This window comes from Saimiri boliviensis, chromosome 20 (genome assembly GCF_048565385.1).
Source record: "Saimiri boliviensis isolate mSaiBol1 chromosome 20, mSaiBol1.pri, whole genome shotgun sequence".
Lineage (NCBI taxonomy): Eukaryota > Metazoa > Chordata > Mammalia > Primates > Cebidae > Saimiri > Saimiri boliviensis.
In genome coordinates this window covers 5,353,564-5,571,338 of record NC_133468.1, presented here as the reverse complement: position 1 = coordinate 5,571,338, position 217,775 = coordinate 5,353,564, and the positions used below count along the sequence as shown (strand labels likewise).

Below are 217,775 nucleotides of genomic sequence, written 5' to 3'. Positions count from 1 at the left end.
CACCGCAACCTCCGCCTCCTGAGTTCAAGCAATTCTCCTGCCTCAGCCTCCCAAGTAGCTGGGATTACAGGCACGTGCCACCATGCCCAGCTAATTTTTTGTATTTTTAGTAGAGATGGGGTTTCATCATGTTGACCAAGATGGTCTCGATCTCTTGACCTCGTGATCCACCCACTTCGGCCTCCCGAAGTGCTGGGATTACAGGCGTGAGCCACCGCGCCCGGCTCCCTTGCTTTTCTTTATAGTTCCACCTGTGTATCTATCCCCAAATACCCTATCTAGTTTGAAAGTGGAGGGCAACTGCATGCTGGCTGAGCAAGGAGAGGGCGGCCCTGCCTCCACTGGACAGAGGTTCTAGGACAGGCGTCCCCAAACTTTTTACACAGGGGGCCAGTTCACTGTCCCTCAGACCACTGGGAGGGCCGCCACATACTGTGCTCCTCTCACTGACCACCAATGAAAGAGGTGCGGTGGGGGGCCAGATAAATGGCCTCAGGGGGCCGCATGCAGCCCGCGGGCCGTAGTTTGGGGACGCCTGTTCTAGGAGGTGAGTGGATCAGTCTCCAGGGCATGGTCTGACTCCTGCTCCTCTGGGAGCTGTCAAGGCCCCTCCTGGGGAAGTCATGAGCAAGGTCTCAAGAAAGTCTTAGGAAACACAGGGCTCAGCACCGTCAGGCACCTGGCAGGGCCAAGGTGGGGACTAGGCACTGGACCTGCAGCAGAAATAGAGTCAGAGGGAGGGGGCTGCCCTGTACTTCCTGCTTCCAAGCTCACCGTGGCCTGCCTCCAGCTCTCAGTAGGGGGAAAGTTGCAAACTTCTGTGAGTGATGAGCATCCTCAGCAGAGGAGGGGAGAGCCCCTTATCAGCATATGGCCAAACCAAGAACTGCTGAGAACCTAGGCCTGGCTCTCCTGGGCATTCTGTCCTCAGGCTAAAGATGGCCTGATGGAAATGGGGTCTTGGTGAAGACAGTTCACCCCACAGGTTGCACTGCTCAGTATGGCTCAGTTACCCTCCACATCCTGTGCAGAGCTGTCACCCCAGAATCACTTCTCGCCATCCTCCATGGGCCTCCCGGGCCAGGTCTTCTGTGTTAGGCTCCTGCTTTCTGTACCTGTCTTCCTTCTTCTGAGTTTCCTTTATTGTTCCAGTGAAGCACATTCTTCTTGAGAAAAGGTGTTTGAAAGCTTAGTTCAGGCTGCTCTAACAGCCCTGGCACCTTATAAAAATCAGACATTTATTTCTCAGTTCTCAAGACTCGGAAGTCCAAGATCAAGGCACTGGCAGATCTGGAGTCTTCTTGGCGAGCGCCCATTTCCTGGTTTGTACAGAGCAGCCTTCTTGCTCTGTCTTCACATGGCAGAAGGGGCAAGGAAGCCTTCTGGGGCCTCTTTGATAAGGGTACTAATCCCAATCACAAGGGCTTCACCCTCACAACCTCATCACCTCCCAAAGGTCCCACCTCCTAATAATCACATGGGGTGGGGGTTAGGATTGCAACATATGAATGTGGGGAAACACATTCAGGCCACAGCAGAAGGAAAGTTTTTTGAGAATTTGCAGGTGTGGAAATTATTTTTTTAACTTACACTGGACAGTTTAGCTAAATGCAGAATTCGATGTCATAAAAAAGTGTTCCTGCAGAATTTTAATTTTTATTGCTTCATTGTCTTGTTCCCAGTGTTGCTACTGAGGAGTCCAAAGTTCGATGTCTTTGTAGGTGCCCTTTTTGTGCCCTTGTTTCCTGTGATCTGAAATACCGCAAGTTGCCTAGAGTCACTTTTCATTTAGAGTTGATTTAGTTTGGTAACTTGTGCCCTTCAGATCTAGGAAGTTTTCTTGAAGTACTTAGTTGTGGATTTCTGTTTCTCTGTCGTGTCTGGAGTGTCTATTATTCTGAGTGTGAAGCTGCTGGACTGGCCTCCAATTTCTTACCTTTTCTATTGTTCATTCGTTGTCTTTTTGCCCTAATTGAGAGATTTCTTCAATTTTTATCTCCCAACCTGCTATTAAGATTTTTCATTGGCTTCAACATGATTTAATTTTTGAAGATTTTTTCTTTTTGCTCTATTGAATATATATTTTTTAATTACCTAAAGTCTGTACGTTTTCTGTATTCCCTTAGTTCTTATCTAATGGCCTTTTTCTGTCCTGAGATACATTAATGTCTCCTTAGTTTCCTCTTGGCTGTGAGACTTTCCCAGACTTTGTCTTTAACGACCTTGACAGCTTTGAAGACTACTGGTGGGTGCTTTGTAGCCTGTCCCTCAATTGGGTTAATGCTTTTCTCATGGCTAGACTGGGGTTATGGGTTTTCAGGAGGAAGATCACGAAAGAAAGTGCCCTTCTCATCCCTTCGTATCATGGGTGCAATCAATATTAACCACATCTTACCACTGGCGTGTGGCCTTGACCACCCGGCTGAGGTGTGAGCCAGGTTTCTCTACTATAAAGGTCCTCTATTTTCCTCCTTCTCCATATTGTACTCTTTGGAAGGAAGTCCTTAAGCTTGGCCCACACTTAAAGGGTAGGGTGTTGTTTCACCTCGAGAGAGAGGACTATCTACACAAATTATTTGGAATTCTTCTGCACAGACTTGTCTATTCTTTCCCATTTATTTATATTAGTACGAACCATATTTATTTTGTATTTTGAGTCATATCCATTACTATGTAACTTTGTTGCTCCAAATACTCATCTCTTTGACATAGCCCCGTGTGTACACTACATATTCACCAGGCTTGTCTTGTCCATACCCTGCCCCAGCCCTAGAATCAGCCATTTCTCCAGGGATCCCTGGTTTCTTTTATGGCGAAAAACATTAGGGAACAAGATCTGGGCTCTGGGTATGCTCGCTGTTACTGAGATGTCACTGCTTCTAGGCCAGCTCAGCTGACAGAGCAAGGCCATACTGCATATGCCTGTGCTGAATAATTTTTAAATAGCTGGTTCTTGTTTTAAGGATGTAATATTTTTTTCCTTCTCTCTGAAGCCAGCAATAGTCTTATTTTTATTTTTTGAAATTTCCGTCTCCACAGAGTCTGTTTCTTTCAAGATGCAGTTTTTTGTCTTTTCTTAGCCATATGACATTGAGCTGTCTGTTCAGATTCAAAGTGGGCTGACTGGAAGTTCTAAGCACATGGTAGGGCTGGTTGATGCAAGATTCACTGCTGGGAAATCTGGCGAGGGGCGTGGGTGTCATAATGTTCGTATCTCAGATCTTCCCTTTAGGGCTGGTCAGACTTCTGGAGAACAGATTCCTGGCCCCCTGCCTGAGAGAATGGGCCCAGCTGCTGATGGCTCTGGGGATTCCCAGAGGAGGAGAGCTAAGGGCAACTGCGTTCAGCATTCAGCTATACAGCCCCCAAATAACCCTATTTCCTTAGTGCCACACCCTCAACTGTGTCCCAGCTCAGATGCCCTCATTCTTATCATCACCATAGAAGAAACCTCCAGACTTCCACCTTTCCCAACAATTCTGCCCTTCTCTGCCACGTTCTAACATAAGCCTGACTGCCCAGAATGGCTGACTAGTCTCAGGATGGAAGCCCTGTCCGGGGGCCATCAGAGTCCATTGTGGTGGGTTTTCAAACTCCATTAGGGCCTGCAGTGGCCTCCATGGCCCTAGGGTTTCCAGGCTAGCTCTACCCTTTCCTTCCCCAGGTGTGATGTCAAAGGCACCTCCCAATAAATGTCCCCATTGATTTAAGTGAACTTTAGCTTTCTATAATACACAGTTGGGACCGCCCTGACTTGCACCCCTCAGCACATCTCTAGGTCCTTGCAGGGGTTGGGGAGAAAGGAAGTTGTGGGTTGATGGAGTAGGAGAAGGGCAGGCAAGGTGTCAGAGGCAGGCGGCATAAGGACCTACACCATCCCTGCTGCATGGTCTGCACCCGGCTCTTCCTACTTCCCTCCTTCCCCATGCCACTTCCCACAGAAAAAAGGCAGGCAGAAGTGAATCCCTTGCCCAGAGGAGCACAGCTGACAAATGAGTTGGATTGGAACCCAGGCCCGTCAAGGATGGGGAGTATCAGGACCACAGAAACCTACTGGAACCTGTGTGTGGCTGCACACGCAGCTGGCCTTTGGACAAGCCCCCGATGCCCCAGGCAGCCCTAGCTCCTCCACCCTCCCTGTGCTCTTGTCTTAGTTTGTTTCTGTTGTTTACAACAGAATACATGAAACTGGGTAATTCACTTTAAAAAAAATTTCTTATAGCTCTGGGGGCTGAGAAGTCCAAGGTTGAGATGGTGCATCTGGTGAGGGGCTTCTTGCCACTGTGGACTCCGTGGAGTCCTGAGGGCAGTGCGGGTGTCACATGGCGAGGGGGCTGAGCGTGCTCACATGCCGGCTCAGGTCTCCCTTCCTCTTCTAATAAGGCCACCAGTCCCACCCCAGTGATAACCCTTCAGTCTATGAATCCATCAACAGACTGATCCCAACCACCTCTAGAGGCTCATAATTGAGTATGAACATGTTTCACTTAGAATAAATTCAAAATAGCACCTCCTAATTTTTAAATGTTTTTTTAAATCAACTAAGTCGATTAAAAAAAGAAAACCAGGGCAGGCGCTCTGGCTCATGCCTGTAATCCTAGCACTTTGGGAGGCTGAGGTGGGTGGATCACCAGAGGTCAGGAGTTCAAGACCAACTTGGCCATCATGGTGAAACCTCATCTTTATTAAAAAAAAAGAAAAAGAAAACCTCTCTGGGCTAAACAAGGCATATCAGTGAGCTAACGCCAGCCTACATGCCATCTGTTGGCAGTACAATCTACCTCAAGGTCCTCAGAACTCTCCAGGCCCCTCACCTTTTCCTCAGTAAGACCAGGTGATTTTTGGCTCCTGAACACAGCAAGCAGGTCCTCACATGTGAACATTTGGGCCCAAGTGCCCTTTCCACCTAAGTCACAGGCCCCACACATCCTGCTTGGCAGCCTCAGCAAGTTTCCTCTGCCCAGGAAGCCTTTCTCAGTTGCTTCTCCCCACCATAAGCCAGAGCAGACGAGAAGTACTTACGTGTCCCACCTGGTTAATGTATGCTGTGGCAAGATCTTTTCACTTGGAGGGTTCAACTAGGATGCTTGATGCTGTTCCAAAGCCCCCCTCTCCACCCTGTCATCTCAGCTTTCTGGCCATAAATGTTCACTGTATTTCATAAACCAGAAAAAAGCAGTATCTCTGCAATGAAAAGAAGCCTTACAGAAAACTTAGTGTGAGATACGCATAGGTGTGTACATGTGTACACTGATTTTTGGTTATTCACTGGGCATGACATGAATGCTATGAGGCAAGGCCTGGAGTGCTGGGAACTGGTGTCCTCTGTTTTTTTTGTCGGTTTTTTTTTTTTTTTTTGAGACAGTTTTTGTTTTGTTGCTCAGGCTGGAGTGCAGTGGAGCAATTTCAGTTCACTGCAACTACCATCTCCTGGGTTCAAGTGATTCTCCTGCCTCAGCCTCCCGAATAGCTGGGATTACAGGCATTCACCACCACCTCAGCTAATTTTTGTATTTTTAGTAGAGACAAGGTGTCACCATGTTGGCCAGGCTGATCTTGACCTCTTGACATCAGGTGATTCACCCACCTCGGCCTCCCAAAGTGCTAGGATTACAGGCCTGAGCCACTGCACTCAGCCACCTTCCTAATGAGAAGTACCCATGAGTGCTCCTCGGTGGAACCTCAGCTCTGACAGCTAGGCTTTTACTCTTTTCCCATAATCCTTGATCCTGGCAATTTCTGGTTACCTCTTTTCTCTCATGCACCTGGGGCAGGTAGCAGGCGGGTCTGAGATAAGGACAGGTGTGGGCCCTGGTCAATGCAGGCCACACCGAGAGCTAGAATTTCCAGCAGCCATGACCCATGCTCAAATTTAGAAAACTCCCTCTGGTGGCCAAGGGGTGCGACACCACACTGGATCCCTTCCTCTACCCCTGGTGCCTCCAGGCGGCCTGGCCCAGCCCTCAGTGCCCTTGGAACCTGGGTCACAGGCTTGCTGCCCTCCCCAAATTCTGCAGCCACCCTTCACGCCACCCAGCCCCTGGCCCTCCGCATCTGCAGGGTCTTGTTCCCTCTCCCCACGCTGGCCCTGGCCGCTCCATGGATCCTGGTATTGTGTGACTGCCGTTCTACCCCCACACTCACCATTTGTCAACCACTGTCCCCATCTTCCAGTCCCCCAAATCCGGCTCTCCGCGGTTTTCCCCATGTGCCCAGTCTCCGTGCCTGGCTTCCTGCTTTACTTTTCAGCGCAGATCTGGCACCATCCCAAGCCTCGGCCTCTCCCATCCAGGACGGCCCCAGGCCGCTGGTACCCGATCCGGCCTCAGAAGCAGCTCAGAGTCAAAGGGTCCCAGTCCCTGGGGGGGGCCTGAGCAAGACACTTGTCGCCCTGCCCGACTCTTCTCAGAAGCTTGACTGAGCACCTCCCACTTTTTAAATGTTGTCAACTAAGCCACCCCCCCACCAAGCGCACTGTCCTCCTGCGTCACCGACCCACCGGGTCGCCGCTCTACCGCCATCTCTTCGCGCCCCCTCCCCCTCTACAACCCGACTCCGGCCTCACCCACGTCCCTACGGACCAGTTCCCGCCGCGCCGCAGCAAGCAACCGGGTCCGAGGCCCGCCCCGCTTCCCGGACGCCAGGCCTGCCTCCCCCAGCGCTCGCCCCGGGCTCTCCCCGAAGCGGGCGGGCTCCTGGGCCGCTCCAGGCCGCCTCGCCGCCGCGAGCCTGCACCTGCAGCCCGAGGCCCGGCTCCCCGCGGAGCCCGCGGCGTGAACCCCGCGCGCCTCCACCCCGAGTCCCGGTCCTCCGGACCACCTTCTCCTCCACCGAGCCGCGGCCCCCTCGCCCAGACAGCGCGGGCTCCGCGGGTGGGCCGCGCAGTGCCTGCGTCTGCAGCTCACCGCGTGCCCGGCGCGCACCGGAGCACCGTGGCCGGTCAGCTGAGAGGCCCGTGGACGCGGAACCCCCCGAACCCCGGCCCGGGACTTGCAGTCTGGCCCCCGGCCCCCGGCCCCGCCCCCGCCGCCCCCCAGCGGCCCGCCCCCCGGGCGCCATTGGCCGCAGCGGCTCCGTTTTCCGCGCGCTGATTGGTCGGTCCGAGGGTCGGTCAGACCAGGCGCCGCGGCGGCGGCCGCTGAGGAGAAGGGAGCGGGACCGGAAGGGTCGTAGCGCCCCAGCGCCCCTCACACCTACTGCGGCGGCGGCGGCGGGCGGAGCGGCGCGGCGCGGGGCGGGGCGGCGGCGGCGGAGCCGGGGCCGTGGAGCCTGGAGTGACCAGCACGCAGCGCCGCCAGTCTGCCGGCCCGCCCTCTCCCCGTGGTGCGGCGGCGGGGAGGCGAGGTGAGCCCGGCGGGCGGGCTAGGCCTGGCGGCTGCTACTCACACCGGGCCCGCCCGGAGGGGCGGCGGGGGAGCCGCGCGGCCGGGGCTTCGGGGCAGGCCGGGGGCCGCGGGGCCCTGGCAGCCGCGGCCGTCGCGCCGGTGCTCGGGGATGCCGCGGCCGCCGCCTCCTGCCCTGCCGTCAGCAGCCCCGGGTTGCGGGCCTGCACCCCGGCCTGGCCCGGCCGCGCCGCCCGCGGGGTCTGCGCGCGCCATCCCTCCCGGCGGTGGGGCTGGCAGCTGCTGTCCGCGTCGGGCGCGCCGGGGCCCGGGGTCGCGACCGCTCGACCTTGGCCGAGGCGCCGACCCTCCCTCTGCCGCGGGTCCGCCTTCGGGAAAGTGGGGAAACGTCGCTTCTGGACGCGGCGGCCGTGTGCGGGCGCTGGGCCGGGCCCCGGGGTGCCTCGGCGGAGGGCTGGGCGGGGCGCGGGCCGTGCTCGCGCGCGTGCGGCGGGAGCCCCCTCCCCGGCCGGCCGGCCGCCCGCGCCCCGCGCGCTCCTCCCGTGCCTAGTCCCGCAGTGCCAGACGGGGCCCAGCCCGCGTCCCCTGCCACCGCACCCCTACCCCGGGAGAGCGGCCGCGTCCCACTCATCTCGCTCGCCTTGAACGTGCCAGCCCACGTTTGCCCCAGGACATTGGCGTTCGCTGTTTCGCCATCTTCGGAGTTCTCTTCGTGATCTTGGCACAAGTAGCTCTTTAGCTTCTTCCTCTGGTGACAGGTCTTGTTTTGGGTGAGGCCATCCTCGACCACCCTCTTTCTTCCCTTAGTCATGCTATTTCATTATTTTAAAAATTTCATTCCTGGTTTGAAACTATACTATTTATTTGCCTGTTTATTTTCTGTCTCCCCCACTAGGATGTAACTTTGTGAAAACAGATAGCTGTCTGATTTATCCACTGCTTTATCCCCAGTGCTTAGAAAGCACACAGTAAGTATTCAGTAGTATCAGCTCAATGAATGAATGAATGGTCAAAGAAGTGGCCCAGCCTCCCTGTTGTCTCTGCTTTATCTGTTCATTTAGTGACTTTCGATTAACTTGTGAAACTTGTAAGCAGATGGAAGCTTGTTCTATTTTGTGAAACATTTTGGTGTCCTTGACCCCTTTAATTGCCAACTGTTGGAACAAGCTGCGGTGAAAAATCCCACATTTTATAATAGTTTAGCTCTAGCTTTCTTCTACACATACAGTAGACATTTACTGAATTCTGCATTATCTAGGTCATGCTTTCTGCCAGGCCCTAGGGACACAAGGCAGATAGCAACATGGTCCCTTTCCCAAGAGAGCCTGGGAGCCCAGTAGAGAAGGCAGGCATGCAGACACTTAGTTCCAGGACTGTACGTCACTTGCTGTAGTTCAGGGGCTATGCCATGGAAATGTGGAGGAGATGACAGGTGGTGGGGGGTGGGTGCTTGAGGGTCATGAGAAATTTGCTAGGCAGGAAGAGGCACAGAGGTGTGAAAGAGCATGGCCAAGGAAGGACTGTAGCCCACTGTGGAGCTGAGAATCAGTCTGCAGGGCCAGGTGTAAGGGCACAGAGTCATGGGGACCCCAGAGAACCGGAACCTTACCCAGCAGTTTTCTAGAAGAAAGTGGAATTTGGCTGGGTGTCATGGCTCATACCTATAATCACAGACACTTTGGGAGGCTGACATGGGAGGGTCACTTGATGCCGTGAGTTCAAGAGCAGCCTGGGCAACATAGCGAGATCCCTGTCTCTATGAACATATTTTTTAAAAATTAGGCTAGGTGTGGTGGCATGCACCTGTGGTCCTAGCTACTTGGATGGCTGAGGTGGAAGGATCCCATAAGCCCAGGATTTTGGGCCTGCAGTGAGCTATGACCACACCACTGTGCTCCAGCCTGGGTGACAGAGCAAGACTCTGTCTCTAAAAAAGAAGGCAGCACTTGATATTTGTTCTGATTTTAAATGTTGGCAATAGCTAATTCATTTCTTTAAAAAAACGCTGTGAGTCAAGCCAAATACAGATTCATTCAGTTTGTTTGCAGGATTGTCCTCCTCCATGACTGGTTGTGTGGGAGGGAGGAACTGTGAGGAGCAGTAAAGGTAGCCTAAGGCCAGGGGAGCCAGGTCCTGTTTGCTCAGGTACCAGCCCAGGTACTTATTTGATTGTTACTGGAGCCCTGTGGAAATGGAAGCTCAGGAGTTTCAGTAGTCTGCTTCTAAGCAAGCAGCTGGTGAGTGGAATTAGAACCCGGGTCGCTCCCCAGATAAGCGTTCTTTCCTGGGTCTCTCAGCTCAGAGTATTCTCTTCTGGCTTTTATCTTGCTGTGGAAGAATGACAACCAGTCTATTTAATGTTTTCTTCCATTTAACTTTTTTCCTTCAAAAGGATCCTGCAGAGTTAAAAATAGTATTACTTTTGCATAGTCTTCTCTGGACAGCTTTGACTTTCCTGGTAATTTAATTTTCAGGGTGCCAGGACTTTAATTTGTTCACAGATTAAAATATGTTTATTCGGTCCCCTAAATAAATATTAGAGGGAATACTTGAATGTGTCTGTTTAAAATAAAATCTTAATTTTCTTTAACTGGTTTACTCACTATTAACTGATTTGTCTGGTCCTTTTTTCTTAGTAAAGAAAAGGACCAGACAAATCAGTTAATAGTGAGTAAACCAGTTGTTTTCATGAGACATAAGATAAAACAGAGACCAGATTTTTTTCTTCTTAAGACTATTGATTTGCCAGTAGGGCAACTATTTTTGGTCTAAATACATAGAGTAGTTATACCTCACACTTGGTTAGGAAGGTGCCATTTTTACATAATTTGCCTTTAGAATAATTAATTCCTGATACTTTGTATTTGATTGTATGAACTAGTTTAAACATCATTCTTTTTATTTTAACTGTTTTATTATGGGAACTTTCAAACATATACAGAATAAACAGAATAGTGTCCTGCTTTAACAGCTTTTAACCTCTGTCCAATCTTGTTTCATCTCTTAATTTTATCCATTTGCACACTTACCACCCATAATTATTGTCAAGCAAACCCTAAATATCATGTCATTTCATTCATTAATTTTTCAGTATACTAATTACACAGTGGGCGCCCAGGAAATATTTGTTAAAGACAAAGCTAAATTGTAGAATAAATGTGGTAGGGCTGCTAGGAGCAGTGGTTAAGATCAGGACTTTGAGTCTGACTCCCAGTGGGTCTGCTACTTACCTGGGTGATATGGAACAAGTGATTGCACTCATCTGTAAAACAGATAGGCACAACGTTAGGGTGCTCAGTAGGTATACAGTAGTTATACCATGCACTTGGGTAGGTCTCTAAAGGTACTGACTCTTTTAAAGCTGGAGAAGTAATAATTCCTTAATATCATCAAATAACCCGTCAGTATTCAAATTTCCAGTTGCCCTATGAATTTTAAGTCTCCTTAATCATTTGAAGGTAGAACTAGATAAGGTCTATACATTGTTGATACATCTTTTTAAGTTTCTCTTAATCCGTAGATCTGTTTGTTTGTTTTCTTGGTAGTTTATTTGTTGACACAATTGAGTTGTTCAGTAGCATTTTCGTAGTTGGAATTTGACTGATTGCATCTCTGCAGTGTAATTTAATGTGTTTCCCCTGTATTTCCTGAAAATTAGTAATTGGATCTAGACAAGGCTTGGTTAGATTTAGGGTGCATTCTTGCATCAAGATGCCTTCTTAAGTGGGCTATGCACTTCTTATCTAGGGGTACCCTCAGGTTCTCTCCCTATCCATTTTACAGATGAGTGCAATCACTTGCCCCACATCACCCAGATAAGTAGCAGACCCACTGGGAGTCGGATTCAATGTCCTGATCCTAACCACTGCTCCCAGCTGCCCCACCACATGTATTCTCCCATTTAACTTTGTCTTTAACAAACATTTACTGGGCACCCACTGTGTAGTCAGTACTGAGGATTGAGAAATAAATCAGACACATTTTCTGTCCTTACAGAGCAGAAGCGTAAGTAGACTCGCAATGCAATCTAAAAAGAATGCAGGGAACGTGGCAAAAATGGGGGCATGCCCTGCATGGTTTGAAGGGAAAGGCTGTAGGGGGAAACATGTAAGAGAAGCAGGTGCTTGAACTAGATTTTGAAGGAGGATGAAGGTTGACCAGGAGAACAAAGAGGAGAGGGAAGTCATTTCAAGCAGATGGAACAGCTTGGGCAGAGGCCTGAAGGTGTGCAGTAGCTGGGTGTATCTGCTGATCCCAGGTGGTTTGATGTTGCCCAGGAGTGGGCCAGAGGACTGCCATCTACTGTGCTGTGCTAGGGAACTGCATCTTACTCTGAAGGCAGTCAGTCAATATTGAAGGAATTCAAATGGGAGAATGGTATGATCACTGCATATTTTCAACAAATCTCTCTGTTTTCAATTCCATATTTTAAAATAATTATGGATTCACAAGAAGTTGCAAAAAAGGCACAGAGAGGTCCCAGTACCTTTCACCCAGCTTTCTCCAATGGTTATATATTTACAAAACTGTAGTACAGTATCTAAACCAGGAAATTTGGCATTGGTACCATGTGTATACAGTTCATTGTCATTTTCTATCACATGTGAAAATTCATATAACCCCCGCCACAGTCAAGATTCAAAACTATGTTATCCCAAATATCTCCTTGTGCTACCTCCTTACAGTTATACCACCTTCTTTTCATCACCATTCATAACCGCCAGCAATTACTAGTCTGCATCTCTGTACTTTTGTCCTTTCAAGAATGTTATATACATGGAGTTATACAGCATATGACCTTTTAAGATTGACTTTTTTCATTAAATATACTGCCCTTGAGATCCACCCACATTGTGGTATGTTTCAGTAGTTGCTGAGTGGTATCTCATGGTATGGGTGTACAGCAATTAGTTGAACTATTTACCCATTGAAGGATGTTTGGGTTGTTTCTAGTTTTGAGCTATTAAAAATAAAGCTATGGGCCAGGCGCAGTGGCTCACGCCTATAATCCCAGCACTTTGGGAGGCCGAGGCGGGTGGATCACGAGGTCAGGAGATCGAGACCATCCTGGTCAACAAGGTGAAACCCCATCTCTACTAAAAATACAAAAAAAAAAAAAAAAATTAGCCGGGCATGGTGGCGCACACCTGTAGTCCCAGCTACTCGGGAGGCTGAGGCGGGAGAATTGCTTGAACCCGGGAGGCGGAGGTTGCAGTGAGCCGAAATCGCGCCATTGCACTCCAGTCTGGGTAACAAGAGCAAAACTCCGTCTCAAAAAAAATAAAGCTATGAACATTTGTGTACAGATTCTCACATGAAGTGATTTTTCTTTCTAAAGTGGCATGTGTGCAGTGGTTTGGAAGTCACAGGAATGGGAACTGGGAGAATGCTTCTGCTGTCACTGGGTCCAAGGAGTGATGGGAAGCCCCTACCCAGGCCCTGGGGTGGGGGATAGAGAGGGGCAAATAGGCAGGCCTGGGTGCCTGGAAGCAAGGCTGGTGGTGAGGATCCTTGCAGCATCCTGTGGATCCAACAGTGGGTGAGATGATAATCAAATGCTGGTTTTGTATCGTGGCTTAAGAACTACAGAGGATTGTCCTTAGAGCTACAAGATTCTTGATTATCAAAGAAAGGTTGTTATACCAAGCTATTTTTCATAAGATTTACAGTAGGAAAATGGAACAACTTTAAAAATTTTTATTTTTATTATTACTTAATATAGAGATGAAGCCTCACTGTGTTGCTCAGGCTGGTCTGGAACTCCTGGGCTTAAGTGATCCTCCTACCTCGGCCTCCCATGGTGTTGGGATTACAGGTGTGAGCCATCGTGCCCAGCTGGAAAAAAGAACAATTTAATGAAAAAATGTTGGCAGCAAGCAATGAAACAGAGGGTGATTGCCAGAATCTGCTTTTAATCACAGCGGTCAGTTGATTTAAATATCGCATGTCCTGGGTATTTTGAAGCTGTAGTGTGATTAAAGGTTCACTTGAGTCTCTGGATCACTGAATCGTTGTCATTATTAACAGAAAAAGTGATTTGGTAGAGGAAGTCAGCACGATAGAATGTGCAGGCCTGTGTTCTGGTCCTGGCCAGCCCATGTACACATGGCTTCACTTTCTAAAGGGGTATCAGAATGGTGCTTTGGGAGGAACTTGAATGTTGTGAAACATTCCTAAATTCAAATCTGGGCCATACTGGGAATTTGGACAACTTCATTACTGTCTCTAAGCCTCACTTTCCTCATTTGCAGAGTGAGGATAGTAATATGCTCCTCACTAGTTGTTATGAGGGTGTTTATAAATGTGTGCCTCAGAGCCAGGCCCACTCTCAAGCCTTATCTGCCTCAAGCCCATCTTCCATACATGTGTCAAATAATCATTCTGCAGCTTTTCATTTAACATTTTTGTTCAGTCTGTTTTTAAATTTGAAATTTTACATTAGAAAAACAGAATAGAAAGTTATAATGGGAAGAGTGACGGTTTCTCATTTCCCACTATTTCTCTACTTGCTAGCGTTGTATGTGTGTGCATGTGTGTTTACATAGAGAGGCATTGTGTGCTCTCTTCTTTAATTTGCTGTATTTTCTTTCTGTATCTTAGACATCTTTCCACATTGATACATAACGTCCTTGCATTCTGTTGAATGGCCTTTTTGTACTTTTGTGCCATAATTTATTCAGTCTATCCACAGTGTACATTTTAGATTACTGCTAGTTTTTTGCCTGTTTCAAGAAGTGTTACAAAGGTCCTTGCACAAATGTTTGAATACTTACACACATATTTGTCAGATACATTTATAGAATTGTATTTGCCAGTTTAGGATGTGCATTTAACATTTTTATTAGCTATTATCTATATTCCATCCAAAAAAAAATGTTTTACCACTCACAGCTCCCACTGATGTGTGTGAAAGTGCCTCTTTCCTCATGCCTTGGTTGATACTGTGAACAAACTTGAGCTCAGGTCTTGCCTCCTCCAGGAAGCCTCCTTATAGTGTTCCCTCCCAGTTTTTGAGGCACTCATAACCTGGAAAGGAGGAAGACCTTACAAAAACTGTGACAGTGCAGCCTGGCGGACGCTGCTCAGTGTACAAATGGCAAAGAGGGAGCCCTGTGCTGGTCGCACAGTGGCAGCATAACCTGGGAGCTGAGGGGGAAGAGCCAGCACCGGCTGGTGTGGGAAGTGGAAGCAGCGAATGCAGGGTTCGGTGTATTGCTAATGTGGTTGCTTGAAGAATTCTTGTACTTCCCAATTTGTAAAACTGTTTTCTGAGCCTTAGTTGATGGTCCATTTTGTTGAAATATCTCAGTAGAGTTGACTCATGAATAGCTGAATTGCATACTTTATCAGATGGCCTTGAAGTTCTTTCTCTTGCTCTCACAAAGCCCATGCTTGACAGAGAATGTGGCTTTGACAGGTTCTCACTTAGGTGACTTTTTTATTCTGCCTAATAAGGGCACCTTATTTTAATTTTAGAATTATTTTAAATCTTTTTTTTTTTTTTTATTCCTGAGATGGAGTATCACTGTCGCCCAGGCTGGAGGGCTATGGCATGATCACAGTTCACTGCAACCTCCACCTCCTGTTTCAAATGATTCTCCTGCCTCAGCCTCCCAAGTAGCTGGGATTACAGGCATGCACTGCCACACCTGGCTAATTTTTAGTAGAGATGGGGTTTCACCATGTTTGTGGTCTCGAACTCCTGACCTCAAGTGATCTGCCCACTTTGGCCTCTCAAAGTGCTGGGATTAAAGGTGTGAGCCATCGTGCCTGGACTATTTTAAGTCTTGAGATGGAATTATATTAATTCCAAAACCTAATACAATTGAATGTACTCCCCAAATTTAAAGAAGCTAAATCTAATATTGTCATAGTCCAAGTATAAGTTGCAAGCAGTTGTACCAGGGAGAGTTCCAGAGTTGGTCAGCAGGGTTGAGATTGATCTGTCAGTCCCAGAGTGGGCAAGGGGTCCTGAATGGGGGGTGGCTGTGTGCCACAAGGTTGTTGAAGAATCCAGCTGGTGGGCAGCTTGACATCTGCAGCATGTGACTTCCATCTCTAGGTCTGTGACAGCTGATCCCTCAGGCAGCAGCAAGGGGGAAAGATTGGAAGGCAAGCAGCTTTCTGTAAAGGAAAACAATAAAAGTGATCTGGAAGTTCCATACATCACTTCTAGTCACATCTTATTGGCCAGAACTTGGTCATCTAGCCATATCTGGCTACTGGGAAAGCTGCCAGGCACCATCTCTAGTTGGGCAGCCATTTATCCAGCAAGAATGGGAAGCTTCTCTTATGAAAGTGAAGAAGGGAGGAATGGATCCTGGAGCACCTCAGCACGTGTGCTGCAACTCTGATGCTTTGACGGCTCCCACAGCCCTCAGGACTGAGGCCAGATGGCTCTGCATGGCTTCTGGGCCTCATAGTGGTCTGGCCTCTTTTTCTCTCTCCGGCTTCACTCGCCCTCTACCCAGCAAAGTCCCTAGTGACTTTTCACATTCTGAATATGCCTCTACCTGTGCTGCTTCTCCTCATTCCCCCAAATCTTCTTCATCCCAATGGGTTAGGACCCTTGGTATGCAGGGCCTCTTCCTGAGTGTACACTCACTGAGGGCAGGCAATGTGTCCTGGCATGGTATACCTCATCATCCACAGTAGGCGCTCAGTAAATGTTTGCAAGTGACCATGTTGCTGGTTTGTTTACAGCATAACAGAGGAACAGCCACCCCGCAGTAGAGCAGAGTGCCTGCCATTTTGCTGAGTTGTCTCTAATCCTTTGCACTTGTACCCTGCTAGCCAAGCTGAGCAGTTTGTCGTGTCTGGACACAGTCATTTTGAGCTCTGTGCCTCTACTGTCCATCTCTGGCAAAACAGTCTAAGGGTGGATGCCGCCTCCTCCATGAAGCCATCCCTGTCTTCTGCACCCCTGCCAGTGGGTGGGATCTCTTTTGCCTTTTGATTTTGTTTACATTTTGCTTATATGAGTCTTCCCTCATTGTAACTTGTATTGTAATATAGATGATGGACTCATTGCTCACACTTCTCCCCCAAATAGTGAATTATGTGCTACTTCAAGACTGGTTGCTAGCTGACTATGGCATATCTCTTGGAATACTTACCACTTTCTTGCATAAAGGCACCCCCTAAATGTTTAGTGGAATTGTTTCAGCTTCTTGCAAACTGTAAATAAGTTAATCTTTAGAAAATTAAGCTAACCTTTAGATGTCAGTAAAATGGAGCAGCATTGTGGGGAATCAGATCAGCAAAGGTTTATTGAATGCTCATGTTGTCCCAAAGACCAGCACCTTCCTGTCCTTCTGTCCTTGGAGTGTGAGATGCTATGAGCAAGACAGACCTGCCTTGCACCTCCTGCAGCTCAGGGCACAGTGACCTGCCAGCCTAGGGAGATCCTGAGTTCCCTTCTCACAGCAGTGTGGCCTACGCAAGTGTTCTAGCTCACTCAGCCCTAGACAGATTGCTCCCAGGTAACATGGGACAGATACTCCTGCTGTGTGGGTTATTTGAGCAGCTGTGTTTGTTCAGCATCTAAAGTGGTGTGGTGTCCCTGGAGTCACTCCTGGCCAGCATGCTAACACATCTCAGCAGGAGTGGTCAGACTAGCAGCCACACTGCAGCCACCACCTGGAGGATGGGGAGAAGACTGTGGGGTAGTGGTCACTTGGAGAAAGTACTAATTTGACTCAGTTCTTTATTTAGATTTGGTATTAATCCATTTATTTCAATGTTTAAGGAAAATCCTAGACATCAATATGTTGAAATACAAATCATCACCCCAAAAATCTCATTGGGTTGACATTAAATATTAGATACTAGAACATAAAGGCAAGGGATTTGACGGAGCTATAGAAAACTTAAAGTCTTAAAAAATGTAGAATGTTTACTTGTTTGCCTATACGGTTTTACTGTTGGCTAGATAGTTGTTTTTTTGTTTTTTTTTGTTTTGTTTTTGAGATGGAGTCTCACGAGGTCACCTGGGCTGGAGTGCAGTGGTGCGATCTCAGCTCACTGCGACCTCCACCTCCCAGATTCAAGTAATTCTCCAGCCTCAGCCTCCTGAGTAGTTGGGATTACAGGTACACACCACCACACCTGGCTAATTTTTTTTTATATTTTTAGTAGAAACTGGGTTTCACTGTGTTGGCCAGACTGTTCTCGAACTCCTGACCTTGTGATCCCCCTGCCTCGGCCTCCCAAAGTGCTGGGATTATAGGCGTGAGCCACCGCATCTGGGCCCCTTTTATTAAAAAACAAAACAAAACAAAACAAAAAAAACCCACAAAAAACTGAATCTTGCTGTGTAGTTAAGGTTGGAGTGCAGTGGCACGATCTCAGCTCACCGCAACCTCCACTTCCTAGGTCCTAGCTCAATTCTGCCTCAGCCTCCTGAGCTGAGATTATAGGCACACGCCATCGTGCCCAGCTAGTTTTTGTATTTTTTTTAGTAGAGATGGGGTTTCACCATGTTGGCCAGGCTGGTCTTGAGCTCCTGACCTTCTGATCCACCCACTTTGGCCTCCCAAAGTACTGGGATTACAGGCGTGAGCCACTGCTCCTGGCCTGTTGGCTATATAGTTTTAAAAGACTAAAATAGCTTGCTGAGTTTTAAATGAGCATCTCAGACAAGAGCTTGGGAACCACTCACCAATTTCTGTTTGCTTGTTTTCTGTAGAAAATCATCCAGGCTCCTACAGAGTAGGAATCTCAGCCTGTGCCTTAACCACAGAAAAGCTGCTTTCTTCTGGGTCTGCTGGACTACACTTGGACATAATCAATAGACTTCATACTGTTAATATTATGGACTGTAGGTCACAGCAGAGTTCTTCATATACAGATATCTACCCTGAAGCCTGGTGGTGATGTGGGACTCTGGGGCTGTGCCAGCTAATGCCACCTCTGGGCCCCACCTCCTGAAGCAGGAGCACATGCTTGGGCACACACAGCACGCTGATGTCACCAAGCCTCTAACAGCCTGTTACTTTGGCATATGAATCTTGCTTTCTGGTTGATCACCTCAACTTGAATCTATACACTGAGCAGAAGACTGGCCCGTTTACTTCTCTTCAGGCATTCTAGAAGTGATCATTTTGAAACAATGCCCCCATCTCTAGTTGAAACAGCTGGGTATAAATGGTTCCACAGAGGGGAAGCTGATGAGAAGCATAGAGTGATGTAGTCTTTTCACAGCCAGTAGTAATGTATAAATTCTTTCCAAAGGTGGTTATTTTCTAGTCTAGTCCCTTAAAATATGGTCTTGCTGGGCCTCAGAATTCCTTCCTTTCATAATGGTCTGGTACCACTGAAATGTCTGCATTTTTTGTGTGTCTTGCTCAAGTTCAGAACTTGGTCAAATTGACTTTATCAACTTACAGCAACATTGTCTTATATACCAATAAGTTTGGAACACAAGTGAGCTGTGTATGTATACTTTTGGTAAGAGTGCATGTTCATTCTGTTTTTTCTTGAAGGAATCTGAAACTTGCCAGCCCTTCAGAATATTGCATGACACTACATCATGAGCGACAGTAAATGTGACAGTCAGTTTTACAGTGTGCAAGTGGCAGATTCAACTTTCACCGTCCTAAAACGTTACCAGCAGCTGAAATCGATTGGCTCTGGGGCCCAAGGGATTGTTTGGTAAGTATGGTCTGTTTTAATAGCATGGATTGAGTTTCTGCTGTAATAAAAAGTAAAACTAAAGGGTCAGAATTTAGAAATATTGATGATTTTAAAAAAAAATTCTTTGTTATAGGTTTATGAGCTAAATTGAATCAACTGCTTGCTCTAGTTCTTTGTAGTCAGGCTATAGGGTACAAACCCATATTCTTAGAATGCTGCAGGAATTTAAATAGGTAGCCAGTTTTCTTTTTTGTTTGTTTCTTTTTTCTTTCATTTTTTTAAAATTTCTCCTGTCATTATGAAATCAGAGTAATAGGGATGACAGTGAGTTGTAACAGAAAATTGAGTTTTATTCATTTCTTCATCATGGCCACCTTTTCCCCCTCTCCCTTTTATTCCCAATCACTCCTGTTCATTTCTAGGCGCCATCATTGCAGTGCCTTGCCATTCATTGGCAGGATGAGGCCAGTCAGTGTCATTGTCACTCCATGGATTAACCAGGAAGGGATGCTGTGTGAGGGGTTGGGCTGGCCGTCTCTTCCTTGGTGTCTCACTTCAGCTGTGTGTCCAGCCTAGGACGTCAGAATCATTAGTCTGACCCTGAACCTTAGTCTCTTGCATGGTAAGACTGTCAGCTGCTGCGGCGTCACGGGCCAGCTCAAGGTAAAGCTCTTCACGTTTCTTAGACTGCAGTTATCAGCACTTCCCACACTTTTTACCCCTTATTTTTCTAAGAACATTTTTCTTTCTTTTTCTTTTTTTATTTTTGGTCAATGAAAACAAGATTACCTTTGTGCCTAAAGAAACTATGATGAAGTTAAACATCTAATGTTTACAGCTAGTAGACAGGGGATTTGAAATAAAAGAAAACTCTTTTGGATGGTCTGGTAGAGAAGTTAATGTTTACTTATGGAGATGTTGGGTTTGGAGAATCTTTATCAATGATTTCTAACCGATCCTCTGTTGCAGAGACCTATGATAAGGGAAATAGTTCAGCCCAGGGGGTTGAAGGCCCTGGGAACTAAGAGGAAATTGCAGTCCAGAGTTTCTTTGAGAAGCTAAGGAGGGAGAAGGGGTTGTTTGGAAGGAATGCCCAGCTTGCACCTACAGTAGTGGTGATCTTAACTTCCCAATGACACATGCTGTATTGGTACTTAAATCCAGTGTGCCGGAAGAAGTTTTAAAGTCAATGGATGATGGTTCAAATTAGGAAACTTTGATGGTAATGGAAAGTTGTAAACAATGAAACATTCTTTTGATTCATAATCCATCTCCTATTTGAAATTAGATGATAATTTGACACAGATAATTTGGCGTGTACACTCGAGAGAGAGAGAGAAAAAGGAGAGAGGGAGCAAGAAGGGAGAAATATCAGAGGTCTTGGGGAGTTGTTTGTGGCTGTAGACAGGTAACCATTTTTAAAATGTGCTTCATTTATCCCAGCTGACATATCATTCACTTGCTTTTGAAGGTTGGTAGTAATGTGAATAGTGTATGTTATAAAATCACCATGAGCTCCACTATAACCCTCACTGCATCAGTGGTGCGATGAAGGACTAAGAAGGCTCACTTGCTTCTCCCATCTCGTAGGGTGTTAGTGGTAGGCCTGGGACCAAAACAAGATGTGGGCCTTTGGAACCTTATTGCCTGTACCATGGAGAGACTTGTTGAAAACTCTGAACCACTGATACTTTGATAGGACAAGGACTCTGACCTGAACTCTGTTTAGAATCTTAGTAATAATGAACAAATATTCACTAAACACCTATTCAACAATTTTCAGTTAATTGTATTAATCTCTATAAGACAACTGTTATATTCAAGAACAGTTTCAATTTTTATAGCTATAACTTACTTTCAGTTTTATGGTATCCTCTTATCTTATGTTCTAATAGGGAAGGTAAACACTTTGTAAGTGATTTTAGCTTCCTTTCCCCCTTTCTCTTTTCTCTCCATCCTTCACAAGGCTATGAGGCACAAAGTAGAATTGGGAAATAATCTAATTATGGCACATTCTCGTTTCAAAAAAGGAAAAAAAGCTTGCTTTTCCTAAAATAAGCTCAACAGTAGATTAGCTAACACTTTGACAAGTGGAGTTGGATTTTCTATCATATTCCATATTAAAACATTGCCATTATGTGGTTAATTGATTTGATGATCTGAAACTTCCTTTTGTCACTGTTATACTCGAAAATCATCTGTCAGTGATTCTTTGGGGGTATAGCATGCGGAATAATGGCCCCACCTGAGATGTCCATATTCCTAATCCTTGGAATTTGTATGTTTCTTTGCATGGCAAAAGGAATTTAGCAGGTGTGGTTAAATTAATGATCTTGAGATGGGAGTTTTATCCCGGGTTTAGCTGGGTGGGTTCTTCTTAAAAAAGGAGACAGGAGGGTCATAGTCAGACATGTAATGACAGAGCAGAGTTTGGAGTGATGTGGGGCCACAGCCAAGCAATACAAGAAGTCTTCATCCAGCTGAGAGAGGCAGGGAGCAGATTCCCCCTAGAGCCTGCAGAAGAAACTATGCAGCCCTGCTTACCTCTTGACCCATAAGATGCATTTTGGACTTCTGACCTCTAGAACTGTAAGATAGTAAATTTGTGTTGCTTTAAAGCAGTAAATTTGTGGTTATTTGTTACAATAGCAATAGGAAACCAATTCACAAGCCCATGTATTTTTACATTTTTGAGAAATAAAATATAGCAACAGTATATGGTTTATACAGCTAGTTAATCCTCTATTTAAATTAGAGCTTTATGAAGAACAGATAGGGCCTGTGACTTGTACAGGATTAAATGGAAGAGTTGGAACCAGAAGAAAATATTCTGGCTCCTAATTTTGAATTGTTTTTATAGTTGTTTTTGGCTTTTTGATTTTTTGTTTTTGTTTTTGTTCCTTTAAAAATGTTAGTAAAACTTACTAGGAAAGAAGTTTAAAATAAATTTCTTTTTTTTTTTTTTTTTTTTTTTTGAGATGGAACCTTGCTGTGTCACCAGGCTGAAGTGCAGTGGCATCATCTTGGCTCACTGCAACCTCCACCTCCTAGGTTCAAGCGAGGCCCCTGCCTCAGCCTCCCGAGTAGCTGGGACTACAGGTGCATGCTACCACGCAGGGCTAATTTTTTGTATTTTAGTAGAGACAGGGTTTCACCATGTTGGCCAGGATGGGCTCAATCTCCTGACCTCGTGATCTGCCCGCCTTGGCCTCCCAAAGTGCCAGGATTGCAGGCATGAGCCACCGTGCCTGGCCTAAAATAAATTTTAAAAGAAAATTTTTTAGTATGCATAAGTATCAGCTATGTTACAGTAAAATTAATCATTAAGGTTTTGAAGCTCTAGTGGGGAAAACGTGTATACAGTTCTTTCATACATATATGCAGTTTTTCTTTCTCCTTCAAAAATCTCAAGTTGTTTGGACAAAATGATAAAGATTATTTGTTTTATGAAACCATTCCATGAAATGTTTAACTTTAAAAACTGTTTAATATTAAATCTGGCAGTACTTAGAAGTAACAGTTACAGCCTTAACATGAAATAATTGGTGTAGCTTACTCCTTTTTGTTTCCTCAAGTTCTGTACAACCAGTACTGGCTGGTTCTTAATATTGTTTTATTTTCTATTAATGTAAATAAATAAAAACATAACAATGTTCACAACAAAATTTCTGTGATAAAGGAGACATATGGTATGGGGCACAGGATGGCTGTGGTTCGGGAGACTTGAGTTCTGAGTCCAGCCCTATTCCTCATAGCAAGAGTTCTTTGTGACCAGGGCACATCAGTTTCTTTGTGAGTCTTAATATTTTCATCTGTAAAATGAGTAGCTTGGAACTTCTCATTTAGCATGATGGCTCAAACACCTATACAAAGATAATAAGAGGGCAGTAATTGGTGGAAGAGAGTTTTAACAACTTTATGAAATATAGAAAGTAACTTGAATCTTGTGAAATATAGAAAGTAGCTTGAATCTTGTGATACAGATAAAACAGCAGATAGAGTGAGAATATGTAGCTGGAGTATTTGTGTAAGGAAGAGAACCTAGCTATAGTAAAACTCTAAAGAGGTTGTGGGCATAGAGATGACAATAAAGAAAAAGAGAATGAAATGAGTGGCTAAAACGAGAGCTGTTAATTAAAAGTGTGCCTATGAAACAACTGTACCAGTTTTCTCCCAACATTCCCATGCTCGCATTTGCCCCTAGAGAGCCAGTAGGTTAGTGAAGAGTTATTTGGTCAAGATCTAGGGAAGCACAAAAGCCTAGTGTGGGGAGCTTCAGCATATGGGGCTGTCTTTTCTTTGGGGGCATTTGAAAATTCTGGAAGGGGCTGCTGAGAGACGGAGTAGTGTTTTGGATTACCTTGTGGCTAGGAGACAGGGATTAGAGTTCAGGGCCTTCTAATAGTGCTTAGTGAATTTCTTTGGCCTTGTATTGGGACCAATAAAAGGCTGCTTCCTAGAAGTAAAGGTAACTCACAGATTGGCCCTTATATAGGCACTGCCACTCAGCTTCAGATTATCATCTCATTTGCTGAACTTGTATGGAGGTAAACAAAAATTGCTAGTGCCGCCAGATACCTAGTAGAAATAAATTTAAATTCTTTGTGGAGGAAGACAACATATTAGATAAAATTATGTCTAGATAGCAAAGTTTTACAAGTGCAAGGCCCAGTACACAATCAAAAATAACTAGGCACAAAAGGAGATATGACAATATGAATAAAATCCTGCAGAAACAACAGACAAAAGAAACAGATCCATAGGAGGAGATATAGGCATTATTAGATCCACATTTCTAAATAGCAAGGTGATGAAGGCAAGGTGAAAAGTTTGGGTGGAGAAATGAAAACTTTTTTTAAAAGGACTAAATAGAAATTCTAGAAGTAAAAACTATAGTAATTGAATTGTGAATTTAATGTGTTTAACAGCATACTAGATATAACTGAAGAGAGAATAGTGACCTGGAAGATAGATTGGCAAAAAATATCCAGAATGAAAGCTGCAGAGACAAAAATAGTAGAAGAGCACATAAGAGAGGTATTAGTTTTCTATTGTTGCATAATGCATTAACACAAACTTAGTTGTTTAAAACAACACCCATTGGTTATTTCATAGTTCTGTAGTTGAGAAACTGGGTAGGTTTGCTGGGTTCTTTGCTCAGCATCTCACAAAGCTGAAGTTAACTGGGTTGGGCTCGCCTTGGCTCATAGATGGAGGTTTTGGAAGGAATCTGCTTCCAAGCTCATTCAGGTTGTTGGCAGAGTCTAGTTTCTTATAGCTCTAGGTCTGTCTCTCCCAATCTCTTGATCTCTTTCAGCAAGGGGCCACTGTCTGCTCCTAGAGGCTGCCTGTTTTCCTTCTCAAGTGACCCCCTCCATCTTAAAGGCAGAAATGGCATGCCCAGTCCTTCCTGTGACTCACATCTCCCTGACTTCTTACTCGTTCTATGAGCCAGAGCAAACTCTGCCTTTAAAGGGCTCTCCTGTTAAGATTAGGCCCACCTGGATAAACTGCCTTTTGTTAAATTAATGAGTATGTTTAGCCCCTTTGCAAGATACAGGGTCAATATACACACCCCTCCCCCCAAAATTACGTATTTATATACTAGCAGCATATAGAAAATGAAAATTTGAAAAAGATACCATTTAAAATAGGATAAAAACTTTTTTTATTTATTTTTTTTTTAATTAAGATGGGGTTTCACCATGATGGCCAGGCTGGTCTTGAACTCCTGACCTCAGGTGATCTGCCCACCTCGGCCTCCCAAAGTGCTAGGATTACAGGCATGAGCCACTGCGCCCAGCCTAGGATAAAAACTTCTAAATTATCATATCTAGGGGGAAAAATCAAACAATGTGAAAGACTTGTATACAAAAAACTAAAAAAAAAAATTGAAAGAAATAAAGAAAACTGAAATAGTGATGGGATATCTGATTTTCATGATTTAGAATATTTGAATACCCTGAAGTTCAATTTTCAGACTTGTCTAGAGTGATTGCAGTCAAATCTCAACAGTCTTAAAAAGTAAGTGAACAAACTGATTCTAAAATTTGTATGTAAAAATAAAAACCCTAGAATGGTGAAGACGCCCATTAAGAAGAAGGGAGGAGGACTCCCTCTGCCAGATGGGAAGACTTACTGGAAAACTGGTGATCAAGATGGTAGTTGTGTGGGGCAAGGAGAAACAGTGGCCTGAAGGAGTACATGAAGAACTTTGAAACAGAATCATGCACATGTGGGCTTAGGACTTAGGACAGTGGTGGCCTCGTGGAGCAATGAGGAAAGGATAGTCTTTTAAATAAACGGACATAGGAATATTCATATGGAAAAAAGTGAAATTTGACCCAACCTCACATTATACACAAAAATCAACCTCAGTTGAGTTGCTGTAAAGACGTAAAACCAGTAAAGCTATTTGAAGATTAATATAGGAGAATTTCTTCATGATCTTTGGAGTAGGGAAGGACTTCTTTAAACATAAGAAGTTTATGTTTAAAATTCTGCTGAGTGTGGTGGCTCACACCTGTAATTCCAGTACTTTGGAAGGCCAAGGTAGGAGGATCACTTGAGGCTGGGAGTTCAAGACGAGCTTTGCCAACATAATGAGACCCCCATCTCTATTTAAAAAAAAAATTATCATAAAAGATTGATAAAATTTTATTAAAATTAAGAAGTTTTGTTTATCAAAACAAAAAGATCGAGACTGAAAAGATAAGTTTAGAATTTGAGAAAATACATGACTGAAGAAAAAATCTCTTGTTCAGAATATGTTAAGAACAGTCAAGAAGATAGACAAATAAATAGTCAAATAGGTTGTCACAGGAGGATACCCAAATAACCAATAAACAGGATAAAGTACTCGATGTTGTTATTCATCAGGGTAGTGCAATTTAAAACTGTGATGAAATACCACTACCCACTCAGCAGAATGGTTAGAAACTAAGCTGTTGGTGATACCAAGTGCTGGTGAGGATGTAGAACCACCCAGAGGCAGCTCTCAGATATGACCCCTCATGCACTGCTGTCAGATCTACAAATTCGTAGAACTGCTTTGGCAAAGAGTTTGACGTTATCTACTAAAATACAGTGGATACATTCCCACTCTTAGTTGTTTACTCATCAGAAACACATGCACAGGGGACCCAAAGCTGTGTACAGTAAGATTGATAACCGTGTTTTTTTGTAATTGTTTTAAAATTAAATACAGTAGAAATATCTATCAATGTAATATGATATAGTTATACAAAGGAATCATATAGCAATGATGGAATGAGTTATAGCTACGTACAGCAACAATGGATGAGGCTCATAATACTGAGCCAAAGAAGTCAGACACAGAAGATTTCAAAAAACAGGCAAAAATAAACTGGGGGCTCCAGGGTGCATGTTTTAGCTGGGAAAAGCACGAAGGTGATTATTGTACACGTCAGAAGCAGTTAACACTGATGGACAGGAAGGAGAGTAATTAGTTGGGGGTGTGAGAGAGGCTTTTGGTATACAGAGAGAACATGGCTGATAAATCATTGAGCTGGGAAACAAAAAAAGAAGCAAAGGAATCAGTACAGTATCAGGCATAAGCCTTCTCACCAGCAGTACTCAGTGTGGAAATCAGTGGAACAGTGCCTTCAAAGTTCTCACAGAAAACTGATTTTTTTTTTTTTTTTTTTTTTTTTTTTGAGATGGATTCTCACTTTGTCACCCAGGCTGGAGTGCAGTGGTGTGATCTTGGCTCACTGCAGCCTTTGCCACCGGGGTTCAAGTGATTTTCCTGCCTCAGCCTTCCAAATAGCTGGGATTACAGGCGCATGCCACCACACCTGGCTAATTTTTTTATTTTTGGTAGACACAGCAGTTCACCATGTTGGTCAGGCTGGTCTTGAACTCCTGACCTCGAGATCTGCTGGCCTTGGCCTTCCAAAGTGCTGGATTACAGGCATGAGCTGCTGCACCTGGCCAAAAAACTGATTTTGAACTCAGAAAACATTATCAATCAAGGGTGAGGGCAGAGCAGTACTATCTTATCTTCCTGCACCTTTTCTGAGGAAATTCCTTGAGGATGTACTCCAGCAAGAGAGTCAATACAAGAGTGTGATACAAGAAGGAGTGGGGGCTATAAAAAGAAATCCCAGGATGGTGGCTGCATGGCAGGCCTTAAGGAAGCTCCAAGAAGAGTGTCTGCAAATAATGTGGAATAGATGCCGAACAACAGATAATGTAAGAAGCTAGGAAATACTAGTGATAGGCTAAAACTGGTATTTTTTATTGGTAAAAAATAATAAATCTAATAATAAAATGTAATAATTTATTAGAAATGGGGGAAATTAGAAAAAATCATGGTCTAATTATAAAACAAAAAGGACATGATGTTTGAGCAATTGATGAAATGTAAGTAAAGAGAATCCTTTGTCCTTGATTTTGGAAACAGTCTCACCCTCTGACGAGTGGCAGCAAGAGCCATGTGATCTTTAGAAAATGAAGTGTAAGCTCTGAAAGTTAATGATATTTACATGTGCACACACACACACTTCTATGCTCCATGTCTTGATCTTCAGCTTCTAGACACATCCTAAAGAAGAAACACAGAAGGCTTAGTTATAAATATATGATAAATGGAGGAGAAAGGGATGGAATAGTCTCATTTCCCATATGCAGGAGTTAAGACATTCCCTTCACAGTTGATGAAGCATGAAGATTAGGCATATTACTTAAAGAAGTAACCAAGGGAAAACCCAAAAAGCAGAACAACAACAAAAAAAATAGGTATTGGGGATTTTGAGGAAGTGGCCAACTACTCAGTTTTCATAATGGTGAGTAAATACATCATTTCTAATTTCTAAAGTTGATAAATGAAGACATACTGATAAAAATATATTCTTTAAGTGACCACAATAACCAAAAGCAGGAATAATTGAAGGTAGTGCTCATGGAGCTGGAGCTAGAAGTGGAGAAGCTTAGGCCCACTCAGATGCTTAGATGTGGTCCATTTGGCTCGTTTTAGCCAAAAACTTTTTTTAAATGACAAATAAAAATTGTATATATTTATCATGTCCAGCATATTGTTCTGAAATATGTATATCTTATAGACTAGCTAAATTGAGCTAATTAACATATGCATTACCTCACATACTTTTAAAAAATTAAAAAAATTTTTTTAAATATACTCTCAGTAATTTTCAAGAATATAATACATTGTTATTAACATATTGCACAGTAGACCTCCTGACCTTGTTCCTCCTATCTAACTCAAATTTTGAACAAAAACTTTTGAGACCAAAAAAGTGTATCTGTTTTCAAATTTTATTTTTTTTCTTTTGAGACTTTGGGCAACAGGGTCTCACTCTGTCACTCAGGTTGACACCTATCACTGCTCACTGCAGTCTTAATCCCTAGTCTCAAGCAGTCCTCCCACCTCAGTCCCCTGAGTAACTGGGACTACAGGCATGCGCCACCACACTTGGCTAATCTTTGTATTTTTTGTAGATACCAGGTTTCACTATATTGCCCAGGCTGGTCTCTGACTCCTGGGCTCAAGAGATCTGCCTGCCTCGGCCTCCCAAAGTGCTGGGATTATAGGCAAGAGCCACCACACCTGGCCTGTTTTCAAATTCTTGAGTCTGAGAAGTGTATAAATATAAATACATATGTGGGTACACTTATATTAATGACTTGTTTCACAAATGGATGTATCCTCATCATTTTATAATTGTATAAATGGCACAATTTGCATATGAGCGTGTGGATTTACATACGTATATAGACATACACATGATATGAACTGAATTAAAGTAAGATAGCTTCTTACCAAATGCTACAGCATTCACCTTTCAACTTCAAAATAGATTGAAATAAGTTCAAGATTTTTGTAAAAAGCATTAATAGAAGAAATGTAAACAATGTTATAAACTCAATAGAATAAAGAAATAGAAACAGTATTTAAATCAGTACTTAGGTTCTCAGGTGGCCTTTAGTAGCTGTTAACCCTGATGAGTAGCCCAGAGGTAATAACACACATGGTACTATTTAGTACTAGTTTAAAACCTAAAAATGTGCAGTCAGGCTATTTGATTTTTCATATCTGTTTTCTGGAGGAAAATGAACACAGTATCAACAGGAAACTTGACATGCTGGAAACACAGCCTCTAAATTTTATTCTTACTATAGTAGTAGGAGGAGATATTTCTAAAAGGACTTTATATAGCAGTTGCTTATGTTAGAGATTTGGTATCTTGGGCATTTACCATGAACTGAAATGCTGAGTCTGTCCCGCAGACCCTGGCCAGCGGATGAAATGAGTATTCAGACACAGGTATGCAGTGTAATAGCAGCTTGGCTCTGGTGGCCAGAGAGCAGCCCTAGAAGCTGCAGCTGCTTTCTTTTATTCAATGCAGGCGCAATGCCAAAGGCCTGGAGCAAACATAGCCTGTAGGTAATTAACATTTATTGTTCTCCAGGTGAGGGGATGTTCAAAGGTCAGGTCCTGGACAACTTCAAACAAACAAGCCTGCTCAAGATAACTTCCCCTTTACTCACTTGCACATACTTACTCCACGCCCTCTGCCTCAGGGTTAGAGAACAACTGCCTTCAGCTATTCTCCCCTGAGGCTCTGCAAAACCTTCCAACCTTTCAGAAAGTTTGTCGTCCTTTCCCTGTGGTTTTTCCCACCACTGTGACTAAGCCCCCTACACTGAAATTTTGGCTTGTTTTCTTTTTAGATGCTGTTGTCTGAGAAAATTTAGAGTTACTGTATTCTCATGAACTCAACCATTTCCTCTATAGTGATATGCCAAAATATACTTACATTTTAAGATGGGATACCAGTGACTTTTTTCCCAACTTCTTGTCATCTTTAAACTGAAGATTTTATTTCTTGACTGGTTTTATGTACTCTATATTAAATTGCCTGGTTTTGAATGTAATCTAAACTCTGAAAACTTGGTGTATGAAGGATTGCTGAACCCCATCTTAACTGTCACTGAAATGTGTCTCTGTAAAGGACTTAGTCCATCCTGTAGTCTCAGCCAACTCACTCTGCTCTTCATATGTGCAAGTACTTTGAATGGAAATAAGCAGATTTTTCCTTGTTACTTATTAAAAAGATAATGTATTCAGTGTACATTCTGGCATTGCTATATTATCCAAAACCATTCTAATGGACTGTGTATTATGTTTCCTAATTCTAGTGCTGCATTTGATACAGTTCTTGGGATAAATGTTGCAGTCAAGAAACTAAGCCGTCCTTTTCAGAATCAAACTCATGCAAAGAGAGCTTATCGTGAACTTGTCCTCTTAAAATGTGTCAATCACAAAAATGTAAGTTATGTATATATTTTGTCTGCGTACTTTCATAATTGTCAATAATGTGATAATCTTCAGGGTCTTCGGGAGATAATATTGAGTTCAGACCTAGGATAAACTAAGGGTAAAAGTGGCTATTAACATATTTTTTTATTGATAAAATTCTTTTTTTTTTTTTTTTGTGAGACGGAGTTTCGCTCTTGTTACCCAGGCTGGAGTGCAATGGCGCGATCTCAGCTCACCGCAACCTCCGCCTCCTGGGTTCAGGCAATTCTCCTGCCTCAGCCTCCTGAGTAGCTGGGATTACGGGCACACGCCACCATGCCCAGCTAATTTTTTGTATTTTTAGTAGAGACGGGGTTTCACCATGTTAACCAGGATGGTCTCGATCTCTTGACCTCGTGATCCACCCGCCTTGGCCTCCCAAAGTGCTGGGATTACAGGCTTGAGCCACCGCGCCCGGCTATTGATAAAATTCTTAATAAACATTGAGGAAATTAAAGCTAGAAAGAGACATCATTATGGTGCATAGAAATTTAGATCGCTCAACTAAAGTAGGAGTATCAGTTGATGTTCTGTTTCTATAAAATAAGAGCAGTATTGACCTATCAGATTGAGAAACAACTAAATATTTTGTGGAAAGATGTTCTATAAGTAGCATTTTACCTTGTATATAACATCTCAGTCTCAAATACATATTATTAGATGATGTTAACATTTAGAGTAGCTATTGCTCCAAAGAAATCAAAGAACACTAAATTTTAAGGAGAAATGTTTCTAGAAAATGAAGTTGTGCTCAGTCAAGCACATTGAAGCACATTGTATGTTCTTCTAGTGCTAACTGAGCATTACCTTGATAACTTTGCCACGTTATACAATTATAAAATGTTAAATCTGGAAGGAGCTTTGGGTTTTTTTGTTGTTGTTTTTTTGTTTAGTTTTGTTTTGTTTTGTTGAGACAGGGTCTCATTCTGTTACCTAGGCTGTGATTCTCCCACCTAAGCCTCCCAAGTAGCTGAGATTATAGGCATATGCCACCATGCTTGGCTAATTTTTAAATTTTTTTATAGACGTGGGGTCTTACCATGTTGCCCAGCCTGGTCTTAAACTCCTGAGCTTCCTTTTGAGCCTGTGCCTTGAGTTGGTTTTAATTTATTTCTCTAATGCATGCTTTATTTTACTTATGTATTTAAAATTTTTTCAGGTTACAAAAAATATATATTATTTTTGAAAATTCAAACAATATATTTTTAAAAAGCAAAAACTCCTGAATACCACCACCCACACATTACTAGCATTAACAATTTGGTGAGTATTCTTATGCATATGTGTGTACAAGTACATAAACAAGATTAATCGTGTTATTCTTCATCCTGCTTTTCTCCTGACGCAACATTGATAGACCTCATATACTTTAATGAATATAGATATAAGCCAGTTTTTAAATGACTGCCTGGCGCAGATGCACAATAATTTATTTAAGAGACTGCCAGCCTCCTGCTATTGGATAGATTGTTTTGTTTCTCACTATTATAAGCAGTGCTGCAATGAACATTCTTATTCCCGAATTTTTGCACATTTGTCCAGATGAATTTCTTGGCCAACACTGCTGGGTCAGAGTATGCACACTTCTGGTTGAATATATACTGACAAATTGATCTGAAGAAAGACTGTTAGTTTGATATTTTCATTAAGAATATCTGAGAACCTGGGCACGTTGACTTCCATCTGTAATCCCAGCTACTTGTGGGGCTGAGGCAGGAAGGTCACTTGAAGCCAGGAGTTTAAGGCACACCTGGGCAACAAAACAAGACCCCATCTCTTAAAAAAAAAAGTATTGGCCAGGCGTGGTGGCTCACTCCTGTAATCCCAGCAGTTTGGGAGGCCGAGGTGGATGGATCACCTGAGCTTAGGAGTTTGAGAGCAGCCTGGCCAAAGTAGTGAAACCCTGTCTCTACTAAAAATACAAAAATTAGCTGGGCATGATGGCAGGTGCCTGTAATCCCAGGTACTTAGGAGGCTGAGGCAGAAGAATCGCTTGAACCTGGGAGGTGGAGGTTTCAGTCAGCCGAGATGGCGCCATTGCACTCCAACCTGGGCATCAAGAGCGAAATTCCATCTCAAAAAAAAACAACCACCACAGTATCTGAGAATGTCTTTTACTTCAGAATCCCCCAGCACTACATACTGATTTGTTTTTGTTTTGTTTTACTTTTGTCAATTTGATAGATGATAAATGATACTTTATTTTTATTTGTGAGGTTTTCATTTTTTTGTAATTAAATTTTTATGGCCTTTGTCCATTTTTCTTTTGGACTTCTGGTCTCTTATGCATTTGTAGGAGGGTTTTTAAAAATATTAAAACTATTGCTCTTTACTTTTTTTTCCCATTTGACATTATTTATGTTGTTGACCTACTGATTTTTTATCACCTATTTTTTGTTTGTTTGTTTGTTTGAGATGGAGTCTTACTCTGTTGCCCAGGTTGGAGTGTAGTAGCGCAATCTCAGCTCACTGCAACCTCCGCCTCCTGGGTTCACACAATTCTCCTGTCTCAGCCTCCCAAGTAGCTGGGACTACAGGCACATGCCACCATGCCCAGCTACTTTTTGTATTTTTATTAGAGATGGGGTTTCACCGTGTTAGCCAGGATGGTCTCGATCTCCTGACCTCGTGATCGAGGTCTCTCTCACCTGCCTCTGCCTCCCAAAGTTCTGGGATTACAGGCGTGAGCCATGTACCTGGCCTTTTTGTTTGTTTTAATGCTATCTGATCTCTTAGGTTTCCTGTCATGTTTAGGAAAGGTTTTTCTACACCAGGATTATATAAATGTTTATCTATATTCTGATGTTTTATCATTTCATGTTTTCGATTTAAAACTTTGTTCCATTTTGAGTTTATCTTGGTATAAAGATTGAAATTGGATGCAGTTTCATTTTCGTCCTAGTTAATTACCCCAATCCTGTATACTGGATAATTCATCTTTCTCTCAGTCATCTGAAATAACTGAGGTTATGTGTTTGATGCCTAAGCCATTGGACTCGCTGTTTACATCATGGGGTCCGTTACTACACTGCTATAAAGAAATACCCGAGACTGGATAATTTATGAAGGAAAGAGGTTTAATTGACTCATAGTTCTGCATGGCTGGGAAGACCTCAGGAAACTTAATCATGTTAGAAGACAAAAGGGAGGCAGACACCTTCTTCACAAGGCGTCGGGAGAGAGAAAAGTAAGGAGCAAAGTGGGAAGTGCTCCTTATAAAACCATCAACTCTCATGAGAAATTCACTATCACAAGAACAGCATGGGGGAAACTGCCCCCATGAACCAGTCACCTCCCGCCAGGTCTCTCCCTAGACATGTAGGGATTATGGGGATTACCATTCAAGATGAGATTTGGATGGGGACACCCAAACCATGTCAGGGTGCCAGGATGGAGGCCTGCAGCAGGATCAGCTCTTTAACCCTCTTTAAGTAAAAATATGATGCCATGAGGCCTTTCACTTTATCATGCCAAAAATATGAGCTTAGCCTTCATATTTCAAAACTTTGTAGAAATTTTTACATAATATTTAAGTTTTCAGAGTTAACACACTCTTTTATTTAGTGTTTTTTCATCCATAACTTCTACTTTTTTATGTTCAAAAATACATGATGTGTTTAAATTCTGTAATAAGTTACTAGGGACACATAAAAATGATTTGATTAAAAGTACATCTTTCCTTTAATTGATGTTTAACTTTTTAAAATGCTATGTAATTGGTAAAAGCAGTAATCATTACTGAATTCTGCTGTGATTTTTTCCCCCGTTTTAGTACATTAAAATATTAAACCTAATTTTTGTAATCAAGTAGTCATCTGACATATTGAAGTATAATTAATTTTCTCTTTTCAGATAATTAGTTTGTTAAATGTGTTTACACCACAAAAAACTCTAGAAGAATTTCAAGATGTGTAAGTATCATTTTTATTCAGTAATGCACTGTACATCAAAGAATGAACATCTAGAAAAGACAGTAACTGCTTTTTATACTTAGGAAATGTAGGTGGCAATACATTTTTGTGACATAATAGATAACTTTCTCTGTTGCAGAAAAATATTTAGAAAATTTGATGGTAATATTGAGTTATTTGTGCCTCATTGGTTATCATCTTCGAAACAGATAAAGGATGACTGGAAAGAATTCTTCAGAGCAGACAAGGATCACTAATGTCACTGCTGTGTTTTGCTGAATTATAAAATGTTTTTCTCAAGTCCCTCATAGCCAGGATTTTAGGGTTCAGGTGTTTGTGAGTGTTATTTGAAATGATGAGGTCACTAATTTTATTTAAGATTCTGTATTTGGGCCAGGAGCAGTGGTTCATGCCTGTAATCCCAGCACTTTGGGAGGCCAAGGCAGGCAGATCACTTGGGAGTTCAAGACCAGTCTGGCCAATGTGGTGAAACCCTGTCTCTGCTAAAAATACAAAATTTAACCAAGTCTGGTGGCACATACCTGTAATCCCAGCTACTGGGGAAGCTAAGGCAGGAGAATCGCTTGAACCCGGGAGGCAGAGGTTGCCCTGAGCCAAGATTGTGCCATTGTACTACAGTCTGGGGCAAGAAGCAAGATTCTGTCTCAAAAAAAAAAAAAAAAATGTATTTGGCCGGTCTCGGTGGCTCGCGCCTGTAATCCCAGCACTTTGGGAGGCTAACGCAAGCGGATCACCTGAGATCACAGGAGTTTGAGACCCGCCTGACCAACATGGAGAAACTCAGTCTCCACTAAAAATATAAAATTAGCTGGGCATGGTGGCGCATGCCTATAATCCCAGCTACTGGGAAGGGTGAGGCAGGAGAATCTCTTGAACCTGGGAGGTGGAGGTTGCGATGAGCTGAGATCGTGCCATTGAACTCCAACCTGGGCAACAAGAGTGAAACTCTACTAAAAAAAAAAAAAGGATTCTGCATTTCCAGAATCTTAAGTAGAATCATCTTTCTAACAGTGAAATGAAATATTAATCTTTTGAGAGGCATAATGTCCAACTTCATCCTAAATTTGTTGGTGTGTTCAGTCATTAACAAATATCTGAGTGCCCCCTGTGTGCTGGGCACTCTCTTGGACTTGCCATGCTTGGCTTCCCTGGAGCCTGTCAAGGAAGATAGATAGCCAACATGATAAATGAGGAAAGTGAGTATTCCATTAAAATGTGCTAAGTGTTGTGTACAAAGTGCCAGCCTTGGTCAGGAGATCAAAAGTGCTGGGGGTTGCGCTTCAGGCTGCAGTTTTAAATAAGGTGGCTGGGGAAAGGCCTCTGTGAGTTGGTGACATGTGAAGAAAGCCTTGAAGGAGTTAAAGAAGTTGGGGACACAACAGATACTAGTATCTATACAAAACATACAAGTATCTTATTCTCCTACAGATACTTGGGGACAGGTAGAATGGAGATAGAAGGAACAGATAGGGCTCAGGACAGCCGTGGATGCCAGCCTGGTGTTTTCCAAGACCATCAAGAAGTAGCATGGCTTGAGAGGAGGGAGCAGGGGAAGAGAAGAGGGTGGACACTGTAGGGCCTCTAGGCCCTTGTAAGGAGATCTTTGGCTGTAAGGCAAGTCAGAGTAAGTCTTAGCAGAGCAGTGAACTCACCTGCCTTCTGCTTTAAAAGCATAACTCTGGCTTCTGAGTTGGTAACCCACTGTAAGGGGTGGGGACACAAAATACCAGTTACTGCTATTGCATCAGTTCTGGTAAGGGATTATGGAGGGTCCGTTTGGACCAGAGGGGTAACAGTAAGGGTACGAGGGAAAGAGATTGGATGCTGAAATGGTTCTAAAATAGAGCCACAGTATTAGCTGATAGATAAGATGTGCGGTATAAGAGAGAGGAACTGAGAATGACACCTAGATTTTTGGCTTGAGCACATGAAGGATGAAGGAGCTCTCAACTGAGATGAGGAAGGCTGTGAGAAGAGCAAACTGGGTTGGGGGCGGGATCAGTTCAGTTTTGGACATGGCTTCAAGATGCTTGTTGGACATCAAGGCGGAATTGGAAATAGGCAGGCATTGAGCCTGGAGTTCAGGAGATAGGTCTGAGTTGAAGGTAGGCGTTTAGGAGCTGATGGCCTATGACTGAGATCACCAAGGAGACATGAGTATGGTTAGAGAAGAGAAGAGGGTCACAGACCAGTCACTAGACATTTTGACAGCAAGAAGTTGGAGATAGGACAGGGCAGGACCAGCTAGGCTTGTAGGACTGGCCAGTGGATTTAGCAGCGTGGAAGCTGTCAGTGGCCTTGAGGAGAACAGTTTCAGTAGAATGGCAGCTGCACAAACCTGATCCAAGTGTGATTAAGAAAAAAATGGGAGAAGCCTGGTTGTGATAGGTCACGCCTATAATCCCAACATTTTGGAAGGCCCAAGAGGGTTGGATCACTTGAGGTCAGGAGTTCCAGACCAGCCTGGGCAACATGATGAAACCCTGTTTCTACCAAAAATACAAAAATTAGCCAGGCATGGTGGCTGATTTTTTTTTTTTCTCTTGTGTTTAGTTTTCAGTTCTGGGAGTCAGAGGCATGAGAATGCCTTGAACCTGGGAGGTGGAGGTCGCAGTGTGCTGAGGTCACGCCACTGTACTCCAGCCTGGGCAACAGAGTGAGACCCTGTTTCAAAAGAAAATTTTTAAAAATGGGGCGAGTGGAGGCCGGGTCTGGTGGCTCATGCCTGTGGTCCCAGCACTTTGGGAGGCTGAGGCAGGTGGATCATGAGGTCAAGAGTTGGAGACCAGCCTGGCCAATCTGGTGAAACCCTGTCTCTACTAAAAATACAAAAATTAGCCAGGTGTGGTAGCATGCACCTGTAGTCCCAGCTACTCAGGAGGCTGAGGCAGGAGAATCGCTTGAACCTGGGAGGTGGAGGTTGCAGTGAGCCAAGTGCCAAGATGCGCCACTCACTCCAGCCTGGGTGACAGCAAGACTCTGTCTCAAAAAAAGGCGGGGCGGGAGAAGAATTGAAGATAGCACATGAGACACCTCTTTGGAAGTTTTGCTTGCAAAGGGTGCAAAAAATAGGGGAATTGGGGGGTGAGGCCAAGTGTTCTTTCTGTTGTTGTTTTATGATCATTTTTAAATATACATATATGTAATACACACACACACACACGTAGTAGAGAGCAGTTTAGAGTCACAGCAAAATTGAGCGGGAGGTACAGAGTTCCAGTCTGTCCCCTGCCCCATATATGCAGACTCTCCCCTATTATCAGCATTTCCCAACAGAGGGTACATGTGTTATGGTTGATGAACCATATGAACTTGGTAACAGCATGGTCGTAGGCTGGTAAGAAGGATTTCAGTAGCAAAAAATGTAAGAAGTAGAAAAATTTGTGTGTTTGAGATTCTATTTACTACGCTATAAATTTTTTTTTTTAATTTTTAGCTTGTAAGACATTAAGTTTGTTAGTGTATATTATTTGGAAAATTTTTAGAAAGTTGCATTGTACCAAGTTATCTTTACTTTAGCCAGTGCAGTGATTAGATAGTAAGTTATTGTTTCATCAAATTTAGTCATAAAGGAACTTTGGATGCTATTCAAATACATAATGACCTTTTCTTCCTCAGGTATTTGGTTATGGAATTAATGGATGCTAACTTATGTCAGGTTATTCACATGGAGTTGGATCATGAAAGAATGTCCTATCTTCTTTACCAGATGCTTTGTGGTATTAAACATCTGCATTCAGCTGGTATAATTCATAGAGTAAGTAGTAATCTATGAATTTTATTTTTAAAAACAATCACTTGGTTGTCATCATCCTTTACATACAAAATAACATTTAAAAAAATTGTTGGTGTTGACAATCCAAATAAATGATGGAATCATGTTGTGTTTTAAGAGGGTCATTCTAGGAAGCGTCTGTGGAGCTGCGTGACCTGTCAGGCTACGTAAGCTGCTGTGGACACAGCCTGAGTGAGCTGCCACTCTCAGTCAGATACTGTGCAAGAATACATTTTTTTTTTTAAACTTTTCATTTTAAAGTAAAATTTAGAGAAAAATTGTAAGAATAGGATGGAGAACTTCCAACTACCATCTATCTACATTCACCTTTTTTTTTTTTTTTTTTTTTTGCCATATTTGAAATCCCATTTTTAATGAGCAAGGACAGGCCAAGCAGTCAGTGAGACCACTGCTTAAGAACTCTCTTTCTTAAATCATGACCCAAATATCTATTTCTCTTATCCTAAAATTCTGCCGTGCCAGCTTCACTGCATCACTGGTGGGAGTGGCCTAGCCCTGCACTGCAAGGGTTCAGAGAGGGCCTGTGGGCTTGGCAGAGGCTGGGATTTGAATGACAGTGTGACTGTACTGTCAGGAAAAAAACATTTAATAAACTAGGGAACCATGATATAATTCTCTCTAAGCTAATTTTACAAGTGTTTGTTAGTTTTTGACTTGTACAGCTATGTAAGCGGACTATCATCATAAAGTTTTTTTTAAAAAGGGTAAAATAGGCCGGGCGCGGTGGCTCAAGCCTGTAATCCCAGCACTTTGGGAGGCCGAGGCGGGTGGATCACGAGGTCGAGAGATCGAGACCATCCTGGTCAACATGGTGAAACCCCGTCTCTACTAAAAATATAAAACATTAGCTGGGCGTGGTGGCGCGTGCCTGTAATCCCAGCTACTCAGGAGGCTGAGGCAGGAGAATTGCCTGAGCCCAGGAGGCAGAGGTTGCGGTGAGCCGAGATCGCGCCATTGCACTCCAGCCTGGGTAACAAGAGCGAAACTCCGTCTCAAAAAAAAAAAAAAAAAAAAAAAGGTAAAATAGACTAGAGGCAGAGATAATATAATTTTATCGGAAATAGAGATTCTTAGTATTCCCAGAATTATTACTATACTAATTATATTGACAGATTGCCGTTAAATGTTATGTTCCTTAAATACGACAGCAAAAGGTCCTATTTTTGCTGAACTGAAATCTGTGTGGGGAAGAAACTAGTGAGAGACAAGAACAGTGGAGCCTGTTATTACAGAAATGAGCAGATAGGTTTTAGATGGTGGAGTGGTATTAATTTTTTCAGATCTCTTATGTCAGGAAAGATTTGTTCCATCACAGCTGGTGAAGTCCTCCCTTCGGGACAGAGCCTACTGACCCACAGAGGGCAGGCTTGCCTCCTTTCAAGTCTCAGGTCTGTGGCCCAACGTCAGCATCAGGGATAGCTCTTGTCCTCCCGGGTCTAGCTGACAGCCTCCCATCTGCCATCCAGTGTACTGTTAGTTGAAATATAATTTTTGCTGCCACCAGGTGGCCAGTTAAAATAATATGTTGGCAACTTTGCTTTAAAAATAGTAACACTAGACTTCTGAATTAAAAGTAAAGGTTTTCTGATATAATATTCTATTTTTTTTCCTGAAATTTCCACAGACCTTTATATAATTTAAGGCACTCTTAATATCTCTTAAATACATTTTATTAAATTCATGCTTTAGAATGATTTCCCAGATTATTAGTCTTACTACATTAGGCCTTATACATTTTATAAGGGGAAATGGTTTGCCTGACTTGTTCCCTCTTGGGCCCTGAGGTAAGCGAGAAACAGTGGCCTCCTGTCACTGGGGACCTTGTGAGAGCTGCAGCTTCAGACTAGTAGGTCCCTGCCGCCTCTGTCAGATGAGGCCAAAAGAAGCATTTGGTATGCCCAGCACAAGCTTTAGAAACCTAAGAAACCTTCAGAAAATTACCCCATTGCCATCCCTGCCTCCTCCTCACCACTTCTCACCCGCCCGGCATCTTGCTGCATCCTCCCTGTCACCTTGTTCCCTCCTGCTTCCCACATCCATGGGTCTGCCAGGCTCTCCCTGAATCTGTGTCCATGTGGGAGCGTGATGCACGCTCACTGTGGGGAAGTTCCAAACATTGCACATGTGTATAAAGGAAAGGAGGAAACCCCCTCTTGCCTCCTGCCCCCTCCATCCCACCCCTGCCCACATCCCAGAAGGGGAGGAGCCCTAAGTTAACTGTTCTGTGTGGAATGCACCCATCGTTTGTCCCATCTGTAGTGCCATGCACAGAGATAGACACACTTTTAATTTTGCTTATTAAAATGGTTTAATGCAAAACATAAATTTTAAGTATTTGAAAGATAAAGTTTTGCCCATATCTCACCAAATAATATACTTTACTTTATATAATTCAAAACACTAAAAGTACCCCAGCCTTCTGTCAGCACCTGGAGATGGCCAGCGAGGGCACGCTGGTGCATGTCTTACCTCACTCTGCATGGCATCTCTCTGTTTACTGATGTTAACACCAACATACCTGTACTTAATGTCCTTTTGAACTTTTATTCTTCAAAGACAGGATCATCTTGTATATAACTGTGTAGCAACTTGTCGAACAAGTATCTTGGTTTGTTTATTTTTATCAAGGATCAAATAGTTCTGTAAATATTTATGAAAAACAGATTCTGCCACCTCCTCCCTTATTTATCTCTCCCTAGAAGCAAACTCCTTCAGTTCATTTAGCTGATTATTTTGGGTATCATTTTCATATTGAAATAATATGCTTAGCTCTCTCTTCATTGATCTTTTCTCAGTTTGGGGCATAAGATGCTGATTTAGCCTCTTACCAACCCAGCCCTCACCCTCAGCCTTCCCCAGCCTCCTCCTGGGCTAGCTGATGTGATGGTGTGTTTAGCTCATTGCATCGTCATGATCATATAAATGCTTTGCACAGCAGACCTTCCACTTTCACCTTTTGGTTCCTGGAGTTAACAAACACTTATCTTTTATTTGTTTGAGATTTTTGTTTGTTTGTTTTAGGGGGGTAGTGTTTTATGTTCTTGTTGCTAATTGAAATCTAACTCTTCCATCAGGCATCTAAATCTCTCAGTGCATGGAGATGTCTTGGGCATTTCATTAGTTTTGTCTTCTCAGGAACCTTTCCTGCAGCCCTGTTCTCTTCTGTACTGGCTGCCCCTGCACCTGCTTGGAGGGGCTGTCCTGGGTCTCCCTTGGTGTTTTTCTGGGGGTTTCCTTTTTCTCCCTCGCATGTAGGATTCCCTGCTTGCCATCCTTGTCTCTCAGATTACTCCCTTGTTTTGGTGGGACACATCCTCCAAAAGCTTCCTAAAAATGGCACGGGGAAGAAATTTTTTGAGGCCTTAAATGTCTGAAACTTTATTCTGCCCTCTCACATGATGAGTAGTGTGGTTGTGTGTAGATTCTTAGTTACAGATCAGTTGCGCTCAGAATGGCGGATGCAGTGCTTGGATCTAGCATGGCTCAAGAGTGCCCTAGTGACATCTGATGACTGACCTTTTTTCAGTGCTCTGGTTTTGGGTTTTGGTTTGGTTTTATCTCTGGAAACTTTAAAACTCAATTATTTATTCCTTGATTCTAAAATATTTTGATGTATGCCTTGATATGGACATTTTTTCATTAATTTTGCTGGGCACTTGGCCTTTAGCCTGGAAGCATATGTTGTAGTGGTCTGAGAAATTTATGTTGTTTGTTTCAGAATGTGCTCTTAACTCTGTTCTTTATTGTTTTTCTCTGATGCATGAGTTAACTGGCACTCATTTACTCTTTGTTTGTTTGTTTTGAGATGGAGTCTTGCTCTTATTGCCCAGGCTGGAGTGCAGTGGTGCGATCTGGGCTCATCACAGCCTTTGCCTCCTGGGTTCAAGTGATTCTCCTTCCTCAGCCTCCTGAGTAGCTTGGATTACAGGTGCCCGCCACCACACCCAGCACATTTTTTGTATTTTTAGTAGAGACAGTGTTTTACTATATTGGTCAGGCTAGTCGTGAACTCCTGACCTCAGGTGAACCACCCGCCTCAGCCTCCCAAAGTGCTGGGATTACAGGCGTGAGTCACTGCACCCAGCCTCATTTACTCTTAAAAGTTCCTTTTTACAGCATTCTGTTCTTGTTGCATGGATGTACTATCATCTCTGAGGATAAACTGTTGTCAAAAGGTTTTATTATTCCCTGCATTGTCTTTTCTCTACCCAGAGTTTCTTTTTTAGGGTGTTAGGTCCCTCCCTGTCAGATGCAAGGCTTTCCCCAAATGTCTGGTTGGATCATGTTTAAGATTGAAGCATTAGGCCAGGCGCAGTGGTTCACACTTGTAATCCCAGCACTTTGGGAGGCCGAGGCAGGTGGATTGCCTGAGGTCAGGAGTTTGAGACCAGCCTGGCCAACATGGTGAAACCCTGTCTCTACTAAAAATACAAAAATTAGTTGGGTATGGTGGCAGGCGCCTGTAATTACACCTACTCGGCAGGAGAATCACTTGAACCCAGGAGGCAGAGGTTGCAGTAAGCCAAGATCATGCCATTGCACTCCAGCCTGGGCAACAAGAGTGAGACTTGGCTCAAAAAAGAAAGAATGAAAGAAAGAAAGATTGATACATTAAAGGCTGACTGGAAGTGCTGAGAGGATGGGTGGATTGTTAAAGAATGGGTATCTCTTGGGTCACAGGCAGCCGCAGGTGTTGCTTTGGGCACCATTTAGTTTCTCTGGAAAAGACCCCTCCAGTCCCTTGGTGAAGAGATGTAAGCCTGGCTGATGGAGTACAGGGCCATGGGGTGGGGCTGGGCTTCTCACATGGAAGAGCACAGACTCACTGAGCAGCCCTGAACCAAACAGGCTTCATCATACCTTCTCTATTGGTATCCACAGGTCTGTGCATGCTGCACCTGTGGCCCTAGATGCTGGGCATCAGTTTCTCTGCATAAAGGGCCAGCAGGAGTGAGGAAGGAGTGGAGCCTCACTTCTGAGATGGAGGTGGGAATCTGGGGCATCTACCTGCTCCATACCTGGACTTTTAATAAAAAGAAAACTCTTCAGAGTGCTGCTCTTGCCTCGTTCCACCTCCACAGCACCTGTAGGTCACTTGCTGAGCCTTTCCTGAGTGTCATGGTTGAAATTGCCTTGCCGTGGCCATTTGTGGAGGTTGGCATTCCCTTCACTCTGCCATAGCATTTGATGTGGCCCTGCAGCTTCCTATCCCCATACAGTGGGGGCTTTTCGTGGGCAGTGTCAGCATGCCATAGTGGGTTAGACAGGCAAAGGACTGGATGGGAGGAGGCCTATGTGAGAAGGAAGGGGGAGCAGCTGGAGGAGGCAGTGAATGCCAGTAAAACACAGTGCAGTCCTGGCCCCTCAGAGGGCTGGTCCAGACTGAGGTGCAGCTCTGAGGGCCTCCAGTGCCACACAGGAACAGGCCTACCTCAGCACCCCTGCCAGCCCAGACCCTGGATGAGGGCTCTGTGGGAGGTGTGCCCTGGCAGGGACAGAGGATGGGTGCCAACACTGCACTGGGCCATCTGTCACTCTTATTCTTGTGACGGGAGACTAAGGAGCGTGTTTCTCTGGCCCCCACAGTCCACCCTGGCTGCCTCAGGTCCACTTCTCCACATAGGTGGAGAATGGCTTTCCTGTGGCACCCATGGTTCTCTCTTCCTCAGGGGAAATCTGAAAGACAGGTTAGTGGGACACTCTGTAGTCCCCGTCACTGTGGTCTCTCTGCTGGCCCTCTCCCTTACGCTTTCCTGTTATTCATACCCTCAGCTCTCACATTGGCAGGGCTCTGGCTTACCTGGTATGTGTCCCAGACCTTCATTCCTAAGCCATCTGCATCTAGTGGCTCTCAGTGGGCCACAGGGTCTCAGGTCACCCAGTGAGCATCTCCCCAATCCTCAGTGTGTGGCAGGAGCGGATGTCCTTGGCAGTTGGAGTAACACCCACATGAGTTCTTTGGCCTGTGAGTAAGAGTCATCGCAATGGGAAGGCCTGAAACTGCCCCCAAGATAGTAAATCAAAACAAGATCACACCCTGCAGGGCTGGAGGTGGGTGGAGGAGATTGGTGCCACCATGGAAGCCTCAGGGGAGTGACAGCAGTGGTTTCTCTTGTATCCCAGTCTAACTCACTAGTCCAGCCCTTGAAGAAACTTCATGGATTCTGGTGAATGACTCTAGACAGCCACAGGCTTACTGCACTGGCAGTCCTGGCTGCAGCTGCTGTGCGGGTCGAGGTGCAGTTGCTGGAGCAGATTAAAAAGGCCTCAGGTCCAGCATGTTGATTGGACAAATGCACCCTCCACCCTGATCAGAAGAGAGGCCCAAACAGCACCCATACTCATGCAGGCTGGAAGTGCGGATCTCTTACAGCTTTGTTCTAAGCCTTTGCTAATGTTCCCATCCTTCCGTAACAACGGCCAGAAGAGAACTGGCCCCATAAACCCCACAAGTGAAGGAGCCATGACAGTGCTTGGGGTCTTCAGGTTTCAGTGTCCACTTAGAGCTATGTCTATTCATCTTCAGAATGCCTGGCTATTCTCTTTCCCCAGTAGAAGACTGCAGGTACCTGTGAGGAAGGACCAGAGAAGGTCAGACAGTGGACATCTGTCATGATGTGCTCCCTCCTGGAATACCTCTCAAGTAGTGGGTCTGGATCCTGGAGTCAAACAGGCAGTGGAGGAGGCCAGCATCTGCCCCATTTGTGCTATGGGTGCCCTCACTGCTGCCCATAGGGCAGCGTTGGGCTTCAGGCTCTTTGGGAGCCCAGCCCCAATCCAGGCATCACTTGGATCTTGGCATTTCTCATTTTCTTTGTTGTGGGTGATTTGCAAGACTTGAAGGGACAGTACTGTGTTTCCTCTTTTTGTCCCGAAATTGAAGCGAGGTTTTGGGAAGCTGCCTCAGGTTGTATTTTGGGGGTGACTGGAGAGGGTCCCAGGGTACGGGGAGAGCTCTAGGAGCCCTGTGACCTCCATAGCCACCTCCCCACTGGCCGCACAGAGCACCCACACAAGCTTGGGATTTTATCATCATGGTCTTCCAGCAGATGGCAGTGAAGTGTGCTTTTCTAACCAAATCAGTATGTGATGTCAGTTTTTTGACAGATGGCAGTGTCTTCAGATAAGCGTATTTTCTGGCACACTAGGGTTCACAGAGCTGGCAGGCATCCTGTGGAGATGGTTCCGCTGCTGCTTCTGTCCTTGCTAGAACTAGGCTGTCCTTGTCTTCCTTGCTCCTGCAGCTGTGCTGTTAGTTCTGGGTGAACTGGGCTTCAGGGCCTGCTGGCTAGTGAAGTGTGTGCATTTCACACCTCAGAAATCAGCCTGCTGGAGAGAAAGTACCCACTGCACACCCGCTGTGGCCTGAGAAGGTGCCTCTTTCTGCCTCTCCCGCCATCACTGAGGCTGCTTGCTTTCCATGGCTGCCACACAATAGATTAAAAATGGGCATTCATTTTGAGTTTTTAAAAAAGATTTTTGTGAGATTGGACATTATTTTATCTGTTAGTAATTTGCGTTCTAAAGTGCTCGTTCTTAACATATTGTTTGATTTTTAAAAAAGGAGACGAGAAGCAAATTGGTTTATTTGGTCTTAGCTCCATGACCGAGTCCTCACAGCGGAGAGTCCCTGGTTGAACTTGGGCTGCCTCTCCCCTGGCTTTCCTTCATGCCGAACAGCAGCCCAGCTTCTTTCTCTAAGGCCTCCCTGGGAACTGGGGGTGTCTGCACAGTACCCTGAGGTGGAATGGAGGGGTTAGGGGCTTCTTTTGGGGGCCAGATAGAGATTGTCACTGCATTTTTAAACATTATATATTTATAGTTTAAATTTTACAGAATCTAGGAAGCCTAGAAATAGAGCATTTAGCAGCATTGAAATGTAATTGTAACTGTTATAAATATTCAAATGGCTTCCTGCTTGCCCTGATAACAGTTCCACAGCCTTCACTGAGGCATACCTGCAACCCCCTTGTGGCCCATCAGTTGGGATGTCTTAAAGTCAGGTGCTAGGCAGTTTTATGGAACCTGAAACCCCCCATGTAAAGTATCCTCAGGCTTTACCCTGTGTTGGTGGCTTGGCAATTTGACATTGCAGGTACACATTTTATACTCTTATAAAAGAATGGATGTAAGTTGTTGACAAGTCGCAGTTTCTAGAGTGAGTTTGCAGGCTGAAATCCCCAGGCAAAAGTCAAATTCCTGAGTCCTAAGGAAGGAGGCTAGGGTGGCGGATCAGCAGGAAGAACGTCCCTTAGTTACAAGGGAAGAGGTTGCAGAAGTTGTGTTAAGGCTTTCCGAGTGGGGTGGAATAGGATGCATGTCTTCATTCAGTGTACACTATCCAAGTGGTGGGGTGAGAAGACTTGAGGTGGATGATCATGGAATTGCTCTTCCAAGGAGAGAAAGAGCCATGGGAAGATTCCAGGGTTAGAGGATTCTAGGCCTGTGCTGTCCAGTATGGCAGCCACCAACCACAGGAAGCTGTAGAGTACTCAGGATGTGGCCATGCTGCAGTTGTCAAATACGTACTGGACTTCAAAGCCTCAGTACCAAAAAGAATATAAAATATCTCAAGGTTTTTCTGATACTGATTATATTTTGAAATGATAATATGGATATATTGGGTTAAATAAAATATTAAAATTAATTTCACCTATTTCTGTTCACACTGTTGAACATGGTTACTAGAAAATGTAAATTATACACATAGTTCACAATATATGGCATTGTCTGCGTAACAGCACTGCCCTAGACTGACAGTTAGCATGAGGACCTTAGCAGAAGAGAATCAGAGTATTGGGGAACTGAAGTCCAGGCGTGGAGGACGGGACATGTGGATGCATGGACGGAGGGTAGACAGGGTTGCCTGAGGGCCTGCAAGGCCACAGAAAAGACAAAGGAAGGCCATGAAGGTTTTCACTGGGGGTAAGGGGTACCATCTGACCTCTTTAGACTGATTTGTTCTAGTTTCAATTTCAGAGTAAGATTTTTCAAAATTGTTCCCAAATCCCAGAGTTCAGTTTACTCCCTATACTCTCACACTGGCTTCACAGACCCTTACGGATATGAAGCAGTTTATTTAGCATGCTCCGTTCTTTTTACTGATTTAAACTATTTCTTTCCTAGGATTTGAAGCCTAGCAACATTGTTGTGAAATCAGACTGCACCCTGAAGATCCTTGACTTTGGCCTGGCACGGACAGCATGCACTAACTTTATGATGACTCCTTATGTGGTGACGCGGTACTACCGAGCACCTGAAGTCATCCTGGGTATGGGCTACAAAGAGAATGGTGAGCACATCTGGGACTGGAAGAGGCTGGGATGTTTAGAAATCGCTCTAGTGGTGGTCCTGAGTTTTTTCTCTTTCCTTTGAACCATATGGTGTAGACCGTGGGGACTGTTACATATAGAATAGCGTGATCCAGAGATAATAAATAATTGTGGTTTTCCATTGGATAAAATCATTCTCTTTTAAAATTTTGCTTTTAAAATTAGTATTTTGAACTTTTTATCAACATTTAATCTACCTATAACCAAGTGTGCAGACCCTGCGTGTGCAGTTCAGCTGATACAAGCACACCTACAGGACCAGCAGCTCTGGCCCTCCCACAGCCCCTCCTCCTCGCAACCCTCGAAGCTGGCCAATCTGATCTCCAGCACCATGGATTGGCTTTTCTTGTTGGTTTTCTTATATAAATGGATTAATATACGTTTTCTTTCATGTAAAATTGGTATCTTTTTACATCAAAATTTAGCTTATTCTAGCAATATCAGAGCTCTTTGAAACTTGGCTTTTAGCAAATTAAAAATAACTAAATCACACTTCCTTTTTTTAATTATTATTGTTAACAAATATTTGTTAACAAAAAAGACTGAAAGTTTACTCAGGTCATCTGAAACAAGTTTTACTCCAGGTTTATCTTGCTGCATTGTGGCATGTGTTCCCACCGAGAGGCACAGCTTCATGTGCTTCCTGTAGAAGGGAGAGAAAACTAGATCCCCTGTTCACTTCTCCCCTCTGCCCACCAGCAGAGCACTTAGAGGGCTCTGCTGTCTCTCTGAGGCCAGAGGGACCAGCATGGCCTCACAGATGAGGGTGGGAAGTCTGGACCCCTATAGCAGGGTCACACCTGCAGTCCTGCAAGCCAGCCACTATGTGCTGCCTGTTCCCCCACTGAATGCTGCTGCCCTTCTGATAGGGCAGTCTAGAAAATGATCTGCTCATTTGGTGCAGTGTCAACAGTGCACAAAAACTCCTGCTGGCAAGCTGGTGACATTTACTGGGTTTGTCTCTGGGAGGGGGTTTGGAGAAAAGAGATGCGGGACTGTAGCTGGTTTTTAATCCCCTGGTGTTTGGTAGTGGACATCTGGTCTGTCGGGTGCATCATGGCAGAAATGGTCCTCCATAAAGTCCTGTTCCCAGGAAGAGACTGTATCCTTCACAGGGGACCTGACACTTGGCCATGGAGGCTGGGGGCAGGGTGGGCATGTGACCCTGAAAAGCTTTGTGTTCACAGGCACTTCTTGTTTCTGGTTTTTTGTTTGTTTGTTTTAAGCTCTAAAGTATTGGACTCTTTGGCACTAAAACCTCAGATTGCTACAAACTGAAGGCTAAAATAGAGGTCAGCAATCATTCATATTGTGTAAAAAGTTCACCCTTAGCTAGCAATTTATTTTTCCATATTTGTGTGTTTAGTGCACTGTTAGAATTCCTTTTCCTCACCTTTGTTTTGCTCATGGCACTTCATAATTTTATCATTTCATTTTATTTTCAGTTGATATCTGGTCAGTGGGTTGCATCATGGGAGAGCTGGTGAAAGGTTGTGTGATATTCCAAGGCACTGACCGTATCCTTCCCCGCGACCTTGGCCCCGCCATGCTTTCCATAATGTCTCAGGCGGCGCGACCACCTGCTTACACAAGCGCTCACGAGGACAATATCGTAATCCACTCCAGACTGTGTTCTAAGGGGGGCTTTATTATATTTGTTAATTAGTGTCACACAGCTGTCAATTTTATACTTTATTTTTAACTTGACTACCTGTAACAATTTTGAGACTTAGAGTTAAGTTAAACCAATTATATTAGCTCTTAATTTTATCAAAAATAGCTGGACGTATAGAAGAAATTATTTACTCTTTGATAAGTATATTCTGATATTTAAATGAAAATATTGTATTATTTAGTTTATTCCATTAATTTAACTAGGAAAGACACTAGCTAAATTTAATAGGCTAGTGTGCTTGTGTGCTTTAATTAAATACTATTTTGTTAGTTATTGCTATGCATTGAAATACTTTTCCCCAAAGTAAGAACTGAAGCACATTACAAAGGACCTAAGTGAAAGAGATTAAAATGAAAATTTTGTGAGGAACAATATGTTAAACTTTCTTGTTTGTTACTGCGCTGACATTTTGTAGAATTTTTTAAAAACAAATCTGTCTGGTGGGTTATTTTGTGACACGCTGGGGAAGTTGAAATACATGTAAAATGAAAAAAATGAACTCATGCTGTAGTCAGCAAATCATATTAGAGATACAGCAGAAAGGAGAATAACCACTCTTATCATTAAAATAGCCTTCTTTCCTCATTTGCCATTCTTCCATCCTTAGTATTTTTTACCCTAACATGGTTCTTCACATCTTCCCTTTTTCATTTGTGTTCTAACCACTTAGTTTTTCATTAGTCTTTGACTTTGTTTTCATTATGAAAGTTTAAATTGGTTTCCATCCTTAGGCAGATTGATAGTTGCTTTTAAGGAAATCAAGCTCAGTAGTCAGTGTTTGTATGTATTTTAGGAAAGTAATTTCAGATTTTAATAATTTTATCAGGATGGTCTCCTTATAATATAAATTCTTCACAACACAGACTTGGAATGAAGATGTTTTTATATCTCTCATTTACCTTTCTTTACATTTTTATATATCATAGATTATATGTCAAGTTAAATATAGTATTTTATTTGTTCTAGTAAATTTTCTAGCAGTTTCCATAGCCTTAACTCAGATTCACTTGTTTCAACCTACAAATAAGGAAGTCTTTATTTTGCAAGTTAACGTAATTAAAAAGGGAAAAGTTGAGGAATCAAAGGCTAATAATTTAGAAGTATCTACTTAATGTTCAGTTTGTCTCAATTCTTACTCATTTTGTGCCATTCCTCGCTTTATTAAGAAATGTTTTCTTCAAAAAGTACAAAAATGAAAAATGTGAGTACATTTTGGTGCATTTTAGTAAGTAACTTAAAATTCCTGCTTTATATATTAACATTAATGTCATTCATTAATGGTATTATAAGGTCACCTAATGTTATTCCCAAAAGTCACACTGCGTTTAACATTATTTTCTAAAGAAAATTTTGCCAACTCTTTAAAATATTAGATTGAAATTTGGGAGATAGAAAAAAGTTGCAGAAATCCAACTGAGGGTCTCAGAGATTTGCTTTACATTTGTGAGCTGGGGTAAAAAAGGAATTCCTGTCCCTGCCCTGACCTGTGAGAAAGAGAAAGCTTTCATCAGACCACCTTGGGCCCCAGCTCAGACTCCTCCCCTTGCCAGCCATGCATCCTCGAGAAATTCAGGGCCTCTCTGAACCTTGGTTTCCCCTTCTGTAAAATGGGAGACCTGTGGTTTGCCTGCAGCATCACAAGAGTTAGACAACAAAGTCCACTGGGCTTGCCAGAATTATCTTTTCCCTTCCCCTGTCCCTCTTAATCTGTCCCCTGTCCCTCTCATCTGTAGGATGCTGGGGTGGGGGCCTCTCAGGGCATCTGTGGGTCTTCTCTCACAACTGGTTTAGTTTCTAGTCCTTTATCATTAACCCAGCAGACATTTCTCTTGCCTGCCCATTTCTGGGTGACTAATCTGACTTAGGTGCAAAGAGCCTCCCCCTAGCTGCTGAATTAAGGGTGGTTCATCAAGGCAGGGCAGAGCAAGAGACCAGAGCAGAGGCTGCCATCATCCAGAGGAGAGGCAGAGGCCCCCAGCAGGCTTGTAGGGGTGTGTCCAGGGAGATAGGCTTGTACTCTGTATCTGCTTTGACGCTGGACCCTTCAAGGAGCCTTGCTAGGGTTTGGAGATGTCTGTTAGACAATGGAACTCGGGAGCCATGTCTGGGATAGAGAGATCGAAGTGGATGTCATCCGTCAGTAGCCTTGAAGCCTCAAAACTGGTAGCGAGCGCTTGCAGGAGAGGAAGAGACAAGGAGCCAGGACTTAGCCCTCTTGAGGTTGAAGGAGAAAAGGAATAGGAAAGGAAATGGAGAAGGCACCCCAGTGACCCCTCCTCCTAGAGACCGTGACTGAGGGAGGCTCATTAACATGAGGTGAAGACAGAGGATTGGCTGCTGGGCCTTGTGATGGCTGCTGGCAGCCATGATGGGCATAGCATTTATGGAGTGGAGAGAGGAAAGCCTGATGGGAATATGTTTGAAGAAAATGAGAGGCTGGGAATTACAGTATAGGCAGGTCTTTGTGGAAGTTTTGCTGCAAATAGGAATAAGAAATGGAGTGATAGCTAGTGGGGGGCAAAAGAAAGCAGCTGCTCTTTACATAGGAGAAAACCCCGTCATTTATGAATGGTGATGGAATGTACTGGTAGAGTGCAACATGTTGATGATGTCAGAGAAGGAAGAGTTGAGGAAGCTCATCTTTGAGTAAGCACTAGGGTGAGGGTCTAGAGCTGGGCAGGCTTGGTGTAGCGGAGTGCGCAGATGGTTGCTATGTTGCAAATGGCACACAGATGCTGGGGAGTCTGTGGGAGTGAGTATGCGGAAGAGGTATGGAAAGTATAAGGCGGGCCCGGTGCGGTGGCTCACGCCTATAATCACAGCACTTTGGGAGGCCAAGGTAGGCGGATCACTTGAAGCCAGGAGTTAAGCGAGACCAGCCTGGCCAACATGGTGAAACCCTGGTCTCTACTAAAAATACAAAAATTCGCTGGGCGTGGTGGCAGGTGTCTATAGTCCCAGCTAATGGGAGGCTGAGGCACAATAATCACTTGAGCCTGGGAAGCGGAGTTTGCAGTGAGCCAAGATTGCACCACTGCACTCCAGCCTGGGCGACAGAGTGAGACTCTGTCTTTATTTATGTGTGTATATATATGTAAAATATATGTGTATGGAAGAAGGGAAAAGTATGAGACAGTTTTTACATTTTGGCTAAATAGGTAAATAAAATGTGGGCATACTTCCGATTTGACAGTATGTATGAAATAGGAGTAAGGAGAATTTGCTAGTAAATTGAATGTCAGAAACTCATTTCCCAAGCAGGTCTTTGGAAGTATAACATTTTGGAAGAACTGAGTTCATGTGCCTGTTCACTAGGTTATTTCATGGTGACGTAAGTTCATTTTTCTAAGACATGCCTCAGTGACCACTTTTTTAAGCTGCTGTTTATGCTGTTTTTTTTTTTTTCTGGCTTGCATTCTCTTCTGTGGTTGAGTACAGTTTCAGTATCACTTTCCTGCATGCAATCCCAGTTATCCCAAGCCTAACAAGTACCCTGGGAATAGGCAAAGCTGGTATTGTCTGCATAAGGAAATGGTCCCCCAAGGAAGCTTGACTTCCCCTGACACCCTGTGCAGAGTTGAGTCCGAAACCCAGGTCATGCACTTTGAAAGAAAATAAAATCCATTACCTAGGTATTGCAGCCAGGTCTGGGATACAGACCTGGCTATCCCAGACCTGGGATGGTTGGGAAGAGTCAATTCCAAATAAAACAATAGCATTTGAAAGCTGTCACTAGGTTCATTCTAAGCATAGTTGGTTGGTTCCCCAGCTGTAAACTGAGGAGATCAGATAGGTTCCTCCACAGGTTCCTCGAGATCCTCTGTTCTTTAGAGGGCTATGAATGAATCTAAGGTAGCGTTGATATGAAAACTGATTTCAATTTGCTTATGTAATGTTTATCTAATTTCATGTTTAATCATTTTTGCCATAGGTATTTTTAGTTATAAGATAAACTTTATTTTGAACTAGAGTGGGAAGGTGTATAGGCTTCATTATGTTGACTTAATAAACTGTGATCATAGTTTATAAAGATAGAGTGTTAAGAGTTTTAAAAAATAGCGTCATTTGGAAACCCAAACCTTATTTGAATATTATTTCAAAATTCTTTTGTTGATCCCAGTGGGGTGGCCTAGTTGATAGGTACAAATACTTTTCTTCAAATGCTGCTGCTGCATGTACTATGAATACAAGGCATTTCAGTTGTATTTTCCTCAAGAGACTCTTTAGATATCGATCAGTGGAATAAAGTTATTGAGCAGCTTGGAACACCATCAGCAGAGTTCATGAAGAAACTTCAGCCAACTGTGAGAAATTATGTAGAAAACAGACCAAAGTATCCTGGAATCAAATTCGAAGAACTCTTTCCAGATTGGATATTCCCATCGGAATCTGAACGAGACAAAATAAAAAGTAAAATATCCTTTTTTTCTTATGCTTGTTTTTGTAATTCAGGTGATGCTTTCACTCTTTCATGTTTATGTTCTAAAAACCTGTGAGCTTTCGGAGAGAAAGTCATTTTGGGCCAGAAGTCTGAGGTGTGAAGGTACTGAGGAGAGAAAGCTTAAAGGTCTAAGAGAAGCTTTATACTCTATAAGATGGCTTAATTGAAGCCTTTGACCAAAATAAAAATAAGCAAGTCAGTCTGAAATAACCTTATGTTACAGTTACAGCAGCTGGTATTCAAAAAGTTTTCAGATTAAAAAGAACACTTGACTGCAGATTCTAGAGTCAGAAGCCATGTGATAGTTATTTAATAAAAAAAGGTTCTCTTCCTTTTCTTCTGCACCCTTTATTACAATGTGATTTCTTAAGGACAAAGAAGCAATGTAGACAGAAATTTTATTCTGTCTACATTAAGGTAAACTGTGCCTTAATCAGAAAAGCCCCAGTCTTTCCTTTGCATATTCAGGTTGTGAACTTTAATTGCCAAAACCTAGGTGAGCCTTATATTTAACTAAGTTATTTAACTTGGTTTTTTTTTTTTTCGTAAATACCAGTCTGTGGATTTAAAAAAAAAAAAAAAAAATGTGTTGCCAACACTGTATACAGCTAAGCCAGCCAGAAGCATTCGTGAGTGTTTTATACTGTGGGGATGTGAGATTGTTGTGTGGTTTGAAAGTCTGTTCTAATTTCATTTTGATGTGACTTAGAGAAAATACTCACCCTTGCCTCTTGCCTGCACTCTGGGCATTGCCACCCTCAGCTCAGCAATTGCCACTTTCTTTGCTGTGGTTTCCCAGCCTTGGGCCCTGCCCAGATACTGGTCTGAGGTGCTCTTTCTCTTAATGCTGTGGGCCTAGGTTTCTCTTCCCCTCGCAGATCCAGAGATGTAAAACTACATTTGGAAATCTGGCTTGTCATGAAAGTGGCCACTTGACTTTTTCTTTAAAAGGTTTGGGTTCTATTCATCTTGAACCTATCAAACATTTCTCAAAATTAATATATCTTTGTTCTATATATGCTGTCATACTTAGTTCTTTATTGTATGATTCTCTTTTTTCATATTAACAGCATTAATTTATTAATATAATATTTGTTTTCACCCTAGCAAGTCAAGCCAGAGATCTGTTATCAAAAATGTTAGTGATTGATCCTGACAAGCGGATCTCTGTAGACGAAGCTCTGCGTCACCCATACATCACTGTTTGGTATGATCCTGCTGAAGCAGAAGCAGTGAGTATCTGTTTTGAAAAGATTGATATGTAGAGGCCAGGCTTGTATTTCCTTAGCTCTTTTCTGTTCATCCAGAGTGGCTATATACAGGTAGCAAGTTCTCCCTCTGGGGGCTCCCAGTTACAAAAAGGCCAAGTGTTGTCTGAGACCTGGGTCGCTTGTTCTTTTGCTGCTGGAGCTCCAGCTCACGAGTACCTTGGGAATGAACTTGCACTTTGGTGATATCATTGTCTCCATTTTGCAAATGCTGCTTTGTGCTCATAGTTTATTAAGGATCTGTTCTGTGCCATGGGCTTTGGTTGCATCCTCTTATTTAGGCCACTCAACCAGAGAGACTGAACAACTTGCTGAAAAATCACACGTCTGTATATCCTTCCCTAAAGGCATCATGCCTCCGGGTTCCCCTTCTGGAGTAACTCCACTCTGAGTTTGGGGCTCGTGTGCTTATTTCCGTATCAGCACTGGTGTGAGTGTGCTTTAGCTGTGAGGGAAATCACTGCATAGTAGCAGGCTTCTTTCACACCATTAGTGAAATACATGTTTACGTCATGGCCTGTGATCGTACCATCACTTAAACATTGTTTTATAGAAAAATAATCCAATTTATAAGCAGACTTTTGTAACAGTCCGTTTATGAGTTGGACACTGGGTTTGGGAGTTCTCCCATGAAGAAAATGTAAAATTGGTTCTAAGAAACAACAGGATCTTCCATAGCTGCCAGCCCAGCGCCTTGTCCATGATGGGTCTCTGGGAAACAGCCTGTGCTGATGAGTTTCTAATGACATCTGGGCAGATGCCTGTGTTTTGAGGTCAGGTGATTATTAAGAGGAACATAGTAACTCGTTTTTGGTTAAGTTTTTCGTAATTATTTTGGATCCTAAAGCTGATGTCACATGACAGAAATCTTTATTAAACCATGTGTTGAATTACACTAAATTCATATCATAAATAGACTAGAAGTCTTCCAAGTGATTCTACCTTTTTAAATACCTCATTGTTTTTTGAGGCATTACTGTTGACTTTGCATATGATTTAATTTTTAGCCACCACCTCAAATTTATGATGCCCAGTTGGAAGAAAGAGAACATGCAATTGAAGAATGGAAAGGTAAAGACAGAGCTTGTTTTGTTCTTCCTTGTGACGTTTCTTCCAGTCCTGTAAAGCAGAAACTTTACATTTTGTGACATTTCTCTTCAGGAAGGGGCAAAAAAAAAAAAAAACAAAAAACACAGTGCAGCCCACTTAGCCTCTTTCTCCCAGTGTCCAGTAGAAAAAGAACTTGAAGAGAACAGAATTAGAGAGACACATGTATGAATTTCTTACCATATGTTTCAAGAGGGAAAAATATTTTTTTCATGGCTTTTCACATATTAGTTTGTAAACTGAGCTTAGTAATTGTGTCACACATATGTTGATAACATGTTGCAAATTGTCAGGTGAGGCCAATTCCCTGGCTGCATGTTACCTATAGAATTCCCAGTATATGCAGAAATGGGGAGCCAGGGCTGGGGGGTCACGTGAACTTCTGCTTGTTCTTTTAAGCCATGTAGTTGTACATATGTTTTAAAATTCAGTTTGGGGGAAATTGCAGATTGAAAATGTACAGGTAGGTATTATTACCACTGTAAGATTAACCAAACAACCCACAATAAACTCTACCTATAATGAAAAGGATGAACTAACAATTTTTCATTAAAAAGCAGGATCAGTAGTAGCTGAGAACCACAGTCGGAGTGAGTCAACACTGATGATGGGTCCTGACCCAGGGCCGTCCTGGGATGTGGAAGTGCCAGTTACCTGTGTGCCCCTGCTTATCAAGACATGCACACAGCATGCTCATTGGGCTCAGTAAATGCTTGCAATGTGCTAATGTTAGTTCATGAATGCTGAAATTTTAGGAATCCCTAATAACTTACTTAGGTAATTAGTTTTTCTTACAAATGAAAGTTGAGGAAAACTGAAGTTGAAACTAAGAAATGACTTAGGCATGTGGATTCATTTCTGGCCAGTGTAGGGGGCTCCTAGCCCACATGTGGCTGCTGATTACCTTTGGAGAACCCTGAGTAACCAAGAGAAACATGGTTGTGAGAATGTCCAATCCCTTACAGTGTTCTGTGGGAGCCACTCCACTTCATAAAACCCTGTTATGGATCCAGAACCACCCTCCATGTTTTGCTGCCTTACTAGTCACACTGAAAAAATGTAATGTAGTCAGGGGCGCAGTGGCTCACGTCTGTAATCCCAGCACTTTGGTAGGCCAAGGCAGGCAGATGACTTGAGGCCAGGAATTCAAGACAAGCCTGGCCAACATGACAAAACCCCATCTCTGCAAAAACTACAAAAATTAGCCAGGCATGGTGGTGCACACCTGTAATCCCAGCTACTTGAATGACTGAAGCATGAGAATCACTTGAATCCAAGAGATAGAGGTTGCAGTGAGCCAAGACCATACCACTTTACTCCAGCCTAGATGACTGCATGAGACTCTGTCTCAAAATAAAAGAAAACATACAACGTATCAAAACATGAATATAGGCCGGGCCACAGCAGCTGACACCTGTAGTCCCAGCACTTCGGGAGGCCAAGGCAGGTGGATCACGAGGTCAGGAGTTCAAGACCAGCCTGACCAACATGGTGAAACCCCGTCTCTACTAAAAATACAAAAATTAGCCGGGCATAGTGGCACTTGCCTGGCATAGTGGCACTCCCAGCTACTTGGGAGGCTGAGGCAGGAGAATTACTTGAACCTGGGAGCTGGAAGTTACAGTAAGCTGAAATCATGCCACTGCACTCCAGCCTGGGCAACAGAGCAAGACTCCATCTAAAAAATAAAAAAAAATTAAAAAAATTTTAATGAATATTTTGGTCCAGGTAGACTATATTACTGAATTGACTCTGTCTTACAATTAAAAATAACATATCATGGTGCCCTTGGAGTGGTTCCAGTTGATTTGGAAGCAGAGTTTAGAGATACAGTGAAACGGTTTAGAAACTGAGTAAGCATTTTAACCTGTATTTTTATTAAAGAGCTGATTTACAAAGAAGTCATGGATTGGGAAGAAAGAAGCAAGAATGGTGTTGTAAAAGATCAGACTTCAGGTTAGTGATTGCTTTAATAGTTTGATTGTATGATATTTTTCTTTCTCAGTTCAGCTTTTGTAAATGGCAGCAACATGTGAAATGCCAGCTAGCATCAGATTTAAAAACCACTGTATGAATAGCCACCCTTTTTGGCTTGTTGTGGTGGTGGTAGTGGTGGATGACGTTTTACTGATATGCCAGGCACTGAACTTTGTTATAAACATTCCTCTTTCATCTTTGCAATAACTGCTGTCAGCTCCATTTACAGATGAAGAAATTGAAAGAAAAGCCTTTTCAGTGTTGATACCCTCTTTGTACCGGTCCCACCCAAAATGCCAATCTAGGTAAAATGGAATATGATTTTCTTTTGAGAAAATTGTTCCTATCATTCTCCCATCTTTCTACTTCAACTACTGATATTCATAGTTGTAGAATCCTAATGACTGGGTAGTTGTATGATTATGAGAGACTCTGATATTAGTGGTATTCACTTACGTCTGCAGGGTTCTACCTGTTTACTAAACAAAACGCTCAAGTTATATTTATTGTCTCACTCCCACTCCCATTGGAAAGCATGCACACACATGCGTGCGGATGTGCAGAGAGCACAGCTTACTTTGTATTCTTGAATTTTATATTCAGCATGACGTATGTGTCAAGCATCTAGAGATTACATAACTTCAGTAAGAACCTAAGTGCTTGTTAACTAAGCACAAATTTAAGACTGCAGGCGTCGATCTCAAGAGAGTCTGCATGTTGTATTTTTATTCAAACCAGACTAAAATATGGAGAGTAAGAAGTAGGATAGTTTCATTTGCTTTAAAAGATTAAAATATCAGTTTTCTGGAGTTACAAAACAATAAAAAATATGAAGCCACTAATTTTTTTCCTTTTTCTAGTATGCAGTCTGTTTATTGCAAAAGATTTCTTTGAATATTGGTGCTTTTTTTTCTGTAGATTAGTGTTTATGTTATAAATTCAAGTGTCTGGTGACACATGAATCCTATTCAAGCTTAAGCCTTTTGTGATACTGCATTTTCAGATAAATATAGCTGTTTCCTTTTGATGTCTACTTGAAAGAAGCAGGTATCCTTAAGTAGCTAACATGCTTATACATGGCCACATGTATGTTTAGCCACTGAGAAGAAAAGAATCTTGCAAGGAAAGACATAGAAATATGGGATTCTGGGCCCAAAGAAAGACTCAAGGAAAAGCTCAGAAAGTCCAGCCAACTAACTTCTTGTTTGTACTCATAGTTAGGATTGGGAAACTGCAAAAGGACAGAGCCAAGAAATGGCCTGAAGTCTCGTTACCTGGATTTGCAGCAATGTCGTGCCTCAGATTTTATTATATTTGGTTTTCTTAGCACAGATGCAGCAGTAAGTAGCAACGCCACTCCTTCTCAGTCTTCATCTATCAATGACATTTCATCCATGTCCACTGAGCAGACACTGGCCTCAGACACAGACAGCAGTCTCGATGCCTCTACGGGACCCCTTGAAGGTTGTCGATGATAAGTTAGAAATAGTAAACCTGTCATCACCGAAGGAACTCTCACCTCCATGGGCCTGAAACGCTTGGGAGTTGATGGAACCAAATAGAAAAACTCCATGTTCTGCATGTAAGAAACACAATGCCTTGCCCTACTCAGATCTAATAGGATTGCCTGCTTAGATTATAAAATGAGGCAGAATATGTCTGAAGAAAAAAAGTGCAAGCCACATTTCTAGAGATTTTGTTCAAGATCATTTCAGGTGAGCAGTTAGAATAGGTGAATTTGTTTAGAGTTGTATGGTAATAGTAGTGACAGTTTCTCATCATCTGTAACTGTTGAGATGTATGTGCATGTGACCACAAATGCTTGCTTGGACTTGCCCATCTAGCACTTTGGAAATCAGTATTTAAATGCCAAATAATCTTCCAGGTAGTGCTGCTTCTGAAGTTATCTCTTAATCCTCTTAAGTAATTTGGTGTCTGTCCAGAAAAAGTTGATTTATGTTTATTAATTGGCTGTCATGATGTTATTATATCTTGCTCCCTTTTATGTTATGATTTATTCTCTTTTGTATTTCAGAAGACATATAATTAAATCTATTTAATAAATAAAGTATATAGCTTTTCCTATATTTGTGATGTTTGGGCTGAGAATTATCACAGCTAAAACCAAGACACTTATGTGGACACCTTGTTTTCTCTAAATTGTCTTGTCTGGGATGGTTGTACATTGAGCTTTACTGCATGATAAAATTTTAAGTTTTGCTTAGTGCTGCTTGAAATCCTAGCTACCTTATCTCTTTTTCTTCTTGGTCTTCTAGACTTAATATGAATTTTAAATGCTACCTAGAACTTCACCTTCTGTATTAGGCACGTAATACTCCATCTCAGTAATATGATGGCAGATAGATTTCTGCATCCATGGCCTAACGTTGAAGTAGACTTTTACAAAATGGTCACTAGAGATCACTGCAGTCATATCCTAAGTGCTTCCTTCGCCTTTACTTACCTTTCCTCATTCAATTTCCCTCTGCCAATACCACGTTCTTGATTTTCTTTCTTCATTGGAAGAAGCAGATAAATTCCTCTTTTGGTCTGTTTTCAGATGCCAGGCAGATTCAGATGCCTATTTGCTATAGTTGTTTTGCATTGTTTGGGGGCATTCCTTTTCCTAAGGGAAATCCATGAATGTTCTGGGAAACTCTTCAGAGGATATGAAGGAAATACCACAAAGAGTAATAATTAATTATTGAATATTTTGTGACTTAAAACTGCTCACCTGAAATTGATACTTTATGATATGTAAATTATTCAAAATTCGTTAAGATACTGAGTATGTAAGTGTCACTGCAGAAATGGAGCTATGATGATCACGTTTTGCCTACCTGTGCCCATGTTTTTTCCCTTGAGCTTATTTTGTTGCTGATTCATATCTTGTGTTCAATTATTTTGAAAGCTTTTTGGTCAACATTCTATAGAATGTGTTCTGAGGAGGAACTGTGATAAGAAAGTTTATTATAAATATTATCTAAAATATATGGTTCTCTCTGCACCAGTTATGTCTTATTGTTTGGTCATATCACTGGAAACTGGAACCCTTGATTAGCAAAATTAATATGAAATAACAAATACTTCTTTTATATTGTGTCATTTAGACACTTTGAAATACAAATTGGTAATAATAACTTGGATTGAGACGGAAACATGTATTACATGGCTATCTATCTATCTATATAAACATCTTAAAATGGCCTTCTCTCTAATACACATTCTTTTAAAAGACTTTACTAAATCTATCTTTAAAAGGAAAAACAAAGGAAAGGGAGAGGTTTGAAAATGCAGGAGCTGCCCTGCACTGTGTGATGCTCCCCTTACCGGGAGACGTGGATGGGGGATGAGGCACCTGCAGACTGGCTTTCTACTCGCTCCTCTGGGCATTCAGCAAGCCACTTGCCATGGATGGAGCCTGTGACGGTGTGGACAGGGTTTCCTGGAAAGGCCCTCTTCCACCAGGTAGAGGTGAGTGTGCCCAGGACAGGCCACAAGTTCCACAGAAGTACCTCACCTCAGCTTCACGGTTCTCCCTGCTGAGCCTAGATTTGCCAGGGTCCTGGTGCCATGCAAATGGTTTCAAGCTGATCTCTATGGATAAATGCTGATGTTGGTTAAAGAACTGAAAAATGTGCTCAAGTTTTCATCTTTTCTATTTTATTTTTGTAATTTATATTGTACACAACCCAGGAAGTAACTATTTTGGACATGTATTTTTATAAACCAGGTAATTTATTATTATCCTGGAATTTAGACTAGGTTTGTTTCATTTGTTGGCTTAGTTTTCAGTCAAAAAGGAAGTGACTGTCTCCCCTATGTCCGGGTCTTAATTTCAAGTGCAAAGTCCAGAGAGCAGACAAAGTTACATCTGAGCAGGACAGCAGTCTAGAAACACTGGCTGTGCATACTGTATCAGCCATGGGCCTGGAGATGGAAACGGGGCTCTGCTCTTGTCTTTGGGATGTGAAACACAGAGCCCCAGTACTGAGAGGAGAAAGCCCTCTTGCAGGGCCCCTTGCCCACACTGAGTCCGTGTCTGAAACACTGAGTGGGTGCTGCTTCAACCTGCATTTAATGCTGTGTAAGTCATGATAACGACGTACAAGTCTGTCTGGTTGATTTCGAATGTAACTTTTCCCATACTTCCTACTGGTAATAAATACAAGTGTGACCTTTTAGGTTGCATATCTCAAAAGTAACATTGCCTAATGTTTTATAATAAAATATATTATGTGTGTTTTGGTTGGTGAAAATAATACAGACTACATTTTAAAAGATAATGTATAGCATGTTCAATTTTGTGTGTTTTTTAAATGACAATTACATATTTCTACATCACCATCTCTGATGACAGACTTAACATGAACATGGGTAGATGTTAAAGTGTCATGCTTTTAATCAACATTGGCAAGAGATTTCACACTGAAAGGCAGAAACATGTGTTTGTTTTCTTTTTGAAAATATTCTGCAGATTCCTAACTCTGTGTTTTCAAAAGTACTGGCAGTAAGTTTTGACTTTACCAATATGCAAGTACAATTCAGAGTATTGGTATAATTGTTGGCTCATGAGGTGTGGCCAGGAGAAGTCGCCAGTCAGCCTTAGTTATGTTACTTAACGTTATTCATGGTGCTTGTGGCTTTGTGCATGGGGTGAGCCAAGTTCATCTGGCATCTGTTTTTGAAGCACTTTAGGCTGTTCAGTACTTAAGACCACTGGAGTAGAAGGACCCTCGGTGGCTCACTTTCTTTTCTCTGCCTGAAAGGACTAGAATCATTCCAGAGAGATGAGTATCAGTTGTGTTTTTCAAAGTCTTTAGAGAAGGAAGATGTTTCTTGAGATACTGGGGTCTGGGTCTGGGTTCCATTTCTCTATCCTGTCCCCTCCTTCCTCTTTCACTGTAGGCAGGACTGAAATGCTTTCTATTTGTTGACTAAAGTAATACATATAGGTGGGGGGGGGCGGTTTCAGGGAGAGTGCCCATATTTCAAAATAACTTTATAATTAGCTACTTGGCATCATCTTGAAAATTCTGTGGCTACTTACCTGAATTTAGGCATAAGATGATTATCTTTGACAATAAGGCAGTACTTCAATATTGTTTTATTAAGGAAAGTTGGTAACAAAATCAGTAATAACAGTGACAGAGTGGTCAGTCACATCTCCTTGCAGCTGAATGTGACCGTGATGTAAGAGGGATGCGTGTCTCGGCCCTTGGGAGCTGCTCATAGGCAGAGTTTTCAAGGCCTGGAGACTGAATGCTCCTCCGAAGTTAGAATGACCAAGGCTATGGGTTCCCAAGGGTCACTGTGAACAAGAGTGTTTGCTTCTTCCATTCTCTTTCATGGCATTTTAGAATTGGAAGGAAAATCCAGAATCATTTTGTCTAACCCCTCACCCTACAACAGTGAGGAGGCCTGAGCCCCAGAAAAGAGGGGTGCCTGGGTACCTCACAGCACCAAGAAGGAGTGGTGGGTCTGCCCCGACCCTGTTCATAGCAGGTCCTTGTAAATCTCACTCTTCTGTCTTTCTCAGTCATAAACACTTTCGAGAATCCGCAGACATCTGTGACTTTCTCCTGAGAAAAATACCATAAGCACAGAATTTTTGCCAAGGTTTTAGAGGAACCCTGGACCCCAGCAGATACCATGTAAAGAGCCCCTTTCTTTTCCCCTTCCCGTTTCCCCTCCCCCTCCCCCTCCCCTTCCCACTCTCACTTCTCTCCTCTCCTCTCTCTTTGTGAGATGGAATCTTACTCTGTTGCCCAGTGTGGAGTGCAGTGGTGCAGTCTCGGCTCACTGCAACCTCCACCTCCCAGGTTCAAGTTATTCTTGTGCCTCAGCCTCCCGAGTAACTGGAATTACAGGCATGCACCACCATGCCCAGCTAAGTTTTGTCTTTTTAGTGGAGACATGATTTTACCGTGTTGGCCAGGCTGATCTCAAACTCCTGAGTTCCGGCAATCCATCTGTCTTGGCCCTCCCAAAGTGCTGGGATTACAGGCATGAGCCACTGTGCCCGGCTAGAGAGCCCCTCTCTAGACATAGCTCCTGGATGCTTCATGTTCTCAGGGGGAGCAGAGACTCAGGAGGGTTCTGCTGCCTTTTCTGCCCTTGTTGGCCCTGACATTTGTACACAAATCTTGAGTGTAAACAGGGCATCATCACTCAGCCCCAGCACTGGTTGGCCTTCTTACTTGATGGCAGAAAGAAAAGACAAGGACTTTCTTCCAGTGAACTGGGTCACTTCCGTCACTTCCTCCATGTGGAACTCAGGAGCTAAATGGAAATGTACAAGGACACAGCTATCATTAAACCAATCTCTTACTTGCAAAGGAGTACTTCTGTGCTGAGCTTTGAAATAAACGTTTTCACTTAAAACTCTATTTTAAATTAATTCTCCAAAAACACATTCTCTCCTCTTCCCTGAAATTCCCTGTGATTTTCTTATAACTTATAAATGTGCTTTGAAATTAATTTCATTCACACACTTTTAAAGCATGCTTTGAAGTTAGCTTCATTTGCCCATCTAGAGTGCAATACACAGAGGGGCTCTGTGGGTCACACTCCCCTTCAGGTAAGAATCAACCTGAAGAGTTCCTCACAGCTGGTCCCCCAGCCCCTGTTCATATGAAGGGAATTCCTTTCCCACTGAGTCATTTGTAGTTTTAACTATTAAGACATTCTTTCTTAAACTCAGCTGACACCTGGCTCCCGTAACTTCTGCCCACGGGTCCTAGACCTTTCCTCTGAGTAAAACAGAGCAAGTCTGACCTGCTTTCAATGGCAGGCTTTAATATGTTAGCTGGAAAGGTCAACTCCCAGTCTTCCCTCCTCTATGTTAAACTCAAAGTTCATCCAATCCTGTCTCACATGAAAAAAAAACCCACTACTGGGGAGGCTGAGGCAGGAGGATTGGTTGAGCCCAGGAATTTGAGGCTGCATTGAGCACTGATCACACCACTATAGCCTAGGCAACAGAGCAAGACCCCTTCTCTAAAAATAAAAATCTCTAGGAGCCATCCACCTTGAGGGCCTGCTTGTCAGCTGCACCCTTAAAATATGGGCTCAGTAGTAGACACAGTATTCCAGACACAGCCTGAGCAGGGCACCCTCCAAGGGCCCCCATTAATTAACACACTCTCAGGTGGCCTTATCCTTGAGAGCCATGTCCTACACAGTGTCTAGGTCCATCTCAGTTCCTGAATTTTGTGATGCTGCAGTCAATCCCAGTTCTGTCATCATCATGAACATTGCCAGCTTGACATCTGTGGTCCGATGGCATGAACCTGTCTCCTGAACCTTCATCTGCATGGTGGTGAGCAACCTTGGCAACAGCGCCTTCAGGCAGTCATCAGGACAGGTTCATGTGGCTGTGGTCTCCCCTGTCAGCAGGGGAGTTCAGCTCAGCAGCCTTGCCACGTAGCCCACAGAAAGTGATGTCTTTCTGCAAGGTCACCAAGAAGGAGCTTGATGTATGGATCACAGAAAGCATGAACATAGTTCAGCGTCATTCTCTGCACCACTTACTAGTCACGTTTCAAGAAAAAGAAACGAGTTTGGCACCATGCCCTGGACCTCAGAGTACATTCTTTTATTTTTACTTGGGAGGGGCAGGTGGTGAGCTCCAGCCACCCCCTTGATAGCCACACTTTTGCTATCCCGTGGCCACTTAGGAAACATGATTAGTTTTGTCTCAGTGTCCACAGGTCAGAGTGAGGAAGAGCAGGACACTTACTGGCTTTGTTTTGTTTCATCTTGAATAAAGAAGTGATGTGTTTTGAAGGCTGTGTGACTGTGATTCCACAAAAGACCATACAGCCAATGCCAGGCAGCTCTCTTGTTGCCTGACGACTACAAAAATTTCTCCATCAGGCCAGAAACCTGGCTCATGGTGGGTGTAACTTCAGACATTTATCACCTTGAGCATCCCTTGCCTTTTTTTCCAGGACCTAGTCAACACCCATGCATTCATAGCGCCTGCTTTCTGGTTGATCTGGAACCAACTTACGGCACTAGGTAGGGTGTCCTGCAGGATATGCACCCTCCAGCTTTGTGTGGCCGCTTCTAAGAGTTTGCCCTGACCTACTTCCTGTCCCCAGGATTTCCTGGAATCTGGAAGGTACAGCTAAAGCTTTGCTAGGTTCACGTGCATCTTTTGGTTGTAATGCATTTAAGTGATATTGTGTCCTTCCTATTCACACCAAAGGACATCTCATATCTTTTTAACCCACTGTCAGTGATGCAAAATTTTTATTTTTATTTTTTAAATGTTTTTTAGAGGCAGGGTTTTACCATGTTGCCCATGCTGGTCTCAAACTCCTGGGCTCAAGCAGTCCTCCATCCTCAGCCTTCCCAAAGTGCTGGGATTATAGGTGTGAGCCACCACACCTGGCCAATGATACTAAAATTGACCACTGGTTAGGATGGTGACAGTTCAGGCCTCCATCACATAGTCACACTTTCTTCCCTGTGAAGAGGAAGTTGTCCATGTGGGCTTCCTTTGGGGGTGCTACATCCACCATTTTCATGCTATTGGCCTCAGTTGACAATCTTGGCCACGAGCAAGAATTCTTGAGTGTTTGGGGAAGAGTGATTTCCTTAATTTGTCCTGTTGCCATCATGTGCTGGCACTTTGCTGTCAAGCGAGAGCTCCCATGTGTCAGCCAGGTCTGTTTGGTGGCCTTGAGGTAGCCTCAGCCAAAAGGCAGCCCCGTACCTTGTTCTTTCCCTTTAGTGGTCAGAGCTAAAAGTGTGGTATTGGTTTCATAGCTGCCTCAGGTGGCATCACACCTTATCTCTCTGACGTTTTCATTCCTCTTTTTGAGACTTGCCAAAACTAGTCAGGGAAGCTCTTCAAAACTGAGTCCCATGTCCTGTTGACTGACCTCATTACATTTTAAATTTTAATTTTGAAATAACTTATGACAGAAGAGTTGCAAAAATAGTACAAAGAATTCTTCCTCACCCAGATTCCCCAAATGTTATTTCACCACCTGCTATATCCTGTCTACATGCATGCATAAGTACATACGTGCCTTTATACTGATATGTAGTCATTAATTTCCCCATTGATGTTTTACAAGCAACCACATTTTTAAAAGTCTCTTAACTTCATGTATACATGAGGTATACTCATGTATTTTATAGACAGACACAAGCACACATAGCCACGTAATAATGTTTGTAATGAGCTGCTTGCATGCAGCTGAATGTGTTTGTGTTGACTTCAGAGAAACTACTAACGGTCAGTGTGACTTCTGAGAAGCCTAAGGAGTAACTCATGAACCTTTGGACACTTTTGTAGGCCACAAGGCTTCATAATTATAAAGCACCAAGAATGATACCAACTCTGCTGATGGAGGTGGAGATGAAACAGGGAGAGAGACCAGAGGAATGTGAGAGATTAGGGCCATACCTGGGTTTGTGGGATACCTAACATTTTAAATTGTTAAAACGGATAGAGAAAATTAAAATTCATTGCTTGAGCCAGAAGGAAATTCAGGAAAAGGGGAGAAGAAAAATATCATCCTTGCTTCTTGGCCTTTTGGCTAAGATCAGGTATAGTATCTGTTCTTATCAGAAAATGCAGTAAATAGGAAAAATGAAATAAAAGCGTAAGTAAGCCCTAACATACCAGTAGTTAAAATAAATGCACATGGCCAAAACACACAATCAGAAAGAGTTAAGGGCTGTGAGCAAATAGAAAACAATATAAAATTACAAAACATGCACCCATGTAGTTTATGTATAATACATTGTGTGTGTGTGTGTGTGTGTGTGTGTGTGTGTGTGTGTGTGTGTGATGATTCATAGTACCATGGGGAGAAACAAAATACCAAAAAGTTTGGTTTGAAATTTGAATGCCCCCCTCTCAGAAACGGACAGATCAGGCCAGCGAACAAGGAGCAAAGATCTCTAAGACTGGAACGCCACAGCTCTCCACCTGGGCTCAGAGAGAGTACTAGACCCAACAGGCAAATTATTTTCAACACAGGGACCTTAGGGGAATGCCACCTGTATCAGTCCACAGAGGAAGTCTCAATAAATCCCAAAATCAGTATCATAGGATAATGTGATAAAATTCAAAATAAATTTTAAAATAACACATCTGGAGGCTCACAATACACTAAGCAATCCAGGTGAGAGAGGAAATCATGAGGAAAAATGTGAAATTCCTAAAAGTGTGTGGCTTCAACAAACTATGTGGCTACTTTGGTAAGACCTGCTAAGGCTTGAATACATTTATCAGAAATAAGACAGATTTGTCTTTCCAGCCAGCACTGAGTGAATGGCATCTTGGGACAGTTGGCACAAGCACCACAAGACCAGGGACGAGAGAAAGCCTTGCCACAAGAAGTAGAGGTGAGTCCCTGCCACATCCACACAGTCTGTGTGCAGGGAGGTAACAAAAAAAAAACTGCCCCGAGGCTGGATGTGGTGAATTTCTCTTGGGGCTCAGAGCGTTGTAATTGCAAAACAAGCATCACTGATGTTGTCTACAATGCATCCAATAATGAGCTGGTCTGTACCAAGACCCTGGTGAAGAACTGCCTCATACTCATTGACAACACACCGTATCAACCGTGGTCTGAGTCCTACTGTGTGCTGCTCCTGGGCCACAAGAAAGGGGCCAAGCTGATTCCCGAGGAAAAAGAGAATTTTAAACAAAAAATGACCTAAAAAATTCAGAAGAAATATGATGAAAGGAAAAAGAATGCCAAAATCATCAGTCTTCCAGAGGAGCAGTTTCAGCAGGGCAAGCTTCTCGTGTGCATCACATCAAGGCCAGGACAGTGTGGCTGAGCGGATGGCTATGTGCTAGAGGGCAAGGAGTTAGAGTTCTAGCTTAGGAAAATCAAGGCCCAGAAAGGCAAATAAATCCTCATCCCTGTCTCCACCCATGTAATAAAAGTGTTTATTGTTCTCTAAAAAAAAAAAAAAAAAAAAAATGTAGGCTGGGCAAGGTGGCTCACGTCTGTAATCCCAGCACTTTGGGAGGCCGAGGCAGGTGAATCACGAGGTCAGGGGTTTGAGACCAGCCTGGCCAACATGGCGAAACCCCGTCTCTACTAAAAATGCAAAAATTAGCCTGGTGTGGTGGTGAGCCCCTGTAATCCCAGTTGCTTGGGAGGCTGAGACAGGAGAATCGCTTGAACCTGGGAGGCGGAGGTTGTAGTGAGCTGAGACCGCACTACTGCACTGTAGCCTGGGTGACAGAGCGACACTCTGTCTTAAAAAAATAAATAGAAAATAAAGGAAAAACGAAACAACAACAAAAATGAGTTCAGCATTCAACTCAGGAGACAGAGAATAGAGCAACATAGCAAGCCCAAGGAAGCAAAAAAGGAGGAATAATGAAGAAAAGAGCCGGGATCAAGAAACCAGAAGACAAACGGGAGAAAAAATTAGCAAAACCCCAAAGAGTAATCACTTAGACAAATCTCTAGCAGCACTGATCAAGAAAAAAAGTCTGTGCAAGTAACATGCAAAACAGAAAGGAAAGAAATCTAGGCACACAGGGTTCCAACAGATGTGATCATCTGCATGAAGCAGATATTCATAGAAAGACAAAGTACCAAAATTGGCTCAAGAAGAATAGCTACGCACATCATGTATTTGAACATGTTTGATGTAATACTGACAATTTTATGAGGTTAGTATTATTGGCTCCATCTTAAAGTCAGGGAAAGAGAGGCAGGAGATGAGTGCCCACAGTTCCCTTCCTTCGGAGCTCCTTTGGGTTACTGGCCAAATTCAGTTCCTTGCTGTTGTAGGACCAAGGTCCCATCTCCTTGCTGGCTGTTAGCTGGGAGCCACTGTCAGTTCTAGAGGCCTCTCTCCAGTCCTTACAAGTGTCCCTACATCTCAGAGCCAGCAGATACATGACGAGTCTCTCATGCTTGCAATCCGTCTTCCCTTCTACTGCATATATGCTCCAGCCAGATAATTTTCTCTCTGCTTTTAAAGGCTCATGTGATTCGATGGGGCACAGCCAGATGATTCAGGATAATCTCCTGATTTTAAGTCTTTAACTTCACATCTTTGTAGTTCTCGTTGCCATGTAACATAACATAATCACAGGTTGCAGGGATTCGGAAGCGGACATCTTTAAGGAGCCATTATTCTGCCTACCACGGCAGATACTGCCCAGTGATTTCTCAAGTCATTTTTTCATTTACATTGACATTCTCACCAGTGGTAGATAGGAATTCAGGTTGCTATTAACTTTTCCCATTTTAAGGTAAGGTAACCCATCTGTTTTACCCATTCTGGTGGGTGTGTAATGGTCTTGGTAGGGTTATCATTTGCAGTCCATGAACACTATTCAAGTTAAGCACATTTTCATGTTTATTGACATGTGGATATCTTCCTTTGTGAAGTTCCTGTTCAAGCCTTATACCCATTCTTTTTCAGAGATTTGAATTATCTGTAAAATTTTTGGTCCTTTTACCAGTTTGGTCATCTTTTCCTCTATTTTCTTGACCCATAGTTATTTTGTTTTTTTCAAAGCACTTTTATTTTAAAGTCCTTATCTGCGCATTTCAGTATCTGAGTCATTGGTGGGTTGACATCTATTGTAATGTGGCCTTATATAGTGTACAGTAATTTAGTACATAGTGTATAGTAATTTTTTACTGTATGTTAAACATCCCCACCCCAGGTCCCACCCATCCCAGAGCCTCAGAATTCAGCAAATGCTTTAGGGAGCAATTAGCCTCAACTCTCCAGTCTTCTGCACCTGCTAAAAGCTTTGCTGGTTCTCTTCCTTCTTTGTCTTCTCTAAATCCCCTTTCCCCAGTCCATGCCTAGAACCAAGTTCACCTTGGAAGGGTTTTCCCCTCTGGAATTTTAGTCCATCTGGTCTTTGTGCTTCCATGACTCTCTGGTGCCTTTGAACACAGGATTTTTGAAAATGTGTTCAGCTTTTTCTGGTTTTCAGAAGGAACACTGGTCTGCCACTGTTTTATCATTAAAACTTCCTGTCCAGAAGCAAAGGCCCTTTTGACTTATTATGAAAATGTTCTTTCATACAGGAAAGAGAGAATAGAATAATGAATACTCTTTTTTATTTCCTTGGCTTAACAGTTGTTAACATTTTTTAAAAATATCTCTTGCTTTTGACTGAATTGTGTCTCCCACCAAAATCCTTATGTTGAAGTTCAAACCCCCAATGTGACTTTATTTGGAGATGGAGCTTTTAGGAGGCAATGAGGCTAGAAGGGTGGGTGGAGGAGAAAGAGGTCGGTCTGTCCACATTGCACGCACTGAGGAAAGACCATGTGAGAACACAGGGAGAAGGCACCCGTCCACAAGCCAGGCAGAGTCTCCTCACCAGAGCCCAGACATGCCAGCACCCTGATCTCAGACTTCCAGCCTCCAGAACTGTTTAATCAATTTCTGTTGTTTAAGCCACCCAGTGTGTAGTACTTTGTTATGGCAGCCTGTGCTGACTAATATATGTTCTTTACTAAATAATTTATTGACATTATTAAATTTTACCCCTAAACTTTCCAGTATGTATCTTTAAAAACGAAAGTTAATACCAAGTCTATATTCAAGTTTCCTAAATTACAGAAATTTTTTAAAGAAAAACAGTTGTACTAAATCTCAGTGCTGCTTTAAATTGTTTGTGTTATCATCTAATTTAGGTATGTTTGAACATAAAATCAAATATAACCAGTATGTTGAATAAGCAGGGCCTATGTGACATAATTAATAGGCAATTGTGTTTTACTCCCTGTCTCCTTAACAGTCAGTGGGGGAAGAATTGATTGAAAACACTGATAGATCCCATGACCTTTCTGGTCTCTCATAGAAAACAGAAAACAGTCTAAGCAAAAAATTCAGTCTCACTTTAGTAATTAAAATGGCTAGTGCTGTGTTACATTCAAACTTGCCAAATTCATTCAGAGCTAAATACTCTACCTTTTCTGTTTGGGGTAGTCAGTATACAGGAAGGCAGGGAAGGTGGCACGGGATATTCCTTCCCGTCCCCATGTTTTGCTTCTCTCCCTCCTCTCTTTTATTACTAGCTTGCATTTTTTATTCCACTAGGGTCAAAGTGGGGAGCAGGAGATAAGAAGGACTGGGAAAGTCTCACACTTGACTGGCTCATTGCACTATAGATTTGAGCTCCCCCGTCTTTGAGGATCTATTTCCTGATACCAGTTGGGTCACTAGGCAGGGACCAGTCAGGGAAACAGGACCCACAGTAGGTATTTCAACAAAGAATTGAATGGAGGAACTTGGGGTTAAGGAATAAAGGAAAGAGTGAATTTGGGTTTATCAGAGCATGAAAGTTCAGAGAAGGGCCCCACGGAGAGGGGACCAGATCTGGGGGGGAGCAGCATGGCCAGGCTGCTGGTAGCCCCTGTGGGAGCGGCGATGAAGCTGTCCTGGGAGAGCAGAATGAAGTCGAGCCTGGAACCAGCCACCACTGTTGGCGTGAAGGGCCATTGCTGACGTGCCACCTTCAAGACAGTGGGCATGACGGGAAGGAGCAAGTGCCTTCTTGTCTCCTTCTAAAACCTTCCATTTCCAAGGTCAACAAAGAGTCGGCTGACAATGGAGAGATGTGTAGCTCAGCCGGGGCTGCGCGTAGAAGCGAGACTTGAAGCCAAGAGACAACAGCTCAATATCGCACAAAGAGACAGGGTCCTTCCCTGCCCCTCATTTTGTTCCCATGCCACTGCCTCCTCTTCGGTTTCAGACCCTACCAAGCTCAAAGCAGGGAGAAGGAGAGGAGCGGCATGGAAGGCCATCTACCCCGCAGCTCTCTCATGGGAAGGCAGCAAGCTCTCTGGCCTGGCCTGTGTTTACACATGACTTGTTCTCAAGTGGAACACAGTCGGAGTACTCACAGATGCCCCCTCACAGCCTGCCTCCATGACAGACCTGAGCAGTTCTTGAAATCCAGGCAAAGGCACTTGCTTCATCCCAGGGCCGGTTACATAATTTTGGGGGGCCCAGAGTGAAATGAAAAGGCAGGGTTTGGAAATGAGGGAAGTCGTGCTGTGACTGTTAAAGCACTTGGTTCCTTTCTCGCTCACTCTGTCTCCCCTTGTCCTGGCATTTTATGTGCCTTTTAATGTTATTCTACGTAAAGAAAACTTACAATATGAGATTATCATTAAAATGTAAGATGAACTGTACTGTTTTTGCATTGTTCAATGCTTGTTTTAAATACAAATATAAAAGCATCTAATGCCTCTGCAGAATCACTGAAATTACACAACTTGCCTTGTGTAGCTTACACATGCATAAGTATTTCATTCTTAGCAGGTCAACGCTGCATAAGGCTAACTCAGCTACAGTCATGCACCATATAATGGCATTTCAGTCAACCACAGACCACATATGACAGAGGTCCCATAAGATTATAATACTGTATTCATATTCTACCTTTTCCATGTTTCGAGACCAGTTGTGGTGGCTCGTGCCTGTAACCCTGACACCTTGGGAGGCCGAGGTGGGAGGATCGCTTGAGGCCAGGAGTTCGAGACCAGCCTGGGCAACATAGTGAAACCCCCTCTCTACAGAAAAATGAAACAATTAGCTGGGTGTGGTGGCACACATCTGTGGTCTCAGCTACTCAGGAGGCTGAGGTGGGAAGATCACTTAAGCCCAGAAGTTCTAGTGCAGTGAGCTGTGGTCCTGCCACAGCACTCCAGGCTGGGCAACAGAGTGAAACCCCATCTCAATAAATAAATATGTTTTGTTTAGATACACAGATACCACTGTGTTACCATTGCTTACAGTATTCAGTACAGCAACTTGCTGTACAGGTGGTGGCTAAGGAGCAATAGGCTGTGCCACGCAGCCTGGGTGTGTAGTGGGCTGTGCCATCTGCGTCTGTGAGTACACTCTATGAAGTTCTCACAATGACAAAATCACCTAACAACACATTTCTAAGAATGCGTCCCCAGTGTTAAGGGAGACATTACTGTCGCTTTTTGACCCATACACATTCTACCCACTCTCTCCACCTGAAGTTTACTGATGGGTATGGAAGACTGACAGGGAAAGGAAGGACAGGTGGCCCCATCTTCCCCTTTCCTTTTCTGTCACTGTTTTTGGCTCTGTGATTGACTGATACAGGGAAGCAACCCGAGTAAGAAAGGCTATGATTGGGTAGAAATGGAAACCTTCAACAGATGAGTATTGAGTTCTGAAACTGAATCAGTAATAAGAAACCTATCAGCCAGAAAAAAAATTCCTGGACCAGACAGATTCACAGCCAAATTCTGCCAGACATATAGAAGAACTGGTACTAGTCCTGCTGAAACTATTCCCTAAAATCAAGGCCAAGGGAGGGACTCCCCCCTAACTCATTCTGTGAGGCCAGCATCATTCTGATACCAAAACCTGGCAGAGACACAACAAAAAAAAGAAAACATCAAGCCAATATCCCTGATGAACATAGATGCAAATATTCTCAACAAAATACTTGCAAACCAAATCCAGCAGCATGTCAAAAAGCGAATCCACCTCGATCTAGTAGACTTTATCCCTGGGATACAAGGTTTGTTCAATATACACAACTCAATAAATGTAATTTATTATATAAACAGCACTAAAAAGAAAAGCTACATGATTATCTCTATAGATGCAGCAAAGGCTTTTGGTAAAATTCAATATCGCTTCATGTAAAAAATCCTCAAACTAGGCATCAAAGGAACATCCCTCAAAATAATAAAAGCCAAATATGATAAACACATAGCCAACATCATATTAAATGGGCAAAAGATGGAAGTATTCTCCTGGAAAACTGGTACAAGGCAAGGATGCCCTCTCTCACCACTCCTTTTCAGCATAGTACCAGAAGTCATAGCTAGAGCATCAGGCAAGAGAAAGAAAAAGCATCCAAAGAGGAAAAGAAGAAATCAGATCTCTTTTCTTTTCTTTTTTTTTTTTTTTTTTTGAGACGGAGTTTCGATTTTGTTACCCAGGCTGGAGTGCAATGGCGTGATCTCGGCTCACCGCAACCTCCGCCTCCTGGGTTCAGGCAATTCTCCTGCCTCAGCCTCCTGAGTAGCTGGGATTACAGGCACGTGCCACCATGCCCAGCTAATTTTTTGTATTTTTAGTAGAGACGGGGTTTCACCATGTTGACCAGATTGGTCTCGATCTCTCGACCTTGTGATCCACCCGCCTCGGCCTCCCAAAGTGCTGGGATTACAGGCTTGAGCCACCGCGCCCGGCAGATTCTCTCTTTTCTTAGAAGGTAAGATTTTATACCTAGAAAACCTCTTATCTCTGCCCAAAGGCTCCTGGATCTGATAATTTAAGCAAAATTTCATGATAGAAAATCAATGTGCAAAAATCAATAGCATTTCTATACACCGTAACATCCAAGCTGAGAGCCAAATCAAAAATGCAGTCTCATTCACATAGCCACAGAAAGAATGAAATACCTAAGAGTACAGCTAACCAGCGAGGTGAAAGATTTTTACAACGAGAATCACAAACCACTCTCAAAGAAGTCAGAGATGGCACAAAACATTACATGTTCAATATCATTAAAGTGTCCAAACTATCTAAAGCAATTTACATTCAGTGTTATTCCTATCAAACTACCAATGATATTTTTCATAGCACTGGAAAAAAACTATTCTAAAATTTATATGGAACCAAAAAAGAGCCCACATAGCCAAAGCAATCCTAAGTAAAAAGAACAAAGCCAGAGATGGCACACCATCTAACTTCAAACTATACTGCAGGGCTACAGTAACCAAAACAGCATGGTATTACTATAAAAATAGACATATAGACCAATGAAACAGGTTAGAGAACCCAGAAATAAACCCACGTACAACCATCTGATCTTCGACAAAGCTGACAACAACAAGCAATGGGGAAACGACTCCCTGTTCAATAAATGGCACCGGGATACCTGGCTAGCCATATGCAGAAGATTAAAACCATACCCCTTTCTTACGTCATATACAAAAATCAACTCAAGATGGATTCAAGACTTAAATGGAAAACCTAAAATTATAAAAATCCTAAAATAAAATCTAGGATATACCATTCTAGACTTTGGCTGTGGGAAAGATTTTATGACAAAGACTCCAAAAACAATTGCAACCAAAATTGACAAGCAGGACCTAATTAAAGAGCTTCTGCACAGCAAAAGAAACTATCAATACAGTAAACAGAAAAAAATGCAGAATGGAAGACAATATATGCATTTGACAAAGTCTAATATCCAGAATCTATAAGGAACTTAAACAAATTAACAAGGGAAACACAACCCTGTTAAAAATGGGCAAAGGATGTGAACAGACATTTCTCAAAAGAAGACATACACGGTCAACAAGCACATGGAAAAATGCTCAACATCACTATGAGAGACGTGCAGAGCAAAATCACAATGAGATACCATCTCAGACAAGTCAGAGTTACTAAAATAACAGGCCAGGTGCAGTGGCTCACGCCTGTAATCCCAGCACTTTAGGAGGCTGAGGGGGGCGAATCACGAGGTCAAGAGTTCGAGACCAGCCTGGCCAACATAATGAAAATATGAAAAAAAATTAGCCAGGCAAGGTGGCGGGTGCCTGTAATCCCAGCTACTCAGGAGCCTGAGGCAAGAGAATCCCTGGAACCTGGGAGGCAGAGGTTGCAGTACACCATTGCACCACTGCGCTCTAGCACCCCAGGCGACAGTGCAAGACTCTGTCTCAAAACAACAACCAAAGAAAACAAAACAGATACTGGCGAGGTTGCAGAGAAAAGGAAAGCTTTGGTGGAAATGTAAAGTAGTTCAGCCACCATGCAAATCAGTTTGGATATTTCTCAAAGAACTAAGAGTTGAAGTGCCATTCAACCCAGCAATCCCTGTATACCCAAAGGAAAATATCATAAAGATGCATGCAGATGTTCATCACAGCACTAGTCACAATAGCAAAGACATGGAATCAACATAGGTATCCATTAATGGTGGATTGGATAAATGTGGTACACCAGGGAATACTACACAGCTGTAAAAAAGAATGACATCATGTCCTTTACAGCAACATGGATACAGCTGGAGGCCATTATCCTAAGTGAATTAATGCAGGAACAGAAAACCAAATACACATGTTCTCATGTATAAGTGGGAGCTAAACACTGAGTACACATGAACCCCAAGAAGGGAGCACTAGACACTGGGGCCTACTTGAGGGCGGAGGGTGAGAGAAGGGTGAAAAAACAACAACTTAAGTGCTGTGTTTAGTACCTGGGTGATGAAATAAAGTGCACACCAAACCCCCATGACATACTATTTATCCATGTAGCAAACCTGCACTATATCCCCAAACCTAAAATACAAGTTGGAAAGTGAAAAGAAAAGAAGAAACGTCATGATCAGGTCACTTGGTCATTTGTGGTTTTTAGGACGCCATTGTCTTATCTCCGTCTGGGCAAGTTCTGATCCTGGGGCTGTGAGTGCCCTGCTGACTCAGTTGTCCAGTAATGTGCCTACCTGGAAGTGGCCTGAGTCTGGGCGGACTGAAACAGTCACCCCACCAGCACCCTGTGTACAGGGGCATCCAGAGCCCTAAGTGTGAATGGGTAGCAAGGAGTCACGTGGACACGTAGGGTGAACGTGTTTCTTCACAAGCATACTCTGTGGTTCCAGTGAGCTTCACTTAGAAAACACAAATTCAAAGATCAAATTACTGGCCGGGGATGGTAGCTCATGCCTATAATCCCAGCACTTTGGGAGGCCGAGGCGGGCAGATCATGAGGTCAGGAGTTCGAGACCAGCCTGGCCAATATGGTAACACCCCATCTCTACTAATTAAAAAAAAAAACAAAACAAAAATTAGCCATGCATGGTGGCATACTCGTGTAGTCCCAGCTACTTGGGAGCCTGAGGCAGAAGAACCACTTGAACCGGGGAGGCAGAGGTTGCAGTGAGCCGAGATTGTGCCACTGCACTCCAGCCTGGGCAACAGAGCAAGACTCCAACTCAAACACACACACACACAAACACATTAAATTACCTAGAACTTTCACATGGAGACGCGCCCAGGGCCTGTGCGCCTGCCCAGGTCTCAGCCCTGCAGGGGCCCTGCCTCAGCTGAGAATTCTGCAGTCCTGCAGGGTCTCCTGCCCACGGCCCCCGCCAGTGCTTCACACACATGTGGCCCACCAGAAACACTTGCCACATTCGCCACAGTTCCCTGCAGCACCTTCTGCCCACGTTCACTGCAGCCCCTCACTCTTGCTTGGAGCTTTTCTGTCCTGTGAACCTAAAAACTTTGCCATTGTGGACAGGTAAGAATCAGCCTGTTCACTGAGGTGCCTGATTCACATGTGCTAAATGAGCAAACACAGTTGGGCACCCCTGGCCAATTCCCCCAAGGACATGGGTGCCCTTGCTCCCTGACAGCCTGTGGTACATTCCAGTTGTCTGTGGGCCTTCTGAGAAGAGGGACAGGTCCAGCCATAATGTACAAGAAGGAAACAGTTGAGGCAATGGCCCCCAAACGTGGCTGGACTCAGAACCCTTGGTACACCTGCTAACAGACTCAGACTCCCCAGCCCCGCCTGAGCCCTCTGAGTCAGAAGTCTGGGCAGGGCACTATGGGATGTGCGCAGTCAGCCAGCTCCCGGGGAAGGCCAGCACTGCTTCACGACCACTCTGCCCAGACAGGCTGTTGGCTCTGGGGAGGGGGGCAGCCCAAGCCCAATCCCACAGGTCCCCCCCCAACACAGGGCAGCCAGTGACAGGTGTGGAAGGCTTGGGCGTCACCTGCACGAGTCACCTGCTTTTCCCAGCTCTCTTGTGGGATGGTGTCTTCCTTTCCTATTGCAGCTGTCACAAATCACCACCAACTTAGTGGCTCAAAGCAGTACAGTTTTGCGGGTTGCAGTCCCATGTGGGTCTCAATGGGCTGAAAGCAAGGTGTTAGCAGGGCCAGCTCCTTCTGGAGGCCCTTGGGGAGAATCTGTTTCTCAGCATTTTCCAGCCACCCACATGCCTCTGCTCAGGGCCCCTTCGTCCACAGCCAGAAGGGCAGCATCTCCCAGCCCCTGCTCCCACTGCTGCCTCCCGAATTGCCTTCTGCCTCCCTCTTCCACTTGTAAGGACCCCTGTGATGATGCTGGGCTCGCCGGGACAATCCAGGATCATTTCCCCATCTCAAGATCCTTAACCTAATCCCACCTGCCAGGTCTCTTTGGCCACTTAAGGTAACATATCCACAGTTCTGGGGATTAACAAGTGGCCTTTAGGGGTCATTATTCTGCCTGCCACAGATGGGGATGATAAGCCTGGATCCCTCTACACCAGCATTTCTTGAGTTTGCTCGTCTTCAGCCTGCATCAGCTTCACCTGGGCCACTCATTACAGACACCCAGTGCAGGGCCACCCAGACCCCACTTTCCTAAGCATTTCAGGTGATCCACACATAGTAACATCTGACAGCCCTGGAGAGACGAAACCTCTGCAGGTGTGACAGGTGACCTGGGGTACCCTATAGGAAAGAGGAGGGTTACATCCCTCCTCTGGCCTCCAGCTAGAACCAGATGGCCCCACTGAGTCACAACTTCCCCAAAGCTTTAGGGCTGAGTACCCTTGTGAGGTGCTTCCTGTGTCTGCAGATTTCACTCTGCTGGACGCTTCCCCCAGGACCCAGAAGGACTCCACAGACCTAAACCCACACTCCAGGACACTTGGGACTGTTCATGCCAATGATTCAGCAGGTGGGGCCAGGAGTCACTCCCAGCAGCCCTGCCTCCTTGTGAGGCTTAACCGGGTGAGGGGCGACGTCGAGGACTCAGAGGAGCCACAGGAATCTGAGTGTTCCGAGGGTTGCACCGGCAATATTGCAGCCGGCAATATTTGCACCTGTATCTCAAGCTCCCTGGCTGCTCTCGGTGCAGTGAGCAATGGCTCTGTGGTGGAACCTCACAGTGACCACCTCCAGCTCCTGCATTTCTGCCTCAAGAATGTTTAAGTCCTGGAAGTCTGGTCAGCCTTCATACCAGAGCAACCTGAAAGCACAGGGGACATAGGGAAATGTTCTGCCCGGCAGAATTCTGAGACGCTTCCTGCACAGTTCCCCAAAGGGGCGCCACCAGGCTGGCCACCCAGGATCCCCTCCCACACAAATAACCTGCACCCATATCTCTTGCCCTGCTTCCAGGGGATCCCATCGGTGATGCCTTCTTTCATCCTTGGGCCAGCCCAGATGGAGATCAGACCCACATTTACCCCCATACATGTGTACATGATACCACACACATGCATACAATACACATGCCCACAGCACACCATATGCACATAGCATCACATATATGCATACATCACATGTGTGTATACAGTACACACATGCACAAAGCACCACACACATGCACACAGCACACATACATGCACGCAGCATACCAGTTGCATAAACACACACATGTATACAACACACACAGCACACACATGCATGTAGCACACATGCACATAGCACTACACACGTATGCAGCACACATATATGCACACAGCATGCCACATGCATATATTACACACGCACATGACACACAGCACACACGTGTATAGCACAGAGATGCACATAGCACCACATGCATGCACACAGCATACCACATCCATACACTACACACATGCACATGACACAGCACACACATGCATACAGCACCACACACATGCACACCACATGCATACACTACACACACATGCACACAGCACATTCATGCACACAGCATACCACATACACACAACATGCACATGCACACAGCACACATCACACATGCATACACCATACACACATGCAAACACCACACATCACACATACACAACACACAGAAATACATGCACTACACACATGCATATAACACATCATACACATGCACACATCACACACATACCACACACATACACTGCACCACACATATGCATAGAGCACATAGGCACACAGCACACATACATGCACACAGTATCACACATAATACACACAGCACACATACCTGCATACACCACACACAACACCCATATACACAACACACATGCATACACCACATATATGGATATTAACACACATGCATACGCCACACACATGTACAAAGCACCACACATGTACACATAGCACATACATGCACACAACACATACATACACCACACACACATAGCATCCACACATGCATGCAGAACCACACACATGCACACAGCACACACATGCTTATACCACACGCTCATGCACACAGCATCACACATATTACACATGTGCTGCATGTACATGCATAGAACACACCAGCACACGTTCACACAAATATACACACACTGCATATACCATGTATGCACACATGTGCACGTGCATACACACACACACACACACACACACACACACCCTCTTTCTTGCTCCTCCCAGCCCAGGCTCAGTGGGTTGGCAGCCCTGGCCTGTAAAGGATAGTTAAATGTGGCCCCCTCCAGTGGCTGCTTATAAGATGGCTGCTCCTGGAGCTCTGCCCTTGTAGTAACTCTGGAGGGTTTTCACCAGACCAAGAATGAACGAGTTATGAGTCGGCTAATAAAATGCTTTGGCCAGAGCCCAGAGTTCTGTCTTCACTGTTTCCTGGTTTTATTGGTGATCCTGCTCAGCGGCCCTGCCTGGTGCCCCTTCCCTGAGTCACCTGCTGTGGCTGTGCCAAGCATCCAGGGCAGACGTGCTGCCAGGCCTCACGGGCTCCTGCTCTAAGTGCCTGCAGCTGCTGGAGCCCACACCGTCCTTCCTCCCTCCCTCCCTGAGGACCCGCACCAGGCAGGCACCCACAGGTGTCACTGCCTCCAGACCTCCTCCAAATGACCCTGGCCTCACAGTCCCAGCAGGTGCTGTCTGCTGTGAAGGGGCTTCTCGCCCTCTTGGGAAAGGTGCCCATTCACCCTGGAAGGATCCCTGCCATCCTTATTTCTCACATTCTCCTCATCTCCCATCATCCAGTCCTCTGGCTTCTCCCCCAGAAACAGCCCTTAGGTCTGCCAGTTCCCTGCCCCCGGCCTGGGTCTGTACTCATCAGCTCTCCCCTGCCCACCACCTTCTCAGGGGCCTGCTCCCTGTCCCTCATGACCACACCTAGTGATCGAGGATTCCAGCCCCACTAACCCAGTGCTGAGCTGGTGGGGCACACTTAGGTCTGTCGAATGTGTGCAGGATGTACCATCCGGGCCAGGGGCAGCTACTCAGGGGCTGAAGGTGCTGGGAAAGGCCTCATGGGCATCAAGACCCCCACATCTGGGGACAGCACCACCCCCTCCTGCTGGGGATGCTGCTGGGAGAGCTGCGGCCACACCTGCCCCTGGAAGACAGGATCCAGCTCCTCATGCTCCTGGACGCCCTGCCTGGCCCTGGCCCCGTCCACCTTGTTCCCTTCCAGCGTCTTTTTTCCAAAAAAGATGCTAAGTCCATGCCGGCCACAGGGCCTTGCCCCTGCTGTCCCCTCTGCCCAGAGTGCTCTTCCCAGACCCTGTGTGGCCAGTTCCTCACCCCATGTGCCTGGAGAGGCGTTTCCTGAGCCCTCCCTTCTAACGCAGCCTCGCCGTATTCAGCCACCTCCCCCGTATGGGTTCCTTCACGGCACTGAGTGCTCTCTGAAATGACTGTTTTTACTCTCGTTTGTATGGTTAGTTTTCAGGCTCCCTTCTCCAAACTGTGAGTTCCGGAGGGCAAGAACCCCGTGTCGGGCTCTCTGTTATATTCCCAGCACCCAGCCTAGTGCCCAGCATACACAGGCCCTGGGTAAGTGTCCACCCGATAGCTGTCTCAGGACAGTGGTGGGGTGAGGGGAGGCAGAGTTGACAGCCCTGGGGATGGCTCACCCTCTGTCCCAACGCCCTCACTCATGGATTAGCCCCTGGGCACATTCTGGAGTGAGAAGTTGGGTGGGCAGGGCAGGGAGTGGACGGGTGAGGGGCCTGGGTAGAGGCGCTCCTGGGGAGATTATGAGGGGGCGGGGCCAAATGCCTCCCAGGTCCCAGCCATGGCACCCGCAGCCGGGGTCCCACAAAGCTGGGGATGGCTCAGGGCCTAACTCCATGCTAGCCGAGAGGCTCAGGGAGCTTCCCTGTGGTGGCCATGACGGCAGCTCATGCTCTGCCTCAGCACAGGCCTGACCCCTCGGCAGCGGTGGGCCTGGCAGGGAGAGGATGCAGGAGACCTCAGGGCACATGGCCTTCTCCCCTGTCCCAGAGCATAGCTCTGCCACCCTCACCCCTGTGGGACACTGAGCTGTGGCCAGGAGCTAGTCCACGCCCATGTTCCAGGTGCTCTGGCCTCATCCAAGCATCCCCTACCCTGCTCCCCAGCAGGGCAATCATGCCTCAGTGGCCCAGCCACTTGCTGGAGAAAGTCCTTTATCAGGGGGCTGGCCTCTTCCCACTGAGCTGCACCTGATAGGAGGGTCTCTCAGTGCTGCCCAGAATGACACAGCTGCTTGGGTCAGCTCTTCTGAGGTCCCTCTTGCAGCCTCTCCTCCTAGACCCCCAGCTGCCTCCCGGGGACACACTGGGACTAGACCCTAGGCTTGGGGGCACAGGGTGATAATCAGAGAAGACGCAAAGAGTAGCCCAGTGCCTGTGCCCTGAGGGCCTCTGGCATTCTGCCAGGAGTACACCCCTCTCCCCCAACCAAGTGTGCCTGCCTCTGTTCCCCTCCCCTTCCCCATACCTGACCCTTGGTCTCAGACATCACCCTCCCTATGGCCAGCCTCTGGCCCTGGCCTTGGTCCAAGCCCTGCTACCTTCCCGCTCAGCCTACCTGGCCCACATTGACTCTAATACACCTGTATGCCCTAGGCAGATGCTCACTCTTTCCAGGCCTTAGTTTCCCTAACTGTTCAAGAAATGGGCTAGACTCTGTTGTTTTTAACCGGTCCATTGTTCCAGAAACAGCCTTTGTTGGAAGAAACAGCACCTTGCTCCATCCTCAAAGCTGACATAAGGCTCACTCTGCCCCCAGTCTAGTGAGACAACACTCAGCCTCTTACCCTTGCCCCCGGGGTCTGCGGAAATGGCCTGAGCTTGGCTCCTCGGAGCCTGCGTGTGGCAGCCCTTGTGCCCTCTCTGCAGTGTCAATCCAGGGCCATTCTGCCACAGAAAGACTGGGAGATAGGCGAGGCGGGTTTCTATGCACATAGGTTAAGCACCTGGATCTAGATATTCCTGAAAGCAGCGAACCTTGACTTTTTATGATCCACAAGCCAGTAAGTTCATTTTGCTCAAGCTGGTTGGGTTGAGTTTTGAGCCATAGTTCATCAAGTAGGTCCTGACTAAAGCAGAGGGCAGGTGTCCTGAGCTCTATGCTGGGACAAACCGGGGAATTTTCACTGTTCAGGTGGACCCAGTTCAAGGAGGCCACTGGATCCTGTTAGGGCCCCCTCTCCCTTTCTAAAAGTGAAATCAGGCATCGCCATCCTCCCAGCACCCCGGTGTCTTCAGAGTGGCGTCCACCCTCTCTGTGGGCCACGGGAGAAGGCCGAGAAGGTGTGGGGGGTGCAGTTTCCCCATTACCTGATGGATGCCCACCCGGGGATGTCCCACTCGGGGTTCACGAGCAACCTAGAGTGCGGTGGCCGTGGTAGGAGGACAGCCCAGAGGACAGGTCCGGGCCCAGCCTTGAGGACAGAGGGCGAACCGGATTTCGGGGCGCCAGAGGCTCGCCAGGTGAGGGGTCGGCCGGGGCAGCTTGGGCGCAGAGTCGACCAGGGTCCGCGCTCGGGAGGGCAACGTCTGACAGCCTGAGCGGGCGGTCCGGCCCTTGGGGCTGGGTCCCAGGGGCAGGCGGGGAGCCGCAGCGGAGGCCTGAACGCAGCGCGGGACGCTCGGCCGAGACTCCGGAGCCGGGGCGTGGAGGGCCCGGGTGGGCAGCGCCGCCCGCCGGGCTCCCGCCCTCCGCCCGCCCTCCGCCCGCTCCGCGCTCCCCGAGCGGCCACCAGGGGGCGCCGCGCCGCGCTGCTGTGTGGCCGCCGCCGGGCGCTCGTGCGGGCTGTGCCGGGAGCCGGGCGGGCGGCGGCGGCGGCGGCGGGCGGTGCCCCGGGTCCGTGGCGCCGAGGCTCGCAGCGGGCGCTGCCCATGGGCCGCGCCCGGGGTTCGGGCGCGCCGGGAGCCGGTGAGTGGTGGCGCGGCCGGGGGACACCTGGCGCTGCGGGCGAGGGCGTGGGCTCGCGGGCGCCGGGGAGGGCTGCGGGCGGCCGCGGGGCGCCGGGCGCGGGGCGCGGGCGAGGTCGCGGCGTGGGTGCGGGGCGGCGGGGACGGCGGGTGTCCAGGACGTTGGCGGGCACGCGTGGGCCTGACCCGGAGCACAGGTGCGCGCGCGGTGACAGTGCGTGTGGCCGGCCGGCGGGACCCGGGGCCGCGGCGCACGTGAGTGTGCGGTCCGCGCGGCGGGGTCGGCGGGTGGCGCGCGGCGCGGGAGCGTGCGCCGGGGTCGGCAGGGGCGGGGTCCGCGCGGCTACCGCGACGCGAGGTGCAGGGGTGGCGGGGAGGGGACCGGCTAAGGGCACACCCCCCGCCACATGGCGGGAGACCCGGCTCCGCCGCGCGCCCGAGCCCCTCCACTGGGAGCAAGGAGCAAGCTTCTCTGAGCCACTGGAGTGGCAGGAAAAGCCAGCCTGGCCCAAAGCCTCCACCCGCACTGGACCTCAGTTTCCCCGTCTGTGAAATGGGGACGGCAAGGCACACCTGCCAGTGCAAGTGCAGAAGGGAAAGGGCCTTGCGCCTGGGGAAGAGGGTGCTGTCGCCCTTCAGGATAGGATCGGATTTGAGGAAAGGTGCAATGCTAGTATCAGAGGGCCTGCGGAACGGTGGGGTCTGCTGGGAGCCCGCGGTGTGTCCCTCACGCATTGACAGCGGATGGCATCAAGGGACCAGCTGGTCCACCCTTTGTATTTAGATTGGGAAAGCAATGCTTGGGGGGGGGGGGGGTTGGGGAAGGGTGCTGCCGCCGCCGCCCCATGCGTGGGGGTGGGAAACACAGACCTGGCAAGTTGGGCTGATGGAGGAGCTCATCCCGGCCACCACCTCCTGCCTCCTGGGGCTGTGGGGCAGACAGAAGTTCTACTGAGTCCCGGGAGCCTGAGAAGAGTCCTGGAAAGCTCTGCCTGCCAGGCAGCTGGAGTAACTGAGGCTTAGAGAGGGGTGGGACCATGGAGTGGCAACGCGGGGGTCGCACCTCTGGTAGGACTGGCTCCAACAGCCATAGAGCTGCCACTGTGCCAGGCGACTGGGGGGGGGGGGCTGGGGTTGTCCACTCAGCAGCCCAGCGCATTCATTGAGCGCCTACTGTGTGCTGCCTGCCCCCGTAGGTGCTCACTAGCTGGTGTGTGACAGGGACACCAAACACGGAATCAAAGACAAGCAAGGACGTGGCGGAGAATGCGTGCTGGGAAGGAACGTGCAGTAGGGTGACTGGGACAGAAGGAGACCAGGCTGCATCTGAACCTTCGCCTGGTCAGGGAGGCTGCCCTGAGCTGGGAGCCCTGCCTGTGCTGTGATGGACGAGTAGCCTGGGGGAGCCGAAAAGATGAGGTCCCTGAGGGCAGGAGGGACGGAGCTGGAGCCCAGTCGGTGGGGGGTCTGGATGCCCTGGGCAGGGATTGGAGGTTGGGAGTTGGAGGGTTGCCCCTGGCAGCAGAGGGAGGGCAGGCGAGAGAGGGACAAGCTGTGGAGGGCAGGGCAGGGCTGGCAAGGAGGAGCCCGCAGGCCTCCAGACTGGGGTCCTGCCTGCCACCTGGCCCTTTTCAGACCAGGGTCTTTGCCCTCCTGCCACATCCCGGTCAATCTCTGAGGTGGTTCCAGCTCTCACTTGTACCTGTACCCAGATCCAGAATCAGCCATTTCTCCAAGGGGCCTTGGCTCCTTCCGTGGGACCCGAGTTTAGAGATCAGCGATGTGGGTAAGCCTTGTCGGGGACGCAGCCAAGGCATCTTTCTTTTTTGGTAAAAATTAATATTGCCATTCCCTTTCTCCTGCGGTGAGAACGTTGTCCCCCAAAACATGAACATGTGGAGTCATTTAGCGCTGCAGTGCACCCTGAAGTCGTTTCAGAATTACTACATCCAAACCAAGGCCGACCAAATACCTACTAGGTCAGCTTCGCGGGTGTGCAGGCGGAGGGCTGTGCGATTGTGTTACCGATTGGATGCACTGCTAGCTTCGTGTGTTTCTATTTGCATTCAGTTTGCAACTTTTTTCCTTTAGACTTTAGGATGTAATTTTATTTTTTGAATATGTAAAACACATGGTTTAAAGGTCAAAACTATTTAAAAGCTATCCTTAGAGGTCTCAATCCCACCCCCGTGTCTTCCTCCTTGTTCCCATACCACTGGTAGCCATTTAAAATATTTTCTGGTTTATCCTTCCTGTGTCTCTTTCTGCAAAACAAGTCTTTTAAGCATTATCACCAAAGTTAGCACATACAGCTCCTTGTTTTTCTTCCATTAAAAATATGTCCTGAAAATAACTTCTTACCAGTTCATGGAGACCCGCCTCATTCTTTTTCACATTCACATAGTATTGTTCTGTAGCAGTACTATTATTGTTTATTCAAATTAAGCTCTGTGGATGAACATTTTGGTTTTTTCCAAGCCTTTTTTTATTTAAAATGATGAAGTAATGGATAACTTTGCACCTATATTGTTAATATTTGCAAAGGTGTATACTTAGAACAAATTTCTAGAAGTAGGAGTGAATGTGGATTTATTTTGTCCAGATTCCCTGTCAGGAGGTGGCACCGTTTTGCGTTCCTACCACCAATGTATCCGCGTCTGTTTCTTTCACAGCCTCGCCGGTCTGAGAGCTGAGAAACAGTATTTCAGTGTATTTTAAATTTATATTTCTATTATTATAAGTGAAATTGGACATCTTCTCACATAGATTTGGAATCACAGTTAGACTTTTCCCAGCCCAATTATAAAGCAATCATCTGTGTTTTCTAATATTTGTTTAATCTCTTTCTAAATGTCTACCACTCTCTCCCAATTTCGTTTATTTAAAAGGTCATCTTTTCTCCAGTGATCTGAAACGCACCTTTATCCTATACTAAACATCTAAGCCCTGGGCCTGTTTCTGGCTTTCTAGTCTGTCTCACAGGTCTGTCTATTCCATCTGTTCACACACTGGTGAGAGGGAGAGAAAGAGAGAGGGAGAGAATATATTTAAAGGCAAGGAGGGCCTGGCGCAGTGGCTCATGCCTATAATCTCAGCACTTTGGGAAGCTGAGGTGGGCAGATCACTTGCGATCAGGAGTTTGAAACCAGCCTGGCCAACATGGTGAAACTCCGTCTCTCCCAAAAAATATAAAAAGTTAGCCAGATATGGTGGTATGCGCCTGTAATCCTAGCTACTTGGGAGGCTGAGGTATGAGAATCACTTGAACCCAGAAGACAGAGGTTGCAGTGAGCTGAGATTGTGCCACTGCACTCCAGCCTGGGCAACAGAGTGAGACTCCGTCTCAAAATAATAATAATAATAATAAAGGCAAAGAGGACTTTATTCAAAACTATTGCAATAGAGGAGAGATTGAGCTCAACTCTCCTTGTGTTTTAATATCTGATGGGTAAGTTCCTTCCACTGCTTTTTACTGCAAGGATTTCCTAGCTATTCAGCATGTTGCTGGTATTTGGTGGGGAAGGAGATCATATTAAGTTTATATTAGACTTACAAACTTTAGGATAATTGGCATCTTTATGAAGTTGAGTCATCTTATCCAAAACCAAGAGATAGCTTTCTGTTTGTTCAACACTACTTCTCGGAGTATTTTGAAGTTTTCCTCATATGTTTTTCATGTTTCTTAAGTTTATTCATGAGTATTTTACCTTGTGTGTTGCTATTATAAATGGTTTCTTTTTCAATTATATCTTTGAATTGGCTACTGTTTTGTGTATGTTATTTTATATCTTTCTGTCTTACCCAAATTTTTATTGTTAGTCTTCTTCTTTTTTTTTTTTTTTTTTGAGACAGAGTCTCGCTCTGTCACCCAGGCTGGAGCGCAGTAGCATGATCTCGGCTTACCACAACCTCCACCTCCCAAGTTCAAGTGATTCTTGTGTCTCAGCTTCCCAAGTAACTAAGAGATTACAGGCGCCAGCCATCACGCTGGGCTAATTTTTGTATTTTTAGTAGAGACGGGTTTTCACCATGTTGGCCAGGCTGGTCTCAAACTCCTGACCTCAGGTGATCCACCATCTCAGCCTCCCAAAGTGTTGGGATTACAGGCATGAGCACCCGCACCTGGCCTGTTGTTAGTTTTATCTCTTACTTATTCTGTCATCTACAAATTCAAATAGCTTTACTGCTTTTTTACTGATTTTTATGCTTTCTTTTGTCTAATTAAATTGGCTGAATACCTCTAATTCAGTGTTAAATAATGGATGCAGTGGGCCTCCTTACCTTGTTTCTGACCTTAGTAAAAAGGCCTCTAATACTTCCCCCATTAAGAAAGATGCTGACTTTGGGATGGAGGGAGAGAGAGAGAGAGAGAGAGAGAGACAGAGAGAGGAGGGAATTTCCATTGACTTCTATTTTAATTGGTGGTTTTCTACTTATTTGTTTCTTTTTTGTTTGAGATGGAGTCTTGTTCTGTTGCCCAGACTGACTGGAGTTCAGTGGCACAGTCTCAGCTCACTACAACCTCCACCTCCTGAGTTCAAGCAATTCTCCTGCTTCAGCCTCCCAAGTAGTTGGGGTTACAGGCATGCACCACCACACCCAGTTAAGTTGTATATTTTTGGTAGAGATGGGGTTTCACCATGTTGGCCAGGCTGGTCTCAAACTCCTGGCCTTAAGTGATCCTCCCGCCTTGGCCTCCCAAAGTGCTGGGATTCTGCGCTCAGCCTGTAGTATGTTTTAATATCATTGCATTAGTTATCTATTTCTGTGTAATAAGTTATCACTGACCTAGTGGCTTGAAGCAACACATGCTTATTAGCTCATCATTTCTGTGGATCAGGTGCCTGGGCATGGCTTGGCTGAGTGCTGCTGGCGTTGGCCAGGACTAGCTTCTCATGCAGAGACTCAACAAGAGGAGGATTTGCTCATCCATTCATGGGGTTGTTGGTAGCATTTAGTTCTTTGTAGTTATATTTAGAGCTCAAATTTTCGGCTAGATGTTGGCTAGAGGCCAACCTCAACTTCTAGAGGACCCCAGGTCCTAGGGAGCACCCACAGTTCCTTGTCCCATGCTTCCTCAGCATGACTCTTTGCTAAGAGTCTCTAGAGAGTCATAACATGACAAAACATAACATAGTATAATGTAACATATATGATATAATCCCAGCAGTGATATGCTGTCATCTTTACCATAGTCTATTGGTTAGAGGAAAGTCAAAGTTCCCACCCAGTCCCAAGGTCTGAATACCAAGAGGTAGAGATCGTGCCTGGCACAATGGTGTTGGATTCTGATTACTAATATTTGTTTTTGCCAAAGTTTTCCCAGTCACCTTTTGACTAGACAAAGCTTAGCTTCTGATGATTCCTTAAGAAAGACTCGTGAGCCTGGGTGCAGTGTCTCATGCCTGTAATCCCAGCACTTTCGGAGGCTGAAGTGGGTAGATCACGAGGTCAGAAGTTCGAGGCCAGCCTGACCAACCTGATGAAACCCAGTCTCTACTTAAAATACAAAAATTAGCCTGGTGTGGTGGCGTGCACCTGTAATCCCAGCTACTCAGCAGGCTGAGGCAGAGAATCGCTTGAACCCGGGAGGCAGAGATTGCAGTGAGTCGAGATCATGCCACTGCCCTCCAGCCTGGGACAGAGTGAGACTCCATCTCAAAAAAAAAGAAGAAGGATAGATTGGCTGCTTAAAAAATCCTTACCTCTTACTTTCTTTCCTTAAATTTTTAAAAATGCTTTTTTTGGGTCGTATTGCTTGTATGTTGTTGACGAGATGTCTGATATAAACATGCTTTTCTTTCCTTCGTAAGTGACTTGATTGCTTTTCTGGAGCGCCAAAGGATTTTTTTTCTTTATTTTTAAAATCTAATCATTTTACTAGGCATTGTCTTGGACTTGATCTCAGGTACATGGGGCACTCTTTGAATATGCAGATTTAAGTCTTCTTTTATTTCTAAAACATTTTCTTAAATTGTAGCGTAAATGTTAATTATGTGCCATTATTTTGCTTTTTTCCTTCAGGGATGCCCGTTACATGTTTGTGTTAGATCTTTTTTTCATCCGTCTTCTAGATCGCTTTCTCTATGAATTTTACTTTTGTTTTGTGGTTGTTTTCATTCATTTCCTTAATGAACACTATTAAGCTTTTAGTCAGATCTATTCTCCCGAAGAGATCTTCTGATTCAGTCTTCATTTCTCAGATGATTGTCTTTTCCTCATTTTCTTTCATGAGTTCAAGCGACTCTAATTTCACGTTTACCTTTTTCGTTAGGGTCCACTTCTGTGGAGTTTTTGAATGTATAATTTAGGGATTTTCTTCACGTGTCTGAATTTTTCTTAGCACGTCATCCGCTCAGGCTGCTCTAACCAAATATCAGAAACGGGATGTTTTACAAACAACAGAACTATTTTTCACAGTTCTGGAAGCTGGAGGTACAAGATCAAGGTAGGTGGTGAGGGCCGCTTCCTGGTTCACAGATGGCTCCCCTGCCCCTGCCCTGTCCTCACACGGAGGAAGGGACGAGGGAGCTCTCCGGAGCCTCTTTTCTGAGGGCGCGAATCATTGATGGGGGTTCTCTCCTCTAGACCTAACCACCTCCCAAAGGCCCCCCTTCAAATGCTATCACCCTGGGGACCACGTTTCAATGTATAAATTCTGGGGGACATAAACTTCCAGACCATAGCATTAGGTAATTCAAGTTGAGGTGTTGCGTGTCATTTTTCCCCCGTGTAACTTGGGGGTTCCTTCGAAAGATTAGTGTCGGCTCCTTATACTGGCTTTGAATGGATATTATCTGTTAACTTAGAAGTGTCTTCGTTTGCCTGTACGGGTAATAGCAGATGGCTGTGGGCAGGTGCTAGGGGCTTGGGGACCATAGTAGGTTTCTTAGTGTAAGACTGCCCTCTCCTGTTGGCGTGATGAAGTGCACCATTTTCCTTGTCCTCTGCGAGGCAGGACTGGTTGTGTTTTCTGAGTCTACAATTCATTTTCGCTTCCGTAGGTCCCTGAGTGTCCAGGCTTGCTACTTACTGTCTGTTACCAGCAAGCCTCCAAAGCCTGCCTCTACTTCTAGGCCACGTGCCTGGCCCCTAGAGGCAGGGCCTTTCTGAGACAGCTGCCTCTGGGCTTGAATGCTTTCTGTCTGCTTTCAGTTCCCCAGCCGCCAGTGCTGACACTCACCCCCAGGCGTGCTCTGTTTCCCCATGTGGAGTGAGACTTTCTTCTTCTTGTTTTTATTTAGAGACAGGGTCTCGCTCTGTCACCCAGGCTGTAGTGCAGTGGAATGATCACAGCTCACTGCAGCCTCCAGCTCCTGGGCTCAAGTGATCCTCCCACCTCAGCCTCCAGAGTAGCTGAGGCCACAAGCACCTGCCACCACACCTGGGTAAAGGACTTTCTTTTTTTCTTAGTTCTTGGCCCCAACACTTCTCTCCTCGTTCCCACAGTGCCTCTGCCTGAGCCCTCACCCCGCCAATGCCAGTGTGGGCCCTGGAGCCAGTTCTGAAGTTTGGGGTGCGTTTCCTCACCCACACCAGTTAGAGGAGTGTGCCCCCTGTCTCCGACTCACGCTGGAGGCATGGGCATGGGTGGTATTACTGGCTCTCCTGCTTGGTCCATATTGGCTTTTACCAAGGACAGGATTGGATTTAGGTGGCCGCCATTATCTCTGGGGAGCTAGAGATGTCTGCAACCTTTTTACTTGGAAAAGCTTCATAAAGAATGGTGTACTTTTCATCTATTAAATAAACCCATCAATTTTTAACAATTTCGAACATTTACCCATTACATTTGCTAAGCCATTCAAGAACAAGCTACTGGAATCAAGACATCAGCATCACCTTAGAACAGGGAAATTCTTCTACAAAACGGCAGTTCGAATGTATGCTCAAGAACTTTAACATGAGCAAGGTGAGGTCACTGACACCTGTAGTCCCAGTGCTTTGGGAGGCTGAGGTGGGAGGATTGCTGGAGGTCAGGAGTCCAAGGCTACAGAACCAGATCCCGTCTCAGAAGGAAGGAAAGAAGGAAGGGGAGGGAGGAAGGAAAGGAAGGCAGGGAAGGGAAGACGAGTGGAAGAAGGGAGGGAAGGAGGAAAGCAAGAGAAATTTACTGTTCACGTGAGACTATATCGACCGTCCTTACTCCGCTTTCCTTGGTTGCCCCATTAGTGCTGTTTCTGGCCTTGTTTTCAAATCCAGGATCCGGTCAGCGATGCAGGCTTACATGTTTGCTGTGTCTTTTAGATCCTTTTAATCTACGGCAATACTTCCACGTGTTTTTTTTTGTCTTCCCTGTGGAAAGCTCTGCATCCATTTTCTTCCACAATCTGGATTTGTCAGATTCTTTACTAAAAACTCGATGCAGGTGAAGCGTTTTGAGTCAGAGTTGTTTTTAAATTGCGGAATGTGATGCTTCTCTAGGAGAAATGCACCCCCTGCCACCTCTCCCGTCCTGCCCGCTCCTGGGGGCTGCATGACTGCCAGCAGGGAAGTGGCAGTTGGGGGTCGGGGAGGAGAAGTGTGGTCCCTTTGGCTGAGACCTCAGGGGGCCTGAGCAGGCTTTGTCAGGATGTACCGTGGTACCATTGGGCTCCTGCTCCAGTGTCCCTTCCACCTTCTGCGTATCCTTCCTGGGGGCTTTTTCCTGCTCCTTCACTCCTCCAGCCTCTGGGCCTGGACCTGTGGGCCCAGCTCTACCTCCCTGGGTTTCTCCTCTTGGCAAAGGTCCTCACCATCCCCATTTCATTCAGGGCCCCCCAAAGCATCCCAGAAGCAGCAGAAGGTACCCAGATCACGGAGGTCTAGGTTTGAACCCACCTGGTATGGTCTGAGTGTGCCCCCCACAGATTTATATGTTGGAATGTAATTGTTGAATGGCATATGTTGAAATGTAATTGCCAGTGTGATCACATTGAGAGGTGGAGCCCTTACTGGGTAGTACCTTCAAAAATGGAATTAGTGCCCCTGTAAAAGAAAGAAGTATGAGGAAGCCGTTTGTCCTTCCCCCCACTGAAGACGCAGCAATGAGGCACCCTCTGTAGAGCAGAGAGCAGCTTGATCTTGGACTTCTCAGCCTCTAGAACTGTGAGACATAAATCTCTATTACTTATAAATTACCCAGCCTCAGGTATTTTGTTACAGCAGCAGGAACAGACTAAGACACACTCCTTCCTCTCTGGGAGATTCTTATACTCCTAGGATTGCTCTGGGCCTCAGACACCAGATGGGGCTCTTAAAGCCGGAGCCGGACAAGGCAGCGTCCACTATGCCTTCACCTTCTTCCCTTCCTGGGGACCCGACCAGTGTCTCTCGCTTTCAGAAATGAGAGCAGCGTCCTGGTCCTCTTCTGCTGGGCAGCACTGTCTGTGGCTGGGGCCTGCAGGGGGCACACTCTTGTCCGCCTGTTTCCAGTTTCCTTAGGGCCTTACTGCCCAGGGTCCTGCCACCGAGAGTGCCCCAAACTGCGCAGCCCGATACGCCTGGCCAGGAAGAGTCCTACAGACTAATCTGCGAAAGGCTCACGAATTTGAGGGGTCGCCCCGGTTTATTAATTTTGAATAAGCACCGTCGTTGCCAGTCAAGGCCTTCTGGTCCCACACCAGCATCCTAGTTGGTGAATTTCTGCTTTATGTGCAGTGGATGTCGCTAAGGGTGGGGCCGAGTGCAGATGCTTGGAATCGGCTCATTAGTGTCCCTGCAGAGGAGGAAATATTTACCCGGTTCATTTGGTCAGGAAATTGTTTAGTTGTTTGTTTTAAAATCCAGACAGTGTTCAAAAGTGCCAGTCTGGCTAAATAATAAATGTTCAAATGACCACTGTTCTTTGTGATGGTTTAAACACCCGCATAGTGCCATTGGCTGAGTGCCTGTGGCCTCAGGTAATTCCCACAGCAGCTGCCATTGATCTACAGATGGGGAAACTGAGGCTCCGGGATACAAGGAGATATCCCAGGGCCATGCAGCCAGCGTGGGCCTTGAGCTCAGCCTGCTGTCTGGGCTTTGTGCTGTTGACAGTCTGGGCTATTTTTGAGCGTGTGGCCTGCTCTCACTGCCTGTCTTTGTGGGCGTCTCTCTGCTTGCCTCCCATCTGTCCATCACGTGGACCACCCAACAGACACATGCTGAGCAGCCACGGGTTTCGGGCCTGCGCTGGGCCAGGAGCGCCTCTCTGTTAACCCCGAGCCTTCTGAGGCCACCACTGCCCTCAAGGTGAATCACTTGAGGTCAGGAGTTCGAGACCAGCCTGGCTAATGCGAAATCCCGTCTCTACCAAAAAGACAAAAAATTAGCCGGGTGTGGTGGCAGGTGACTATAATCCCAGCTAACTCAGGAGGATTTAGCTGGATCCTGCCATTGCTTCCCTTTGCTATCCCAGGTTTAGGGTTCCCCTCTGTCTCAGCCATCACTGAGTGTGTGGCTGCTGGATGAGGGAGGCAAGGCAGAGAGCTCCCACGTGCCTGATGCACCCCTGCTTCCCGACGCAGTCCCGGGATGGGACTCTCTGGGGATTGCACTACAGAGGGACCAAGGAGACTCCTCAGAGGCAGGCTGGCCAGCAGTGAGAGCAGCCCTGCCCTGTGGTGAGGTCTGAGGGAGCCTCCCAATGCCAGCCTCGGGCAGCACACCCAGCTCCACATCTTGGGGTGGAGTCGGGTCCTGGGAACCCTCAGACTCTTCGGGTACTTGCCCTGGTGTTACTCAGAAATGCTGCAGCTAGATGTTGCTTTGAAATACAGAATTTTTATTGAGTGTTTCCTATCAAGGAAGGGGTGCCAAGTTCTTTTTAAACTTCATCTTGTGAGAACGGAGATTGGTAAAAGAGAAAACAAACCTCTTTCAAAAGGTGAATAAAGTTGATTGCCTGCTAGCACAACCGACTAAGACAAAAAAAGAGAAAGCCCAAATTATCAGTATCAGGAGGGAGAAAGGGTCATTGCTGCAGATTCTACCCATGTGGGGGGGATAACAAGGGATATTCATGAAGAACCTCACACCAATACATTTCATATACTTCAGAGAAAGTGGACAAACACCCCAAAAGACACAACTTACCAACTTACCAAGACTGACTTAAGAAGAAATAGAAAACCTGAACCATACAATTTCTTTCTTTTCTTTTCTTTTTTTTTTTTTTTTTTTTTTGAGACAGAGTCCCACGCTGTTGCCCAGGCTGGAGAGCAGTGGTATGATCTCAGCTCACTGCAACCTGCTCGTCCTGTGGTTCCAGCAGTTCTCCTGCCTCAGCCTCCTGAGTTAGCTGGGATTATAGTCACTTGCCACCATGCCCAGCTGATTTTTTCTATCTTTGGTAGAGACGGGATTTCACATTAGCCAGGCTGGTCTTGAACGCCTGACCTCAAGTGATTCACTGGTCTTGGCCTCCCAAAGTGCTAGGATTACAGGTATGAGCCACTGCGCCCGGTGCTGAACAATACTATTTCTGTTAAAGAAGTTGAATTGATCATTAATAGGCTTCCCAAACAGAACGTGCCAGACCCAGGAAGCTTCCCTAGTGAATTCTATTGAATAGTTAAGGAAGAAATGTTTTTAAATGAATTTTTAAAAGTTGTACACAACAAGAAAATGGAAAGTATGCCAAGTGAGAAGTCCGTTAGCTCAGCCTCACATTGTATATCATAAATGCAATTTTTATTTGTCAATCATACCTTAATAATAAGTAAATAAATGTTTTTAATCATATTCCTGAAAGTGGGGACCTGGAAGGGGAGGGTCTGTGGGCAAGGAGGATGTCGGGTGATTGCTGCCATGCCCCTGCCTCGCCCGGTGGGGGACCTGCAGGTGTCTGATTTGTTGTGCTTTATGACGCACGTGTACACTGCAGGTAAGCGTTTCATGTAGCGCATGTTACATAGCACGGTCATGTTCACAGTCATGTTGTAAGGACTTCCCATGTCTTCTTCCCATACTCCTTCTGCTGGTCTGTACTCTGCAGCTGCTCTTCTCAGTTTGGAGACTGCTGAGTTATTCAGGCCCCTGGGCCTCAGGGGACCTCCCTGCAGGGTCCCTCAAGGTGTCCCTGAGCTTGTGTCTGTGTGAGGGCTGCAGTGGGAGTCAGCTCCGGGGACACTGGCGGGAGGATGCCATGCCCACTGGCGGGAGGATGCATGCCATGCCCCAGCTGCTCTCCAAGGTCAAACAGGAGTCAGGCCACGTGTGTGTTTGGAGAAGGAGAGGAGGGAGGAGCCAAGGTCAAGGCCCGTCGCTTGAGAGGCCCTGCTGCTCTAGGCTGTTCTCTGCAGCAGGCACGGGGCCCCGCCCTGGTCGCCATCCTGCAGGCAGAGGGGAAGCATGGCCTTGGCATAGGAGGGCACTGGGCCTTCCTCACCAGCCATTTCCCGGCTTCCGTGTCAACCTTCAGCAGACCCGAAGCACAAGAGAGGCAGGTGGAGGAGCCGGGAGAAGCCGCAGCTCTGAGCCGCAGCAGGTCATTCCCCACGCTCCACTGCCCTGGCCCCCGCCACTGCACACAGCCTGGGGAGAAGGTCAGCTGGGCTCTGAGGCCCCGTAGGGAGACAGCATCTCCTGTGACCTACTCTCATAAAATGGCCTAACTTTCCAGGACGGACAGCAGTGCCCATCAATCACCTGGGAAGTGGCAATGTCCTGACCACACGGGGGCTTTTCTCCAGCTGAGCACTTCTGACCAGCGGGCTGTACTGACAAGCCCCTTAAGAATAAAAAGTGGTCCACTCGGTGGCTTTTGTGAATGTGCGCAAGGCAGATTGTGGAAGGGATTTGAAAAGGGTGAGGCGAGAGTGTGGCAGCTGCTCCCAGGACTCGAGCACAGCCCCGCTGGCCTGTGATTTGTGCAGATGCTTCCACATGGGCGCAGCCAAATTGTATTAGCACTTTGGATGATGAAAAGGACCTTAAGTGTCTGCATGTCACCGTTCTTGAAATGTTTGCCAGGGAAAATGTACTTCTGTTTTGCAAACACCGAGTATAAGAAAGAGGAACAAATTAGGTTATTGCGCTGTAACCAATTTCACGAGCAGAGCCGTTGACAGATGTACATTTCACATAATGAACGTGATCAGTGGTGTTGCCACTCACCTTAATGAGGAGACAGAGGAGCGCCAAGCCCGGCACGTTCGGCCTTCCTCCCCGCCCAGCGCACACAGGGAGGAAGGCCCAGTGGTCTCGCTCTCCGCAAGCAGGGAGGACAGCCCAAGGTCACACCATATCCAGACCCAGTGGAGATTCAGGGAGAAAGTCTCTTTTTATCAACCTTTTCATGCAGAAATACACACACACACACACACACACACACACACACACACACACACACACAGAGAGAGACTAGGAAGAACCTGAATCACCACACACCCATCTCCAAGCCCCCAGGCTTCAATGCCCGGCCCATCTTCCTTGATCGCCACTCCAACCCTGTTAGGTGCTTACAGCAAATCTGAGACGCAGTGTGGATTCCTGCTGGACTGATGGGGACCTTGTCTACATAAACTTCATGCCAGTTGACACATCTCACAAAATCAATAATAATTTCTTAATATCATCTAACAGCCAGTCTGTAATCAGATGTCCCCTTTACTTCAAAAATATCTTTTTACAGTTGGTTTGTTCAAATCCAAAAAGATCCACGTCCCACATATTACATTTGATTTTTATATCTCTTAAGCCTCTTTTATTCTGTTACAGTTCTTTTTGTTTGGTTTGTCTTTTGTTTTTTTTTGGTCTTCACTCTGTTGGTTTGTTAGGGGATGGGAACACTTGTCCTGTAGAGTACCCCTGTCCTGGCTGGGCTATTTGTATCCCTAGGATGTCACTTACATTGCATATCCTTCCCCGACTTTCCCCCAGGGTAGTCAGATCTGTAGCATCTCTGTCCCATCAAAATACCCTGAGGGCCCCTCACCTAATTTGAAATTTTTCAATAGCCACATTAAAAAAGATGAAATTAACATTAAGAAGATATTTTATTTCACCCAGTATATGCAACCTATTATCATGTCTACATATAGTCCCTATAAAAGTTACTAACGATTTATTGTACATTCTCTTTTCTGTCTTTGAAATTGACCTGTAGTTTCTGCTGACAGCTCATCGGTTCCAGTGTTGTTTTCGTGAGAAATAATCGATCTATATATAGATTTCATGAAAATTGCAGTTGAAAAACGCATTTAAAAGTTTTCCAATAACTGTATCAAATACCAGGTTTTATAGGCCTATTTTTTCAAGCAGCTGTGCAATGGATGTACAGGAAACACAGCACGTGCCGGCCTATGTGAGCCTCACCCCAGCGAGGACACTGAGCTCATCTGTCCCTCCGTTTTCACCAGCATGCTCATTTTAGGGTGTATTCATGTTGTGGGTGTCAGGAGCTTCTTCCTGTCCATTGCTGAGCCGTGTTTACATTGTTTAGGTTCCAAGGTGGCCCCAAGATTCCTGCCCCATGGTGTACCCGTCCTTCCCTGCGGTGGGGCAGGAACCTCTGAATGCAAGGAGATCTTAGGTGAGTAGGTATCTTATTTGGCAGAAATATTTTTTGCCCATGTAATTAAGGTCACTAGTCAGTTGACTTTTAGCTAACCAAAAGGGAGATCGTCCCAGGTCTGACTGAATCAGGCAAACATTTAATCTGACAGCAGAGTCCTTCCTGCTGTCAGACAGACACGAAGCTAGACAGAGACTCTGCTCTTGGCCTTGAGGAAGTAAACTGCTATGTTGTGGAGGAAGTGGGTGCCTCTCAGAGCTGAGGGCCTGAGGCTCACGGCCACAAGTAAACGAACGCTACCAACTACCAGTGAGCTTGAAAGAGGATGCCCAGGCTGGGATGAGACAGCAGCCCTGACCGACACCATGATCTCAGCCTGTGAGCTCCTGAGCAGAGCCCCACCCAGCATGTTCCAGAATCCTGACCCTTATGAACCAGGAGATGGTACATTTATGGCGCTTTACATCGCCGCATTGCGCTAACTTGTTACACGGCAATAAGAAACTAATCCAGGGCTCCATCGTGTCTGCTGATGCATGCTCAGGTGGCTCACTCGGCGAGACTCTTATAAATAAAGGCATTGTAAACATTTATAAGCAAATCTTTGTGTGGACATGCGTTTCATTTGTCTTGGATAAATACCTACCAGAGGAATGACCAGGTCAGATAGTAGGTTCACATTTAATGTTTTTAAAAACTGAGAAATTCTATTCCAAAGCGGTTGAGCCAGTACCTTTCTCTAGCAAGATATGGCAGTTCCAGTTGCTTTACCTCCATGCTGCATCTGGTATTGTCAGTCTTTACATTTTAGCCATTCTAACAGGCATACAGTGGTATCTCATTGTGATTTCAATTTTCAATTCCCTGATGACTAATGATATGAAGCATCATTTCTTATGCCTATTTGCCATCTGTAAACCTTCTTTGATGAACTGTCAGTTCAGATATTTTGCACATTTTTAATTGGGTTCATCTTCTTATTGTTTTCTGAGAGTTATTTTCATCAAATAGGTAATTTATAAGTTTTCCATCCACTACGTGGCTGCCATTTTATTCTCAGTGGCGTCCTTTGACGAGCACAAGCTCTTAATTTCAATTAAGTCCAGCTTATCAATTTTTCAAGCAATGTTTTGGTCTTTAAGGAATTTTTACCCAACTCAAATTTATATATTTTTTTCCTACATTTTATTCTAGAAATTTTATAGTTGTAAGTTTTACTGTTGTTTCTGAGTTTGTTTGTTTTTTTTGTTGTTGTTGTTTTGTTTTTTGAGACAGGATCTCGCTCTGTCACCTAGGCTGGAGGGCCTCTGTTTAAAAAAAAAAAAAAAAAAAAAAAATTCCCTTGACCATTTATATTTGTAACTCTATTTCTAGACTCTGTTCAGTTGATCTTTGCCAGTCTTGATCCCATTACCCCACTCTCTTGATTTCGTAGCTTTAAGTCTTGAAGACAATTAGCATAAGGACTTTAACTTTGTTCTACTTTTTCAAAATAGTTTCGGCTCTTCTAGTTCTTTGCCCTTTGAAATAAATTTTAGACCATCTTATCAGTTTCTAAAGTCTATAGATCCATTTGAGAAAAACGACGTCTTAATACTACTGAGTTTTCTGACCCACAGACACTTACCTGCGCGTTTGGTTTCTCTCAGCAGGGTTTCGCAGGTTTCCATCTACAGCTCTTGTCTATCTTTGCTCAGGTTTAGACTTGGGTATTTCATCTTTTATGTAGTGTAAATAGTATTTTTAAATTTCCATTTCCAACATTTTGTTGCTGATACGTAGAAATACAACTGATGCTTACATATTGATCTCATATTTTGGAATCTTGTTGGAATCACTTATTCATTACAGTGCTCTTGGGACAGTTGCTGTAGAATTTTCTATACAGATGATCGCATCGTTTGCAGATAAAACCAGTTTTATTCCTTCTTTTTCCATCTGGATGCCTTTTGTTTCTTTTTCTTGCCTTATTATGCTAGACTGAAGCTCCCATATGGTGTTGAATACAAGAACTGAAAGTGGATCACTTGGTGTCCGTGAACATAAGGATGGCAGCAATAGACACTGGGGACCACTAGAGAGGGAGAGAAGGGGGAAGACAAGGGTTCGTACTCCACCCCTCGGCATCATGCCATATACCCATGTAACAAACCTGCACACGAACCCTCTGAATCGAAAACAAACGTTAAAATTTTAAAAGGAAGGAAATGGATCGCCTTGACTTCTCCTGATCTTAGAGAGGAAGCGTTCCAGTTTCTTCCGTTAAGTATGATGTAAGCTGCAGGTTTCTCACCGATGCCTTTTATCTGGTGGGGAAAATACTCTTCTATTATTAGTTGCCTGAGAGTTTTTATTGGAAATGGATTTTGGATTTTGTTAATGCTTTCTCACGTCTATGAGATGATCAGGTGGTTTTTCCTTCAGTCTATCAATATAATAAGTTACAAAGGTTCTGTAACCACAGCCTCTGTCTGATTCTAAAACACTTTGATCATCCCCAAAGAACATTTCATACTCGTCAAGCAGTTACTCACTACTCCCTACTTCCCGCGTGTCAGCCAGCAGCTTGTGTTCTTTCTCTATGGATGTACCTATTCTGGGTATTTCATATAAATGGAATCTTGTGGCATGTGGCCTTTCATGTCAAGCAGGTTTCACATAATATAATGTTTCTGAGGTTCATTTATGTGGTGACATGTATCTGTACTTGATTCCTTTGATGGCTGAATATATTACTGTATGTCTGTATCACAGTTACTTATCCATGCATCTGTTGATGGACATGCGGGCTGTGTTCCCCCTTTTGGCTATTGAAGATAGTCCTGCTATGAACACTCATGTACAGGAACTTGTTCAAGGATCCGTTTTCAGTTATTTGGGGCATGTAACTGGGAGTAGAATTGCCAGGTCATTTGGTAATGCCATAACTGACTTTTTGAGGAACTGTCAAACTGTCTTTTCACATTCCCTCCAGCAACACAAAAGGTTTCCAGTTCCTCCACATCCTTGTCAACACTTATTACTTTCTGTTTTGTTGATTATGGTCATCCTAGTGGGTGTAAAGTGGTATTTCACTGTGCTTGTGATGTGTATTTTTCTGATGACTAATGATGTGGAATATCTTTTTATATTCTTCTTGGCCACTTGTATATCTCTTTTGGGAAAATGTCTGTTTAAGTCTTTTCCCTACTTCTTAAAAAATTGACTATTTGTATTTTCTTTGTTAAGTTATAGGAGTTGTAGACTCTTATGGACATACAAATTTGTGAATATCTTTCCATTTATTTTTTCTTTAATTTCTCTTAAATAACATTTTATAGTTTTCAGTGTGCAAGTCTTTCTCCTTTTGGTTAATTTTTTCCCATTTTGTAGTTTATCTTTTCACTTTCTTTATAATGTCCTTTGATGCCCACAGGTTTTTAATTTTGATGACGTCTAGGTTTTCTGTTTTTTCTTTTGTTTCTCACACTTTTGGGATTGTATCCATTGCCAAATACGTGTTACCCCCGCAGGTTTTCTCCGGAGGGTTTTATAGTTTCAGTTCATATATACAGGTCTCTGATCCATTTTGAATTAATAATTATATATGGTAAGAGGTAGGGGTCCAATCGTATTTTTTTGCATATGGATTTTCAGTTGTCCCAGCACCAAAGAGACTGCTCTTTCCCTCATTCAATTAATTATGTTGGTTTCCTCTTCAAAAATCAACTGGTCAGTACCACACTGTTTTGATTACTGTAACTTTGTAGTAGGTTGTGAAATCAGGAAGTATGAATCTTCCAACTTTGTTCTTTTTTAAGATTGTTTTGGCTATTTAGGGACCCATGCAATTCCATATGTATTTTAGGATCAGGTTTTTTTTGGGGGGATGGTTATTTTGGTTTATTTGGTTTTTTTTGAGACTGAGTCTCTAGCACCCAGGCTGGATTGCCGTGGCATGATCTTGGCTCACTGCAACCTCCACCCTCTGCCTCAGCCTCCTGAGTAGTTAGGACCACAGGCATGTGCCTCTGCACCCAGCTAAGTTTTGTATATTTAGTAGAGATGGGGTTTCACTGTGTTGGCCAGGCTAGCCTTGAACTCCTGACCTCAACTGATTGAGTCCGCCTCAGCCTCCCAAAGTGCTAGGATTACAGGCATGAGCCACTGCACCTGGCCAGAATGAGTATTTTGATTTCTGCAAAAAAAAAAAGGCTGTTGGAATCCTGCTAGAAATTGCACTGAATCTGTAAATCATTTTGATTAGTATTGCCATGTTTATCATGTGAAATCTTAGCCCCCATGAACACAAATGCCTTTCCATTTATTTAGACTTTCTTTACTTTATTGTAAATAATATTTTATAGTTTTCAGTCTTCAGGTCATTCTCCTCTTGGTTAAATTTATTCCTAGGTACTTTATTCTTTTGGATGCTACTATAAATATAATTGTTTTAATTCATTTTTCAGAGCATTAGTAGATGATATGTAGAAATACAGCTAATATTTGTGTGTTGATCTTGTATCCTGCAACTTTGCTGAGTTTGTTTTTTAGCTCTAATAGTTTCTTTGTAGATTCTTTAGAATTTTGTATATGTGGGATCATGCCACCTGTGAATAGAGATTGTTTTACTACTTCTTTTAATTTGTATGCCATTTATTTCTTTTTCTTGCCTAATTGCTCTAGTTAGAACATCTAGTACAATGTTGAATAGCAGTGCTAAAAGCAAGCATTCCTGTCTTGTTCTTTTTTCTTCTTTTTTTTTTTTTTTTTTTTTTTTTTTAGATTAAGTCTGGCTCTGTCACCCAGGCTGGAATGCAGTGGTGTGATCTTGGTTCATTGCCTCTTCAACCTCCCAGGCTCAATCTGTCTTCCCACTTAGTCTCTCAAGTAGCGGGACCACAAGTGTGCATCACCATGCCTAGCTAATTTTTGTATTTTTTGGAGAGACAGGGTCTTGCCATGTTGCCCAGGCTGGTCTTGAACTACTGGACTCAAGTGATCCATACACCTCAGCCTCCCAAAGTGATGGGTTTATAGGTATGAACCACCACACTTGGCCTTGTCTTGTTCTTTATGAGAAGATTTTTAACTACAGTTTAAATTCCTTTGATAGATATAGACATTCAGGTTATCTACTTTTTCTGAGATTTGGTAGTTTGTATCATTTGAATAATTTTTGCATGTCATCTAAATTGTCAGTTGATTGGCATAAAGTTGTCCATGATATTTTCTTACTATCCTTTTAACATCTTTATTTACTTACTTATTTTTATTTATTTATTTATTTGAGATGGAATTTTGCTCTTGTCATCCAGGCTGGAGTGCAATGGCACAATCATGGCTCATTGCAACCTTCACCTCTCTGGTAAAGGTGATTCTCCTGGCTCAGCCTTCCGAGTAGCTGGGATTATAGGCACATGCCACCGTGCCTGGCTAATTTTTTTATTTTTAGTAGAGACAGGATTTCACCATGTTGGCCAGGGTGATCTTAAACTCCTGACTTCAGATGATCTGCCCACCTTGGCCTCCAAAAGTACTGGGATTACAGGCATGAGCCACTGCACCCAGCCTCCTTTTAATATCTTTAGAACTTTAGTAATATTACCTCTCTCATTTGTGACATCGGTAATTTGTATATCCTTTGCTCCCAACTAGTCAGACTAGTGGTTTATTATATTTCTTTTTATCTTCACAGAGAACCAGCTTTTAGTTTTATTGTTTTGCTCTATTGGTTTTCTTCTGTACCCCATTGATCACTGCTCTGAATATTATAATTTCCTTTCTTCTGCTTACTTTAGGTTTCATTTGCTTTTCTTGTTTCTGTTTCTTAAGGTGGAAGCTGAGGATGATTTGAGATATATCTTTTTTCTAATATATGCGTTTTACTATTATAAATTTTCCTATAAGTACTGCTTTACCTATATCCCACATACTGTGATAGGTTGTGTTTTCATTTTTCTTCAGGTCCCAATACTTTTTGGCTCCTTTTTTAAATTTTTTCTTTCACCCATACATTATTTGATAATGTATTATTATTTAGTTTCTGCCTTGTTAATGATATCTAATTTAATTCCTTTGTGGTAAAAGAACATATTTTCTGTGACTCGAATCCATCCTTTTTAATTTACTGAGACATGTTTTTATGGTCCAGAACACAATCTATCTTATTAAATATACATTTGAAATGCATATGAGTTCCGCTGTTGTTGTGTGAAGGGTTTTATAAATAGCAATCAGGTTATGTTCTTTGGTAATGTTGTTTAAATGTTCTGTATCCTTCATGATTTTCTGTCTGCTTCTTTTATCCATTATTGAGAAATGAGTGATAAAAATCTCAATTACAATTGTGGATTTGCTTATTCTCTCAGTTCTATCAGTTCTTGCCTCATATATTTTGAAGCTCTGTTATTAGGTGAATACATACTTAAGATGGTTACATCATCTTTATGGATGACCCCTTTGTCATTATGAAATGGCCTTCTTTACTATATTATTATTTGATATGAAATCTATTCTGATAATAATATAGATGAAATAATTATAGTATAGACGTACCAGCTCTCTTTTCTTTTCTCATCATTTCACTTTTAATCTATTTATGTCTTCATATTTAAAATTGGGTTCTTGTAGACAGCATTTATGTGGTTCTTGCTTTCATATCCAATATGAAAATCTCTGCCTTTTAATTGGATTGTTTAGAACATTTACATTTAATGTGATTATTGATATTGTTGGATTTAAATTAACCACCTTGCGCACGCTCTCTCTCTCTCTCTCTCTCTCTCTCCCGCCATATATATATATATATATTTTTTTTTTTTTTTTTTTTTTGAGATGGAGTCTTGCTCTGTTGCCCAGGCTGGAGTGCAGTGGTACAATCTTGGCTCACTGCAACCTCCATCTCCCAGGTTCAAGTGATTCTTGTTCCTCAGCCTCCCGAGTCACTGGGATTACAGGCGTTTGCCACCATGCCTGGCTAATTTTTGCATTTTTAGTAGAGACGGTGTTTCACCATGTTGACTAGGCTGGTCTTGAACTCCTGACCTCAAGAGATCCACCTGCCTCAGCCTCCCAAAGTGCTGGGATTACAGGCATGAGCCACCACACCCAGCCTGATATTTATTTTTTATTTGTTTCATATGTTCTTCCTTTTATCTTTTTTTCTGGTGTATTTTCAATAATTGGATATTTTTTATGATCCTATGTTATGTCCTTTGTTGATTTTTAAGCTATACACCTTTGCTGTGTTATTTTAGTGCTTAATATAGGAGTCGTTCAATGTATTACTTTTCTGTAGCTACCCAAAATATTAAAATGATTTTGGTAATGTAAACACAGATTTATTATTTTAAAGTTTTCATGAGTCAGGTGCCTAGGGAAAGCTTGGTTGGGTTCTCCCCTCAGGGTCTCACAAGTGTGGGGCTGGGTTCTCATATGTATTTTAATGTCTTTTTCCAAGCTCATGCCATTGGTGGCAGAATTTATTTCCTTGCAGCTGTAGGGCTCATGGTGGCTTGCTTCTTCAAGACCATCAGGAAAGTCTCTGATGCAAGTATCCGACCTTTTTTTAAAAAATGTTTGCCTGTTTAGGTTACGCTCATGCAGCATAATTTCCCTTTTGATGATCTCAAAGTCAGCTGATTACAGGCCTTACTTAAATTTGCAAAACTCCCTTCATCTTTGCCGTATAACTTAACCTAATCACAGGAGTGACATCCATCATGTTCACAGTCCTAGCCATACCTAAGAGGAGAGGGGATTGTATGGGGTGTGTACACCAGGAGGTAGGCATCTGGGGGCCCCCTTAGAACCGTTCCCACCACCACATCTTGATCCCACCCTCCCTCCGGGTGATAGTGTCCTGCTGCATGCGTGGCATGAAGACTCCTGCCAGTCACTTCCACGCTCTATTCCCAGCCTTGTGCTTGTGTCACTTTAGAGCTGCCTTAACAAAGTGTCACAAACTGGGGTGGCTTAAAACAGCAGAAATGTATTCTCTCATTTGGAGTTCAGAAGTCCAGAAATCCAGGGTGTCGGCAGGCCACATTCCCTCTGAACCCAAGGGGAGAACCCTTCCCTGCCTGTTCCCAGCTTCCGGTGCCTTGTTAGAAATCTGCATCCCTTGGCTTGAAGCTCTGTCACTCCAGTCTCTGCCCTCGCTGTCACATGGTGCTCTTCCTGTGTGCCCACGTCTTCTAAGGACACCAGTCATCTTGGATTAGGAGTCTACTCCACTCTACCCCAGTGTGGCCTCCTCTTAACTCATTACGTTTGCAGGGACCCTCTTTCCAAATAAGGCCTCATGTGGAGGTATTGGCGATGAAGACTTCCGTCATCTGTGTAGGAGGAACACAGTCCAACCGCAACAATGCTGTCGTCATACATCTCATTTCCACATATTTACGAACCCCATTCTACAGTGTTACTTTTGCTTTAAACACTCAATTGTGTTTTAAAGGCATTTCTATGAGAATTTTTTAAGTCTTTATGTTTATCTGGTAGCTGCCATTTCCTGCATCCCTGATGCCAGTGGGACTGCAGCCCAACAGAGGCGCCGTCTGACTGCCAGTGATGGGGGGCAGAGCCCTGGGCTAGTTGTCCACAGCCATGTGGGGACTGCAGCCACGTGGGATCCCTGTTCATCTTATTGCTCCTGCATTTAGGACAGGTACCCACCTGGGCATGATGCATTTCAGGTTTCTTTTGAACAGTGATAGTCGCCTGCGTGGTGATCCCTCGCATTTTGGGTTTGGTTTGAACAGTGATTGACAGTGCCCTGCCCAGGGATCTCCCTTGGTGTGTCCTTGCAATTGAAATTAAGGGGTGAGTGAAGATGAGCACAGGAGGACTTTTCAGGGTCTGAAAATGTCCTTCTGAATCTGGGTGCAGGTTCACTTGGGAGGTCTCATCTAGCTGCACCTTTCAAGTATGTGAGCTTTTCAGAATATAGATTATACTCCAATAAAAAGGCAAATAACACAACCACACCAATGCTGGTTAAAAAGAGAAGCACCAGGAGGCACGAGGGCCCCTGCTCGTGGCAATGGGTTTGGCTGTTCCTTGGGCGGGAGCCAAGCCCCGGGGTGCTTCCACTGGTGGCCAGTCTGGGGCAGTGGCTTCACTCCCTGCACCTCTGGGCAGGGACCCTGGACTCAGGAGCAATGACATCTCTGAAAGGACCCTGCAAAGTGAGGTCCACATATCAGACTCTGCAAACTGTAAAGTACTGTGCACATGTCAGTCTGACTGCAAACTAAAGCATGCTGCACTGGCCAGTTTGTCTTCTGACTGCTTTGGGTCTTGGAGCTCATCTCAAACAGCAGCAGTGGTGGCACTGGATTTCGGAAAGAGGTGGCTTCACGGCTGTGATAAATCTGACAGCAGCGGCCAGGCCATCCGTTCTGCCAGCCTCCATGTCGACGGCTGACTTGGCGTCCATCAGACCTGCTCTTTGTCGAACACAAGCGTGTCCTAAATGGTTCTACTTGTTATTACCTCCGCGGACTGAGAGTGGCTGGAGAGAGAGGCGGCTGTGCCTGTGCGTAATTGGCTGCTGGCTTTTCCCCCAGAGCTGCTGGTGGCTGTGCTGCAGGCAGCGTGAGCAGGCCACTGCCTCCCGGGGTTGGGGTGGCCCTGGCCTGCCCCCGCCTGGCCTGCAGCTCCATCACTGCACTCCACCTCCTCTCTGCCCTCTGGCCTGGTCTTTCCTTTCCTTTGCGCTTTGCTGTTGGTAAAAGTAATAAAAACTAGTTGAAGGAGGTAAAGCCAGAAATGCAGAGAGGGTAAAGGAGGAAACGGACGCCTCTCGCTCCGCCAGGTCCAGATCACGCGTCCTCTCTCATTTAATGGAAACGACTTACCTCCAGGTACATGGAGATGTACATTTTTCTTTCGCAAAGATCCATTCCTCCGAAGCCCAGCGTGCATTGTTTGGCTTCTTTCCTTTAGCAGCTGAGCTGCTTCCTCAGGGTCCCTTTCGGTATTCCTTTAATAGAGACCACAGTTTGACTTCTCGGCGCCCTGTTGGCAGGATGTGTCTCCTCCCCGGCCTCTCAGCAGTGTGGGAGCCTCCTTGCCCTGGCAGGTGCTGTATTGATCACTGCTTTCTTGCTGGGTTAGCTCCTTAGGGTGATTGCTGGGTCTGAGGTCAAAAGCATTGGTGCAGGCTGGCTTCTGCCTTCATGCCCCGTCCTAGGTTGGTCTGCTCAACACACCATGGGCTCCCTGGGCTCCTCCGCTCCCTGTGCACCCCTGGCCCACCCATCAGCCCTTCTCTCTTGAAATGCTGCCCTCTGGACTTCCAAGCCCCCTCCCATCCCTGGGCTTCCTGCTGCTCTTACCTCCCACCACCCCCTTCTCCTGCAGCCTCCCTCGTCCCAGGCAAGTCACCCAGGTGGGTCAAGCACAAACCCCAGGAGCTGAGTGCTCCCTTTATGTCAATAGTCCCCCTCCTCCATCCAAACATCAGCTTGGCCCACGCATGCCACCCTCCCAATCCGTGCAGAATGTAGCCACTGGGCTGCAAGCCCCCGATTCCAGCTTGTTCCAGGCCCACAACTCTGCCTCTGGCCCCAGCCCATTCTTCACTCAGCAGGCAGAGATGCTCTGGGGCTATCCCATGGTCCTAAACCCACCTCCTCCCTGCCCCAGGCCCCATGGCGCGGGGTCTTCCTCATCCTGCTTCAGCCCTCAGACCTTAGTCTTCTTGGCTTGCTCCCTCCTCCCTGCCTTGGCAGCTATGCCCGCCTCAGTCCCTCCTGCTGTTGAGTTTTAGACCAGAGGTCTCCCCGACATATCAGCCTGGGGTGCCTCAGGCCCTTTTACAAATGAGGCTGTCTGAGGAAAGTGACGCCCCAGGACCTCATGGCCAATAAGGACCTCCCTACCCCTGCCCCGTGGACAGCCGGTGAACCTCGCGGTAGCTGATGATGACGCACGTCAGAGCCTGTGGTGTTAGGTTCTCTCTATTGCAAATGCAGAAACCCAACTCAGCCTTAAGGACTCAGAGAATGTGTTTGCTTCGGTAAATAAAAAGCCCTAGGATGGCCGGGTGAGGTGATTCACGCCTGTAATCCCAGCACTTTGGGAGGCTGAGGCGGGCAGATTCCTTGAAGTCAGGAGTTCAAGACCAGACTGGCCCACATGGTGAAACCTCATCTCTATGAAAAATACAAAAATTAGCCGGATGTCGTGACACATCCCTGTAGTTCTAGCTACTCAGGAGACTGAGGCAGGAGAACTGCTTCAATTCAGGAGGCGAAGATTGCAGTGAGCCAAGATCATGCCACTGTTCTCCATCCTAGGTCACAGAGTGAAACTCATCTCAAAAAGAAAAAAAGCCCAGGGTGGGCTTCAGGCATGGCTGGATGTAGGACTCGCTCTTAGTCTCTGTGACTTGGCTCTGCTTCCTTCTCGTGGGCTCCTTTCACAGGAAAGGCCACACCAGCTCCACACTTACTTTCTGTCCTTACCCCACCCTAAGCAGAGAGAGAGACTCTGCTCAGACAGTGCAAATAAATGTCCCAAGAACTAAGTCTGGTGGCCCACTCAGGTGACATGCGTGACCACGGATTTATCCCAGAGGCCGAGGACGTGAAAGGCACTGAATGGCTGGGCCTGGGTCACATGCTATCCCAAACCATCACAGACCAAAGCGACTCCTTCCCCAAGTGGCACCAGGGCCATGTCCTCCTGCCACGGGCAAGCGAGGGAGGACAAATGGGTTCTGTTGTCAGAGGGAAGAACAGATGCTGGGCAGACAGAAGCTGCAGAGGCCATGACCTTCGACAGCTGCAGCCGGGCTAAGCCCTGGCGGGAGACCCAGAAGGAAGCCCAGGTCTCCCTCCAGCACAACAGGGCTCGTAGCGTGCCGGCTCTGCCCTGCCCGTGGACTGCTTCGGCCCAGCCGGGCATATCATGCAGGCACTCACCTGAGGGCTTTTGCTGGGGCTGCTGGAACTAAGGCAGGTTAAAAACGGAGCTGAGGAACAGCCTGCATCTTTGGGGAAGCTGCTGGGTGAGCCAGGCAGGCCAGCCCCTTCACTGCGTAGGGCCAGAAAGGGAAGGCAGCCCCTGGCTGCCGGGCTGAGGGGCTCATGTGCAGTTGGTTTGAATGGGGCTGGATGTTCCTGGAAGTACTTCAGCTGGCCCCCCATCCCACTGCCCCTCATCCAGCCCTTCCATCAGGCTCTGAGAGTCTCACTTCACCCTGGGCCTCCTCTGTGCTGGCCAAAGTTGCCGTCCCTTGGAAGCCCCTCTTGTCTGCAAGCCCCTCCTCTGGGAGGTTGGCCAAGGTGAGGCAAGTCCTGGAGACCAGGCCCAGGGGCCCTGTCTTGGGCTGTGCAGAGGCCAGGAGGAGACGTGGACAGGACTGACCCCTGCCCAACCCTGACAGCTGGCACCACAGAGCAGTCCTGCTTTCATATCCTCTGCTGCAGCTGAATCTTTTCTGGAAAAAAGTATTAGTCCTGGAAAACCAAGGCCCTGTGTTACCTGAGTGGTCCGGCTGGGCCTGCACAGGCGGCCTGTCCCCCATACCCGGTCCTGGGAGGGGTAGGAGGGTGTGATGGGTGCTGCTGAGCCTGCCTCATGCAGACAGATACGTAGTGTGGCCGGGTCAAGTGCCCTCCTGGGGGTGCTCTGACTGCCAGAAGCCTGCAGGAGCAGGGAGGCCTGGGGCAGGGACCTCTGCCTCCCGGGCCCACCTGTTCTCCGGGAGGCATGGCCACCAGGGCCCAGGCCAAGGGACAGTCGTCTAAGAGACCCCAAACCAGGAGGTCCTGAAGTCCATCCTTCCCAACAGCCATGTGTCCTTGTCTCCTTGTGGCCAGCGATGTGGCCTCTTTGGGTTGGGCTGATGATTGAACACAGTCATGTCACTGTCTCCAGCCATTATTGTTTCTTTTAATACATTTTTAAAGGCATATCACTAGCACCCTGGAGTTCATGGATATGCTTGGCAGGGAGAAGTGGTCATCTTTAACTGTGGATCCATGTGGGGTACGTGAGCATGTGAACAACACAGCAGGGACTTCTCAGGCCTGGGAAACATCCCACACGTGACCCTGGAGTGCCTCCTTCAACCTTCAGCACGCACTGAAATGCAACATTCACGGCCTCAAGTCCTGAGCCCAAGGCCAGGCTCTTAGCGGGACTCGGGGGCTGCACATAGCAGGTGTGCCCAAGAAGCCCCAAATCTGAGGCTTCTTCTGTGCTTGAAGGATACGGCCAGGAGGAACCTGGGGCCCAGCAGGGCTGCACGGGGGCTGGGGCAAGGCCCGGGCATCTGCATTTTCCAGAAGCTCCTCTGGTGTCTGAGGGCCTCTGAGCAAGTTGAGGGTGGGTGGGGGTGTCCAGTGCCTGTCTCTGCCCAGCCTTTCCCCAGTGCTAGGAGGCTCTGACCCTAGAGGCCAGGCCAGGCTGGCTTCTGGAAAGTTGGCCATAGCCAAGTGATCTCTTACACAGGACTTGGGTTCTCACACCATCTGCTCCTGGTCTGGAATGTCTTTCAGGATAGCAGCTGGGTTTCTGATGTGGAGCCCCGGGCAGCAGGGGGTGGCCTCTGGGGCCTTTCGCCACCTGAGCTGCCAGGGTCCCTCTGTGTGGAGACCGTCTCAAGTCTGAAGCAGAGTCCCCGTGCCTCGCAACCCTGAGCCCACTCTCAGAATATGGTAAAACCCACTATCAGTTCAAGTCTGCAAGAGTGGGTGAGGCAGTCTCATGACCTCACATTCTAGCTGAGTGACATAGCACATGACCTCATGTTCTAGCTGAGTGACATAGCACAGGTTGGTTCCTCTCTCTGAGCCTCAGTTTCCCTTTCTGGGAAACACAGATCACAGAACTGTTGTGCAGCAAAGTCAAGAGGGAACCATCATAATGGCGTGTTCATGACCACGGCTCGGGGAGGGGATTGGACCCAGAATTCCGTGTGGAGCCACTGGCCTGGGGGTTCAGATGCACCCCCGCCCCCCGCACACACACTCACATCTGCGCACACACACGCACACACACGCACACGCATCTCCCCAGCTTTTCTGACAAGGACCTTTTCTCTGCCTGCTAGAAGTTTCTGAGGGAAGCCAGAGAAAACAGTATGTTTCTTTGTTTTATCATAAACTGATGACTTCATCTTCCCTCGTTCTTCCCAGAAAAGACGATGACGAATTTGTTAAAGTTTAGCTGTGAGAGCCTCCTCTTATAGCAAGAATGAGAAGTATTTAACTGGTTCCTTGCTTTTTGGAGTTATTTTCAGATAAACAGTGTGCCTGATGTCACCCAGCATTCATCAAGCCCACACCATGCCCCAGGCTCCATGCCGGGCACTGAGTGTTTCTCTGGTACCCACCATCTCCACGGGGAAGGAGCCCCTGAGAGCAGCGGCAACCTGCCCCAGGCCCTCCACAGCAGGACCACACCTCCCAGACTTTTTGAGACCCCCACATCTGGGCCCCCCACCCCTGAGCCTCCATGCTATGGATCACAATTAATGAAAAATTGCACAGGTTTTTAACCCATTCCCCCAAATTTGAAATTTAGGGGAGAAATGAAATTCTTTTTTCAATTCTTATTTCTCTTCATGTAAGATTTTCCAGACCTCGGAGAGACACATCTCCAGCTAGAAGGAAATGGCCCCAGGGAGTGATGTCCATGCAGCTGCTTCTGCCTGGACAGCTGGAGCCAGTGGGATCTACCTTCCCTGCCTCAGGGTCCCCTCCATGCCCCATCACCTGAGAAGCCACAGAGGCTCTGGTCCAGAGGCTGGGTAGCAGGCTTAGGCTGGGCAGGGGAACAGGTGATGGAGACAGTGAGGTGGTGGCATCCCCAAGTCAAGGGGAGCCCTTGGCTCTGGCCAACAAACAGTACCAGGCAAGAATGCAGGTCCTGTGTAGCCAGCTCTTCTGAGCTTTCTCGGGAAGGCAGACGGTGCTGATTCTCCCGAAAGCCCCCGGTGCGTAAATAAGGCCAGCAAATTTGCAGTCTAAAAGGGCATTATGCAACCCACGCAGGACACCAAGGCCGCCTGTCAACTGCAGGTGACTTAACTGGAGCAGGCAGGAGAGCCAGGCAGGGCTTTGCAGGTCCTGCCAGGGGACAGAAGGGCCCCGAGGGCTGTGCTCAGCTGCCAGAGTCAGAATGGGGCAGAGGAAAGGAAGATGCGTTGACCCTCAAAGTCGTGGCTGGCAGACTGGCAGGAAGGGGCAACCCAGAAGAGGGTAGAGCATGGGCAAAGGCATGGAGACAGGGAGCACAGGGAGGTGGGAGCACAGGGAGGGGCACAGGGAGGCGGGGAGCACAGGGAGTCTTCCTAGAGGTGGCATCTAAGGGATGGGGGAGCAGGTGGAAGGGACCACCAGCCAACTGGGCATGCCGGGGCCCTGAGTGCCTGTGCAGGCTTGGGACACCCAGTGGCTGCCGTTGCCCACTGTGCTCTCATCACAGGGAAGGTGGCCCTGCCTGTCTGCTCGGCCCACCTTTAGGTGAATCAGACTGGGTGGGTGGGCAGGGCAGGAGACACAGATCTATTTATATCTATTGAGACTTTTAAAACATTATTTTTATTTCTATGAATTTGAGGGTAGAAGTGTGGATTCCTTGCATGTTTGCAGGCCTTCAGTGCGCCCACTGACCCCACCCCTAACCCAGGAGCCCACCTATAGCATGGGTCTCACGAGCCCACTTTACAGATGTGGAAGCTGATGCTCCGAAAGCTGAGGGGTCTGCCCCCCGGCCAGGCAGTGGAAAAGACCCCAGTTGGTCCAGACCTTGGCTGCCAAGCAGGTCTGGCCTCCCAGGCTTACCTCCCGAGATCACGCTTTGAATCGGCTCCCAGAAGCCTCAGGGGAAAACAGAGCATTTATTTTTGCTGCGTGTTCACTGTTCTCTAGAGTGCCGAAGAGGTGTTTGTCAGGAGGTGTGGGTGACGCATGCAGTCCCTTGGAGACAGAACTGGCTATTTTTGCCCCGTATGCCGGCGTCCCTGCAAGATGCCCGCTGCAAGGATCCAGGTGTGCAGGCAGCTCAGGCTGACCTGCGGGGACAGGCTGAGGCCCGGGGACTGAGTACGAGTGCCGTGGAGGCCTGCCCTGGAGCAGACAGTCCACGCATGCGACAGTTATTTCAGCACGTCCCTTGGCCTAAGAGGCGGGCTCTGAGGGCACTGGGGTGCTTGTCACTGCGCTGTCTCCTGTCCTCTCATGGGTGGGTTGGATTCTCTGGGCAGTAGAAGGACCGTGGTCCTCATTCATGTCGGTTTTTCACCCATTTTCAGATCCGAACACGAGGCCACTGCAGAGGCCTCTGGAGTCAGCAGTTTAGGGCTTGCTCTCCCCTCCCCAGAAGCAGGTCACACTTCTTCCAGATCCTCCGAAACAGAAAGTCCCAGGCTGTGGAGTCTCAGACCCTAAGCTCCTGAGAACGATTTTCCTCGCTGTCCTCCCCTGGCTCCTCCCTTTCTGAAGATGTGAAGCCCGAGGGGTTCCCACTCCTGGGCTGAGGGACGGCCACAGGGTGCCTGCACGGGGGAGCCCGGCCTCGTCTCAGTGTGGTCCCGGAGTCCTGCAACTCTGGCTGCATTTTCTGACCTGGGCCGTCCGCATGCTTTCTGGGGTTCAGGGACCCCAGCTTGGAGCAGCAGTCCCAACAGCCCCTCCTCTCCCCTCTCCAGGCAGGGAGAGGTCCCCAGGCAAGGTGGGGATTGGGGACGGGGGACAGGAGCAGGGACCCCCGACTGTGGGCAGACTCACAGATGCCACCATGTTCTGACTTTGGCCCTGGAGACAAGCAGAGCGGGACAGGGGTGTGCCGTAATACACCCGTGTAGCCCTTTTGTCTGTTGGGCAGAGAGGGGCTCCAGACACGTGGCCGGGCAGGCAGGCCCAGGAGGGAGAGGTCTGGTGGCCCCATGCAGGACAGGGGTAAATGGGGAGCACCGCTGGGGGGCCGGTATGGCTGCAGGGACCTCTGGAAGGTTTGATGGGAGAGGAAACCAGATGGTGACTTCGGCGGGTATCAGGAGGGCAGTGAGCCTGGCCAGGGCGGTGGTTCCGGCGGGGCAGCTGTGTAGCACGGGGGCTGGAAGGATGGTCCCCTCGGCTGGGGGGTGGGGAGTTGAGTGAGACTGCTACAACTTGCGTCCCCAGCCCTGCTGGCTTCACACGTCTCAGTGGCAAGTGGGATTTTCACACAGAGCCTGATATTCATTCTCACGGTAAATGGGACGCTTGTTTTCTCCCTGACAGAACAGGCCCGCGCCCCTCCTGTGGCTGCCTGCTGCCTGGCTGGCAGCCCTGCAGTAGCAGCCAGGTCACCCTGTCAGCCTCAGCCCTGGCCAGGACCCCCGGAGCTCTGGGCCCCTCCCCTGCTGCCTGGCTTGGTCCCCTGCCGCATCCCAGGGGCTGTCTGTCACTCACTCACTCATCATTCATCCAGCTGGCTTTTGCTGAACCTTGCTCTAGTGCTGGGGTGCAGCTGAAAGCAGGAACAGGCAAGGTGGTGCCCAGAGGAGCTCACACTCCCTGGGGAGACACATGGATTTGGATTTGGGGAAAAGCCACGAGGAGAATGAAATGGGTTCCAGGGTGGAGAGGGACTGAGCAGCGAGTGCCGTGTGGAGCAGTGGTCAGGGAAGGCCTCCAAGGGAGGGGCAGAGGCCTGGGAGCAGGGAGCCCGGGAGGAGGACAGCCAGCGTGGAGGGGCGGGAAGGCAGCCTGTGCAGGAGGAGGGCGGGGGCAGAACTGAGGGCCCGGGCCAGAGAGGTGGGCTTAGAGCCCCATCGCGGGGGACATGTGGGGCCAGGAGAAGGTCCATGGTGGGTTGTGTGACATAGCAAATGACAGTGCAGACCAAGTCCCCATGCTGTGCTGGGCACACAGGTGCACAGCCTCTCCATGCTTATGATCCTCGTTGTGTATAGGGGAAACTGAGGCTCAGGGAGGTGCCCACCCTCCTGCCCCCACTGGTCATGTCCTCTCGCAGCTGACCGGCCCTGGGCAGCCCCTCTCCTCCAACCCTGTTGCCTGGAGGACCTTTCCTTCACCTCACTCACTTCCTCCAAAACACATGGGCCCCTGCCCCAACCACTGCATCTTTGAACACTTCCTCCAGGAGCAGACACCGGAGGAAGGGGCCGGGGAGGTGTTCCAAACAGAGGGGACCGTGAAGGCCCTTACTCTAAGGCAGGAGTGTGGATGGCCTGTTCGGGAGGCAGCCAGCAGAGAGTTAGGTCTGTTCTAGTCTTGCTTACTTTTTTCCATAAAATCAGCTCATCTGTTAAATATATTTTGTAATGAAATATTATATACCTATCTAAATCATCAGTATCACTTCCCCTAAATAGAAAGTGATCATAAATATTAATGTAAAGAAAGCCAACATTATTTATTTTTAAAATGAATGATCTGAGCATACCCCACTCTCACCCCCACCGAATGCAGCTTAAAACCAATGGAATGCATAGAGCAGCTATTTGAGGGCTTTGAAAACTGGAACTTGGAGTAGTACGCAGCTGGTAGTGAGCTTGCCATTTGTTCCCTGGCATCACCAAGCCTGCATGGAACCCGGATGGACATCAGCACTAACAGGGAACTCCAGGAGGCACCTGCTGCTTCTGGTTTGAGGCACAGGAAGAGGGTGTTTTATTATTCACAGAGAGAGCATGGAGAAAGTCTATTTTTAGAAATCTTTGCTGTCTCATAGCCCACAAGTAATCCCATGGGAGCATTGCACAGGCCCTACAGGAGCCCAAAATTCCAATAGAGGAGAGGCCTTCCTCTCTGAGGGGGGGAGCTGTTGCCCCCAGGAAGATGAACTCCTGGCTTTTCTTTCACACTCTGTCTCCCACCTCTTGGCCCTGGAATCAGGCATAGCCATGGGAAGTGCTGAACCCTAGCTTTCTGGCTCAATGACTGAAATGGGGAGCCCCAGGGAAACTGGAAAATACCATGAAGGTTGCTCAGGAAAGCAATTCCATACAGTTGTTTAACACCTGGGCTTATCCTTCAGCTCCGGGAGCATGGCTCTAACCCATCATGGGCTTTGACAACTATAATACAAAATAAACCACTGCCCAGGTCTCAGACTGGCCACTAGGTAGCCCACGAATTTAAATATCAACTCAGTGACTTTGAAAACAGAACTTACATTGAACCACCCACAGAAGCCTACACTTTTGGTCCAAGCCCTTCTGGGTCAATTATCTGCTAAAACAAAAATATAAATATTCTCCATAGAGATTTAAATAAGACCCAGAATTCCACAGCATAGTATTCAAAATGTGCAGACCATTGAAAATTACGTGACCTGTGAAGAAGTAGGAAACTTTCAACCTGTACAGGAAAAGATAATGAGCATATAGATAACACTAAGATGAAACAGACGTTGGCATTATCGGACAGAGACTTTAAAGCAGCTATTATTAAAATGCTGGATCAAGTAAGGGCAAATGTTCTTGAAACACACAGAAAAGCTAGAAAGTCACAGATAAGAAAAAAGAGATATAAAGAAGAAGCAAAATGGACATCTTAGAACTGAAAAATGTAATAATCAAAATTTTATTTCATTTTATTAATTTATTTATTTTTTGAGACAGAGTCTCACTTTGTCACCCAGGCTGGAGTGCAGTGGCACAGTCTCGGCTCACTGCACCTCCACCTCCCAAGTTCAAATGATTCTCCTGGCTCAGCCTCCCACAAAATTTTAAAACTCACTGGCTGGACTTAATAGCAGAATGGAGATGACAGAGGAAAGGATCAAGGATGTTGAAGATACTGACACAGAAATTATCCAATCCCAACAACAGAGAGAAATTGAAAGAAAAATAAGAGCCTCAGCCTCTTGGGGGACATTAGCAAATCTCTAACATTTATGTCGCTAGAGTCTCAGAAGGACAAGAGAAAAAGTGCAGTATAGAAAAAAGCATTTGAAAAAGCAATAGCTGCAAACCACCCAATTTAGTCAGACATAAACTCACATGTTCAAGAACCCCAAGACAGGATGAATCTCAAGCAGAATAAAACACGAAAACATTCCATGCTAAGATACATCATAATCAAACTACTGAAAATTAAGCCAAAGAAAAAATATTGTAAGCAGTCAGAGAAAAATGATATTTTACTTATAAGGGAAGAATGGTTCAAATGACCGTGGACGCTCTTTCACAAACCATAGGACCCAGAAGTAAGTGGAACAAGAGTTCTAAGTATCCTACATCTATTAAAAATATTCTTCCGGGCCGAGCGCAGTGGCTCATGCCTGTAATCCCAGCACTCTGGGAGGCTGAGGTGGGTGGATCACCTGAGGTCAGGAGGTCGAGACCAGCCTGGCCGACGTGGTGAACCCCATCTCTACTAAACATACAAAAATGTGCTGGGCATGATGGTGGGTGCCTGTAATCCCAGCTACTCAGAAGACTGAGGCAGGAGAATCTCCAGAGCACAGGAGGTAGAGGTTGCAGTGAGCCAAGATCGTGCCATTGCACTCCAGCCTGGGTGATAGAGTGAAACTCAAAAAAAAAACAAAAAAATTCTTTGGGAATGAAGGCGATATAAGACATACGCGGGTGAAGGGAAGCTAAGAGGGTGTATTGCCAGCAGAACAGCCCTGCAAGCATTGCTCACAGCTGTTCTTCCAGCAGAAGGGAAGTGACACTAGAAGGACACACTCCTCGGGAGTGAAGGAAGAGCAGCAGAAACAGTAACTCTCTGCGTAAATAGAATAGACTCTTCTGTCCCTCTTGAATTGTTTAAGTATGATTGATGGTTGGAAATGAAAATAACAGTGTCAGATGACATTTTCAATGTATGTAGACCTACGGTACAAACAAGGGACATAAAACTTCATACCTACAGGGTGGTAAGCTTCTATATTCCACTTGAAGTGATGGAATATTTATTCTAAATAAACCATGAAACGTTAAACATATATATGTTGTAATCTCTAGTGCAACCATGGAAAAAGTATACAAAAATTAGAAAAATTAAAATGGAATAGTACTAAAAATGTTCATATATTCAAAAGAAGACATAAAAGGGAACAAGGTTTTTTTTTTTTTTTTTTTTTTTAGACATAGTCTCACTCTTTCACCCAGGCTGGAGTGCAGTGGCACAATCTTGGCTCACTACAACCTCCACTTCCTGGGTTCAAGTGATTCTCCTGCCTCAGCCTCCTGAGTAGCTGCGATTACAGGCACAAACCACAAGGCTTGGCTAATTTTTGTATTTTTAGTAGAGACGGGGTTTCACCATGTTGGCTGGGATGGTCTGACCTCAGGTGATCTGCCTGCCTCAACCTCCCAAAGTGCCGGGATTACAGCTGTGAGCCACCACCCCTGGCCTAGAATTTAAAACAAAAATTTAAAAAGAAAATCATTGCTGTGAACCTAAACCTGCTCTAAAAAGTTTACTTAATAAAATAAAATAATAGCCTTCATTCAAACATATCAATAAATATAGTAATGATAAAGCCTTCAGACTACCCATCAAAGGACAGAAACTGCCAGAGTGGATTCTTTAAATGATCCAATTTTATGCTACCAAAAACAAACTCATTTCAAATATAATGGCATAGATAGGTTCAAAGAAAAAGAATGGGAAAAGGATATGCCAGGAAAATAATAATTAAAAGAAACCCAGAGTGGCTGTATTAATAACAGACAAAGTAGAATTTAAAGCAAAGAAAATTACCACTACAAAATGATGAAAGAGTCATTTACAGAGAGAACATAACACTCCTAAATATGCATGCACCTAACAACAGAGCTTCAGAATACACGAAGCAAAACAGATAGAACTGAAAGGCACAAAATAGATGAATCCACAAACATAGAGACTTCAACACTCCTCTCTTAGTAGGAGACAGAAATCAGCAAGGATATAGAAGAACTGAACAATATAATTAACCAACTGGAATTAATTGAGATCTGTAGAAACTTTACCCAACCACAGCAGAATATACATTCTTTTCTGGTGCAAATGGAATATTCACCAAAACCATATCTTGGAACGTAAAAACACACCTTAACAACTATGAAAGATTGAACTCATATAAAATATGTTCTCTAACCAAAATGGAATTAGATTAGAAATCAAAGATAGAACAATAACAGAAATCTTAGAACAAACACTTATAAATTAAGCACATATCGAAATAATTCATAGGTAAGAATGGATTTCTCAGGGGAAATTCAAAAACATTTTTAACTGAATGAAAATATAATGTATTAAAATCTGTCGAATATACCTAAAACAATGCTTAAAGTGAGTAATTTATATCAAAACATCACATTGTACTCCATAAATAGATACAATTATCTACTGTCAATGAAAAAACTTTATTTTTAAGAAGAAACTTATAGCATTCAATTTTTACATTAGAAAGGGAGATCTCAAATTAATTATTGAAATTTCACATTATGAAACTAGAAAAAAAAGATCAAAGGAGACCCAAAGCAAACGTAAGAAGGAAATGATAAAAATAAGTGTAGAAATCAATGATGTTGAGGCCAGGCACAGTGGTTCAGGCCCGTAATCCCAGCACTTTGGGAGGCCAAGGCAGGAAGATCACCTGTCGGGAGTTTGAGATCAGCCTGACCAACATGGAGAAACCCTGTCTCTATGAAAAAATACAAAATTAGCCAAGCATGGTGGCGCATGTCTGTAATGCCAGCTACTGGGGAGGCTGAGGCAGGAGAATTGCTTGAACCCGGGAGGCAGAGGTTGTGGTGAATCGAGATGGCGCCATTGCACTCCAGCCTGGGCAACAAAAGCAAAACTCCATCTCAAAAAAAAGAAAAGAAAAGAAATAAATGACATTGAAAATAGAAAATGATAGAAAACATCAATGAAACCAAAACCTGGTTCTTTAGAAAGATCAATAAAATTGACTCATCTCTAGTGAGACAGACAAAGAAAAAAAGAAGACACGAAGGTCAAGAATGAAAGCAGGGATATCCCTGGAGATCTGCAGGCATTAAAAGGGTAATAAAGCAACGATATGACAACTCTACACACATAAATTTGACAACTGAGACGAAGGAGACCAATTCCTTGAAAGCAACTAACTTTCCAAACTCACTTTAGATGAAATAGATAACCTAAACAGTCCTATAACCATTAAAGACCTTGAATTTATCATTTCAAATCTTAGAAAAAGAAATCTCCAAGAAAAGATGGTTTAGTGGTAAATTCTACCAATTATTTAAAAAGAAATAACAATTCTGGCTGGGCTCAGTGGCTCATGCCTGTAATCCCAACACTTTGGGAGGCCGAGGCGGGTGGATCACGAGGTCATGAGTTCAACACTCAGCCTGGCCAACATGGTGAAACCCTGTCTTTAAAATAAATAAATAAATAAATAGCAATTCTATCCTGTCTTTTTCAGAAAATAGAAGACTTGGTTTTTTGAAATCAAAACCAAAACAAACAGACCAATGTCTTTTATGAACAAAAATATTCAGCAAAATATAGCAAATAAAATTCAGCAGCATGTATAGATTATTGATATATGTATAGAGAAATATACCAGGACCAAGTGGGGTTTATCCTGGGAATGCAATACTGGTTTAGTATTTATAAATTAATCAATATAGTCTATCATACTAACAACGCAAAGAAGAAAAGCATCATAGCAATTGATGAAAGGTATTGAACAATAGGTAAGAAAGGAAGTTTCAAGGGAAATCGAACATCCATTCGTGATAAAAGCCCCCCCTGCAAACTAGGGACAGAAGGGAACTTCCCCAATCTGATAAAGGGCATTTCCATAAAACCTACCACTAATATTGTATTTAATGGTAAAAGACTGAATATTTTCTCCCTAAGATCAGGAACAAGTTGATTGTCCACTCTCACCCCTCCTATCAGTATCCTACTGGAAGTCCTAGCCCAGTGCAATAGGCTAAAAATAAAAAAAAATAAAAAAAGTGAGGGGGTGGTGGGAGGAAAGGAGGCATACAGATTGGAAAGCAAGAAATAAAACGGTTTCTGTTTACAGACAACATGATAATTTTCTACTTAGAAAATCCCAAGGGGGAAGAAAACCTAGATTAATGCATATGTTTCTAAAGATCCCAGGATATGAGGTATTTCCCTTGCTATGAACAATTGGTAGCGAACATCTAAAATACAATTGTTTGCTGTAGCTACACCCAGCCCCCTGAAGATACTTAGATATGAATCTGGCAATCTGTGTGCAGGATCTATATGCTGAAAACTTTCATGATGAAATTTCATTTCATAGTTTTCAGCATACAGATCCTGCAGATAGATTGCCAGATTCATACAAGATCAAAGAAATCAAAGGAGACCCAAGTAATCATAGAGACACACTGTGTTCATGGATTGGAAGACTCAAGGTCCTAAAGATATTAGTTCTCTTAATGCAGTTCTCATAAAAATTCCAGCAGGAATTTTTTGTGGAGATACAGCAATTCTAAAATGTATATGGAAAGACCAAGAAACTAGAATAGCTAAAAACACCAAAATGTGGCTAATAATAAACATAAATTTATTTATGACAATTCACACTTGTAAAAAAGCTCCTTAATGCGGTGAGGGGAGCTTGTTTATCAAATGTGGAAGGGCTGTCTGGCTTTAAGTTGCTTGGGGTGATAGAGAGGGATCTAAGCCAGGAGGGCGGTTCCTTTTTCGCTCGAAGAATCTGAGACTCCCACTTGGGTCTGCCCTACATGGCTGCCTGTAAAAGGCCACCTGGCTCCCGGCCTGTGGCCCCTCCAGTTACACACCCAGGCCATGGGTCCTAGGTGTGACGTCAGAGCTGGGACCTGAGTGCCAATGCACTGGGTACAAATGTCCTCTCTGGGACTCAGTCTCTCCACTCCCCAGCCCAGCTGGATTGTTCCCCTGCTGCTTTGAGAACTCAAGGGTCAATGCCACAGCCATGACTCAGGACGATAGGGGTTGAAAAGTGGCTAGAGACAAGCAGACAATGTCCTGATTTTCAGAGGGGGAGGCAGGGCCTGTCAGTAGGAAGCCAGGAAGCTGGTGGCTTTGGACAGTGCTCACAACCCTCTACAGGCCGGCGCTAGACCACCCAGGACCTTCCTGTCCCAGGCTTGCTAGCTCAGTGGGGGAACACGAGGCCATCCTGAAGGTCCATGGTCACACAGGACCTCATATATGGTCATGTATCCACTCACCGATTAATTTGTCTCAAACTTGTTTTTGGGTATCCAGGTATCCACCCCGTGCCTAGCACATCCCAGACCCTGGGGGCACTGCTATGGATATGAGAGACCCTGTCCCAAGGCTCCCAGTCTTGCGGGGAGGCAGAGAAGAGATTAACAGGCAGGAGAAGCTCAGTCGGTGGCAGGGGCTGTGGGAAAGTAGCCTCAGCAATGTGGAGGGACCCCCCCCCGAAGGCAGGTCTATGCGACCTGGCCTAAGACTGTCCCCGAGCTGATTGGGGGCAGGGGACGTCAGCCACATGGGAGAGGGAGAGGGCTCCCAGCAGAGATTCTTTGAATGCATAGCCACATTGGTGCTCCAGGAGCCACAGGGTGGGGTTGGGGGTTAGAGGTGTAGTGGGCGGTGAGGCTGCACCAGCTTCCCCCGTTGCGCTCAGCCTGGGGTCCTGCAGCGCCGCCCTCACAGCCCCGGATCCCAGTCAGTGTAGACATCTGTCCTCCCCAGGCTGGTGTCCAGGGCCGCAGAGCTTGGGTCAGGTCCTCCAGGAACCTCCAGGCAATGGCCCCAGCCCCATCTGGTGAGCCACATTCTGGGCGGCTCCCACCTGGCTGCTCTGGCTCCTCATGTCGCTGGAGCTGTCCCGTTTTTCTCTGCTCTCTGCCACCGCTTCTTCCCCCAGGCTCTGGCCACAGGCTGGCCTGTGTGAGTGGGGCAGTGGGCACCTATGTTTAGAGATGGGCCTCTTCCCCACCTCGCGTTGCACCCGCAAGCTTCCAGGGCTGTGCCAAATGCGGACATGCGCCCCTTCCTCAGTTTTCTGTCATGTGCTGCTGACATGGTTCCCTATATATCGCCGCATTGGGTTATGGTGTAAATACAGACGCTGCAAAGGTGCATGCAAAAATCAGCATTCAGAGGAAAGTGCCTTCAAGCACTTGTAGGAAGCATAGGAAGCACAATAATGCCAGTGATCTGCCTGGGGATTCTCAAGCTGTGCGTGGCTCCTTGCTGATGTGAGACCCTTAGTGGAGTAGATCCTCTTCTGCTCGCTGTTTTCTCCACTGTGCACCTCTCTAGAGGGTTAATTTTGTACTTTCTGGCTTTAAAAGTTTTCCTAACACTGATGACAGACATATTATGTGTGGACTACTGAAATTCGGAGCCAGTTTTCCTTCCCAGAGGCAAAGCTGACAGTGTGATGGGAATGACGCCGAAAGGGCATTAGGATAGAAATACGGATGCATGCAGCCCTTCCCTGCCTCGGGGAGCCAGGTGGAATGACCCCAAGTGGTGGAGTGATTGATGGTCAGTGCATGTCACCAATAGAGGGGATGCCCTCCGCAGCGTGGAGCCCCACCCCTTGCGCACCACCTGGAGAAAGGTCTGTAGGCTCACAGGGCGACATGCCCAGGCACCTGAAGCAGAGGGTGTCCAGTCTGGAGGCCCCAGAGGCCAACTGCACAATGGAAGGTGAGTGGGTCCCCTGACTTGGACCCTGGAGGCCTCAGTGACCCCTGGCTACTCCTCAGGTCCAGAAAGAGCCAAATGGCTTCTTGTAGAAGGGGCCTGGGAAACTTTCCCAGCACTGAAGAGCATGAGCTCCTAGCCTGTGAGATTGGAAAGTGCTCCACACAAGGGACATAGAAAGGCCTGTGTCAAGGCACATCCTTGTGAAATTTCAAAAGACTTAGGACTAGGGTGACCAACTGGCTTGGTTTACCTGGGAATAAGGGTTTTTTCTTGGGATGCAGCATTTTCAGTACTAAAACTAGAACAGTCCCAGGCAAACCAGCATGATGGGTCACCCTACTGGAACAAGGAAAATTCTACAAAGTTCAGAGAAAAGCTAGAAAACAGTTCCTTGAAAATTGTGAAGACAAATGTGTACTGATCTAGATGCTCTCCTGAACACACTAGCAGGTGTGATGGTAAAATGAGAACGTTTGTAGGCATGTGAGATCTCAGACATTCACTTCCTAAGCACCTCTTCTCAGAAAGCTACTAGAGGATGTGCTCCATTAAAATGAAAGATCAATCCAAGAAAGAAGATGTTAAATACAGGAGACAGGAGTCCAACACACAAAGAAGGAATCTCTTGGAGGACGGTAAAAGGCAATCTCAGTCTAACAGGTTTGCACCACATGCAGAGGGCAACTGAGCAGCCCCACTGCGGCAGTGTTGAGCCGGGAAGTAGATGATCATCACCAAGACTCCCACTCCCTTCAAGCCATCTTTTTAAAAAGTGGGCTTTATTTTTTAGAGCAGTTTTAGATTCCCAGCAAAACTGAGCAGAAAGTATATTTACTATATCCGCCTGCCACCACACAGAGAGGCCACCAGAATGGTACATTTGTTACAACTGAGAAACCTACATTGCTACATCATTATTACCCAGAGTCCACAGTTCACCTTAGGGGGTCGTGATTGATCTTGTACATTCTATGACTTTTGAAAAATGTATAATGTCACATATCCACCATTATAGTATCAGCAGAATAGTTTTACTCCTCTAGAAATCCTCCGTGTTCCACCTATTCATTCCTGCCTCCCCACTAACCCTGGAAACCACTGGTCTTTTTACTGTCTGCATAAATGTTCATGTTCCAGAATGTCTTCTAGTTGGAATCACACAGTCTTTTTGGATTGGCTTCTTTTGCTTAGTAATATGCATTTACATTTCCTTCATGTCTTTTCATGGTTTGCTACTTCATTTTTTTTTTAGCACTTGGATGGATGTACCACAGTTTATTTACCCACTCACCTATAGAAGGATATCTTGATTGCTTCCGAGTTTGGGCAATTATGATAAAGCTGCTAGAAATGCCTGTGTGTAGGTTACTGTGTGGACATAAATTTTCAACTCCTTTGGGTAAATACCAAGAAATGAGATTGCTAGATTATAGGCTAAGAGAATGTTTAGTTTTGTAAGAAACTGCCAAGCTATCTTGCAAAGCACCTGTACCGTATTGCCCTCTCACCAGCAATGATGAGAATTCCTGCTCCCCATCCTCAGCAGCATTTGGAGGTGACAGTGATCTGGATTTTGGCCCTTCTAGTAGGTGTGTAGTGGTATCTTGTTCTAATTTGCATTTCCCTGATGACACACGATATGGAGCACCTTTGGAAATGCTTATTTTCCGTCTATATCTTCTGTGGTCAGATGTCTGTTAAGGTCTTTGCCCCATTTATTAATCAGGTTGTTTGTTTTCTTATTATTAGGTTGTAAGATTTCTTTGTATGTTTTATTTTATTTACTTTTTTTTGAGACAGGGTCTCATTCTGGTTTCCCAGGCTGGAATACAGTGGTATAATCTCGGCTTACTGCAGCCTCAACTTCCTAGGCTCAGGAAATCCTCCCACCTCAGCCTCCCAAGTACCTGGGACTACAGGTGCACACCACCACGCCCAGCTAATTTTTTGTATTTTTTAGTAGACATGGGGGTCTCACCATGTTGCCCAGGCTGCTCTTGAACTGCTGGACTCAAGTAGTCTGCCTGCTCAGCTGCCCAAAGTGCTGGGATTACAGGTGTAAGCCACCATCTCTGGCCCTTTGTATATTTCAGATAACAGTTATTCATCACAGAGGTTCAGCACCTTGTCCCCACCTTGGCCCTGCCAGGCACCCAACTGTGCTGAACCTCGTGTTTCCCAAGACTCCCCTGCAACCTTGCTCACTACTTCCCCTGCAGGGGCTCTGACAGCTCCCAGAGAAGCTGGAGTCAGGCCACAGCCTGGAGACTGATCCGCTCACCTCCTGGATCCTCCATCCAGCAGGGGCCGTGCTGTGCTCTCCTTGCACCACCAGCGTGTGCCTGCCCTCCGCTTTCAAACTAGGTAGGGTATTTGGGGATAAATACACAGGTGAAACTATAAAGAAAAGCAAGGGAACAATTCAAGAGTCAGGATGGTCTTGTCTAGAGGTTAGGGGGATGAGGAGTGGGACTAATTGAGGAAGGTGCAGGAGGGATTTTAAGGTACTGGTAATGCTCTTTTTATTAGCCTAGGTCCTAGGAACCAATGTTCATGTTATAATAATCATCATCATAATTTTTCTCATAATGGATAGCCTGGTCACTTGCTCAGCAGTGAGAGGAGGGACAGTGCCCTCTTGGCTGGGACTCAGGTTCCCAACCTGACTCAGGCTTCAGCCAGCAGGGAGAAGTTCCTGAAGGCAAGGCAGCAGGTGGGTTGGGAGGCGAAACCAAATCCCTTCACTGTGGTTTGGGGAGGGATTGGGCCATGCCTCTCCTTCTAGAAGTGTGTCCTCAGGACATAATTGAGAACACAGGCCAAGAGTAAGGGACAGGATGGAAGGTGGAGTGGGAGAGAGGCTGACTTGCCCTCCTGGGAGAGCTCTATATTTAGTGACCCATCTGCCGTGGGTCTTAGTGCTGTTGCCTTGCATCCAACAGATTGCCTGCGAGCCCGGCCCTGAGCACTCAGAAACAAGAGCTTCCTGAGGGAAACAGTGGGATCTGTCAGCAGGAGTTGAAGGCCATATGGAGCCCAAGAATAACTCAGGCCAATCCTCCCCTCACAGCCAAGCCCGTTGCCCTTCTGAAGGCAAGGCCAGGTGCACTGTCAGCCTCCGCAGGCGGATCTGGGCTCAGCCTGGGGAGGCCACATTTCCCACACAGCATCCCTACAGGTATCAGGGAGCAGGGAGGAACCCTTCACGGGACCCAGACAGGAATGAAATGTGCGTGCAAGCTCTAGGCTCTTCCCGGGAGAGAGAAAAGGAGGAACTCAGAGGCTTTTGGAGCCTGGACATGATGCTACCACTGCTCGAGGCAGCCAGACACGAGCTGGTATGGTCCAGACCCACACTCAGGGTCGGGGGCATTCCTCCATTGAGGTTTCTGTGCCAGATCAGTGAGGGGCTGGGCTGTGGTCTGAGGCCTCTCCTTCAGCCAAGTCCATCAGGGACTGCGCAGAAGCTCCCCGCCTCCTGGAGGCCAGCGCACACTGGGGCTCAGGTTGTCAGTATTTAGGTTGTCCCTCCGCTCCTAGTGCCAGCGTCTGGCTTCCCTGCCGAACCTTCAGGCCAAGTCTATCTTCCACTCAGGCTGTACCAATGCCCCCTCAAAGGACCAGGGCCAGGAGCTGAGCCTGGAGTCAAGAGCCCAGCGGTCCAGCCCAGTCCACCAGTCAGCAGCTGGTAACCTTGTCCACCCCACTTTACCCTTGAGGGTCTGGGTTTATTCCTCTGTTAAGAATAAGCAGTCTTTCCCCTATGGAAAGACTCCCCACAGGGCAGTCGTTCCTCTATGGTCATTTTAAGGATTAAGTGACACTGACGTATGAGAACAAAAGACACTGAAGAATGATAGAGTCTGTTTCTTCTTTGAACTTAAGTCCCTGGAGTTCAGAACCTGTCCGGGTAAGGTGGAGAAGGTGCTTCACCCAGGATCCTTGGAAAGAGTGCTGAGTTCAGCTCCCTCTCCCTTAAGGGGACAGGGACTGTCCCTGTTTCTGAAGAAGCAGCAAAGGTAATACCAAGAAAAGAGGCCCATTTGGCCCTTGCAACAGTGCCCACGGCCAGCTGAGGCTCCAAACACCTGCCCAGCGGGCAGACCTGTCCTGGGCCCTGTAAGAAAACTTAGAATTCAGGCCTCTTCTCAGAGCTTGTGGAAGCCCTGCACAGAGAGAAGCAAAACTGAACAGAAACTGAATCATGGGCTCTGAGAAGGCCCTGGACTGGTTACTTCTTTCTCATGGCAGGAGAAGAATTAGCTATAAACACTCAGGGGCTTCCAGGACACATGCTGACCAGGGGCTATGTGGTCCCATCTCCCCCCAACAAACCAACTTTTGGGTTTGGAGGAGGGGGACTGGGAACATCATCCTAGAAGGGCTTTCAGCTCTGTTTTCCAGAGCACTCCTCACCCTGATTGAGAGATAGAGCAATATAAGATTAATTATTCTTACCAGTATTGTTTCTGCTAGCAAGTTCTGTCCAATGCATTACGACAAGAAAAGGGAAAAAAGTTTAACCACCAGAAGGGAGACAATGAACTTACCATTCATTGTAGACATGATTGAATTCTGCAAACCCCAAGGCTATTAGAACTAATAAGATGCTATAAAAAGCCAGATACCAAATACAATAGCAATAGCCAGTTAAAGATGTAATGAAGAGGAATCAGGGAAGATGGTAGAGTAGGAAGCATCAGGATGCCATTTCTCATGTAGATGACAAATGAACTGGCAGAATCTGTCTGATACAACTTTGTTGAAATTCTGGAGTCTATTTGAAAGCTTGCAACTCTGGAGGAGGGCTCGGATAGTAAATCATGGTTAATTCTGGTCAATTTCAGCTCTTAACATGGTAGCAGCTACCTATCCCTCACCCCCAAATCCCATGGCAGGCTGTGTGTGTGTTCCTGGAGCAGCTTACACACAGCCTGTGGGAGCCAGGGTGGGCAATAAAGACCTTGCACTCCAAATATCAGTATCAGGGATCTATTCTGCTGCCTCTGATCATGGATGTGCAGACACAATGTATCACCATTGCTATAATCTCCACTTGATGAATAGTCTTCCAGGGGATTTAAAGAACCAGGACCTTTAAATTCCCCACTACTTCCCCTTTCATTGTTCACTTTTTCCCCATTTGGGAGCCAGGCATTTAAGGACTAGAACATTCAAAAGCAACAACATATATGGGGAAGTTTATGAAGGTTCTGCAATTACCCTGGGAAAGGTGCAGCCTCAGAAAAGACCCAAGAAGACTTTACATTTACACTTCATGCTGATCCCAGTACAGAGGCAACCTGTGTGTGTGTTGAGGGGTGGGGGGCGGGGAGGGGGTGGAAGCAAATGCAAACCCTGGGGAAGGAGGAGAATCTGATTTCAAGAGTTGCCACATTATAAGGGTCAAATGTCCAGTTTTCTACAAAAGAAATACCAAAAGGCATATAAAGAAACAGGAAAATATGGTTCATTTGAAGAAAAAAATAAGTAAATCAACAAAAACTGTCCCTGAGAAAGACTACATGACAGACTTACTAGACCAACGACTTTAAAACAACTGTCCTAAAGATGTTCAAAGAAGTCAAGTAGTAGCAGTCAAGAAAAAGGGGTATGAACAAAATGGAACTATCCATAAAACACATAGAAAAACATAAAAAGGAACCAAAAAGAAATTTTGGAGATATAAAGTAAAATAACTGAAATGAAAAATTCACTATTCAAAGGCAGATTTGAGCAGACTAAAGAAAGAATTAGCAAACTTGGATGTAGGGCAATTGAAATTATGGAGTCTGAGGAACAGGGGAAAAAAAAGATTGAAAAAAGTGAACAGAACCTACAGGACCCATGCAATGCCATAAAGCAGACCAACATACAATTTGTGAGAGTCCCAGAAAAAGAAGAAGGGAGAAAAAGGTATAGAGAGAGTATCTGAATAATTAATGGCTGAAAACTTCCCAAATTGGATGAAAAACCTGAATATAAACATCCAGGAAACTCAGTGAACCAAGTAGGATAAACTCAAAGAGGCCCACAGTGAGACACATTATAATCAAACTGGAAAATACAAAGACAAATAGAGGATGTTGAGAGCAGCAAGAAAGAGGTGAGTCATCACATAACTGATTTGTAACTCTACTTTTTAAAACCATTAAATAAGAGACTAATACATTAAGAAAATAATCATTAGTCTATGCTTTTGAACATAATAAAAATATAATTTCATGACATCAATAGCTAACAGGGTGGGGACAGAACTGTATAGGAGCAGAGTCTTTTTTAATGCTATTGAAGTTGAAGCTAAATTCAAATTAGAGTGTTATAACTTTAGGATGTTAAATGTAATCCCCATGGCAACCACAAAAAAGTAGTTATAAGATACACACAAAAGGAAACGAGAAAGGAATTAAGGTTTCACTACAAAAAAAAAAAATAATAAAAAAAATAAAGCACATAGTACTGCAGGAAATAAGGAACAAAAAGATACAAGGCAATTTAAAAAAAAAAAAAAAAAGCAAAATGGCAGGAGTAGGTCCTGTCTTAACAGTTTTTAAAAGGAACAGTATCTAAAACAGTTTTTAAAAGGAACAGTATTTAAAAAGGAAATGGATTAAACTATCTAGACAAAAAACAAAGATTGGCAGAATGGATTTTTTTTTAAAGATTCAACTATATATTGTCTACAAAAGACTCATTTTAGATCTAAAGTCATAAATAGGTTAAATGTGATGGGACTGAAATAGGTATTCCATGTAAACAGTAACCAAAAGAGTGAAAACAGCCACACTAATGACAGAAAAAAATACTTCAAATTTAAAAAAATTACCAGAGACAAGGAAGGGCATCACATATCAATGAAAATTAAATACGGCAAGAAGATGTAACAACTATAAACATTTATGCATCCAATAGCAGACCATTAAAATATATGAAGCAAACATGGGCAGAATTGAAAGGAGAAATGGACAGCTACCTCACTCTTCAGTCTAAGGCTTTCCCAACTGAGCTGCATGCAGCAGCTGCTACCTCACTCTCAGTTATGTATAGAATGACCAGACAGAAGATAAGTAAGGAAATGAAGGACTTAAACAGCACAGTAAACCAACTAGGTCTAACAGACATATGGAGATCTCTACTCAACAACAACATAAACAATTTTCTGAAGTGTACATGGGATATTCTCCAGGATAAACCATATATTAAGTCTTAATACATTTTAAAAGAAAGAAAGCATACAAAGTATCCTCTCTAACTATGACAGGATGAAATTAGAAATGAATAATAGAAGGAAATTGGAAAATTCACAAATGTATGGAAAGCAAACAACACATTCTTAAACAACCTATGCGTTGAAAAACAAATCCCAAGGAAAATTAGATAATACTTAGAGATTAATGAAAATGAAAACATAACATACTAACACATGAGATACAGCAAAAGCAGTCCATAATGGAAAATTTATAGCTGTAAACACATTAAAAAAGAAGAAAGATCTCAAAATAATAACCTAATTGTCCAATGTAAAGAACTAGAAAAAGAGGAGCAAATTAAACCCAAAGCTAGCAGAAGGAAGGAAATTATAAAGATTAAAGCAAGATAAATAAAATAGTGAATAGAAAAACAATAGAAAAAAATTTTAAAGCGTAAATTTGGTTATTCAAAAAGAGTAACAAAATTGACAAACCTGTAGCTAGATTGACTGATAAAAAAGAGATGACTTGAGTTGTTAAAATCCAAAATGAGAGTGGGGATACTACTGCCGATTCTACGGAAATTAAAAGGATTATAAGAGTACAATGAAAAATTCTGTCCACAAATTGGAAATGTGAACAAATTGGAATTTCTAGATGCAGTTTCTAGAAACCAAAATTATGGAAAAAATAGAAACTCTAAATCGATCTATAACTGATAATGTGGTTTAATTAGTAATCAAAAGCCTTCCAACCACAAAAAAAGTCCTGGACCTGGTGGTTTCTGGTGAATTCTACCAAACATTTAAAAAAGAACCATCATCAGTACTTCCTAAACTTTTCCTAAAAAGTAAAGAGGCAGAAACACTTCCTAATTCATTTTATGAGATCAGCATTACCTTGAAACCAGAGCTGGACAGAAGCACTACAAGAAAAGTAAACTACAGTAAACATCCCTTATGATGCAAAAATCCTCAAGAAAATATTAGCAAACCAAGTTTGGCAGCATATTAAAAAAATTTATACACCATGAACAAGAGGGGTTTATTCCTGGAATGCAAGAATGGTTCAACATATGAAAATCAATCTATGTAATATAATAGATCAACAGAATGAAGAAAAAAACACATGATCATTTCAATTGATGCAGAAAAATCATTAAACAAAATTCAGTGCCTGTTATATGTAAATTTTCTGTGCTGCAACATAAGATCAGCACTGGGACAAAGGATCTCTCAGCAAGGCAGTCTTTACTTTCTGCAAAAGGGGTACCCTTGCCAGCAGTCTTGCCATGAGAGTACAACAAACAAAGGAAAAGTAGACATACTTATCCTTTACACATTTGGGGTCATCCTTACTGCTGTGTCTGATCTCCATTTGTTAGAAACAGACCTCACGATCTAAAACTGAACCTGATTGGCTAATAAGTTAAAACTTTCTTGAATAGGTAAAAGCAGTGGAGAGCAAAGGGAAAAGAGGAATTCCAAATAAGGAAGGGACAGGAAGTTGCTTGTGAAAGGACTTAGAAAAGTAATAGCACAAATATCTTGATTAAAGTACAAGGACGTAGAATGTACTATGTGCCTGTGAGTATGTCTAGCACAAATATCTTAGTTAAAGTACAAGGACATAGAATATACTATGTGCCTGTGAGCATGTATAACAGCTACATAGGATAGGGTTTTTAAAAAATGTTATTAGTGAAAAGCAAGACAGCTTTGAAGAACACGTAGATAATCAGGCACAGCAGCTCACACCTGTAATTCCAGCACTTTGGGAGGCTGAGGCAGGTGGATCACCTGAGATCAGGAGATTGAAACCAGCCGGGACAACACAGTGAAACCCCATCTCTGCTAATATTACAAAAATTAGCCAGGCGTGATGGCATGTGCCTGTAGTCCCAGCAACTCAGGAGGCTGAGCCAAGAGAATCGCTTGAACGCGGGAAGCAGAGCTTGCAGTGACCCAATATTGTGCCACTGCACTCTAGCGTAGGCAACAGAGCAAGACTCCATCTCAATAAAAGAAAAGAAAAACACACAGCTAACATTATATTCAATGGTGAAAGACTGAAAACTTTTCCTCCAAAATTAGGAATAAGGTAAGGATGCCCACTCTTACCACTTCTATTCAATACAGTACTAGAAATTCTAGCCAGAGTAGTTAGGAAAGGAAAATAAATAAAAGACATCCAAACTGAAAAAGAAGAAAATTAGCTCTCTTTGCAGATGACATAATGTTATATGTAGAAAACCTGAAGAGCTCACAAAAAACTGTTAGAACTAGTTAAGAAATGCTGCAAAATAGCAGGATACAAAATGAACACCAAAAAAAAAAAAATCAGTTGTGTTTCCATATGCTAACAATGAACAATCCAAAAAGGAATGTAAGAAAATAATTCAATTTACAAGAATATCCAAAAGAATAAATTCAGGAATTCATACTTAGGAACAAACTTAACCAAAGAGATGAAAGACTTAAACACTGAAAACTACAAAATGTTGCTGAAATAAATCGGAGAAGAGACAAGCAAATTGAAAGAAGTCCTATATTCATGGATTGGGAGATTTAATATGGTTGAGATGTCAGTACTACCCAAAGCTGTCTGCAGACTTAACGCAATCCCAATCAAAAATTTCATGGCATTTTTGTTGCAAAACAAAAATCTATCCTAGAATTCATATGGAATTTCAAATTGTCCCAAATAGCCAAAACAATTTTGAAAGAGAACAGATGGAGGACTCAAACTTCCTGATTTTAAAATTTACTGTGAAGCTACAGTAATCAAAACTGTATGGTACTGGCATAAAGACAGACAGTCACATGGGCCAGTGGAATAGAATAGAGTCCAGAAATAAACCTTCACATATTTTGTCCATGATTTTTGACAAAGATGACAAGATCATTGAATGGGGACAATCTTTTCAACAGTAATCCTGAGAAAAGTGCATATTTCATGTAAAATAAAAAACTTGGATCCTTTCCTAGTAACATATGTAAAGATTAACTCTAAATGAATCAAAGATCTAAATGTAAGAAGTAAAACTGGGTTGGGCGCAGTGGCTCACACCTGTCATCCCAACACTTTGGAAGGCGAAGGTGGGCGGATTACTTGAGCTCAGGAGTTGGAGACCAGCCTGGGCAGCAGAGTGAAACCGCATCTCTACTGAAAATGCAAAAATGAGCCAGGCCTGTTGGCATGCACCTGTAGTCCCAGCTATTCAGGAGGCTGAGACAGGAGAATCAGTTGAACCTGAGAGGCAGAGGTTGCAGTGAGTCAAGATTGCACTGGTGCACTCCAGCCTCCATCCAAAAAAAAAAAAAAAAAAAAAAAAAAAACCACACAAAGAAATAAAACTATGAAACTCTTAAAAGAGAACATTGGGATTGGGGGAAAGCTTCATAATATTGGATTGGGCAGTGACTTTTTGGATATGATACCAAAGACACGGGCAACAAAACACAAAAAGACAAATTGGACATCATCAAAATGAAAAACGTTTGTGCCTCAAAGGACACGATCAACAAACCTACTGAATGGGAGAAAATATTTACAAATCACATCGCTAACGAAGGATTAATATCCAGAATATCTAATGAACTCCTAAAACTCAAAAACAAATCCCAAACAAGTCAATTAAAAAATGGGTAGAAGAGGACTCTCAGGGCTAGCCGCCTCGGGCCCCTGCGGAGGGGCCCGCAGCAGCCATGCTCGAAGCATGAGCCTGAGTTCTGTGGGGCTTCTCCTCTCATCTTCTGGGTCTTGGAATGCCACAGCTTCTCTTTCGTTCTTTAAATCTCAGAGGTGGGGTAATTACATCCTGTTGTGGAACCAATTATATGAATAAAATTTTCTTTGCTTGAAAAAAGGGGGGGAAAGTCTTCAACAGGCATTTTTCTTAAAAATATATACAAATGGCAAATGAAAAGATGCTCAAGATCACTGATATTTAGGGAAATGCAAATCCGAACCACAATGAGATACCACTTCCCACCCATTAGGATGGCCATTATCAGAATAACAGAAAACAGGAAGCGTTGGCAAGGATGTGGAGAAATTGGAACCCTTTACATTGCTGGTGATCGTTTAAAATGGTGCAGCAGGTCGGGCACAGTGGCTCATGCCTGTAATCTCAGCACTTTGGGAGGCTGAGGTGGGCAGATCACCTGAAGTCCCAAGTTCAAGACTAGTGTGGCCAACATGGTGAAACCCCATCTCTACGAAAAATACAAAAATTAGCCAGGTGTGGTGGTGGCACATGCCTGTAATCCCAGCTACTCAAGAGGCTGACGCAAGAGAATCGCTTGAACCCGGGAGGCAGAGGTTGCAGTGAGCCAAGATGGTGCCACTGCACTCCAGCCTGGGTGACAGAGTGAGACCCTGTCTCAAAACAATCAGTCAATCAATCAATTAATGCAGCTGCTGTGGAAAACAGTAGAGTTCAGGGGGAAACAACCCACTGCCCACTGACAGAGGAATGGATGAACAAAATGTAGTATGTGCATGCAATGGAATAGTATTCAGCCTTAAAAAGGAAGGAAATTCTGCCACATTATACAACAAAGATGCACCTTGACAAAGACTAATGAAATATACCAGTCACTAACGACAAGTATTTTATGATTCCACTTTTAAAGCACTCAGAATAGTAAAACTACATAGAATACAGAACTGTGGTTACCAGGTGCTGGAGAAGGAGAGATTGGGAGTTAGTGTTTAATGGGTACAGGGTTTCAATTGAGATGATAAAAAACTTCTGTGGATGGATGGTGGCAATGGCTGTGCAACAGTGTAAATATACTTAATGCCACTGAACTTTACACAGTAAATTTACGTTAAGTATATATTTTTAACTTTCTTTTTTTTTTTTTTTTTATGTAGAGACAGGATCTTGTTCTGTCACCCAGGCTGGAGTGCAGTGGTGAAATCATAGCTCACTGCAACCTTAAATTCCTGGGCTCAAGCAATCCTCCCACTTCAGCCTCCCAAGTAGCTGAGACTACAGGTGTGCAACACCACGCCAAGCTACTTTTTTTTCTTTTTCTGGAGATGAGGGTCTCACTATATTGTCCAGGCTGGTCTCAAACTCTTGGTCTCAAGAAATCTTCCAGCCTCAGCCTCCATGAGTGCTGGAATTACATGTGTGAGCCATGGCACACAGCCTGTTAAGTATATTTTAGCACAATGTTTTCCTTTATTTTTTGAGAGGGAGTCTTGCTCACCCACCCAGGCTGGAGTGCAATGGTGCCATATCAGCTCACTGAGGCCTCCACCTCCCAGGCTCAAGCAATTCTCCTGCCTCAGCCTCCCGAGCAGCTGGGATTACAGACATGAGTCACCGTGCCTGGCCCCACAATTGTTCTAAAGATATAATGGGGGCGGGCTGAGCAAACGATAGGACAAGAATGTGTAAATGTGTAAAATTCGGCCCCGTGTTAAAGCAAGGGGGGAAACAGCTCTGATTTGGGGCAGTGAGCCCACCACAGCCTTCGAGGCTAAAGCCCGGAGATCATTTCCAGCAGCTGTCGGGACATGGTTTCAGCTGCAGGGCTGGGTGGGCAGGTAGAGGGCTGCCCCAGCTGCAGCCAGCACTGAAGCCATGGGGAACCGTGGCAGTGCAGTTGGCAAGTCTTTCTGGCACAGAGCCTTGATTAGCAGCAGTTGCCACCTGTGTTGTGGTCTGGCCCGAGCCGGTGGCAAGGTCCTCGTAGGGAGTGCTGGCACTGGGCGCCCTTTCTCCATGGCAGGCACTGTGCAAGGTGCTTCCTGCACCAGTCTCATCAGCTTCTCTCCATAACCTGATGGGGGAGCTGCTCCCTCTTTTCAGTACACGAAGCCGGTTGTCAGAGCTCACAGGTGTCTTCTGAGACACACGTGTGGTACAGGGGCCTCCAGGAGGCTGCTGCTGCTTCTTTTTTTTTTTTTTTTTAAACAATGGGGTTTCACCATGATGGCCAGGCTGGTCTTGAACTCCTGACCTCAGGTGATCCACCCACCTCTGCCTCCCAAAGTGCTAGGATTACAGGTGTGAGCCACCACGCCTGGCTTGGGAGGCTTCTTTACCTCTGTCCCTTCTGCCACAGCTGGCCCAGGGAGAACATCTCTCCAGCCCCCAAGACGCGCCCTGACAAGCCACCTGCTCTTCTTCTGTAAAGTTGACAGATTTCCATTTTGCAGATTTTTAATGCCAGCCACCCATGCCGGAGATGTGGGGACCCCAGCATGAGTAGGGTTTGTAAACTGACCACTGCAGCACTACAGATGTCATTTCTAATTGTGCTTTAACTCACTGTGTGGCCCCAAGAGTGGCTTTTTTTAGAAATAGAATTAATTGCCACCCTTACAATTATAATGTGAAACATAAGTCAGGAGTCCTGGATGGCTCTTACACCGGGGAGGTCTGAGCACGTCAGCTCCCAAAGCACAGCAGAGTCTGTGGTTTCTCATTGGCACAGCTGAGCCAACTTCTGCCAGCCTCACACTGAAGAGGAACAGCAGGGCCCTTGGGCACTATTTTACCTGCCTGGGGGCAGGTGACTGTTACCTCTTTCCAGCACCCACTGGAATAGTAGGGGAATGCACATCCATCTCCAGGTCTGATCTTCCTTGTAAATGCACCACGTCACACCCCTGTCCCTGCACACGTTTCCCGTCTCCCATACAGGGTTAGGCTCGGGCCATGCTCTCCCAGAAACCTTGCCAGTGTCAGAGGCCTAGAGCAGGGGGGGCCCTGAGCCTGCCAGCGAGTCCTCCAGAAGGAAGGATGCCCAGCTGGGCATTGGCAGGCATCAAGTGCCCCCTGCAAGGTGGGCTGATGGGGTCCTGCCCCATGTCTGCCTGTCTCTCTGCAGACCTGACCCCACACGGTCCTCACCTGCTGCCCCTGGAACTGCTGCAGGAACCCCATGATCTCCAGGTGATACATACAAGGAGAGATGCCTGAGGGAGTGGGGCTGGGCAGCGGGACAGGAGCTATGGAGAGGGAAACCAAGGCAGAAGCTCATGCCTTAGCCACTTGGGGCTGTGTGCCAGAGCCAGGCATTTCCTCTCAGTGTCCTGTCAGTGCGCTCGGCACAGGGCAGGCGCACACCTCCGACCTCAGCATTCCAGGCCTGGAATCAGTTCAGGTGTTCCCAGGGCCTTCATCTGATGGGTGAACTTAGCTTGCATGAATGACATAAAACAACGGGGTGCAGGGAGGACACAGCAGTGATGCATTTTTTCAGGGCCCCACTGCAGTCTTCATCCACATGAATGTCATTTCCATCATCTGCACCTTTCTCTCCTGCTGTTTTCCCTTCCTTGTGCCACACTGTTGCCTGTGTTATGACTGCGTGTTCAGAACCATCACCGCAGCGGCCACAGCCACTCCACCAGCGGGTCTGTGGTCACCTCCTCGTCTGTTCTGCCTTTGTTCACCATCTCTGCTGCTCTAAAGTGTGTTCACTGCTGGTATTTAATGCTGGAGCAATGGACTTTCTTTCTTTCCACAGCTTCTCCCCTTTATTTTCTTAGGATACATTTCCAAGGCTTTGATTAGGATGGAAGGACTCTATAGAATATAAGGCTCTTGGCACATTGAGCCAAATCTTGGTACAATTAAAGGGACCCTGACGACACACACCACTCTCCCCCCAGTGGGGTGTGAGAAGCTGCCCTTGCATGCCTGCCAGCACTGGACATTTAATTAAGTCCCTTTCATTTCATGGGGAGGAAGCAGAACCCCACAGGAGCCTCACGTGCACGTCCAGTTCACACACACCAAGCCACAAGTCCCAACGAGGCAGACAGAGGGAGAAATGGAACGGTCTCTCTATGGGGTACAGGCAGAGCGCTCCCCACCCGTGCTGAGCCCCTCATGTTGAGAGCCCATCTATGCAGCTCCCAAGACTCCCAGCCCCTTCATCACCTGCGCCATTCAGGCCATGTGCACAAAAACACAGATGGGAGACTTAGCAGGATTTAAAGACCTTCGAGGGATATTGTAGCAATAAACAATTGTCCCATCATCATTGCCTTTTTAAAAAGTGTGATAAAATATACATAAAATATATCATTTTGACCCTTTTTAAGTACACTTCAGTGGCATTAAGTACCTTCATATCATGGTGGAACTGTCACCTCCATCCCTCTCCAGAAATATTTTCTTCTTCCCAACGTGAGACTGTGCCCACTCAATACTGACGCACCGTTCTGGTGTCCCACAGCCCAGCCCCTGGCACTCACCTTTCCACTGTCTGCCTCTGTGAATTCGACATGAGGTACCTCCACAAGTGGAGTGATTTCGGTGTTTGTCCTTCTGTGTCGGGGTTATTTCACTTAGCACGATGTCCTCAGATTCATCCATGTTCCCGCAGGCTCAGGATCTCCTTCCTCTCTAAGGCTGGCTCCCATCCCGCTCTGCAGAGAGGCCACGTTTTCTCCAGCCATTCTTCACTAATGGACACTGGTCTGCTTCACCACTGGTTTTTAAAAATTATTTCTGTACATCCACATAATGGAATACTGTGAGGTGATTTTTATGAAAGTGAATGAGGCAGCCCTGCCCTGCCATGGAAAAGGTCCTCAAAATGCATTGTTAGTGAAAACAGCCCAGCGGAGGAGAGTGTGGACAATATGCTACCTTTCGGTGTAATCCAGACAGAAAAGGGGCTATGTATTTACATTTCTTTGTCCTTGCATAAAGAAACTACAGAAAAACAAGGACATCATAAAAGCAGTCACTTATGGGTGGAGTGAGGGGCCCTCATTGCATGGCTGTTTTTGCATGCAAGGACCCCAACTCAGTCACTCCCCACTACCCTTCTAGGAGCCACTGCCTGGCCCCTGACACCTCAGCATATACTCCCGTGATCACACCACGCTGCCCCAGCTCCACCGAGCCTCGGCACCTGCTGGTCCATCTGTCTGGCACGTCTGTCTGTAGACTCCTTCCTGCCCTCTGCCCTCAATGCAGCCACCCTCACCCAACTCATTCCAGGCAGGCTGGAGCTCCTGCTGGAGAGAGGAGGAACTAGCTGTCCCTGGCGGGTGAAGGAGAAGCAGTGTTCTCTGTGCCCTCAGCTGTTCTCATGCAGAGGCCAGAGGCGGGCACCTGCCCTGTCTGGATGAACATGCCTGCAAGGAGGGGTGGGAGTGGTGGAGGCACCCCCCTGGTGGCAGCAGCTCTGACTCCACCTTCTCTTAGGGGGTCTCCCAGGACATCCACCACAGTGAGCATAGAGAGTGGTCACCCCCTTTCCCACACTGACACGCCTCCAATGGGGCAGTCTACACAGCTCTGCCTCCCCTTCCAGCTCCCTGAGGTCGGGCTTTGTCCCCATTGCCTGGAACGGAGCCAGGAGTCGCTACATGCATACACACATGAATGGATGAGCCTTGGCAACAGCAGGAGAAAACTGAAGGCTGCAGCACAAGGATAAGCCCATTCATTGAGACCCACACCTGGACCCCACTGGTGACACGATGGGTGGTTGGAAGTCAGAGGGCCACTGGCATGCCAGCCCCTCTCTGGGCATCCCTGTGGGTCCCAACAGTTCAGCAACAATCACCACCCCTGGCTCGAGCATAAGTTAGTCACTCCAGAGCAGAGCTGGATCTGAACACTGGCCCCGCCTCCCATGTGCCCAGCACCTGGTCCCAGGCTAGGCCCCAGGTCCCCTGGGAGCCTCCTGGCTGTCTCTTAAAGTGGTACCCTCCTGGCCTCCTTCAAAAAGGCCCCTGCGTGGCACCTCCCACCATCCTGCAGAGGTTCCCAAAGCCACCTCCACCCCTGCCACTGGCTCGTCAAGAAAACTGGGCTGGGATCTGGGGATGAACAGCGCCAGGTGTCCGGCAGGAGAGAGCAGACCTCCCAGACTCGCCGGTTTTCTGTCTTGTGGAATCGGGCTGAGCTGCCAGGCCCCGGGCAGGAGGCAGAGCAGCACGCACCCTGCAGCTGGCCTATCCCACAGCTGGCCTCCTCCCGCTGAGCATCTGCAGCTTCCTGTATGCCCATCTGCACAGCGGCCTCCCCCTGGGACAGACAGGAGGTGGTTTTGTGAAATTTTAGTTTCCTCGGCTGAGAATTGATCACTTACAGCATTGCCAGAGAGGCAAAAATAAGCTGTGTCTGTCGCTATGGCCAGGACTGTCTGGGCTGCTGTCCACACCAGTGCCTGAGCCCTCCCCCGCTGCAACCCAGTCCCAGCACCTCCCACACCTACATGCCCATGGGACAGCCCTCTGAGGGTGGTAAGGCTGGACAGGTCAGATGGTCCACATCACATAGAGCCCGGAATGCCAGGTTAAGGAAGATAGCAGTTTTGACTGTACCTGAGAGAACCCCAACTTAAATGGGCATATATAATGGAGAAGTCCACCGAGCAGCTTCAGACACAGCAGGATTCGAGGATTCCCGACACCGTGCTCAGGAATGAACCCACTTTCCTGGCCCCTCATGGTGCCACAATGGCCCCAGTAGTCTCAGCATACATTCCACCAGCTCAAGGACTCCAGGGGGAAAGAAAGATTCCAAGTGCCACAAAAGTTCTGGGATTGCAGTTGAGGACCCCCAATTTGGATCAGACCAATCCCTGTGACCAGAAACGGGGATTAGGCTGATTATCCAGGCTTGTGAAAAACAACCTTTGCGGAGGGGTGGCGGGGGCGGAATCTAGAGGAGGTCTGCCCCTCTAGTGGGGACCCCAGAGTAGAGAAGAGATGGGTTTTGCAGGAGAGTTGAGAGTCTGTTTGAGGAAGAAGAATGGAGGCCGTGCTGTGAGGAAGTGGGTACATGGCAGCACTCCCAGAAATGACCACTGGATTCAAGCTGACACGAAGTGGTGGTTGGGGGAATCTGGGACCAGCTGCACCCCCCAACTCAGGTGTGCCCCCACTCAGGTCCCCACTGCTCCTTGCCATTGCAGGCAAGCATGCCACAGACGCTGAGTGCCTCCGACATGGTCACCCCAGGCAGCCTCAGCCCACCCCCCACCGAGCCCACAGATGTCGAACAGGCTGGGCAGCCCCTCCTGGATGGAGCTCCATCCTCAGCCTCCCTGGAAACACTGATCCAGCATCTGGTGCCCACAGCTGACTACTACCCCGAGGTGGGTAACCTACCCAGTGGGCAGGGAGTGGGCTCTCCTCCACCAGGCATGGGAGGCAACAGGGCTGGGAGTGGCCTTGGGCCAGGGTGTAGGGCGGCTGGGAGGCATGCCCCTCCCAGTCCCCTCCTGAGCCTGTGCTCTCTTGTGTGTCCCCCCAGAAAGCCTACATCTTCACCTTCCTGCTGAGTTCTCGTCTCTTCATCGAGCCCCGGGAGCTCCTGGCCCGAGTCTGCCACCTGTGCATCGAACAGCAGCAGCTGGACAAGCCGGTGCTGGACAAGGTGAGGTGCAGGGCAGGCCAGGGGGCCTCAGAGTGCCCTCAGGTCATCAGCCTCTAGGGGAGGTAATGATTGTCCCTGTTTTCCTGCCAAGGTGGCTAAAGAGTATTTCCACCTTGTCTGAGGCCCAGAGCCAGAAGGAGCAGAACAGGACCTTTCACCTTCATGCAGTTTTTCCGGTGCCCTACAGGAGCCCTTGAGCTTACATTAAGCCCAGACTTGAGTATCCAGAGCCTGGTCAGTAGGACCCCTGCCATCTGTGGCCGGAAAGGACCTGCTGCCTCTGCTCGGTTTCCTTCCTCCAGCACATCCGCCCATCTTTCCAGTCCTAGCCAAATCCTTAGGGCTGCATCTATTACACATACATCGGTCGGGCTCTACGGCTAGCAAGAGAAACCCAATTTCAACCCGCCAAAACCAAAGGAACTTAGCTGGCTCGTAAACCTGCCCGATCTCAGGGACTGCTGGCTCGGACCGTAAACCACAGCATTGCACCGTGGCCTGTCTCCCTCCCGCCCTCTGCTGCCATTTCCCCGGGCTGGCCCCCCTCGGGCTGGCTGGTGTGGTGCCCTGCCACCTCCACTGCACCAGGCTCACATACCACCCTTTCCGCCCTTTCCAGTCACGTGGAAGCCTCAATCCCGCTTCCGTGCAGATCCAGTGAGTCTTATCATTGGCGTAGCCTCGGTCACGTGCCCATCTGTGAGCCAATCACTGTGCACGACGGAGTAAGCCGTGCTCTGATTGGTCAGCACAGACCTGAACCCACCCCTGGAGCAGGGGCCGCTGCTCCTGAGACCCCCGGGCACCGAGAGGGTCCCCAGGGAGATGGAGACATCACCGCAGAAAGGCAGCAGCAAGAGATAGCCCCGCCCAAAAATGTGTCCATCCTCCCTCCACTCCCCATAGGCACAGGGCAGGATTGCACCACCCCCGCCCCCGTCCCTGGCACAGAGAGGGCACAAGGTTCTGCCTGCCCAGGCAGTCAGACCAGCAAGGACACGAAGTGAGGCCCACATGCCCGCCCAACACCCCTGACCAGCGTGGTGCCCCTTGCTTGCTTGCAGGCCCGGGTCCGGAAGTTCGGCCCCAAACTGCTGCAGCTGTTGGCCGAGTGGACTGAGACCTTCCCAAGGGACTTCCAGGAGGAATCGACCATCGGGCACCTGAAGGACGTGGTGGGCCGCATCGCCCCCTGTGACGAGGTGGGCAGCCAGGCAGGGGTCTTGTCACCCTTTGGGCCCCTCCTGTCCCAGGCCTGTACCTGTTCCTGTCCCCCACCCCAGGGCCCTCATCTCCCCACCCTGCACATCACGGCCCCTCTAAATCCAGCCCTTCTCTGACCCATCAAGGAATCAGGCACTGCCGAGCTGGGAGGGAATGCGGAGTCTCACGACCTCTCCCTGACTGCTCTCACCGATGGTATCAAATGCTGGATGAGGAAAGACCCATTCATGGATTACTGGGGACAGGAGGCCAGGCTGTTGGCCTCTGACCTACTAGATGGTGCTGGCAGAACCCTGTCCTGGGCCTTGGCCGTGCCCACTTTGCTCTCCAAGCTGTATTACTCCGTGGAGAGCACTGAAGGGTCTCCAAGCCTCACTTCCCTTTTGGGCGAAGAGAGCACAAAAATCTTTATCTCCCAGGATTGCAGAGGTGGATGTCTCCTGGTGTGTTTAGAAGGGGCAAGTTTATCAGCATCCTGGAGTGCTGCTGTGGGCAGCACTGATGTAGTATTACCTGGAAAGGGGAAACATGAGCAGGGGTGCGTGTTGGTTGCCCTGGAAGGAAACCGAACCAGCTGGTAGGTGGTGACATGCCACAGAATGGGTCTGGACATGGCAGAAGAGCTATGTGTGAGACAAGGGAAAACTGCCAAGACAGGCTGGGCAACAGGAACCCAAACACCCACGGCCACACAGACATCTCAGGCCCTGAGGAAAGCACTGATCAGGGCCACTTCACACACCAGGCAAGTGACTCAGAACTGAGCAGGCAAGTTCTGAGGCTCAGTGAGATGAGAGTGTTTCCACTTCCTCCTCCCCTCACTTCCCCCCTCCTCCATTCTCCTCCTCATCCCCTCCTCTTCCTCCTCTGAATCCCCTGATCCATCTCGAGATTGTGACACTGGGCTTAGGATGCAGCACAAAGCAGGGCCAGGGAACAGTTGAAGATTGGATGAGTGGGGGAGGGGAGAGTGGAAGCAGGGGATAGGGTGCTGGATGATTGGCTGGGAAGACACTTGGCTACTGTTACAGATGAATGTGGGAGAGAACAGGTGATTTTGTTATTGGATAGGCAGGTGGATGGATGCATGGGGTGAGTGGAAAGATTAATAGAAAGAAGAGAGAAATGCAGGAAGTGTGGACAGGTTGGGGGGCAGATGGTTGAATAGATGGAGGGGAAGGTGGATGGGTGGGTGGATGATTTAATAGATGGAGGGAAAGGTGGATGGGTGGGTGGGTGGATGTTTGAATAGATGGAGGGGAAGGTGGGTGGGTGGGTGGGTGGGTGGTTGAATAGATGGAGGGGAAGGTGGGTGGGTGGATCAATAGATGGAGGGGAAGGTGGATGAGTGGGTGGGTGGATGTTTGAATAGATGGAGGGGAAGGTGGGTGAGTGGGTGGATGGATGGTTTAACAGATGGAGGGGAAGGTGGGTGAGTGGATGGATGGTTAAATAGATGAAGGGAAAGGTGATTCAGTGGGTGGGTAGGTGGTTGAATAGATGGAGGGGAAGGTGGGTGAGTGGGTGGGCACATGTTTGAATAGATGGAGGGGAAGGTGGGTGGGTAGGTGGGCTCATGTTTGAATAGATGGAGGGGAAGGTGGGTGGGTGGATCAATAGATGGAGGAGAAGGTGGATGAGTGGGTGGGTGGATGTTTGAATAGATGGAGGGGAAGGTGGGTTGAGTGGATGGATGGTTAAATAGATGAAGGGGAAGGTGATTCAGTGGGTGGGTAGGTGGTTGAATAGATGGAAGGGAAGGTGGGTGGGTGGGTGGATGGATGGTTTAACAGATGGGGGGGAAGGTGCGTGAGTGGGTGGGCACATGTTTGAATAGATGGAGAGGAGGGTGGGTGGGTGGGAAGGTGGATGTGTAAGGGAGTGAGTGTTAGAAAGGACGTAGCAAGGGTAGATAGTGAACTGATGGTTCTGATGGGGGCTTCAGGGGTCACCATATAAGAGAGAGGTAGGTGATAGCAGTTAGGTGAAGAGATGGGGACAGGTGGATGGGGATGGATGAGTGAAAGTGAATGGTGGCTGGATGGGTTAGTGAATGGATGTGTGAGTGGACAATAAATGAGTGAGTGGGCACATGTTAGAAGGAAGGAAGGGTAGAGTGAATTGATGGATCTGGGGTGGGTCACTGTATAAAGGTGGCTGGAGAAGAGGTGAGTGTGGGGATGGTGGGTGATGGGTGGATGATATGCAAGGGGGTGAGACCCCGGTCTCCTGATTTGTTCCCTTTGATCTCCAAGGGTCAGCAGTGAGGTTTTTCATATGACCAGGCAGGATGTGACCTGCCTGATGTTGGACCCATGCCTTGGTGGTGGGGCTGGAGTTAAGCCCTGGCCTGGTTCTCCATGGGAAACCATTAGCTCCTGTCCACCTGGAGAACCCACAGGTCTGTCACCAGACAGTGTAGCGTGGACTGGAATGGGAGTTCCTCAGTCCCAACCCAGGCCCTGGCCAGGGGTGCTCCCTGTCTCTGGCGTCCTCAAGTTGCCCTTCCACAAAAAAGCATGCACTCCGAAGATGACTTTCTCTGGACACTGCCTCTCCTCACTGGGTGCTGCCGTGGGCTGTGGGGTCTTCCCCTCCTAGCGCAGAATGGTTTGGCATGGAAGAGCCCTGGACCCAGCCTGAGCCCGCCCAGATCCAGACTCAGAAACCACAGCTGTGTGACCTCAGACAAGATGCTTTTCCCTGCTGAGCCAGCTTCCGTATTGGTAAAACAGGATAACTGTTCCCACCGCAGCTTTGCAGCGAGCAGTCCCTGAAGTCAGGTGCATTCTTGCTTCAGCCCTCAGTAAATGTGGGCTATAAGGAGAAGAGATGGTTCCCCAAATCAGGTACAGGAGCATTAATTAAGTGTTACAGAACTTTATTGTGAAACATCTCACAGATGCAGAAGTGAAGAATGGTAACCATGCACTCCTCTGCCCTCATCATCCAACTTCAACAATAATATTTTGCCGAACTAATTTGTCCTGTCCCCTCAAACATTTTGCTTTGCCACAAGTTAGCTGTAAGCAAACCACAGACATGGGCTCTGCTTCCAACATATTTCAGTATTACCCTTTTGAAAGATTTCTCACACAAGGGTGGAAGAAAATGATAGGAAGTGCTGTGCACAAGATCATGAGATGAGCACTGGTATTTTCAGAGCTTTGTGTCTTTGGGCAAATTATATAATCTCTCTCTGTGCCCTAAATGTCTTTCTGTAAAAGGGAGGGTGATCATTCCTCCCTCACAGGGCTGTTAGAGAACAATGGAGCTGTATTAAAAACACAAAATTAGCCGGGCGGGGTGGCACGAACTTATAATCCCAGCTGCAGAGGAAACAGCACAGGGCCAGGGCCTAGTGGGCTCCCTCTGGCTCCTCTGCCAGGGCTTCCCCCATCAGAGTGACAGTGAAAGATGGCACCTTCCTTTTTCCGCTGCCTGCTCTGGTGTTGTCACTGTGCTCCACACTGGCTCTCAGCAGCTGGAGCAGCCCTGGAGAGGGACTGAGGAGCCTGTTCTCCATGACTGTGGTTCCGACGACTCCCGGGAAGCCTTCCCAGCATCGAGCCACCCTGTGCTGGGCAGGGGACCCAGGAGAGTGTTATGGCCAGCCCAGCCCTTGTGAGGCTCCCGGTAGATTGGATGTAGCAGTTAAAGCTCAGGGAGGTCAGTTCCAAGGCTGAAGGAGGCTGGGGGAGCCAAGGAGGACCCAGAGGGTCACAACCCCAAGCAGGGGAGAAAGGACAGGAGGACCCCAGTACTCTGGCCATACCCACTGGGCCAGCCACAGAGGAGGCTGACTCAACAGGTAGCCTCTCCGAGGACTGGTCTTGCTTTTTTTTTTTTTTTTTTCCGACACGGAGTCTCGCTCTGTTACCCAGGCTGGAGTGCAGTGGTGTGATCTCGGCTCACTGCAACCTCCATCTCCCGGTTCAAGCCATTCTCCTGCCTCATCCTCCTGAGTAGCTGGGATTACAGGCATGCACCACCATGCCTGGCTAATTTTTTTATTTTTAGTAGTGATGGTGTTTCACCATGTTGGTCAGGCTGGTCTTGAACTCCTGACGTCTTGAACTCCTGACATCCTGATCCCCCCACCACAGCCTCCCAAAGTGCTAGGATTACAGGCATAAGCCACGGCACCCAGCCTGGTCTTGCTTGCTCACACAGACTGTCTGCCGAATTGACCACCACCTTCGGAGACTCCCTCCCATGGCGGAAGTGGCAGAAAGCTGACACAGAGGACAAACCAATGGAGAGGGCAGAGCCCCAGGAGCCTTATGAGCTCCTGCGTCAGCTTTCTGCCATTTCTGCCTGTCATGTAGTAGGCAGGAGGACATCTGCCCTAGGCTGGCTCAGAAGAGAGTCTCCAAGAACTTCAGAGAACAGGGGCCAGTGCTCATCTGGTCAGGGACGGGGGCTCCAGCTGTGAAATGCCCAGTCCAAGAGAGCTTGGAGGCACCTGGAGAGCCGTGGCCACCTCCCAGGCCACCCTTGGACGACTCCGCAATCACACCTGGCTCTATGCATGCAGCAGACGGCTTGGTGGAAATACATGGAAACGGAAGCTCCAGACCTTCCAGCCTCCCGGACATCCTCCCAACTATGATCAGTGTGGAGGGAGGGCTTCAGCCCAAGGCTGGAGGGGCAAAGTGCTGTGCCGCCCCAGCGTGCCCTGGTGCTTCATAAATGTGGGCCTGCTATGGTGATAGGGAACGCCTTGACATTCTCGGTGATTTGGGTCCCTGGCCCTGCCCATATCTGCCGGGGAGATCTCCGAGCCCCATCTACTAGTGTGTAGAAATCAGTGAGAAAATGAGAGGGGGGCAAGGAGTAGGGCAGATAACATCCCCGCATTCAGAGGGAGCACGGCAGAGTCCGAGAACAAACGTAAGCTGGAACTTAACATCACTGGAAAAATCTAAACAAATTAGCAAGCAGGAAGGGATAATTATTTAGAATGAATATTGGTTCATTCGACAGTAACAAATCATCCTAAATTATCTGCATTTTTAAAAAAGAAGGCAATCTCACGGCCCTATCAAGGGGTAGGCACAGACACCCTGCAGCCTTGATTTTGGCATGGGCCTGCAGTCCGCCCTGACACCCTGCTGCAGAGAACCTCTGACTATCAGCTGGTGAAGGCCGCGCATTCAGCAGATGCTCATGGACACCTCCTGTGAGCCGGGTACTGCCCTTCATGAGCGAAGGGCAGCCTGTGGTTGGCCACGTGGAACTTGTAGTCCAGGGGGAGGAGATGCACGTGAACAGAATCATTTCCCTGTCAGCTCTAAAACTGACTTGGCCCAGCAGTTTGGGAGGCCAAGACGGGTAGATCACGGGGTCAGGCAGTTCAAGACCAGCCTGACCAACATGGTGAAACTCCGTCTCTATTAAAAAAAAAAAATTATAGTAGAACAATTTATAGTCCTTTGGATATATACCCAGTAATGGGATTGCTGGGTCAAATGGAATTTCTATTTCTAGGTCCCTGAGGAATCGCCACACTGTCTTCCACAATGGTTGAACTAATTTACACTCCCACCAACAGTGTAAAAGTGTTCCTATTTCTCCACATCCTCTCCAGCATCTGTTGATCACCATTCTAACTGGCATGAGATGGTATCTCAATGTAGTTTTGATTTGCATTTCTCTAATGACCAGTGATGATGAGCATTTTTTCATATGTTTGTTGGCTTCATGTATGTCTTCTTTTGTAAAGTGTCTGTTCTTATCCTTCACCCACTTTTGAATGGGCTTGTTTTTTTCTTGTAAATCTGTTTTAGTTCTTTGTAGATTCTGGCTATCAGCCCTTTGTCAGATGGGTAGATTGCAAAAATTTTTTCCCATTCTGTTGGTTGGCGATTCACTCTAATGACTGTTTCTTTTGCTGTGCCGAAGCTGTGGAGTTTGATTAGGTCCCATTAGTCTATTTTGGCTTTTGTTGCCAATGCTTTTGGTGTTTTAGTCATGAGGTTCTTGCCTATGCCTGTGTCCTGAATTAGTCGGGCATGGTGGCGTGCACCTGTAATCCCAGCTACTCAGGAGGCTAAGGCAGGAGAATCGCTTGAACCCAGGAGGCAGAGGCTGCAGTGAGCCAAGATTGTGCCACTGCACTCCAGCCTGGGCGACAAAGCTAGACTCCGTCTCAAAAAAAAAAAAAAAAAACTGATTTGGGCACCTGGTGTGGCAGAAGGACTCACGGCGCTGAGCGCCAATGGCCTGTCTGGAGAAGCAGCGCTTGAGCTTCGGTCCAGTGGATGAGAACATGCCAGAGGGGGGAAGTTGTCCAGCTCCTGCCAGGAACACAGGGAGGGTGGGAAGGAGGCAAAGGAGCAGAGGAATGATCTGTTTCCAGAGCACAGAGAGGGAGCAAGGGCACGCAGAGGCCACCGAGCCTGACCAGAGCCGACCTCAGGGCCACAGCGTCACACCAGGTCTCTTGTCTTTGGACAAGCCATGGAGGCATTTTCAGGAAGAGGGAAGCAGTGATCAGATTTGCATTTTGAACAGAACACTCTGGCTGCAGAGTGGAGAGAAACTGGTGTGAATGCAGTGGGGCATTAAGGAGCCAGAGAGATGACAGTGGCCTGGCCTACAGACATGGGGTGGAGATTCGCAGAAATAGAAGAAAATGAAATAGAGAAGGGTGGTGATGGCCTAGAGGGGCGTGAGGGAGAGGGCAGGATCAAGGTTGGCACAAAGCCTGTGTGCCTGGTGGCTGGTGCGCTGTCCACCAACACTGGAAATACCAGCTTCAGACAAGGAGTGCAAACCTCCATTTGCTGTGCTGGGCACACAGAAGACCGTGGGCCGTATGACGGACCATCACCCATGTGACCAGAGGTCAGAGGGAGGCGGCACATGTAAATGCGGAAGACTGCCAATGTGAACCAGAATACCCAGGAGCTAAGAAAGAGTGAGAAGAGAGGTCTAGACCGCGCAGGAAGAACCCCAGCATCCCACAATGGTGAAGACAGGAAAGCCTGCCGACAGCCCAAGTCAGGAGCAAGCAGGAGGCTGAGGCAGAGGTGGCCAAGGAAGACGCAGCCTGAGAAATAGCCACTGGAGGAGGCTATTAATAGCCACTGGGGCCTGGAAATAGCCACTGACAGGAGGGCCCAATGGCTGATGGGAGTGGCAGCCAGGTGAAGTGATCCAGGAGTGAGCGGGAGGTGAGGAGGCGAAACAGCAGGTGTGGCCACTCGTGGGACTCTGGCTGTGCCTGGGAGAGAGACAGGAGGTCAGTAGAAGGGTCAGGGCCCACAGGGGACTGACCGTGCCCCCCAGGCTGGCAGTGGCTGCACCCCATTCCCCATCGTCTCAGCACTCAGATGAAACCCTGGGAGGCAGGGTGCTCACCACAGTCCTGGACACAGCCTTGCTGAGAGGGGTTGTTCCTTCCATGGGCAACAGATAGAAGAGTCAGACCTCAGCTTCCCTACTCACTGCTTCAGCTAAGCAGTGGGCGCCTTCTGTACCTGGGAGTTAGGTTTAGGGGTAAGCCACCTCCTGTCCCATTCCTCCCGTCTGAGGCTCTGCCACAGCTGACGGTGGCCACCCCGCAGAGAAGCACTACCATAGGGGCCAGACGACGACCACCTCCATCACCAGAGCACAGGGCTCCAGCAGTCCTCAAACAACAGCATCACCCCAGGGCCCAGTCTGAGGCTCCCAAGAGCAGTCGGAGCCCCCAGATCCTCATAGCCAGCATGCATATGCCACACTGCACACTCACTGTAGGCTCTGTGTGTCTCAAAATCACATGAAGAAAAACTCGCTGTGATCTCTCAAAGGACCTGACAATACTGCCTGCCTGCCCCTTGTTATTTCCCGAGGCCTCTAGGAGCATGTGGCTTGTCTAGCCAATGCTCGCATTGCTGGGGGCTAGGCTCTGGCTCCCACCACTGCCTCTGCCAATGCCCAGGCCAGCTCCTGGCATGTAGGGGGTTGCATCTCACTCTGGGTTAGACCAAAACCTTTGAGGACATGACAACGTTTCCCTTAACAAACCCAGCCAGTCTGATGGCACTTCCTTGGAAATAGGGGTTTCCTAGGGGGAAAATAATTAGATTTTCCTTGAGGGTAAGAGAGGAGGTGTCCCTTGAGGGATGGCCATGGCCATTCATCCCTGTACCCAGCCCATGGCATGGCCCAAAGCAAGAGCCCATGCGTCCTAGCTGGCTGGTGGGGAGTGAGCGCTCACTGCACACCCCCTGCGTGCCCAGAGTGGAGCTGGGCTCTCATAGCACAGAGAGGGCAACACAGACCTTGCAGCCCTATGGAGCTGTCATTCTAGTGTGCGAGGAAATGAACCCAATTGTCTCAACCTTGGTCTTATAAAAGAAGTTGCATAGGGTGACCTGGATGGGTACTGCCGGGGGCAGAGGCCAGAACAGCACAGCTGGTTGGAGAAGGCTGAGCTGGGCCTGGAGATAACAGGGGTCCCCATTAAAGCCAAGCAAAATGCCAGTCGTCCGTCCAGGGCAGGCCTATGCCGTGTCTCCCTCCTCTCTCCCTTTCTCTGGCTTCCTGGCAGTGCCCACCCCACTGCCCCAGACAGCTGCAGCAGACCTGGCTCCCGTCACCCTCCCTGACCTGTGCTCCTTGCAGCTCCCAACCACAGCCCTGCAGCCTTCACATCACCTGCCTTGCCTGGTGGCCCCAACCTTTCTGGGAGTGGGTCCCGTTTCGGGGTAGGGGCAGGTCCTGGCCCCTCTGCTGGTACCTGGTCTTTTCTCCAGAGACCCTAAGGAAAAGCCTCTCCCTTCAGAGCCCAGGAGGCTGCCTGCCTCCAGTGTGAGAGACGCAGAGATGGGTGTTCAGGCCTGAGCGCCCCTCTCTCCACCCACCAGGCATACCGGAAGAGCATGCATCAGCTCCTACAGGCTCTGCACCAGAAGCTGGCGGCTCTACGCCAGGGGCCAGAAGGTCTGCTGGGTGCCGACAAGCCCATCTCCTACAGGACCAAGCCGCCAGCGTCCATCCACAGGGAGCTCCTTGGTGTCTGCAGCGACCCCTACACACTGGCCCAGCAGCTGACCCATGTGGAACTGGTGAGCGGGCCCAAGCCACCCTCCTCACCCGGGATTCGGCTTCCTGGGGCAGGACCCACAGATGCACTGTGCCCTCCCTGGCTTCCCCGAGCAGCCCCACAAACTTGTGAAGGTCGTGCCCTGGCCTCGCCTCGAGCACACACTGGGCTGCTTGTGGATGAAGAGGCGAGGGCCCACCCCAGAGGGAGGGAGGCTGGGGCGGGCCTCTTCCCTCCGAGACTGCCTGTTGATGGCGTCCTCCCTGCTCTTCCAGAGCGCTCCCATGCACTAGCTCATGTCTCCGTCACCCGGCCAGGCGGGCCCTGTACACGGAGGAAACTAAGGCCCGGAAAGGTCAAGTGATTTGCCCACGTCACACAGCAGAAGGGGCAGAGCCAGGGTTTGATTCTGACCCAGATGCCACGCTCCTGGCCACCAGGCCCCCCGCAAAGGAAGCAGGCCACTTCGGTGACCCAGTGTGGAGCCTGGTTTCCCTGGTGTCACGCTGCACAGCATTGCTCCATGCCCCCATCAACTAGGAAAGGAGGGGCTGCCTCCTCCCGGGAAGGCCCTGAGTTCTGTGACAACCTACACCAGGGTCTCCAAGCCCCAGTGAGGAGGGCAGTTGCAGGGTGACCGTTGTGAGGAGGACTGGAGGCAGGGGCACCACGGCAGGCCCCACAGTAGACACCTCCTCCCCACACCTCCGCTCTTTTACCCCTCCTCCCGGTCCCCTGCAGGAGAGGCTGCGGCACATCGGGCCTGAGGAGTTTGTCCAGGCCTTTGTGAACAAGGACCCTCTGGCCAGCACAAAGGTAGGAGGCTCTTACGGGCTGTCCCAAAAGTGACCCTCACCCAGTGACTGGCCACTCTCAGGGGAGCCCGAGAGCATCCTCTGGGCGAGCGCTGGAGCGGCCCGAGTGGGACAGGTGGGCTCGGACGGGCCCTCCCCACTCCGCCACGCCCCTCCAGCGGGGGTCGGGGGCGGACCGCGACAGCCGAGTCCAGGGCAAGCCTGGGGGCCTGGACGTGCGGGACGGGGGTCATCCACCCACTGGGGGCGGAGGAGTGGACGGGGAACCAGGCCATGCGCCGCGCTGCCCGGGCGGGCCGGGACCCGGGGCAGGGAGGACGGCGCAGGGCCCCCCGCCCCCCGCGGCGCGCTCCGGCACCGGGAGCGCCTCCCCGGTGAGTTTCAGCGGGCGCCGGTGCCCTCCAGCGGCCACGCGGGGAAGCGCGAGTTGCTGCGCGCTGCCGGGACCAGGTGAACTCCTGGGGCCCGGGGCTCAGGACTTGACCCACAACACCCGGATTTCGATCCGGCCCTTCTAGGAGCCCAAAGCAACGTGCCGGTGCTTCCAACGGGCTAAATCCAAGCGAGAATTGCAAGCATTTTGGCTTCTGCCCTCACACCTAATAAAACTACAAACTACATATCAGATTGCATTTTCGCTTCTCAGATAAGCAAAGATCACCTTGCAGGTCAGACACGTTGTGGAAGGCGCCCTCCACATGGCTGCTGCGGTGAAGCTGGCACAGCCACTTTGGTGGGGAGATTGGCACTAGCATCAACGCTTTAAATGGATTTTCTTGACCCCAACTTTCCATATCTACATGTAGGCGAACATGCACGGACGAAGGTATTTGGGATAGACAAAGTTTATTATGGCCAAACACAGGGAGCAGATTGCCTTATCACCCATGGGCACTGACAAGCTGTGAAACAGCTATGACTAGAATGCTGTGCAGCTGTGAAAGGAAAACCATCTCCAAGGCCTACCCGTCCGGGTACTAAGAGAAAAGGGTAGAGGGAAGAACAGGGACAGGAGTATGTGACCATTTGCATAACAAAAAAATAGGGTCACCAAAAAAATGTATGTTTTGCATGTCTGGAAGCACTCTCTCTGAATTCTGACTGCTCTGGGAATTCTGAACAGTTGTGCTGGGAGGAAGGAACGGGAGGGAATGCGGGGGACATTCTGACAAGATTGTTTGGTTTGGGGCCATCTCCAAATATTACTTTTTTTTTTTTTTTTTTTTTTTTTTTGAGACGGAGTTTCTCTCTTGTTACCCAGGCTGGAGTGCAATGACGCGATCTCGGCTCACGGCAACCTCCGCCTCCTGGGTTCAGGCAATCCTCCTGCCTCAGCCTCCTGAGTAGCTGGGATTACAGGCACGTGCCACCATGCCCAGCTAATTTTTTGTATTTTTAGTAGAGACAGGGTTTCACCATGTTGACCAGGATGGTCTTGATGTCTTAACCTCGTGATCCACCCGCCTCAGCCTCCCAAAGTGCTGGGATTACAGGCTTGAGCCACCGCACCCGTCTGCGAATATTACTTTTTTGTCTGTAAAATACATCAAGATGACACATCACATTGGTTGATCCCCCCTACTGTAGATGAACATTTGTGTTTCCAGCTTTTTACTGTTATGAATATTCCCACTGTAGACATTCTTACGCCTGTGTCTGGGTATACACACAAGTGTGCATTTTCTCTGGGGCGTCAGTTCTCAGAGAGCTCGGGATCCCTTTATACTCTTTTTTTTTTTTTTTTGAGACAGAGTTTCTCGTTACCCAGGCTGGAGTGCAATGGCGCGATCTCGGCTCACCGCAACCTCCGCCTCCTGGGTTCAGGCAATTCTCCTGCCTCAGCCTCCTGAGTAGCTGGGATTACAGGCACGAGCCACCATGCCCAGCTAACGTTTTGTATTTTTAGTAGAGACGGGGTTTCACCATGTTAACCAGGATGGTCTCGATCTCTTGACCTCGTGATCCACCCGCCTTGGCCTCCCAAAGTGCTGGGATTACAGGCTTGAGCCACCGCGCCCGGCCCCCTTTATACTCTTAACAATTATTAAGGACTCCAAGTAACTTTCGGTTCTATAGATTATATTTATCAATATTTATCCTACGAGGAATTAAGATTAAGTGTTTGCTTGTTTGCTTTTTGAGACTAAGCCTCCCTCACTCTTGTCACCCAGGCTGGAGTGCAGTGGCAATATCTCGGCTCACTGCAACCTCCACCTCCCGGGTTCAAGCGATTCTCCTGCCTCGGCATCCCGAGTAGCTGGGACTACAGGTGTGTGCCACCACACACGGCTAATGTTTTTATTTTTATTAGAGGCAGGGTTTCGCCATGTTGACCAAGCTGGTTTCAAATTCCTGACCTCAAGTGATCCACCCACCTCAGCCTCACAAAGTTCTGGGATTACAGGCATGAGCCACCATGCCCCGCCCTAAGATTAACTTTTTAAAATATTTATTCAAAAATAACAATAATAGCCAAGCAGTGGCCCATGCCTGTAGTCCCAGCTAGGAGGCCCAGATAGGAGGATTGCTTGAACCCAAGAGTTCAAGTCCAGCCTGGGCAACATAGATAGTGGGAACCCATCTCTCTAAAAACAAAACAATAAAAACCCATTACATGGTAACATAAATAACATATTTTATTTAAAAAAATTCTTTTTTCACAATAGGAAATTACTGAGAAGAGTGGCATTGTTTTATAGTATTTTTTACAAATCTCTTTACTATTTGAATTAATAGAAGAGAGCTGGATTCTTTTCTCTGCTTCTGCATTCTGTCTCTTGAGATCGTTTTTTGGTTGAAGAAAATCCAACCTCACCCTGACAGGTAGCTAGGAAAGGAAGGAGTATTTTACCACCTTTTCAGATAATTGTGAATATGCTTCTTTAATATCATACTAAAACTCAGCAAGTTACAGTTCTTGAGAATTAACTACAATGTGAAATCTGAAGAGATATCAGTGAACTTTCTGTACTCTGACACTGAAAGCTATTGGTCCGCTTGCATCTTGATGCATGATTTTGTGACATCATACGTTGGTCATGTGGGAAAATATATGTTCGCTGTGTTAGGAGATCTTGCAAATGTTGGCACATTTCATTGTACAACATTTTAGAAATCACATTATTATCACTCTTACTCACATTGTTTAAGTCTGTGGAAGCTGTCAATCTCAGAGGCAGATACGTGTCTTACAAGCTCCCAGTTTTCTCTTGAAAGCCTTAATTTTATCATTGGCAACAAATATTGTCAATCATTCTCCTTTATTTTTTTGTAACTAAGCCAAGAACTTCCAGTTTTAATTTTTTAAACAGCATTTAGCAAGAAAAACATTCAACTAAATTAAAAAGAATCAGGTTGGATTAATTTGCAATAAAATAATCAACTTAAAATATCAGCCCTTCCATTTAGGGCCAAAAGGCCAATAGTTCCTGTTTAAACAGGAGAATTACACAATTATTTTTACCTATATTTGATGGCACAAAAAAGTAAAAGTCTTACAACTTCCACTGCCACCCCCCCTCCCCCCTTCAGAGTAGAGGTCATACATATGCATCTTAGATCAGTACTCAGGCTTTTAAAAATTATCTTACATTTTGAAATATAATGCAACTACTCTGGTAAAAGAATACTTTTAAGACAATTCTTAGAGAAAACAAATACCTTAGATAATTGTGTGACACAATATTCTGCTCAAAGAAACAGCAAAGATGAAAAATAATGTAAAAGAACGATAGCTCCTCGTTTATAGAAATCATTCAAATAAAATATTTTCCCTAATTCCAGCTGTTCTCCTTTAAATGACGGGTTCATTTTGTTCATTTTCAAGAAAATGTCAGCCAGACACTGAAGTCTGAATTGCCATGGTATGTCTAGGGGTCCTTCTTTAGAGCAGAAATGGTTCTCCAGGAAAACAGTGGCCAGTTCAGCTCACTAATGAATTAAGCGCTTTCCCTCAAAACAACCAGCACACTTTCTGTATGCAACAGAAGGGCTTCGTATGCACAAACCATTGTGGCACATAAAAAATGGAAAATCTCAAAGAGCTAGAATGAATAAAAGTTAAAAGTTTTGCCTCATTCAGAACATTCTTAAGTCACACACTCCTTTTTCTTCTACTGGGCAATTTTACACGCCAACGGTGGAAAAGGCGACAGCATCGTATTATTGTGAAAGCAGCCTCGCCTGTGGACCTCCCGAAAGGGTGCCAAGGACCCCCTGGAATCCAGGGACAACATGTTAGGGACTGTTGCTCCTGGGAAGGGGAATTCCTCAGTCGCAGGGTCAGGATGTGGACGGCCTTGCCAGGTAATGCCAGGTGAGGCCATGTGTCAGCACTCCCAGCAGGAAGTTATCCCAGACCCCCATAAACACTTGAAATTGTCAGGCTTTAATTTTTGTCAAACTGTTAAATGGAGCATCTTTTCATGTATTTTGGGCATTCCTGTTTCCTTCTCTATAAAATACCTCTGTCTGACTTTTGCCCAGTTTTCAATTGGTGATTTGTCTTCTTAAGGATTTTTACGAATTTATCATTTTTGTTTATTTTAAATGTGTACTAGATAATGATCCTAGGTCAATTAAATGTGCTGCATATTTTCTTCTAGCTGGTTGCTTTGTTTTTCATCCTCATTATGATGTCTTTTGATGAACAGGTATTCTTAAGCTTAACCTAGGAAAATTTACTAAATTTTCCTTTTTTTTTTTTTTTTTGGTGAGAGTAAGAGGTTAAGAAATCCTTCCCTACACCCCACTCAGGTCATAAAGATAGTCTCCTATGTTTCCTATGGACGTTTTAAAGTTTTGTCCTTCACATTTTTATCTGAAATTCATTTTGTGTATACGGCTTAAAGTGAGATTCATTTTTGGTTTTTTCCAGACAAATAACCAATTGTTTCTGCACCACCATTAGATATTCCTTTACCCTCCCATGTGCCCTGACACATGTCACTTTCAGATATGAGCTTTCCATATACGTGTAAGTCTGTTCCTGGATGTTCTGTTCTGCCCCATGGTCTATTTCTCTCTCTCTGTGTCAAGACACTTTGCTTTAGTTACTACAGTTTCATGATGAGTCTTATGTCTGCTGAAGCAAATCCTACAGGTTCTTCTATAGGAGTGTGGCTTGGCTATTCTCGGCCGTTTGCTTTTCTATTTAAGTTTTAGAGTTATTTGTCAATTTCTATAAAAAGTCCTATAGGGATTTTGTTAGAATATATTAAATATAGATCCATTTGGGGAAATTTGCATTTTCATGAAAAGAATTTATATTTCATTACATTTGAGTCTGGCAATTCATAAAAATGGTATGTCCCTCCACTCACTTCGGCCTACTCTAGAGTATCTTTCTAATGGCTAGTAATTTTCTCCATACAAGTCTCGTAAAGATTTTGTTAGGTTTCTTCCCCGAGATATCGTATGCATACTTTTACTATTATATATAAAACAACCTCTTTGCATAGATTATTTTTAAATGTGTTTTTAGATTTCTGAATGTTTGAAAAGAATGCATATTCTCAAATAAATGAGCAAAGGACTCCATATTTGTCCATTACCTCAAGTATGGATTTGTCGTATTTCCGGTCTGCTTGTTGCTGGTTTAATGAATGTAATTTACTTTGTAGGTCAAGTTTAAATTTGACAACATTGTAAATTCTTACTAATTCTAATAATGTGTATTCTTTAGAGTTTTTCATGTAGACAAGTACATCTGAGAATAATGACAGTTTTGTTTCTTCCTTTCCAATCCTTATTCATTTCTATAGCAGTCATAGAGCAGACCCCTCCACTAATAGGAAGTTTTAAATCTCAGAACTGTTGAGATTGTTATGGCGGAGTAACACTGCCCGATCTGACTAACTTACTGTGCTAACTTGTACCTCTGGTACAACGTCAAATAGAAGTATTGAGAGGTGGCATATCCTTATTTGGTCCTAATTTTCAAAGGAATACTTTCAACGTGTCCTGACAGAGCTGATGTTTGCAACAGGATTTCTTTAGATGTCCATTATCAGCTCAAGGAAGTAACCTGTTCCTTCCTCGTTTTCTGAGAATTCTCATCACGAATGGTTGTTAAATTTCATTTATTTTTCTGGATCTGTTACTCACATATTCTCTTCTCCTTTAAACTGTTAAATGGTTATTTATATTAGTTTTTAAAATCAATGTTTCCTTTGTTTGTTTGTTTGGGGTTTTGTTGTTGTTGTTGAGACAGTCTTGCTCTTTTGCCCAGGCTGGAGTACAGTATGATGAACACAGCTCCTTGCAGCCTCAACCTCCTGGGCTCAAGTGACCCTCCCAGCTCAGCCCCCTAAGGAGCTGGGACTACAAGTACACACCTCCATGCCTGGCTAATTTTTGTGTTTTTTGTGGAGATGGGGTTTCAATATGTTCGCCCAGGCTGGTCTAGAACTCCTGAGCTCAAGAAATCTGCTTGTACTGGCCTCGCAAAATGCTGGGATTACAGGTATGAGCCACCTCACCTAGCCTAGCTTTTTGGTGGTGTTGTTATTGTTGTTGTTGTTGTTGTTGTTGTTGTTGTTGTTTGAGACGGAGTTTCGCTCTTATGGCCCAGGCTGGAGTGCAATGGCGCAATCTCAGCTCACTACGTCGTCGCCTCCCGGATTCAAGCGATTCTCCTGCCTCAGCCTCCCAAGTAGCTAGGATTACAGGCACCCACCACCATGCTCAGCTAATTTTGTATTTTTAGTAGAGAGAGAGTTTCACCATGTTGGTCAGGCTGTTCTCGAACTCCTGACCTCAAGTGATCCACTCTCTTTTGGCCTCCCAAAGTGCTGGGATTAAAGGCATGGGCCACTGGGCTATTTAATCAATGTTGAATCAACTTTGCATTTCTCAGACAAGTGAAGCTGGGATAAGCAAAATCATTGTTTTCATACCTCCCTGGATTTGTTTTGCTAATGTTTTGTTTAGGATTTCTGCAGCTATAATCCTCAGTGAGATTGACCTGTTTCCCTTTTTGACATTGTTCTTGTGAAGTCTGTTTCTCTTCCCTGTTCTCTATTATTTTTGAAACACTGGGATTACTTGTTATTGAAGCATTTTGCAGAGATTAGCCAGTGAAACCATCTAGGCCGGGTATTTTCTTTGAGGAATGACTTTCATGTACTGATTCAAGGTTTTTCTTGTTTCTTTGCTTATTCTTATTGATTTAAAGGTTATAGAAATGTTTAGGTTTTCCGTTTCTTCTTTTGTCTGTTTTGTAATTTATATTTTTCTAGGAATTTGGCCATTTCCCCTAAGTTTTCAAACGTATAGACATAAAGTTATTTATAATATTCTCTAGGTATCTTTTTAATTTCTTCACATCCATATTGATTCATCTCTAGTATTTCGATTATTTACATTTCTCTTTGTTGCTGTATCAATCTTACCAAAGTTTCATCAATTGTTTTAATGTTTTCAAATAAAGATCTTTTGGCTTTGTTGATTCTGTAGATTGTAGCTTTATTTAGTATTTCATTTCTTTCTTCTCTACTCTTTATTATTTCTTTCCATCAACTTTCTTTGGATTTATTCTGTTCTTCTTTTTCCAGTTTCTTATGTTCGATGTTCAGCTTGTTTTTAATCCTTCTTTTCTAATAAAAGTATGAAAGATTATTTCTCTTTATATAAATTTTTATTTGCAGCCTCCAAGTTTCATTTTTCAATATTCTCATTATTATTCTAATTCCGTTACAATTTCATCTTTGAACCATAGATTATTTTTAAATGTTTTTTAAGTTTCTGAGCATTTGAAAAGAATGCATGTTCTCAAGTAATTAAGTTCAAGTTTCCATATTTGTTTATTGCTTCAAATTATGTTGTTCATATTTGTACTCATCCTGAATTTGGTTTTGTTTTTCTTTTTTCAATCTTCCTAACGTATTAATTACTGTCATGTGTTAAAATCTTCCATGTGACTGTAGGTCTCAACTTCTCCTTATAAAGAACTTCACTTTTCAGATTATTTTTGCCTCCGTATGTTGAACCTATGTTACTAGCTGCAATCAAATTTAGACTTGTGACATATTACTCATGAGTTGAATCTTTTATCATTCTGCAAGTACTCTCTAATTTCTCCAAAAGCTTTTTGCCTTAGGGTCTTTTTTGTTGCCTTAAAGTCTGGCCGGGCGTTGTGGCTCACGCCTGTCATCCAAACACTTTGGAGGCCAAGGTGGGTGGATCACCTGAGGTCAGGAGTTCAAGACCAGCCTGACCAACATGGTGAAACCCCGTCTTTATAAGTAAATAAATAAAATAAAATAAGTCTCTTTTGTTCAGTATTAATATAGCTACATAATATTTATCACATGTTTTTCTATTTTTGTACTTACATCCTTGTGTTTGGTGTGTATCTCTTGGAAATGTCAAGGAGCTGGATTCTTAACCACAGCGTTGTGATCACTAGCCCATGAGAATTAGTCCTTGCTGTCTTTTGCTGTACGATGTAGTCGCCTTTCTTTCCTTTCTATTTTTTCTCCTTTCCTTGCTTCTTTTTTTTTTTTTTTTTTTGAGATGGAGTTTCGCTCTTGTTACCCAGGCTGGAGTGCAATGGCGCGATCTCGGCTCACCACAACCTCCGCCTCCTGGGTTCAGGCAATTCTCCTGCCTCAGCCTCCTGAGTAGCTGGGATTACAGGCACGCGCCACCATGCCCAGCTAATGTTTTGTATCTTTAGTAGAGACGGGGTTTCACCATGTTGACCGGGATGGTCTCGATCTATCGACCTCTTGATCCACCCGCCTCGGCCTCCCAAAGTGCTGGGATTACAGGCTTGAGCCACCGCGCCCGGCTCCTTGCTTCTTTTGAATGAACAGATCCTCCATTCCATCTTCCCCTCTATTCATTGAAAATTACCCTGGCAGTTTTAACAAACACATTTATGTTAAGTTTCATCTTTTAAACGGTGATATGTTATATAGTGGGAAGTTCTGTATCAATTTCAAAATTTTGTTTCCAAAGGATATGTTATGACACAGGGAAAGATTCATGTAGAAAAGTATGGGAATATATATGGTTATGACAGGTACACACATGCGCACAGCTGGTGCTCATTATTCCCAGCAGCTATGTTCTATAAAGTCAGAAGCACTCAGTGAGTGAGCACAGAACCATTGCTCCCAGGGGACGCAAGGTTAGGTTCCTGTGAGTCTCTCATCACGATGTTTTTGCCGACGGATCAATATATAACCTTGTTTGATGTGTGTTTATGTTTGAAGACATTATTTAATATAAATTGTTGATTACTATTGATCTCATGGCCAACAGTGCGATTACTCAGGACTGAATGCTGATGTTACACACGTCTTCTCTGTGGAGCACAGTGCAGCCTTTGCATGCGTAGGAACACTAGACGGCACCTCAGCACCATGCTTGGGGCCTTTCTCAACAATGAAATTATCAGCAAAAAGCATGAAAATGCAAAAGACACGATACTCAGTAGGCCAAGTCTGAGTGTGTGATACAGGACGGAGCATTGCTTTGCCTCAGCTGGAGACGCTCACCGACACTGCATGACTTCAATAGTTTTGCCACCCCATGCATGGGTACAGATGCCCACCAAAGTCACACAAGTTTTGGGGGCTAGAAATAAAGTTTAGAGTAGGCAACTTTGCAAATACAGGACCCAGGAATAATGAGGAGTGTGTGTGTGTGTGTGTGTGTGTGTGTGTGTGTGTGTTTGTGTTTTGTGTGTGTATGTATGTTAAATTACATTTTAAAATGTATTTTTTAAAGGACTAAAAGGGTACACACCAAATCTTTGGTATTTCTTGATGGTTTGGGGGTTTTGACATTTCCTGGATTGTAAGGATCATAAACTGACTTCATGTCCTAAGAAAAATGATTAACAAAAAGACTCAGAACATGGTCCTGTGTGTGTTTTCTAGCCCTGCTTCAATGACAAGACCAGCAACCTAGAGGCTTACGTGAAATGGTTCAACAGACTGTGCTACCTGGTGGCAACTGAGATCTGCATGGTGAGTGGACAGCCATGGTGGGCACGAGCTGGCATAGCCCAAGGTGGCTGCAGTCGGGAGGAGCCCACCAGGGAAGGAATCGGAAGGATACCTTGAGTCCTGTTCATTTCCAAGTCCAGGGCTAGGCTGGGCATGCCTCCAGGACTGCAGGTAACACCAGCTTTCCTGCTGTGACATTTCCCTCCAAGAAGAATCCAGGACAGATCCACCAGCCAGACACGGAGTGTGTCGGAGAGAGTTTGCTGAAGGAGTGAGGGGCAGTCACTCCCCGCCCCGGTGGCTCTGCTCCCTCCATCTGTGCCTGCTTGCTTTGGGCAGCCTGGCCTGCAACTGGCCTTGTTTGGCTTGCTCAGGACCTAGAGGTGAATGTGATCCAACTTTTAAGCACTGGGAGATGCACATAGAAGCCCATGGTTCTAGCTGCTTCTGGAAAGCACCAAGACTCAGCAGCGTGGAGCCAGACATGTTTGTCACTGAGTTGCAGTCCCACCTGGCCACACCCACCCACCCTCCTCCTTGCAGCAGAGGGACCCTCCTCTGAACCCACTCTCTCACCTTAAGATGAAGTCCAGGGGGCCAGGCTGGAGGCAGCGCCGGGGCCAGGCTGCAGCGGGTGCTGAGATCCAGCATGGGGCACATGTTCATGAGGGGTCCACACTTGCAAAGAAGAGTAGGGGAAGGCGACCCCACGCGATGTGGTGACAGACACAGTGGTTGGCCTCTATCCCTCCACCTGGCTCGGCCCCCATCACAGGGCGGGCTGCCCTTCAAAGGACAGCTCCGGCCTTGGGTGAGCAGCTCTGTGTAGCCAAGGCAGCCCTGGAAAGGGGGTTTGATGACACATCTCAGAGCACAACAGCCCACTTTTTTGTTTGTTTGTTTGTTTGTTTGTTTGAGACGGAGTTTCGCTCTCGTCACCCAGGCTGGAGTGCAATGGCGCGATCTCGGCTCACCGCAACCTCCGCCTCCTGGGTTCAGGCAATTCTCCTGCCTCAGCCTCCTGAGTAGCTGGGATTACAGGCACGCGCCACCATGCCCAGCTAATTTTTTGTATTTTTAGTAGAGACGGGGTTTCACCATGTTGACCAGGATGATCTCGATGTCTTGACCTCGTGATCCACCCGCCTCGGCCTCCCAAAGTGCTGGGATTACGGGCATGAGCCACCGCGCCCGGCCAACAGCCCACTTTTTGGGCTCCTGCTGCATGCTTGGTGGGCAAGCAACCCCTGCCTGTGTGGAAAGAATGCAACGCAGGCGCCACCAGCCTAGCCCGCTTCCCATCCTCACACCACTGGCTTTAGGCGAGAGGGCCAAGCCTGGGCGAAGCCTGGCCTGAGCCCGCCAGGGAGCCAGTTGCGGCCCAGGATGGCCGGGGACGCACACGGTGTGGTTCTGCGCATTGGAGGGGTCTGAAGTCCCTAGCACCCGGCCACAAACCAGGCAGGGTTTACCAGTCATGCAGTTGTGAGATGGAGAGGGTGGAGGGGCTGCTGGAGGGACAGGCCTCAGGGCCAGCTTGTACCCCAGTGAGGGGAGAAAGCCCAGGGCTGGTGGCGGGGGGCTCTAATTTGGGGAAGGAGCGGTATGGGAGCTGGGCCTAGAGGGACGAGGGTGCTGGAGGGGAGCCATGGAGCATCTCCTGAAGGTGCCTCTCAGCAGCCCCAGGGCAACAGCGGGTGCCTGTGCCCCCACCGGGCCCACCCAGCCCTCTGTGGCATTGGATTCTGCTGGCTCAGCCCGTGAAGCTCTCTGAGACCCTGTTTACCCTGGGCCTCAAGGGCCTCAACTGTGCAGTGGGTTTAGAGAGAGCGAAGAGGGCTGGGTGAGGGAGCAGGCCTGGTCAGAATCAGGGCAGGGTGGAGGCGTGTCACCGCTGAGGCTCTGCTGCCCTGTCCCCAGCCAGCCAAGAAGAAGCAGAGGGCGCAGGTGATTGAGTTCTTCATCGACGTGGCCCGCGAGTGCTTCAACATCGGCAACTTCAACTCCCTCATGGCCATCATCTGTGAGTGGACCAGCCTGGGCCTGGAGTCCCCAGTGCAAGCACCCCCAAGAAATCAGAGTGGGTGCAGTCAGCAGGCAGAGTGCCAGCCAGGGCCCATCTCTGAGCAGCATGGTGTGGGGGGCGGGGTGGGCTGGGCTGTCTGAAGGCCTGGGCAGCCCCATGTCCCCACCTCAGAGGTCCTGAGGAGCCGTGCCTTCTGAGGCAAGCCCAGCCCCCTCAGGATGTTTGATGAGGGCTTGGTGATATGTCCCCAGCCCCAGAGAGAACAAGGGCCCAAAGCAGGTGCCAGGTACAGAATGGCACCAGCATGGTGAGAGCAGCCCCACCTGGCCGTGATGTCCACCAACACCCCCTTACCTACCCACCACCTGATAGGCTGAGCCCTGCGGACCCCAGCCCTGGTCAGGGTGCAGTCCAAGGGGCTGCAGCTGCATAGAAGCCTCCCTGTCTCGGGAGCAGCCCCCTCCAGCCCTCCCTCCCTCTTCCAGCCGGCATGAACATGAGCCCCGTCTCCAGGCTGAAGAAGACCTGGGCCAAAGTGAAGACGGCCAAGTTTTTCATCCTCGAGGTAAATGAGGCTGCTGGGCCGCCAGGTGCCTCCAGCCATCCTCTGGACAGAACTGCCCAAATGCCTCCCTGTCTCCTTCCAGCACCAGATGGACCCTACAGGGAATTTCTGCAACTACAGGACAGCCCTGCGAGGGGCAGCCCACCGCTCCCTGACTGCCCACAGCAGCCGGGAGAAGGTAGGTCGGAGGCCGCCTCGGCCCCTGTGGGCTGTAGCAGGGAGCCTGGGTGCCGGCTCCGAACCGAGTTCAGCTGCTCCAGCCCCCGCCTCCCTGGAGCATCGGTAATGGACAGCCAGGTCTCCTTGCTTGCATGCCTCCAGGGTCGGGAACCTGCCACCTCCCAAAACCGGAGGGAAGCCAGGCTCAGACAGCTCTAACTGACAGGAAGTGCTCCTTCAGGGCCTGAAGCCGAGCTGCCTGGGTCAGCCTTTCCTGGGGGACCACACAAGTGAGACCACTTCGTCTTCTGCCCACCAGTTCTTCAGAGCCCCCATCCCCCCTTCTCTCTTCTCAGTCAACAGCCCCAGACCTGCCCGGCCACACTGCAGTCGCCAGTTTGGGCCTTTTGGTCCTTAAACAGCTCCATTTGTCGAAATCTCTTCTGTTTCAGATAAAACTGTGGTTCCAGGTACATAGGATCTTCCACCTCCCTGATTATACACACAATGCTTTTATTTGTGTGGCCTCAGATCACATTTACATTTTTGGCAATCACTACATGAAGCTTTTCCTCACCCAAACTGCCTGTTCACAGCTCGTATTCTTTTTTTTTATTTATTTTTTTCTTTTTTTTGTCGTTCTGTCGCCCAGGCTAGAGTGCAGTGGTACAATCTTGGCTCACTGCAACCTCCACCTCCAGGGTTCAAACGATTTTTCTGCCTCAGCCTCCCAAATAACTGGGATTTCAGGCGCCCACCACCACACCTGGCTAAGTTTTGTATTTTTAGTGAAGACAGAGTTTCACCATGTTGGCCAGGCTGGTCTCAAACTCCTGACCTCAGGTGATCCACCCGCCTCAGTCTCCCAAAGTGCTGGGATTACAGGCATCAGCCACTGCACCCAGCCACAGCCTGTATTCTTATACACCTGCATTTGTGGGGCCTTTGCTGACCTGATCAATTTTATTTCTCCTCCAAATTCTACCCATGGCCTCTGGTAGAGAGAATCCATGTGTAGGTCCTGGGACTGCAGTGATCCTCTGACTTGAAACCTGTTACCATCCTGATGATTAGAGTTGTTCATCTCTATAGAGAGGAAACTCCAAGACTTGTACCTTTTAAGGCCTGTTCCACCCAGGAACATTCGTGGAATCAGGTCCCTGCTGTGGTTCGTTGATGTCTGTCTCCAGCTTGAGGGTTAATAGAGCACATTGCTGTTCTTGAAATTAAGGTTCCCCTGGAATTGCATTGGACAGATGCCAGTGGGCAGGCTTGGGAAGCAAGCTGAGGTGTGCACGCTTGTGCTGCCTGCCAGGCCTTCTTGGCCCTCTGCCCAAGGGGTAGATGCCAGCCACACAGATGGCTCTGTCCTGTCCAGCTGGACTTTCCTGTTCAGCCTGTGAGCGTGTCAGTGACTCTGGGTCCCAGGCAGGGGTCTGCAGCAGAGGAAAGTTAGCACCCAGGGATGCGAGACCTCAAATCCCAGGGCAGGTGGGTGGCTCGCCAGAGGCCGGAAAGCCAGACAACAGGGGCAGGAACCTCATGTCACTGAGCACCTGCCTCATTCCGGCCACTTGACCTCCATACCCCAGCTTAATTCTGACTCTATGGAGGCATCAGCATTGCTAATTCCCAGATCAGCAGACTGAGTCTCGGTCAGGAGACCTACTAGTCCGGTCACACTGCAGGTAGGTAGCAGAGCCAGGGGTCAAAATCCAGCCTGTCTGGCTCTGAATCTCAGGCTCTGCCCACCACCAGGCTGACTCCTGTTCCAAGGCATGGGTGTATATGGTGGTCACAGGGCACTGGCTACAGCCCTAGGTTGGATGCAGGGCCGGTCGGGTGTATAGGAGCATGGTGCCAAGCTGGGCTGGGAGCCGTCAGCCATGGCATGGGCACTCTGCACTGTTTCCTTCATTCCTGCTGGGATGGACGCTGTGGGGCAAGTAGACAGACTGGGATTTGGGTGCCTGTGCTCTGAGCCCCTTCCAGCTCTGGGTGCTGGGAGGCCGTGCATTGGGTCTGGTGCTGTAGGTGGGCAGCTTACATAGCTGTGTGCTTACTTTATCCAGAGAGAGATGGGTCATGGGCTAGGCCCATAAAAACTGCTTTATGGGTGGAGGTGGCTGGAGGGACAGAGGGAGGGAGGGAAGGAGGAAGGAGGAAGGGATGCCTAGAGTTGTACTCACAGTTTCCTGGCACCCCAGCTAAGTTGATGGGGCTGGAAGATCTTGGTGGTCACAGCACTTTATGCTTCCTTCCTGCCTGTGGGCGGCTCCTGTCTGCCCCCCTCCCAGTCTGTGTCATGGAGCCCACTTATCTGGGTGACCTCCAAGCTGACCTAGGCTCTAATTAAACTTCTCATGTTACAAGCAAGGGTAATGAATTTGGAGATGCAAAGTAAGAGCTGTTTGGCTGCGGTGAGGGCAGGGAGACTAGGTCAGACATGGGGACGGGCAGTGGCACCTCCACGCTCAGCAGGGTGATGGGTGCCTCCTCCTTTCTTTGTGGTCCTCCTTGCTCTCTGTAGTACACACGAACTCGCCTCATGACCCACGAAGCCCCGAGGCCCCGGCTAGCCCAGGAAGTCTCCCCTGCCCTCTGCACCCTGGGGTTGGGTCTGAGGTCCCTGGGGCAGTTATCTCCTGGCAAGGCTGCCCCTTCCGTGGAGCCGGCTGTATAGAGCAGCCAGATGGAGCCAACCTGCCCCCCCTTTCTTCCAGATTGTCATTCCCTTCTTCAGCCTGCTCATCAAAGACATCTACTTCCTGAATGAGGGCTGCGCCAACCGCCTTCCCAATGGACACGTCAACTTTGAGGTAACCTCCTTGAGGACTGCCGCTGAGGTAGACTGGCCAGGAAAAGTTCCCAGGGCAGGACCACCGGCCCCTGCAGACCCAGCCTAATGTGAGACCCTGGGGCAGAGTGAGCAGTTCACAGCTGACCTCAGCAGGATTATCAGGGTCGCCCCACCCCGACATCTGCTGCAGGGGGGAGGCTGAGACTCAGGTTCATGGTCATCCACGCTGCACCTCACAGCCAGCACAGGTGAAGCAGGGTCCATCTGAACCCTTGAGGGCCACCGGGCTGAAGAGAAAAACAGCTCCGTGGGCCCATGTCAGGGCACCGTGACAGGGGCTGTGCCCTGGGGTTCAGGGCCAGCCCCAAGGCAGGGCCCTGAGTAGCAGGAGGAAGCTGTCAGGCCAAGGCTAGAGTGAGCAGAAAGAAATTCTGTTCCCTCTACAGACCCTCACCACTGGCAGCTCAAGTTTCTCCTCTTCCAAGAAGCCCCCTTGGACCTCCCAGGCAGAGAAAGCCCACCTGTCAGGCCTCCCATAGCACAGCAGGGTGGGCAACCCTCCATCCATCCACAGTCACTGTACCCAAGTCCCTGAGCTCCAGAGAAGCAAGACCAGGCTGGCCCGCTCCATCTCCTGACACCCAGCACATGTGTCTTGGAGTATTTGGTGAGCTAGGCAGGCGCTGAGTCAGATGGAGCATGCCATGCAGCAGTGAGACCTCCAGTCTGCAGGAAGGAGGGGGCTCTTCTCCCACCGGAGAGCCAGCCCCACCCTAGTGCTGGTCTGAGCAGTGGGTGACACAAGTGGGTGCGAGGCCCCACCCAGCCTCCAACCCCAGTCACTGTCTGAGCCTCAGTTTCTCCCTGTGTAAAATGGGGCTTCAACTGTAGCCCACAGAGGGTCTAGGAGTGGAGGTGCAGCATGGCCCTCCAGGGGCTGTGAGTGTCCCCTGCAGGTGGGAACCACAGCACATGCCCAGACCGTTGGACCTGGAGCTGCCCTCCTCACAGACACCCCAGCAGACCATCACATGCTGCCCACAGGCCTGGTTATGGGGTCCCAGACCACCTCGCCCCTTAGGTCATACTGGGCTGGAGGTGATGTAGACAAGATTGGGCTTAGGCAAGACACTGCAGGGACCCAGGGGCCTGGGATCTTTCTCAACAGGTGACACTGGCCCAGAGCAGGCATGGGAACCCCTGCCTTTGCCCTTCCTGACTTGATCTTAGAGCTGGGGCCAGGGTCAGGCAAGACTGCAAGGTGCTACGTGGTCCCGGCTTTGGGGAGCGAGCAGGAGGGACTGGACCTGGCTGCCAGGGCAGATTAGGCGGTGGAATGGGGCTCCCCACCATTCACAACTATGTGCTGCTGTTTATTTAAAGTCCTTCTTAAAGTTGGCAGCGTTTTTAAAAATTAAGTACATGTGTTTATATTTTACTTAAATAAAATCATACTTCAAGGAATTACTTAAGTCTTACTTAAACATACTTATTTAAATATATTTGCATAATTCTGTAAATCAACAAACATGTATCACTTGCCATACATCGAAGATAACAACAAAAATAAATGAAGCCACGTCCGCTCTTGCCCCACGCCGGCTGGAAGCCAGGGCTGCTCTCACCCTCATTTGTTGCCCCCTAAAGTCACTGGGGGTGGAGAGAGGCTCTGCCAGGACCAGCCCCTCCCCATCACGGGGACCTTCAGGCACTGGAGTGCCTCCATTCTGTGTCTCTGTGACCCTGGCAGAAATTCCTGGAGCTGGCCAAGCAGGTGGGGGAGTTCATCACCTGGAAGCAAGTGGAGTGTCCCTTCGAGCAAGACCACAGCATCACGCATTACTTGTACACCGCCCCCATCTTCAGTGAGGATGGTAAGGTAGCCCTTCATCCCCCCTGCCCATGGGACTCTTGGATGGCCTCTCTGTCACCATTCAGGACCCCTACTCTGAATAGGTTAGGGATTCACCCTGCCCACCTAGGCTGGCTCCGGGAGGGAACAAGGAGGGCTGCATCCCCCTGGCTGGCCCATTGCCACTCCAGAAGCACAGGATGGGCCTGAGGAGCTGCAAGCTGGGACCTCAAGGACCCCCCAGAGCCAGGCTCCTCCCTGGACACGGCTTGGACACCATTGGAATTCTAAATCAGAACCATCTACCTGTCTGACCCCACTTTCCTCGGTAAAGTGGGGGTGGTAAGAATCACCCTCCCAGAGCTTACATGGGCAGTGCCCAGCACAGCACTGACTGTGCAGGTGTGTACATGTGTGCAGGTGTTGTTTCAGGCACGAGGTGAGGCCTCTTTGCTCCAGAGTGACATTCATTTCTGCCTTCTCCAATAAATAAGCATTTCCATACGATCATTTGTCAGATGTAAGTTTACCTGGAAGTGTGCTAAGCGGGCAAGTCCCGGGGCCCCACTTTCAGGAAGCAGGAGTGGCAGAGAAGCAAGTGGCTTTCTGGGTTTGAGCTGGGGTGGAGGGTGGAATGGCCCCGCGGCCAGCCACTCACCCTGAGAGGGCCTGCTCAGCATGAGGAGACCGGGCTCCTCATCACAGCAACGAGTCACAGAGGGACCCATACTTATGCTCAGGGAGCGCTTTTGCTTTCTGCAAAAGAGAAAAAAATAGGGGAGGAGGATCTTTGAATGATTTTTCTTTTGAATACTTTCAACTTTGCCATTTTATTGTTTCTATGTTGGAGCTGGGAACTTTTTGGAGGGGGTTTCACTCCTATCGGTAGCCACTTCCCCCAACTTCCACCAAGAAGCTCAGCAGCTGATGAATAAACCAGTCTGAGCTGCTTCTCCCCCAGTGAGCTGTGAGCTAAGCAGTCCTCACCATCTCGAAGGCTCCCCTGCAGCATCTAGAAAGTGGAGGATGTGAGAACCTGCCCCCCAGAGCCACAGCGAGAATGCCTTGAGTTGCCCAGGAAAAGTCCACACAACTACATTCAATCCACACTAGTGTGTTAGTTTCCTATTGCTGCTGTCACAAATCACCACAAACTCGGTGGCTCAAAGCAACAAAAATGTATCGTATATACTTCCGGAGATCAGAGCGCTGAAATTAGTTTCTCTGGGCTGAAATCAGGATGTTAGCAGGGCTAGTTTCTTCTGGAGCCCCTGAGAGGAGAATCCATTTCCTGTCCTTTTTCAACTTCTAATGGCCACTTGTATTCCTCGGCTTGTGGCCCCTTCCTTCATCTTCAAAGTTTATCATTCCACTCTCTGCTTCCATCATCGCATCATCTTCTCTCCACCATAGTCAAATCTGCCTTTGCCATCCTCTTATAAGGATACTTGTGACTGAATTTAGGGCCCACACAGATAATCCAAGATATTCTCCCCATCTCCAGATTCGTCATTATTAGTCTGCTAAGGTTCCTTTTTGCCATAGAAGGTAACGTTCAAAGGTCCTAGGGATTAGAAACTGGATACCTCTGGGGGCCATTATTCAACCTACTACCCTAGTTATATGATGATTGTTGTCATTAGCCAGTGACCTCTTCATGGAACTTGGGCATTAAGATGAACCAAAGACACATGAGGAGAGACAGAGCGTAGTTTCAGGGCAGATAGAGAAAAAAGACGGGGGCATTTTAATCACTCCTTTAGTCAACCGTATGTCTTCAGAGACTGCTGTGTGCCAGGCAGCAATCTGGAATTTAACACAGACAAAATCGTGGCCCTTCTGGAGCCCTATTAGAGAGAAGCATCTTCCGTTTTGACTGTCTCTTCCTTCTGTCCCTCCCACAATCCAAAAAAAGTGGAGGACGGTAGGAGACCTGAGATGTGTTGAACTCCAGCTGGGTCAGTTACAGCCCCTGGCGACAACCTGGCCCTTGCCTCAGCTCCAAGCTTCCCTGGCAGGGCCCACTGGCAATTAGCCTTGAATCTCATTGAAGCAAATGAAAATATAGAAAGTCTCAGAAAAAAACCACAACAGCAAAACCAGAAGCTGTAAGGAAGAGCCAATGGGAGTTGGAGTTTTAGAACTGAAAAATACAATAATTGAGTTGGAAAACTGAGTGAATGAGTTTAACAGCAGAAGAAAGAAGAAAGAAAAAAATCCTTGAACTGAAAGATAGGACAATAGAAATTATACAATCTTAACAACAGGGAGAAAATAGACTGAAACATAGTTTCAGGGACCTGTGGGATTATAACCAAAGATCCCATACTCATGTCATCAGAGTATGGGATCTGTGGAGGAGAGGAAAAAGAGGGCAGGACTGAAAAAGTACTCACAGAAATAATGGCTAAAAGTTCCCAGCGTTGGAAAAAACATAAACCTGCAGATTCAAGAAGCTGAATGATCCCAAAAAGGAAAAACTAAAGAAACCCATACTGAGACCCATTGTAGTTAAACTTCTGAAAACTGAAGAAAAATAAACAAATCTTGAGTCCAGGCTCAATGGCTCACACTGTCATAGCACTTTGGGAAGCTGTGGCAGGTGGATTGGTTGAGGCCAGGAGTTTGAGACCAGCCTGACCAACATGGCAAAACCTCGTCTCTACTACAAATACAAAATTTAACCAGCTGTGGTGGCACATGCCTATAATCCCAACTACTTGGGTGGTTGAGGCACAAAAATCGATTTAACCTGGAAGGCAAAGGTTGCATTGAGCCAAGATTATGCCACTGCACTCCAGCCCAGGTGACAGAGTGAGACTCTGTCTCAAAAATAATAATAATTTTAAAACAATTTTTTAAAAATATTGAAAGCACTAAGAGAGAAATGACACTTTACCCATGGGGAAAAAACAGTTTGAATAATGTCAAATTTCTCATCAGAAACCATGAGGCCAGAAGACAGTGGCACATTTTTCAATTGAAAAAAAAAAAAGAACTGTCAAGCTAGAATCCTATATACAGTGAAAACATCCTTCAAGAATTAATTACAGATAAATCAAAATACAATTCTAAAAGCTGGTCAGGTAGACAGGAAGACAAGAAAAACAAAACAGAGAACAAAACATAGAACAAAAAGAAAACAAAAAAAATAGACAGACTTAAGTCCTAACATACAAATAATTACATTAAATATAAATGGTCTAAATATACCAAGTAAAAGAAATTGACAAAGTCAATTTTTTTTAATGATTCAACTATATGCTATCTATAATAAAACTCACTTCAAATATAATGATAGAGACATTTTGATAAGTAAAAAAGAGAAGAAAAGATAAAGCATGCTAATATTAATTAGAAGAAAGGAATAGCAATATTAATTTCAGATAAAGTACACCTTAGAAGAAAGAAAATTGCCAGAAACAAAGAAGGACATTATGTATTAATAATAGGTTCAGTCTCCAAGATATAGCAATCCTAGCTATGTATCCACCAAACAACACAGCTGAAAAATTCATTAAGCAGAGGCTGATCGAACTGAAAGGAGAAATAACCCACAATTACAATTGAAGACATCAACACCCTTCTCTCAACATTTGATAGAACAACTAGACAGAAAATCAACAAAGACAAAGTTCGGTAAATGCTGATTAGATCCTGTTTGATGAACTCAACAATATCACCAAACAACAGGATCTAATCAACATTTACTGAACATACAACGTTTACTAAACATACATACAAGTGCAGTAGAACACCATTTTTAAAAATTGCCCCCGGAGGCCAGGCACAGTGGCTCACACCTGTAATCTCAGCACTTCGGGAGGCTAAGGCAGGCGGATCACAAGGTCAGGAGATTGAAACCATCCTGGCTAACACGGTGAAACCCCACCTCTACTAAAAATACAAAGAAATTAGCTGGGTGTGGTGGCACATGCCTGTAGTCCCAGCTATTTGGGAGGCTGAAGCAGGAGAATCACCTGGACCCAGGAAGCAGAGGTTGCAGTGAGCCAAGATCGCACCACTGCACTCCAGCCTGGGTGACAGAGTGAGACTCGGTCTCAAACAAACAAACAACAACAACAAAAATTGTCCCCAGAATATAAACCAAGATATACCATACCCTGAGCCATAAAACAAGCTGCCACAAATTTAAAGTAATTGAAATCATACACACTGTGTTCTTCAACCACAGTGAGATTAAATTTTATGTCAGTAGCATCAGAAAACAGAAAACTCTTCAAACATTTAGAAATCAAATGACACACTTCTGAATAATCCATGGATCAGAGAGGCTCAAGGGAAATTAAACAAATAATCGAACGGACTGAAAATACAATCAAATTTGTGGGACAGCTAAAGCAGGACTGAGAGGGAATTTTATAGCACCAAATGCATACACTAGAAAAAAGGGAAAGTTTCAAATCAATCATCTAAGTTTCCACATCAAGAATCTAGAAAAAGAGGTGCAAAATAAACTCAAAGCCAGCAGAAAGGAGGAAATAAGAGCAGAAATCCATGAAACTGTAAGCAGTAAAACAATAAAGTTAATCAAAGGGCTGGTTCTTTGAAAAGAACAATAGAATTGCCACCATCTAGCAAAGAATCTCTTGACAAAAAAAAAGAAAAGACACAAACTACTAGTAAGGTAGCCCCCCCATCTGTATTTATCCTCAGTCAACTGTGACCCGAACGTATTAAATGGAAATTCCAAAAATAAGCAATTCATAAGGTGTGAATTGTGCACCATTCTGAGTAGTGTGATGAAACTACACGTCATCCCACTTCATTCCTCCTGGGACATGAATCATCCCTTTGTCCAGGATTTGTGGGGTATTTGTGCTGCCCATCTAGTCACTTAGTAGCCATCTCAGTTATCAGATCAACTGTCACAGTGTCACTGTGCTTGTGTTCAGGTAACCCTTATTTTACTCTTGTTTTTTTTTTTTTTTTGGTTTTTTTTTTTTGTCTCTGTCACCCAGGCTCCAGGCTGGAGTGCAGTGGTGCAATCTCAGGTCACTGCAGCCTCTGCCTTTCAGGTTCAAGTGATTCTCTTGCCTCAGCCACCCAAGTAGCTGGGATTACAGGTGTGAGCCACCATGCCCAGTTAATTTTTGTATTTTTGGTAGAGACAGGGTTTCACCATGTTGGCCAGGCTGGTCTCAAACTCCTGACCTCAAATGATCTGCCAGCCTCGGCCTCCCAAAGTGTTGTGATTACAGGCATGAGCCACGGTGCCCGGCCTCTTTTACTTCTTAATGGCCCCAAAGTACATGAGTAGTGATGCAGGCAATTCAGATATGCCAAAGAGAAGCTATAAAGGGCTTCCTTTAAATGATGAGGTGATCCACCCAGGAATCAATCTAAAAATAAAAATTAAAAAAGATGAAGCGAAAGTTCTCAAATTAAGGGGGAAAATATTGTATGCTGAGATTGCTAAGATCTACAGTAAGACCAAACGTATCCATGAAATTTTGAAGAAAGAAATTCTTGCTAGTTTTGCCATCGAATCTCAAACTGCAAAAGTTATGGCCATATCGCCTGATGAGTGCTTAGTTAAGATGGAAAAGGGATCCAGGGCGAGTACCTGCAAGGTTCTGTACTATCTGCAGTTTCAGGCAGCCACAGAAGACTTAGACTGTAACACCCACAGATAACAGGGACTACTGTACCAGGAGTAAAACAGGATATCACTAATGACTACAGATATTGAAAAGATAATAAGGAATATGACAAACAACTCCACACATGAATTTGACAATTTAAATGACATGAATTAATTCCTCAAAAAACACAAATTACCACAATTTGACATAAAAGAGATCATTTGAATAGTCCTATAACTGTTAAATAAATTGAATTTATCATTTTAAAACTCCCAAAAATGAAGTCTCCAAGCTCAAATGATTACACTGGAGATTTCTACCAAACGCTTAAAGAATTAACACCAATTCTGCACAATCTCTTCCAGAAAGTGGAAGAGGAGGGAGCCTCCCGATTCATTTTATGAAGCCAGTCGTCTTAGTCAGTTTGAACTGCCATAACAAAGTACCTTAGACTGGGTAATTTATAAACAAAAGACATTTTCTTACCACTGAGTTAAAAAAAAAAAAAAATCTTGCCCGGTGCAGTGGCTCAAGCCTGTAATCCCAGCACTTTGGGAGGCCGAGGCGGGTGGATCACAAGGTCAAGAGATCGAGACCATCCTGGTCAACATGGTGAAACCCCATCTCTACTAAAAATACAAAAAAATAGCTGGGCATGGTGGTGCGTGCCTGTAATCCCAGCTACTCAGGAGGCTGAGGCAGGAGAATTGCCTGAACCCAGGAGGTGGAGGTTGCGGTGAGCCGAGATCGCGCCATTGCCCTCCAGCCTGGGTAACAAGAGCAAAACTCCGTCTCAAAAAAAAAAAAAAAAAATTCTTTCCTACAGTTCCAGAAGCTGCTCTCTCTGTCCTCACATAGCAGAAGGGGCAAGCGCTGTGTCCTCATATGGCAGATGGGCAAAAAGGGGCCAGACTGGCTCCTTCCAGCCCTTTTATAAGGACACCAATCCCATCTGTGAGGGTGGAACCTTATGGTGTAATCGCCTCCTAAAGATCCCACCTATTAATAGTGTTGCTTTAGGGATTACAATTTTTCAAAATGAATTTTTCAGGGGCACAAACATTCAAACCATGGCACCAGTATTACCCTGATACTAAAACCAAAGACAGTACCAAAAAAAAGAAAATACAGACCAATATTCCTCATGAATATAGACACAAGAATCCTTAACAAAATAAGCAAATAGAGCTCAGCAGTATGTAAAAATAATTATACGTCATGACTAAGTGGGTTCATTCCAAGGATGGGAAGCTGTTCAATTTTGAAATTCAACCAGTGTAATTCACTATACTAAACAGCTAAAGAAGAAAAGACACGATTATATTAATCAATGCAGAAAAGGCATTTGACAAATTTCTACACACGTTTATGGTGAAAACTCTCAGCAAATTGCAATAGAAGGGAATTTATCAGCATGATAAGTTGCATCTACAGAAACCCTTCTGCAAACTTTATATTTAACAGTGGAAGATCTCATTCCTCCTAAGACCAGTAACGGGAAAGGATGTTCACTCTTCCCCACTCTTAGTCAACACAGTGATGGAAGATCTAGTTAGTTCAATAAGGCAAGAACAGAACATAGCACACAGATCAGGAAGAATGATTATCACCGTCCCTAACTGCAGATGATGATGAAAAAAAAAATTCCAAGGAATCTACAAAAACTCCTAGAACTAATAAGGGTCTTTAGCAAGGTTGCAGAATACAAGACACACATGCAAAAATCAACTGTGTTTTTACATAGGAAAAATAAACGTGCACACTGAAACTAAAATTAATCCCTCAAACATGAAATACATAGGTGTAATCTAACGAAGAATGCACAGGATGTGTGCGCTAAAAATTACTCAATGCTGATTAAAGAAATCAAGGAAGACGTAGGTAAATGGATGTTTATGAACAGGAGGACTGCATAGCAAAGGTATTAATTCTCCTCCCAGAATTTAAGTACAGATTTAATGCAATTCCTATCCTAATCTCAGCAAGACTCTTTCTAAGATAGAGATGAGATTCTCCTAAAATTTGTATGGAAGGCAAATGAACTATAATTGCTAAAACAATCTTGAAAAGGATTAGTGGGAGGAATGAGTCTACCTGATGTTAAGGCTGATATTATATAGCTACAGTCATCAAGACGGCACAGTATTATGGGAGGGATGGATGCATGGATCAATGGAACAGAACAGAGAACCCAGAAGGAGACCCACACAAATATATCAGGTGATTTTTAACCAAAAAAAAAAAAAAATCAACAGAGGAAAGCTAGCCCTTCAATGCTGGAGCATCCAGACATCCACAGAATAAAACATGAACCCCAGCCCAAGCCTCACACCTTATACAAATAACTAGCTCAACATGGATCACAGACTGAAATGTACAACATAAGCCTGTACAACTTTTAGCAGGGAGAAGCAAGAGATAATCCTCAGAATATAGGACTAGACAAAGAACTTCTTATTCCAAATATGCCACTATTATAACACCCCGCCGTTGCATTCTTGGGCAGTTAGTAATTCTAGAGAAATGAAGACTCACGTATTTATACATCATTTGAAGTGAGTTTCACATAAAAGCAAAAGCCCATACACAAATGTTTATTGCAGCTCTATCTGTTATAGCCAAAAACTAGAAACACCCCGGAAGTCCTTCAGAGGACAAGTGGTTCAACTAACTGCGGTCCGTCCATACCACGTGCTCTTCGGCGCCTGGTGTGCGCTGCAGCGTGGACACATTCCCCAGAGCTGTGCCCAGGGATGCAGGCCAATCGCATCACATCCCATATGACCCATTTATAGAACATCCTTGAAATGATAAAATACAGAAAGGAGAACAGATTGGTGGTTGCCAGGGCTTAGGAAAGAGATTGGGTGGGAGGTGAGTGTGTGTGGCCGTCAGAGGGCAGCACATGGGGTCTCTGGTGACTGAGCCCTTGGTGGAATGGAAATGCTCTGTGTCCCAACTGTGTGGCGTCAGTGTCCTGGCTGTGATACACACTACTCTAGTTTTGCACATGGTTACCACCGGGGGAATGTGGGTGATGGGTCCACAGAATCTCTGCGTTATTTCTTATAGCCACATTGGGTCTATACTTATTCCCAAACAAGAAGTCTAATTTTAAAGCAAAAAGCAGGTCAGGCTCTGCGTGTAGAACAAGCTATTATCAACCATAATTGTGAAATTTCACTTCATTTTCTGTCTAGGTCTTTATCTGGCTTCTTATGAAAGTGAAAGCCCAGAGAACCAAACAGAAAAAGAGAGATGGAAATCTCTAAGGTGAGTGTGCAGAGATGGGGCCTGAGGGCTGCTTGGGACCAGGTCAGGGGCGAGAGGCTTCAGAGATACCCAGGTCATCAGCTTCCTGGGAGCCTGGGCAGCCCACAGTGGGGTGGGGGTGGAATCAAGCCACAGTCATGGGGATGAGGAGAAGAGGCTGAGCTGGTGGCTGCTTCTGTGGGCAGTCCAGATGCACATCCCAGGGACAGGGACTCCCAGTCCATATTTTTATGTCAGACAATGCGGCACACACCCGACCTCCTTCTTGCCTGGCATATTAACACGTTCGAGTGGCGGTCAGAAATGATCCATAGTAATGGACATTGAGGGCTGAGCCACAGGGACTTGCAGAACACCCCTCTGGGGCAGGAGGCCGGCTCTCCCTCAGCGCACTGAGAAGGTGGCTGTGCTGGAGAACGGTCTAACCGGGATGGGGAGCTCCAGGCTCTCACAGCTGCCTGACATGCTTAAATCTGCAGATCTTCTATTTTGGGGAAGACATGAAAAGTGCTGAACTGAGGGAGGAGGAAGAGATGGAGCCCGCAGACGCCGTCGACAGCCCTGCCTCAGATGGCCCAGCGGGCAGAGGCAGGGGAGCGCCTCACTACTTTGCAAACGCCAACCCTGTGGCCCCCACATGGCCATATGGGCCCAGGAGACCTTTTGTGGGACTTCAGCCCTGGCAGGGCCCAGGGCCTCCAGACGTGTGGGTAGCACGTGCCTTGGGGACATCCTGCCTTCAGGACCGTGGGGTCATGTGACTGGTCAGTCTGTCCATCCTCGGCAAGGACACGGCACTGCCTCAGACGATCGGGCCACTGCAAGCTCAAGACCTTGCTCAGTGACATACCACTTTGGCCAATACCCACAGTCTGTTATCAGGTGGCTTGGGAACTTCTGCAACCATAGCAGGCATCACGGTGCCATGTGAGATGCCTGTGCCAGCTCCGAGTCCACCGGCAGCCACTGCCATTCTGCCCATGGGCCCTTGCCCTGCCCTGCCGATGAGCTTGTCTCTGCAGCCCCAGGTACCCCCAGCCCCAGGGGATAGCTTTCCAGTGACAGCTGTGGAACGGGTCAGCAGGACACTGGATACATGGAGTACAGTGTGTACACGGCAGTCCTGCTATAAACTTTTGTTGCTATAAAGCCCAGCCCCCTGTAAACTTTAGTTGCTATAAACACACCCATACGCCCTGCTTATCCATGTCCACCCATGCCTGTGACCCGCCACCGGCCCGATATGACCTTTGGCCAGGATGCCTGGCAGGTTTTAACTCAGCTCTGGGAATGCCGTAGCCACGGCTCAGCATGGGACCCGGTGTCCATTTCCCATCCAGAGACCCCATGTCTTGCTCACAGAGCCTGGTGAGTGGTGGATGCTCAGTTAACCTTTGGTGAGGGATACCCACAGTCTTGCCTGTGCCTGGGGCCCCTTGTGCAGAGCACAGCATGAAGAAGCCAACGAAACCCCGTCGGGCCACCAGCAGGCCCCTCCCACAGCCCCACCCAGTCTGTTTCCAGCCCCTGACGAACTGAGCCTGCAGGCAGTGGGCCAGGGAACACCTGTGACCCCACCTGACACATGACAAGGTCATCTAGCCAAGAAGTCAGAGAGTACAATGTACACCCCCTTTCCTGGTCAGGGCCTGCTGGGTGGTGGATGGGCTGGGTGGGGGGCACTAGGGTACACTGACCTACCCTGGCCAGTTCCAGGCCATGTCAGGCCCCTCAGCGGTGGGGTCCCACTCAGTACCAGACTCGGTTGACCTGGACTTGGGTCCTATCTGGGGAACAGGCAGAGGCAGGGCCACCAGCAGCCCTGGTGCCTCAGCCGACTCAGGGATTCTGCCTGGTGAGCCAGGACCATAGCAAGGTCCCAAAAAGGATCCAGCAGAGGCAGCGGGGCCTGCACTTCAGGGCTAAGCAGAATCCGACCTGCACCATCCCAGCCCACCCCTTCCATCTGAGACCCTGGGGAAGGCAAGTAGTGTGGAGAGGTTGGGGCAGGGTTCCCGCAGGGCCTGGGCAGAGCCCTGGGGGCCAAACCTGAGGCATTTTGGGGGTTCCAGGAGCTGGCTAGACCCACCTTCTCACCCTGTCCCTACCTGATACCCTCAGTCCCTGGCGCTGCTTGGGTAATATTAGAAAAGCCCTGTCCAGAGGTCAGCAGGGACCATCCCTGCCTCCTGGCCACACCGGCATGCTGTTCCCACTGCCTGACATGCTGTTCCCTGTCTTGTCAATCCAGTCAGAGCTACAGCCTCAGATGCTGGGCCCATCTCCCAGAAACGATTCCTGATAGCAGCCCCCAGTGGCCCAGCACAGGATGGGTATCAGGAGGATGGCCAGGTGAAGCTGAGTGTGCCCAACTCCGGCAGGGGAGTCTATGGGGCCGGAGGGAAGGAGGCAGCCAGCCCTGTGGAGAAGGCAAGGCTGGGAGCTCGGGCTGAGCACATTTATGCCTCAGGATCCCCCAAGGGGCCCTCAGCCCAGCTCTGGACCCCTCCGAGCAGCTGCTGGGTGCCAGGCCCTGGTGCGGCCAGAGGGCGTGAGCTCCCTCAGAGGACCTGCCCAGACACCCCAGGCAGCACAGTGTGCTTTCTTGAGGTACAGCCTCGGAGCCCAGCAAGGCCTTGCTCACAGCCACACGGTCTGCCCCTTGGCCTCATTTGGGGCTCATGGCCCTTTCCTGAAGAGGTGTCTTTTGTCCTTCTGTAGTCCTGGCTCCAGTGTCATGTCCAGCCAGCTGGGATGGCCCCCAGGGGCTCCACAGGGCAGGGCCTGTGCCTGTGGGGCAAGTGTTAGCGGCACAGGTGGTGCCCAGGACTGATGCCCCTCACCTCGGCATGGCACCAAGTGATGCGAACCCCTAATACCGCTCAGCCGAACAGCACGCGCCAGGCAGGGCCTGGCCATGGGTTCTCCTTCAGCACCTAGGTTTCTTCTCCAGGGAGGGAGCTGGGGTGGGGTGGAGCCTGCAGACCCAAAGATTCTTCCCTGACTGGGGCTTGCCTCAGAGGCCCTGGGACTGACTGGGGTTCTGAATCAATTCATTCTCACATGGTGGTCCCAAGAGTTTCTCTGAAACCCCTGCCCTCAATCACTGCATCACTGGGGACTGTCCCCCACCCTAAGCAGTTCCTTGGGAAATGGTGTCTTGGTTCCAGCTACTGGAACAGAATACCGGAGGCCGGGTAATTTATAAACAATGAGAATGCATTGCTCACAGCGCCGGGGACTGGGAAGTCCAAGATCAAGGCACCGGTGGATTCAGCGTCTGGCCCCTCACAGGTGATGCCATCTGTGTGCCCTCACATGGAAGGGGTGTGCAGCTGCCTCCAGCCCCTCTTATGAAGGCACTAAGCCCATTCAGAAGGGCAGAACCCGCACGACTTAACCACTTCCCAAAAGGCCCCACCTCTTCAGACCCTCACATTGGGGGTTCAGTTTCAACACAAGAACTGGGGGACACCAGCATTAGACCACAGCAGGCATCTCCATCATGGCCAGCAACTTAGTCTGGGAACCCAGCCACATCCAGCCCTCTGCGAAACCCACGCAGCCACCCAGAGCAGAGCCCCAGATAACCTCAAAGGGTCACAGGTACTGTCACAGTCCCCTTCGCTAACTACTCAGGGACACATGAACCAACATTGACAAGGCCCCTCATCTTCAGATCCCTCAAGCTGGCCTCAGATCTCAGGCCTCTGCATCTCCCAACCTGCAGGGCTCCTGAGAGGTTTTCCAGGAGGGGCAACCCCCTCACCCCTCGGAAGTGTCCCATGCACCCACAGCGCCCTCCAAGCAATCCCCTCCCGTTTCTAGCTCCCGACCGCTGACTCACCCACCCGTGGGTCAAGGGGGTGAGCAGCTGGGTTCTCAGTCAAGAGCCCCAGTTGGGATGTGCCCCTGCTGGAAGCTCATACTTCACACCCGGAAACTCAAATGCTTCCCCACAACACCGAGACTCAGGCCAGCACTTCACCTACAGCCTAACAAACCCTGACAGGTAGGTGCTGTCACCGACTCCCTTGACAAGTGGGGAAACAGAGGCTCAGAAAGGCTGAGCAACTGCTCATGGACAACAGCATGGGAAGGCCAGGCTTGCAGGGTCCATCGCCTCCACAACTCCGCTTCTAACCACGCTGAGGAGCAGAGGGGCTTCTGCTGGCCACCTGGGCTTCCCATTGTCATACTCATGACGACATGCATTTTTCCTCTGCTCCTGCCCCCTCCTCTTTTGCAGGTCCCTGAGCTCTCTTGTATCCCCTGGTGTTTCAGGAGGACCCCGCACTGTCTCATTCATGCTCAAGACAAAATCTGCCATGGCCCAGCTCCCCACCTGCACCTGCCCACACCCCCATGTGCCCCACTGATGAAGCCATGCCTCGTACCCAGCAGTAGAGAAAAGCAGGCCTCACTCCCTATCATGCCACCCTCCATCCCCACAGCCCACTGCACAGAGTCTTCGTGAAAAGAGCTCCATTTTCACTCTCCAGGACGCAGGTTGGGCCTGGGGCCCTAGGCCAGGAGATGGAGCCAATCGGGAAACTTTGAAAGGCATGATGAGAGGCCCCCCAACCGCAGCGGGGCCCTTGCCTGTGGCTGAGTGGGGTGCCTGACACCATCTTCTTCAGGATCCCACCCTGGGCCTCCAGACAGGACCACAGAGGTGGGACGTTTAAGTGGAAATGAAAGGGTCCGAAGCATGAGCTACCTCTACTACAGACCAACAGACCCTTACCCAGCGGGCAGGCTGACAGCAGTTCAGCAAAGGGGGACAAAGAAATCCCATGTGTCAGGGGCAGAGAGCCATGGGCAATGGCAGGAAAGCCCAGCAGAGGCCAACGGTGAAGAACCCCATGGGACAGACCAAGGAGCCTGAAGTTTACCCCAAAAGCTCTAGAGCAGCCACTGAAGAGTTCGGGGGGTGGCAGTAACATGGTCAGTTTTTTTTTTTTTTTTTTTTGAGACAGAGTTTCGCTCTTGTTACCCAGGCTGGAGTGCAATGGCGCGATCTCGGCTCACCGCAACCTCCGCCTCCTGGGCTCAGGCAATTCTCCTGCCTCAGCCTCCTGAGTAGCTGGGATTACAGGCACGCGCCACCATGCCCAGCTAAATTTTTGTAGAGACGGGGTTTCACCTTGTTGACCAGGATGGTCTCGATCTCTTGACCTCATGATCCACCCGCCTCGGCCTCCCAAAGTGCTGAGATTACAGGCTTGAGCCACCGCGCCTGGCCAACATGGTCAGTTTTAGATCTCTGATAGCTTTTGACCCAACACTTCCACTTTTACAACCTAAACCAGGCGTCCCCAGACTTTTTACACAGGGGGCCAGTTCACTGTCCCTCAGACCGTTGGAGGGCCGCCACACACTGTGCTCCTCTCACTGACCACCAGTGAAAGAGGTGCCCCTTCCTGAAGTGCGGCAGGGGGGCTGGATAAATGGCCTCAGGGGGCTGCATGCGGCCCACGGGCCATAGTTTGGGGACGCCTGACCTAAACTAAGCCAAAACACCTGAGATCAGCACATTATTTGCATAATGGAGATGTCACAAATGGCCTCCATATTCCCTCTCCTGTGCCAGCATGTGGATTTGCTCCTCAGCCCAGCCCAGCTCCTGGAGAGCCCAGTTGAAGGTCCCCAGTCAGCAGGAGCCTGAACCCTTTCTTGCAGCCTCAGTGGTAGATGGGTGTGTGTTCCAGGCCTTATGCAGGATGGCGGACAGCGAGGGGCCGGTGAGACGGTAGGACCAGTGCATCAGCCAGGTGTGGTGGCTTACACCTGTAATCCCAGCACTTGGCCTGACTTGAGGCCAGGAGTTTGAGACCAGCCTGGCTGACATCGTGAAACCCCATCTCTACTAAAAAATGCAAAAAATTAGCTGGGTGTGGTGGTTTATGCCTGTAATCACAGCTACTCAGAGGCTGAGGTGGGAGAATCACTGGAACCCGAGAGGCAGATGTTACAGTGAGCCAAGATCACACCACTGTACTCCAGCCTGGAGACAGAGCAAGACTCTGTCTCAAAAATAAATAAATAAATAAATACAGACTAGTGGCTCATAGGGGGCAGAAGCTTCTCAATGAATTAATCGCTCCTCTTGCTTTTGTGAACAGCTGCACCCCACTATTTAAATAATGATTTACCCTTCTGGATTAAAATCTAAACAAAGGCCAGGCGTGATAGCTCATGCCTATAATCCCAGCACTTTGAGAGGCTGAGATGTGTGAATCACTGGAGCCCAGATGCTCAAGACCAACCTGGGCAACATAGTGAGACTCCATCTCTACAGAAAATTTAAAAATTAGCCAGGTGTGGTGGTAATGGTACATACCTGTGCTCCCAGCCTCTTGGGAAGCTGAGGTGGGAGGATCACTTGAGCCTGAGAGGTTGAGGCTGCAGTGAGCTATGATTTCATCACTGCACTCCAGTCTGTGTAGCAGAGTAAGACCTTGCCTCAAAAAAAATAAAAACATAAATAAAATACAGCATTTTAGACCACAGTTTGGTTTAAATCAAGAGCCATTAGCACTCCTAGACAACCTCTTCATCTAGAATGTGTCTTTATAGTTGATGATTTGATCTTACACATGGAGACCCTTCGCAGACCTGCCAAGAGGCCACTGAAGACCTGGATAAAGTATCTATGGGGTAACACCCAGAGAGAAGGTAACTGAGCCCTGGAAATTCAAATGTAGAGGTTGAAGAAATAAAGAAAATCCGTCAAGGGCATTGACAGAGTTTCTGGAAGTGAAAAAGGAAAGCACAGAAAAGACAGGCTATTAAGAAAGACTCAAGAAGCAGCAGCCAAGCAACAGCGTCACATGTTGCCGAGAAAGTCAGCAAGAACCAGGAACTGGCCCATGGGCTGGGCAATGTGGACATCAGTAGTGACCTCAAGAGAGGGAATTCCAGTGAAATGTTGGAGATGAAAGTCTGCCTGAAGATGATTCCAAAGCAAATGGAAAGACCAACTATCCAAAGGAAAAATGTGTAAGAAACGGTTCACAGAAGAGGAAATGTACATAGCTTGAACGAGTAAAAAGATGCTCCTGGTGATTGACATGTTCTGATTATCTAAAAGAAGACCACACTGATATGCCATTTTTACCTCTTAGATTGACGGAAAATCACTGTAACGTTTTGAAGCACAGCTGGGGCAACAAGCACTTGCCATCGCTGTTTGGAGTGAAAACTGATGCTCTCACATGGAAATGGACTTGGCGGTTGTCATCAAAATCACAAATATGTGAATGCGGTGACATGGCAATGTCACCTCTAGCAAGTGACCTTCCCTCACCCTTGTGCACCTTCAAATGAAGTCTGCATACAGCTATTAGCCTCAGCAGTGTTTAATGGCAAAAGATTGAAAACAACCCATGTCTGTAAATAAGAAGCCCGGAAAATACATCACAGTTAACCTCCCCATTGAATACTCGGCAGCTGTAATAAGGATGCTTCATGTCCTGATGTGGAAAGACACCCTCACTCCGCAATGGACAGACCAGCCAACGCTCCCACCGGCATGGTTCAGGGGTCCCACAAATCCTTGCCAACACTTAGCATCAGGATTATGTTCCTGCATCAAGATAGGTGCCACCAAAATGAGGAAATAAACCAAGAAAGATGATGTGGGTCAGCAGTCACAGGACCCAGCGCAGGGAAAGAACAGGAAGTCCTGGGAGACAGCCTCTCATCAGCACCCCAGCACATGAAAGCCAGTGGGACAACTGGGCTTCAGGAGAAACCCCAACGGAGAGAGAGCTGGCAGGCTGACTGTCCTGACCCTTACAACAGAGTGCCCCTGGGGAACAGAAAACAGGAAAGGAAGGAAGGGGGAGTGGGAATGGTAGCTTTTGTTAAAAAAAGCCTTTTAACACTATAAATTATTTTTTATTTTTTTTATTCTTTTTTTGAGACTGAGTTTTGCTCTTGTTACCCAGGCTGGAGTGCAATGGCGCGATCTCGGCTCACCGCAGCCTCCGCTTCCTGGGTTCAGGCAATTCTCCTGCCTCAGCCTCCTGAATAGCTGGGATTACAGGCACGCGCCACCATGCCCAGCAAATGTTTTGTATTTTTAGTAGAGACGAGGTTTCACCATGTTGACCAGGATGGTCTCGATCTCTTGACCTCGTGATCCACCCGCCTCGGCCTCCCAAAGTGCTGGGATTACAGGCTTGAGCCACCTCGCCCGGCTATAAATTATTTTTTAAGTACTACTTTGATTTTTTTTTTTAATAGATTTTAAGCTGAGCATGGTGGCGTATGCCTGCAAACCCAGCACTTTGGGAGGCCAAGGCAGGAGGATAACTTGAGGCCAGGAGTTCAAGACCAGCCTGGGCAACATACTGAGACCTTGTCTCTACAAAAAATTTAAAAATTAGCCAGGCATAGTGGTGTACAACTATAGTCCCAGCTACTTGGGAGGCTGAAGCAAGGGGATCACTTGAGCCCAGGAGTTCAAGGCTGCAGTGAGCTACAATTGTGCCACTGCACTCCAGCCTGAGTGATAGAGTGAGACCCTGTCTCCCCCGACCCCCTCCAAAAAAAAAAAAATTACTCAAACATTTACAACCAAAAAGTACAGTAAATCATTATAAGGGGTGGGGAAGAGCTCCCAAATCTGAGAGGGCCTACAGCCTAGCAAGAGAGCTCTGCACCCGGAGAAATAAGCAAGAGAACAGGAAAGGGGAGTACACAGACAGTGAAAGGCGGGTCTCTCTCAAATGTGACGTTCCTCCAAAATAATAAGATTCCAGACACATGCAGCTACCAGAGGAGGAAACACCCTGGGGCTGGGGCTGAGGCTGGGCCCCAGAGAAGGAGAGCCCGGGAAGCTCCTGGGCAGTGAGAATGAAGGGTATTTGCCAAGCATCAGGAGCAGGAATCTCAAAAAGCAGGCACAGGAGAGGAGCAAAGGGAGCCCCATGGATCCCCTTCCCAGCAAAACGAGTGCACGGGGTAAAAGTGATTTTTTTTTTAAGTCTCTGGAAATTGTCTTAAAAGCATAGAGCAAATGAAGAAAAACTGATTCAAGAAAAATCTTCTAAAGCTCAGTAAGAACAGCAAGCACTGTGATATTTGAACTATTACCACTTCCTCACTCCTCACTGTCAGCTCAGAGTGACAAAATCTCCATGTCACATGGGTGCAGCCAACAACACAAAGCTCCCAGGCAAGGCCCAGCTCTGTGTTAGAGGCTAAATCCCGAGAGGGAGTGCAGCTGAGAGGCCAGGGCCCCCTCCTGCACTCAGCCCTCCATTGTAGAGTGGCGCTTCAGTCTGCAAACACTGGGTCCCTGATCACTCTGGCTCCAGCTCCCTCAGGGTGGAAATTCCATGCTGGGAGACTCAAGCCAGGAAGATCAGAGGCTACAGTCCCCACCCAATCCACTCATCAAGCAAGGGTGTCACTCTGAGAAAGTGGACCATTGTCCCCATCACCCAGAATGGAGCAGTGACTGAGAAATTTTGCCCAGGAGGGGAGACAGCGTCTGAGTTCTCCACAAGGGCATTGCCTTTCTTTGAACACAATGTAGGTAAGTTCAAGGCTAAGGGTACTCAAAAAACAACAGAGAGGCTAGGTGCAGAGGCCCATACCTGTAATCCTAGCACTTTAGGAGACGGAGATGGATGGGTCACCTGAGCTCAGAAGTTGGAGGCCAGCCTGGCCAACATGGGTGAGACCCTGTCTTTACCAAAAATATAAAAAATTAGCCTGGTGTGGTGGCACATGCCTGTAATCCTAGCAACTTGGGAGGCTGAGGCAGGAAAATCACCTGAACCCAGGAGGTGGAGGTTGCAGTGAGTCAAAATTGTGCCACTGCACTCCAGCCTGAGTGACAGAGTTGGACTGTCTAAAAACAAAACAAAATAGAGATCGTGTTGGTAAGTAATTAATAGGTAAGTAATTAATTGGTAAGTAATTAATAGCTTCAACAGAGCAACACGCTAAACCATAAGCCAGACAATTTACCAGATAGAACCATGGAGAAAAGCAGCCACAAAGAGCCCTCCTGGGGGTCAGAGCGAACCTGAAAGACTGGCCTTCCAAACTGCACCTGCGAGGATGCCTGCATTTAATTGAATCAAACTGTGGGGAAATTCGAGTCCCAGGACATTGTCATAACAGTAGAACAATCATCCAGCAATTGGTGGTGCCTGACAGCTGGTACGATACCAACAAAGACAGACAGTTAACAGAATTATGAGGGAAAGGGACAGCCAAAGAGAGCCCCGGCTAAAGCCTCTGTCACCCAAGGATGACTGTGAGCATGCCCAAGACTCCCTCTGAGGAGCAACATCAGAGACATCACCTCGCAAGTGAAACAGATTGCATTAAAATAGTCCAGTTAAGCCGGGTGCGGTGGCTCACGCCTGTAATCCCAGCACTTTGGGAGGCCGAGGCGGGCAGATCACAAGGTCAAGAGATCGAGACCATGGTGAAACCCCGTATCTACTAAAAAATACAAAAAAATTAGCTGGGCGTGGTGGCGCACGCCTGTGGTCCCAGCTACTTGGGAGTCTGAGGCAGGAGAATTGCTTGAACCCGGGAGGCAGAGGTTGCAGTGAGCCGAGATTGTACCACTGAACTCCAGCCTGGCGCCTGGCAACAGAACAAGACTCTGTCTCAAAAAAAAAAAAAAAAAAAAGTCTGGTTAAGTCTCATGCTTTTCCCTGGCAAAAGGCCTGCACCTGAGGCCTTTGCTGTCTAATTTTTGCCAATTTGCCAGTAAAACTTTATTTACCAAAACAGGCAGTCAACCCACGGGCAGTAGCTTGCTGATTTAATTTTTTAAAATACTGCCTTGTGGCCAGGCGCGGTGGCTCACACCTATAATCCCAGCACTTTGGGAGGCCGAGGCGGGTGGATCACGAGGTCAAGAGATCGAGACCATCGTGGTCAACAAGGTGAAACCCCGTCTCTACTAAAAATACAAAAAAAATTAGCTGGGCGTGGTGGCGCGTGCCTGTAATCCCAGCTACTCAGGAGGCTGAGGCAGGAGAATTGCCTGAACCCAGGAGGCGGAGGTTGCGGTGAGCCGAGATCGCGCCATTGCACTCCAGCCTGGGTAACAAGAGCGAAACTCCGTCTCAAAAAAAATAAATAAATAAATACTGCCTTGTTTATCCTGATTTCCTCTCCAGCCTGGGCATCCCTGGGAAGTTGCTTAATTAAGAGGCCAAGGGGCCGGTCGTGGTGGCTCACGCCTGTAATCCCAGCACTTTGGGAGGCCGAGGCGGCAGATCGTATGACGACAGGAGTTTGAGACCAACCTGGCCAACACGGTGAAACCCCATCTCTACTAAAAAAAAAAAAAACGAAAATTAGCCGGGCGTGGTGGATCCCAGCTACTCGGCTGGCTGAGGCAGGAGAATTGCTTGAACCCGGGAGGCGGAGGTTGTGGTGTCAGAGCGAGACTCCATCTCAAAATAAAACAGGCCGTGGCCAGGAGCCGGCCCGCGCCGAACCCCCAGGGCCGCCCTCCCCCCGCGCCGCCCACTCCGCTCCACCGAGTCCGGGGCGCGGGGGATTCCCGAGGCTGCGCTGGGCTCCCGAGTGCTCAGATTTTATCCTTCGCCCTCCTCTGCGGCTGTCCTCCTCCCGCCCCCCGCCCCCCATCCATTGCCCACTAACCCGTGTCCATTTCTCCCCCGAGATGCCCTGGGATCTGTTCCCTCCTCCTCCCCACGGAGCCTCCCCCAGGTCTGGCCTCAGCTGCTCCCACCTCCTGAGGTTTTTCTCACCTTTTGATTTTAGGGCAGGCCTCACAGCGTGAAAGCCTGCCCTAAGATCAAAGCTGATTATAGTTCCTGCTCACAAACAATCCTTCCCTTCAGACAGACCTGAGCTTCCTTCCCAGGAAGCTGGTGAGCTGGACGGAAAGCCCTGGTGACCTTTTCGGGGGGTGTGGATGAGAAAGCACCTCACTCACCTCCCCTGCAAATGTGAGAGAGACCAGAAAACTCAACCATCAAGATTAGTAATATTTTAATGCCAAGTTTTTAAAAATCAAAGTCAATGCAAAAAGTCCATGAACAAAATACCAACATTTTCAATAAAGACAGGATTGGATTTTTCTTTTGACCTCAGGCTCCAGTCCTCTGACTGACCTTGTCTTTGACATTTTAAAATGTTGTATTAAAATATTATTTATGCGGCCGGGCGCGGTGGCTCAAGCCTGTAATCCCAGCACTTTGGGAGGCCGAGGTGGGTGGATCACGAGGTCAAGAGATCGAGACCATCCCGGTCAACATGGTGAAACCCCGTCTCTACTAAAAATACAAAAATCATTAGCTGGGCATGGTGGTGCGTGCCTGTAATCCCAGCTACTCAGGAGGCTGAGGCAGGAGAATTGCCTGAACCCAGGAGGCGGAGGTTGCAGTGAGTCGAGATCACGCCATTGCACTCCAGCCTGGGTAACAAGATCGAAACTCCGTCTCAAAATATATATATATATATTATTTATGCTGATGAGAGATTTGGGGGACTCTTCTCCAATTTCACACCTGAAGCAACCACCTCATTCACTTCACCCTAGTCCCAGCTCCAGTAGAGACAGTCAGTAAACCAGTAACAGGCGGGTGCGGTGGCTCACGCCTGTAATCCCAGCACTTTGGGAGGCTGAGGCAGGCAGATCACCTGAAGTCAAGGGTTTGAGATCAGCCTGGCCAATGTAGTGAAACCCTGTATCTACTAAAAATACAAAAATTAGCCAGGCATGGTGGCTTGTGCCTGTAATCCCAGCTACTCGGGAGGCTGAGTCAGGGGAATCACTTGAACCCGGGAGGCAAAGGTTGCAGTGAGTCGAGATTGCGCCATTTCACTCCAGCCTGGGCAAGAGCAAAACTCCCTCTCAAAAATACGAACAAAAACAGGCCAGGTGCAGTGGCTCACGTCTGTAATCCCAGCACTTTGGGAGGCCAAGGCGGGAGGATCACTCGAGGTCAGGAGTTTGACACCAACCTGGCCAACTTGATGAAATCTGTCTCTACCAAACATATAAAAATTAGCTGGGAGTGGTGGCAGGCACCTGTAATCCCAGCTACTCAGGAGGCTGAGACAGGAGAATAGCTTGAAGCTGTTCAAGTTTGCAGTGAGCAGAGATGGGGCCACTGCACTTCAGCCTGGCCGACAGGGTGAGACTCTTCTCAAAATAAAGAAAAGAAAAAACAAGTAGCAATTTCAGAAAGTGATAAGATCTAGAGAGAATTAAACATGGCCATGTGACCCAGCATTTCCACTCTCCTAGGTATTCCACTCTAAAAGAAATGACAACATACAGTCACATAAAAACTTGCACACGAGGCCGGGCGCGGTGGCTCAAGCCTGTAATCCCAGCACTTTGGGAGGCCGAGGCGGGTGGATCACGAGGTCAAGAGATCGAGACCATCCTGGTCAACATGGTGAAACCCCGTCTCTACCAAAAATACAAAAAATTAGCTGGGCATGGTGGCGCGTGCCTGTAATCCCAGCTACTCAGGAGGCTGAGGCAGGAGAATTGCCTGAACCCAGGAGGCAGAGGTTGCGGTGAGCCGAGATCGCGCCATTGCACTCCAGCCTGGGTAACAAGAGCGAAACTCCCTCTCATAAAAAAAAAAAAAAAAAAAAAAAAAAAAACTTGCACACGAATGTACATAGCAACACTACTCACGATAGCCAAGGAGTGGGGAGCAAATGAAAGGTACTTCAGTGGATGGCTAAGCAAAATGTGGCTGCAATCTCATAAAATACACATTCGATCTTCATCCGGCTTCCTGGCCTACAACTCCTAGAATCCTTAGAATATCCACAGTGGTGTCTCGTATGCTAAAGAGATGGGTGAAAGGGGACAGCACCCAGGTAGCTCCAGGATGGAGCTGGTCACCAGAAAGACCAAGGCAGGACTAGAGGGCTGGGACTTTCAGCCTCACTTTCCCACACCCTCCAGGGAAGGGAGAGGAGCTGACGGTTAAGTTGGTCACCCATGGCCAGTGATTTAACCAGCCATGCCCACGTAATGAAGCCTCCATATAACCTCCAGGATAGCTGAACACGTGGAGGTTCCTGGAGGGTGGTATTCCCAGGGAGGGCATAGAATCTTCATTCCCCTTTCCCCATACCTCACCCATGCATCTCTGCATCTGTGTCCTTTGCAATATCCTTTATAATAAACCAGCAAATATAAGTGTGTCCCTGAGTTCTGTGAGCCATTCTAGCAAATTAATGTAATGCAAGGAGAGCATCATGGAAACCCCAACTTCAAGTCAGTCCATCAGAAGTTCCTAAGCCCCAACTTGGGAGTGGCATCAGAAATGGGGGCAGTCCTGGGGACTGAGCCCCATCCTGTGGGCTCTGACGCTCTCTCTAGATAGATAGTGTTGGAACTGAATTGAAGGGCACCAGCTGGAGCTGATTGACTGCTTGCTGGTGCAAGCCCCCACACATTTGGTCACAGAAACCTTCTGTGTTGATTTGTGTGACAGCCAAAAGAACGTGGTTGAGTTCTTCCACATTCAGTAGCATATTCATACGATTGAATATTATTCAGCCATTGAAAGGAATGAAGGTCTGACGCAGGCTCCAACATGGATGAACCTAAAAGCATTGTGCCGAGGGAAAGACGCCAGACACGGAAGGTTACACATGGTATGATTCCATTTTTAGGAAACATCTAGAACAGGTAACTCCAAAGAATGATTGCCAGGGATTGGGGTGGCAGGGAGTGACACTAATGGTATGAGGTTCCTTTTTTGGGGGGACATATAATAGAATTCAATTGTGGTGATGGTTGTACAACCTTGTGAACATAGTCAAAACCACTGATTATACACTTTAAGATGATAAATTTTATATTATGTGAATTAAATCTCCATTTAAAGAAAAGGGGGCTGAGTGTGGTGGCTCACACCTGCAATCCCAGCACTTTCAGAGGCCGAGGTTGGGAAGACTGCTTGAGCCCAGGAGGTCAAGGCTGCAGTGGCTGTGATAGTACTCTGCACTCTGGCCTGGGTGACAGAGTGAGACTCTGTCTCTAAATAAATAAATACATTTATTTTATTTATTTATTTTTTTGAGACAGGGTTTCTCTCTTGTTGCCCAGGCTGGAGTACAATGGCGCAATCTCAACTCACTGCAACCTCCATCTCTCGGGTTCAAGTGATTCTCCTGCCTCAGCCTCCCAAGTAGCTGGGATTACAGGCACGCGCGCGGCACCACACCTGGCTAATTTTGTATTTTTAGTAGAGATGGGGTTTCTCCATGTTGGTCAAGCTGGTCTCGAACTCCCAACCTCAGGTGATCCACCTGCCTCAACCTCCCAAAGTGCTGGGATTACAGGTGGCAGCCACCTCGCCCGGCATTATAAATCTAATTTAATTTAAAAATAAAGAAAGGAAAGCAGACTGATAAATAAGGACTGGGAGTTGAGATATTAGGGAGACCAGGACAGCCTCTCTGAAGTAGAAACACTTGACGGGACCTCAGTGACCACAAGGAGCCAGCTGGGGATTCAGCTGGGGAGAGAACATTCTGTGCAAAAGCACGGACACATGCAAAGGCTCTGAGGCAGAAACAACCTCCTGGAGTCATTCATTCACTCTGCAAATCGTTCTTCAATGCCTAGTTGGAGCTAAGCACTGTTCCCTGGCGATATGGCAGAGAGTAAAGTGTCCTAGAATATCATGTCAAGTCTGAAATCATCTAAGGGCTAGGGAGGAGAGGAAAGTAGGGAGGGGAGAGAGCGTGCAGTGGGAAGGGCCATGTTATATATGGGCCAGGGAAAGCCTGACTAAGAAAGTGACGTTTGAGCAAAGAGCAGTGGGATGGTGGGGAATGACCACAGAGAGGAGGAGGGACCCACACAGCCAGAGCCTGAGGCCATGGCAGGACCAGGGTCCTGGACTGCGAGGATAGGGTGAGCTGCAGGAGGAGACCGCCAACAAACAAGTGACCCGGCTAGGTTCCTTTTCAAAAGATCAAGAGCGCTCTGGAGGCTGTGGGTTCTGTGCCCCCGACCCCCACATTGGCAGAGCTAGATAGCAAACTTTATGTAGCAGGTGGGGCTGTTCTTTAAAGAAAACCTGGCATCACACAAGTCCCAGATATGACACTGGTTGGGGCTGACCAGCTCTGGGTGTTCAGATGCCCCAGGGTCCTTCAGTGGAGCCTGGCCAGAGTTCCCAAATCCAGCAGCTGAAGGAGCTGTCGCTGCAGCACTTTGGCAGAGACAGGGTCCCAGGCCCCAGCCCTAGGACTCAGGCTCAGGGATCCAGTGGGCCCAGCAGCCACTTTGGTAACATGTGTCCCCTGGTAATGCTGACCCAGGTGGTCCACAGTCCCCACACTTCGAGAACACAGCCTGGGCTTTGCAGAGCACAGTGTTAAAGCCACTAACCAGGCAAAGGCGCAAAGTGGTGGACCCAGATCCCACCCCGGGCCCCTTAAACCTGGCCTGCATAGTAGCTGCAATTCAGTTAATTAGCAGCAAACATTTAGAATTGGGAGCTGGGACATCCCAGCCTGGATCTCTAGCTTCTCTTGAAAATCACCGTCTGCTGGCTCTGGCCACATCTCCTAACAGCAGTGTGACACCATCCCTGAGGGCTTCTCGGGCACTCATGTGTCCCAGCTGGGCTGTGGCCCGTTGGTATCTTCATTTAAGCGGCTATAACTGAATAGCATAAACAACAGAGCTTTATTTCTTGCGCTTCTGGAAGCTGGGGAGGTCAAGGCACCAGTTAAGTCAGTATCTGGTGAGAGTCCCAGCCCGGTTCACAGAAGGCATCTTCTCACTCTGTTCTTACGTGGCTGAAGGGGCAAGGGAGCTCTCTGGGCCGGAAGGGAGGAAAGAGCGGGACACTGGGGAACCCAGACAGGAGCAGAGGGAAGCAGAGAGAGCAAGGACTTAGCTCCTGGGAGTGCCCCTAGGCCGCAGCTGAGAGTCACTTCTTTCAGTGACTGCTCTACCCAGCCCTGCTCTACCTGGGGATGCTAACTCGAGGCCTTTAGCAAAAGAATGTTTTCTACCTCTTGGCCTGGGCAGGTGTCAGGGAGGATTGCCAAGGAGGTAACATCTGTGCTGAGCCTCGGCCTGAGAGGAAGATGAGAAGGAAGAGAGCTGGGCTGTAGGGCTTGCAGGCTCAGGGTGGCCGGTGGGCAGTGGGAGCCACCAGACCTCTCTCTCCATCTCTCCCAGGGGCTGTTCCGGGAAGGCTGCGCCTGCAGCAGAAGCAAGCTCTGCATGACTCCGGCAGAAAGGAGATTTACTAGAAGGACATCAGGTGGCTCACAAGCTCAAGAGGAAGGTGGAGAATCAGGCTCAGGTAGGGACCAAGGCCCAAGGACACCCAGGGCCTCCCGGAAACGACCCACCTGCTGCAGAGGTCTGTAACACACGCCTGCCATCGTGCCCCGGGATGCTCCGCGGCTCCACTGCCCCATGAAGCGCCTCCACCCGAGCCCCGGCCTCAGGAGGGCAACCTGAGGGCTGCGTGCCTGCCGACCGGCTCCCAGGGTGGCAGCATGTCAGGCTGTATCTTTGATTTCAGGCACCAGAGGCCAGGGCGTCTGTGTGACCACCGAAGGAAGAAGAGAAGCCTCAGGCCGAGTGCCCCCGACCCTGCTCTGAGCTGAGACTTTCTTCCCCCCTGGTTTCCTTTCTTCCTTTTCTCTCTCCTTCCTTCTCCTCTCTCCTTCCCTTCTCCAAAACTAAATAATATTCTCTAATCATATTAATAATATATGACTAATTTTAACTTAACAATACTTAAAAATGCAAAGGAAAGGTAAAAATCAGCAAAAAATCACTATCCAGAGAAGATGACTGTTAAGCGCCTATTAATATACTCCTAGAAATCATTAACATTTGTCTTGAGCCGCCTACCTACACATAAATGCTGCCGTGTCTATGCATTAACGTAATCCCGCTGATTTTTCTAATGTGATTTCTCCTTTTCTACTTGACCTCTCCCCTTCTTCCTCCCCCTCCACCCAACCACCACCTGCCTGAGGTAACCTGATAGGTGCCCCTCTGTACTTTTCTCCATACTTCATATAATCGTCACACACACAAATACACACACACACATGGGGTTTGGGTCATTTACAAAAATACGATTCTATTATAGATACTTTACGGCATCTTGTGTTTCTCACCCACCATTACTGGCAGTCCCTCCCAGGCAACAAAAAACCTTTTTTATGGTTTTTCAATGGCTGCATAATGTTCCATTGTATATATTATACGATCATAATTGTTCCAGGAACCAAGGCCCAAGGACACCCCAGGGACTCCCGGGAAAGGACCCACCTGCTGCAGAACTCTGCGACACATGCCATGTTAAGGAATATAATTGATTAACACAAATTTTAATGATTATAATTGATTCAGCCATTCTACTATTCATGAGTATTCATTTTGCTTTTACTTTTTTTAGAGGGGAAACAAAAACCATTTTGTAATAAACATTCTTATACACAGTTACCACATACTGTTGATATTATTCCTACGAGATAAATTTCCAGGAGTAAGATTGCTGGGTTGAAGATCAGATCTTTTTAGTAGTAGTAGTAGTAGTAGTAGTAGTAGTAGTAGTATTTGAAACAGGGTCTCCCTCTATTGCCTAGGCTGGATTTCAGCAGTGCAATCGTGAATCATGGAATACTGCAGCCTCAACCTCCTGAGCTCAAGTGATCCTCCCACCTCAGCCTCCTAAGTAGGTAGGACCACAGGCACACACCACCACACTGGCTAAATTTTTTTATTTTTTGTCTTGCAATGTTGCCCAAGCTGGTCTCAAACTCCTGGGCTCAAGTAATCCTCTGTCTCAGCCTCTGAAAATGGTGGAATTACAGGCATGAGCCACTGCAGCTGGCCCCAGCTAATTTTTTTTAAAAAATCTTTTGTAGACATGGACTCTCTTATGTTGTCCAGGATGGTCTTGAGCTCCTGAGCTCAAGTGATGGCCCTGCCTTGGCTTCCCAACTATGAGCCCCTATACTGGCCTGAATTTTAATTTAGGTTCCTTTCAACTAGCCTTGTAGGAGAATGCCCTGTTATCAGTAATGGGAGATTTTGTTCTTTTTAATTTTCAGGTATTTCCCTGGGGACACACTCATTAAATACATCATAACACACGGGCTCTTTTGAAAATAGCTAGTTTTTCATTGAACAATATGTCATGGGCAGATTTCCATATTCCTTTGGAAATGTTGCACCTGTCAGCATCCACCTTCCTTCTGCTGGTAACAGCATCCCATTTCATTTTCAGAAATAAACATTGATCCATCGTGTCTACTTTCAGTGAAATTTTAAGCAAGGATATCTTACGTGAAAATAAACTAAATTTAAAAGCTGTCGTATCTCTGAAAACACTTTAAGCCTTGAGAGAGATGTGACTGTGATCTGAATCACATAGCATGTGGTTGGAGCGTCTGTTTCTTAGATTATAGCTTAACTCCCTTCCTTGTTGTGTGTGTTCTGTAAATGACTGGCAGAGCTCAGAGACCCGATCGCCTCCCCTTCCAGTCGCCGATCATCATTAGAGATTAGCTGCCTGCTTTGTTGTCTTATATCTAACTCACACCAGACAGCACAAAATTCTCCATGACAATTACATCGTCAGCGTGAATTGTTATATATTCCTTCCCCTCAACAAAAGACCACTCTAACTAATCAGATTGTTGTGACTATACATGAAGCCTTATATTAAAAGATGTTAAAATTCAGATAAGCATCCCTAAAGTTTGTCTATGCAATGATCCCAAATGTTTACCCTTCAGAACACTAACTTCCATTCTTTGGTATCTGTGTTTTCTGGGCAGGTATCCTTAAACTTGTGCTTCAATAAACTTACTTTTTTTTTTTTTTTTTTTTTTGAGACAGAGTCTTGCTCTGTCACCCAGGCTAAAGTGTTGTGGCGTGATCTTGACTCACTGCAACCTCTACCTCCTGGGTTCAAGCGATTCTCCTGCCTCAGCCTCCCAAGTAGCTGGGATTACAGGCTCCTGCCACCATGCCCAGCTAATTTTTGTATTTTTAGTAGAGACGAGGTTTCATTGTGTTGGCCAGGCTAGTCTTGAACTCCTGACCTTGTGATCTACCCACCTCAGCCTCCCAAAGTACTGGGATTACATGCGTGAGCCACCACACCCAGCCCCAATAAACTTACTTTAAGCTAGATTCTGAGCTGGGTGCAGTAGCTCACACCTGTTCTTCAGCCCAGAAGTTCAAAATCAGGCTGGGTAACATGACCAGAACCTGTCTCTACAAGAAAACAAACAAAAATTAACCAGGCATTGTGGCACACGCCTGTAGTCCCAGCTACTCAGCAGGCTGAGCTGGGAGGATGGCTTGACCCTAGCAGTTTGAAGCTTCAGTAAGCCACAACTGTCTCACTGCACTGCAGTCTGGGTAACAGAGAAAGACTCTGTGTCATAAATAAAAGAAAATAAATAAACTAGATTCTGACCCTTTCGATTATTTCAGGTTGACTCTTACTTCTTCTGTCCAAGGAGAGAACTTGTGACCCAAACTGGGCTGGCCAAAGTCTCTCAAAAAGAAGACACATCACAGTCACTACCCCATAGCAATTCTACATTCCAGTTGGGATTCAGTTCCACATCATGGGACTGATTTTCCGTGGGGAGCTCAAGGGGCCAATCCAGGGAGAATCACCGGCTCTCCCCTCCAAGTCATCCTCCTTTTCAAAAGAAAGCCTGTGTTGGCCGGGCATGGTGGCTCACAGCTATAATCCCAGCACTTTAGGAGGTCGAGGTGGGTGGATCACCAGAGGTCAGGAGTTCGAGACCACCCTGGCCAATATAGTGAAATCCCGTCTCTACTAAAAATACAAAAATTAGCTGGACATGGTGACACACGCCTGTAGTCCCAGCAACTCGGGAAGCTGAGGCAGAAGAATCACTTGAACCAGGGAGACGGAGGTTGCAGTGAGCCGAGATCACTCCACTGCACTCCAGCCTGGGCAACAAAGCAAGAATCTGTCTCAAAAAAAAAAAAAAAAAAAAAAAAAAAAAAAAAAAAAGCCTGTGTTTGCACTTCCCTCCTCCTCATAGAAGTTTGGAAAATTCAAAAGCCTCCTTTCATCATTACCGTCTTTGATCATTTCTTTTTAAATGTAATGTGCCTACTATGCATCCAGCTATAAGGCTCGCTATTAGACAAAAGCCACACCCACATTTGTTTCTGAGATAAGCTATTGGCGTAGATTGGGCTGAGAACTGGTGCTGTGGAATAAGCCCATAGGATTCTGAAGTGTCTGGGATGTGCATTCTTAAGATGCTTACGGGCTCACTTGTTTTGCAGAGTTTCTTAGGAAGTAGGCACACCCTTACATCTTTCTTCGCCTTTTAGATCTTTGCCTTTACTTTCTTTTTTTTTTTTTTTTAATAAGAAAAAGAATAAAGAAGAGGAAGAAAGAGAAAGAGGAAGAGGGAGAGAGGATGGGGGTATTGCTTTATTGCCCGGGCTAGAATGCAATCTAAATATGGGTATGCCTATAATTGTCCTTAATAATGGAGACATGAAAGAAAATGAGGGAAGAGAATAACAAACAAGGAGCCAACCAAGATTTCTTTTAAACTTCTAAGTTGATACGATGTGGTACTGATAAGAGTGTATATTTTGTATATTTAAAGTGGAGAGTTCTATAAATGTTAATTACATTTACTTGTTCCAGATCTGAGTTCAAGTCCTGAATATCGTTGTTAATTTTCTGTCTCATTGATCTGTCTAATATTAATGGTGAAGTCTCCCACTATTATTATGTGGGAGTCTAAGTCTCTTTATAAGTCTTGTATGTCTGCGTATTCCTGTATTGGGTGCGTATATATTTAGGATCTTTAGCTCTTCTTGTTGTTGCATTGATCCTTTTATCATTATATAATGTCTACTTTCATAGTATTTTACTGGTTAAGAGTGGAGTTGGGTTGCTTTTTTTTTTTTTTTTTTTTTTTTTTGTGACAGAGTCTCGCTCTGTTGTCCAGGCTGGAGTGCAGTGATGCAATCACACAGTTCACTGCAACCTCTGCCTCCTGGGTTCAAGCAATTCTCCTACCTCAGCCTCCCAAGTAGCTGGGACTACAGGTGTGCGCCACCACACTGGCTAATTTTTTGTGTGTTTTTAGTTGAGACAGGGTTTTGCCATGTAGACCAGGCTGGTCTCGAACTCTTGATCACAGGTGATCTGCCTACCCTGGCTTCCCAAACTGCTGGGATTACAGGCATGAGCCACTGTGACAGCCAAGACTGGGGATTTTTTTTTTAAGTTTTATTTTTCAGCTATAGGTAGTTCTAGCTTTTCAATATTTTACCTAAACTCTGCTCCAAAACTAAACTTTTTTTACTTCGTTTTGTCTCATATTTTATCATAGGCAGATATTAAAAAGGCAGTTGATACCATACATTTAAAGAACTAACACCAATCCTACTCAAACTATTCCAATAAAATAGCGGAGGAGGGAAAATTTCCAAACTCAGTTCTACAAGGCCAGTATTACCCTGATACAAAAACCAGCCAAACACACATCAAAAAAATAAAATTACAGGCCAACACCCTGATTAAGATTGATGCAAAAATCCTCAACAAAATACTAGCAAACCAAATTCAACAACACATTAAAAAGATCATTCATGGACTGGGCACAGTGGCTCACACCTAAAATCCCGGCATTTTGGGAGGCTAAGGCAGGTGGATTGCTTGAGCCCAGGAGTTTGAGACCAGCCTGGGTGACGTGGCAAAACTTCTGTCTCTACAAAAATTTTTTCAATTAACTAGGCAACAATAGCACTCCTGCACTCAAGCATAGGTGACAGAGTAAGACCCTGTCTCAAAAAAAAGAGATAATTCATTACGATCTTGTGGTATTCATCCTAGGGAGGTAATGATGGTTCAACATATGCAAATCAATCCATGGGATACATCCTATCAACCAAATGAAGGACAAAAACCATATGATCCTTTCAATTGATGCTGAAAAAGCATCTGATAAAATTCAACATCACTTCTTGATTAAAAACCCTCAAAAAACTGGGTATAGAAGGAACATACCTCAACACAATAAAAGCCATACAGGACAGATTCCACAGCTAGTATCATACTGAACAGGGAAAACTGAAAGCCTTTCCTCTAAGATCTGGAATAGGACAAGGATGCCCACTTTCACCACTGTTATTCAACGTAATACTGGGAGCCCTAGCTGGAATAATCAGACAAGAGAAAGGAAGGGCATCCAAATTGGAAAGGGAGAAGTCAAATTATTCTTATTTGCTGATGATATGATAATATATCTGGAAAAACCTAAAGATGTCACCAAAAAGCTTTAGAATGAATGAACAAATTCAGTAAAGTTTCAGAATGTAAAATCAACATACAAAAATCAATAGCATTTCTATATGCCAACATTAAATAATCTGAAAAAGAAATCAAGAAAGTAATCTCATTTACAATAGCTACAGATAAAGTAAAATACCTGTAAATAAAAGAAGTGAAAGATCTCTGTAATGAAAACTATAAAACATTGATGCAAGAAATGAAAGAACACACAGAAAAATGGAAAGATATTCCATGTTCACAGATTAGAAGAATTAATATTGTTAAAATGTCCATACCACACAAAGCAACCTATATGTTCAGTGCAATACTTATCAAAATCCCAAGGACATCCTTTAGAGAAATAGAAAAAAAACAATTCTAAAATGTATATGAAATCACAAAAGAGTCAGAAAAGCCAAAGCCATCTTGAGCAAAAAGAACAAAACTAGAGGAATGACATCACCTGACTTCAAATTATGCTACAGAGCTATGGTAACCAAAACAGTATGATACTGGCATAAAAACAGGCACATACACCAATGGAACAGAATAGAGAACCCAGAAGTAAATCCATACATCTACAGATAACTCATTTTCTACAAAGGTGCCGAGAGCATACAATGGGGAAAGGACAGTCTCTTCAATAAACGGTGCTGGGAAAACTGGATATTCATATGCAGAAGAATGAAACTGGACCTTATCTCTTGCCATATACAAAAATCAAATCAAAATGAATTAAATATTAAAATCTAAGCCATCGAATTATAAAACTACTAAAAGAAAACATTGGAGAAGCTCTCCAGGAAGTTGGTCTGGGCAAAGATTTCTTGAGTAATACTCCAAAAGCACAGGCAACCAAAGCAAGCATGGTCGAATGGGATCACATCAAGTTGAAAAGCTTCCGCATAGCAAAGGAAACAATCAACAAAGGGAAGAGACAACCCGCAGAATGGGAGAAACTATTTGCAAACTATCTGACCAGGGATTAATAACCAGAATATATAAGGAGCTCAAACAATTAAATAAGAAAATCTCTGATAATCTGATTTTAAAATGGGCAAAAGATCTGAAAAGACATTTCTCAGAACAAGACATACAAATGGCAAACAGGTATATAGCAAGAAACCAGGGCAGGGCGCGGTGGCTCATGCCTGTAATCCCAGCACTTTGGGAAGCCAAGGCAGACAGAGCATTTGAGGTCAGGAGTTTGAGACCAGCCTGGCCAACATGGTGAAACCCCGCTTCTACCACAAATACAAAAAGTAGCTGGGCGTGGTGGTGGACACCTGTAATCCCAGCTACTGGGGATGCTGAGACAGGAGAATCACTTGAACTTAGGAGGTGGAGGTTACGGTGAGCCGAGATTGTGCCATTGCACTCCGCCCTGGGCAACCAAGTGGGACTCAAAAGAAAAATGGGCAAAGAATGAGCAAACAATTCACATACACATCCAAAAAAGAAATTAGGGAGTCCTTAAAAATATGAAACAGTGCACATCCCCACTCACAATAAGCGAATTGCTAATTAAAATCTCACCAATACATATTTTTGACCTATCATATTGTCAACCCACTCTGTTGTCAGGTTTGTGGATAAATAGGCACCTGTATTAGTTGGCTCAGGCTGCCATAACAAAATACTACAAACTGGATGCCTTCAACAACAACAAAATTATTTTCTCACAGTTCTTGAGGCTGGAAAGTCTAAGATCAAAATGCTAGCAGATTTGGTTGCTAGAGAGGGCCCTCCAGGCTTGGAGACAACTGCCAGATTGCTGTGTGCTCCCATGTGAGCACAGAGAGCAAGCTCTCTGGTGTCTCTTTTCATAAGAGCACTAATCCCATTAGACTGGGGCTCCACTCTCATAACTTCATCTAACCCTAATTAACTCCTAACCCTGACTCTAAATAGCATCCATCTCCCTGGGGGTTAGAGCTTCAGCATATAAACCTGGGGGGGACATAAACATTCAGTCTGGAACAGCTCTCGTGAAGGGCCACTGTGCTATGTCTATCGAAATTTACACTGTATTTTGCTTTTGACCAAACCATCCTGCTTCCTATTGATATGCCCATCGCTGTGGGCTGAGTTTTATCTCCCCAAAATTCATGTGTTGGCGTCCCAACCTACAGTACCTCAGAGTGGGACTGTATTTGGAAATGGAGCCTTTAAAGAGGAAATTAAGGTGAAACAAGGTCATTAGTGTGAGCCCTAATCCAATCTAACAGGTGTCTTTCTAAGAAGAGGAGATGGAGACAGATATACACGTGTGTCCATTTGGATGTATCCATGTGAACGCGTCCTGTGTGTATGTATCCATGTGCATGTGTCCTGTGTGGATATATCCATGTGCATGTGTCCTGCGTGGACGTATCCCAAGCAAACATTTCCACGTGGACGTGTCCGGTGTGGATGTATTGCATGTGAAGGTGCCACATGTACGTGTGCTATCTGGTAGTCATCAATGCTGCTCACTGAAATTGCTGGTTTTCCTCCGCCTAGGCTCATGGCCAGATTGCATTTCTGCGTCTCTGGAAGTCAGAAGCAGTCACGTGACTTGCTTAAGTCAATGAAATGTGAGCAGAAGTGACAGATGCCATGTTCTTTCTCCTGCCCCAGAGATCAGCAATGTTCAGGCAGCGGAGGCTCTGTCAGCTGGGATCCTCAAGGGAAATTAACACTGAGCAAGGCTGCCAACGACCGGGAACAGACACGCAGTATGAGTGTGGTTGAAGCCACAGACTTCGGCATGGTTTGCTACCACACCACAACCAAACTTACCCTGACTGACACAGTTACTTATATTAAAAAATAAGATCCAGGCCAGGCGCAGTGGCTCACGTCTATAATCCCAGCACTTAGGGAGGCCGAGGCAGGCAGATCACGAGGTCAGGAGACCAAGACCATCCTGGCCAACAAGATGAAAGCCTGCCTCTACTAAAATACAAAAAATCAGCCAGGTGTGGTGGCTACTCAGGAGGCTGAGGCAGGGGAATCGCTTGAACCTGGGAGGCAGATATTGCAGTGAGCTAAGATCAAGCCACTGCACTCGATCTTTTTTTTTGAGACAGAGTGAAACTGTCTCAAAAAAAAAGATCTGAATTAGGCCAGGTGTGGTGGCTCACACCTGTAATCCTGCACTTTGGGAGGCCAAAGTGGGCAGATTACCTGAGGTCAGCAGTTAAAGACCAGCTTGGCCAACATGGTGAAATCCCACCACTACTAAAAATACAAAAATTAGCCAGACATGGTGGCGCATACCTATAATCTGAGCTGCCCCGGAGCCTGAGGCAAGAGAATTGCTTCAACCTGGGAGGAGAAGGCTGCAGTGAGCCGAGATCGCGCCACTGCACTGCAGCCTCAGCGACAGAATGAGACTCGGTCTCAAAAATAATAATAAGGGCCAGGTGTGGTGGCTCACGCCTGTAATCCAAGCACTTTGGAGGCCAAGGCAGGAGGATCACCTGAGGTCGGGAGTTCAAGACCAGCCTGACCAACATGGTGAAACCCCATCTTAAAAAAAAAAATAAATAAATAATAAAAAAAATAATAATAATAATATTTGAATTAAAAATAAAAACACACGTATCAGTCTGTATCCAGCCAGGAGAGAGAAACAACAGAGTAGGGGCACACCTCGTCTTGTTGCACATTGCTTTACTGCTCCTCACAGATACTGCGTTTTTCCAAGTTGAAGGTTCCTGGCTATCTTGCAGAAAGCAAGTCCATCAGTGCCATTTTTCCAACAGCACGTGCTCACTTCCTGTCTCTGTCACATTTTGTTAATTCTCCCAATATTTCACGCTTTCTCATTAGTATTATATATGTTATGGTGATCTGTAATAAGTGATCGCTCATGTGACTATTGAACTTGTTTTGGGCACCAAGAACTGTACCCATGTAAGACAGTGAACTTAACCCACATGGCTGCGTTCTGACTTGTTCCACCCTCCAGTCACTTCCTGCTTCTCTCCTCCTCCAGCATCCCTATTATCTGAAACACGACAATATTGAAATTAGGCCAATTAATAACCCTACAATGGCCTCTAGGTGTTCAACTGAAAGGAAGCGTCTGCACATCTGTCACTTTAAATCAAAAGCTAGAAATGATTAACCCAGTAAGGAAGGCTGCTGAAAGCCTTCTTTGATCTTAAAAGGTCATTTTTTTTCCTTCCAATTTCAGGGGAACTGAAAACTTTTCCATGAGCCCCTAGAAGCACTCTGGGCCACGGGCACTGTGCCTACTGCACCTAATGAACAAGTCAGGCTGCCTGGGGTTGGTGGGTGGGAAGGGCTGGAGCCACGTGCTCACCTGGAACCTAAGGAGGTGGGTTTCACGCAAACCACATGAACCAAGAGTGGGAGAGAGGGGTCCACAAGAAAAACCCAGGATCAGGCCAGGTGCGGTGGCTCAAGTCTGTAATCCCAGCATTTTGGGAGGCCGAGGCAGGTGGATCACGAGGTCAACAGATCGAGACCATCCTGGTCAACATGGTGAAACCCTGTTTCTACTAAAAATACAAAAAATTAGCTGGGCGTGGTGGCGCGTGCCTGTAATCCCAGCTACTCAGGAGGCTGAGGCAGGAGAATTGCCCAAACCCAGGAGGCGGAGGTTGCGGTGAGCTGAGATCGCGCCATTGCACTCCGGCCTGGGTAACAGGAGCAAAACTCCGTCTCAGAAAAAAAAGAAAAAGAAAAACCCAAGGTCTTTCTCCAAAGAAGGGAAGATGTGAAAAGGTCCCATGCAGGCAAACCACAGATGACCCCAGGCCTGACGCAGCTAAGGCTGAGGCTGCAACCCTCGTTGGCTTACCCGCTTCTCGGATCCACACCTTCTGGACCAGGCCTGAGGCTGAGCCATGTGCGGGTGAGAGAGCCGGGAGTCTGGGTGAAGATGCGGGGGAAGGGCGGTTGGAGCGCTGACCCGGAGGACCTCTTTCCCTGGAGAGGCAGCAGTTTGAGAATAAAACCCAGAGGCCTTTCTGACAACGGGGGCTGACGGCAGACCTGGCAGAAGCCATTCATTCTTTCTTTCTTTCAGTCAATTTTCATCATGTGTTAAAACCTTTGGTCCTACTTAATGGCACAAATAAGGCCTGCAGACCACACAGTGCTTTGACACAGAGGGGAAGACACACCACAGTACAGTGCACTTACAGTCTCCTTCAACTTTGAATTTGATGCCTTATCACTATACGTCCCTTACCCTTCCCTTTTAGCTCATAGTTGTCGTCTGTGCTGTATTTCGGTATATGGCAGGCTCCATCAATGTTACTTTCTCCTTTAACAGCCATCTGTATCTTTAAAGAATTTAAGAAGAGAAAAATAGTCTAGTATATTTACCCAGACTTGTACCGTTTCTGCTGTTCTTTCATTTCTGCAGTGCCAGGTTTTTCTGCAGTATCCTTTCCCTTCAACCTGAAGAACTTCATTTAGCATTTCTCTTTCTTTCTTTTCTTTCTTTCTTCTTTATCTCTCTCTCTCTCTCTTTCTTTCTTTCTTTCTTTCCTTTCTTCTAGAGATGAGGTCTTGCTCTGTCAGCCAGGCTGGAGTGCGGTGGCGTGATCATGGATCACTGCTGCCTCAAACTCCTGGACTCAAGTGATCCTCTCGCCTCAGCCTCCTGAGTAGCTGGGATTACAGAGGTGCACCACCATGCCGGCTAATGGTTTTTATTTACTTTTGTTTATTTATTATTTTTATTTTTTGAGATGGAGTTTGACTCATGCTGCCCAGGCTGGCGTGCAATGGCACAATCTTGGCTCACCGCAACCTCCGCCTCCCAGGTTCAAGCAATTCTCCTGCCTCAGCCTCCCAAGTAGCTGGGATTACAGGCATGTGCCATCACGCTTGGCTAATTTTATATTTTTAGTAGAGATGGGGTTTCTACATGTTGGTCAGGCTGGTTTCAAACTCCTGACCTCAGGTGATCTGCCTGCCTTAGCCTCCCAAAGTGCTGGGATTACAGGTGTGAGCCACCTCGCCTGGCCTTGGTTTTTATTTTAATTAATTAGTTTATTTATTTATTGAGATAGGACTTCACTCTGTTATCCAGGCTGGAGTACAGTGGTACAATTATGGCTCACTGCAGGCTCGATCTCCTGGGCTCAAGCCATTCTCCTGCCTCAGCCTCCCAAGTAGCTGGGATTATAGGCACACACCACAAAGTCCAACTAAATTTTTTTTTTTTTTTGAGACGGAGTTTCGCTCTTGTTACCCAGGCTGGAGTGCAATGGCGCGATCTCGGCTCACCGCAACCTCCGCCTCCTGGGTTCAGGCAATTCTCCTGCCTCAGCCTCCTGAGTAGCTGGGATTATAGGCACGCACCACCACGCCCAGCTAATTTTTTTTATTTTTAGTAGAGACGGGGTTTCACCATGTTGACCAGGTTGGTCTTGATCTCCCGACCTCGTGATCCACCCGCCTTGGCCTCCCAAAGTGCTGGGATTACAGGCTTGAGCCACCGCGCCCGGCCCCAACTGGATGGTTTCTACTACTCTACCTCAAGTCCACTCTTTCCACTGTCATCTCCATACTGCTACATATCTCACACAGTGGACTTTTGATTTCAGATATTATATTTTCCAGCTCTAACATGTCCATTTGATTGTTTCTATTCATGTGCTGAGAGCATCTACTTTTTCATGTTTTTCCTAGGAACGTTTGCCTTTATCTCTTGGAGCACAGTTCTAAGAGCTGCTGCAATGTCTGCTTATCTGGAGGCTAGCATCGCTTGCCGGTTATCTGTTCTCTTGAGAATTGGTCACATTTTCTTGGTTATTTGAACTTCCATTAATTTTGGATTGCATCCTGGACATATTGAATATCACATGTGTTATGGGACCCTGGGTGTTTGTTAAAATTCTCTGGACAGTGACTCTTTACTGTGGTGGTTTTAGCAAGCAATTGATCCCGGCTAGGTTCAGAGCATACATGCTGCCTCACCTTCTGTGTGTGGTAGATGCAATGCCACCATCGTTTTTAAAGGCTTTGCTTTGTAGAATGTAAGGTGGCACAGCTGCCCTGGCTAAGTGTGACAGTTTCTTGTGATGCTAAACATGACTTACCATGTGACCCTGCAATTACACTCTTGGGCATCTGTCCCACAGATGTGTAAACTCAAATGTCCACAAAATTTCAACCTCACCTTGTTTATCATAGCCCAAAACTGGCAACAATCCAAATATCCCTCATGGGGTGAATGGTTAAAAGAACTCTGAAACATTCATGCAATGGATTATTACTTAGAAATAAAAAGGAACAAGCTATTGATACATGTAGCAACTTGGATGGATATTACAGACATTATGGTTTGTGAGAAAAGCCAATCTTAGAAAGTAACATACTGTATAATTCCATTTATATAACTTCTCAAAATGACAAAGCTACAGGAACAGAGAACAGATTAGCATTTGCCAGAGCACAGGGAAGGGCATGGACGTGAGTTAAGTCTACAGAGGTAGCACAGGGGAGTTTGTGGTGACAGGAAAGGTTCAGGATCTTGATTGTGGTGGTTACACAAATCTAGACAAAATATTGCATAGCCCTATACAAACACACACACACATACACACACACACTTGTAAAAACTGATGAACTCTGAATCAGGTCTGCAGTCTAGTGAATAGTATTGCACCAATATCAACTTCCCGGTTTTGGTCTCACACTACAATGCCTTATGTAATTATATAAGATATCCCCATGGGGTTGACAATGGAGAACGAAAATGGAAAAAAAAAAAAAAAAAGATATCCCCATTGGGGAAAGCTGGGTAAAGAGTACACAGGATTTTCAGCACTATTTTTACAACTTCCTATGAATCTGTAATTATTTAAAAGTAAAAAACTATTTTTTTTTTCAAGATGGAGCCTGGTTCTGTTGCCCAGGCTAAAGTGCAACGGCGAGATCTCAGCTCACTGTAATCTCCGCCTCCGGAGTTCAAGTGATTCTCCTGTCTCAGTCTCCCAAGTAGCCGGGATTACAGGCGCCCGCCATCACACTCAGCTATTTTTTCTATTTTTGGTAGAGACGGGGTTTCACTATGTTGGCCAGGCTGTCCCCAACCTTCTGACCTCAGGTGATCCGCCCACCTTGGCCTCCCAAAGTGCTGAGATTATAGGCATGAGCCACCGTGCCCAACTGTGAAAAACTTTTAAAAAGACTGCTATGCTGCTCCAGGTCTGTTCTCTGCAATCTGCAGGCAAGCCTGGGATTTGCAATCATTCACCTACAGAATTAGGGACCGCTTCTCAGCCCTCTCTTCTTCAGGGTTGACCTCATACTCATGGCTTCTGTGGATTTTCTCTAAGAGTTTTGTGTGCTCGTGCTGCTGGCACCATAGCACAGCTTTGAACCTCAGCTGCCTTCAGTAGAAGCAGGAGAGCTAAAAGGGAAAAGAAATGAGCCAAGGATCTCCCTTCCACGCACACTGCATCTTGCAGAGGGCCCTTTCCCAGTCCTCTGGCTAGAGAAATGGTATGATACTTTGAAATATACATTCGGTGTTCGTCCGGGCTTCCTGGCTACAACTCCTAAAGTCCTTAGAATCTCCACAGTCGGGAGCTGCGGTGGCTCTGGCCGGTTGTCCTCGTGCTTGAGGAGGCGAGGCTATGCGTTCAAGGCCAACCTGGGCCAAATTAAGAACCTCTCATTCATTAAATAATAATAATATAATAATCTCCACAGTGGTGTCTTTCATATGCTGAAGAGGTGGGTGAAAGGGGGCAACACCCAAGTAGCTCCAGGATGGGCTGTTCTCCAGAAAGACCAAGGCAGGACTAGAGGGCTGGGACCTTCAGCCTCATCCCCTCATCCTCCAGGGAGGGGAGAGCAGGTGGAGGTTAAGTTGCTCACCACTGGCCAGTGATTTAACAGCTATGCCCATATAATGAAGCCTCCATATAACCTCCAGGATAGCTGAGCACGTGGAGGCTCCTGGAAGGCAGTGTGCCCAGGGAGGGCATAGAATCTTCATGCCCCTTTCCTCATACCTCACCCATGCATCTCTTCATCTCTGTCCTTTGCAATACCCTTTATAATAAACCAGCAAATATAAGTGTCTCTTTGAGTTCTGTGAGCCACTCTAGCCAATTAATTGAATCCAAGGAGAGCATCATGGGAACCCCAACTTAAAGCCAGTCCATCAGAAAGTTCCTGAGGCCCCTACTTGGGAGTGGCATTGGAAGTGGGGGCAGTCTTGGAGACTGAGCCCCACCGTGTGGGTTCTGACGCTATCTCCAGGTAGATAGCATTGGAATATAATTAGAGGATACCCCACTGGTGCCTGATGCAGAACTGGTTGCTTGCTTGCTGGTGTGTGGGGAGAAACCCCCAGCATTTGGTCACTGAAGCCTTCTGTGTTGCTTACTGTGGCGTGGGAGCAGAGGGAAAACGGTTTGCATTTTTTCTACTCACAGATGGTTCTCTTGGTGTTTTTCTGCCCATACATCCTGCACAGTTCTTTACTGGGGCTGACCTCAGTTCAAAACTGGGAGACAAGCAAGAAAAAGAAACTGGAAACTTGCTCTTGAATGGGTCATTCTTCAAGTTTCAGCTCTCCTCTCCAGTCCACCTGCTATTGTTAACACTGCAGAGTCCTTAGCTAGTTACTTGTGATTTTGTCTCTAGTCAGTGGGATGGATGGATCCTAGTGGTCTTACTTCATCTTGGCCAGCTTCAGAATCCAAAATACAATATTTAATGTTCCTAATTACTATGTAAGACTAATGTTAATTCTCCCATTTTATTTATTTATTTATTTATTTATTTATTTATGTAAAATTTTTTTGGAGACAGCGGAGTGCAGTGGCACAATCTCAACTCATTGCAACCTCCATCTCCTGGGTTCAAAGGGATTCTCCTGCCTCAGCCTCCTGAGTAGCTGGGATTACAGGTGCATGTCACCACACCTGGCTAATTAATTTTTTTTTGTATTTTTAGTACAGATAGGGTTTCACCATGTTGGCCAGGCTGGTCTCAAACTCCTGACTTTGGTTGATCCACCTGCCTCAGCCTCCCAAAGTGCTGGGATTACAGGCATGAACCAATGCACCAGGCAATTCTCCCATTTTAAGGATTAAAAACTTGAGGTTTAAAGAGGTATTGTCATCTGCCCAACCTGTATAGCCAATGCTAAGGTTCATCTCTATTTAAAATTAGCTAATGAAACTTGTGTGAGGTGGAGTCAGAAAACTGGAGAAGGCAAAAGAAAACAGGTGATGGAAGAACACAGTGATCGGGGAGGAAGAGGGTGAAATGGTAGAGAAAAGGAAGAGAAGGCCAGGCACAGCGGCTCACACTTGTAATGTGAGCGCTTTGGGAGGCTGAGATGGGAGGATCGCTTGAGGCCAGGAGTTCCAGACCAGCCTGGGCAGCATAGCAAGATCCTGTCTCAACAACAGGCATGGTGGTGCATGCCTGTAGTCTTAGCTACTCAGAAGGCTGGGGCAGGAAGATGGCTTGAGCCTGGGAGTTTGAGGCTGCATGAGTTATGATTGTGCCACTGTGCTCCAGTCTGGGTAGCAGAGCCAGACCCTGTTTATAAAAAGAAAAAAAAAGGCGCTGTGGCTGCAGAATATTTGGCCGTGGCAGGAAGCACAGGCCTGGTGGGGGAGGGTCGTGTGAAAAAAACAGCTGATGTAAAGAAAAATAAATTCTGTGAAGCTGATGTCTCCAGCGACCTTAGAAAAGAAGTAGAAAATCATTATAAGCTCTCTTTACCTGAAGATTTCTGTCATTTCCGGAAGTTCTGTGAAGAACTTGATCCTGAAAAGCCAGCTGATTCACTTTCTGCAAGCCTTGGACTTCAGTTAGTTGGTCCTTAGGATATCCTTTCTGGAAAATATAAAACAAAGAAAAAAATCAACAGGCCTGAATTTTAACCTTCATCGGAGGTTTTACTACGATCCTCGTGAGTTCCAGACCATTATTACTGGAGATAATAAAACTCAGTACCACGTGGGATATTTCAGGGATTATCCTGATGAACTTCCTGCATATGTTGGTATAAATGAAGCGAAGAAAAATTGTATAGGTGTTCCAAATGGAGATAATGTATTTGCTGCAGACAAATTATTTTTGATGAAAAAACTTAAAGAAGTAACGGATAAAAAGAAAACTAATCTCTTGGAAAACATAGATGAAAAACTCACAGAAGTAGCCAGAGAACTGGGGTACTCACTGGAACAAAGAACCACGAAGATGAAACAGAAAGATAAGAAGCCTGTGACGAAGACATTTCGTGGTGCAGGCTTGGTTGTTCCAGTAGATAAAAATGATGCTGGGTACAGAGAGCTCCCTGAAACAGATGCTGACGTCAAGAGAATTTGCAAGACAATAGTTGAGGCTATGAGTGAGGAGGAGAGACTAAAAGCTTTTGTTCCCATTCAGGAAATGATGACTTCTGTGCAGTTTGCTAATAAAGAACTGAACGTGATTACGGCATGGGGCTTGAGTTGCGAATGGACCTCTTTTGCTACGACTCACATTATTTTCATAGAGTTGCTGGCCAGGTTTTACCTCTTGCATGTAGTCTGTTAAAGAGGAATCTGTTGGCAGAAATTATTGAGGATCATCTGGCAAACAGAAGTCAAGAGAACGTAGACCAACTTGCTGCATGAGTGAGGTGGCTTTGTTTGGTGTACATTATTTCAAATGATTAGTATTAAAATTGTGATTCTTGTTTTGTTTTTTTTTTGTTGTTTTTTTTGTTTTTTTTTTTTGAGACGGAGTTTCGCTCTTGTTACCCAGGCTGGAGTGCAATGGCGCAATCTCGGCTCACCGCAACCTCCGCCTCCTGGGTCCAGGCAATTCTCCTGCCTCAGCCTCCTAAGTAGCTGGGATTATAGGCACACGCCACCATGCCCAGCTAATTTTTAGTATTTTTAGTAGAGACGGGGTTTCACCATGTTGACCAGGTTGGTCTCGATCTCTCGACCTCGTGATCCACCCGCCTCGGCCTCCCAAAGTGCTGGGATTACAGGCTTGAGCCACCGCACCCGGCTTCTTGTTTTGTTTTTAAGAAATACAAAAAAAAAAAAAATCAACATTTACTAAAATCATTTATAAGGTTAAAAAGAGAGAAAGAGGGATGAGAGATCCAAGATGGCTGATCACTAACAGCTCGGGATTGTAGCTCCCAGTGAAAGCGCAAGGAATGAGAGGACGCCACACCTTCACATGAATTCTTGTTGCTCACGCACCAGGAGATTCCCGGCGGAGGAGCCCCACGGGTCGCCAGCGCGACTCTTGTGACCGGCGAGGCGGTTTTGCCGGCGCCTTGGAGCGACGGTTCTTGGTGCAGAGTCGGAAAAGCACCATTAATCTTAACGCCGCTGATTTGGTCGGTGCAGTGGGTTGCTCAGATTTCGGCGCTGAGAATCAGTAAGTTGGACGTCCACTCAGAAACCTAATTACAAAGACGGTGAATTCAAAGACCACAGATGGATAAATTTATAACGAAGGGAGGAAAACGGCCAAAAAAGGCTGAGAATGCCCAAGATCAGAACGCCTCTCCCTCAGCGGGGGATCACAGTTCCTCATCAGTAACGGAACAAGGCTTGATGG

At 46.5% G+C, this 217,775-nt stretch overlaps 2 protein-coding genes and 3 pseudogenes across 12 annotated transcripts; all 5 read left to right on the top strand.

The window, feature by feature from the left end:
• Window positions 1-7,112: 7,112 nt before the first annotated feature.
• Window positions 7,113-62,108, top strand: MAPK9 (mitogen-activated protein kinase 9). 9 transcript variants are annotated; one of them, XM_039460429.2, is made up of 14 exons: window positions 7,116-7,344; window positions 8,239-8,311; window positions 18,827-18,995; window positions 19,400-19,640; window positions 30,159-30,288; window positions 34,171-34,229; window positions 37,869-38,007; window positions 47,173-47,338; window positions 48,824-48,895; window positions 53,281-53,463; window positions 54,602-54,726; window positions 55,770-55,833; window positions 57,754-57,825; window positions 59,179-62,108. In XM_039460429.2, exons 4-14 carry the CDS (start codon window positions 19,597-19,599, stop codon window positions 59,319-59,321), a joined length of 1,197 nt encoding a protein of 398 aa, XP_039316363.1. In that variant the 5' UTR covers window positions 7,116-7,344; window positions 8,239-8,311; window positions 18,827-18,995; window positions 19,400-19,596; the 3' UTR covers window positions 59,322-62,108. The 9 variants fall into 9 exon arrangements, with proteins under 9 accessions (XP_039316365.1, XP_039316360.1, XP_039316366.1 ...); XM_039460431.2 differs by lacking the exons at window positions 8,239-8,311; window positions 48,824-48,895 and adding an exon at window positions 48,409-48,480 and having other exon boundaries at window positions 7,113-7,344; XM_039460427.2 differs by lacking the exon at window positions 19,400-19,640 and having other exon boundaries at window positions 59,179-62,051.
• Window positions 62,109-62,207: 99 nt separating this feature from the next.
• LOC141582464 (small ribosomal subunit protein eS8 pseudogene) lies at window positions 62,208-72,916 on the top strand (annotated as a pseudogene).
• Window positions 67,381-67,480, top strand: LOC120360458 (U2 spliceosomal RNA; annotated as a pseudogene).
• An 11,871-nt stretch (window positions 72,917-84,787) lies between the features above and the next one.
• Window positions 84,788-183,090, top strand: RASGEF1C (RasGEF domain family member 1C). Of its 3 annotated transcripts, XM_039460750.2 has the most exons (14): window positions 84,788-84,947; window positions 144,114-144,296; window positions 144,455-144,577; window positions 145,642-145,779; window positions 154,660-154,860; window positions 155,580-155,654; window positions 165,541-165,630; window positions 167,530-167,632; window positions 168,121-168,200; window positions 168,283-168,378; window positions 171,083-171,178; window positions 172,910-173,033; window positions 181,818-181,890; window positions 182,370-183,090. In XM_039460750.2, the coding sequence occupies exons 2-14, from the start codon at window positions 144,120-144,122 to the stop codon at window positions 182,392-182,394; spliced, it is 1,401 nt and encodes a 466-aa protein (XP_039316684.1). In that variant the 5' UTR covers window positions 84,788-84,947; window positions 144,114-144,119; the 3' UTR covers window positions 182,395-183,090. The 3 variants fall into 3 exon arrangements, with proteins under 3 accessions (XP_039316684.1, XP_039316685.1, XP_074246583.1); XM_039460751.2 differs by lacking the exons at window positions 181,818-181,890; window positions 182,370-183,090 and adding an exon at window positions 173,142-181,811 and having other exon boundaries at window positions 84,809-84,947; XM_074390482.1 differs by lacking the exons at window positions 154,660-154,860; window positions 155,580-155,654 and having other exon boundaries at window positions 84,809-84,947.
• LOC101036400 (histone PARylation factor 1-like) lies at window positions 182,424-216,829 on the top strand (annotated as a pseudogene).
• The last annotated feature ends 946 nt before the right edge of the window (window positions 216,830-217,775 follow it).

Bases quoted from the DNA above. Each gene is read 5' to 3' on its own strand.
- MAPK9 (XM_039460426.2), top strand. From the start codon at position 18,874: ATGAGCGACAGTAAATGTGACAGTCAGTTTTACAGTGTGCAAGTGGCA. The intron at 53,464-54,601 runs GTAAAATATCCT...TTTTCACCCTAG, and splicing joins TGAACGAGACAAAATAAAAA to CAAGTCAAGCCAGAGATCTG. The intron at 55,834-57,753 runs GTAAAGACAGAG...TTTTTATTAAAG, and splicing joins TGCAATTGAAGAATGGAAAG to AGCTGATTTACAAAGAAGTC.
- RASGEF1C (XM_039460750.2), top strand. From the start codon at position 144,120: ATGCCACAGACGCTGAGTGCCTCCGACATGGTCACCCCAGGCAGCCTC. The intron at 154,861-155,579 runs GTGAGCGGGCCC...GGTCCCCTGCAG, and splicing joins AGCTGACCCATGTGGAACTG to GAGAGGCTGCGGCACATCGG. The intron at 155,655-165,540 runs GTAGGAGGCTCT...TGTGTTTTCTAG, and splicing joins ACCCTCTGGCCAGCACAAAG to CCCTGCTTCAATGACAAGAC.